The sequence below is a fragment of the Camelina sativa genome, chromosome 18, assembly GCF_030686135.1.
Source record: "Camelina sativa cultivar CO46 ecotype springtype chromosome 18, ASM3068613v1".
Lineage (NCBI taxonomy): Eukaryota > Viridiplantae > Streptophyta > Magnoliopsida > Brassicales > Brassicaceae > Camelina > Camelina sativa.
Window position 1 is genome coordinate 14,972,996 of NC_141897.1, and position 249,580 is coordinate 15,222,575.

General features: G+C 34.8%; 38 protein-coding genes, 2 long non-coding RNA genes and 9 pseudogenes across 83 annotated transcripts; 25 read left to right on the forward strand and 24 right to left on the reverse strand.

Moving 5' to 3' along the window:
* Nucleotides 1–1,656: 1,656 nt before the first annotated feature.
* Nucleotides 1,657–6,169, reverse strand: LOC104761171 (K(+) efflux antiporter 5). 8 transcript variants are annotated; one of them, XR_015588979.1, is made up of 20 exons: nucleotides 5,790–6,169; nucleotides 5,576–5,619; nucleotides 5,427–5,494; nucleotides 5,247–5,328; nucleotides 5,095–5,156; nucleotides 4,925–5,000; nucleotides 4,726–4,800; nucleotides 4,319–4,390; nucleotides 4,147–4,230; nucleotides 3,991–4,059; nucleotides 3,807–3,884; nucleotides 3,573–3,661; nucleotides 3,382–3,478; nucleotides 3,223–3,276; nucleotides 2,910–3,000; nucleotides 2,617–2,805; nucleotides 2,442–2,519; nucleotides 2,311–2,355; nucleotides 2,105–2,200; nucleotides 1,657–1,977 (listed from the first exon to the last, which is right to left on the reverse strand). XR_015588979.1 is itself a non-coding variant. In XM_010484207.3 (20 exons), the coding sequence occupies exons 1-20, from the start codon at nucleotides 5,989–5,991 to the stop codon at nucleotides 1,936–1,938; spliced, it is 1,698 nt and encodes a 565-aa protein (XP_010482509.1). In that variant the 5' UTR covers nucleotides 5,992–6,169; the 3' UTR covers nucleotides 1,657–1,935. The 8 variants fall into 8 exon arrangements, 4 of the variants coding, with proteins under 4 accessions (XP_010482509.1, XP_010482508.1, XP_087355578.1 ...); XR_015588978.1 differs by having other exon boundaries at nucleotides 1,657–1,986; XR_015588977.1 differs by having other exon boundaries at nucleotides 3,573–3,691.
* A 182-nt stretch (nucleotides 6,170–6,351) lies between these two features.
* LOC104761172 (CDGSH iron-sulfur domain-containing protein NEET) lies at nucleotides 6,352–8,368 on the forward strand. Of its 3 annotated transcripts, none has more exons than XM_010484210.3 (3): nucleotides 6,399–6,751; nucleotides 6,979–7,051; nucleotides 8,096–8,368. In XM_010484210.3, exons 1-3 carry the CDS (start codon nucleotides 6,405–6,407, stop codon nucleotides 8,183–8,185), a joined length of 510 nt encoding a protein of 169 aa, XP_010482512.1. In that variant the 5' UTR covers nucleotides 6,399–6,404; the 3' UTR covers nucleotides 8,186–8,368. The 3 variants fall into 3 exon arrangements, with proteins under 3 accessions (XP_010482513.1, XP_010482512.1, XP_087356177.1); XM_087500051.1 differs by lacking the exon at nucleotides 8,096–8,368 and adding an exon at nucleotides 7,867–8,063; XM_010484211.3 differs by lacking the exon at nucleotides 8,096–8,368 and having other exon boundaries at nucleotides 6,352–6,751; nucleotides 6,979–7,268.
* A 540-nt stretch (nucleotides 8,369–8,908) lies between these two features.
* On the forward strand, nucleotides 8,909–11,427 carry LOC104761173 (uncharacterized). 2 transcript variants are annotated; one of them, XM_087500049.1, is made up of 10 exons: nucleotides 8,909–9,053; nucleotides 9,206–9,227; nucleotides 9,387–9,517; nucleotides 9,634–9,711; nucleotides 9,948–9,983; nucleotides 10,252–10,287; nucleotides 10,428–10,564; nucleotides 10,678–10,824; nucleotides 10,920–11,128; nucleotides 11,225–11,427. In XM_087500049.1, the coding sequence occupies exons 1-10, from the start codon at nucleotides 9,021–9,023 to the stop codon at nucleotides 11,335–11,337; spliced, it is 942 nt and encodes a 313-aa protein (XP_087356175.1). In that variant the 5' UTR covers nucleotides 8,909–9,020; the 3' UTR covers nucleotides 11,338–11,427. The 2 variants fall into 2 exon arrangements, with proteins under 2 accessions (XP_087356175.1, XP_087356176.1); XM_087500050.1 differs by lacking the exon at nucleotides 9,206–9,227 and having other exon boundaries at nucleotides 8,910–9,053.
* A 459-nt stretch (nucleotides 11,428–11,886) lies between these two features.
* On the reverse strand, nucleotides 11,887–14,222 carry LOC104761175 (uncharacterized). The gene is made up of 5 exons (XR_763106.3): nucleotides 14,028–14,222; nucleotides 13,617–13,771; nucleotides 13,298–13,526; nucleotides 12,968–13,193; nucleotides 11,887–12,172 (listed from the first exon to the last, which is right to left on the reverse strand). It is a non-coding gene; the product is annotated as an uncharacterized LOC104761175 (long non-coding RNA).
* Nucleotides 14,223–17,125: 2,903 nt separating this feature from the next.
* On the forward strand, nucleotides 17,126–19,376 carry LOC104761176 (mitochondrial metalloendopeptidase OMA1). Its single transcript, XM_010484213.3, has 3 exons — nucleotides 17,126–18,188; nucleotides 18,311–18,459; nucleotides 19,004–19,376. Exons 1-3 carry the CDS (start codon nucleotides 17,253–17,255, stop codon nucleotides 19,251–19,253), a joined length of 1,335 nt encoding a protein of 444 aa, XP_010482515.1. The 5' UTR covers nucleotides 17,126–17,252; the 3' UTR covers nucleotides 19,254–19,376.
* Nucleotides 19,377–20,302: 926 nt separating this feature from the next.
* Nucleotides 20,303–23,012, forward strand: LOC104761177 (subtilisin-like protease SBT1.3). The gene has a single exon (XM_087500052.1). It carries the CDS (start codon nucleotides 20,545–20,547, stop codon nucleotides 22,882–22,884), a length of 2,340 nt encoding a protein of 779 aa, XP_087356178.1. The 5' UTR covers nucleotides 20,303–20,544; the 3' UTR covers nucleotides 22,885–23,012.
* Nucleotides 23,013–23,258: 246 nt separating this feature from the next.
* On the forward strand, nucleotides 23,259–24,429 carry LOC104763382 (putative F-box protein At1g32420 pseudogene; annotated as a pseudogene).
* A 7,199-nt stretch (nucleotides 24,430–31,628) lies between these two features.
* On the forward strand, nucleotides 31,629–34,049 carry LOC104761178 (putative protein phosphatase 2C 75). Its single transcript, XM_010484217.3, has 4 exons — nucleotides 31,629–32,220; nucleotides 32,302–32,643; nucleotides 32,723–32,828; nucleotides 33,405–34,049. The coding sequence occupies exons 1-4, from the start codon at nucleotides 31,738–31,740 to the stop codon at nucleotides 33,737–33,739; spliced, it is 1,266 nt and encodes a 421-aa protein (XP_010482519.2). The 5' UTR covers nucleotides 31,629–31,737; the 3' UTR covers nucleotides 33,740–34,049.
* Nucleotides 34,050–37,343: 3,294 nt separating this feature from the next.
* On the forward strand, nucleotides 37,344–39,625 carry LOC104761179 (receptor-like serine/threonine-protein kinase At4g25390). The gene has a single exon (XM_010484218.3). The coding sequence runs from the start codon at nucleotides 37,460–37,462 to the stop codon at nucleotides 39,461–39,463; it is 2,004 nt and encodes a 667-aa protein (XP_010482520.1). The 5' UTR covers nucleotides 37,344–37,459; the 3' UTR covers nucleotides 39,464–39,625.
* Nucleotides 39,626–41,108: 1,483 nt separating this feature from the next.
* Nucleotides 41,109–43,003, forward strand: LOC104761180 (transcription factor bHLH36-like). The gene is made up of 3 exons (XM_010484219.2): nucleotides 41,109–41,461; nucleotides 41,691–42,047; nucleotides 42,760–43,003. Exons 1-3 carry the CDS (start codon nucleotides 41,288–41,290, stop codon nucleotides 42,820–42,822), a joined length of 594 nt encoding a protein of 197 aa, XP_010482521.1. The 5' UTR covers nucleotides 41,109–41,287; the 3' UTR covers nucleotides 42,823–43,003.
* Nucleotides 43,004–47,259: 4,256 nt separating this feature from the next.
* LOC104761181 (transcription factor bHLH120-like) lies at nucleotides 47,260–48,363 on the reverse strand (annotated as a pseudogene). The gene is made up of 3 exons (XR_015589349.1): nucleotides 48,087–48,363; nucleotides 47,608–47,964; nucleotides 47,260–47,526 (listed from the first exon to the last, which is right to left on the reverse strand). The product of XR_015589349.1 is annotated as a transcription factor bHLH120-like (transcript).
* Nucleotides 48,364–57,383: 9,020 nt separating this feature from the next.
* On the forward strand, nucleotides 57,384–61,575 carry LOC104761182 (uncharacterized). Of its 2 annotated transcripts, none has more exons than XM_087500053.1 (4): nucleotides 57,384–58,590; nucleotides 58,859–59,308; nucleotides 59,713–59,760; nucleotides 59,863–61,575. In XM_087500053.1, the coding sequence occupies exons 1-4, from the start codon at nucleotides 57,609–57,611 to the stop codon at nucleotides 61,296–61,298; spliced, it is 2,916 nt and encodes a 971-aa protein (XP_087356179.1). In that variant the 5' UTR covers nucleotides 57,384–57,608; the 3' UTR covers nucleotides 61,299–61,575. The 2 variants fall into 2 exon arrangements, with proteins under 2 accessions (XP_087356179.1, XP_010482523.2); XM_010484221.2 differs by having other exon boundaries at nucleotides 57,609–58,590; nucleotides 59,701–59,760; nucleotides 59,863–61,404.
* A 10,870-nt stretch (nucleotides 61,576–72,445) lies between these two features.
* LOC104761183 (gibberellin 20 oxidase 2-like) lies at nucleotides 72,446–74,220 on the reverse strand. The gene is made up of 3 exons (XM_010484222.2): nucleotides 73,538–74,220; nucleotides 73,062–73,383; nucleotides 72,446–72,971 (listed from the first exon to the last, which is right to left on the reverse strand). Exons 1-3 carry the CDS (start codon nucleotides 74,086–74,088, stop codon nucleotides 72,699–72,701), a joined length of 1,146 nt encoding a protein of 381 aa, XP_010482524.1. The 5' UTR covers nucleotides 74,089–74,220; the 3' UTR covers nucleotides 72,446–72,698.
* Nucleotides 74,221–83,042: 8,822 nt separating this feature from the next.
* Nucleotides 83,043–87,937, reverse strand: LOC104761184 (phosphoglucomutase, chloroplastic). Its single transcript, XM_010484223.3, has 22 exons — nucleotides 87,466–87,937; nucleotides 87,290–87,355; nucleotides 87,139–87,183; nucleotides 86,965–87,057; nucleotides 86,833–86,885; nucleotides 86,606–86,657; nucleotides 86,453–86,521; nucleotides 86,185–86,253; nucleotides 85,964–86,086; nucleotides 85,814–85,866; nucleotides 85,556–85,634; nucleotides 85,405–85,469; nucleotides 85,263–85,330; nucleotides 85,046–85,164; nucleotides 84,882–84,956; nucleotides 84,674–84,789; nucleotides 84,032–84,173; nucleotides 83,865–83,946; nucleotides 83,739–83,785; nucleotides 83,575–83,652; nucleotides 83,367–83,472; nucleotides 83,043–83,283 (listed from the first exon to the last, which is right to left on the reverse strand). The coding sequence occupies exons 1-22, from the start codon at nucleotides 87,655–87,657 to the stop codon at nucleotides 83,216–83,218; spliced, it is 1,860 nt and encodes a 619-aa protein (XP_010482525.1). The 5' UTR covers nucleotides 87,658–87,937; the 3' UTR covers nucleotides 83,043–83,215.
* Nucleotides 87,938–92,430: 4,493 nt separating this feature from the next.
* Nucleotides 92,431–94,854, forward strand: LOC104761186 (putative fructokinase-7). Its single transcript, XM_010484224.3, has 7 exons — nucleotides 92,431–92,874; nucleotides 93,164–93,369; nucleotides 93,471–93,683; nucleotides 93,766–93,963; nucleotides 94,065–94,205; nucleotides 94,293–94,409; nucleotides 94,497–94,854. Exons 1-7 carry the CDS (start codon nucleotides 92,853–92,855, stop codon nucleotides 94,638–94,640), a joined length of 1,041 nt encoding a protein of 346 aa, XP_010482526.1. The 5' UTR covers nucleotides 92,431–92,852; the 3' UTR covers nucleotides 94,641–94,854.
* A 76-nt stretch (nucleotides 94,855–94,930) lies between these two features.
* On the forward strand, nucleotides 94,931–97,448 carry LOC104761187 (uncharacterized). Its single transcript, XM_010484225.3, has 7 exons — nucleotides 94,931–95,445; nucleotides 95,550–95,581; nucleotides 95,707–95,804; nucleotides 95,915–95,997; nucleotides 96,394–96,471; nucleotides 96,572–96,670; nucleotides 96,886–97,448. The coding sequence occupies exons 1-7, from the start codon at nucleotides 95,359–95,361 to the stop codon at nucleotides 97,144–97,146; spliced, it is 738 nt and encodes a 245-aa protein (XP_010482527.1). The 5' UTR covers nucleotides 94,931–95,358; the 3' UTR covers nucleotides 97,147–97,448.
* Nucleotides 97,449–106,486: 9,038 nt separating this feature from the next.
* LOC109130602 (putative defensin-like protein 270) lies at nucleotides 106,487–106,986 on the reverse strand. Its single transcript, XM_019240316.2, has 2 exons — nucleotides 106,852–106,986; nucleotides 106,487–106,706 (listed from the first exon to the last, which is right to left on the reverse strand). The coding sequence occupies exons 1-2, from the start codon at nucleotides 106,922–106,924 to the stop codon at nucleotides 106,552–106,554; spliced, it is 228 nt and encodes a 75-aa protein (XP_019095861.2). The 5' UTR covers nucleotides 106,925–106,986; the 3' UTR covers nucleotides 106,487–106,551.
* Nucleotides 106,987–110,853: 3,867 nt separating this feature from the next.
* On the forward strand, nucleotides 110,854–113,611 carry LOC104761188 (uncharacterized). The gene is made up of 5 exons (XM_087500178.1): nucleotides 110,854–111,205; nucleotides 111,317–111,567; nucleotides 111,672–111,739; nucleotides 111,843–112,820; nucleotides 112,906–113,611. Exons 2-5 carry the CDS (start codon nucleotides 111,396–111,398, stop codon nucleotides 113,455–113,457), a joined length of 1,770 nt encoding a protein of 589 aa, XP_087356304.1. The 5' UTR covers nucleotides 110,854–111,205; nucleotides 111,317–111,395; the 3' UTR covers nucleotides 113,458–113,611.
* Nucleotides 113,612–114,019: 408 nt separating this feature from the next.
* LOC104761189 (MADS-box protein AGL72-like) lies at nucleotides 114,020–116,942 on the reverse strand. Of its 2 annotated transcripts, none has more exons than XM_087500055.1 (8): nucleotides 116,850–116,942; nucleotides 116,261–116,459; nucleotides 115,279–115,363; nucleotides 115,076–115,137; nucleotides 114,861–114,960; nucleotides 114,683–114,724; nucleotides 114,556–114,597; nucleotides 114,020–114,326 (listed from the first exon to the last, which is right to left on the reverse strand). In XM_087500055.1, the coding sequence occupies exons 2-8, from the start codon at nucleotides 116,440–116,442 to the stop codon at nucleotides 114,231–114,233; spliced, it is 609 nt and encodes a 202-aa protein (XP_087356181.1). In that variant the 5' UTR covers nucleotides 116,443–116,459; nucleotides 116,850–116,942; the 3' UTR covers nucleotides 114,020–114,230. The 2 variants fall into 2 exon arrangements, with proteins under 2 accessions (XP_087356181.1, XP_019095811.1); XM_019240266.2 differs by lacking the exon at nucleotides 116,850–116,942 and adding an exon at nucleotides 116,625–116,802.
* Nucleotides 116,943–120,029: 3,087 nt separating this feature from the next.
* On the forward strand, nucleotides 120,030–121,594 carry LOC147922929 (uncharacterized; annotated as a pseudogene).
* Nucleotides 121,595–121,684: 90 nt separating this feature from the next.
* On the reverse strand, nucleotides 121,685–125,466 carry LOC104761190 (MADS-box protein AGL71-like). Of its 2 annotated transcripts, XM_010484230.3 has the most exons (8): nucleotides 125,342–125,466; nucleotides 124,774–124,960; nucleotides 123,017–123,101; nucleotides 122,835–122,896; nucleotides 122,620–122,719; nucleotides 122,480–122,521; nucleotides 122,323–122,364; nucleotides 121,685–122,051 (listed from the first exon to the last, which is right to left on the reverse strand). In XM_010484230.3, the coding sequence occupies exons 2-8, from the start codon at nucleotides 124,953–124,955 to the stop codon at nucleotides 121,896–121,898; spliced, it is 669 nt and encodes a 222-aa protein (XP_010482532.2). In that variant the 5' UTR covers nucleotides 124,956–124,960; nucleotides 125,342–125,466; the 3' UTR covers nucleotides 121,685–121,895. The 2 variants fall into 2 exon arrangements, with proteins under 2 accessions (XP_010482532.2, XP_010482531.2); XM_010484229.2 differs by lacking the exon at nucleotides 125,342–125,466 and having other exon boundaries at nucleotides 121,702–122,051; nucleotides 124,774–124,962.
* Nucleotides 125,467–126,628: 1,162 nt separating this feature from the next.
* LOC104761192 (uncharacterized) lies at nucleotides 126,629–128,298 on the forward strand. Its single transcript, XM_087500054.1, has 4 exons — nucleotides 126,629–126,812; nucleotides 127,289–127,536; nucleotides 127,710–127,929; nucleotides 128,012–128,298. The coding sequence occupies exons 1-4, from the start codon at nucleotides 126,717–126,719 to the stop codon at nucleotides 128,132–128,134; spliced, it is 687 nt and encodes a 228-aa protein (XP_087356180.1). The 5' UTR covers nucleotides 126,629–126,716; the 3' UTR covers nucleotides 128,135–128,298.
* Nucleotides 128,299–128,471: 173 nt separating this feature from the next.
* On the reverse strand, nucleotides 128,472–130,078 carry LOC104761193 (peroxidase 66). The gene is made up of 3 exons (XM_010484232.3): nucleotides 129,678–130,078; nucleotides 129,395–129,583; nucleotides 128,472–129,248 (listed from the first exon to the last, which is right to left on the reverse strand). The coding sequence occupies exons 1-3, from the start codon at nucleotides 129,888–129,890 to the stop codon at nucleotides 128,682–128,684; spliced, it is 969 nt and encodes a 322-aa protein (XP_010482534.2). The 5' UTR covers nucleotides 129,891–130,078; the 3' UTR covers nucleotides 128,472–128,681.
* Nucleotides 130,079–132,733: 2,655 nt separating this feature from the next.
* On the forward strand, nucleotides 132,734–133,993 carry LOC104763385 (putative long-chain-alcohol O-fatty-acyltransferase 5 pseudogene; annotated as a pseudogene). Its single transcript, XR_015589354.1, has one exon. The product of XR_015589354.1 is annotated as a putative long-chain-alcohol O-fatty-acyltransferase 5 pseudogene (transcript).
* LOC104761194 (alkane hydroxylase MAH1 pseudogene) lies at nucleotides 133,909–135,931 on the reverse strand (annotated as a pseudogene). Its single transcript, XR_015589353.1, has one exon. The product of XR_015589353.1 is annotated as an alkane hydroxylase MAH1 pseudogene (transcript).
* A 1,037-nt stretch (nucleotides 135,932–136,968) lies between these two features.
* On the reverse strand, nucleotides 136,969–138,046 carry LOC147922930 (transcription factor TCP19 pseudogene; annotated as a pseudogene). Its single transcript, XR_015589355.1, has one exon. The product of XR_015589355.1 is annotated as a transcription factor TCP19 pseudogene (transcript).
* Nucleotides 136,969–140,425, reverse strand: LOC104761197 (molybdenum cofactor sulfurase-like). Its single transcript, XM_010484235.3, has 2 exons — nucleotides 138,295–140,425; nucleotides 136,969–138,086 (listed from the first exon to the last, which is right to left on the reverse strand). Exon 1 carries the CDS (start codon nucleotides 140,238–140,240, stop codon nucleotides 138,537–138,539), a length of 1,704 nt encoding a protein of 567 aa, XP_010482537.2. The 5' UTR covers nucleotides 140,241–140,425; the 3' UTR covers nucleotides 136,969–138,086; nucleotides 138,295–138,536.
* Nucleotides 140,426–146,175: 5,750 nt separating this feature from the next.
* On the forward strand, nucleotides 146,176–149,049 carry LOC104761198 (protein HOTHEAD-like). Of its 4 annotated transcripts, XM_087499821.1 has the most exons (6): nucleotides 146,176–146,273; nucleotides 146,383–147,024; nucleotides 147,566–147,966; nucleotides 148,050–148,606; nucleotides 148,682–148,784; nucleotides 148,879–148,942. In XM_087499821.1, the coding sequence occupies exons 1-5, from the start codon at nucleotides 146,186–146,188 to the stop codon at nucleotides 148,770–148,772; spliced, it is 1,779 nt and encodes a 592-aa protein (XP_087355947.1). In that variant the 5' UTR covers nucleotides 146,176–146,185; the 3' UTR covers nucleotides 148,773–148,784; nucleotides 148,879–148,942. The 4 variants fall into 4 exon arrangements, with proteins under 4 accessions (XP_087355947.1, XP_087355946.1, XP_087355948.1 ...); XM_087499820.1 differs by having other exon boundaries at nucleotides 148,682–148,942; XM_087499822.1 differs by having other exon boundaries at nucleotides 148,696–148,942.
* Nucleotides 149,050–149,727: 678 nt separating this feature from the next.
* On the forward strand, nucleotides 149,728–152,018 carry LOC104761199 (protein HOTHEAD-like). 3 transcript variants are annotated; one of them, XM_087497472.1, is made up of 5 exons: nucleotides 149,728–149,851; nucleotides 149,976–150,616; nucleotides 150,703–151,103; nucleotides 151,208–151,701; nucleotides 151,780–152,018. In XM_087497472.1, exons 2-5 carry the CDS (start codon nucleotides 150,313–150,315, stop codon nucleotides 151,862–151,864), a joined length of 1,284 nt encoding a protein of 427 aa, XP_087353598.1. In that variant the 5' UTR covers nucleotides 149,728–149,851; nucleotides 149,976–150,312; the 3' UTR covers nucleotides 151,865–152,018. The 3 variants fall into 3 exon arrangements, with proteins under 3 accessions (XP_087353598.1, XP_087353599.1, XP_087353597.1); XM_087497473.1 differs by lacking the exon at nucleotides 149,728–149,851 and having other exon boundaries at nucleotides 149,971–150,616; XM_087497471.1 differs by lacking the exons at nucleotides 149,728–149,851; nucleotides 151,780–152,018 and having other exon boundaries at nucleotides 151,208–151,705.
* A 215-nt stretch (nucleotides 152,019–152,233) lies between these two features.
* Nucleotides 152,234–153,836, forward strand: LOC104761201 (DNA-directed RNA polymerases II, IV and V subunit 6A). The gene is made up of 6 exons (XM_010484241.3): nucleotides 152,234–152,413; nucleotides 152,771–152,804; nucleotides 152,895–153,064; nucleotides 153,279–153,330; nucleotides 153,430–153,497; nucleotides 153,610–153,836. The coding sequence occupies exons 1-6, from the start codon at nucleotides 152,376–152,378 to the stop codon at nucleotides 153,677–153,679; spliced, it is 432 nt and encodes a 143-aa protein (XP_010482543.1). The 5' UTR covers nucleotides 152,234–152,375; the 3' UTR covers nucleotides 153,680–153,836.
* A 5-nt stretch (nucleotides 153,837–153,841) lies between these two features.
* LOC104761200 (protein HOTHEAD-like) lies at nucleotides 153,842–156,447 on the reverse strand. 4 transcript variants are annotated; one of them, XM_010484238.2, is made up of 5 exons: nucleotides 156,221–156,447; nucleotides 155,472–156,113; nucleotides 154,824–155,224; nucleotides 154,150–154,721; nucleotides 153,842–154,059 (listed from the first exon to the last, which is right to left on the reverse strand). In XM_010484238.2, the coding sequence occupies exons 1-5, from the start codon at nucleotides 156,300–156,302 to the stop codon at nucleotides 153,996–153,998; spliced, it is 1,761 nt and encodes a 586-aa protein (XP_010482540.1). In that variant the 5' UTR covers nucleotides 156,303–156,447; the 3' UTR covers nucleotides 153,842–153,995. The 4 variants fall into 4 exon arrangements, with proteins under 4 accessions (XP_010482540.1, XP_087355666.1, XP_087355668.1 ...); XM_087499540.1 differs by having other exon boundaries at nucleotides 154,150–154,715; nucleotides 156,221–156,396; XM_087499542.1 differs by having other exon boundaries at nucleotides 154,150–154,715; nucleotides 155,472–156,100; nucleotides 156,221–156,385.
* A 1,939-nt stretch (nucleotides 156,448–158,386) lies between these two features.
* LOC104763386 (uncharacterized) lies at nucleotides 158,387–159,603 on the forward strand. The gene is made up of 3 exons (XM_087498669.1): nucleotides 158,387–158,501; nucleotides 158,787–159,005; nucleotides 159,122–159,603. Exons 2-3 carry the CDS (start codon nucleotides 158,805–158,807, stop codon nucleotides 159,233–159,235), a joined length of 315 nt encoding a protein of 104 aa, XP_087354795.1. The 5' UTR covers nucleotides 158,387–158,501; nucleotides 158,787–158,804; the 3' UTR covers nucleotides 159,236–159,603.
* LOC104761203 (sorbitol dehydrogenase) lies at nucleotides 159,450–161,614 on the forward strand. Of its 3 annotated transcripts, none has more exons than XM_087498668.1 (6): nucleotides 159,450–159,577; nucleotides 159,955–160,153; nucleotides 160,252–160,319; nucleotides 160,421–160,948; nucleotides 161,042–161,229; nucleotides 161,323–161,614. In XM_087498668.1, exons 2-6 carry the CDS (start codon nucleotides 160,036–160,038, stop codon nucleotides 161,513–161,515), a joined length of 1,095 nt encoding a protein of 364 aa, XP_087354794.1. In that variant the 5' UTR covers nucleotides 159,450–159,577; nucleotides 159,955–160,035; the 3' UTR covers nucleotides 161,516–161,614. The 3 variants fall into 3 exon arrangements, with proteins under 3 accessions (XP_087354794.1, XP_087354793.1, XP_010482545.1); XM_087498667.1 differs by lacking the exon at nucleotides 159,450–159,577 and adding an exon at nucleotides 159,675–159,775; XM_010484243.3 differs by lacking the exon at nucleotides 159,450–159,577 and adding an exon at nucleotides 159,719–159,872.
* Nucleotides 161,584–164,508, reverse strand: LOC104761202 (zinc finger CCCH domain-containing protein 63). Its single transcript, XM_087498666.1, has 9 exons — nucleotides 164,289–164,508; nucleotides 163,547–164,136; nucleotides 163,096–163,185; nucleotides 162,873–162,974; nucleotides 162,628–162,774; nucleotides 162,417–162,536; nucleotides 162,278–162,337; nucleotides 162,077–162,174; nucleotides 161,584–161,999 (listed from the first exon to the last, which is right to left on the reverse strand). Exons 2-9 carry the CDS (start codon nucleotides 164,111–164,113, stop codon nucleotides 161,855–161,857), a joined length of 1,329 nt encoding a protein of 442 aa, XP_087354792.1. The 5' UTR covers nucleotides 164,114–164,136; nucleotides 164,289–164,508; the 3' UTR covers nucleotides 161,584–161,854.
* A 1,878-nt stretch (nucleotides 164,509–166,386) lies between these two features.
* Nucleotides 166,387–167,335, reverse strand: LOC104761204 (dehydration-responsive element-binding protein 1D pseudogene; annotated as a pseudogene). Its single transcript, XR_015588621.1, has one exon. The product of XR_015588621.1 is annotated as a dehydration-responsive element-binding protein 1D pseudogene (transcript).
* Nucleotides 167,336–168,347: 1,012 nt separating this feature from the next.
* LOC104761207 (importin subunit alpha-8) lies at nucleotides 168,348–172,649 on the reverse strand. Of its 2 annotated transcripts, none has more exons than XM_087499215.1 (11): nucleotides 171,104–172,649; nucleotides 170,889–170,971; nucleotides 170,693–170,792; nucleotides 170,495–170,589; nucleotides 170,286–170,408; nucleotides 170,028–170,204; nucleotides 169,786–169,949; nucleotides 169,614–169,692; nucleotides 169,369–169,497; nucleotides 169,143–169,270; nucleotides 168,348–169,059 (listed from the first exon to the last, which is right to left on the reverse strand). In XM_087499215.1, the coding sequence occupies exons 2-11, from the start codon at nucleotides 170,904–170,906 to the stop codon at nucleotides 168,741–168,743; spliced, it is 1,332 nt and encodes a 443-aa protein (XP_087355341.1). In that variant the 5' UTR covers nucleotides 170,907–170,971; nucleotides 171,104–172,649; the 3' UTR covers nucleotides 168,348–168,740. The 2 variants fall into 2 exon arrangements, with proteins under 2 accessions (XP_087355341.1, XP_010482548.2); XM_010484246.3 differs by having other exon boundaries at nucleotides 170,889–170,966; nucleotides 171,104–171,233.
* Nucleotides 171,063–172,458, reverse strand: LOC104761206 (uncharacterized). Its single transcript, XM_010484245.3, has one exon. The coding sequence runs from the start codon at nucleotides 172,456–172,458 to the stop codon at nucleotides 171,268–171,270; it is 1,191 nt and encodes a 396-aa protein (XP_010482547.1). The 3' UTR covers nucleotides 171,063–171,267.
* An 868-nt stretch (nucleotides 172,650–173,517) lies between the features above and the next one.
* Nucleotides 173,518–174,606, reverse strand: LOC104761208 (ethylene-responsive transcription factor ERF025 pseudogene; annotated as a pseudogene). Its single transcript, XR_015588868.1, has one exon. The product of XR_015588868.1 is annotated as an ethylene-responsive transcription factor ERF025 pseudogene (transcript).
* A 1,835-nt stretch (nucleotides 174,607–176,441) lies between these two features.
* Nucleotides 176,442–178,695, forward strand: LOC104761209 (uncharacterized). 4 transcript variants are annotated; one of them, XM_087500058.1, is made up of 7 exons: nucleotides 176,442–177,157; nucleotides 177,341–177,480; nucleotides 177,588–177,676; nucleotides 177,747–177,821; nucleotides 177,915–178,022; nucleotides 178,117–178,218; nucleotides 178,307–178,695. In XM_087500058.1, exons 2-7 carry the CDS (start codon nucleotides 177,372–177,374, stop codon nucleotides 178,604–178,606), a joined length of 783 nt encoding a protein of 260 aa, XP_087356184.1. In that variant the 5' UTR covers nucleotides 176,442–177,157; nucleotides 177,341–177,371; the 3' UTR covers nucleotides 178,607–178,695. The 4 variants fall into 4 exon arrangements, with proteins under 4 accessions (XP_087356184.1, XP_087356183.1, XP_087356185.1 ...); XM_087500057.1 differs by having other exon boundaries at nucleotides 176,520–177,157; nucleotides 177,362–177,480; XM_087500059.1 differs by having other exon boundaries at nucleotides 176,627–177,174; nucleotides 177,362–177,480.
* Nucleotides 178,628–180,342, reverse strand: LOC104761210 (glycine-rich RNA-binding protein 4, mitochondrial). Of its 6 annotated transcripts, none has more exons than XM_087500062.1 (4): nucleotides 179,910–180,331; nucleotides 179,753–179,823; nucleotides 179,158–179,251; nucleotides 178,628–179,074 (listed from the first exon to the last, which is right to left on the reverse strand). In XM_087500062.1, the coding sequence occupies exons 1-4, from the start codon at nucleotides 179,927–179,929 to the stop codon at nucleotides 179,032–179,034; spliced, it is 228 nt and encodes a 75-aa protein (XP_087356188.1). In that variant the 5' UTR covers nucleotides 179,930–180,331; the 3' UTR covers nucleotides 178,628–179,031. The 6 variants fall into 6 exon arrangements, 2 of the variants coding, with proteins under 2 accessions (XP_087356188.1, XP_087356187.1); XR_015589356.1 differs by having other exon boundaries at nucleotides 178,649–179,074; nucleotides 179,716–179,823; nucleotides 179,910–180,342; XR_015589357.1 differs by having other exon boundaries at nucleotides 178,848–179,074; nucleotides 179,716–179,829; nucleotides 179,910–180,264.
* Nucleotides 180,343–186,434: 6,092 nt separating this feature from the next.
* Nucleotides 186,435–186,977, reverse strand: LOC147922931 (uncharacterized). The gene has a single exon (XM_087497843.1). It carries the CDS (start codon nucleotides 186,975–186,977, stop codon nucleotides 186,435–186,437), a length of 543 nt encoding a protein of 180 aa, XP_087353969.1.
* Nucleotides 186,978–187,923: 946 nt separating this feature from the next.
* On the reverse strand, nucleotides 187,924–188,826 carry LOC147922932 (glutathione S-transferase T3-like). The gene is made up of 2 exons (XM_087498822.1): nucleotides 188,428–188,826; nucleotides 187,924–188,349 (listed from the first exon to the last, which is right to left on the reverse strand). Exons 1-2 carry the CDS (start codon nucleotides 188,824–188,826, stop codon nucleotides 187,924–187,926), a joined length of 825 nt encoding a protein of 274 aa, XP_087354948.1.
* Nucleotides 188,827–190,849: 2,023 nt separating this feature from the next.
* On the forward strand, nucleotides 190,850–194,189 carry LOC104761211 (serine/arginine-rich splicing factor RS41). Of its 4 annotated transcripts, none has more exons than XM_010484251.3 (6): nucleotides 190,850–191,075; nucleotides 191,816–191,926; nucleotides 192,789–192,901; nucleotides 192,993–193,234; nucleotides 193,334–193,843; nucleotides 193,940–194,189. In XM_010484251.3, the coding sequence occupies exons 2-6, from the start codon at nucleotides 191,821–191,823 to the stop codon at nucleotides 193,971–193,973; spliced, it is 1,005 nt and encodes a 334-aa protein (XP_010482553.1). In that variant the 5' UTR covers nucleotides 190,850–191,075; nucleotides 191,816–191,820; the 3' UTR covers nucleotides 193,974–194,189. The 4 variants fall into 4 exon arrangements, with proteins under 4 accessions (XP_010482553.1, XP_010482555.1, XP_010482556.1 ...); XM_010484253.3 differs by having other exon boundaries at nucleotides 193,943–194,189; XM_010484254.3 differs by lacking the exons at nucleotides 190,850–191,075; nucleotides 191,816–191,926 and adding an exon at nucleotides 192,280–192,597.
* Nucleotides 194,190–199,897: 5,708 nt separating this feature from the next.
* On the forward strand, nucleotides 199,898–203,727 carry LOC147922933 (uncharacterized). Its single transcript, XM_087497844.1, has 3 exons — nucleotides 199,898–201,383; nucleotides 202,104–203,405; nucleotides 203,450–203,727. Exons 1-3 carry the CDS (start codon nucleotides 199,898–199,900, stop codon nucleotides 203,725–203,727), a joined length of 3,066 nt encoding a protein of 1,021 aa, XP_087353970.1.
* A 1,356-nt stretch (nucleotides 203,728–205,083) lies between these two features.
* LOC104761212 (protein DETOXIFICATION 50 pseudogene) lies at nucleotides 205,084–206,859 on the forward strand (annotated as a pseudogene). The gene has a single exon (XR_015588474.1). The product of XR_015588474.1 is annotated as a protein DETOXIFICATION 50 pseudogene (transcript).
* Nucleotides 206,860–207,211: 352 nt separating this feature from the next.
* Nucleotides 207,212–207,802, forward strand: LOC147922934 (uncharacterized). The gene has a single exon (XM_087497845.1). It carries the CDS (start codon nucleotides 207,212–207,214, stop codon nucleotides 207,800–207,802), a length of 591 nt encoding a protein of 196 aa, XP_087353971.1.
* A 3,395-nt stretch (nucleotides 207,803–211,197) lies between these two features.
* On the reverse strand, nucleotides 211,198–216,398 carry LOC104761213 (uncharacterized). The gene is made up of 2 exons (XR_763108.3): nucleotides 216,240–216,398; nucleotides 211,198–213,348 (listed from the first exon to the last, which is right to left on the reverse strand). It is a non-coding gene; the product is annotated as an uncharacterized LOC104761213 (long non-coding RNA).
* Nucleotides 216,399–229,560: 13,162 nt separating this feature from the next.
* Nucleotides 229,561–230,506, reverse strand: LOC104763389 (glutathione S-transferase T3-like). Its single transcript, XM_087497846.1, has 2 exons — nucleotides 229,979–230,506; nucleotides 229,561–229,929 (listed from the first exon to the last, which is right to left on the reverse strand). Exons 1-2 carry the CDS (start codon nucleotides 230,504–230,506, stop codon nucleotides 229,561–229,563), a joined length of 897 nt encoding a protein of 298 aa, XP_087353972.1.
* A 4,640-nt stretch (nucleotides 230,507–235,146) lies between these two features.
* LOC104774611 (BAG family molecular chaperone regulator 1-like) lies at nucleotides 235,147–237,281 on the reverse strand. 2 transcript variants are annotated; one of them, XM_087499660.1, is made up of 5 exons: nucleotides 236,820–237,281; nucleotides 236,413–236,719; nucleotides 236,062–236,318; nucleotides 235,825–235,971; nucleotides 235,147–235,742 (listed from the first exon to the last, which is right to left on the reverse strand). In XM_087499660.1, the coding sequence occupies exons 2-5, from the start codon at nucleotides 236,666–236,668 to the stop codon at nucleotides 235,383–235,385; spliced, it is 1,020 nt and encodes a 339-aa protein (XP_087355786.1). In that variant the 5' UTR covers nucleotides 236,669–236,719; nucleotides 236,820–237,281; the 3' UTR covers nucleotides 235,147–235,382. The 2 variants fall into 2 exon arrangements, with proteins under 2 accessions (XP_087355786.1, XP_087355787.1); XM_087499661.1 differs by having other exon boundaries at nucleotides 236,805–237,218.
* Nucleotides 237,282–249,580: the final 12,299 nt, after the last annotated feature.

Consider the following 249,580-nt stretch of genomic DNA (forward strand, 5'->3'; position numbering starts at 1 on the left):
ACCATAGAATCCATGGGAACAACTCCTGTGAAGGTACAGCGGAACACCGCCAAAAAAGAAAATCCATATTCGTGAAAACCGACTCCGCCGGGAAAAGTCCCATGGCCGTCGGGAACTGGGACAAAGCCCAAACCTGCCTAGCTGGTGGACACTTGAAAAGAGTATGATTAATCGTCTCTTCCAGATAGCCGCAGAGACCGCACGTAGCATCACAACTCAGCCCCCGTTTTCGTAGCCTAGCTGTAACCGCCACACAACCCGAAAGGACCTGCCACATAAAATGGCGTAGCTTCGGGGGACACGGAATCTGCCACACATGCTTCTGCAAATGGACCAAATCCAGGCCAAATGGCAGTGCCACCGACTCAGAAAAATTGGACCGAAGTATATGATACCCAGATTTTACCGAATAATTACCAGACTTGGTAAAATGCCACCCCAACAAATCCGGTTTATCCGGCTGTCGCAAAGGTAAGGCAGAAATGATAGCCACATCCTCCAGTACAAACGTAGCCATAAGCTGGGCCAAATCCGAGGAGTTAGAAGTTCTTTCAATAAGATTATGAACTCGAAGCAAAGGGTCAGAAGGCAACCCTATGCCTATTGCTGGTCTTGGGGGTTGAGCAGGGATCCAAGGGTCATTCCATACGGAGATAGAAACACCAGATCCTACTCGTTTAATGAGTCCTTTATTAACCAGAGAGCGAGCAGAAACTATACTCCGCCACCCATAAGATGGGGAGTACGATTTAATTGGATCCAGAGGATCCGAATGCCTATAATATCGGCCCTTAAACACACGCGCAAATAAAGAATCTGGGACGGTTATCAAACGCCAGAGCTGTTTCGCCAGCAAGACTGTATTATAATCATCTAGACACCGAAAACCCAAACCTCCTGCATCTTTCCCACAACATAACTTATCCCATGCCATCCAATGTAACCCACTAGATAGTCCAGATGAGCTCCACCAAAAATTAGAAATTGCACTAGTCTACTTCCTCGTAACCGTCTTTGGTATCCGAAAACATGACATCACAAAGGTTGGGACAGCCGCAACAACAGACTTTATCATTATCTCCTTATCTCCTTTCGATAAAAGTCTTGTTGTCCACCCACATACCCGTGACTGCAATTGATCCTGAACAAAGGAGAAAATTTTCGTCTTAGCCCCACCCAAGCTTTCCGGAATACCCAAATAAGAACTCATACCTCCCAAATTAGTAATACCCAGAACTCCCTGTAGCTCTACACAAAGAGTATTATCCACCGTGTGGCCAAATTGGACAGAAGATTTCTGAAAATTAATTTGTTGGCTTGAAGCCCGCTCATACTTCCGAAGAATCCCTAAAACCACTTCGCACTGTTCCCTCGTGGCCCGACAGAAAAAAAAAAACTATTATCCGCGAATAATAGATGGAAAATGGCAGGACTAGCTGTTGAAACAACTTACTTTCTATAATAGATGTAAGCCTAAATTTAAAATTTTTACATTGTTTCATAAAAAAAAATGATTTATTTATTCAAACAGCTAAAGAATTAGTGACAAAACTGTCAAACTTAAAATAAAAGACGATCTAAATGATTTCGTTTTCAGATAAAAACTTTCAAAAGAATTCCAAACCAAATTAACAGAGTGAGCTTTTGAAAAATATGTAATACAAAGAGAGATGTATTTAAAAGCATACGAAGCTAATATCATTACAACTTACACCAAATAAACAAGCTACAAGTCGCTTGAACTACACAAGGAGGTTATGAATACTAAATATATAATATATACCATATTACATAATACGATTCAAGAAACTAGAAAAAGCAAGTCATGGATCTGATTTGGTCAGTTTTAAATGTTTTTTTTCTGGCTTCCTGGTCTAGTTTCGGATCAAAATTTGTTTTCCTTCTTAAATCTTCAGTCAATGTACAAAAGAGAGATCACTTGGTTCTGTTATGTACTTCTATCAATGATGCTTTCTCCTGCAAATTCTATAAACAAAACTCTCAGTCACAAGTCATCATTACTCTTTCCCATAAGATTACTCATTGCAATTTATCAATACATCTATTTCCATTTATATAGCTCTAGAAAAGAGAAGGGGATAACCTCGTTCTGGGAACTGTTCTCAGAAGGAAACCATCGAAGGAGGACACCGAGGTTCATTGCACTCGGTATTAACTTGAACAGCAATGGAGTAGTTACCTGTAACAGTTCGCATTGTCAGGTGTAAATAAGCTTTGAACTATAATACACTATTTCAAGTATGTTCTCTTGGAATGCGAAAAGGTTGTTTGCACGTTGAGGTAACTTACAAGACTTAGAGCTGTTGTGCCCAAAAGGAGGAGATACATTTTCCCCTATATTGTCATTCGTTTAACCCAAAGTTAATTAAGAATAAAATGGTAAAGGGTGTGTTCAATTACAAAAGCAAAAAAAGTGTTACCTCGATAACGTGTAGGTTTGACGCTCGGCTTAGGAGAACAAAGGCGAACTCTCCAATCTGAGCAAGTAATACCCCGACCTGTTACATTTGTGACAACAGATTAACGTGATTGGTGGATAATGGGATTCAATATGAAGGAACTCATAGAATCTTTAGCAGGAGGGGCAAAACTCACGTGGAAAGATATCTTCATGTTGTATCTAAAAGCCTTAACAACTACTGCTGCAATTGCTGTCTTAATAACTATCACTAGAATCACCGAAGCCAAAAGAATATCCACGTGGTTCCAGAGAAAGTGAACATTAATGAGCATCCCGATACTGGATAGAAAGAGAGCGGCAAACAAATTACGAATTGGTTCCACCTACATCAAAAAGTAAGTGAGATTTCAGAAATGTCAATAACCTGACCATTAGACTTCACTTCTGTACCAAGGGGTAAAAACAACATGAGTTCAAAAATCAGTACCTGCTCTAGTGTATGTTGAGCAAATTCGGTCGTAGACAACATAACACCAGCCACAAATGATCCCAACTCAAGACTAAGACCCAGCTTGTCACTGCACTGAAAACGTTTTGCAAAGAACCAACACTCAAGTCATCGAAATGCTATTTTACTTAACTACTTCAGTGTCTATCGTACTCATCATTGTTTTCTTCTGTAGTCTATTAGTAAGATGTAAGCTCAGGTAACTATTTACTCAGAATGTTATAATACACCAAAAGGGATCAGAAAGCTAAGCAAGCACCGGTATGCAAAGAAATGATAGAATTGGACTTACCCATGCAGATAGTAAGCAGAATGCCACAGCAGCTAATTGGTAAAGTTCATTTGTCTGCATTATATAATGAGAGACATTGGAAATAATTCGGATCCCACTTGAAGAAAGAAAAGAAGATGTCAAAGTAATGTCTGAAAAGATATGTCGTGTAAGACTTACTTGAGATGATAATTGAATCATTAGCTTCAGAAAGCGGGGTACAAATGACCAGGTTAATAGAGATGCCACAGTGAGATATATGGACAATATCAGTAGCCTAAAATTACAACAAGAAAATGTTTTATGTCAAATAGGGTAATGAGGATATATAAGAGGTTCCTGGACATATTTCTTACTACAGAACCACTTACAGCTTTCCCATTGATATAATCCCTTGTAGTAAACCACTGTTACCACCCAAAACTGGAAGCAGGGCGAATAGTAAACCAACAACACAGTCCTGAAAATTTAAGATGAAGGAAGAAAATAGCTTTTTTTTTTTTTTTTTTTTTTTTTTTGAACAAAAAAGGAAGAAAATAGCTAAAGAAACAAAATCTTCATATAACGAAATATTCAATTTGTAAATATAGTGTTATTAGTGAAACCTGAAAGATAAGTATCCCTATTGTAACTTGACCATGAAGAGAACTTGTGCTGTTCCGTTCTACCAAAAACTTTACTACCTGTTCAAATTGACATGTGGATAATAAACAGAAACTCTGAGATGAAGCGGGGAAAAGAGTAGCTTTTGTATTAAACTTGAGAAGACAAAAGACAAGAAAAAAGTACCACTGCAGTTGATGACATAGATAAAAAGGCACCAACAAAAATACCCTCTGACAACCTTGCTCCACACAACTGCAATGACAACAGATATCAATTTTAAAAGTTATGTCCAAATTGCCTATATATGCACTGGAAAAAAAATGCTCTATTTTCCCATACCAAGGCAGTTACACCACATAAAAACATAAGTAAGACAATCTGAAGAAGCCCTCCAAGGACAGCAACCGGGCCAACAACTTTCAGCTGCAGCATTCACACAGGAACATATGATTTTTAGATTAAGATTACAAAATCCACATGAAGTTGCATTCAATAGTAAATGGACGTCTACCTTAGTCATTGAGAATTCCAAGCCCAAAGCAAAAAGAAGGAAAACAACGCCAAACTGTGCTACGGTTTCAACCTGCCATACCACCGGAAGAAGAAATACAGAACATATGAATACCAGAATACTTTATCCATATGAATGTGTGGTTCCACGTCCTACTTTTATGTATAACAGTACTGATGACTTAAACTCACACAACAAGAACAAATGATAATTGTAAAGCCACCTTTAACATGCTCAGCCAAGAAGCAAAAAGTTTATCCTAATTTCTGATTGCTTACAATACAGTAGATGAATTCTATTCTAATTAACCTTATTGTTAAATTTCAATAAGAAGATCAGGAAATGAATACATATGACAACATCCCCATAAATGTCCTCTTAAAATATTTGCATGCCTATTATCATACCTGAACCATTTCACTGATGAATTTCAGTCCTCCTGGCCCAATGATTGACCCCGCAAGAAGATATCCAACAATGACCTAAAGCATATAAAGATAGTATAACATACCATCAGAATGGTATTTGGCCACAGTGTGTAGCTCGAGATACTAGGAACATAATCTCAAATGTATTTCATGTTATTAAGTAAGGTTGCTAGCATACCGGTTGTCCAAGACAAGAGAAGACGATCCCACCAATCGCAGCAAAAACAATAATGACCACCAAATCTGATATCAGTCTGAAAGAAATGTCAAGAACCTATACATCACAAGTCTGAAACAGTGCGTGTACCAAAATGCTCCAAATACAGAAGAAATCTGAGAGAGACCAACCTCAAATCTACTTGAAGTATGGGATACTTAGATTTCTTGTTAGACATGACAAAAACATTATTCTGCAGAGTAGCATAAGAAGAACATTAGCTGCAGCTATAAATAAATGGTAAGATCAGTATAACAAATCTTGCTTAGTCTTCTTCTCAAACCTTTTTGTCTATAAGAGTCATATCATCAGAATCTTCATTTTCCAGGGAAAAAACATCTTGAAGCTGGAATGGTCTGGTACCACTGGATAAATTCGAAGAAACAAGTCATAAACCCCACATTGAACCACTAATCAAAATATGGCTATATTCGACAATTACAACAAGGTTCTGCATACTTACTTATTCTCTTGTGTATCATTCCTTTTACCCTTCTCATGCGTTACTTTAGCAACAGTCTCTATTTCAGCCTGCCAAAGACCATGATAATCAATACAGAGCTCAAGAACATTATTAAAAACTCACACGCAAACAAGTAACTAAAAACCTACTTGTTGATCAGCAACACTGCTGTTAAAGCTAGCTCCATCAGATCCTAAGGAAAAACCAAAAGAAGTATGTTTAAGCTTCTTCAATCTTCATCATCCAGCAAACCAAATACAAATCACAATCACAAACACAAAATTATTTTATGTTCCGTTTACTCTTTTTTTGTTTGCACATTGAAACCAGAGGAGATCGAAGAAGAAGAAGAAGAAACAAAACCTTCAGGGGAATCGTTTTCGGAAAACTCTTTCTCGAGAACCCGATCGAACATTTTAGCGATACTTCCTTCACCGTTACCCGGAGCCGTCGAGTTCACAAGGTTTCCGTAAAACCGCTCCCGCGTTTCTTCATCAGATCTCGCTGATAAAGACGTACCAAGTAGAAGGAGGAACGTTAATCCAATCACTGCGAATCTCGCCATTGTTCGATCCCACGAATTTGGGATATCGCCGCGAATCCAATTTGCTTCTGAGAAATTTCAGATTTATTATTCCTTCTTTTTGTTTTAGTCTTTTTAGATCCAAAAAAATTTTGAAATTGAATCAATGGAAAAAAAAAAATTTGTGTTGAATATATTTGTTAATTGTCAATTAGTCTGTGAAGGGTACGTGCGAATGCGATTACGATTGGTTTGGTTTGGTTTGGTTCGGTTCTTGATAATTAAAGTCTCGTGACAAGAACTAGTCCTTTTCGCACTATACCAATAAAATACGATAATTTAGTATAATTTGGCATTTTTTTTCTAAACCAAAGGTGGTTAGTTCAAGAACAAATCCAAATCATTAATGGCCACAAAACACACACTTTACGACATCGTTTAGTAGAGAGAGCGTGATGGCCACAAGCTTTACACACTTCACATATCTAATATCTTCTTCTTACTTCATAAACAAATCACTACCACATAGAGAGAGTGCAGAAGTAGGTGAGAAAAGAGAGTTTCCAATGGCTATACTCGCAAACACGTTCGGCATGGGGGTAAGTTACGCCGGACAGCTTCCGTTTAGGCGAGTCACCGCCGGAGAGGTGGGACGTAAGCAGCAGAGGATGGCGGTGGTGAGAGCAGAAGGCAGCGGAGGAGGAGGAGGAGGAATCAATCCGGAGATCAGAAAGAACGAAGAGAAGGTCGTAGACTCTGTTGTCGTCACCGAGCTTTCCAAGAACATAACTCCCTATTGCAGGTTTCACATAGATATATAGTAATCTACTATTTGAATCATGTATTTGTTAAAATCATGCATCTAATTAATGAATTACATTAATTTATTTTTACTAATCCATATATGTTTTTTTAAAAGCTTCTTTCGTGAGACTTTTCTTATTATATTTTTACAAAAGAACAAATGTATGGATCTCTATTTGTGTGCATGTATATGAAAACATGGTGATGGATTTGATTTGACGTTAGGTGTTGGAGGTCCGGGACGTTTCCATTGTGTGATGGGAGTCATGTGAAGCACAACAAAGCTAATGGAGATAATGTTGGTCCTCTTCTTCTCAAGAAACAGTAGTTCTTTTTGTTTTTGTTTCTCGTTTTGTTGGGTGATGTATTGATGATACTCGCGTCTAATTGAATAAAACAGATTAGTATCTAGTGAAACAAGGCTAAGATGAAGGCTTTTATCCGCTTTTATCAATTCAGATTTCAAAAAATGTTTGGCTAGTCGCTTTTTCTCACCCTCTTTTGGTATTTTATATTATATACAGGCCCGGCTCTATACATCTGCACGGAGTGTAAATGCACAAGATCCATTTAATTTTTGGGTTTTTTTTCTTTTGATTTTAAGGTCCAATTTTTTTTTTTAATCCTTTTTTAGCATGAAAAAATAGGACCCAATTTTTTTTTTAGTTCAGGGTCCAAAAAATAATTGAGCCGGGGTCTGACTATATATGTATGTCCTACGCATCGAGTGAGTAATATTAATATAGCAAACATGTGGGTAATATTTTTTTTTGGTAGTAACATGTGGGTACTATTAATATAGTGGAAAATGCTACATATGAAGATATACTTAGAATTTTCTGAAATTAATTATTTTGTAAATCTATTTACAACTTATTCACAATACATTGAGATAGAATTTGAGAAAACTTTGATTATACTCTTATAACGTGATTCTCTATAAATTTGTTGACAAACCAAAACAAAATACACTATAATATTTGTTCATATAGATTTAACAAATTTTGTTTAAAAACAAAAATATAAACAGTTCTTTGTTAATAAGAGTAGTGTTAAGTTTTGGACGACAAGAACACTCTCTAGACTTTTTCATTTGTAGAATCTTTTTAACAGGTTAGAGAAAGAGAGTGGGATATCATATTATCAACAATGGATATCTTAATCGCATGGGACATACTCCTTAGCTTGTTATTGGTTATGGATTCCAACCCTTGAATTTTATGTACTTTCTTCATTATGTTTGCATTAATCTGGTTAGTGACTCATTTGGATGATGAAAGTACTATAAAGTGTTGCTTTCCATTATGCAAGTTTCAAAGAGTAGTACAATTTTTCCTTGCAGGTTGGTCCAAGATTCTTGGAAAAACGAATACTCGTGTTCTATCTCCAAAAACTCATGAAAATGGAGAAGTCTTTGTGGTGGTATTTTTAATTAGATGCAGTCTAAAAACTAATTTTACAACATACACGTACAACATGTTGAGAGGATGCTTCTAGAATACGATGAGTCTCTAGAGAAATTTGAATCACAGACTTTCTTGTTGGCTTCTTAAAATTACAAAAATTACATTGTTCTTATAAGTTGGTCTTAATCCAAGAAATATTGTTTGACTAACTCATGTGTTATTCATTTCGTAGTTCTAATTAAATTGTAATAAAATATCTATAATAAATAAAATTATTTTTTTAGAAAAATATGTCAAATATATGAACACTGTTTGAAAAATGTATAAGAAATATTAGTAACATCATAATAACGTTACATCAAAAGTAGAACATTAAGGTATAAATTAGTAACGTATTAAAAGTAACAAAGTCGTAAATTCAAAATTTAAAACTTAATGCCCAACTTTAAAGTTTACAAATATATCCCATATAGAAAAATTGAATTCATCTCGTATCTTTGACACCAGATCGCATGCATGTTGTGTTGTTTGGATCAAGTATGTATTATTCCATTTATATGGAATGTATATGAAATACACTAAAAAAAGACTGTATACAATACACACATATATATCATCCGAGTCTAACCAAAGTACTTGGAACAAAAAAAAAAGGATTTATAATTAAAATTTGGAGTATTTGAGTTATTATTAAAAATAGAAATATGACATAAGTATATAATTATATTTCGGTTATTTTCGGTTCGGTTCGGTCCCAAGTTTTGGATTACAGGCTTTGGGATTTTGTTGGTCCGGCTGAGATTCGAATACCCTAGCACTAGCAGTCGTCTCGCTCTCTTCCTTTTCTTTCAAATTGTCCCAATGGGAAAATCTAGCAAGAGTTCCTCCAGCGAAGTAATCTTCTTCTCTCTTATTTTTCTTCTTTTTTTTTTTTTTGTATGTTTCTCTGACTCAGTCTCACTTGTTAATGGTGTTCTTCTTTTTCACAAAATCAACATACACAAAATTGCTGTTTTTCTTTTTTTTTTTTGTTTGGGATTTTTCAGGATGAAGGTTCTTCTTCTCCAGGTAAGAGAATTGCGGTTTCCGCCAGCCTAGTATTCCGACAGAGATTTCAATTAATAGCGAACGATTCCGACAGAGATTGGGATTTCTCTCTTTTTTTTTTTTTTTTTTTTAATATGGGTGTTGTTTGTTTTTATTTACACTTAAAATCGGTCTGTGTAGATGTGAGTTCCATCGAACAAGATTTGGATTCCCTGAGAGTAGATGTGGCTTCTCTCACTGCAACTGTGAAATCAACACTTGATTTGATGCCGTCTAAGGAGGAGTTACTTGCCATGGTTACCTCATTCCAAGTATATATATATATAAATCACGACTTTTGCGCTTTGATTTCTCTTCTAGTAGAGATAAAAAATTTCAACTAACATACCACACTTACTTATTTGTGATGGGAAAATATAACTATTAGGAACTTGCAAAGAAACTGGCAAAGATACCTGCTTCAGTTGCTCAAGTTACTTCATCCTCTAAGTATCATCACAAGAAGGTGATTAAGATACTTTATACCTCAGTCTTGTCATGTCTCCTATTTTTAATTGTGTAGTGTACCTTTTAGGACTCGAGCTAGCTCTTCTTGTATTTGCTTTTTTTTTTTTTTTTTTTTTTTACTTTTATTTAAGATCTTCATCCAACCGCATTGACGATATACTTCTTGTCGATACTGTTTCTGAGTCTATTCGATTCTTTGACTCAAACTATGTCTTTTTTGGTTGATTTTGGCAGAAACGTGGTGAAGGTGAAGAGCCTGCCAAGAAAGAGGTAAGCATTAGTTAACCTCCTGATGATGATGGCACAGTCTTACTCATTCCAGTTGCTCAAGTTACTTGTACCTCAGTCTTGTTATGTCTCCTGTTTCAATTATTTTGCTTATGTAGCGCGTGCCTTTTAGAGCTAGCTGTTGTATTTTCGTTTTGTTTGTACATTTCTTTCTCAAATACCCCCGAATTGACTATACTTCTTGTAGATACTGTTTCTGAGTCTTTTTAGTTACTTATTTGACTCAAATTTATGTTTTTCTTTTTGGCAGAAAAGTGATGAAGGTGAAGAGCCTGCCAAGAAAAAGGTAAGCAATAGTTAAATCTTCTCTATGGTTTTTCAATTTTATATATATATATATATATATATATATATATATTTTTAAAAAAATGTAAGTGCCAATTAACGAAAATCGTACTCTGTTTTTTTTTTTATATATATATACAGGCTAAATCAGATACCAATAATACTCGTAAAAAAGAGAGCATTACTCGTCCGTTTCCTGTCTATGTGGATGCTCATCCTCTTGAAAAGAATGCTCAGGTAGGCGAGATAGTCGAATTCAAAATGCAACCTGGGGGGAGGTAAATTTTGAATTTCCATGTTTTGGAGACATGTGTTCTTTTTGTGTTGATTATGTTCTCTCCTGCAAATCATTAATTGCACTGATGATGACACTGGTGCATTGTAAATTCAGCATTGATCGTGGCATCCTTTTCGTAAAGGGATATGATTCTTCGCTTTCTGAGAATGATATCACGGAAGCAATGCTTGAGCATTTCAGTCCATGTGGAATGATCCGAAGAATTTATTTTCAAACAAATGGAACCACACCTATCTTAAGGTCTCTCTGTGACTACTTTCTTAATTACTCCAATTTTTGTGACAAGTAATTAAAGTTAAAGTTGTGCTAATATTTTTTACCTTTTCTTTTGACAGACATGTTTTCCTTGAAATGTTACAAGGCACAGAGGCCGCTTTAAAACTTAATGGAAGTGACCTGGGAGGATTTAAACTTGAAGTTCATGATGCTAAACAGAGAGACGAATTCTATATGACTTGCGATCTGGATTTTCCTTTTACCCCCCCCCCCCCCCCCCCCCCCCCCCCCCCCCCGAACTCTCGTCGTCATGAGCGTCTGGATCGAAGTAAGTACATAAATTTTGTTCTTGATGATTGATTCTTTGTCTCCTCATAAAAACGTGACTTGTCATTAATTTGTGATTTTTTATGTTTCTCTTTAGAGAACCTCCTCCTGTGTATGGCATTGTCCCTTCTAGCAAGATCAACAAGTAATAGAGACCAGCTGCAGATAGCTACTGTTGGTGCGACTTGTTTCTCGACCAGCCACATATAAATATTTGGATAATACTATTTCTGTTTTTATTTATGTAAGAATACTGGCCTAAATTTTAATGTTATAAAACTGCGTTATGTATTTTCACTATATGGTTTGTTACTTTACCCATTTTCACTATTTGGTTGGCTACTTTACCCTAATAAGGATCACCTTTGTACGTAGGAAAAAAATGCAAGCTTTTGATATATAGATCCTGATCAGAGATCTTCGATCCTAATTTATATATATATATATATGGGTTTCTTGCATATATAGATCCTGATGAGAGATCTTCAATCCTAATATAAATATGGGTTTTGATATATAGATAGGATGGGAACAGTGGTCCAGCAAGCATGGCCATGAGAGATGATGAAGTTCTTGAGCTTCTGGTCTTCTTCAGGTGACCATAACCCTTTCCTCTGTCTTTGTTTTGGTCTCTCTCCAGATTTGGTCATCATCTTCCACGTATCCTTCTTTCTTTCTCCCTCAAGTCTTGTCAATTAAAAGATCAATTTGTGTAAATTATGAATGAGAGAGAGAGAGAGACAGACAGAGAGAAGTATATATTAGCATAGACAATTAATTATGCATAGAGATAGAGAGACCATTTATTTTAAACGCAAACGCATAAAAGCCATAAAAAGTAACAAAAGCGTTGTTAATAAGAAGTAAAATAAGGATTGTAGCTAGCTCTGCTTCAGCATCAGCTATCAGCTGTTGCTTGTCTTAGCTGAGCTCTACATCGATTAGCTTGGTCAACTTTTCTTCTTTATACTTCCAAAACATTCACGCTCAAGCTCAAGCAACATCGTATCATCCCTATCAGTATCTGTTTCTCCAACTTTATAAACTAATGTACAAAACGATACAAACAAGATCTTGTAAAGACTTTACACAGAGAGACGGAATACGCTTAGATGTATATATAAATGAGTTAAGTTATAACATCCTACAACAAAATCTTCCTCGCGAACATGGTAAAATACAATGTAGTCTAATGAATAATAAAGGCATAATAAAGTCATCATAAGTTTTGGTCTAACAATAATATTTTAATAGAATGAAATCTATTCAATAAGTCAGCAACGACCACTAGTCCCAGGTAACTATTGATACACACGGAGAACAATGTCAGGTATAAATCTAGGGATTAATGGGAATTATACAATCTTTAATGGAGAGAAAACATCTACGATTCTAACACAAACCGATAAATTATACCAGTTTCTATCAAACAAATCTGGGCACAAGGCGTTTTAAGCACATAAACTCAATGAGACTTAGCAAGCAATCAGAGAGAAAGAGAGAATCTGGCTATACGATGGGAATAGACGGAAACTAGGATCTAAATGCCGTATATGCTTAGGAAAAAGCTGCCACTGAGAAGAACAAGAGGTATTTGAGAAACTGCTTCAGTGAAACCAGAGACGGAACCCCTCCAAAGAGCCAAAAAAATAAAGTAAAAGCAGGATCGAATAAAAGCACTAAAAGTAAGAATTCAACCCCAGCAACTGCCTTAATCAATTTCGGATTAACGAGCAGCCTCTACATTAACATAGTACATTTTCGAAATGGAAACTATCAAACGCCATTTTTCTTATTTTTGATACATCCAGAAGATTAGAGGTTGTGTACGACTACGTACCTCATGTCAGATGACAGTAGCAACTTCAGAATCTACTACCAGAAAATGATCAAACAGCACAGTACCAACATGTCAGATTCCACATGTCGAGAGGATTAAAGGTTTTGTACCTCATGCACGATCACGGTAGCAACTTCAGAATGTTAGCAAGAAACTGAAAATCAATCTTCCTGCTATCGAATACAAAAGTAAACAAGTGCTTCCGAATCGTCTCCACACGATCACTCTAAGGGAAACAACACCACAAAAGGAGTATATTACATATCTAATGGTTGGAATAACCAAAGGAAAACAAAGAAGCCAATCACGCAAATTCAAATCAAATTTCACCTTTTCCTTCTCAAGTGCTTGCAGCTGGTCTTCAAGCTTTCTCATAGACAAGTCAGTATCATCGAGAAGTGGCTTAGACTGAACATGTTCTCCTTCACCTTTGATATCATTAGCAATACTATTTGCTTCCTCCAGGACAACAGTGAACTGGTTCCTTCTATCAATTTACCTCTTTTGCATCTATTCCAGTTCAGAAGAATCGTCCCAAGCTCCCAACGCTTTGATCAGACTGACACGTACAAAAGAAGGTTACAGTTGAAAAATACATAACCATAGACTATAGCAAATCATTATCATACCATTCATAATGATAACTCACCTGCTAATATGCACAAGACGTTCCCCCATGATTCAACATCAGCTATTGCTTGCCTTAGCTTGGTCAACTTTTGTGCTATATACTTCCAAAACATTCACGCTCAAGCTCAAGCAATCCCTATCAATTTCTGTTTCTCCAACTTTATCCCAAATAATCTAATCCACAAAACAATACAAACAAGATCTTGTAAAGACTTTACACAGAAAAATTGAGAGGTAAAGAAAAAAAAAGAGACTCTTAACTCTACGGATCTTTTTGAATACTTGCCATTTCGAAATGCTTTAACATGTAATACAGAAAAAGAAGAAGAAACCCTAACCATGTCGTCAATCTCAAAACTAGCAGCTAATTCGAAGCAGATTGATTTTGATTTTGACATTGCGAAGCAACAAATTTCAAATCTCAAATTACCTGAAAGTTTGATCCATCGGTCACTGAAACTGTGCGAGGAAAAAAATGGAGGAAGAAGATCTCAGATGAACTCTTCGATTGGCTTTTGTAATCGAGGTTTGGTTTCTTCGGTACCATGACATTGCTCGGACCGGAGTTTGAAGGAGCAACGGGATGATTTGGGGTGAAGAAGATTTTGTTATGTGAGAGAGGAGGAGAAGGAGAAGAAAAGAGTCGTCTTTAAAATTCGGTTCGGAAACGGTCCAATTTCACAAATAACCGGCCGGTTTGACGGCCAATTCAGCCATTGTGAGTTCGATTAAACCTGATGATAGTAAACAAAAAAAAAAACATAATTCGTAAACAAATCTAGATTAACATTTTTGCACCGATTTGGCAAAAGAAGGCTTGGAGTTGAAAAATATTTACATCTTATGCCATTATAATTAAAAATTAAAAATAATAATCAAAGTAATTAAGCAAAAATCGAGTATACATATCTGAACAAAATCAATTTCTATTTCTTTTTAATTACAAATTTTAAATATTTTAATGAAAAAGAAACTATAGTTTCTTATCTTTTTCAATGTCGATTTTCCATAATTTGATTGGCAAATTTATTTCCAAAGATTTTACAAAATACAATGATTTTCCATCATACATGTTTTGTTTTTATAAGTTGTTTAAAATGGATTGAGCCATTAATGTCATGGATTAAAAACAGACAAATAAACTAACAATGTACATATTTTATATGTATTTTGTTTTAACCTCCACAATTGACGTATGTTTTTTTTACTAAAAAAAATGTGTCATTTATAAGAGTTATGATGTCAAATACAAATATATGTCCTGTTACATAATTTAAATACTGAGTACATCAAATTTTAGTAGTAATATCAACAATGGTTCTAACTTTTTGATAATAAACTAAAATCTGTGTAAACACCGATTTTAGCAATTTAACATACGCACAATACTAAATAAGCAACAATACTTTATGGAAAAAATTTATTTATCCATGGATCTCTGAAAAAAATCACAAGTATGTGATGAGAATTAGAATAATATTAGTACACTTATATATTTTTGCGGATTGGTCTAAAAGCACAAACAAAATATCTTAAAACTTAATTTTATATAAAAAGAGTTAAAACCAACACTAACCCTCACACTCATACAAAACTAACTATTTTTTATTTTTTTTTAATAGCTAAGAGGTTCTAGGAGAAACTAACTAATTTCAAATTGGTAGATAAAATTTAAATAATATTATATAAACTACAAAGTATTATACATATTAACAGATGTTAACTTTCACAACAACTAATTTTGATTGATTAAATTCTAAAATAAAAGAATTTTGATTAATTAAATTCCAACTGAATATAATAATTTTTAAATAAATAAAGCAAATAAAATAACAAATATCTCAAAATTATTATCCCAAAAGAGAAAAAGAAGCACAAGAGTGCGCGTTCCATGGAAGCAATTGTGGATTCTGTCAGTGAAGATGTGGCTAATCCAAAGGAGAAGAAGAAGAAGAAGAAGAAGAAGAAGAAGAAGAAGAAGAAGAAGAAGAAGAAGAAGAAGAAGAAGAAGAAGAAGAAGAAGAAGAAGAAGAAGAAGAAGAAGAAGAAGAAGAAGAAGAAGAAGAAGAAGAAGAAGAAGAAGAAGAAGAAGAAGAAGAAGAAGAAGAAGAAGAAGAAGAAGAAGAAGAAGAAGAAGAAGAAGAAGAAGAAGAAGAAGAAGAAGAAGAAGAAGAATGAGTGAAATAGTTTGGCATTCCATGGAAAAAAATGTGGAGTGTATCAAAAAAGATGTGGCTTCGATAAGAGAAGATTTGGATAATCTCATACCATTGGTAGACTCTGTCGGTAATCTCAAAACAATGGTAAACTATCTGCAATCATCTGTTGATTTGATTCTCAAACCACCTTATGCCAAAACACCTTGGAGTCCTTCAAGTTCAGATGATTCATCAACAGATGAATACTACCAGCGAGACACCTTGATTGCCTCTGGTATGCATCCCTCAATTAAAGAATCTGCTATTAAGCACTTCTTCGCAGTAGTTGGTCAAGTTGAAGTTGAAATTGATACGACAGAGCATACGCATGGCAAAGAGGCGACCATTTGGTTTGAGTCTGATGAACAAGCAACAAAGGGCCTGAAGTTAAAAGGTAAACAATGTTTTGGTCGCCTCTAGTATCTTCGTTGTTCTCCCAACAGTTTGTACACGATTTATGTTAAAGGATTTGACACGAGTCTTCGAGAGCATGAGATTAAGGTGCAGTTGATTGAGCATTTTATCCCAAATACAGATGTGAAAGGTCTTTACTTTCGAAGAGACAAGGAAGGTTTGATCAGAGGTGCTTATATCAATATGACTGATGATCCTCAGATAGTGCAAATTCTTGATCAAACTCTCATAAAGGGAAGGAAGCTTACTGTTGAATCTTTACAACTGAGAAAGGCTAGAAAGGCTGCAAAGGTGGAGATGAAAAAGAACCATGTTGACCCATCCATGAAACCGAAGAGCAAGAAGACTCGCTTCGTCTACGACAAAAACGATGAGTTAGTAGAAGAGAGATAGTTCAGGATATGGTTCAACCTTTTCTCTATCACCTTTTTTTTTTTTTTTTTGTAACCTTCTAGTTAAGGTTTTGGTTGGAATTTGAAGAGTAAGAAACTCTAATTGAACACTCTTTTTGATAATGTCAATGGAATCAAATATTATCCTTTGTATGTTATGAATTGTAATGTCTAACATGTTTCGTTTGCATTTTCCGCTTTTATCTCCTTTCGGTTTTGTTCTTTAATTTCAATGAGCAAAAAAATCGGACCGTTTCTCACCACCTTGGCTAAAAAGATCCGAATGGGTTCTATATGTCTAAACCCGAAACATTGAAAACCCAAATCCGATCGGGTTCGCTAACCCGAATGCCGAGGGCTATAGACTAGAGTATTCCAGAAGAAGAGGAGAGTTGGATTAGTTGGATAAAAGCCAAAAAAAAAAATCGGCCGGTTTGTTCCGGTTATTCAGAAAATTATACCGGAAATAACCGAAATAAACCCTCCCCCTTAAGAAATTTTCGGATCAAAAGCTGAAAGATTTGGCGAAGAAGTTTCGAGAAAGAAGAAGAAGAATTGTGCCCTTTTTTCTCGAAACTTCTTCGCCAAATCTTTCAGCTTTTGATCCGAAAATTTCTTACACCAATCTTCCCATTTTCCTCTTCAGCAACAATGTCATGGTACAGAAGAACAAAACTCGTGTTCGACACCTTACGCCGTAACATAAATCCGAAGATTCTACCTCGATCTCGTAATCATGTTCCTTCGAAAACCAATCCAACTGGGTCTTCTTCTAATCCAACCTCTAATTTCTCTGGGTTCTCTTCAATTCCTTCGCTAGGGTTAAGATCATACACATCATCACTCGGCCAAAACACGAACAGAATCGCGTACAACCCGTTTCTGAGTCTACCCAAGAGACATTACTACGTTGATCGATACCAAGTTCGTCACTTTAAGCCACGAGGACCAAGGAGATGGTTTCAAAACCCTAGAGCAGTATTGACGGTGACCCTCGTTGGTTCCGCCTCTCTAATCACTTTGTATTTCGGGAATTTAGAAACGGTTCCTTACACAAAGAGAACACATTTCATCCTCTTGTCGAAACCTATGGAGAAACGTCTCGGTGAAGCTCAGTTTGAGCAGATTAAAAAACAGTACAAGGGTAAAATCCTACCTGCGATTCATCCTGAGAGCATTAGGGTTAGGTTGATAGCTAAAGAGGTGATTGATGCGTTGCAGAGAGGTTTGAGTAATGAGCGTGTTTGGACTGATTTAGGGTATGCTTCTACGGAGACTAGTGATAATAAGGGAGTGAAGGAGACTGCAATTGCTATGAGTGGTGGTGAAGAAGAGACTTTGACTGATATGAAATGGTCTAAAGAAGATCAGGTTCTTGATGATAGTTGGATTCAACAAAGCAGGAAGAAAGATTCACATGCTCATTCAGCTACCTCTCATCTTGAAGGGATTAATTGGGAGGTTCTTGTGGTTAATCAGCCTGATGTTAACGCGTTTTGTATGCCGGGTGGGAAGATTGTGGTGTTTACTGGTCTGCTTAATCAGTTCAAGTCAGATGCTGAAGTTGCCACTGTGATTGGGCATGAGGTATTAAAAACCTTTTTTTATTGTTTGCATTTGTGAATGCTGCTTTGTTTCTCTTCGGAGAGTTGCTATTGGAACTAAAGCATGGTTTTTTTTCTTTCTGATTGTTCTGTTTATGGGATTAGGTTGGCCATGCGGTGGCTCGACATATAGCTGAGGGAATAACGAAGAACTTATGGTTTGCAATCCTTCAACTGGTGCTCTATCAGTTTGTCATGCCTGATCTTGTGAACACTATGTCTGCCCTTTTCTTGAAGCTTCCTTTCTCCAGAAAGTAATTCCTCTACCTCTCTTCCCATCAACATTATCTACTGTCTTTTACTATCAAACCTTTGTTTTTTTTTACTGCAATAGCTCTTTCGTTTTCAAATAACTCGTGAGGTCTATGTAGCATTGAGGAAAAGTTAGCTTTTTTGGGGAGGTTTTGGGTTCATTTTTCACGTTCTTTAGCAAATGATCAGGAACAACAGTTTGAAACGTCAATAAATTGTATGAAACTAATCATTCGGTTAAACATTAGAAGGTGTTGGAGTAGTTAGGCATAGTAGGAAAAGCGAACAAGAAAGGTTTGCGAGTTAGTATTTCACATTCTTTTGCGAAATCGATTGGTTGTATGCTTAACAAACTAATCATCTAGTGAAACATTCTGCTCCAAGAACTATTGTTATAACTTTTAAGCAGCTGTTATTGTAGTTTGGGTAATGGTAGGAGAAATATAGAAGAAAAATGAAAGATTTGTGTGTGTATGAGGAAGGAAAACAAGTTCTGATGCAGTCAGATTCTTCTTCTGTGTGTGTTTTGTGTGTTATACATCACAGGATGGAGATGGAAGCAGATTATATAGGTTTGTTATTGCTTGCATCTGCGGGATATGACCCACGAGTAGCTCCCACAGTGTATGAGAAGCTGGGAAAGCTCGGTGGAGACAAACTCGGAGACTATCTATCAACACATCCCTCGGGGAAAACGAGGTCAAAGCTTTTGGCTCAAGCACATGTGATGGAAGAAGCACTAATGATCTATAGAGAAATCCAATCAGGTCGCCAAGGCATAGAAGGCTTTCTTTAGCCTTTCTCTACTCATCTTTCAGCTTGCGTCTGTACATTATGTGCCCTCCAGCTTTCATGTTATGTTAGTATGTTCTTATCTTTATATTGATTAATGCAATTAAAAGTGATTCTGATTGAGACATATAGTTTAATAGTTTGGTGAGGATGAACATTTTTTTAGATAGAAAATGCAAATGGTGGGAGTAGGAAAAGAACATACAAACACTGAATTGAATATATCTATCTATTTGATCTATTGATAAAATAAAGTAAAATCAGAAATATCAAAGTTTATTTGCTTCTTTTGGGATAATAGCTTGGCTTGAGAGTGAAAAGTGGGCCAATTTTGCTTCTGAGCTTTAAATGTGTGTTTATAAATGTTGTGATAGACCGTTGAGCTGACCACTGCTATTCTCAGTAAATTCAATTCCTTTGAAAGAGATAGAAACTGTATTTTATTTTTTACCCAAATTATTCACGTACTTTTTATAAAAAAAAAATTGAACTTTTAACCAACGAAAACAGCATTATTATTAACATTTGTGTCAAACAGAGTTAGCATTTTTATTAGTAAACGTGAGATTTATTATGATGTTATTAGTCTTCAGACAATGAAAATTTTCACATCATGTTTGTAACAATATTGGAGTTTAGGTTTATACCATTTAAGATACGGCAACACGGATCCACCGCATGTATCACAGCGTGAAGATTTCATTTAAAGAGATACGAATGATTCAGTCTACCAAAGAGAAGAATCCTACATATTTTTTGTCTCAACTCAAATTTCTACTTTTCAAAAATTTACATGTGGTTTTTTAAATACACTTGTTTATATTCCTATGCTCACAAAAATCCAAAGTTTGATGTGACTTACTTTGTTTCCTTCGTAAAATGAAAAAAGAGAAAGTGATAAATTAAGAACATGCTCGTAGACTCCAAGAACTCAACTTATTTAATAATCTCATGCCTTCATAGTTTACATCAGTAATACTAAAATTAACCTCAAATCAAAACAAAGAAGCATACAAATAATTGAATTCGATATGAGTCATAAATTCTCAAACCTAACGGTACTACTAATATTGCATAGAAGTAGGAGAAAGAAGCCATGGGGTCATTAATTACTCTTCTCTGCCATTACCAACCACTTGGTTAGTAATTGTGCACACAGAACATGTATGAAAACCACCTCTGCCTTCTCACCTTTATTACTTCCTCCCAAGTAACAACAACAACACTCACTTGTATCTCTTTATCTTTTTCTCCAGTGAGATAGAGAGAAGAAGAATCTCTTCTCCACTTCAACAATGGCTAACAAAAATCCCCTTCAAAAATGCTTTCTTTTCATAATCTTATCCATCAATCTCATCCTTCTTCAAGCAGAAACTGTTCAAATCTCTAACAAGAAGACTTATGTTATCCACATGGATAGATCAGCCATGCCTTCACCTTACACTAATCAGCTACAATGGTACTCTTCCAAGATTAACTCTGTAACACAACGCAAATCTCAAGAAGGAGAAGAAGGTAACGACAGGATACTCTACACTTACCAGACTGCCTTTCACGGTTTAGCTGTTCAGCTTACTGAAGAAGAAGCAGAGAGGCTCGAGGAAGAAGATGGTGTTGTAGCTGTGATTCCTGAGACAAGATACGAGCTTCACACTACAAGAAGTCCAACGTTTCTTGGGTTAGAAAGACAAGAGAGCGAGAAAGTTTGGGCTGAGAGAGTCACCGACCATGATGTGGTAGTTGGTGTTTTAGACACTGGGATTTGGCCTGAGAGTGAGAGCTTCAACGACACGGGTATGTCCCCTGTTCCTTCTACTTGGAGAGGAGTTTGTGAAACTGGGAAAGGTTTCTTGAAACGTAATTGCAATAGAAAGATCGTTGGTGCTAGAGTTTTCTATAGAGGCTACGAAGCTGCAACGGGGAAGATCGATGAAGAGCTTGAATACAAATCACCAAGAGATAAAGATGGTCATGGGACACACACTGCAGCTACTGTAGCTGGCTCACCTGTTAAAGGAGCTAATCTTTTTGGATTTGCTTATGGGACAGCTCGAGGGATGTCTCCAAAGGCTAGAGTAGCTGCTTACAAAGTCTGTTGGGTCGGAGGATGTTTCAGCTCAGACATATTGTCAGCTGTTGATCAAGCTGTTGCTGATGGAGTCCAAGTTCTATCTATCTCCTTAGGGGGTGGGATCTCAACTTATTCCAGAGACAGTTTGTCTATAGCAACGTTTGGAGCAATGGAGATGGGAGTTTTCGTTTCCTGTTCAGCTGGTAATGGAGGTCCTGATCCGATTAGTCTCACTAACGTTTCTCCATGGATCACAACAGTTGGTGCAAGTACTATGGACAGAGACTTTCCAGCAACAGTGAAGCTTGGAACTATGAGAACATTCAAAGGAGTGTCACTCTACAAAGGCAGAGCAGTTTTGTCTAAAAACAAACAGTATCCTCTGGTTTACTTAGGAAGAAACGCTAGTAGCCCTGATCCGACCTCGTTCTGTCTAGACGGTGCTCTGGATCGGCGTCATGTAGCGGGCAAGATCGTTATATGCGACCGCGGTGTTAGTCCACGTGTGCAAAAGGGTCAGGTTGTGAAAAGAGCAGGAGGGATTGGTATGATTTTGACCAACACTGCAACAAATGGTGAAGAGCTTGTTGCAGATTCTCATTTGCTTCCAGCAGTTGCAGTTGGAGAGAAAGAAGGTAAACTGATCAAACAGTACGCAATGACGAGTAGAAAAGCTACCGCGACTCTAGAGGTTCTTGGAACAAGAATTGGGATCAAACCTTCACCAGTTGTAGCAGCATTCTCATCAAGAGGACCAAACTTCTTATCCCTAGAGATCTTGAAACCGGACTTGTTGGCTCCAGGAGTGAACATCCTTGCAGCTTGGACTGGAGACTTGGCACCATCGAGTTTATCATCTGATCCAAGGAGGGTTAAGTTCAATATACTCTCTGGAACTTCAATGTCATGTCCTCATGTGAGCGGTGTAGCTGCTTTGATCAGATCAAGGCATCCAGATTGGAGCCCTGCAGCAATCAAATCAGCTCTCATGACAACTGCTTATGTTCACGACAACACACTTAAGCCACTTACGGATGCATCAGGAGCAGCTCCTTCATCGCCTTATGATCACGGTGCAGGACATATAGATCCTTTAAAAGCTATAGATCCTGGTTTGGTCTACGACATTGGACCTCAAGATTACTTTGAGTTCCTCTGCACTCAAGATTTAAGTCCTTCACAGCTTAAGGTGTTCACAAAACATTCAAACAGATCCTGCAAACATACTCTTGCCAAGAACCCTGGAAACTTGAACTACCCGGCGATCTCAGCTTTGTTCCCGGAGAACACACGTGTTAAATCCATCACACTTAGAAGAACTGTGACCAACGTTGGTCCTCACATTGCAAGCTACAAGGTTTCTGTCTCGCCTTTCAAAGGCGCATCCGTCACTGTCCAGCCTAAAACACTCAGCTTCACTTCGAAACACCAGAAGCTATCCTACACGGTTACTTTCACGACAAGAATGCGGATGAAGAGGCCTGAGTTTGGTGGTCTTGTGTGGAAGAGCACGACACATAAAGTTCGTAGCCCGGTTATAATCACATGGTTGCCTCCTCTATAGATCAACAACCAATGTTTGAGCAATTCTAATGTTTTTAGTTACCACAAATAAAAAATTCCTCATGTAATGAGAGCTCTTCTCTAGATCGATGTTGTAAAACCTGAATAGAATTGTTCGTTTTGTCACAATGGAAACGCTTAACCAAAAAGCCTAAACAAGAGAACTGTACTTAACTCAGTCAAATCATGTTCTTACGAAAGCTAAATTTACCATTTACTCCCAAGACAGATGTCTCCGCGTTGACTTTTCCTATAGCAAACAAAAACATGGGCTTTTTTATTAAGAGGCCCAAGAAAGAAACACTAGTTTCCGACTTACGTTACATAAGATTACGACCTGATCTCTAGGGTTTTCACAAAACAGCTATAGAGATGATGAAGAGAAGACGCGAAGAGACCTTACCATCGCCGACAAGAAGAATCCGTCACGGTGGAGATATCGAAATCCCTCTCGATGTAACGGTGGGGATACTAAAAAAGCTCCCGACTAAATCTATAGCGAGGTTCCAATTCGTTTCGAAGGAATGGTCATCAATTATCACCATTCGTAGAGACTTCATAGACTTCGTTATGAATCGTTATTTGGCTCAGCCTCAACGTGATGCATATTTCGTCGCTTCAGACGACTACGGAGAATGTTACTTAACCTTCCTGTCTAGTACTCAAGACAAAGAAACAATATTAATCCCTAAAGGATTTCGGCATTACCTCCGCGGCTTGGTTTGTTGTTGGTCAAAATCTGGTCAGGTAGTTCTATATAACCCTACCACGAGGCAGTCCTTGTACTTACCAAAGAAGAAAACCATGTACATGGAGACTAGTTTCATCGGATACGACCCTCTTGAGAAACAATATAAAGTATTGTTCCTACCAAAGTACAATCCGGAGCAGCCTTGTCGAGTTTTCTCTTTGGGAGAAACAAATACGAAGTGGAAGTCCATCCAAGGCGTTGAATCTCACCATCCATTGCAAGGTGCAGTTTGCATCAACGGGAAAATCTATTACCAAGCAGGGATTGCTGATCAGTATGACTGTACTTCTCTATATAAATTGATGAGTTTTGATGTTAGGTCCGAGGAGTTTTATAATGTCGACGCTCCTAAAAAATTGATGGATTATCGTTCGTATCTGATAAACTATCAAGGGAAGTTAGGATTCGGGTGCCAGGAGAAGGGCGTGGAGATTTGGGTTATGGAGACACAAGGATGGTCCAAGATTATCTTTAGTGATCAGGTGAACGTTCCTAAGAGTTGGTGTAGCATGGGTGTTGCTAATGGTGGTGAGATCGTTTTTGTCGAGCGTCCGTACCGCATTAAAGACAAGTTATGTGTCTTTTATTATGATCCGAAGAAAATTAGTAGAACAAGACATGTGTACCTTGAAAGCATTTATCCCAAGAAAAGGCATACCGATTGTATAATCTGGACTGTTCCGGATTATGTTGAGAACACAATGCGTTTGTATTAGTTAAGAATTTTCCAATAGAGCTTTATGGTTCTTCTTTTTTATATGGCTCACAAATTTAACAGAGGTTAAGGTTTAGATAGAGTCCAAAAAATACTAAACGTCTTCTTTGGTTTTTGTACTGAATAGACATGCAGATCTAAAACACATTCCTCATGTAATGAGAGCTCTTCTCTGGATCAATGGATAAAAAACTTGCAATAATGAATTGTTATTTGTTAAGGTGTTGTTTGTTTTTGCATGTCAATGTTGCATCTTTATTCTTTAATATCAATATGATTAAAGTGGACATGTTTCAATTTTGCTGATACATTTTTTTTATGTTCTAAATATTATTTATAATTAAATATTCTTGTTAAACAATGACAGTTATTTATTTTTATTTTCGAAACATAGTCAAAATTGATAAAATTCAAAAACATCATAGTAAGAAAACAGTTTAAATACATCAAAATAAAATAAATCTAACACTTTACTGTAAAACCTCTATAAATTAATACTTGCTATAAATAAATAAAATTTTCCGGTCTTGAATTGGATATGTGTAAAAAATGACATAATTCAATAAAATAATAAGATAATATTTTTTTTAGAATTCTTATGTAAAAATATGGTCCATCAATATCATAAATTAATAATGATATAAACTAAATATATATATATATATATCTAAGAAAATTTAGTGAACTTATGAGTTATTGTTGTTTGTCTATTCTTGAATTTGAACGACAGTTGAGCTAATCTCTAATCATTTTCATTGCATCAAATTTTTTTGGTGATATCTTCTCAAATCGCATCCAAAAATTGTGGAGAGTTCAAGATGTGATAATTACTTTTTTACATGTAACTTTTTCTAAAGGCACCACAATATTTTCTTCAACTTCATCGTTACCATGAAGTATAGTATCAACAATTTATTTTAAACTCTAAACTTCTCATATTTTAGAAGTCCGGCTACGAGGTCTGAGTATTAAGTATGCCTCTCCCCAGAGATAATTTGGCATCTTCATGTGTTTTAGAATGCTTCTCGTCATTTCCATCATCGTCTTGTTTCTTCTTTCTACAACTCCATTTTGTTGTGGAGTATATGGACCTTAAGATGTCTCTGTATTCCATTATTCTCACGGTACTCATTAAATTCTTGTGACACAAACTCACCACCCCTGTCTGTTCTAAAAGTCTTTATGCGTGTCCCTGATTCTTGCTCAACACGAGTCTTGAAGATTTTGAATTTTTCAAATGCATCACTCTTCTCTCTCAACAAGATTGTCCACATATAACGCGAATGATCATCAATGAGAACAAAAATGAAACGATTTCCGGCAGCTGTGTTTGGTGTCATAGGACCACAAAGATCTCCATGCACTAGTTCAAGAACCGTTAATGCTCTGTAAGTGGTGGCTTGTGGGAAAGTTTGTCTTGTTTGTTTCCCTAAGAGACATGAACTGCATATTTCTTTCTCAAAGGTTACATGTGGTATTCCTTGGACAAGTTCTCTCTGTTTCATAGATTTGATGATCTCCAAATTGATGTGTCCAAACCTTGCGTGCCAACGACTTGATTCACTAATAGATGACACATTCAAGCAAGCGTTATCTTGAAAGGCCATACAGACTTTGTACAATCTGTTTTGTGATCTCGGAGCCTTTGCAAGTAGCTTACCTTGAGCATCTCTCATTGTAAGGTAACCTCCTTTAGTCTGATATCGCATCATGCTTTCGTTGCTTGACCCAAACTGATGATGTTACTCTTCAAATCAGGAATATAGTAGACATCTCTCATTACACGTGGTTCACCATTCATGTCAACAAGTGAGATTGACCTTTTCCTTTTTATATCGACTAGAGAGTCATCTCCAAATCTCACTTTCCCTGTGACAGACTCATCAATCTTCTCAAAGTACCTTATGTCACATGTCATGTGATTACTGGCACCATTGTCAAGGTACCATACATTCTCCTCTCTCGTGTTTGTCTCAAACTTGCTTGGTATGCAACATTTTTCATTAAGAAAAACAATCTCATGCATCATGAGCTCATCGACATCCTGAGTTTCATTAGTTGCTGATTCGTGAGCCTCTTGTAGCTTTAAGAGACGATCAGGGCAGTCAAAGGCGAAGTGGCCTAACTTGTCACATCGGAAACACGTAACACGTGAAGCGTCTCTTACCGTGTTATGTCGTCCTCTTCCTCTTCCTCTGTTAAAGCGACCACCACGGCCCCTGTTTGTGTATTCACGTATGTTTTGAGTTTCCGAATTCGCATACATGAGTTTGGATTGATCATCTTGTACATTCTCTGCAACAACGATCCTCTCTTCGTACGTCTTAAGCCTTCCTAGAATATCTTCAAAAGTAGTAGTATTAAGGTTTAATACCTGTTCTAGTGAAGCTACTATATGGATAAACTTTGGAGGAAGACAGTTAAGGAACTTCTTAACCATCTTAGGTTCCTCAATATCTATTCCGAGAGAAGCTGACTTTGATGCAATCTCTGCCATCTTCCCTGCAAACTCATCTATTTTCTTTGTATCTTTCATCTTCAGTTTCTCAAAATCTGCCATAAGTGTCTGCAACCGAGCCTCTTTAACTCTTTCAGCTCCCACATGTCTTGATTTTATGGCATCCCATACCTTTTTTGCCGAGTCCAAGTCTCCTATTTGTAGAACAAGCGCCTCTGGTATTGACTAAAATAACAAGGCTATAGCCGTGTTGTTCTTCTTGCGGTCTACTTCCTCTATTGCATACTCAATAGCTTCCCACACCTCATGACATCGTAACGCTGCTTTCATTCTCAATGCCCACACAGTATAGTTGGTGGTTTTTAGCATCGGGCAAAGAATTGATGTAGATCCTCCTCCTTCTTTTGGTTTTGCTGGGACCAGTGCTCCTTCCTCCATTGCTCCCAAGGAAATCGCAACACTCTGATACCAAATCTAGTTTTAGATTTAAAGAATTGCAAAGTCTCAACTTCAATAAGTTCTTCTCTCTTATTGATTTAGGTAAAAATAACTCAAAAACCTAAAGATATCTTTCTTACAAATCTTTAAGGATTGTCACAACTCAACAACTCCTTATATAGGAAAAACTCTCAACACAATTCCTAAACTCATTAGGAAAGACAAATTTCCTTTTCTCTAGAATTGGATAACTTCTAATTTAGATTTGCTTGGGCTTCAAGCTTATCCCAACATTGTCCTCACTCGATCACAATTAAAATCAACTTGGAGGACAAAAACTCAGACCACGCGCGCTTTTAACAAATTAAAATTAAAAAAAAATCATCAACAAATCACAACACGTGAAACGAGTGAAACAAAAACATCACACACGATACGCACTACTTTCGAAACACACGCAAACGAAACAAACTCAAATACAACATAAGGAACGAGCATGAAAACACACACACAAAACAAACTAAATAAATGACAACGAAGTGTGAGTTTGTAAAACCAGATAAATGTCAACGAACGTGTGAGTTTGTAAAATCAGTCCCATACAAGGTAGAGTAGTAAGACGTTGTAAAACCAATAAACATTCTTTAACAATAAAGTTTTGTTATATAGCTTTGAAAAATCGCCGAGACCGCTTTAAATCGCTTCGGCTCCGAGCCTCCGACGCAATATTGTATTGCTTCCTTTCTTTAATTTTATTGTGTACGTACTGTGCTTCTTGTTAATGATTAAATATGGGTGTATGTAATGTTCAAATCAATAATGTACAATAAAATATTAATATTTGTGTAGCTTTATATATATATGTTAATACATACTATTTTTTTGTTTTTGAATGTTAGTAATATTTAGAATGATTTCTGTTCTTTTTTTGGCAGCATTAAAATTATATTTAGGCTAAAAACATATGTTGTTTGCGACAATATGTGAGATTTCCAATTAATTTCCTCACCTAAATTTTTATATTCTAACAACCTCCAACCACACCAAAGGTTACTAGCAAGACCAGGTTGGTGTTGGTAGAAATCAGCGTCAGTCCATAAAATTCACTAGTGGCAAATCATAATCAATATAACTATTAAGTAATATGGAAATATCGTCATGAAGAATGAAACTGTACGTACTTAAAATATCTAGACTTGTGTGTTAGCACTTAGCACACAACTTTAGAATGAAACTGATGCTTTCGTAATTAAAGAAGATTTAGTTATTCTTTATAGTGTGTGTCGTACAGGTTCCGATCCATTTGAAGTTGTCCTTTCAAGATACGGACTCTTAGGTAGTTTACCTCTAGTTTAAGAGCGGCCAAATAAGTTTTAAACTTTGGGTCAAACTTCAAATTTGGTACCTAAAATGGTTTGAAACGATAAGGTTTCGATAGATCGATATGCTTTGACACAGGTCTTTTTTTTTTTTTAAATAGACTGGTCTCACATCTCAAATCTATGTACTTTGTCCTAAAAACAAATTCCCATAAAAAAATATGATAAATATTGTAGTAAGTCGATATAGTGAAGATGAGAACAAAGTAAAGGGAACTTCGAGTAGCTTCTATTTATGGAAAATCCAAAACAGAAACAATGAGATGTGTGATGCAAAAGCGGCAAGTCATTGGAAATAAGGCTTGCCCCTTGAGTTCCATTTAGGGCCTGGACGGTGGCTTTGCAGCAGCTTAGAAAACTCCCATACGACCACGTGGATTACATGTGTTTTTTTTTTTAAGATAAGTTTCTCATTTCTCCACCTCAGTTTTAATGATTCTCCTTTTTGTGATTTTTGAAATTGTTGACGGTATCTGTCTATCTGAAATGAGTAAACATGAAAAACTGATTTACCAAGAAAAACACAGAATTTGTATAGACGAGATATAATTTGTTGACAATGTTTCTGTGCTCATAATAATATAATATAATGTTTAGTAGGGAGTATATATATTCGTTTTATAATATCATTTTTAATTTTCAATAAGAATTTTTAAACTAATATCTAATTTATTTTATTTTATTTTATTTTCTTTGTTGTTTTCGAATAAATTTTGTGAGTAAATATACTGTTTTGAGTGCCAGAGAATCTTCAGAAAACAATTCATTGGTGTTTCCATGTTTCAACACATTTTTCTTTTCTTTTGCAGGAAATTTGGATTTATACAAAAGTATTTTCACAACACTTATAATAAAAAAGAGGGAAAATTATTTTCCAAAAAAAATCTGACTTCAAAGACAGTTGTAGACCTTGATTATAGATTTCTTAACTATTGAGTATTTGAATAATTATTACATGGTTTTATACTGTATATAATACTTGTTTAAAAACAAATCAAATCTGTTGGCATAAAATATATCTATCTCGCCGTTTTTCTTCCTCTGTAGGAAACCAAATAAAGAATAAAGGCATATGGCCCTGATAGAGTAAACTGGCATACTATGCTACGTGTTTAATTGGGACAAGTCGCTCAACCTGAGGAATCGAGAAGTTGTAGTTGATCACTATGTGACATGTGTTGCACCGAAAAGAGAGTGACTAGTGACGATTGAGGATTCGCCAACCTTTCTCTCCGACGATATCTCCAACTTTATGGTTTATCCCATGATTTGGTTTAAAGTTATACTTTTCAGGGTTTATTTACAGAAAGTATCCCTTGAGATTTGGAACGCTCAGAAAATGTTACTCCATATTTAAATATACAGTAGAATTATTTTCAAAAATATGGTGTTCAAAAATTAACTCTTTGTAATTTGTTACATGCATAGTCATTGTTTTGACATCAAATTTCTCAAACAGAAAGAAAAAAGTAACAATGATATATTATAGAGATTATTCACATTTTAGAACATTTTCCAAACATGTACTATTTATAATTGGAAAAATAGTCAAGGTCTCACTTGTGAAATAAAATGTTTGAGAGATAAAATTGTGAGAAAGAAAGAGAAATGAGTGTGTGTGTGAGAGAGAGAGAAATAAGGAAAAATATATTTTTTTTAATTTTGTCATTATACCCATCATATCTATTTATTCAAATATTTTGGTAATATGACTTTTCAAAAAAATAATTAAGATATATAAAAATCGATATTTTTCTTTATAATTTGATATGTATGTTGTTTGAAGATTTTATTTGATAATGTTAAAAAACTCTTTTACAAATTTTGTATCCATATACATTATTAAGTGTACGGATGTTTGTACATCTTATTAAATATACAGATATATGTACATCTTATTAAATGTACCGATGTTTCTATACATTACTAAGTGTACACATTACATCTATACATTTAATAATATGTAGAGACTTTTGTACACTTAATAAGGTGTGCAAATATCTGTACATTTAATAAGGTGTACATACATCCGTACACTTAATAATGTGTACAAACACTTAATAATGTGTATAAACATCTGTACACTTAATAAAGTGTACGGGTACAAAAGATATATATAATATATTTAAAATTATTAAACAAAACACATATCAAATTGTGAAGAAAAAAATGTAGATTTTTTTTGTATTTGAAAAATTCCTAAAAATATTATATTAATAACTATTTAAATAATTATCACAATTTTTCAATCCCACAAATGGGTCCTACATAACTCTCCTATTTTACATACACACTCACACACAAACACTCTCTCACCTATTTTGCCAATTATAAATAGTATTTGTACTAAAACACTAATTAAGTTTCCAAAATGTATTATAATGCTAATATACCCTATAATATATTACATCTATGATAGTTTTAATATATGTTCTCTATCTAATTGCACTCTGAATTTTGGTTTAGTTAGGTGATTAAAAGAAAAAAAAATTAGTGTTATAGTAGTGAACTAATCTAGTTTAAATTAGCAAAGCCTTAAATTACCTTTGAGTGAAATAAAGTTGTTCACTACCATAAGAAGAATATGTTCACTAATTTGGAACGTGTTGTTTTGTTAAATTTAAAATTGCTTTCAAAAAGATGGTTTTTCAAAAAATGAATCTTTTCTTAATATTGTTACATGCATTTTCATTGTTTGGTATATGAGTTTTTCATTATTATTTTTGATTAATTTAACCAATATGATCTTGTAGTTCACATAGATTGAGACTTTTGAAACATTAGTTCTGGCTCATAGGTTCAAGTAAAGGAAGGAGAAGGTGAAAAGAAGAAGCTAATTAAAGAGTCTAAAGATCGAGCATCACATCATCTTCAAAACCAATGAAAAAAAAAAAACTCAAAACCGGATGCGTTTTAACATTAAAACGAAGGCGGTTTCCACGTGGACAACAACTTAACACCTGAGCCTAACACGCGAATACGTCGAGACCCCGACGCGTGTTCTGTCTTCCTCGTAAGCTTCTTATGTTCGAAGTGGAGTTCTCTCTTTCTCTCTCGTCCCTATGTATATAAAGCGGTCCTCACTTTGATCCACTGAGTCGAATGTTGAAAAGATGACTGAAATCTACAGAACAATTTCAACCGGACGTGGAGACGACGTTTCGCCGACTAAATGCCGTGAACGCCGTCGTCGGAGAATTGAGATGCGGAGGCAAGCGGCTGTTTTCGGTGATCCTAGCTCTTCTTCTTCAACGAGTAGGAATCGTGATCGGACGGACATGGATGTTTACTCAAGTTTTGACGTTCCATTAAAGAAACAAGCTCGGAGGACGACGGAGATCGGTGGTCTTCCGGCGGATATCGGAGGTTTTTTCACGTCTCCGGCTCCTTCTTCCCACCATAAATCGGAAACGCCGGTGACGTGGAAGGGAGAAGAAACAGAGGATGAGCCGTTGTACGGTATAGTTTCGGTTATGGGAAGATCTCGTAAGATGGAAGATTCGGTTACTGTTAAACCGAATTTATGTAAACCGGAAATTAACCGGAATAGACCGGTTCATTTCTTCGCTGTCTACGATGGGCATGGCGGTTCTCAGGTAAGCGAAAAGGAAAATAGTATTATATGTACTAGGGGTGTTTTGGTTATTTGATATGAAGAGGCTGATGTGTATGGGCAGGTGTCAACATTGTGCGGCACGACGATGCACACGTTAGTTAAAGAGGAGCTAGAGCAAAAGGAGGAAGGAGAAGAAGGAAGCGAGAACGACGTCGTGGAGAAGGTATGGCGGGGAGTGATGAAGAGGAGTTTCAAGAGGATGGATGAGATGGCAACGAGCACATGCGTGTGTGGGACTAGTGTGCCGTTGTGTAACTGCGATCCTAGGGAGGCTGCGATTTCGGGTTCTACCGCGGTTACCGCGGTTCTGACGCAAGATCATGTCATTGTAGCCAACACTGGTGACTCGCGTGCGGTGTTGTGTCGAAATGGAATGGCTATTCCTCTGAGTAACGATCACAAGGTGGTTTTCTTGTTTTGTAGTACTACTCTGTTTGGAGAATATAGGAGTCTCTGTGTTTAAGTTGTTGAGTTTTATGCAGCCGGATAGACCAGACGAGCGAGCAAGGATCGAAGCAGCTGGTGGTCGAGTTTTAGTAGTCGATGGAGCTAGAGTTGAAGGAATTCTAGCCACGTCAAGGGCCATAGGTATATATTACTCAATTCTTTGATTTTTGGTAGTAGAATGGCTCGAGAGTCTTGCTATATAACATAGAACATAGAACATAGTGTAAGGCTTCAAAAAATAGTGGATAATATAAAACCAAAGGTATTTTGGATTTGGTTTGGTTTGGTTTGGTTCGACTTCGCTGTTGATAAATTTTCATTTCATATTAGTTGATGTTCAAGATTTTGTTTTCTGCAATATATGTAAATTTTACTGTTAATTACTTTATCTTTGGGGGTCAAATGTTAACTATTAATTTTATATCTTCTATGTAAGGTTATATTTTAAAACAAAGTTACTTGGACAAATTTATATTTGTAGCAATCTATAACACAGAAATAATTGAAACCCTTCTACTAAAATAAGAAATGTGTGGCCATTGAAACAAACTTCTCATTATCAAAAAAAGTGAAGTTTATTATATCTTCTTCGTTTCTTCTTCTTTTTTCATTGTTGATCATTTTACCAAATGAAATTTTTTTGGGTTTATATTAGACGAAACAGGAGGTTGACTCAAGTGTTAACTATAAATATTGTGTTGTGTAACGTACAATCAGGGGATAGGTATCTTAAACCAATGGTAGCATGGGAACCGGAAGTGACATTCATGAGAAGGGAATCTGGAGATGAATGCTTAATATTAGCGAGCGACGGGCTTTGGGATGTGCTCTCGAGTCAGCTAGCATGTGACATAGCTAGGTTTTGTCTCCGTGAAGAAGCTGCTTGCTCGGGCCTAGATTTGAACAGAACGGCTGAAGAAGACGATATTGGTGGAGAACAGAATCCTTCAAGGAGTGTGTTGGCTGCAACGTTACTTACACGGTTGGCTTTGGGTCGACAAAGCAGTGACAATATAAGTGTGATTGTCATTGATCTCAAGAAAAGTTCTTGACAGAAGTGTTTGGGTGGTTGTGGGATTTAATGGTTTATAGCCTTATATCGCCGAGGAATAAGATGTGGATATAGCGATGAGCCTTGATTAGTTTTAGGGTTTAGCGCTTGTCTCTTGTTTTTGTTATGGATTGGGGTAACTTGCCAATATATTAGCAACGGTGCATGTGAAAAGAAAAGAGAGTGGTTTGGGAATGGGATATAAAGTTATTTGGTATTTTGGACATGGGCTACAAGGTAATTTAGTGGCTTGAGCAATAAAATGGGCTAATGTGTGTTGCTGTGTTTGTGCGACCACAATTTTGAGGTTACTCGAGGTTTACGTAATTAAGTGGTATGTATGTGTGTATTAAATAGGTAAAAAAAATACGTAGTACTTGGTGTGCACACCCCACACCCACCACACACAATTAGTACTTTGGTTTGGTCGTTTTTGTTCATTTGACGCCAGTCACAGACATTGGCGAGAATGTTTTGTTTGGTCTCCTTTTAGTTGCGATTGCCAAGTTGTTTGGTCTTTCAGAAGTACTGAAGTAACTATTATATACGTTGGTTTAACTTCATAAAATGTATGAACTAACATAACGCATTCAATTGATCATTAGAAATGATGTCACATTGGAATTCCGGATTCCTTATGTGCAATCTAAGATTGTAATAGTGTAAACTAGTATCTTTACACTAATTAATCCGGTTGAATCAAGCAGATTTTGACCAACCAAACCAGAATTTACCTGGCGATTTATACTTGGACCAACCACACTATATATAGGGGCTTTTGGACCAAATTGTATTTCAACTTTTATAAAGAATATGTATATATATATATATATATATTTGTGCAATTATAAAGAATATGTATATACAGAAGAAAGAGAGAACAATTCAAAAACAAAAACAAAAAGTAACTCTCACAGTTCGATGAACACAGTTCGAACAGACTTAAACGAGTAACGCGTTTGGGGTGCTAATTGAAATGCAAGTTCAAGAATCACGAAATGTCTTTGAAGTTAAAAAGCGTAAAGAGATGGAGAATGCTCCAATGAATAATTCCCATAATCTTTTTGTTCTTTTCTTTTTTGGGTCATTATCGTCTCAGTGTTTGTGTTTCACTTTTCTTTAAATCATAATTGTGTTTGTGGGCCTTTTAGCTTCTCCCTACGTCTTGTTTTAGTTTCCAAGATTTGGACCACTAAAGAAGAAGTGAGAATCAAGAATCTTCTTTTTGTAATTTGTTTAAAATTTTACTTAAAAAACAAGAGTAAAACAGATGATAAAATTTAAACTACCAAATCATAAATTCTACTACATTTCTCTCGCTACTTAATCAGGTTTAGTTCTTTTGCCCCCAAATTATTGATGATGTGAAGATTTGGAAAAAAAAATTTACCCTCTAATTCTTATTATTATAAATGGTCTTGGATGCTGAATTTAGTAAGTGCTTTATTGGAATACGTCAACTCTGAAATTAACAACTAAAGTAGTAGAATGTCAAAAGAAAATCTAACTAATCACTTATGTGGTTTAATTAGCTACCGAACATGATATGGTCAAACTAACTCTCATTCAGGCAGATACTCTAAAAGTATATATTCTAGATTGTAAAAACAAACTAATATATACTCTGTAAGATTTGACTATTAATTGCATTTTGATTTTGATTTTTTTTGCACTAAATTATTTTCTGTGGATTTTATTACTTTAGTTCTCAATTCACACTTACCAATTCTTCTTGATATTTTTTTAAATCAATATATAACCAAATGTAGAAAATTTTCCTACTACAAGACATTAGTTGTGTTTCCTGCAAGTAGTTGTGCATAAATGGAAGTCAATAGCTTTGTTGATAAATTCGTGATTCTAGTGGAGTCTTCGGTTAAGCGAGGCAACTCAAGAGATAGAGACTAGAGAGAGTCAAGGGAGTACTGAGTATTGTTTGAAAAAATTTTACATTCAAAAAAAAAAAAACTGTTTAATCTTACTAATAAACTACACTGCCGTATAATTTTATCACATTAATTAATAACTTAAAATAATAAAAATAAACTAAATTTGAAAATATGTTAGTAACAAAAATTATACTATGACCGTTATTTTTTTTCCATCTTTTTTGTTTTGCTTTTTTTTTGACATACTACTATTCTTTTAAATAGTGTTTTGAAAACAATGAATTATTTGTGAAACTTGTGTTCTATTTTATAGAACAGTGTTCTTTATTCAAAAAAAAAAATGCCGACACAAATGTATCACTTTATGAGTTCTCTCTTCCACATGAGTGGTAAATATTTTTTTTTTGTTAATTTGTTAGAATGGTACTCCCTCCGTATTATAAAAAATGATGTTCTAGAATTTTTTTTGTATCATAAAGGATAAATTTTTAGTGTATTTAAGGCATTTTTATTCTTAAAATTAAATATAATTAATTTTTTTTACTTTTATAACAAATAACTAAATATATACATGCAATTGAATGACAAGTGTGAGAAAAGTATGAATAAATGAATATTAAAAAGAATATAAAACAAAAGTAATTAATAATAATACAACATTTTTTTTTTTAATCTTGGTGAAAATCCTAAAAATCATCTATTATTGATAAAGGGAGTAGTAAATAATTAGATAAGCTAATTAATGTTGTTGTTGCAAATTTTTAATTTAGTTTTTGTTGTACAGTTGGTTGTCTTTGCAAAAACAAAATGTTTATGAAAGAAAATGGTCAATATCTTCGTACAATGACCCTTTGAGGCGTACAAAACAGTCTTCTTTGGAGGTTAAGTGGTGTAAGCTTGTCTCGGGTTTTGTCAAGTGCAATATTGGTTTGTTGTGGTGTAATAGTTCCAGTTTGTTTGGAGGAGCTTGGATAACGCGAGATGAGCATGGACAGGTTCTCTTCTATGCGAGAGATGCATTACCTGCTTTTGAGTCACAGGTTGTAGCGGCTCTGCGATATATCTTATGGTCAACTGAAACTTTCATAATCTTGTAGGTGTCTAAAGTAGAGATTGTCATGGATAATGCTCCGATCATTGAGGCGATTAATAACCCTACATCATGGCCGCGGTTCAGCTTGTTGCTGAGTAATGTGCATACGATGCTATCAAAGTTCTCGTCTTGGAGATGTTATACAGTGGCGAGTTCTGCAAACAAGGTGGCTATAGCGATTGCGAAGAGTGTTACAAGAGACGGTAGACTTCAGTCTTACCTTTCACTTGGAGGGCCTTCTTAGCTTCGGGATCAAGTGAGAGATGAGCCGTTTTAGTTTATTTTGGTTTGTTTTTGGCTTTTTACCTCTTAACCTTGTTACAAACATTTTTTCTAGTTCAATCAGATGAAAAAAACAAAAAAAGAAGGACAAAAATACTAGTGTATTTCTTGATAAAACCCCTGTCCATTCAAAATATCCCATGTAGTTTATTCTCTTCAATTATACGTTCGCCAATAACATAACCACATACAATAACTTAAACCACTAAATTAATGTTGATAAAAATAGTTATGTAATAAAAATATATGTGCTACAGAGTGTCAACTGTCAAACTTTAATTATAGTCTTTGCGTGATGTAATAAAAATATCATTAAATGTAATGGAAAAGTCATTAACTACTCTGTCTTGTGTGACCACAAAACCAAAATTATTTTAGTAACAGCTCATCTTCAAAGTTGTAATCACAACACTTCTCCAAAAAAAAAAAAAAAACATTTTTATTTTCATTTATTCTAATGCCGTCACGAACACTCCCGTCGCCGGCACCGGTGAATTCACCGTTCTCTTCCTCCGTCACACCTTACAATCATAGAACCACCACCACACGCATCATCATCATCTCACCACTTACAGTCGTAGGTTTCTCTCTCTTCATAACTCTCTCCCTCTGTTTCTGCAAATCCAAACGTAAACGCCGATCTCCCGCCGCCGTGACCTCCTCCTCTTCACCGCCGCAGAAACCTCCGTTACAAGAATTCTCTTACTCATCTCTCCGTAAAGCCACCGCCTTTTTCTCGCCGGAGAATCGTCTAGGTCAAGGCGGTTTCGGCTCTGTATTCCGTGGTACTCTGTCTCCTTCCTCCGGTGGTAATGTCGCCGTTAAAGTAATGGACTCAGGTTCACTTCAAGGTGAGAGAGAGTTTCAGAACGAGCTTTTCTTCTCCGGTAAGATTGATTCACCTCATGTGGTTTCCGTAATCGGCTTCTCTCAAGATCGAAGACGACGCCGTTTGATTCTTGTATACGAGCTTATGGACAATGGGAACCTCCAAGACGCTCTGCTTCACCGTAGATCTCCTGAGCTTATGATATGGAAACAAAGGTTTCTTGTTGCGGTTGATATAGCTAAAGGGATTGAACATTTACATGGTTTGACTCCTTCTGTGATTCATGGTGATTTGAAACCTAGTAATGTGTTGTTGGATCGTTTCTTCTCTGCTAAGATATCTGATTTTGGTTTAGCTAGGTTGAAATCAGAACAAGTTGAGGTTGTAGTTGGATCTGAGAGTGATGAAGTTAAGTTAGAGGTAGAGGATTGTGGATCTGTAGTTGAGGAAGTTGAGAGTGTGATTACTAATACTACTGGTTATGATGAGTCTAACTTTGGTTTTACTGATCAGTCTCCGGTTAGTGTTTATAAGGTTCCTCTTTCATCTCCTGAGACGGGACATTTACCTATGACGTCTCCAGAGACTGCTGTGTCTGTTTCTCCGGAAATGGTGGATAAAGTTAGTGTCTTGGAGGTTGGTAATGTTGTTGGGAAGAGTAAAGATTGGTGTTGGAAGCAAGAAGGGAGTGGTGGAAGAGGGAAAGGGAAGGAATATGTGATGCAATGGATTGGTTCTGAGGTGAAGAAAGAGAGGCCGAGTAGTGATTGGATTGCTGAGACGGCTGAAACAGCTGTTAAGGTTGAGAAGAAGAAGAGTAGTAAGAGGTTAGAGTGGTGGCTTTCGTTGGATGAAGAGAAGGAGAAGGAGAAGAAGATGAAGAAGCGGATGGTGAGAGAGTGGTGGAAGGATGAGTACCGGAAAGAACTAGCTAAGAAAATGAAGAGGAAGAAGAAGAAGAAAACTTTGGAATCTGAGTTTTATAGTGATGATATGAGTGGGAGTGTGGATCAAAGGCGGCGTGGGGATGAAGAGTTGTATAGGAAGAAGAGAAGAGGAGGTAGTAGTAGTAACAGTATAGGAAGTAGTATAGATTGGTGGTTAGATGGGCTAAGCGGTGAACAGTGGAAAGCACGGCGTAGAAACAGTCAAGATTCAGTTAAGAGTTGTGGAGTCAGTAGCACGCCGAGCATGAGAGGGACTATGTGCTACGTTGCTCCTGAGTGTTGTGGTAATAACGTAGATGATGTGTCTGAAAAATGTGATGTGTATAGCTACGGAGTTTTGTTGTTAGTCCTGGTGTCAGGGCGGCGTCCGCTGGAAGTAACTGGACCTGCGTCTGAGATCATGCAGCGTGCGAATCTCATGTCGTGGGCGAGGAAGCTGGCGAGAAGAGGTAGACTTGGTGATCTGGTAGATATCAAGTTGCAGTCTTTGGACCAAGAACAAGCCATTTTGTGCATTAAGGTGGCTTTGCAGTGTCTGCAAAGGTCCCCGGTTTCACGACCTTCCATGAAAGAGGTTTTAGAGATGCTTACAGGAACCATGAGCCCACCGGAGTTGCCAACAGAGTTCTCACCATCACCGCAGTCTCGATTCCCGCTCAAGACACGAAGGAAGCAGAATCGATAGAGCAGTTTCTTTGGTGGTAGATGTGTCTGTTGGTTTAGAGTATTTATCGTACAACACTGTTTTTGTTTAGTGATGTTTAGTGTTCGAACAACTTGGCAACTTGATTTGTTCGCACAAACGCTGTTTTTAGCTTGAAAAATCTAATTATAATTAATTGATGTAGTTTAGTGATCTCTCTCATATATTTATGCAATTTGTATAAATGGTAATTGCCATATGCAGCAATATATTGAGATTAATATGAGATTTGGAATATAATATTCCGGTGATTAATCTTACAAATCTATAAAAAAAACCATAATCCTCGTGATTGGGCCAAATCTTTATAATTTCTTGTTAAATGAGTTACATCATATACTTGGTTTGGACGTGCCCTATAACTTGAATACCAATATACACTGGTTTAATTGGGCTTTGTTAAAGGTTATATAATTTCTAATGACTCCAAAGTTCAACAAAACGATTTCGGAGAGAAAAAAGAAGGAAATGATGGTGAAAGCCACTGAAAGGCCTCAAAACTTCATTCTAACAAGTAAACATCACTAGTTTTAAGATCTACAATTTTAAAAAGGATATGAGGAAAAAAAACTTCAATCCATATACTGTAAGTTTTTTTTTTTTTTTTGGACAAATTTCAATCCATATAAGTATAATTGTATTTTTGTTAAGATTTTAGTTATGATTTAAAGTTTTAAACTAGCTGACAATTACCAATACCATCTATAAATTTTTTAAAAATAAATATAGCGATGTTGTGCTGGTAAAAAAACGTATACCGATGTAGTTAGTAGTGCTGGTAAAAACGTTTCTGTCCAGAAATTTTATCAACCACACAAAAAAATCACAAAGAAAATTATTGCCCTTAAAGAAAAATTCACTATCACACTTTTGTTATTACCCAAAGTTACCTTTTTCTTTTTCTCAAATGTTTTTGATGTTGTAATTTTGTTTCTTTTTGTCCGCAAAAAATCGTTCTCGTGGATCACTAAGTACAAACTCAACACTCTATACGTTGATTTTGTGTTCTCGGCTAACGTGTCTGTGAATCGTACCAAATAGGCAAAAAAACCAACCATCATATTAGCCGAAGATTTTTAAACTACCGATCAGTGAACTGAGAAAAGTTACTACACATTCACCGATGATATTAGTATACAGAAAATATTGATGCTTGTCCGACAAATATTGTTGACATATCATTGTTGATTATCCATTGTTTTGTGTATATACTACTGTATAACTTTTTGTTAAAAGGTTAAATCCATTAGTTAAAATGGATCGAGACAATGTTTGAACAACTTCAAAGAACATTTGAACCAAATGGATTATTTGGTCGGTAAAATTAATCTTTGTTTTCTGGTAGTAAGACTGAAGGATTTTTCTCAAAATGAATGGTAATAAAAATATAATAAGCATAGAATTATCTCCAAATAAAAAGAACTTATTATATAATATTATTAATTATAGAAGAAGAGGTGATATACGAAGAAGACAGTGTCATCACCGCGTGCGTACCCTAATAACAAATGTGTATATTAAAAAACTCTTTATCTGATACGTCTAACCAACGTATCTTCTTCTCAATTTAATAATGTTATCAAAGAAAAAGTCATTTATTTAATTATGTTGCTCAAGCATCTAAGACTGCAATAATTCTCAACTTTACAACAAAGCCCTGAGCTGTTCTTCTAAAGACTAAGATCAAACCCCAGATCACAAAATCCGCAGAAGATCAGATCTCACTGTCTCACCAGATGAGTAGAATCTTCTAAAGGAATTTATATACTTATATTATAATTTTAAGAAGACCACAACAGCTTTTACATGGACGATTGTCGGGACAAGAGAAGAAGACGGTGTACGAAGCTGACGTGTAGTAAAGATAACAACAACGACATGGAGAAGATGATGCACAGAGAAACTGAGAGACAAAGGAGACAAGAAATGGCTACCCTTTATGCCTCTCTTCGTTCTCTTCTCCCTCTTCACTTCATCAAGGTCTCACTCTCACTATCCCCAACTCCTTAAAAAAACCCTAATCTTCATCAAGATCTACTTAATATTTGTCTTTTGATTTGGTCTTTCTTGTAAAAAAATGAAAAAAGGGATCATAGCAAGTGTTTTGACTTTGTGCTATTAGTTAACTCTAAAAGATTCCTAATTAGATCTATTACTTTCTTGGTTTGTTGATATTGTTTGTTGGTGGGATCTTTTATACTCTCTCTAGGGTAAGCGTTCGACTTCAGATCAAGTCAACGAAGCGGTGAACTACATTAAGTATCTACAGAGGAAGACCGAGGAGCTGAGTTTGAGGAGAGATGAGCTTATGTTATTGTCAAGAGGAAGCTTTGTGGGTTCTAGTAATGATGATTCTAAAGAGGAGATGGAGATGATGAGTAGAAAGAATCATGTGGTGGTTCGTCAATGTTTGGTGGGTGTGGAAATCGTGTTTAGTAGTGGCTGCCGCAGTGGCCAACCGCGGTTTTCGAATGTTCTTCAAGTGCTGAGTGAAAATGGTCTCTACCTTCTAAACTCCTTCTCTTCTATTGTTGATGATAGGTTGATTTACACCATACAGGCCGAGGTAAACCTATCCTAACCTCCTACTCTTAGTTACTTATATTGTGTTGATACAGACATCGATTTGTTGCAAACGCAAATTTCTTTTTTTTTTTTTTTTTTTTTTTTTTGTTTAAAAACTTTCATTAAATTTATTTTACAAAATGGAAATCATATTTTTCCATGATTCTTTAGATATTTTTGGTTTTCGTATTTTTATTTTATAAAAAATAATTGGCGCATTTCGTTTTAAGATACACACAGTTAATATATAACAATGTCTATTTAAATGCAAATGTTAATAGAAGTGAGGTCATAGCTAGTAATCGTGAAAATGTTAAAACACTAGTCTGTACTCTGTATATATATATATCGAAATTTGAATCCATCAGATACTAGACATCAATAGAAACCATATATATTCTTTCTATCTTGAGCTTCAAACATTTGAAAAGAAGAAACTATTACTACTAGCTACGTTCATATATATTTGCTTCAAGAAATTGTTTTCACATGTGGTATCATCAAAAGCCCTCATGCATTTAGCTATATAATATCACCTCAGGGTATACTGAAGTTTGAATACCATTATATGTCTAGAGGTTAGAGTGTTAATTTCAAGGTATTTCTATACCAGGTATTGGCACGGAATATCCAATTATAATAGAATGATCAAATCTTTATTTTGTTTGGTTTTGAGAGTATATATTATATTGAAAATTTCTTTTGTTCCGCAGGTCAACGATATAACTTTGGTTGACTTAGCAGCACTTGAAAGCAGATTAATCAGAATGAAGTAAATGGTTGTGAGTAGGTTTCTCTTCAACTTGTCAAACAAACGACATATGTTAAGTACGTAGTTTATTCGCACTTATGTTGTAGTGAATTGTTGTGTTGTGTTCACACATCTTATGTATGTATTTCTATTCCATCAGAATGAGGTTGGTTTAGTTTTTTATTGATTGAAAAAAAAATTCATAAGCTGAGTTAGTACTTATTGTTTACATGGTACAAGCCTATAATTCAATTTTATCTTTTGAATTTATTAAATAAGTTCAAAATTACCAAAAAAAGAAAAAAAAAAAATTGTTGATAGTGTCGAAATGTTTAATAACGGTGTTGTTCGAAGTTGATAGCATTTGTCATCAAAAAAAAAAAAAAAGTTGGTAGCATTCTGCTGATATTGATATAAAATACCAACGAAAATTTACAAAGTACCAATACTGTATATATACATGTAAGAGCATGTTTATATGGAAATCAGTTTAGGGTGTTTTTAGAGTACAAAATATTGTGAAAATAATGTAAGATCAGTAGTTAAGAACTTTTGTTAAAAAGTTAGTCATTGGGAGAACATGTTTAAGATCTTAATATTTAATAATATAATATTCTTATAGAAATTTAAGAATGTTTAATAAATACATAGATTAATGTTTAATAAAAATTTTAAGAATGTTTAATACTATTTAATAATATAATGTTTATTAATATTCTTAAACATATTACAATTATAAAAATTTATAAAATAACATTTTAATTGCAAACTTATAAAACTTTTACTAAAATTCAAAATACAATGCCATATTTTTATGAAACAAAAAAAAACATTGTAAATAAAATTTTAAAAAAAAACAAACAAACATATTACTTAATTAATTAAACAAGACAAACATTTTATTTAATTAATACATAGATTAATGTCCAAATTTATTCCATATATTTTCAACCAATCCGAAAGAGACACGTCACACAAGATCAGGCCCAAGAACAGTTCTAGAATAAGATCAGTGAGCCTGATCTTAAGTCCACTATTCAATTATTTTCATTTTTAAAATGCCTAAGAACACCCCATGTGTTCTCCCTATAAACATGGCCTAATGATATACTAAAGGCCTAGCTCATTGAGCTGCATATTGGTGCTCAGAATCTATTTACCAAAAGAAATCATAGTATAGTAAAAATTTTGTAGCTTCAGTCTGCTTTATAGTCATTTAATCTTTTATCATTGATGTGAAACAGCTAAGTATTTTCTAGCTTTTTAAAAGTCAATATTTTGGAAATTATTAAACTGATATATTTGATCAAAAGTTTATAGTATAAATGTATAGCTTATTGTTTACCAGTAAAGGAAGTGAAGGTTTGTTGAGATTTCAATATAATAGAATAAAATACATGTGTGGATTTTGATATATATATATATATATATATATATATATAATGTTTATCGGTTAGAAGTTTAGTATCACGAAACTAAAATATATATCTGATTATTTTCTGTAAAATTTGTGGGAGACATATACAACGATATATGTTCATGATGATGAACTTTTCCCAAATAAAATTAACTAAAACAGGCATAAATATTAAAATGTAATAAGTAGTGTTGTAAGCTTGTAAGATGAGAATAGAGTCTCAATAATAATTTCATAACAAATGTGGTTAAGTGATTTTTAAAAAAAAAAAATCAAAAGAAAGCAATATATAGGCGCAACAGGTTTAAAGTCCAAGAGGTTTCACTATTTTTTTGAGATACGTACGCTTAAGATACATAGTCTCTTCAGAGCAACCAAAATCAAAACAAATTAATAAGTCTTTTCCCCTTACTGGAAAGCTCTCATTTTCATTTATTTTGTTTTCTTCTCAAATTACTAAAAATTATCTTCGATAGGATCATGAAAATCAAAAGAGGTTACTCAAGAAAATATCACAAAAAAACGAATCTATATTGTATGTGTCCATTCTCCGATCACAAGTCACAATAATTGTTTAAGTCTCTGTCTCTCCGGTCTCCATATTAAATTCGTCGTCCCTGACGGCAGTTTTACTGTTTATCTTGAAAAAAATATTGTGAGATTACTAAAAGTGTTTGTAATTGAACACGCTTGCACACCTAAAAGAAAACAAAGAATAAAACGTTACCTTTAGCCTTGAGGTTTTTAATGAATAATTACATAAAATCAAATGTGATATCAAGCACATGCTCGAAATAATTTAAGGACAGTGGGATCCATGAGGAGCCAAATGAGTCTGGGATATTTCAGGACAGATGAAACAGCTGGTTTCCATCTATTTAAAAATGAGGATATTTCTTGTCTCCTAATCCACCTTGTTCCGAAATTGCCTGAGCTGTCATATCTTTTAACTATGTCCACCCCCACTTCACTCATCTCATCCTATCCATTTAGCGGATCCCAATTATTATATATGTCGTCCTTGACGGCAGTTTTTACTATACTTTGATTGGAAACTATTGTGATATTAATTTGTTGTAAATTTTACCCGATTACATAAAGAAAATGCCATAACTAATTATTATTAATAACCTGCCAAATGAATAAGACTGAAGTTCTAATATTTTGGCGACTTTGTCCTCATTTATTCAACTCTTATGAGACATGTACGTAGTTTTCGCATAACATGTTATTTGGTTCATGTGCTTCTGGTAGAGGTCGAAGAGGTAAAAGAAACCAAGAATTTTTTTTTGGGACAAAATATACGTTACTACTTACAAGTATGATATATTGTATTTGTGTCATATAATCGATATACAAACGAATATGTGGATGAATAAATGTATTTTCATTTTTCTTCTTCATACATTTTGTAAATAACCAAATACTTTATTGTGGTTATAAAAATGACATGATTAGAAAAATGGAAACCGTTAGTTGAATTCCTAACTAGACATATATCTCTTCCGTACTTCATGATGCAAAAGTATTAAAAATTCCACGAATAAGACAATAGTTTATTGGTTCTTAAATTCAACTAATTAGCTAACTTATAATATATAATAGACAATAGATTAAGACCCCTCTAATATTTTATTAATATATATAATTTATAAATCATACAGAGAATTCTAATAATATGAGGACTAAAATTTCAAATTTTAAATAATTTAGCTTAATTATTTTAATTTAAAAAAATAAAAACTACCATTATGATTCTGAAATGTTTACATAAAGCATGTATAAGTACTTTTTCCATTTTTAAATATTGACAAAAAAAAATCACACAGATGAGTCCATTTCATCACTTGGCAGGTCCGGTCCTTGGACCAAGCAAGTAAAGTTATATAGATTACGTCCAAAATTTGTTAAACTAATGTTAATTAGTTTGTTGTGAATAAGTTTTAAAGTAAAATTAGAAAAAAAACAAACTTAAAAGCCTAAATTCAATAACCAAAGAGATGTACAACCATAATGACTGATTAGGCAATATAAATTTCATTTTTCATGGAATTCAAAATGAACGTAAAATGAGCAGCAAAACGAATATATTTCGGGTTTCTGGATCTAAAAACTGTTTTATGAATATAATTTTTTATGTTACTATTTTTTTTTTGTAATTTTGTATAAAATGAAAAGGTATTTTTTTTATAAAAAATCTGCGTATGGCACCTAAAACCGCAGGGCCGGCCATGCTACTTGGAAAAAGGACTATCCCCAAAATGAATAGTTTAATGCCTCCGGACTTGTGGAGATTAAGATATGTTGTTGATCCAAAAGTTTATGGTTAGGAAAAAAAGATAATTAAAAATAAAAAATAAAAATTATATGATAATTAAGTGTTATAATTAAGAAATTAAATTTGTGATACTGTACATGCCTAAATTTAATTCCATGAATTTAAGCACTCTCTTCTAGCCCTTTGATTATATAACAAGGTGGATTCTTGCCATATTTTATGTCATTAATAAATTTTTCCATGAATGAAATGCTGGATTAATTCGAATGTAATGTACATGTGCATGTCATATTATGTACTATACTATGTATGATGTATGGTCAATCAAATCAAAGTTTCTTTATTCATGTAATATTTTGTTCCTAGCTAGCTGACAATGTCGTACGAGTTTAATTAGACTATTTAGTCGACAGTAAACTCACAAGATATTCACTAATGTTGAATGGCAGCTGCTCCATTAAACCGGCATTAGAGAACCTGCCATTCAACATTAGAGAAGCTACCATTCAACATTAGCGGAATAATCTGTCAAATAGTTCATGCATTATGCATATATAAATGAAGTCTAAAAATATACCGGTTATTACTATAATGATAAGTTCCCAAATACTTTGCAGTTTCAACATCGATTGATGACTATATATATTCGAAAATGTATTAAGAAATCAGCCGCATGCATCAATATGTTTTTGTTTTGTTGATGTACTCGAATAATTTATATTAGTCAAAAGATTCTCTATACTCATATATATATATAGAGAAGCATGAAACGAAAGTTTAGAATTTGCTAATTCAATCTAACCAAACAGATCATCATTACACAAAATATTCACTCCAACTAGAGAAGGACCAAAAAGAACACACCCTATGGGATACTAAGATAACGAGATTGGGGCAAAAAAAACATCATTCAGTGAGCAGATTCTTAAGACGAATGTTTGATTGTTCAGTGCCTGGTCGTAGAAAGTACTAACTCATGCATCAATTAGCTTCTGCTGCAACCAAGCTAAGTCGAAGCAACCAAAGCTATTTACCTGTGTATATATCATACAAAAACATAAATATTCACACAATAGAGATAAGCTTACAGAATAATTGTATATATGCTAACGTACCTCGACTTGAATAGTGTACATGAGCCTCTCATTGACCCGTGCGGTTAACGAGCTGATGACTTCAAGTCCTTGCTCGTGAAGAACTTCAAGAACTCTTGAGAGTGGCCAAGCCTCGAGACCTGATGCTGAGCTGGTCACCACCACCTCGAATCCACTCACGCATGGTTGCACCATGACAGTAGCTGGTTCCGATCTACTTGACCCAGATCCGGATCCGGATCGAGTTTGACTAGTAGTAGGTTCACCAGTCTCTCTCTTTAGCTCGTCTCTTCTTGCGGAGAGTTCTTTAATCCGTGTTTGCGTATCCTTGATGAAAGTTACTGCTCCGTTTACATGATCTGACATCGCTCTCTTTCCCTGCGAAGAAAGAGCCTGAGAAAACTAAAACCCTAGAGAACAAAAATCTCCCATCAATGAACTTGATAGGAAGATTGAGAGTTGAGACTTCAATGAGTTTATATGAGTAAGATATATGAAACCTTGATGTATTTCAGAGGTAGCTGATTACGAAGAGAGGCGAAAAGGATCGCCATTTCTTGTCTTCTTTGCCGCTCGATGTTGCGGTGGAGAAGCTTCTTCTCCTCCTTCGTTTCATCTCCTACCTGAGGCATATGACTCTGGCGCCTTGTCTTTTTAGGATTGTTACAAGGATCCATGGGTTGAGGTTTAGCTATGGCCGATCTCAGCAGTAATCGTGTTTTTTTTTTTCTCTTGTCTTTTTATAATGAACTTTTTAGGTTATAGGAGAGACGACTGTCCTTAAATAATTGGGTCTGTCTTCTTTAATCATACTTCATTGAAGAAAGAAGAAAAAAACAAAGAAGGCTTACAAAATAATGCAGCCTCGGGAGGTGTTCTTTTCTTTGATTAGTCAACTCTTCCGATCTACACGTGACTGAACTTTATGCTTTGTACGTATTATTGCTAACTTAGCTAGTGAGTGCGTGCCAATTTTTTTTTTTTTTTTTCCACAATTCTTTACTAGAAGAGAATATTGATACGTTCTATGACATGGTATAGAAATAGATGAAGAATTATGATATTTGGGGCAGGCAACAGATATAAAGAAACCACATATATCTGAATCCGAATACTTATAGTTTCGGTCTGGTCGTCTGGATATCCTGAAATTTCAAGATATTTGGTTTTGTTCTACCCTACCACATGTTGCAACTGCGATAAAATCGTCGAATACATAAATTCACATTTATGTATATGGCACTATGGCAGCAATTTGTTGATGTAGATGCTTAACATGATAAATACATTATGTCACATTATATTGATTTCTTTTTTTTGTTTATTATTATGCATGAGACATATTGTTCCGCTCTCTTCCAAATGATGGATGTGATTTATGACAATGATGCATTATTTCTATGATCGGGGTGAAAAAACTGTGATGAAAGTCATTTAATCATTTGGTGAAAGAAATTATGAGTGATAAAGTCATTTAATCACATTATATTGATTTCTTTTTTCTCCATTATAATTTAGATAGAAAAAATGACTTGATCAAAAGATCTAGATTTGTGATGAATGATAATGGTTCATGATAAACAGTCAACTAATCAGTAGAATTCTTAATAGAAACTATCAAGCAGATAAAGAGGTTGCTTAAATTAGAAAGTTTGTCGTTGAATTATGAGTGATTTGGTTGACAAAAACACAATATGACGACAAAAGAATTATGTGTGGTTTCGATTAGTTTTGGCCCAATCAAAGTTTACGGTGGCAATAAGGAGCCACTCTGCAGATAAGAACGTGTATCAAATCAAACCCAAAATCCAAACATGTATGTACTCAAAAAAATATTAATCTCATTCAAGAGATTATTTGTCGATGAATTGCGACCATGTTTATAGTATTGATGGGAACATATGTGTGGATATTTTTACCAACTTTCTAACACAGTCTAAACATTTATGGGAATCTTATTGTAATCGTCTATATGGTACATAAGTTTCATTAGAAATTTAATTAATCTGATGGCAGTAAAACTAATAAAAATCTGGCAATATTTTTAAATAAAAATATTTTAACGTAAACAGTAAATCTGCCGTCAAGAAAGACAATTTTGTAATGGAGATAAACTATAAATAGAAAGTTGAGTGATATGGAGTGGAGCCAGTGGACCTAACTAATTGCTTAAGTAGTAAAAGTAATTTGTTTAGGTAAATGATGACTGTTGTTAGCAAAAAGGTGTTTGCTAAAAATTGGGTGAAAATATAAAATTTTAAATAATATTAATTCAATGTACATTTAAATTCTATGTATTAGTAAATTTGATTATAAATATATATCTATATTTAACACGCTAAATAATTAAACATAATAGATCACACTTAATGAAACGTAAATTATATGAAAGAATCATAGCATAACCAAGATAATTTAGATCACATAAATAATAGCATAACTGCGTTATGCATATATTTTTCTTTTAAATACTCCTTGTTAGGTTATAAATTCTGATTTAAATACATCGTAATTATTTAGTAGTTATAAAGATACGATTGATTGAGTGGTTGCGATCTCCCTAATATGCTTTTGATTTAATTATTGTTAGTTAATGGTTCAGTACAGAGATGCTGTCCAACGAATTCATGATCTTCAAATCGGATTATGTTCCAATAAAGACAGCCAAATTAGTTAAATACTTAATTAAATTGTTGTTAAATACTTAATTCATTAAATATTTTCCTGACCAGTATAAAAAAAAAGAAATATAAAGGATAGAATAGGCTACAAAGAAACATAATATTCTAAAAGTCCCTTTCCCAAAATATTTATACTAAAAGGTATCGCATAATCCGTATTATTGACCGCATCTTTTTTCATTTACAAATTCTAACTATACTTCAAGTGGATGACTTGCAAAACTAAAAAAAAAAGATCTGTTTACGGCGGATCCCAATTCGAACAAAAAATTTTGTGATGTTTATTTATACTAATAAATTTGGTAAACTTGTATTTGTTTAATTGTTCACACATATTCTGATGTTTTTAGTTCGAGAAGTACGACTTTACGGATTTGAGGTCTAATTATCAAGGACACGATTTAAGACAGCTTACTCAATCATAAATAGAGGAAGAAAAACAAAGCTCTAATCTTAGTTTTATATATGTCTGAGTCTATAGCTTTAAAAGAGTTGACTAGTTGAATGTGTGAGTGACTGTGTGAGGTTTGGTCCCCATTTAATTCTGATGCTAGTTAGTTGGCATACATATATCATAATCCGCATGTACTATCGAAGAAGACCGCCTGTACTTTGGTCAGCTTTCGAATGTATTTGGTGGTGTACGATTTTACCAAATATCGCAAAGAATAAAATCCACTTGGCGTATATAAATAATAGTATGATAAACTAAGTTAGGTGAGCTATTTTAAACGAGTTGGAGGGTTATATGATGTAATTCTAATTAAGTATGGGAACAAGGAACCTCGTCCAAGTTTTTTAAAAACGAAACTTGGTGGGTGACCGTGTTCAAACGGATGAGATGATGGATCTGACGCTCACGAACGTGCAAGGACATCCGCTCAAACATGAAAGAAAACTATATATATTGTCCAAGAGAACTACTCGATAAAGAGTCAAACACCTTGACTATTTTTTTTTTTTTTTTTTTTTTCAGTTTCCCACTACAAAAAAACTACATGGCATCGATAGCATTTCACTATAGCTTGGATTTTGTAACTGCCGTAAACGATAAATTTACGATTTTGGTGACTATATAATACTCCCTTTCTTTAACAAAAAGTGTCATTTTAACATATTTCACATAAATTAAAAAAAGTTTGAATTATACTGTTTACTCCTATTTAATAAGTGGTTAATGAATTAAATTGAATGAAAACAGCTTTAGGTTTAAGGATAAAAAAGATAATTTAGCATTAAAGCAGTATTTAAACATGTAAAATGACATTCGGGTGAAACAAAAAAAATTCTCTAAAATAATACTTTTTGTGAAATAGAAAGAGTAGTGTGTTTACTAAACATTAAGATATAAAATCAATTAGCAGGAAGCTAAAATCACTTTTCCGCTAATATTTATCAAAAAAAATCATTAACCAACGATCACTTCAAAAAGATTTCCATTTTCTCCTAGACCTAAACAAAGGCGCATTAGACTCAGCTTCTCCCGAATCTCATCTTAATCATCTTTAAAACTTTCGTCACCTTGGAATTTAGCTGCAGCCACTAATCCTGCTGCCGGCTCCAATTCCAAACTTTTGCGAGCGTCCAAGTTGGGAAAAACGTCAAGATAATGACAAACACCTGCATTTAAACATTTATTACAAGGCTTTAAACCTTGTAACCACTGTGGGGATCTTGAGCTAGATTCTTTGATGACTTGATCCGGAACAAGTTAGTTTTGAAACTATTCAATTTACAGTAGTATGTGAATTGAAGATGAAGTGTTACTAAAAAAGTTTATGAAGAGTTGTTAAATTACTTTAGGAGTCCATCCTAAACTTTTGATAACATTTTAGTTTTGTGGATCAAATAATAATTTCATTAATTTTTAATTCTCTTTCACATTTTCTTTTTAAGTTATCAGATTCGTTTCTATTTCTGTCGGAAAAAAAAACAACAGAATTGGACAATCTAGTTTCGGAGTAGATCAACCCATAATTAGAGGCCCGTAATTTGAATGATGTACTATCCAGGCCCAAATTAAAGCAAAAAAAGGTACCATTGAACTAATCGATTTCTCTTTTATTATTTTATCATCCAGCTGTGAGTAACTATGCTTCATTACACTTTTGACGCAAATTTTTGACATTGCGCTACAAAAAAAAACCTTCGGATGTTTGGATATACATATTGCCAATATGATCTTGGGCTATATTGCTATTGAATGTCGGGACATCCTAATACTGTAAATATTCTTAATATTCTTTTAAAACAACATTGTGGAATTTGATTTATAAAAAAGTCGCTTAATTATGATAATAACATGATGTTTATATATAGATTTGTAGTATAAGAATCTGAATTAGTCCAAAATCTATAATTTTAAATCACAACCCGCAACCTTATAAATTTTGACTACTGTTCTACTTCTACGTAGTCGAGTCTTTAGTGATCATGTAACCTCAAATTCGACACACAATAGCAAAGACTTAACTACTTTGTTTCATTATTATCTGCATGCTTAACCGGAACCGGGAAAAGTGATCTGCACGACTAAATTTACTGGATAAATTGGGAGCCTAAGTCTAAGCTAATGCGCTATACTTTCAAGACGAAAAACTGGGATTTATTGAATATATTAGTAATGAGCCTAACTCACTCCCAAAAGCTAGTTCAAAAGAGAAGGGTTGCCACATATACTATATATATTGCCCAAAGAATTATGTTTCTTCCGATGTGGGATATATTCTACATACCCCTCACGCTCAGGATTGGACATCTATAGCGTGAAGTTTGTGGGACTGAACATCCACGGGTGGTAGTCCACACTATCGAGAAGAATAGGCCTTGGCTCTGACACCATATTAGTAGGGCCTAACTCACTCCCAAAAGCTAGCCCAAGAGAAGAGGGTTGTCACATACTATATATATTGCCCAAAGAATTATGTTTCTTCGGATGTGGGATATATGGGATATATTCTAACAGAAGATACAATTACTAATATGGAACATGCGAAATTAAGCTATTGGGTACTTATTAACTTATAACAACATATGGTGCATGGGACCTCAATACAAGGGCCGAAGATTCAGGCTTGGTTTCTTTCACATATTCCACTTTTCAATTGGGAACGTCTACATCCCCATCGACTTCATTGTTTTATATAGCTACATACAAGAATTTTTAATTTTTGGTCGAGCTAGATGAGGAGCAACATGACTGTCTCATCCTTAGTATACCTTTTCTAGCCAATGAGAGTGCTATAATTAATGTAACGAAAGGCAAAATTAATTTTCATATGGAAAATCAAGTCTTGAAATTTAATATGGCTAACACAACTAAAGGAGATCTACCATAGAGTGACATGCATTTCAAAAGTGCTATATAATATTTATGGTGAGCATGGAGAAATGTAGTGATAGGAGTGATGTGAAAGAAGTCCTTAATGGAAACCGATATAGCTAATAATAAAGGCTAATGGAGAAGGGAAAGGTAAAGGACAAGAGGATCAAGGAAAATGAACATCCTCACGTAATTTTGTTACAACATGTGTTGAAGATACCGTTCGAGTATGTAGTGAAGTGTGAGGTTTTTCTCCAAGGTTATCCTGTAACTGAAAGATAACTGGTGATGAGCTATAATAATGGAATGTTAAGTAAAGTTCTGATTTGGAAGATGATTGACTCGAATCCTTGTTTTGGAGAAAGGTTTTGTGCTCATGTTGCCGAGTGATTCAAAGTACGACTTCTATTTTTCTTTGTACCATTTTTTGTTTTCTGTAAATTACCGAACCCCAAAATGCCTATAGTATATAGTGACACAAAATAATTTCATATGCCCATACGCGCGAGGCAAAGCAAACTCTAGCTATTAATGTTATCACATTATAAGCAATGCATATAATATACTCATGATTAAATATTCTCCATAAAGCAGCCATATAGATTTTCTCACTCACTTTTTTCTCTTTTTCTTTTAATGCACTTTGCTACTTTTCTAAGATGCCGATTACACTACGTGTATAAGATTTAAAGCCAAAATATATCAAAACCCAAATAAATAAATAAAGGAAATCCAGAAAGAAAAAAAGAATCATGTTGATTTGGTATCAAGTATCAACTATCTAGTATCAAATATCAAGAAGATAGAATAGATCTGATCTAAGAAAGTGATGCCTCCCTATAAATAGTTGTGGAAACAAAGACACATTATTTCTATAAATGTTAAAACAAGAAAAGCAAATTTTACTTCCATTGATGAGGCATGAGCATGTGTATGTGCCCTTTTAGGGCAACAATAAATTAATTTCATGCATATAACAAAATTTAAAATTTTCATGACAAGAAAGTGTGAGAGAGAAGAGAGTGTTTGTGTATGGTCTGTTGATTAGGTAAGCAGCAGCCGACCTAGAGAGAGAAAAGGTTGTATAGGGAGGGAGAGAGAGAGAGAAAGAAAGAGAGTAGGGTTTTAAATTTTTTAAATTTAGCTCGAGATATAGCAAAAGAGAGATGAGTTTTAATGGTTTGGTGATCGTGCCCATCATTTTTCACTTGTCTTTCTGTGTTTTTAACGGTTTATGAAATTTAAGATATCCTACTCTATTTTTCCTCCGTTACATTTCACTCAAGGCATTATTATATGCAAGTTATTAAATTGTTGATAAGCTTACATGTCTTCATAATCCAGGCAGGCTTCAACTTTTAGTAGTTCTTAAAAAAAAAATTCCGTCGTTAATTGAGTTGCAATCACCAACCATATAAAAACATCGGGTCTTGTATCAACCGGTTTCTAAATTTGGGTATGACTTGGAGTCATGATCTAGCAAATAATTTATGCGTTATACAGTGTATTATTGTATCACCAACAGAGAATGGGTTATTAATCATGCATGATCGGACTTGATTGAATTCGGTTCTGGCATGTTAGTAAGATTTTTGAGTTTTCTTGTGAATTAATATATAACTTTCGAGTTCAATATCTGCTTAAAATTAATGTAAGCATTTATAATATAAGATATTCAATAATTTCTGTGGATTAATTCATCGAATATGCAAATACTTTTTTTTTTGTCTAGTCGTATATGCAAATACATGGGATGCTATATATATAGTTTTGAGATTCATATGACCTTGATATTCCTGTAAAGACACTAACACAACATTACAACAATTTTGGATCTTACACAATGAATGTTCTATGCATATGACACAAAATTTTCAATTCAACAATTTATTTTATGAAATATTTTCTATACTGTTATTTTTTCATTACCAAATTACACAATAGTGAGAGTTTGATTTAAAAGAAAATATATTTAAACTAAATTAAAACAGTTTGTAGTTGTACACTGAGTAAGTTGAGCTAAGCTTGCTTACTTGCTTTGGTAAGTGGAGTTGAGCTGAACAACACAATATAAGGTAAAAACTTACATGTTTTAACTACTTCTAGTAAAAAATATATTGAATACTTCAAGTATTTTTAGTAATGCTATAAAGACTATACTAGAATTTGATAAGAAATATTAAACAGTTAAGTTAAAAAGAAAACAAAAAAAAAAGAGCTTGGAAAAGGCAAAACTGGCATGAGAGTCAATGGAGCAGAAGCATGGAACCGATGTGTCCACATCTCTTCCTCTCTCCCTTTTATCGCACAAACACACACTCTTAGTCCCTTTTCCCTCGGCTATTTATTATTCTTTTCTGATTTTTTTTTTTAATTTTATATCAAAACTTCTTTGTTGATTAAAAATCCATGAAAACAAACAAATTATCCGAAATTTAACAAAAATACCGAAAAAGAAATTGTTAAAAAAATGCATAAATAGTAATAATGTCAAAACAAAAATAATAATAATGCAAAGAAATGAATTCTTACGCCGCGTTTGCAGTGTTAAGGACAAATGGACAATGATGGACTCTCATACCTTTTTCTAGTTGTCAAAATCAGACATCAACGTTAAATATATGTATATTAGATTATTAGTTAAACTGATGCGCTTTATTCATTGCCAGGTTCCACAGGCATCTCTTTTTGTTGGTTAATGACTGTAAATCACCATACAATATTCAAATTCTTATCAAACCTATGTACGTAGATCTACCTATCCGTGTATATATAGATAAGGTTATCATATGCATTTGGTATTTGATATAAATAACTTCAGTATATATATAAAAAATTATACTACATTTCTATATACATTTTAAGTGCTACTTGCTTTTTACAATTTCCGTTAAACACCATATTTGCATCTGGTTTGCATTTACCAACTTTACCTATATATTTTTTGTTCATCAAAAACATTTATATAATTTTCAAAACAATCTAAAGAACCAAAAAAAAAGGCAACTATATTCGGGCTCTAGTTTTCCTCAGTGGTAAAAAAAATTGAATGTAGTGAAAAAATGAAAATCTTCAAACAAAGAGCATAAATTTATCTCTTTAAAACTAATCGTTTTCGGCTGATTAGGGCCAAACCTAAACAAACCGAAACTTTTAATAATTTATCCGTAGTTATCACTCGCATTTTTTAACCTTCATTCATTTACGTCTAAGTGGTACTTTTAATAATTTATCCGTAGTTATCACTCACATTTTTTAACCTCTTGAATTACCAAAAATATATTTACAGCCGAATTTTCGACCTACGGTGCTTGGCCTAACTTTAATCTTATTTTCCTGAAACAAAAGTCCATCACGATTTTTAGAAGAAAAGGAATGTGTTGATTTCTATATAAATTGCTTTGTAAATACAATGAATTATTTGAGAACGCTGACAGCTGACTGAAAAATCCTTTTGTCCTAAATGACGTATTAGGTATTGTAATTTTTGACAAAAGTACTAATTATACTGGAATGAATTGGCAATTCTTACACCTACCAATTAAAATGTGAAGTGCTCTAATTGTTATCCTTATCCCTAATATCTTTTATTTCTACAAACTATTTTGCAACCAGAGAAAAAAAAAAAGAGAAAATCAACGGAAAGAAAGAGCAGAGTTACATTTACATCGAGTGCCACTGCCACCTAAACTGGCTTAAATTAGTAAACTTAATTAAAACTTGGAAACATTATCTCTGTGTTTAAATTACTTTTGATACTTATAAAAAAATAGTACTCGTTTTCATTTTTCTGCAAAAAGCAAAACCCAAAAAGCTAAAAGCCCTAATAGTCTTCACTCCTTCATAAACCCCAAAAAAAACCAGAGAAGCTAACTAGCTTGAGTCTCAAAATATCAAACAAATCGTCTCTCTCGTTCTTCTTGTTCCCTTCTCTCTTTTTGTTTTGTTTTGTCTTTTTAATAATAAAAACTCATTTTGGGCTCTTTTTAATTTCCTCTTTAATTTGAGTGCTTCTTGAAATGGGTGAGACAACAAAAGGAGATGCTACAAAACCATCACGGAATCAAATCTCCTCACCTAAAGATTCTTCACTCGATCACCAAGCACCAAACCCATCACTCCTCCACCACCACCACCAACACCAATCTTTCCTCCCTACTCCGATCTTCATACCCGCCGTCTCTTCTCCCGGAGCTCCGGCCATCCCCAAACGACCACGTTTTGGCACTTCCGGTGGTCTCTCTCCTCCTCAATGGAAAGCCTTGCCTTCTCCTTCCACCGTCCCAACTACCTCCACAATCTCTTCATCGCCGACACCTTCCACCGCTGTGGTAACAGCTTCTTCCACCGAAACAGCCAGATCTTCACCGCCGGGTCAAGAAGCCACAAACAGCGAGAAACAAATAAAACAACCCGAAACGGATTCCTTTCAACATAAGTTCAGAAAAGGCAAGTACGTGAGCCCCGTGTGGAAACCAAACGAGATGCTCTGGCTAGCAAGAGCATGGAGAATCCAGTACCAAAACCAAGGAACCGGGTCCGGATCCGGATCCGGGTCAGGCGAAGGCAGAGGCAAAACCCGGGCTGAAAAAGACAGGGAAGTAGCCGAGTTCCTCAACCGACACGGCATAAACCGAGACTCTAAAATCGCCGGTACGAAATGGGACAACATGCTTGGTGAGTTTAGGAAAGTGTACGAGTGGGAGAAATGCGGAGATCAAGAAAAATACGGTAAGAGTTACTTCAGGCTCTCTCCTTACGAGAGGAAGCAACATCGGCTTCCCGCGTCTTTTGACGAAGAAGTCTATCAAGAATTGGCTCTTTTCATGGGTCCACGTGTCAGAGCTCCGACTATCAACCGCGGCGGCGGTGGAGGAGCTCCGGTGACTGTTATCTCAACGCCTCCTTCTGTTGAGGCACTACCTCCTCCTCATCCTCCACCGTTGATGACTTCAAGAGACGAATATGATACTGAAAACAATCCTACGATCTCTTCCATTGGTAACACTTTACTTTTTTTACTTCTTCCATAACATTTTTATATTTATTACTCATTGACTTGTCTAAAGTGCATAATTTAAATAATAGAGTCACACTGTGCCATACTGCGTTATTTTGGACTTGTAGAGTGTAGACTATGTTTGGTACGATCGTTTATTGGTATTATTGATTAGAATTAAAGGAAGATGAAATTGTCTTAATTAAGTTTTTTTTGTTCTTCTATCAAATTATTTCTTTGAGTAACTTTAATTATGTACGTACTTTGTAGGAAGAGCGAAGAGATTAGCATTATCAATAGTTGGAGATGATTATCCTCAATATCATCCGTATTCACACAACATTGCTAGAGGATCATCAGGTGTATTCTCTAATAAATCACTATACATTCCTACTTCCGAGATGATCCCTTCTGCTTCTTCTTCGTCTTCCTCGATAAAAGATCTTCGCCGTATTGGGAAAATACGGTTAACTTGGGAGGAATCAGTTAACTTGTGGGCTGAAGGAGAGGTTGATTATGGGAGAATTAGGGTTAGTGGGTCGAGTTTCTTGAATGCAGACGAGCTCACATACTTGGAAGATAACATGGTGGCTTGTACAATGGAGTCCTTCGAAGATGGACCTCTCAAGGGATTTTCTTTGGATAAATTTATTTCTGGTCAACATCTTAAAGTCTTTGGAAGACAAAGGTCAACTTTACCATCTGCTCCTTCACCTTCAGGTAACATACATGGTTTAGTGATACAATAATACAATTTTGGTTAGCAAATTAATGTGAAAATCAATGCAAAGATCCTCTCTAATCAGCGAAGAGATATTAAAAATATAGTAATAATGATTAAGAGACTTAAATTATAGAGGAACTAAAATTTATGCAAGTTTTCTAGGGTTATATCTATAGAGCTAGAAAGTAGAAAATCTAAAAGTTAAACGTGTTGCGATAAGTATACAAAATTAAACAGGAAACAATGCAACCCTTTTTTTTTGTTTTTTCTATTAATGTGGCGAGTTTATTTGATCAATAAACCTTTAGTGATATATATACGAAATTAATTAGAGAGAAAAATTAATGTAACTCTCCAAGCTTATTGTATTTTTGTTTTCGTTTAACAGTTAATGTGGCAGGTTTGTATGATCGAGCTCAGCTTCAACTCTCAGAACCCCTTTATAAATGTAAATTTTACAGTTTTTTTTTTTTATTGGACAACATTTCGAATCGTATAGCTTAAAATTCTCATTATTATATTATTAACATTGGCACTAATGCTAATACAGCAATATCAACACTGGACTTCCAAGACCCATCGGAGCATTGCTTGAGTAAATTGCGTGTACCAGCTGGAAAACTCCCGAGTTTGTTTGACCTTGCACGATATCTTCGAGAACCACCGCCGGAAAATCTCCGGTTTCCTCTCCGGCCAGACGTCTACAAAGACTTGCCAACGGGAAAAGAGCTCTTCTTCTCCATCTCCTCCACTGAGCTACTAGATTGTAGAGCAATCACATACGATATCATTGGCCCCATAATGTCCCGCTTAAACCCTAATAACGGATTCGTTATCTTGAGCAAAGACTCGCTGATCCCACTTTGGGACGACTGCATTAACCGGATGGTTTCAAAGTTTTGTGAAATGGTGGTTTTGCGTAAACCAGACTCGTCATCTTGGGTTGAAAACGTACAAGATCAGTGGCCAAACGTGATGGGGTTCATAAAAGGATTTGGTTTATGGAGAGGAGAGGAGGCTGATAAGGTACGAGAAGGCGCAGCTGATCCTTGTTCGCTATTGGTCAAGAAGATTCTTTGGTCCTACAATGATCTTCCATACATTCTTGGATATCACGCAATAGGGTTCACCGTAACTTTCTGCGCTTTGAGCCTATCATCGCAAGATCGAGTGATCTGCACTGATCTTTATGCATTCAATGTCTCATCACCGTCCGATCGAATCAAGGCATTGGTTCCTTGTTACCGTCTCGCTTCCCTCTTACCTTTGCTTGCGGATAGGTACTGCACTACGAGGCTTTTGTGCTACAACGACTTTGAGAGAACCGATCATGGAGAATATGTGACAGAAGTAGCGCCTCACACGGTGACTAAGTATTACTCAAGCAAGAGAAAATGGATGAAAGTGAAAGGAATCTACGATTTTCTCGACCAAAGAGTTCCACACGCGGAGCATTTGGATAGGGCATGCGAGAAAGATCTATCGTTGAGTTTTAAGCCACGTGGAATCAGAGTTAAACCACAAAACGTTGACCAGCTCATTATCTCGCTGATGTGTGTGACTAAAGCGCTCGTTGCCCTTCACGACCTTTCGTTCATGCATCGTGACATGGGATGGGATAATGTAATGAGAAGCACGGCGACGACCACAACAACAACTGACACGGATTGGTTCGTTTGTGGGTTCGACGCGGCTGTTGAAGCCCCGCAGCTTAACCCCTACCGTCCTGTAGCTAAGGCAGTTGAGGAGAAGGAAGAGGAGCGTGGGAGACACGCACCGGAGATGGAGAGGGGATTGCATGCGGTGAAAGTAGATGTGTGGGGAGTGGGTTATATGATAAAGACGTGTGGATTGAGTAATGTGCCAAAGATGTTGAGAGAACTTCAGGGGAAGTGCTTGGAACCGAACCAAGAGAACCGACCGACCGCAGCTGATTGCTTTCACCACCTTCTCCAGGTTCAATCTGCCAGTACATCGTCATATTAGTCTTACTTTTTATTTTTTTTACTTTTTTTTGTTTTTTTAAAGCAGTCTAGTGGTTTTAAAACCATATGTTTAGTTTCACATTTGAATGTTCGAGTCACAATTGACATAGAGTGTTTGACCATCAGGTTTAGTCAATCTGATTACCTTCGGTAGCAACGTTTTAGTTTCAAATATTTCGAGAGTTAAGTGAGTTGTAGTGAGCAGCGGATAATAATTGTTATTATTCGTTGGACATAAATTAAGCATGAAATGAATAAAAAAGATGCAATTGTAGACTTGTGGTAAACTTATTAAATTATTGTCCAATTTTCATTTTAAATTAATTTATACGTAGTAGCAAAATATTGACGTTGAAATATAATAATTTCAAAACTGTATGAGTACTGTATGACTGATGAGAAGTGAGAAGTGAGAAGTGAGTTTGTCGAGAGAAACAGACATTGGGCTAAACAAAATGGCGGCTGTTTTCTATCATCTAAATGGCAACTCATATATCTCTCTGACTCTCCTTCAAATCACCTACGATTCGACGAGACGACTCAGATTTCAATCGGGATGGATCGTTGATTGTTTCCGGAAGTCATGATTGGACATAAAAGATTTGAGATGTTACTGAAGGAACTTGCTTGAAGACTCTCACTGATGATAAGACTCCTGCTGTTTCTTTTGCCAACTTCTCGCCTAATGGGGAGTTTATACTCGATAGTACTCTCGTAAGTTCTAAACTTCTTGTTGCCTTAGTCTGTGAATCAAAATCTGGCTATGATATATTGGTTTGCATCATGTTTGATTTTGGATATGAACAAAGAAGTTAAGAATCTCATCTTGAGAACATTTTGATACAGTAGTAGTAATGGGTTCTTCCTTCTGATGAATTCGATGATTAGAGAGAAGAGGAGGAAGAAGAGAGAGAAAGAAATAAATAACCGGCTAAGCTCCGTTTGATATGGTTAGCAAAAACCGAGAGTTTTTATATTAAAAAATAAAAATTAATTAGATAACTATGGTAAAATTGGAATTTTGATTTTGTTGAAAAATCGTAGGTATGAAAATAACAACACTAATTATTTTGAGTTTTAAATGACACGTTTTTATTATTTAGTGTATTTTTGTTCCAATCCAAAACAATTGGGTATTAAACGTACAAATAAAAAAAATTTCGGAGTTTTTTTTTACATTTTTCCCATTTGGTATCTCATATTTCACCATTTTTGTTAGAATTTTCAAAATTATATTTAAACATAAATGGAATGGAAGACACAACTTGAAGCTACGACTTTGTATGGGTTTATAATATGTAATATCTATTGTTTAAATTCTTTATCTTTTTTTTTTACTATTAATCTTTTACAAAAGGTTATGTGTTTTTTTCCTTATATCTCACATAAGTCATGGAAGATTTTTATTTATTCATTTTTAAAACAAACTATTTGAAGATAAGAATAAATTGAAATAGGTTCAAGGTTTTATTTTATTTTATGACAGTTTAAATTCATTGACAATGAAATAAGAGTTTCAAAGGTTATTGCTATAAGTACTTCATTTTAAAGGCTATCAGAAAATTTGCAAACAAATAGAAAGATTTTCAAAGGCTATTGCTCTAAGTATTTTACTATTTTATGGCTCCAATTATATAAGTCTTTTATGGCTCCAATTATATAAGTCTTTCATTGGAGACTTAGACTGAATGATGACGGAACTATACTATGGTGTGATTCTAATAGTAATAAAACTGTATATACAATTACACATACATATTTTTGCTACTGTATTAGAACTGTATCACATGTTGATGAAGTTATTGCCACGTTGTCATTTAGAAACTTACAGTTCAAATAGTAACTTTAAGATAAATCCAATGCCAAAAATATATAATAAAAAGCACGAAGTTGATCAAAATAAAGCAACAAAAGAAATTGAAAGAAAAAAGTTTTGATTAACAATTTTTTTATGATCTACTCAATATATTTACTCATGTAATATCATTGGAGACTTAGATTGAACGATGATGGAACTATACAGTGTGGTGTGATTCTAATAGTAATAAAAATGTATATACATACATACATATACATTTTTATTACTATTACATATACATTTTTATTACATACATATACACCATACATACAGTGTGGTGTGATTCAATATATCATTGGAGACTTAGACTGAACGATGACGGAACTATACAGTGTGGTGTGATTCTAATAGTAATAAAAATGTATATACATACATACATATACATTTTTATTACTATTACATATACATTTTTATTACATACATATACACCATACATACAGTGTGGTGTGATTCAATATATCATTGGAGACTTAGACTGAACGATAACGGAACTATACAGTGTGGTGTGATTCTAATAGTAATAAAAATGTATATACATACATACATATTTTTGCTACTGGATTAGAACTATATCGCATGTTCATGAAGTTATTGCCACGTTGTCATTTGGAAACTTACAGTTCAAATAGTAACATTAAGATAAATTCACTGCCAAAAAAAAATATAATAAAAAGCAGGAAGTTGATCAAAATAAAGCAGCAAAAGAAATTGAAAGAAAAAGAAAATCTTGAATTACAATTTTTTTATGATCTATTTAGTTTAGTCCATTTCTATTTTCAACAACTCTAATTGTTGAGTTTCATAGACATCTAAATTCTATTTCATCCACAAAGAAGGTCCACCACATTAAATAATCTTCCAAATTTTGAGTCAACCTACTAAACAGAACTATAACCTTAATAACATATAGATCAACCGTAAAAGTAATCTCATCCCACACACACCTTCCCCTATGTCATTCTCTACAACGTTGTAAAGGCTTCTCTTTCTCTCCATTCATGTTCTTCTTCGTCCTCAGTACCATGGAGTCTTACAATGATACGTTTAAATGCATTCAATGCAACTCTAATTACTCTATTCCTCAGTTACTTACTCGTCTAATTGAGTCCTCATATAGTTTACTATGGGCCTTACCATAGTATACTTACAAATAAGTCTCACAAGATATCGATAACTTAAATCAAGACACCAAACTGACACTTCATGCTTTCTTTGTAATCAAGGGTCTGAATCTCGTTATCTTCAATTCATCTGCAGCTACTATGTGTCAAAATGACATTTACTCATTGAAAAATAAAGATTACTCCCCCAATCATACTTATAGTGTAATACATGTGAACCAAAATTTGGAATTTTGGTAGAGGTATCGATCGACACAGTCGGTCGTGTCGATCGACACCTTAAGTGGTCGGATGTTCGGTTTGATTTCAGGATTTTAGGTTCGAGTTGGTTCGGTTTGGCGATCGTATTTAAGGTTTGAGATCGACGTTTTAGGTTTAGGAAAGTCGATTGTCGCCTCTTTTGTGTGGAAAAAGAGAGAAAACAATTCTCAAATATTTCCTGAAGGTTTTTCCTGAAGTTGTTTGTCCCTGTTCTTGTGAGTTTGGCTTTGTGGTTGGAGATATAAGTCTGAGAACGTGGGAAGAGCTTGTGAAGGTGTGTTTCTGGTCGTGTGTTGGTCGAATCTTCTTGCTTGGCAAAGGTGAGTGCATGACCATGGCTTATCTAAGCTAAGATCTCTGTTTTTGTGACTTTGTGTGTTGTGTGATTGTTTTCTTTTGAGTTCTATGTGTTTTTTGTGGCTCATGAAGCTTGGATTCGCTCCGGACAATGCTTGGGAAGCGTGGGAGGAGTTTGAAGGCGAGATTCAGAGTTTCTGATCGAAGAGAATCGACGCTTGATATGAGTGTCGATCGACACAAGGAGTGTGACACCAATGTGAGGACGGCGCGAGAAACCTAACGAGCATCTATCAACGCATGTGGAGGTGTCAGTCGATGTAAATTAGGGGTTACGGAAAAAATGTCGAGCAGGCATCGATCAATACAAGGAGTGTGTCGTTCGACACCGGAAGGTTGTATTGATCGATACAACTTTTGCTAGGTGTGAGTGTCCATCGACACCATCCTTCAGCAGCGATTCATCTTGATGGCTTTGTGTTTTGCATGGTTTGTTTGTTATTTATTGATTGTGACATGAGGAGATCTTATTGCTTATGTGTATAGCCAGGATTGCCTCACTAAGTATTTCTTGTAATACTTACGCTTCCCTTTTGTGTTGTGGCGCAGGTAAAGACAAAGTCTGACCGTGGGATCAGGGCGATGGAGAGGAGGATGTTCTGGAAGCTCGGTTATTTGCTATGTGCTTCTCTTAGAATGCTAAAGTGGAAATTAGTTGTCTAGAACGGATATTAAGTTGATGGTCTATGACTTTGTTTTATGCTTTGGAATTGCTATTGGTTATTTGTTATTCATTTTATTCGTTTAATGACATGAGTTTTGTTGGTTTATATTATCCAATTTTGTTTGAGTGGGGGTTATGGTTCTAGTGAGTATGAGATCACTAGATAATAGAATATTAAAAATAAAAAATGGTCGGGTTGTTTCATATAGACAGACACACTCCACTACATCATCGCTCAGTTATGAAAAGAAAACTAAGTCTCCACCTTTATCTCGCGTGGCATGGTCTCCCTCTTTGAACAGTGGGAAGAAAGAAACAACACGCTTCATCTACAATCTCAGAGTATGTCACACTCCATCTTTGCTTAAATATTATACAAAATACGGAAACGAAATTCATAAAATCGACAACAAAATCAAATTGTGGAGCGCTACTTGTTGCAATTACGGTTCTCTCTAACATGAATCTACCGACTTCGGCGAAACAACAATAGCTTTTTAAAAGAAAGGAAAATAGATTTCTGAACGATACAATGATACCACTTAGGGTGTATAAATCAATGGACTTAAGTGACTATGTTGAGTTACGCTTATGGATGGCTTGCGACAATTATGGGTCAAATGGCTTGTATTAAATATTGGTTTACATATTAGAGTTTACAATGATCATTTCTAAATCTTCACTCATATCATAATGCTACAAAATTTCCTATCTAAAAACAACACAGTAAAATACCATATTTATTAACCAGTAAATTCATGAAGCATAACATCAAAAGAATAAAAAAAATAAACATAGAAAATTTTTGAAAAAAAAAAAGAACATTATGAATTAATAATAATACTCTGCGCTTAGTCCAGATCAACCACTAGTAAATATATATTATAACGAATCAAAAAATTACTAGAATTATAATATAGAACTAATAAACTACATTTCATAATTTAAGAGAAAAATTAATAGTTAAAAAGAAGCATAGGTCACGACTTTCTCTCTCCAGAGGCATTAAAGACGATTCAAAAGGCGACTAGATCTACTTTGCTTCTCCGTTTGAATCTGGCGGTTGGTGTGCCCTAGATGCCACCGCCGGATTCCTTGTCTCGTTTATAGCTTTCCTTTGCGTTTTAGTGAGCGGAGTTTTCGATCGAGCTTTGGAGTGTTGGGTTTTGGTTGGGGTCTCTTAGATCTAAGCACGGTGATTTGTTCTTAACGGCCAAGGAGCTGGTGCTGAAGCGTCGTTGTGCTTAAGTGTCTACGAGAAGGTTCCGCAGGGCTATTGCCATGGCATGGGTTCTGGGTTCCTTTCTCAACGGCTTGATTTTCTTTGGGTTGAGCGGATCTGCGGCATGGTTTGTCTCCTGTCTCTTTGCTCGGTTGGTTGTCCTAACTGTGTGGCTTTTACTCTCCATGGTAAGTTTCCTCTGTTCTGTTGGTGTTAGATGTGGTTGATTTATGGCTCTCGATTGGGGAGTTTTGTGGTTTGGTTAGAGTTTCGATCTTGGGTTTTGTGGTTGCGGTTTGAACGGCCAATTAAGTTGGTTTTAGTGGTTGCAGGTTGATGTTAATAATTCTGGAGCTAGTAGTTCCACGGTACGACTCGAAGAATAAAATATCTTCTTGACCCTTCCCCTCCTTTGGTTCCATTCTTGTGCTTCTAATCGATTTGTTTCCGTTTGTGTTTGTTTGGCTGTGATTGCGTTTTGTCCGCCCAGCCTTTGTCTCGCCAATCACCCTTGGTTCATTCTTCCAGCCTTTGATTCCCAAAATGCTTGTTCCCTTTCTAAGCTTAGGCTTCATTTTGTTAGAAGATGTGCTAGTCTTCATGGTTTGCAGTTGGCTCTTCTCATGGTTTGTTCGTTGTTGGTGATAGCCTTCTCGCTCTATCATTGTGCTTGTTGGAGCTCAGTTTTAGCGAGAGGTTTGGCTTTGCTCCATGTCTTGGCTTTGCAAATTTGTTTAGATCTGATTGCGTTTTGAAAGGCTTCTACACAGACGGTTTTGGACGCGGTGTCGTCATCGTTGTATTCAGAAGCGTTTCGGATCTTTGCTTGCCGGGTTATGAAGTCTTTGTTTCTGGTTCTGAGAGATCAGCTCTCATGAGGATAGGAGGAGGTTGAAGTTAGCTTCGGATTGGCCGTGGGCATCATTAGTATTTCTCACTTGCATGTGGTTCAAGAGAAGAGTTTGTTTTGCTTGTTAAGACTAGTATTTGTTTAAGGGTTTAGCCTTGTTGCTTTTGTCTTTAGTTTAAGGATTCACCTTCTTTTAGGGTCTAAATTCTCTACTTAGTAGTTTTTATTATTAGTTTCTCTTTTTACTTCCGGGAACTTCTCTTTTGTTCGACGGCTTAGTTTCCCTCTTTTGGGCTTTAGACTTTGGAGATATCTTTGTTTTCCGCCGGCTTAAATTATATTCCACTTTGTATCTTTCCAAGTTTTATATATAACATTAGTTGACAAAAAAAAAAAAGAGAAAAACTAACAGTTACATGTAGTATAAAAATTAATATATTTTTAATTGGTTGGCAAACAAATTAAGTTTGACCTTTTTTGATAAGTAATGTCGTAATCAGAAAAAAAGAAAACACTTCAAATATAAAAGGTCAAAAGTAATGTCATTGTAAATATATAATATTATCCCTTTTTATGTACAAAATGACCAAATTACCCTTTCTTTGAATGACAACAAGAATGTATAGTCGCCAAAAATCAAAACACTTTCCCGCCAAAATCAAAAAATTTCCCGCCAAAATCGAAATTTTTTTCCGCCAAAAGTAATTTTTTCCCGCCAAATTTTTGAAATTTATACTTTTTAAAAACCTTGTCAATGCTTTTAAAAACCTTGTAAATTTGTGTATAAGGTGTTTAAAAACCTTATAAAAACCTTGTAAACGTTTTTACAAGGTGTTTAAAAACCTTTTAAAAACCTTGTAAACGCTTTTAAAAACTTTGTAAAAGCATTTTAAAGGTGTTTATAAGATTTTTATGAGATTTTTACCTTATAAAATATTTTAAACACCTTATAAATTTTTTATGGCAAGAAAGTTTTTTTGTTGAAAATTTTTATCAAAATTTTTTTGGCGGGAAAATATGTCGGAATATTTTTGGCGGAAAAATTTGTTTTTATTTTTATTGAATAAAATATTTTTCATCTAAGGGTAAAATGGTTATTAAAAATTAAAATTAAAGGAGGGCAAAGATAAAAATGGCCAAAAAAAGGTATTTTTGAAAAGAAGTATTTAAAAAAGGTATTTTTAATAAATTCTCGTTCTACTTTCTTTAACACTGAGTTTTAACCAAGCATAATCATGGTTGACCAATCTAAGAGAATATAGCATATGTGTTTTTCTTATACCCCCAAAAACTAAAACAAATCACCTGAAAATCATACTAATTTACTTTGATTTTAATTCAATCTTTAACCTAATAATAACAAATTTATATATATCAAGGACGACTAGAACCAAAGAGTCGTAATGAGAGGTCCGCTCTTTCTCATATCATGACGACCGTTGTGAGAATCCTTGTTTCATTCTTATTAGTGACCTCAAAAGTTCCTATACATGTGTATGGATGGATTTCTTTTTTAGTTAACAAAAATTTGAGAATTTAGATTTATACATTCTCTTAGTTCATAAATTAGAACATTTTATATGGTCTTTTTCCCAAATGTTATTCGAACAGGGAATTTCTAAGTTTTACTTCAAAATATTTACCATTTGAGTTAATTACATGTGTCTGGTTACTGTAAACATCTTTGCTCCACGACCGTCCATTAGGGTATCACCATCGGTGATCCTTTAAAATTAGGATCTCAGAATTATTAGATTAATATTTTAATGCAATAATATTATGTAATCTAATTAGTTATTTTTCTTTTAAAAATTAATTAATGAGAATGTGACACATAAGCAAAAGAGGGTGAGAGGAGTGTCTCTGATCTCTGAATCTGCTGGCAGATCTTGTATCTCTCTCTTTCCTCACTTTTTTAATTTTTTTTGTTTTTTTTATTAAAAGACACTGGAAAGAAGATGACGGATGTACTTGGTCTTACAGGATTCCCTACTTACACACGTAATGAGAGAGGCAGAGTGTCTAGCTTTCATCCCCCGATGAGTGAAGTAATTGAGGTATATTTCTCCAAGAAAAAAAAAAAACCCGGCTTTACTCTTGCAGTGAACATGGTAAATTTCGCGGACCAAACCATTTAATTCATTATTATGTGGAAAAAATAAAGTGTTACCAAAAGAGAGCTATATTTTTATTTTTTTTGGTAAACAAAGAGAGCTATATTGATGTGTCATTACAGATCTACATACGATTCATGCATGAAGAGGCTGCAGAAACTAGTAAGACAGATGGCATCAATCAGAGATAATATTACAAATAGAATTGAATATCATGAAAAACAAACCTGAAAATCGAAAGTAAACAAATCTACAGTATAATTAAAATTTATTAGGGAGAAGAAGAAGAAGAAACAGAAAGTAATTGGACAAAATAAATGTGCATATGATGCAATATCCCAAACGTTGTCGTTTTGCTTGGCCAGAGAGATCTGTTCTTTTGTTTTTTTCCTTACTCTAAAATAATAATTAGAGGAAAACAAAATACTTAAGAGTGACGAAGAGAAAGAGACCAAAAGAGATGCACGTGATGCGAGGGTGTCTTGGATTTTGATTAGAGCTGTTCTTTTGTCTTGTTGCTTACAGGCTTCTCTTCGTCATTATTATCAACAACTATGTAACTAAAATCTTTCATTTCTTAGATTCATGTAAGCTATGCTTTAAAAAGAAAAATTCTCCATTTTATAATTGTACAAGTTTTGTTTGCACCATAAGTTTAATTTGGACGTTAGTTAGCTAGATTTTAATTGTATTATAATATGTATATACGGAATTTATATGCTCATCACAAGTGGATGTTGCATTGATATGAAATATCAGATTTAAAAAAATTGATCTGGCCAACTATATTACTAAAGTGCATTTATTTTTCGGTCAAAAATCTTAAGAGAACTTCAAAGTTAAGCGTACTTCAGCTGAAGTAGTCTCAAAATGGGTGACCTTCCGTGAAGTGATTGTTGGAACTGTGCGAGTGAGGACAAAATACAGGGAAAAATCATGTGGTGATTTGGGGACTGTAACAAGCCTTTAAAGCATCCCGGACATAACAAACCAACCGTCGGATATTGATGCGCTCATGGGCCTAGTGAGAGGACGTGAGACCCATTAAGGAAGGTGGGCTCATAGACTGGGAGTGGACATCGGGTCTACTAAGAGATGGCGGTCGGGCGTTACAAGTGGTATCAAAGTCGAACCCGAACGGGTGCGGAGTCGAGTTGACTCACACTGTCGGGGGTGACAGTCTTGGTGCGCAACGAAGACGTTGCGATCTGTTAGTAGGGGTGAATTGTGACACCCTAGTTTGCGGAGAAGTTTAAAAGAATTGATTTGGCCATCTATGTCACCAAAGTGCACTTATCTTTTCGGTCAAAGATCCTGAGAAAACTCCAAAGTTAAGCGTGCTTGAACTGGAGTAGTCTCAGGATGGGTGACCTTCCAGGAAGTGATGTCTGAACTGTGCCAGGTGAGGACAAATCACAGGGAAAAATCATGTGGTGATTTGTAGGGACGGTAACAAGTCTTTAAAGCCTCTCGGACGTAACAAACCGACTATCAGATATTAATGGGTTCACGGGCCTAGTGAGAAGACGTGGAATCCATTAAAGAAAGTGGAACCATGGATTGAATGGACATAGGATCCACTAAGAAATGGGAGTAGGGGCATTACAATTATCTAACCATGTTTTTTTGTTTCTCGTTAATTTAACAAAGTTACGCTTAATTAGCTGGTAATATAGAATTCACGCAATATATATATAGATATGTAATATATATTGTTTAATCTCCACAAATGACAAAAGTTTACTCAAAAAGGTAATATAAGCATTGTTGTGTTAAGTAACTTAAGACGTGTTGCAAAGGACAGAAGTTAGGGTGAACATATACGGTTCAAAAGGGCGATATAACTTTTTACCGAGGTAAATAAAAAGGTGTGTATATATATATATTTGACATTCATATATATATATATAAGCATTTTTTTGTTTCACACATCTCGTATCAATTATTTTAGTCGTTTGATTCCCGCGATCGGACAAAATTTTAATGTTCCTGAAATGTTTTCGAAATTTAAAAACGTGAATAAATAAATATAATAGGAAAATAAACTCAATAATGAGTTGTAAATTGTGCAAGAAAACACATACAAGTGTCTGCTACATGTATATCTAGCGTGCCAAACAGGTAAGATTCAAAGGATGATGAGCATTATTAGGGTTTTTGGTTCTTATGTTTGCAAGAAACAGAACATTCTTGGGTAGGTTTTGGTGGCCCATGTGTTTTCTTTTCTTATGATGACTCTTACTACACTACATGTTGTTGATGTATATGATGCACGACGAATTTTATGTCTTTAGTCTTGAGTTACTGGTTAATGACACTTGATGTGTACTTTGTTCTTGGATTTTTCTTACTCTCTTTGTCAACTTCCTCCAATCAAATCCGCTCCGAAATATTATGACACGTAGATAGGACTGACGTTCTGTCCCGTTCCCCTCCGATTTGGTGACAATTATGTGTTTCAATCAAAATCCCCTCTTTAAACGGAAGAATTCGCGGAAATTATAATTTTAAAATGAAAAGAAATTTTATTAGCTTTATGATTGTAAAAATTAACCGGAATATTTAAAATTATAATTTAGTAATAGCTTTATGTTATATTTCTGCCTCTTTATTTTTGTTTAAAGAATATTAAACACATTTGGAACATGATTTTAGTTGCGAAAATTCTTGTTCCGAATTAGAAATGGAAATAACATATATAGATCAATAAACCGTCTCGTTCCCATATATTTACGTCATGAAATCCCGTTTCTACCACACCGTCACGCGTATTCAACTTAATGAGCATTCATATGATATGCCATGGTCTAAAATTTGAAACAATATAAAAACGTTATAAACTTCGAAATCCAATTTAATGGATTTACACCATGAGAACAAAGGACACAAAGTAGCCCAAAAAAAAAAAAAAAAAAAAAAAGAGGACAAAAGAGTTTCGATAGGAATTTGGTTTCTTAGATGGGATTTTTCTTGTTGCTAATCACCCAATTTGAAAAGGAATCGAGAGTATTCACATCCGCTCTGTAATGATTTTGAGTAAACTCAAGGAACATAGACCAAGTGAAGTCAGGATATTTTCTTGTTTTCATCTTCTCCAAGATCTCACTTGGTGGTCTCACCACTTTGTCTTTCTTCGGACACAAGAAAAATGCCATCGATTTCCTCGCGCATTCTCTATTCACAACCGCTCTATGCAAACAACTCTTGAATATCCCGTTCGATAGAGCCTAGACAAAACCAAAGTTTAATCAACCATTTGTGTATTGAGGTAACAATAATGTCAATTATTACTATATATATAGTTATCTATTAATTACCATGAAAGTGTCACCGATATTGACAACGAAAGCCTTGGGATTGGGGAGAATGGACCGCCATTGATTGTCAACAAAGACTTGAAGGCCATTGACTTGGTCTTGATGTAGGATGGTTAAAGAGCTTGGATCACAATGAGGTCCTGTACCTAACGTGAGATCTGGTGTTTGGCATGGAGGATAATGATTTAGTCTCATAATCGAATCATTCTCTTCGAAAAACCCTCGGAAATAGTCTCGGTTTACGCCTAAATTTAGCCCCAAAAGCTCCATGATCTTGAGTGATAGGGAACTCATTGCTTCACAGTAGTCTTGATACACCTTCCTGTGAACAAAACCGGGAAAATCATTAGCTTGACCGGTCAAATTGTTTCCGGTATGAGAAAACCGGTTTATTTAAAGTGAGACTAGATAACAGAGAAACAAGGGTTTGCTCTGTTCTGTTTTGTGGTTCTTGTTCTGTTTTAAAAGACACGTACCCGAAGTGTTCGAACTCTTGTCCTAATGTATCGGAGAAGTAATTTTGAACTGTTCTCGAGCCACTATTCTCGTTGGAGAATCGGAAAGAGAGAGTCTCCTTCCACGGGAGCTTGGTGGAGAATCTTCCGGTGAAGCTACTTGCGTAGCCACAGCTCTCACCGGGTTTTCTCTGAGCTCTCTGTTTTCCGGCGAGAGGCATGTCGAAGAAACGTTCCATCAAACGTTGAGCTTCGGATATGAGTGACTCGCTGACGCCATGATTGAGGACGAGAAAGAAGCCGTGTTTGGTGCAAGCTTCTGCTATGAGTCTAGAAGCTTCAAGAGTAGAGTCTTGCCTTGAGAGATCGATGAAAGGGACGTTGAGCTCGGGGATATCAATGGAAGGTTTCTCTTCGTCTGGCCAAATGAATTGGTTTGGGATTTGGTTTTGAAGGTTAAGAAGAGAAGGGTTGAAGATTATTGGAGGAGTTTGGTCGTTTCCAAGATCTTGTTTTGGTTCGTGTTCTTTCTCTGCCGGAGATGTTGTTGTTGTTGTGCAAAGTATCGCCATTTCTTTTCTTTTTTTCTTGGAGAGTTTTTGGGTTTTTGCTTTGTCTTGTTCAAAGTGAGTGTTGTTGAGGAGATGGGGGAACAAAGGGTCCTTGAAGTCTTTATATAAGCAAGCTTCAAGTCATGTTAGTGTACATTTGTTTGGTTTTTAAAATCTTTCTTATAATAATTGTTTTTTTTCTCTCATATTTTTTTGTCTTGAAGGGCTTTGCCACATGGGATTTCGTACTAATCTCTTTATAAGGTGAATATAATAGTAGTGTAATAAATAAAAAAAATTGCGTATATTGAACAAAATGTTTTGGTCTTTTATCAAAAGGACAAAAAGAACTAGACGACAATTAAATCCTAACTTAAATGTGTATTTGTTTCATGTGCTTGGTATTCATGCATGTTGGATTCAATCTTGATGTTATAAAATACAATCTTATCGGAATCTTGCAATCATTTCATGTAGATATTGTAATCAAAATAGTTACATGTGTGTATCTAGACTATACCACAAAAGTGTTAGAATGTATAAGCGTAAGACCTTAATAATTATTTTTAAAAACTAGAATTTATCATCTATAACATCCTAAAAATTTCCTTTATGTACATTCTACAATGTAATACTAACTGAACTTTTTGTGATCAAACATTTAATTCACTGTAAAAGAAAAATCGGATTTGACCACTATAGATGTCACAAAGACAGATATATCCTTTTAGAATCAAATTTGGCTTCGGTCCAAGAAACAAATTGCCATGGAGATAGGGACTGATTGGGTATGAAAATCACATCAAAACTATATTGTTTGTAAGCAAGCAAAATTTATGAAATCAATGGATACTTTTGTTAGTGTCTGTTTTTATAGTTGGTAGGAAGAAGAGGTTCCCGAGGTTATGTTTTGGCTCTATTAGGAGAAGTGTTGGTTCCATTTACTTTATTTAGTTTCTCGTTTTACAGAGTTTTTGAATATATTATTCTTTTTTACTTTAGGTTTTTTCTTGGTTGTTTGTCGAGTTTTTATTGGATGTCTAAGAGAAAATGAAATAGGAGAAAAACATTTGTATTTTCAGACTTTAGATCCAAACACAAGTAATAACTTTGGGCTGCTCTTATTACACTTAAATGGTAAGATATGGGGTCGATTTTGCAAACCCCACAACCTGCAGGATCTCTTGTAATTATGCCCAAATCATTCATGGTTGGTTCGACCAACTACGACTTTGAAAAAGTTCGTAGATTCGTTATTTTAGTGACACTTTATCATTTACTCGCATTTAGGTTCGTAAATAATTCCTAACTTTTTCATCAAAATTGAAAGATTTATAAGGAAAAAACAAATACAGGATGTTATTGTAATATAATCGTTACTTTTGCATTTTTATAATACACCTAGTGTCTTTTTCATTTCCAGTTTATGATACAAATATATTCAAAGATCATCATCTTCTAGCCTTATCATATTACTATAAGATGAAATTTCTAATCTTCTCGGACATTAATGTTATCAAACAAAAATTTGAAACCATATATATACATTTATTTCTTAATTTTTTACTATGATAATATTAAAAGTAACTGAAAATCTGTATATTAAAAATCTGTATATATATTTTAACTAAACCGAATTGAACCCGAAAATGGATCTGAATCGAGGAATTGTGTTTATTTGCTTTATTTTGTCATAACTAAAATTCTACAAGAAGTGTTTCTTCAAAACAAAAAAAAAACTCTACAAGAAGAAAATGGAATGTAGAAGTGTGGGAAAGGCTATTTTCTTCACACGTGTGCTTATTTGTCCAAACTTGAAACTAATAGGACATGGAAAAGGACAAAGAGGAAAACAAGTGTTGGGTGAAGAGAAGTAGGTGGTGGGGACAATAGATACGAGAGAAGTGAGTAGAAGAGCATAAGATGGTACGCATGATTTCTTTCTCTCTTTGCTTCTAACTGTTCTCGGAATCCAAATAGCCCAATTTCAAAACCCCCATTGGCCACTTCTCTGTTCCTCTCACTCTCTTCTATTAAAACACTCGTCAAAATATGACTCTGTTTTTTTTGGTTTTGGAAAAAAAAAAAACTCTAAATATGAATCTTGGTTTGGAATATTAGTGGCTAAAAAGGTCATCTTTCCTTTTATAAATGTAGGATATTTGGTGTAATCATTGAATTCCTAAGGGGGGTGTGTATTCAGCCCCGTCTCAAAATTTTTTTTTGTCCCTAGTCATATAATTTTTTAGGACCATTTTCTAACATAATTATTCTTTTTTTTTTTCTGGTCCCCATTTGTTTAATATTTTTTTTAAATTTTTTTATGTCTCATGGTTATTGCCCGTCTTGCCCTAGGTATGAGCCAAAGTTGGGTGTATTGAAACAATGATTTTAGAAGTTTTTACGGGATTTAGAAAATTTGAAATTTTGATAGATTTTAGGGAATTTGATATAATTTATGGTAAAATTCTTTCAAATCCCACCTAAAACCATGAGATTTGGATTTCTGTATTTTTAAATCATCAGTTCAATAACAGTGGATTTGAATGGACTTTTTAAAATTTATGATTGAATAACATAGAATTTGTAAAATTTACACAAATCACTTAAAATGTCAATTTGAATACACCCCTTTTATAGGGATTGAATTGGTTATTGTAAATCCTAATTTTTGGTTTAAAGAAGAAAAAAAATACAATTTTTGGAATTTTTATACAAAAACTAAATTAAGATCCACATATCTACTTGGGTATAAATATATATATATATATATATATATATAATTTTATTGATAATATTTGAATCTTAAAACCGGATTGGAATTTCACACACTATATTTTGTAATACAATTTAACTATATATTTCATCATAGTATGTGTATCATTTAAATAGTATGTGTATCATTTAAAATATTTATATCTTAGTTAGTAAGAAAAACAATTAAAATTTGACAAAACATAATTAATGAATAAAAAAAATGAAAAGTTCACAAATATAATTTCAAAATTAAAATTGTCTTAGATCATTGTTTATGATATGTTGTAATATCATAAATAGTAATTTTACCTCATGTCATAGTCACTCACTAATCATTATAAATGCGTTAAAATTATAACAAAATATAAAACAGTTTTAATTATTTTTTTGATCATAATTAACCAGATTTTTAATTATATATACGTCATTTTAATGGATAAGAGCTGAAATTTACATATCAAAAATAATATGTTCGATATATATATGAGGTGCCTATATCTTTCAAAATTAACAATACATGATCAATAGTGAAAAAGAAATGAAAAGTCCACAAAAATATTTGGAAAACTAACATTATTTTTCATATGTCAAACTAATTTTAATGTTTTAAAATTAACATATCTTATTCTATTATATAAAATTTTGTTTTGTTAAAGTTAATAGGTCACATGATGTGTTACACAATTAGGTTGTCAAACACATATAAAAAAATTAACTTGATGCCTGTCCGAAAATTTCAATATGTTTAATTTTTGATTAGAAAGCAAGAACTAAATCTGATTTGATTTAACATATGGACTAAGAAACTTAACTGTTTGACCAATGAATCAAGTCTTTCGGGACTAGTTACTTTCTCATGCCAAAATTTCGATATATTTATCATGAGATATTTTAAGAAAAAGAAGAAAAACATATCAGAAAAAAAAAGTGACAGATATTTCAGATATGGGATATAAAGAAGTTTATTTGCAACAAAATTATATAAAGAAGTTTTTGTTTTCTTGATATAAAGTACAGACATGAGATATTTATTGGCTCAATCTCAAAATAGAAACTTCAGTCACAACATCTATCGCACATGGCCTTGTGGCCCTTGTCCAACCACTTAATGCGTTTTATTATAAAGATGTTTGTACTCCATCAGAACTTAATCTCAATTATAATTTCTATATTTTTTGCCAGACAAAAAGACAAAAAGATGTGAGTTCCATTTCAATCCAATATATTCATCTAATCCTAATTAATTTAAGTTTAACCTTCTTACACATAATAAGAAAATAAACTAAAATTCAACTAGAAATACATCATTATTGTAATTAACAATTTTCTATAACTCAAAGCCAATATTATTCAGTTTTTTTCCCTATTATACATCATTATTAAGATATTTACTAATACAAACTGCATAGAAAAATTAAAAGATTTATCTTTTGAAACAATTTTTTTCTCTAAAACTTGAATTAATTAGGAACACAATGAATACAATATTTTTAAAATAATATATATATATATATATATTGTTCATAAAAATAATTTGAATTCAATTTTAACCATTATTTTTCTCTTAAATTTATTTCTTTCACATATTTCTATCTCTCATTTTCAATACATTAATTTTTTTTTCATTTTTTCTAATCACGGTAAAACAACTACCACAAATGGTAGTGTCTGCTGCAATTCCTTCTTTTAGTTATTAAATCAAATAAATTCAGAATAAAAAAAACCCTATTACGATTTACATAAGGAAAATTCTTGATCTTGCAAAAAGAATGCTAAAATATTATTCAGGAATCAGGATATTAAAATTTTAGTAATATTTATACTCATCATATTATTTAAAGCTACTAGAGAGCACAAAAAAAAGAAATTAAATTAAATTATAATGATAATGATAATTTTTTAAAATAATATTTTGAATAAATTTTATGTTAATTATTTATATATTTCTAATAATTCAAAACGAGATATGGAAAATAACTCAATTTTCCCAACCAGTATATTATTTATATCAGTTTTATTTTAAAAATAATGAATATTTATTTACAAATATATTAGTTTATCATACCAATAGATAAATTTATTTAGATAAATTTTTAGTTATTATATTATTATTCAATAATTATTTGATGATAGTTTTAGTTTTAGTCTTAAATATATTTCTTAATTCATCCCAAATTCACCCCAAAAAAAGCATGATTCAGTTAAACAACGTTAACCATTTTAGTTAGAATCAACTATTTAGCCAAATTCATCCGTTACTATTTAGACCAATTTAACCAAAACTTTTATAAAATACCAAAAAGTGTTTGGAGGTTTTGACATCTTTCCTTATTTTCAGAAAATTGCTTTCTAGTATATCTATATAGGCCCTGTTCGGCATTTCATCGCTGCGACAGCGATCCAAACTAGAAAAGTAGAAGAAAATAAGAAAGAGAAACTTAGATCTCTCTTCAGAGATTTTAGCGACAGCTTCTCAGGAACTAGCGATAGAAATTCCATCTCCTGCAACTGTATTTTTTTCAGATCAACTTGATTTTTGCCTTTGTGAACGTCTTTTTTTTTTCTGTCGCCATCGCTATCGCAGCGATTAGATAACGAACACGGCCATAGACGATTTTACCTTCAACACATACTATCACATAGATGTACGATAGACACTTCTACTAACACAAATACTGATACTGTAGCATCCATATTAAACACTTTTATTTAGAATAAGTTTCTACTTAAACCAATATGGAAACTCGGATACATTTATTTAATAATACAAAACTTTATTCTCTAGGGATCGAACCTTCTATTGTCTCAATTTGTATTGATGTAGATTAAAACTCATGAAAAAAAAATATGTCAAAGAGTATATTGTACAAACAAATTATAATAATGTCACGCCACATATATAGGCATCATCACTAATGTGCGCAGCTATTGCCTTAATAGATTCCGGTAATTTTGAAGAGATACACTGTACACACAATTGATACGGTCATCAATGAGAAATTAGTTCCCATAAGTAGTGAAATAATATTTCTTCTCATATCCAAAGAAAATCTTTAGGTAACTGTAGAATGTGGATACTGATAAGTGATAACGATTCAACCACCAATAATGTCAACTACATAGTGCGACAGTAAGACAAGATGCACGTTGGTTACAAAGGTTGTAGTGGTACCTTGTCTCAATTCGTTAACTCTTGAACACCTCTTCAACACAAAGTCACTTTCTCTCATAATTCTAGAGCCATCACTAAAACTATTTAATATTTATAATATGTAGAATCAAAGTTATAAAAGAAATGTTGCAACTTCTTGTATATTGAATCGTAAAAAGCAAGACCTTTTTATTTTATTTTAACAAAAGTAAAAATCAAGACCATATATACACCCAAAATTCACTAAAAAAAGTCATTGACCAAAAAAGTAAAAAAGAATTAAAAGTTTGATTGGCTCGTTGTTTGCCATCAAGATGGCAATCACAAAGATGATATGAAAAGTGGCAAGTAAAGTAGTACAACTTTTGCTACACCGTTAAAAAGTTTGATCGTTGCCAACCGAAATCAAAGTCCTTTGAAATTTGTTTGAATAACTTAGGATCTTGTATTGAAGATTCACACAATTCGAGTTCGTGAAGAGGCAAGCATTATACAACCACCATTACAGTGCGAAGATTCAATTCATTATCACCTGGTTCCAACTTCTAAGGTTAATATACAACCACCATTACATCCTTAAGTCGTTTAAAATTATTTATTTATAAGCATGCTAAGCTTTTTCGGTTCTTTAATTCCTATAATGATTTTTTTTTCTTTTCTAAAAAGTGTTATAAGTGAAATTACCAAAGAGAATAGTTAAAGTTATGGATGGTTAACGAGTAGTAAATACTGTAACAAGAAGTCATCCAATCCCTTGTTAGGATATATCATAAAGAATGTTATTATGACCAAATATATTGTAAAATATAAAATGAGAAAATAAATACTCTTTCTGTTTCTAAAAAATTGATATTTAAAAGCTTTTACACATTTTAAGAAAACAATGATTACTGAGTTTAAATATATTTTTTTGACTAAAGAGATATTATTTAATTTTAAACCAATAACAATTCAAAATTTTAAATGTTTTCAATGATTATTTCTTGAAATTTATAAAACATCATTCTTTATGGGACAAAAAAATATTCCAAAACATCAACTTTTATGAGACAGAAGGAGTAAAAAAATAGTGGAAATTAAATTGAGGTGAAGCATATTAATCAACAACGAAAACAAAAGAAGTACCAAAATTCACTAGTCCTGAGCCATGACAAATAAAGACGTCCAAAGTTTCTACTTTCTAGGGTCCATCGATTCTGTTACAGAATACCAAACTCAAGAAAAGTCATACAAAGAAGTATCTGAAAAAAATATTATCAATTTAGAATAAATTGATGTTAGTGATGTATTTGCAACACTTGTTACGTTCATATTTATTCTTTTCTCGGGTGGAGATATCTGTACATTTTCTATTTTTGGAATTTAAACCAAAATGATTATAAGAAATTGACGTAAATAGAAAAAAAAACGTAGCAACCCAAAAACAAAGACAAAGTGATGTAAAGTTAGAAATAAAAGAGAAGTCAAAAGCGAGCATTATATTTTACTTTCCATGTACGAGCCAATAAAAAAACTATTGTTGTCTTGTCACTTAGCGTCTCTACTTTATAAACCACTAAAATAGATTCCCTACCTTCACTAAACGATGAAAAAAAACTGCTTTTGACATGACAATCTCACTATCAAACTATAACTTCTCCTACTCTTATCACACACAACAGGAAATTGCAGGTAAGTGTTTGATATCTCCAAAACAGATTACAAACAAACAAACCAAAGGACCTACTTCTTCACTTGTGTTCCGTACAAATAAAAAAACTCAAATGTTCTATTGACCAGACAGACCTTACACAAGAGATGCATGAGGCACCACACGAATGGATCAGAAACCGAGCTAACCCGTTAAACCCGAGGGAGAACAGAGTGATCAGGTCAAGGAAAACAAAAATGGGATTACCAAAAGAGATGAATTAAAGAAGGTGGGGAACAAAGGGGGGATATGTGCTTAATAGAGTTTTTTTTATCTTTCTAAATTCAAAAAGGATAGATGAAGTAACAAATGCTGGACCCTAGGAATGGACTACGTTTCGACATCGGATTTGTCAGTCACATTAGGACACACAACACAGTTCCTCTTCCATTCTCTTGTTTATCCACTTTTAAAAAGATTACCTTCTTTTTTTTCTCTCTCTTGTGGCATTATTGAGTGGAGAGAGATTGAGAGTACTTAACTGATGACACTAGACAATCAGGGAGCATATATGATCTCCAATAGATCTTTGTTTCTTGATTCCCCTAGAAAAAGACATGACTTTATCACTAATAATGCCAAAAGCATGTCCCTCACTGTTTAGGACATTAGAATGTGACCCAGGCGATTGAGCGCATAACAGAAAATGATATAGACATGATCAGAAAATTAACAAGGAAATATCTTTATTTACCAAGAATCTCTGTAAATATGTATGTGGGTAAGTGTTTTATTCAAACACATCTTGTTAGGTCATGGCGAGTAAGTGCTTCACAATCCTGGTCAGCAAACCAATCACATTGAATATACTGGAATGGAAGAGTTCTAGTTTCTTCCCTAACTTTTTCCTTTTTCTTTCTAGATTCTAAACAAAAATAACCAAGAAAAATGATATTGGGCTGTGTGTGTTTGTGTGTGTATAGTGGAAGTCTTACTTGAACAGCAAATGGACTGGTCTTTGAAGGGCCATTGGGAGATAGTCTCTATCATTGAAACTTGTCAGCTAAAGGAGCCTGCAAATACATCGACTGAAAAAAACAAGTACAACTAACTCTTTGCTTTCTAATCTACTTGTGCCACTGCAACTGAATATTCACTTGGTCTCCTCCGAAGAAAAAGACACCAACCAAGAATAGGGAAGATATAACAATTGAATTCACGAGTCCAATACTAAGCAGCATAAGAGACAACTTTTTTCATCATATAGGTACATGACTGTGCATATAGTATCCAGTAAGGTAGTCTAGGGCCTAGGCGACACAAGAAAATAGAATACTTTCATTGGCATACCAGATATCTTACACTAAGCATTCTTTTCTACGACATAGATCTCTATCTTATATAGCCCATGATCATCGGAGATCATGACTCCACAGGTGAAGGAAAATATATCCTTTTATTTATGTAGAAAGACGTATATAGTTATACATGTTACACAGATAAGCATTTCATTGCCCTGGAATTTTTAAATAAACATGGCAGACAAAACTGAAGTCAGGAATCCAACTTGCCTTTCAAAAAGGACCATGTGACACAGAATAGTTTTTTCTTCATGTAATGACTGTGGGCTTCTCCCTCCCTGTGAAGTCCTTCAGCTTTGATACAGACAATGCAAGATCTGTTACATAACAACCAGATCAATTATTACTACAGTCATGAATAAGACATCTTTAAGTCTCCCGAAACAAAACAAGAACGAACCAATTAAAGGTTTTAGAGCTATTTGTGCATCCACATCATGCTTTGAAACATCTGGCTCAAATTGTTCAATGTATATTCGAACTGTAGCACCAGCTGAACCAGTTCCCTGGAACAAAAAAAAAAATCTAAGTTAGGTCACTGTGTAAAGGCCAATGTGTTACATATGAAATTAAGAATTTGATTTATTTTGGAAGAATCTACAACATACGGATAAACGAAATATGATTCTGGATCCATCCGTGAAAACAAACCGAACACCTTGCTTGGATACAACACTTCCATCAACCTACACAGAAATGTAGAATTTTCTCAGGATATCAAAAGTACAGGCATGGGTGAATCATAATCAACATTTTTTATTATCGGACTTACAGGATCTGTGTATGAAAAGTCATCTGCAAACTGGAGGACATAGTTTCCTGAGAGACGAAAGTTGTTATGAGCAATAAAAAAAAGTTATTAAATACGGAGAAAGAAATGGACTGGGATGAACCTAACCATAACTTTCACCGGCCTTGCTCTTAGACACAATATCTCTAAGATTCTCTATCATTTTATTGGCTCCTTCAGATTCACATTCCTGACACAGTCATAAGACACTGAGGGGTTTCTACAGTAAAATGTAATACTCTGAGACATGTTACAAAAATCATACACAATCTTACTTCATAGTCATATCTGGAAAAGAAGTTCCTTCCATACGTAGCCCAATACTCTTTCACAACATCTGCAACAGACACCAACTTGTCCCCTGCTTTCTTGTCCTTGTTGCGATGAGCTAGGATCGAAAGCCACGCCAACACAGCCCTGTCATTTAAGGTTAAAGTCATCCTACGACGTAAAAGCAGAGTAGCATATCCAAAGCTCTGGAATGGGATTGAAAAAGCCATATACGTAGAAAGCTTCATGAAAACCAACTTCACTGACAGCAGGCATAGATTATAAAGATTTGAGTCAGGAACAATTTCAATTGCCACCTTTGTCTTAGTAACGAATCTATAGCTAAATGATGAAGTAAATCATGGGTGATTCCAGTTATAGAAAATCAAAACTATTAGATGGTTCAGGTCAGTATTTTGGGAGTTTCACTCACCGGATTACCAGAGATCAAAGTGTCATAAAATTTTGAAAAAGACATGATACAATGCAGGATAGATTTAAACACCATTCACAAACTGATATGTGATGATAAAGCCATTAAGACGCCCACTAACATAGATACTGAAAACATTGCATGTCGATGGTTGGTTTATCGCATATTCATTCACCCAGTTGGTAATGAATATAAGGTTTAAGGAAGAGAGTACCATATGCCATCCTTCTCACGGATGTGATCAGAACCTGTACCAAAGCTCTCTTCTCCACAGATTGACAATTTTCCAGCATCCATAAGATTTCCAAAAAATTTCCATCCGGTGGGAACCTAGAAGAAACAAGTTACCTTGTCAAAAAGTTTTCTCTTGATATATCAGGTTGCAAATCTGGAAAATCCATAGGTTGACTAAAATGGTTGACCTCGAAGAAAGGAAGCTTCAACTTCTCGGCAACACGATCAAGAGCGCCGCTTGTTGGCATTGAGCGTGCTAGCCCCTGAGCATAAATTCCATATCCATAAACTTTAAAAGGCACTCTACCTAATAGAAAATAACGAAAAGCATTTTATGCAAAGCAGTCCATACCTTAGGGCCAGCTCGGAAATATGGGATTGCTTCTTGTGCATTGGCTGCGATGATAGCTACAGAGTCTGAAGGAGTGACAAAGAATTTGTTTCCTAAAACCATATTTCTGTCACCATCACCTGTCAGAAAAATGCACTATTACGGTGACTGAATTCGGGGCCAATGTTCTCTCCTAAAAGAACAAAAAAAATTGAAAGATATCTGTCCACAATCATACCATCACTTGCTGCTCCGAAATCAGGTCCATCATCACGATACATGACATCAACCAAATCCTTTGCATATCTATATGTAAGAAGGTTAATAGAAGTTACATTGTAAGTGAGTATGGTGAAACGTCTCTTCAGTTTGTTTCTTACGTCAAATTAGGATCTGGATGGCCATGCCCAAAATCTTCCAGAGGAACCCCGTTGGAAATTGAATCCTACAAACATGCTTAACATCAATCATCTGAAATATCTAGACGTTCCAAAATTAAATGACACATTTATCTTAATGTCAAAGACATACCGGTTTGGCTCCAAGATTATCGACAAAAATTGGTTTCGCATAGGCACCAGTAACAGCATGCATGGCATCGAACATGAACCTAAAGGCAAGGAAAGAAACAAAAGTATATAAAAAGTCATCAAACAATGGCCTAATTTCGGTTCTTAGCACGTTGAAGGGCTCTGCAACCAGGCTGGAGGCGCATATAATAGGATCATCAACACCCAAAAATGACATTATAAACTTCTAGCCTGTTTGGCTCTAGATGTAAGAACATACCCAAAATCTGGTCTTGAAAGAAGACCTCTGATGAGATCAAAGTCAAACACATCCTGCATAGAATACCATGGACATAGGTCACATTTCTAATGTCAAACAAACCCAATATCATAAGAAAAGAACAGAAGAAGCATATGAAGGTATTCTTACCTCCATGAGCTCCAAGTAGTCGGAAACGGGATCTATAACTTCCACACTGAAACTCCCATATTTGGTAACGCCAACTTGGGAAAGATCAATGTCGGGAATTTCTGCCACCTTAATCTCAGATATCTGGAATAGTGTACCAGAAAACAGCCCATTATACAAACAATTTGACGGACGCCACCATTGCAGTGATCATGAAGGGAAAATTTTGGCTAGATGCTTACTGAAAGTGTATTTCCATAAATTTTGTCAGTAATGGATTCAGGAGCCGGCTGACCACTGCTGTAATTGAACTAGAATTTAACAAAGATAAGATAAGGTGATTAATTAAACTTCCAGCAAAAAGCTGATTGTAAAGTATAACTCAATTGTCGTTCAAGACCCAAATATCAACACATAATGAAAAATAGTCTAAATTAATACTTTTCACATATACTAAGGTTACAGATTATTAAATGAAAAGAATGCAAAGGCATGTCACTGATATATCACCTTGATACCCCAGTCATATTCAGGTCCACCAGGATTATGACTTGCACTCATAATAAATCCTCCATTTGCCTGTGAAAATTATTATTACAAAAATGAGAAATAGAAAAATGATGTTGCACTTTTAAAGAAGAAGAAAAAAGTAGAAAAGCTTGCCTTTCGTTTTCTGATTACAGCAGAGACTGCTGGGGTAGACAAAATGCCTTCCCTACAAGTATTTGGCTATCAGCTTGATAAGTAAATAAAACCCAAGGAGGAACTGACAGACTAGCTCAACAAACAACCCTTAAAGTTACTTTCTTACGTAAATAATGTGATACCAATAGCTAGGGAGACCAATCTTTCAGCATTGTAATTCATCATCGAAAAAAAAAGAAACTTACTTTCCAACTAATATTGTCCCAACTCCATTCCCAGCAGCAATTTTGATGATGATCTGTAAGAAAAACACACACGGCTTCAACAAATGAAATGAGTTTGAGCAACATATAACTTTTGAAAATACTAAAAGTAACCTGTGAAGCCTCCTTGTTGAAGTAACGACCATCACCTCCCAAAACCAACGTCGCGTTCTTATAATCCTCAAGTGGTAATGAATTAAACAATGCCTAAGCCACAGAAACGATTAAAACTATTCACCAATGAACTCAGAATAGGAAATCAAAACTGGAGTTATACAAAATCAGAACCTGAATCCAGTTGGCTAGATAATTCTCTTCCATGAAAACTTTAACCTGAACTTAAAAAATAAAAAGTGGAAGGCAATCAAAATCACTCCAACACTTGAGATATTCCAAAAATTCGGAAAAAAAAAAACGATTTGATTACAATCAAAATAACCTTCTTCCGTAGGCCGCTTGTTCCAGTCTTCTGACCTTCAATAGGCTTCGTCGGCAACGATTTAACCTAATTTTTTTTATAAAAGAAAAAAGCCAAAAACGAATTAATAACAAAAAAAAAAAAGAATATTCAAAATTCGAAAAAAAAACGCAGCGAGAGATGAAACAAAATAAAACCTCAATGCTATCAGTTCCGGCGACGACAGCCCCAGAAGATGAAGATAAAGCTACAATTGACTGCAATCGCGAAGAAGCCGGTTTGGTTCTGAGTTGAAATCCGGAAGAGAGAAGAGAAGACGGCGAATACTTAGCGCCGGAGAATCTAGAAAACAGGAATACGGTATCGAATCTCGCATAAGTGGACGCCATTGTTGAAAATTGAAATACGAATCGATCAATGAGAGAGAACTGAGAAGTGTCCGTTAAAAAAAAAAAAAAAAAAAAGAGTGAAGAAGAGGAGAGGATCCTGGGGAAGAGAAAAAAGTAAAGATAAATTGGGTTTTAATCAGAATCCACATGTACCAATGCCTTCGCTTATCTAGAGAGACTCACACTAGTCACACGTGTCACTGTTTCGATTAGTGTATTCTCGGGTCTGTCAAATAAAACTGTTGTTTGGTACTTGTAGCAAAAAAAGATTTGGTAGCTTGTGGAATAATGGCAAGATCTTCTACTAAAATAAATGTGAAATATATACTACTAGAGTGAGCACATAATTACGATCTTAGTAACGTATATGGTGGGAAAATATCAATCATCCCACATAATTACGATCATAGGTACACCCTATCCCCAAAAGAAACGTTAACCATTTCACCATTTTTGATGGCCTCCCACAAATAATTTGGGCTGTCTTGATCGACTCTACCTCTACTTGGGCCTCTTCAAACTTTTGGAAACACCAACTTCTAGTCCTGGGCATTCAGGTCTTCGGGTCGGGTTCGGGTAGGAACAGGTCGGATTCGGGTTTTACGGGTAAGGGAGTTTAGAACTCAATAGGGTAAATAAAAAATTTCGGTTTGGGTTCTCTCGAATTCGGGTCGATTCGGATTTGAAATCTCAGAACCGGTAAAAACCCGAAAAAACTTGGTTTCGATCGGTTCGGATAAATTTTACCCGTTTATACTAAAAAAATCCTGTGTACCCGATTTATAATGCAATACCCGAAAAAATTACAAACAAATGTTAGGTGAAACCTGAAAATTTCACATCTGAAATTCAAATCCAAACATCTTAATAGATAAATATGGAGTACATTCATCATTCTCAAATTCATATGACAAAGAAAATATTTAAGCAAAAGAAGAGATAGTAGAAAAGTCTCTTAGAAATCCAAAGTCTGATGCAAAACAAAGATTATATATAGAGATAGCAGTAGGAAATACTACACATTCAATCTTCATAATTCAGACTTGAGTCTCAGAAATAGCAATTGTTCTCTCTTAGGTCTTATACAATTCAAAAAGAGAAATATATAACACATGTCAAATTCATTATAATTGGAAAAACAATATCAAAAGAAGAATTCAGAGACTTACTTATCTCACCCTAAAGATCTTGCATATTGAAATCAGGTTCAAACTCTATAGAAAAATAAATAAAAACATAATGTTAGAAATCACAAGCCATAAATCAGAACAATAACTTGTAAGCGTTAAAAGTAGTTGTTGAATTGTTGTTGAATTGTTATCTCTCATAAGATCATCTAGCAACTCTACTTCAGCAAGTAGTTGCTGAATTGTTGAGACTCCTTTTTCATTGATGTGGATCTCACATTTCAACCATTGCTCAGTACACATCAACACTTCAATTATGTAGTGTGTCAAGCAGCTTCTGTATGGAGTTACAATTCTACCACTTGTGCTAAATGCAGATTCTGATGCTACTGAAGATGCTTGCATTGCAAATATATCCTTAGCTATTAGTGATAGAACTAAATACTTCCCACTGTTGACCTTCCAAAAGGATAACACATCATATTCTGTACCTTTTAGAAGATTTGAAGACTCGACATTCTCTTTCAAATACATATCCAACTCATTAGATGAGTTTTGAACTCCTGTTTCCTTCACAATCTCATCATATATGATCTCCATATCCTCAAGTACAACTCCATTAGGCAGAACTGTTGTCGGACATAAATCACTTCCAACTTGTTCTTGCTCTTGAGAATGATTCCACGACCCTTGTGATTGAGAAGAAAACCCATCTGACCCTTTGTTCAATAAACTTGCTCTAGTATACTCATCATACAAATCCATCAAGATGTTCTTAACTGAATCAGAAAGATGATTAGACTCCACAGAGTTCTTACCATATAGCCTATCAAAGCATAGCTCAGCAAACTTCAATTTCTTCCTCAGATCAAAAACGCTTGCTACCATCACAAGCCTATTCATTTCTACCTTATCTCCAAATGGATTCCAATACTTGTCCAGCTTTGATAACATAGATGATGCCTTAGTCTGCAGCTTTTGATCAACTATTTGTGTGCTCATCGAAATTAAGTTTTTAGTAATGAAGACTATCTCATTGTAGAGCTTATGAGATGCAACAGAGTTAGACGCTGAAAGAACCAATGTAGATTTGTAGAAGATGCCAAAATCTGAGCAAACCTTTCAACATCATCCAAATATTTTTTAACAGCAGGTCCAATCCTTTTAACGCCATCCACTTTTTCCAGAAAATAGTCATTATATAGTTTATCTTCAGCCTCCATCCTCTCAAATGTCGATCTAAACTTCAAAACTTGTTCTAGCATGAGATATGTTGAATTCCATCTTGTCTTGACATCTAACGGTACACTTCCCCTCCTCATCTTCCTGTTTCAACTCTAAAATCAAATGATTTCAATCTATTTGTTGAAGATCTCACATACTGGATTCCATTCCGAATAGCAGCCACACTATGATCAACTTCTATCAAACCATCCCTCACAACTAAATTCAAAATGTGAGTAGCACATCTCAAATGCAAGTACTCACCTTTTAGTATCAATGCATCATCTCCTCTCTACAACATAGCTGTTTTAAAATTAGTCATGGCTGAACTATTAACCGTAGCATTATCAACAGTGATGCAGAATACTCTCTTTACATCCCACTCATCTAAAACCTGAATAAGAACATCACAATTTTTTCCTCCCTTATGATCACAAACATGCTTGAATCCTATTATAATCTTCCTTAACTGCCATGTATGATCAACAAAATGAGCTGTTACAACCATATAGTTGGCTAAAGTAGTGGGACAAACCCATATATCTATAGTCAAGGACAACCTCTGCTTGTTAGTGCCAAGAATCTTCTTCATAGCTGCTTTTTTCTTCACATAAAGCTCAACAATGTCTCTTGTAGCAGTTCGCCGAGAGTGAGGCTTATACAATTTAACTTTGGAGCAGAAATGTCTCTAAGCTAAACACTCAACAAAAGATAATGGTAACTCAGCCAACGCTAACATCTCATTTGTAGCTTCTCTAAACACTGCTTCACTAACCTTACTCACTCTAACAGAACCATCAGCACCATCAGGAGTCAAAACAGTTTGAGTACTGTCTTTGTTAGCACTTAACCATACCTGGTATGATTTGCAGGTTTTTAGAACATGCTTCTTCAAACTGGAGGTCCCAGATTTGCTTGCACACACCAATTCTTTACCACAGTAATTGCAATTACATAGGTTTGGATTGCTTACATGGTGAAATGATTCCAAACCCAAGACCATGTCTTATTTTTCGTCTCAGATTCTTTCTCTTTCCCTTCCCTCTTGGTTCTCTTTGCATAAGCAGGTGTTGGAACATCATCGTCCGTCAGCTCCATCTCATTTGATTGATCACCATCCACATCACTCATTGGAGTATTTGTAGCTGTAGGACCAGAAGAGGCCATCTGCATAAAAATTAAAAATGATAAACAATTATGAAGCAGAAGTTTTCAAAGAAATCAAAAAGACAAAAAGCATAACCCATAAGCTTTAAAGTTCAAAGAAATCAAAAATCAAAGTTTTCACATTTCACAAATCAAAACATATACTAAATCTTACTAAAAAGGTATTCAAATTCCATAAAAAGATTTGGAGAACTGAAGTTACTGAACTATAATCAAAACTCAAAATTAGAAGTGATAAGTTAATACCTCCGATTGATTTCTGGACAACGCCGATGGTGGAGAAGTGACTAGAGACAATGGTATCAATGGAGCTTCTAGATCTAGGTTTGTGTTGGAAGGTAAAAAAAAAATTGATAAAGGCAACAAGCAGGAAAATATTGCATATCGAATAAATGCAAGAAACTCAATCGACTAAAGGTAAGTAGGAAACTCAATCGGCTGTTGGAATGTGTAAAAGTAACCTTAAAGAGCTAAAATCATATTAAGAGGTTTATGTATTGTCGGTTTTTAGGGTCTGTGTGTCGGGTACGGGGTAAAACCCGAACCAAACCGATACCCATGGGTACACATATATAGGACCTATCAGTATAAAATACCTATATCCGAGCCCGAACTGAACTGTGTTTTTCAGATCGGGTACGATTCGGATTTTCGGATCTGTGTTTTTTGCCCAGGGCTACCAACTTCTTCTCTAGCTCAACAACTCACACTTCCGATTCAAAATAACAACAATCAACTTAACTATTAGCAGAAAACTATATGAAAAATATACACCTATTTACAAATATTCATGTATCGTTTCGTCGTGACTTTTAGACAAATCCTCGGAATTAATACCCCAACCCCACCTGGCCACCTCTTCATCTCACTTAGCAACAAGTCAACTCTAGTCGGCAGCAGCATATTCATTTCCAAGTTCAAGATTCTGCTTTCGTAACTATTCATTTAATAAAGAACGTCCATCAACTTGTAATCATCTATTAGTAAGTATCTCTCTTAAACTTCTTGTAATCTCTTCTTAATTTCACGAGAATTTTTAGGAAAAAGAGAAAAAAAAGACATAACAACTAAACAAAAGAAAATCACGAACGGATGTTTCTATTTCTTGTCATCCAAAGAACGAGGCTTCTCTCATTCCCACTAATCGTACTTCACGGGAAAATATATAACACCCAAATCATGTTTCATGCCAGCCACATTAAGCACGCAATTTTTTCATCATATATAAATACTATAGGTTCTAATTATTATTATTACACTGAATCTGTGAATGAATTCAGCTACGATTTTTAAACCATTAAAAAATACACTGTTTACCGGAAAAAAAAAAAAGTTCAGGAAGGTTTTTAAGTTTCACTTGGTGAACACGTTGCAAAACATTTGACAATTATTTTTTTGTTTCTTTGTGACATCAAATATTTAACGTTAATATCTATTTTGTTTCTTTTTTGTCGGTTCATAGATATTTGGTGACGTCATCATGAAACCTTACTAATACATAACCAACTTCGTCTCTTCATCTCTACTAACAATTACCAAAACAGAAAAAAAAACAAAAGCACACAAATTTTCAAATCTTTCTTCTCGCTCGTTCTCTCTGTTCCTTCGTAGATCCCTCTCTGTTTCCTTCCGTTTTAGTCTTTTTCGAATCTGAAGATCTCTCCTTGTATCGAAATAATGGGTGAGAACGCCATCTCAGGTTCGTTTTCGAAATCTTTCTTTTGTTCTTGATCTGACGCTGTCGAGTGATCTTTTATCGAGCTGGATTCGAATTGGGTTTTTCGTTTTCATGAAATTAAGTATCTGGGTTTTATTTTTTATGCCTTAAAGCTTTGTTCTTTGATCATATATCTTCTTGGGTTTTTGTTCTATAGATCTCTCTCTGTTCATCTTGTGTTATATCGTTTGATTGACAAAAAGCAAGGAACTTTTTTTAAGTTGTTTGAATTCGAATTTTTGATTTGCATGTCTTTGTCTTCTGGTGATAGGGAATCTCAAGAATCTAACGATTGATACAAAAGATTCAGAAAATCTTGTGGTTTGTTTCGGTGAGATGTTGATTGATTTTGTTCCAACGGTGGGAGGTGTTTCACTGGCTGAAGCACCGGCTTTCAAGAAAGCTCCTGGAGGAGCTCCTGCTAATGTAGCTGTTGGTGTCTCTAGACTTGGTGGCTCTTCTGCTTTCATTGGAAAGGTCTGAGATTTTTCGACTCAGATAATAGTTTGTTCTTCAGTCATAGGGCTCTTGTTTTTGGGACCAATCTTAGTTTTTGATCTTGCTTGGAAAATATTTAGGTTGGTGATGATGAGTTTGGAAGAATGTTAGCTGATATTCTTAGGCTGAACAATGTTGACAACTCTGGAATGAGATTTGATCACAATGCAAGGACAGCGCTCGCCTTTGTCACGTTAAGAGCTGATGGAGAGAGGGAGTTTTTGTTCTTCAGGCACCCTAGTGCTGATATGCTTCTCTTGGAATCTGAGCTTGACAAGAACCTTATCCAAAAGGTAGATTAGATTTTTTAGTTACTTGGAACCACATTTTGGAATGAGAGACTTAAGTCCACTGGTTTGTTTTGTTTGATTACAGGCCAAGATCTTTCATTACGGTTCTATCAGTTTGATTGAGGAGCCTTGCCGTTCCACTCAGCTTGCAGCTATGAAAATCGCTAAAGCTTCAGGGAGTCTCTTGTCTTATGATCCGAATTTGAGATTGCCGTTGTGGCCATCAGAAGACGCTGCAAAGAAAGAGATCATGAGTATCTGGAACTTAGCAGACGTTATAAAGGTATATATGTGATGTTTTTTACTTCAAGTTAAGGTGAAAGACCAGATCATTATCACTAGTAGTACTTGAATTGACACAAGTTTTGTCTGAGAGTTTCTCAGGTTAGTGAGGACGAGATCACATTCCTGACTGGTGGAGATGATCCTTATGATGATGATGTGGTGTTGCAAAAGCTCTTTCATCCCGATCTCAAGCTTCTCGTTGTTTCAGAAGGACCTAATGGCTGTAGATACTACACTCAGGTTTAGTTCTCTTTTCTCTTAAACTTCTTCTTCAATATCAAATCTAAATCAGATTACTTATTCTTGTAGCTGTATATTTTCTTGCAGGAGTTTAAAGGTAGAGTTGGTGGAGTAAAAGTGAAGCCTGTTGATACAACAGGTGCAGGAGATTCATTCGTGAGCGGTCTATTGAACAGCTTAGCTTCTGATAGCACTCTTCTCAAGGTACTTATACTTACTTACTCACCTTCTGTGGCTGTTAAACTAGACTGAATCTGAACCATTGAGGTTAAACTACGTGTAACTTTGCAGGATGAGAAGAAACTAAGAGAGGCACTTCTATTCGCAAACGCTTGTGGAGCCATTACAGTAACAGAGAGAGGAGCGATTCCAGCTATGCCTAGCATGGATGCTGTTCAAAACCTTCTATCTTCTTCTTCTGCTCCTCGCTCCTAAAATGCTTCCACAAGTCTCTCTCTTTTGAGTGTACCAATTCATTACCTTTTACTGTGTTTTTTTTTGTTTTTTTCCCCAGTTTGTAGGAACTCAAAAATGTTGCGTGTGTTTGTTGATCTCCCGGAGTTTTAGTATTGGGGTGGTTTGGTTTTATGTTGTAAGTTAGGTTCTTCAAGACTCTACAACTTATACAAGAAACAACAAATATTTCTCACTTTGTAAACTGCTTGCCGTTTTTATGAATCAAGAACGACACACACACTCTTTGACGCAAAAACGACAGGTCTCGTGAACCATTAATTTAATTGTTAGTAAAAATAGCCGGTTTACGGTTTACGAGAGTTTCCCCCACAGATTCCTCCTCAACGTGAGTAGCACGTGATACCTTTTTGAAGTCAAACTTAATTGGGAAATGGGTATAACCGACATTTCACAATAGTAACGGCGTTGAGAAAGGAACGTTAAGTCTATAGTGAAAGTTTAACGAACTTTAAACTTTTTCGTTTTCGCCGTCAAAATCAAAATCAGAGGGACGATTCTCACGTTCTCCATCACTTCCCCTCGATCCAAACCAGAGTGAGGAGGGAGTTGGGAACTACACGCGAATCACGTCAACTCGTAATGTGAATTTTTGAAATCGAGGAAGAAGAAGAAGACGAAATCGGAGCATTTGATTTTTTGAAAGTTTGGGAGAAGAAGAAGGGAAGAGAGATAATAGATGATGGCTTCGGATCCAAAACTCAAGGCTGAGATCGGACCTGATGGTCTTGCTAGAGAAGCTCCTGTTATTGCTTACACAGAGAAGGTACAAAATTACTCTCTCGATTTGATTAATGTATGTATCTTCGTGTGATTCACTTTGTTTTACTGAACGCGATTTGATGATTTTTATTTTTTGTTATGAATCAGATAATCGCGGAAGAGCAAGTTCAGTTGAGGAAGTAAGTACTTGTTTTGTTTCTGATTCTGGGATTTTTTGTTTGATGCTTTAGGAATGTGAATGTAGTTGTTTCGTTTGTTGGGGAGAAGATGATAATTGAGTATCTATGTTTCATCATTTTGGTAGATACATTGAGGAGAACTATACAAAGATTAGGGATGTAGAAAGGGAATTTGGAAACCTTACTATGGAAATGAAACTCACTGCTGGACCTAAGAAAGCAGGTTTGGCTAGTTCATTGCTTTTTCATCAATGTGATGACATTGTTTTGTTAGATGGAACAGTCTTTGTTGATTTAACTTTCTTGTTTTCTTTTATTGTCAAAAACTGAAAGCAATGGAACACTTGAGAAAGAAAATTGAAATCGCAACTGAAAAGATCCATGTTGCTAAGTTGAAAGAAGAAGAAGCACGAGAGGTTTATCTCTCTCTTTCTTGATTTATGTAGCTCAGCGTTTTCTCCTGTCATGTTTTTTTCTGACTTCTCACATTGCACGTAGAGTTAGTTATCGGTTGATGTGAACATTTTTTATTGCCTGTTTTTGCCCCCATTAGCAGAATAAGTCATATCAATGGACATTTCAGATATCATGGTCTCATAATTATACTATTCAAGATAGCTGAGTAGATGAACTTTTGCTTAAGTTTCCTTTCCAAGAAGTTCTTCTACGTTGTTGCTTTTTACTTGCCAATGCTGGAGTATCCTGTTTCATCATGTCATGCTTTGATATATAGGAATTCAACTCTAATTCAGATTGTTTAACCCTACCTTTGAGGTCTAGAGATTGTTAATTTAACCTCTTTCTCTTTTTAGGCATTTGAAGCAGCATCAAAAGTTGTGAAGGATGAAGAAGCAGCAAAACAGAGTCTTTGTGAAGATTTAAACCGTCTGGTAAAGATATATTTATTTTCTGAAAAACTGATAATGAGAATTAATTTCTTCTCTATTGAGAAACATTCGAATTACTATCTTTTGTAAATTGTAAATGCAGGTACAAGAAAGCAGCAATACGCAGTACGCCAGACTTGAGGAATTGAAAAGGAGACTAGAAGTGCTTAATCCAAATAGATCATCTACTTCTGTTCAGCAAGTAAATAATCTCTCCTTCTAGTTGACATTCAATTTGTTTCTAGTAACACACCTTAGTCTAATTGTAGAGACACCAGATAATAACTGCATCAGTATTTTGCTAACCACAATAGATACTTTGCAACTGTTACATGAGGAAACAAATCTATTTGCTTGGCAATCAGTGGATACTTGAAAGATGTTATATATATATTTCTGATTGTGTTCCATATATAGGTCCAAGAAACAGAGACTAAATCTGTAGTAGACAGCTCACCAGCACCCAGTGGTAATCAGACTCACCCGGAAAAACCAGAAAATAACCAGGGGAAGGAGGAAGGAGGTAAAGAACATGGACAGAGGCCAGCAACAGCGGAAGGAGAATCAAAATCGAAAAAGAAACCACAGAATCAAGGAAGGGGAAGAGGAATTGGAATCATGAACAAAGGGAGAGGAGGTTGGACAGGTGCTGGATTCGATGTCGATGGTAGAACTTAAGATACATATACCTATAATACATTCGAAAGCCGCCTTTTCCAGTCAGCATTACATGTCATATATTGCTTACCAGGTACGTTACATTCATCTGATAATATTGATAGACCTATCCACAGAAACAGAGAACTCTCGTTTCAAATATACTTGTGTTGATGGAATGAAAAACCATTCAATCATATTTGGGTTTTCATTGATCGTTTCTTGAGTTTAGGTCTCTAATTTTGTACAACTGGGTTGATGTAACGATCTGAGAACGGTTAAGAGTTTTATATTGTATAAGATGTTGCCATGATTGGTAGTAATGGTGTGGAGGACAAGCTTCATATGTCTACATTTTCGATTTTGAATGGGATCTCCTGAAATTTAACTGAAACTGATGGTGGTAGATAAAGGAGTTTTGTAAATATGAAAGGTCAAAAGAGTAACAGTGAATCTTCTTTTAATGCTTCTTCTCTTCTCTTCTTTGCTCTGTGTGTGTGTCAATCAAAATAATGAAGGAAAAAAGATAGCTAGCTACATGAAGTATAGGTGAATACATGGTCACACATACTAACTATATTATTATATACTCAACTACACGAAGTATAAGTATATGTATTATATGATCACATTCATGAACTATATGACGTCATGTGCTCAACACCATAGACATACAATCTGGTACACTGATTGATTAATTCCAGTGAAGACCGATGTTGACTCCGGCGTTGACCAAAAAAAATTTCTAAAATTAAAAATTAAAAATAAGAAATTATTATATTAAATCATTTATGGTTTTTATTAATTAAAAAATATTCTATTCAATATCTAATTATTTTTTACATATTTCCTAAATATATCTTAAATGTAAACTAGAGAACCCAAACCTTAAAAAAATTTCTAAAAATTAATTTAACATATTGTAATTGTGTTAAAAAGGGTAAAAATGAAAATGTTCATATGCTAAAAGTAAATATTGTGAATTTCTTTTGTTGTTGTTTATATGTTAATTCAATATCTAAAGATATTTTAAATATATTTCCTAAATATATCTTAAATGTAATACAGAGAACCCAAACCTTAAAAAAAAATTCTAAAAATTAATTTAACATATTGTAATTATGTAAAAGAGAATAAAAATGAAAATGTGCATATGTTAAAAGTAAATATTGTTAATTTTTTGTTGTTTATATGTTATTTTGAGTATGTAAATTTTAAAGTAAAGAGTGTATAATTTTTTTTATAACATTTACCATGCAAAATTTAGAGTAAAGAGTCAAATACTCAATATTTTGCATATTATTTTCTAACGAAAGTAGTTGAATTTGATTTTATTGATTTTGTAGTAATTAAATAATCTGATTATGAGAGATTTATATATATATATATATATCTTGAAAATAATTATAAATTGTTTTTCTATCTTGAAAATCATTATAAATGACTTTATATCTTGAAGATTATTATAAATGATTTTTTTTATCTTGAAAATAATTATAAATGATTTTTATTTAACTATTTACTTTAGCTTAAAAAATAAAAAGTAATTAATTATAAGATTGAATATATTAGAGATATATAAAAAATATTTGGATATTGAATAGAAAATTTCTTTTAATCATGAAAATCCATAAATAATTTATTCTAATAATATTTTTTTTTTAATTTAGAATTTTTTTTAAGTGTTGATCAACGCCGGAGTCAACGTTGGTCTTCGTCGGAGTCAACGTTGGTCTTCGCCGGAGTCAACATTGGTCTTCGCCAGAGTCAATTGACCGATGTACTAAATTAGATGTCTATGATGTTGACCGCATAACATCATATAATTCATGCATATAGTCATGTAATACATATACTTTATGTAATTGAGTATACAATAGTATAATTGGTGACCATATATTTACATTATCTTTTTTCCAATAATGAATTATAGAAACATGTGAACCTGTGACCGATCTGTGTCAGGGTAGTGCACAAGTGGGATCCAGCTTTTGACGTCACTTGAAATTTGGTTGTATTAACAAGTTTTTGTTTTGTAGTAAAATGTTGAATGTATATGCTTGGAACCAAAATATTCCGATCCGAGATTTTATCTATCGTTGTTCGAAAATAGGATATATAGAATTTCTGGATTTGGATTTGTGTAATTTGATTTATATATCATATTCGGGGATAAGGTGTAGCAACCTTTTCATGTATAATTTACAACATACTGTATATTGTACTATAAGATATCTCAAAAATCCATTAAAGTTTTATTTATGAAAAGGTTGGATATTCTTATTAAAATGCATTTAACTTTATGGTCTAATTTCTTATCGTAAAAGTCAAAATTTTCAAATACTTTCAATTGTAAGATTATATAATATATTATTTTAATACAATTGTTAAAAGATTTGGGACCAGATATCCTGAATTTTTGGGAGTCTTCAAAATATGTAGTAGTAGTATAAACAAGATTTTTTTTTTTTTTCTCGTAGTTATGAAATCTCTCAAAAGTGTCATTTTCGCCTTGAATGCCCTAGTGTTGTCTTAGCATCATAATAATTCAATATGCAGTAATGGTTACATTTATAATGTCTGATCTTTTCTCTAACTACCCCCTCCTTATGATAATACCATATGCATATATGTTGTTTAATGTCTTTCTGTACTGTCTTTACTTATATATACACTAGTAGTATCCCGTGCTACTGCAGAGACAAATTATTTTTTCATCTGCTAGAAAATTTATACGTGTATATTTTAAAAACTAATCAAAATATTTTCACAATCTAATTAGGAATGTTAAATCCAAATATCATATTTCAATTTGATTTTAGTTGGATTATTGCACGTATATAACCTAGACGTATCTATATTCTAACGGGAAACACGTCGTGTCTTGTCCCATCTCGTATCGTCATGTCTCGTCTCGTTCCTGTCCTGTCATGTCCCATCTCATCTCATCCTGTCATTTCCCGTCTCATCCCGTCTTGAATCAAATTATATACCTGTGATAAAGATCAAGTATTGAGTATTCATTTTATAGACCCATACCGTTACCCAACCCATTATTGGATCATTCTTTGACCCGTAAACACCTGCTTTTTAATGTTTATAATATTATTATTTTTTTGGTCGGAAAAGGAGAGACGAAGTCTCCCAAGTGTTATTCAACTAAAAATAAAAAGAGTTATACACGGACACTACGTGAACTAGACAATCCACGAGCATCCTCCAACATCAAAGAAATAACAGACTCCAGACCGGAGTCAAACGAATGAAAACCTAAAGGTAAACTAAACGCATAGTTAGCTAACGCATTGGCAAGACAGTTAGCTTCCCTATACACATGAGAAATACGGACTATCCAGTCCCTTGATAAAAAGCCATAGCACAGACGTACTAGGAAAGACAGCGGATGTGTATCACTAATCCCTGTCGTAAGAAAACCGACCACTATCTCCGAATCCACTTCAAGTTCCAACCGTGTGATCCCTCTCTCCCACACAATCACCAACCCATAATAGACACCCCATAGTTCTGCCAATGGCGCGGAGCATATACCAATGTTCAGGGTAAAACCGCCCTGCCAACCTCCTCTATTATCCCGAAGAACACCTCCTGCTGTTGCTAAGCCCGGATTACCGCGAGAGGCCCCATCTGTGTTAAGTCTCATCCACCCCTCACTCGGTAGGGTCCAGGCAATGCTTATGACCTCCCTTACCCCAGAACCTTCTCCTTCCCGTAAAGCAATGTTCGTTAAAGCCACATCCTTAGCCAAATCTTTGAGAAATTGAATTCTGTCATGACATTGCTCCGGATCACCAAAAATGTTCCCACACCTCCATTTCCATGTCCACCAAATAAAGTGGCCCACGCTCCCCCATCCTGATCCATCTGATCACGCAAATTATCATAAATCCACTCGAGTAAGGACTGTGTAAAAAAGGTCTGCAACTTACGAATATGAACTAACCGCCGCCAAACTCCCTCCATAGTAGGGCAATCTCGTAGAACGTGGACAATAGTCTCCTCGCCGTTGTGACAAACCTGACAAATATTTGTGACACTTAGATGCCTCCTATGTCGCTCTACATTTGTCATAATGACCTGTTGCACAGCCAACCATAGGGACAAACGAACACACTCCGGTGCAACAACATGCCAGACTTTATCAAATAAACTCTCCATGTTCTGCAATGGTCGATACTCTCGAGTAAGCAGAGCATAAGCCGACTTCACTGTATAACGACCATCTGTGGTCTCGCCCCAAGTCAAACGGTCAATCGCTCCAGTGACTGTATCCAACACAACTGCAGCAAGCTGTAAACGAATGGAATCAGACACATACGGAGTAATATGAGACCAATTCCAGCCCATCCCTTCACTCCACTCCCGCAACTTTGCCAACATAAAAGCACCAGATAATCCCCCATCCTCACCACCTGCCAACGGTGAGTCCGTAAGCCACTTATCCTGCCAGAATCTTATAACTCGCCCATCTTCGGGTATCCAACGCAGTCCTAGAAGTACTACCTCTCGTATCCCAACACAAATACTCCGCTACGTAGATGACCAAGTGCTTTTAGGAATAATCCAAGATCGGTCATGTACATGTCCCACTTTATATTTTGACTTTAATACCTGGGACCAGAGACTCCCACAGTTTTGCATTAGCCGTCAATGCACCTTTGATAAGAGAGCTTTATTCATTTCCAAAGAGGACCGTATCCCTAGACCTCCTTCCTTCTTAGGCAAGCAAACGTGATCCCAAGCAACTAGGTGAAGTTTTCTCTTGCCTTCAACACTACCCCACAAGAACGACCTAGACACCTTCTCCAACTTATCAATAGTCAATTTGGGCAAGAGAATAGTGCTCATAGAATGTATGGGAATCGATGAGAGGACAACTTTTGTAAGTGTCAGTCTCCCTGCAAAACTCAAGAACCGGCCCTTCCAACCCGACAACCTTGATGAAACCTTTTCAAGAACATCTCCATAAGTATCCTTGTTGATACGCTTATGCAAAATAGGCATTCCCAAGTACTTGCCTAGATCTCTTGTCGATTTAATACCGCTCTCGTCACTGATCAGCTTCACTAAGTCCCGATGAACATTGTCGGAGAAAAAGATCTTTGATTTCTCAAGGCTCACCTTCTGTCCCGAAGCTTGACAGAACTTTTCTAACACTCGACGGATAACTCGTATCTGGGTCACTGATGCTTCAGCAAACAGAATAAGATCATCCGCAAAGCAAACATGAGATAGCTTAGGTCCACCGAGAGAGAGGCTAATAGGCTTCCATTCCTTCAGGTCAACTGAGAACTCAACCATGTGAGACAACCGTTCAAGGCACAAAACAAATAGGTAAGGAGACAACGGGTCGCCTTGCCGGAGTCCCCGTGCCGCAACAAAAGACTCTGTCTGTTCCCCGTTCCACAACAATCTCATGGTCGGATCCGATACACACTTCATAATCCACTGCCTCCACTTATCCGACAACCCTGCCACCTGTAGCGTGTCAGCCAAGAAATCTCATCTAACACGATCATAGGCTTTCTTAAGATCAAGTTCTAGCAACATCCATCCTTTTTCCTCCCTTTTTTACGACGCATAGAGTGAATAGCTACCTGTACAACGACTATATTATCGGTACTCAGTTTCCCCGGTATAAAACTCGATTGAGCAAGACCAATATTATTAATATTGTATATATATATATATATATACTAGTATTTTTGCAGCAGTTTTTGCTCAAAAATACTTTTTGGAAAGTTTTTAAATTTAATGTCATTTAATGCTTATATTCATATCCAGACAATGTTAGTTAATTCTCTCTACTATCCTTATAACCAAACAGAATCAAAATATTTTAAATGTGTATATATTTAATATTCTATAATTAATATATATATATATATATTTAGAAGATTTATTCCATATTAAAAAAATATTCTCCTACCATCATTTGTTTTTATTTTAAAATTTAAATATAGTGAATCGTCATATAATGCATAAAGTTAATAAAATGTATATTTTTTCCTGCATATTTGAATTTTTAAAGCGAACATATATTACTCAATTAATATAAAAAGTATATGTTCAACATACATAAATAATAAATTTACCGTATATAGTAAATTATAGAATTTTAAGAAGTTTCTAATTTATAACTGATATATCTGAACTTAATAAAAAGTTTAAAATTATAAATATTTAAACATTAAATTTTCAAAATAACACAAACAAGTTATATTATGACATTACATGACTGAATTGATAATACTAAAAATAAAATATCATTAATATGATACTTCAATACGAGTTAAATTCTTATGTTATTATTTTAACAACACAATATAAAATATCTCGAATCAAACTGATTTAGTTAAGATTGTATTAAACAAAAATTGTAGTGCGGTATACCACGAATTATATACTAAATCACTAAAATTAACAAAATATTACATTAGCAAAATTATTATTAAAATAATACATTAACAAAAAAAATCAAAAAAAAATTTGCCACGCGGTACACCGCGGGTTATAATCTAGTATGAAGAAAAAGAGAGTTGACTGTTCTTTTATAGCTGAATATGTAAATAATACCATATAAAATTTTGCATTAAATTTATTCTATACCATAAAATTTTATGACATAAGATTTTGTTTACCTTAGAGGTATTGAACATAACATTTTAAAAGATTTTAGAGTATTATTAAAATCACCTGTTATTTAATTGATGATTTTTAAAAATCTTTAAAACTCTAAAAATAATCAAATATTCTAAAAACTCATTCAAATCTTTCAAAATTTAAAATTTAAAATTCCTACCAATTCCTTTCATTGTCAAGTTCAATACTCCCTCTTAATTACATTGATTGTTTCAACAAAATCTTAGGTCATATAAATTTTTACAATTTTTTTAATATTTTTTTAATTTACTTAATTTTATAAGTGGTTTTAAAATTTGGTTTGACATAAATTTTTGTGTAAATTTTTTGGAAGCCAAATACTTTTATATTGTTATTCTAAAAATATGCACCTGAATATGATTGACAATATATGTTTCATACGGTTTAAATAAATTATTATATTGTTCAGTATTATTATTTTCAACTTACATGTCCCAGATTAAATAAAACAAAAAGAACTAAAATAAAACAAAAATAGAAGATATAAAAGTGAGGTATATTAAAAAGTAGGTTCAGAATTATATGGACTATTTATATAATATTCTATAGGCAGTATAAACTTTTTTTTAAAGCTAATAAAAGACAATGCACAATATGAAACAACATTCTTCAATTCATACATTTATTTTTACTTTAAATTTACGTTTAATTTTGGATAAGCAATCCTATGACATTTTGTTGCTTGTCATACAAACCTAATGTATGAAAATAATTATAAATTATAAATAAATATTTGAATCCAGTGTTCGAGAAGTAGTTACCATTATAACTTTATAAAAATTTATAAATTTAAATTATTTAATAGGGGATATTTTTGAGGATGGATAGATGAAAGAAATATTTTTGAACAAAATACACCAAAACAAATACTCCTAAAAAAGTTCTAAAACATTGATTTAATATTTTATTACCTTATTTTAAAAAATTGAGAATATTATTTTAATTAATTTTCTATACATTATTTAGGATTGGGGACCAGATACACTGAATTTTTGGGAGTCTTTAAAATTGGCAGTATTAACAAGTAATAAAACCTCAAAAGTGTCATTTTTGCCTTAAATTCCCTAGTTGTGTCTTGGCATCATAATAATTCATATGCAGTAATGGTTACATTTATAATGTCATATCTTACTCTAACTACCCATGCTGTTTTATTGTCTTTGTTTTTTTGTCTTTCTTTATACATTCATGAATTTGAGAAAAAAAAAAAACAAGAAAAATCCCATAAAACAAAAAACTGTGATTTTGTAAGACTTTGGCGTTTCAAAACAAAAGCATTAAATTAAAATCTATCATTGCGTTCCCTCATATATAATACATACTATTTCCATTTTATTTTTCTGACGAGATCAAATCAAAATGAAGCATATGGTTCCAAATTTTGCATCCCATCAAATTAAAACGTCGTAAGGAAACAAAATCATAATCAATAATGATGTCTCTTCTTTCATTCAATTTCTTCATTTATTTTTGATAATTCAGTTGGGTAACATGGACACTAGGAATTTGGTATGTGTATGTATGTTTATTCAAATGTTTATAGAAACGCGAAAATGGCGGTATAATTAGGACCATGTCGCAAACCTGCAGTACGTACAGTGATAGAAACTTTTATCTTGATTTGCCGTCGACAATACTCTAAATACTAACTTGCCTACAAAAACAACCATTCTACTATTGAGACTGTAGAAGCAACAAGACAAATTTTGCTCTGCCCCCACAACGATGACCATCCTCCAAAAACTTTATATAATACTCATCAAACAATGAAATATTTTAAGTAAAATGTGGTCCTTATAACTAAATTTCAACTGTGGTTGTGTGTCACTCATCGGTCTTAACTATGAGAAGGACTCTGATATACATATATCCCTTTCTAGCTCCTCCAAGTGGGATTCTTTTTAATATTTGAATTTTAAGGAAAGGTTGTATCACTATCGCTTTCAAATATCAAATCTTTTTGATGTTTCCATTATCTGAAGTCGATAGATTTGATTGATCCTCAAATAAACTAAATAATATTTAACATAGTGCCCTTAGTTACATAGTTACCGACTTACGTACTCTTAAGATTATGGTGAATGTATCTGCTCTGGTGCATATTTATATGGTGTTACAGTTACTAGATGAGAATTTATAAAATCATCATTTATAATATGATAATTTCAGATAAAACCAAACAAATATGATGGGTTCAGATACTAATAATAAACGATGGATAGACAACAACAAAAATTGAAAAAAATTAATAAAACTGCTTTTAAAATCAGTCAGAAATCTTACCTTTTAAATGTATTAATTGAATATGATCGCCTAATTTTACTCTTTTTCTGTTGTTCTATATTGTTTATTCTCAGAAACATATTTTTTATATATTGAATTGTGAACAGACGTGTATGGCTTTCAAATGTTACAACTCTACATTTATTAAGTCTTATTCATATTCGATTTTCATATATTGGGTTGGTATGCAAACAAAAAATATCATAAAATTGTTTATTTGAAACTAAACATGAAATTACAAAAAAAAAAATGTATAAGTTGTAAAACACATATATTTCATACTTTTCACCTATTGTTTAGTATAACTCATGTTAGATCTCCTGTTCTTTTAAGTTTAGTTAGTTCTGTTTGAATTATCTTTAATCTATATTAAGACATGTAAATTTGAAACAATATATGTAGAAATGATATAATATCTTATTTAAACCTTATTGAACATTGTCAATCATATTCAGTTGCGTATTAATAGAGACAACAACATACACGTTCCAGATTATTTCCTGAAGGTACACACAAAGCACCATGAGAAGGTGCTTTTAGTCCACATCTTTGGAAACAATCTTCCCTCTTGTGACATGGTCCTTTGTATTTACAATCTTCTGAATCATCCATAATCCCTGTAAAATTAATCAAATTAGAAATATAATAATTACATATAATTGTCATAAGATTTATAATAATTGCATTAATTATAAAATGATGATAATTATATGTATACTGAAAAAATATGCACATCATTAAGATACAAAAACAAAAACTTACGAATAGATTGAACATTAACAATGAGAGAAATGATCAAGAGAAGACCAACCAAATGAGACTTTGAAGGCATCATCTTTCTATAAACAAGTCTACAATAGAATTACTTTTTTTTTGTTCAATAGAATTACTATGAAATATTTTGTAAAACCACTTAGTGAGTAAGTAAAAAGAGAGTTTATTGTCCTTTTATAGATGGATTTTCAAATGTTAGTAATAATACCATATAAATTTTGTTTGACTTAAGATTTTGTTGACCTTTAATTACATTGATTTTTTCAACCAAAATCGTGAAAAAATCTTAGGTCAAATATATATTACTTAATTTTGTAAGTGGTTTTAAAATTTTGTTTGACTTAAAATATTTTGTGGACCTTTAGGAATTCACGTACTTGTATGTTTTGTCTCTAAAAATATCCCAACTGAATATGATTGACAATATATGTTTTATACGGTTTAAGTAAAATATTATATCATATATATATATATATATATATATATATATATATTAAAACTTCTTGACCGCCATGTTTTAGTGGGCTCTATGTTCCAATTTACAGGTCTGTCTTTTTTAATGGATCTCATGTTCTCTCATTAGGCCAATGAGTTCATCCATATATGACGGTTGGTCAGTTACGTCCAAGAGTTTTTAAATACTTATTTATCATCCCTATAAATTACCACATAATATTTCCTTGTGTTTTGTCCTCACTGGCACAATTTTGACAATCACTTTCCGGAAGACCACCCATTCTGAAACTATTTCAGCTCAAGCACACTTAATTCTGAAATTCTCTTAGGACCATTGATCGAAAAGATAAGTGCATTTTTATGATATAAGTGGTCAAATCAATTCTTTTAAACCTCTCTACAAATCTCTGAAACCGGGGTGTCACATATATATTGCATCATAATATCATTTTCAATTTACATGCCTCAACTTGGATTAAATAAAATCATAACTGATTAAAATCAAAACAATTGAAGATCTAGCATGAGTTGTATTAAACAATAGGTGCAAAATTGTATGAAATATTTATTTTAATAATTATACATTGTATAATATATTAAAACACAATGTGATATAAGACAATACAAAATATAAAATATTTATTTTCTAATTCAGACGTTTAATTTTTTATTATAATTTTACTTTTAGTTGTGAGTAAACAAGCCTATGACATTTTGTCGCTTGTCATTCGAACCTAATGTATTAAAAATGATTATAAATAAATATAAGATAATTTTTTATGGCTGTATGAATTTATTTGCTAAAACATTAAAACTAAAATTCATTCCCCCTGTAATTAATTTGGAAGTACATTTGGTAAAGTAACCTTTTATTTGTATGATTTACATATTTAAACCCCTGCCATTAAATAAATATTAAAATTTGAAATTATTATTCGTAATATCCAAAAACATACGTAGAATAATTCTAAAAGAAATTAGTATACATAATTTAAATATTCTAGATACTTTTAACTTGCTAAAATGTTGTTGATCATGTTATCGATCATGTTACAGTTTTTTACGGATTAATCTACAAAAATACACAAAATATTTTAGTTTTATTTCAAATGAGTTAACGAGAGGTTTTACGCCAATCTTCACTGGTACTAAACACAAAAAAAAAAATACAACTCATCTATAGAAATATTAAAAAAAACACAAAATCAAACATAATTTTTCTTAATAACTATTTTTTAAAATTGTTCTGTGGTATTAAAATCTAGTTTCTTTTATTGCGAGTATCTATCTAATGTGAATGTTTTTTTTACTTTAGGGAAATTACAAGTATCTATCTAATATGAATGTTTTTTTACTTTGAAAAAATATGTTTAAAACTAAATGTTTATAAACATTTTCTCTTATAGCTGAAAATGTTTAAACTCATATATATACATCAAATTTCTTAAGTTTTATTTTATTTTAAATGGGGTAATATTTAAAAAATCAGTGTGAAAGTTTCCAAACACTTAATGGATGATAAAAAGGTTATATAGTAATAATAAAAAAATTCAATGTGTTAGATAAATATTAAATAACGTTCGGTCGTTCAAGTTTTCTTGGTCCAATATTTGTTCAAGGATCTATATTAACATTTTTGAAGTACATTTTGTGTTATGCCATTTTAGTTTTGTTTATTTAAAAAGTTATTTACAAAATTAACCCCTAAATTTTTTCCAAAACTAACATTACTTCAGATTTTGTTTCCTAAATATTTTACATTTCATTTCAATTAAAAAAAATAACAGCAATCAATGAGGAAATAGAAACTATCATATATTTAATCATACATTATGTTATGTTTTGAAGATATTATATATCTGAATCCTTTGTAAACAAAAAAAAACAATTTGATTCCCATTTTTTTTTCCAAAATCTATGTAGATTTGATTCTTAACGTAAGAAAAACTTCAATTGACAATTATTTAAATATTATAATTAACATATATAAACTTAATACAAAATTTAATTATTACGAAGATGTAAAATTAAAAAAATTCTAAAATACTATATAATATGGTTATATAGTAGATGAGTTACAAATAGAACATGTTAAAATTAATAAAATATTATTAAATTTGTGTTAACACGGGTTAAATACTTATTTAATTATTTATCAACACTACTAATATTAGAAATATTTGACATAAAATCAAGTTGATTTAACTAAGATTGTATAAAATAATTAAATTATTAGGAAAGATGTGACTTAATCACAACGTATAACTACTGATTATGTATTTAGATCCCTAATTTTTTTGTTATAATAATTAAAAATCAAAATAAAATCTCAAACACTAAACAAAACAAACTAAATATACCAAACAAATGGTCTTGAAGTATATTGTGGGTTAAAAAATAATATAAATATTTAGCCGCACAAAAACTAGAAAATTTAGTTATTCCTCTATTTACAAAACATTTAATATTTACCAAATATATACAATATAAAATATAAATTATAATAGAAATTATATGCCCGCGGTGTACCGCGGATTAAAATCTAGTTAACTAAAATTTATGCACCAAATAGAATTTGATCTATAAAAAAGGATTTATTCCAGATTAATGTAAGCAAACGTACAAGAAGTTTTAGTAGTATATTTTTTTGCTACAAAAGTTTAGTAGTTACAAAATGAATCTCGTCTCCATCTTTTACTAAAATTTACTCCATTATTATAAAATATAGACACTCTTTTAAAGTAGGGGCAATGTGGGTGGGGGCTGCTCTTCTTGTATATATATGTGTAAAATTACAGACTTGGATAATGGGGTAGTATTAATTGTGTAAGAAACAAAATGATCTAGAAAAAACCATGTGACTTTGGGCAAAATTAATGACTATGGAAAAAACAAACAAAACATTTATTATGCATATTGCATAAAGAAAAGTTCAAATTCCAATCCTAATAATAGAGAGTTAGTAGTAAGGTTATGAATTTACGACTTGTTTAGGATCAGTAAACATAATGCTATTTCTAAAAGCGTGGAAAGAGAATTCAAATTTAAGTTAAAAGCGATCTAGACACAACTTTAATTATCGTCAAGGCTCTCAACTCGTCATTAATACAAAATGAACTAATCTCATTATGATTCTCTTACTATATTTTAAAATGGCAAAGATAATTTTCTTTAATCGTTCTCATTGCGTAGTAAAAGATAGTAGTAGTCTTATCTAAACGGATTATACGTGTAAAAAAATTTGTGCCCCAAAGAAAACAAATGGATCAGAACAAAGAAAAAATCAAAAGACAAAAATCCTAGAAAATATAAAGACATCGAAGGTCTACACAAATAGTTGAAACTTGTGGTGTCATTCACATTGTACATTAACCTAACTAACCATCTCGGGTAGTACCATGAAACAAACTTCTTACATATGGTGAGAATATTCTGTTACGTAAGCCACAAAAATGGTTCACGAGTTTGAAAATCCATATGGAAACAAATTAAATAAAGTTTTTGTTTTATAATTTTGAAGTTCAAAACTTGAAAACACACACACAAAATTAGTAGAAAGAGAAGATGAGAGAGAGAGAGAGACATGAAGTGTGGTGGGAATGATATTGTAAAACACTCAAGCTGTCGTCTGGTTCCATAGAGAGAGAGAGAGATGAAGTGTGGCCATCATTATCTAATAAATTCTACTACTTCTACTTACTAACTATTTTTTACAGTTTCATAAAACCATGTAATTTATTATCTATCTCGCTATCCTCTTCTTTCTTTGAAATCACATTTCTTGTCACATTAAATATTCTTCACCACCTTCCTTCATGTTCGATTCCCAATGTAAGAAAGAGAGAGAATTGCAGAGAAGATAGCTGCTTCCAACATCTCTTGTCTGGTAATTTAAAAAAACTCAAGAACTACAAAAAAAAAAAAAAAAAAAAACAACCATTCCTTGGTTTTTTGTATCCTCATCCATCATTCTTCATTAAACTCTTTTTTTTGTCAGTCCCTTTTCACCACTGTGTTTAACTTAAAAAGAAGTGAAGAAAAAAAAAAAGAGAAGTGTAAGCTTTTTCTTACTTCAAATGGGAAGAAACTGCCACGGCGGTGGCGGTGAAGGAGCAATCTTTTCCTCATCTAAGTCCAAGAGAAAAGCAAATGGATGCATGGCTGCTTTTCACCACTTGTTTGATTTTCAACATTTTTACTTCCATTCTCATCATCACCTCACCATTGATTCTCCTTCAAGGTCAAAAGGTGTGTACTCTCTTTTCTCACACAGCTTAAGTTGATTTTTCTAAGCATTTGGTTGGTTTCAGAGATACTAATAAACACGAGTGTTGTCATTGTGAAATTTTCAGGCTTGAAGTTAATAGAAGAGTCTCTACCATTAACAACCTTTAAGGACAAACAAAGTTTAAATATTCCTGTAAGTCATAAAAAAAAATTAAAAATGGTTTTTTGTAAATTGTCTGATGTGTTTTAATTTTATAGTTGAGATAAATTTTTTGATAATGACTTTGAAATCGTAGGTAAGCATGATAGTGAGAACAGAGGTAGGGACAAAGAGTTCAAGACTGAGAGCTCTTGCGACTGATAGTTCCACATCTTCATCTGAAATATGCAGCTCACCAGGAAGCAAAACACCAAACTTGGTGGCTAGACTAATGGGTCTTGATCTTCTTCCTGATAGAACTGATTCACTGTCAAATCTTCATGTAAGGTCGAGCCATCATGGATCAAGTCGTCTCACAAACCATAGAATTTCCAATAAAGGCACACGATCTTTACCGGTGAGCCCTAGAATCTCCTCTGCTCGGAAATCGGATTTCGACATTCATCGTCTCTCCCTTCAGCTGAACAAAGAGAAAAAACAAGAAGAGTTTAGGTGTTCAAGGCTGAAAGAGATGAAACAAGACCAAGAAGAGAACCGAAGTCCGAGAGATTACGCGAGGCAGATAGTAAAACAAATCAAAGAGAGAGTCGCCACTAGAAGAGTCGTCGGTATGGATATAACAAACTCGGTGAAGAACAGAGAGGCAAGCGCAAGACCACCACATGAGCTTAGAAGAGACACAACAGTTTCTTGCTCACCAAGAACCAGGTTTTCAAATAAAGAAAACAAACAGAGCACCACTCGTAAACCTAATTCCTCATCTTCCTTCAGACAAGAACAGATCATTCATCAGAAGCCAAAGCCAACAACAGTGATTCTTGTTTCCATGTCAAAAGCCACTGGAGAGAAACAGAGTCAGAACAGAGTAAAACAAAGGCAACTAAAACCCATCAACCGATGCAACAAGGCAGAGAGTGAAACAAGGCTCACTACTCAACGTCCCATAATAAAGTCTACTTCTCCAACATCCGATATTCGAATCAAACAGCGAGAGACTATCTTGTCAGAACCGAGAGACGTTAAAGCCAAGCCTTCACACAAGAAGATGTTCAAGAAAATACCAAATTCAAATGTTCTTGAAAACATCTCTGCCACAAGACCTCCTCAGAAACAGGTAATAATCTAGTTTCATGTTCCTCTCTTTCTCTAACTCACACTACTAAGTTTCCAAGCTCTCATAAATTCCGCTTTTTATCAAGATTAACGAAAGAGATAGACCGAAATCGAATGAAGACGCATACGTTTGCTCTAGTATGATACACAAAATCGAGAAGAATAGTCCACAAGTAGCCACTGAACTCGGTTCTGAAAAGGACTACATCACAAGAATAATGAATCTTGCGGGAACCAAGAATATCTCACCAACAACAACAATGCTCGATCCTTCGATTTTTCGCAAACTAGAGCATTTTGGAGATTATCCATCAGGATCATTGGCTCTTCAATGCAATAGGAAGCTATTGTTCGATCTACTGAACGAGTTTTACGCGAAAAGATGCCTAAACAATCATGGATCGGAGCTAATCAGCGAGCTTTGTTCCGCGGCTGTAGCGAGATATAGCAGCAAGTGTTGTCAAGTTCCTGGAGAGCTTGCTTTAATGGACGTTGATCACCTTCAACAGAAGAAGAACAAGGAGATTGAAGAGGAAGAAGAAGAGATCATTGCAGAGATTGAGCGGGAGATCATAGACGCACTCGTTCACGAAACAGCGTCTGAACTGAGACAAATCATTTATGGGCCGAAGATTTGAGACTAATTAAGTATTAGAATAGTTTCTTTATTGGGCAATATGTATTTAGCTCTGTAATTCCCCACAGGCCATAGGTGTTTATATTAATTTTCATATTAAAATATGAATGAATCCTTATATTTTTTTATTAATCGTTTATATGTTTTCTAGGCCATAGTTGCTTGATTTATCAATTCATAGAGTGACTTAATTACTTCATTCAAAAATTAACGAATATCGTATCTTGAGATGGTCCATATGGATGGTCCATATGGATCCATGAACATTAAATTATCTTGTCCCAAGAGAACATTCATGGTATAAGAAGAACTGTGTTGCGCAAAATTGAACACAATGTTCATACTTTTTAAGGATATTAATCTCTCTCTCTCTATATATATAAACTATTAAAATTCTATGAAACTATACAAGTATATCAAAGTATGTATAGGAAACATACATGATTAAATTCTTATATTTATACACAAACTTTAACACAAAGAACAAAATGTTAAATTGTGCAGTCCATAAAAAATCTACTGTTCCAACTACCGTAAAATCAAATCTTCAACCAAAACAAAAATTGTATAGTAGATTAAATTAATAAATAAAAACAAATAGGTTCTGCTAAAAGTATGAAGAAGAAAATAAACTTAAGAGCATACATTACATTGCATCCATAAAATAAAGCATAACCGGTGGTACACATTACATTATTCTAGTTTATATAAAAGTGACTGAAACACTATAAATAGACAACATTAGTTGAGAATGAGGTTTAACGAACGGGGATTTTATGGTCGGCTCTCCGGAAATCCAATAAATAGATCAGTTTCCACATCCTCTTTGTCTTTGCTTCCCGACGGCATTCCCATTGGCCTTTCTCCAACCTGACATAAGAGTATAAATTATTTTCTTAATTTGCATACTCATAAAACAAAACAATTTTTGTTAAAGCATAATATGCCATATTCCAATTTTCCTACATAGTTAAAAACTGCTTTTGTGAATGAAAGTGGGTTCAAGTTACAAAGAGTACTATTATCCATTTGTACGTATATATCTACGACTATATATATATAGGGATATAGATATAGAAATTGGACAAATGGTACATACCCTTCCACAGAGCCTGACTCTCTCGTCTTTGAGTTCCCTCTCCTAATTTTCGAAGGAAGAGAGATCGATAAAAACACATGGCACAGGACAAAAGATCCAAGCAAAATCAAATTGTAATGATTCTAACCTTGGCTTCTAGTTTCTTTAGCTCATCTTCATATAACTTAGCCTACCAATATCAACCGACATAGAGTCCAAAGGAAATTAAGCCGTACAATATCGAAAGAAATAATCTTATTTCATTATATATATATATATATATATATTTTTTTTTTTGGTTAATACATTTTTTATATATATATTACCTTTGTTGATCTAACAATATGAAGGCTTTTCTCTATCTGAGTGGCTATATCCTGAAGTTCTTTCACCGAACAAAACGCCAAACCTTGCCCCATCAGCTTCCTAACAAAGCCACATTATCAAAATTAGCACACTTACTTTAGGCTTAGGAACCACTTAAAACTCAATTATATCGTCTAAATAATTTAGAAAACATATGTGACACTGAGATACAAACCGGTTATGAACTTCAAGCACTTCAATCTTTTTCACCATTGTCACCGTTTCCTTCTTTAGTCCCTGCATACTCAAGATAGTTGTACCAAAATGTGGCTAGATTTATTTTTCAAATTAAGTTTGACATGATACAAAAAGGTTCGTAAGTAAATTGATGAACCTAGGAGAACGATTTAAGCTGAGAATTGGTATATAAAAAGGAACCTGCACGTATTGCTCTAAGGGGTGAGTTTCTGCACCAAAGCACTCTCTCTTATATTCAGCATATCGCTTGATTGTCTTCTGGACACTAAGACATATCTCAAGAAAGGCTTAATTAGGTTGTGAAGTTTACTTGAAGAATATGTGAATACTCTCTCGCATGGTTAATTATCGTATTCCATCTATATGGCTCTTTATAATCACATATTGATATCATTATACTAGACATATAGCCTTATATATTAGTATTGATCATGAACATGAAATTTGTTTTGGACATGTATGCATGTGTCGATTAATCTATAGAACCAGCTAGATATGAATCAAATTATCTATTATTGATGTATTGTTATGTTATGCAAATCATTCTCAACCGACCAAATGAACACTTAATTTAGTGAGTCGTCCGACCACCAACCTGATTAACTAGACCATGGGAAGCATGGATTAGAACTTGGACTCAGAACATTAACAATATACACATATATATGTCAACACACTCATATAGAAAAACGGTTTGACAAAACACTATCTCATATATAGACAATTTGACTTGTAAAATTTCATTTTTATGTTCTTAAATTGAAAAAGTTCAGTTTTCGAATAGAATAATATGTCAAATGGTTTGTGGGTTTCAGTTTGACACTTTGAGTTCCAACGTATATTAAGGCTCAATATTCAATAACCCGTATGTCTGAAAACCCTAATTAATTCATAAGATAAACCTCAAGTTGAACTATAAATGGAAAAAAAGAACAGGAAGTTAAAAAAGAAAGATAATTGTTTCCAAAAAAAACCATAGGATAAATGAAATGTAAAAGAGGCATATTTTGGGAAAAATCTCAAGTACTATTTGTTCAGAAATATTCAACTACACAAGTACTAATCAAACAAGATATTCAACAATCAACATCACAAAAAAAGTTTTGAAATAGTATATAGATTAGAGTAAATTATATTGTCAAACTGAATTTAAGATACTTACTCGGTGCTTGCGAATTCATATAATCTTCCTTTCTGAGAGAAGATCATAGCTGCGACTTGAGCATCACATAGAACAGAAAGCTCATGAGCCTTCTTAAAGAGACCACTCCTTCGCTTTGAAAATGTGACTTGTCTGCTTGTCACGTTCTCGATCTTCTTGATCTCGATCTTTCCTCTCACCATTTCAATTACTTTATTTCCTACAAAACCAGTCAAGATTTGTTAAAAGAACCCTAACTAAATTTAAAAGATTTGCTGGCAGATCAGAGAAACAAACACACAAGACTGCAAAAGTCAAAAGCCAGAAATGGTTTGGTTTCTTGATTGAAAACCAACTCAAAAATTAATCAATGTGAGAACTTTACCAAGAAAAAGTGAGAAATCTGAGAAACGAAAGGAAACTCCAAAACCCCTTTTGAGAGCTAGTTTTGTCGAGATTTGCTTCAAAAAGTCATTCAAGAAGACATATTTGGATAGATAAGGAATAATTTACTCCAAGAAGGAAAAGAAAAAGCAATCAGACAAAAGAAGAAAAATTTGGTGGAAAGTGAAATCATACAACAAACAATTAACAAAAATGAAATGTTTACCTCTCTTAGGCTCTTAGCGGAGGAGCCACAAACCCTAAGCCTAACCTCTTTGTTTAAGAAAAAGAAAGAATCTGCCTTCTCTAATTTGGTAACGTTTTTTTCCATTAGCCCACGTAGGCAGTAGGTAAGGAAAAGTAGCTAATTAAGAGCTATCTCTCTGTCTATGTAAAATCAACTTTTCGTTCAACCGAACCGGATGAATTGGTTCTAGTGTGGGTCAATCAGTTTGTCGAAACTTATATAAGTTATAACTCTCTACTAGGATGGTTTTAGACATTTTGTTTTATTTCACAATATATACACGATGTTTTGAGAAAAAAATGTCAAAGTTTCTATGCAAAAAGTTAAATTAAAATCTTTTGTGGTTATTTCTATTTTTTAAAATATTATTATTGATCAAATATTTCTAATTAGATATTTAAGCTGTGCTTTTAATGCTAAACCACATAAAACAAAAACTATTAATTATTTTATTAAATTTTGTAATTTTAACAAAAACATCTTCTATTATTGTTTTTTTGGTAGGCAAAAAAACATCTTATGTTTTGAAACAGATCGAGTATGTGATTTCGGTTAAAAAAAAGTTTTCAATAATTTTTGCAAATTTAATGGTGAAAACATCATTAATGCATGAATTTAAATATGAGAAATGTTATCACCAAGCGATTTTTGTTTTGTTTGAACAATAAAATATAGTTAATATAATTAATAAATAAATATAGTTAGAACTATTTTATTATAAATTAAAAAAACTTATTATTCCAAAGCTATTATTAGGGATATTTTAATATTTACTTACCTCTAATCATTTTTCAGATTCTATATTTAAGAATTTATAATTGTATCTATGATACATCATAAAAACTTTAAAAAACAAAATAACATTATAAAATCATAGTTACCATTTTAAAATTTTATATTAAGATTCAAAAAAAATATAGAATTATTTTCAAAACAACTGATAACATAATAATAGAAAATAAATTAATACTGATATGTATAAATTTTACATCTTTTGATGATGCATTTGTCATTCATTTTGTTCTCTTAAGTCATTGCTTTGTATTGTTTTTAGTCTCTTTTGTATAACATGCATATCTAGGTAGTCTTTGCATTGGTCTTGCATGCATCTTGCATTTTGGAGTTGTTTCAGGTGTTTTAGGAGGTGTCCAAACCATCAAATGCAAACAAGGATCAGGAGAGCAGTTAAGCGACTCGATCTACACTACCCAGCGACACAAGCTTCCACGTCTTTGATCGAGTCGAGTGAAGATTTTATTTTGGGATTCAGTTTTCGACGTCTTCATCAAAGTTGTAGAGAATTGAGTCATCTTTCCAATGCAGTTTATTTCAAACCAATCGGAGTCGTGGTTCATGAGTTATCTCCGTTTTAGTGAATGCACGTACGTTCAGAAGTCCGACTCGACCCGCACGCAAAGGGGAGCTCCCACTCGATCGGATGTTAGACGCGACTCGACCAAGACGTCCCAGGATGGCTCCTGAGCACCCTCAAGACGCGACTCGATCAGCAGTTCCCAGACGACATTCTCAAGCCGCGACTCGATCGACACTCTGACGATGCGACTCGATCGATGCTCTTAAACCGACGTCCTGGTTTTGTCCCGAAGACGCATCCAAGAAGGATTCCCGAACCGACGTTCTATATTGTCGTTTTATGTTTTACAGATTTCCATGTTTTACTATAAATACGTTTTGTTAAGTTTTCACTCGAACATATATCTTTTATCTCGTTTTTGTTCTTTCCCCTAAGGTTTACCCTAGCCACCAAAAACGCTTGACACTTTGTATCCCGATATCTTTGAATTTATTCAGTATTTTGATTGGATTTCTTCTTAAAACTTGTTCATCTCATTTTTATCTATCTTAGGATGCTTGAATTAATGTTTTCTGAGTTTATATCTTTGACTATGATTTTCGGATCTGAGTAGTGCGGTAGTTCTTGAGGATGGGACAGATTAGGAGGAGGATCTTAGGATGTAGAGTATTTAAGCTTTTATTGTATGATTCCCTTCTGGACTAGAGTTAGAAATACTAGTTTCTCTCTGATCAATTGGAACTGGGTTTTAGACATTTCCGCATCCAAAAGGTGTTCGATGAAATGTCTGACCAACTAGTGCCAGAGACTTACGTTCCTAGCCTAAGAGATTAGTTGTCTAGGATGTTTGTTGACGTGAATGAACTTGATTTTCATGTCATGCTTGATCATGTTTCTCTAGCGAGAGCTAGGTTTGGAAGTGGTTGAGTTTGAGTAGCTTCTGTCAAGAGATTGGATTAGCTAAGTTGTGATGTTCATTGTTTAGGGATAGTTTGCTTGTGGCATGTTAAACACTCTGTAGACTAGGATACTCCACCGACATCAATTACTCCCATCCTTAGGACTTCTATCTTATCTGATTGTTTCTGCATCCTTAAGTTTGTTCTTTATTTCTGTTCCAATAGCTTGCTCATTTGTCTCTGCTCGTTTAGCTTGTTTTTGCTCTCTTAAGTTATTGCATTTTAGCTCTTGTTCTGTAAAATTGTTTTGTTCCTGCATCTCGTTCACTCTAGGTTGTTAGACAAAAACTCATTTCGAATCTGGCTTAACTTGTGACTGCTTGATTGCATCTTGAGTGATAGTAAAGATTCCCATTTGGATTGACACCTTCTGCACTACAACTGCATAAGGTTAATTGAGACCTGCTAGGATAAGAGACACAAAAAACCTAGTATCAAATACTGAAAATAATAAATGGAAACAGAGTCAACATATTGTACATATATGATAATATAAAAATAAAGATATTAACAAAAATAAAATTGGTCTAAAATAGTTTTTTTTAATTCCAGTCTCACTTAACCCAATTTTTTTTCGATATGTTTTGGTTTTAATTTTCATGTTAATACATTTTACCAAAGGTATTTAAATAAAGTTTACATAGTGTTATACTATTATTCTTAGGTTTCCCAGTCAAAAAAAAAAAAAAAAAAAAAAAAAAAAAATTCTTGCTTACTCAAAAAGTGGAGTTGTTTGTTTTCGTTCTTTCATTAACTCTGAGCAATCTATTTGGAAGACTATGGATCGGAGCAAGATTTGGTCTTGACTATAAATTCAAAATGAGTAATTACGATTTTGTTTTAGCCAAAGTCTGATTTTCATCAATGGAAAAATGTAAAGGAAAGATGGACAACGTCTTCGATTGGCGCGTCGATATCATCATCATCATCATAGAGTAGTTGACGTACTTCCATAACTAAGCAACCAGACATATCCACGTGTATTTTGCACTTTCCTGCAATATTAAGACTAAGATTTGTTTTAACTGTTCGTCTTGATTTGGTCTTGACGATATAAATAGGCTTCTTGAGAACTAAAAAGTTCAAATACGGACATGTTAACTAAACATTGAGACAAGACGACACCAGATTAGACCATGTGCATCGCCGTTGTTTTGGGCTGTCCTTTATGTTTTTGTTTTAAAAATAAATGGAAAATAGCCCATTAACGAAGAAACGTATTTTCGCTGGGGACGTTTTTCGTCCGTCGACTTGGCCACGTGCTTGTTTCTGATTGGAAGAAGAATTTTTCTAGGGTAAAACACAAAAAATTTATCGAGAGAAAGTTCTCGACTTCTCCAAAATTGAATCAAAACAATCGTTTCCTAGAGAGTCAAAGTTCCAGTCTTTACTACCCATTACGCCGCAATTTCACCAGATTCTCTTCTTCTCCAGATGGGTTTCTCGGAAAAGCCAAAGAAGACGAAGAAGGAAACGAAATCATCCAGCTTCCGTCAATTGGTGTGAACCCTGTGAAATCCGCGATATGCATTGTGTTGTGGGCTTCGTTCTCTTTGCTTTGGTTTGCTAGGTCTGGAGATGCCAAAGCGGCTACTGATTCAATAAAATCGTCAAGCTTTGGTCTCAGAATCGCCGCCACTCTTCGCTAGTTTGGTTGGCCAGTCGAAGCTGTGGTGTTTGCTTTAGCCACGCTTCCGGTTATTGAGCTCCGTGGTGCTATTCCCGTTGGTTATTAGATGCAGCTGAAACCTACGGTTCTCACTTTCTTCTCTGTTCTTGGGTTAGTGTCTCTTATATCTTCACACCCTGCATTAGTTAAGGCACATCTTGATATTTTTGTTGATTTGTTCTTAGAACAGAGTTTGCAAGTGTCATTGGTAATTATGGTGATAAAAAATGTGAAATTTGAATCTGGCTTTTGTCTGAAATGTGTTTGAGGGTACACGTTTCTATTGTTTAGTTGATTCTATATGTGTGATAACTTGTGTATGGAAATGGTAATGTGTCTTGTTTGTGGGTGGGTACACGTTTCTGTTGATTAGTTGATTCAATATTAATGAAACAAGATTAGCAGTGTTCTCATTTCTGTTGAATATATGGTAGATTTGTGATAACATGTGTGTGAAAATTGCAATGTGTCTTGTTTGAGGAACACCTTTCTGTTGTTTAGTTGAATCTATGATCTTGAATGAGTTTTGAGTTATATGATAAGTTAGAGCAAACGTTTAATCCATTTTCTTTTGATTCCATTATGTAGCAACAAGAAGTGACACAGATTTTGTCTTTTTGTTTGCAGCAATATGGTTCCAGTTCCATTCATAGTATTTTACTTCAAAAAGTTTGCGTCTTTCTTGGCGGGCAAGAGCCAAACAGCTTCTAAATTACTCGACATCTTATTCAAAAGAGCTAAAAAGAAAGCCGGGGACCAAATACACCAATGCCCATACTAAAAATAAGAACCTTTCAAAATAATACTATTATATTTGGGGGACCAAAAACATGGGGACACCAATGCCCATGCTCTTAGACGCATTTGCATAGAAACAAAACCGTCACGTTTAATTATTCCGGAAAATAACACTAAAGTGACAACTTATACATGTCAAATTATTTCCTGTTTATACACATATAGATAGATGGTCAAAAGCACTCAGAAAACTATAAACTATGGAATCAATTGTATACAAACATCGAACCACCGATGTATTAAAAACTGTGAGCAGCCAATTTACGGAACGTGTGAAATATATGTTATTGCCGAGTAACGGGCAATCCAATAAATAGATCAGTTTCAACATCCGACGTCGAGGAATGTTTTGTTCTACCACCATCTTCAGTACTTTTACCCTTATCACATATTTGTAAAGTTAGTGGCACCACCGGTCGCATCAACCTTTCTCTAAGTTGCTGAAAATAAAATATAAAATGAGTTTTCATAATTTGTATATATAAAATGAGTTTTCATAATTTGTATATATAAATGAGTCATGCATAAAAAGAGGGAAAGATATAAATGCATATAGACTTATTATTACCAATTTGTAGTTTTTCTTTTAAATGAGAAATGTTCTTTGTTAATTCAAACCAAACAATGTAAGCTTCTACCTAAAACGAAGAGATGTAACTAAATTTCATGTGTGAAAAATGTGTATCCTTTGATGAGTGTGTGCGTAATTACCTCTTCACGCAGCCTTTTTCTCTCGTTCAAGAGCTCTCTCTCCTATAATCCGAAGAAGAAAGATCAATAAAAATCACATAGAAAAAATATAATCAATCTCAAAAAATTAAAATTTGTATATCATAACTTACGATCAGGTTAAAAAAACTGTAAGTACCTTTTCTTTTAGCTTTTCCAGTTGACCTGCATATAACTCAGCCTACGCACCAAGATCAACCAATGAGGACATTACATCATTAACATGTCTCTATATATATACAAAATATGTTAACCTATGTGTGTGTATGTATTTCTTACCTTCCTTGACCTTACAATACGAAGGCTCTTCTCAATTTGAATGTCTATCTCTTGAAGTTCTGCCACTGAACACGAACCCAAACCTTGCCCCATCAGCTTACTTCATATATACCATAAAAGAGATAAAAAAACTTTAGTACTATATTTTAGGACTGAAACAATGTACAGTTATATATATAGAAATAGAATGACCATAGGACTAGTGAGATGCGAACCGGTGATGAACTTCAAGAAGATCAATCTTCTTTACCATTCTATCGATTTCCTTCTTCAGTTCCTATATATACACCCAAAAATAGAAATATCATCCAAGTATTGTCCAGATTAATTAACATAATGTTTATATATTAAAAATGGAAATTAAATTTAAAAAAAGGTATGTATATAGAGAATGAACCTGCAAGTATCGTTCTACTTGGGGCCTCTCGGCCACAAAGGAGTCATTACTAAACTTACCATATCTTTCTATAATTTTCTCCATCCTGAAAATTTTATTCACAAGAGATGCTTTCTTTGTCAATGATGATGTACATTCATAAGAATTGATATATTATGTGTGAACATTCTCAAAAAAGTACAAGTACATGTTATCATTTTATACGGACTACCATGACTATCACCAAGTTTTTGATATACAGTAAAACATCTATAAATTAATACTCTATAAATTAATAAACACTATAAATTAATAAATTTTGTTAGTCCCAAGTCGGGCCAGTGTAAAAAATAATAAAATTTGATAAGATAATAAGATAATAATTTTTCTGAAATCCCCATGTAAAATATGGTCTCAATAATATCATAAATTAATAATCATGTAAATTTACATATATATAATGTATGTAAAGAAAAAAAAATATAATGTATGTTTCTCTTAAAGCTCGTATCTACAAAACAACTATTATGTTGTATTTTCAAAATATAATGATATAAAATCTTTTGTAACATGTCATAAATATAGCTACATTTTTTAAAGTTTTCAATTTTTAGATATCCATCATTTACATTTCGATAGTTTGATTGACTATTACAATACAACAATCTATATTATTATTCATAAATTTAATTTTATGTATGTCATGTGTATAGGTGAATTTGTCTATTGTATTTGTAATTTATTGTTACTAATGTTTTCTAAATATTAAAAATTCAATTTCAATACCATAAAATTTTGAATATCCGAAATTTTGTTAATATTGTCTCAATTCATAATTTTTAAAATTTAAACTATTAAAAATATATCTATAAATTAATAATTATTAATTTATAGATAAATTAATATCACTATAAATTAATAAAATATCTTGGTCCCAACATTATTAATTTATAGAGGTTTTACTGTATAACATTAGATATCTAATTTGGAAATCAAATTCTTTTTTTGCAATCACCAAACCTAATGAAGAATTGGTTGCGGCACAAAGGTTGTTAAAGCATGAAATGCAAAACGAAACATTAGGAACTAATCATATAAAATGAATCCTGCTCTGTAAATTAAGACTAGACACTAATTTTTAAGCCACGAATTAACCGTAACCAAAAAAACAAAGCGAATCCTAACATGAACTATGTATAGACATTTTGTTGGCTATATTGGATATTCATGATTGAAAATCTAGTGACAAAGTTTGGATCCCCAAGAGATTCTTTTTAAATCTTCTTCTCTCATCCATAATATATACAATTTTCTGTACTTACATGTTCGTATATTCATTTTTGTTGGGGTATTCTAATAAACCCAGATGCCAAGTGGGTACTGTGTGGGTAAACACTTTAAGTTCCAAGGTATACGAGGTTCACTGTTCAAGAAACGTCTTTTCTGAAAACCCTAATCCACTTGCTCGTGCTTGAAGAACAACCTTTTGCTAGTAATTGACAACCTTTAAGTTTATCTCACTAAATACATTCCACAAGTATTTTTCTTTTTTAAAGAAACATAAATAAATGTTTTCAGGAACTAGCTAGGAAAAAAAAAAGAGAGAGAGAGAGGCAAATCTTTAACGTGATTGCAAAATCTCTAGTACGATTTGTTCAATGAAATAGAACTATTCACTACAGAAGCTATAAAGACACTCTATAAATCAATGTGTAGATAAAGATTTAGAAATTGGCATATATATGTGTAAAAAATATTAGATGAAAGAACATACTTACTCGGAGCTAGAGTATTCATATAATCTTCCACTTTGAGAGAAGACAAGGGCGGCGACTTGAGCATCGCATAGAACCGAAAGCTCATGAGCCTTCTTAAAGAGACCGCTCCTTCGCTTAGAAAACGTTACTTGTCTGCTCGTCACGTTCTCGATCTTCTTGATCTCGATCTTCCCTCTCACCATCTTTCCTGCCATATTCATTCCAAGATTCATCAGATTGAAACCCTAACTAAAAATCCAAAAGGACTTTTCATTTCAGACAAAACCAAAGAGAATGTTTATTGCAAAACGAGAAGGAGATTCAAAGCCGGAAGTCAAAGTTTGATATAATCATCTTTCCCAAGAAAATGTAGGAAACTGAAGAGATTCAAAACAAGATTTATCTAGATTCACTTCAAAATCCCCAAAGAACATAATTTTTTTCCAGACAAAAATCAGCCGACAAAAAAAAAAATTAAGAGATGGAAATAACAAAGAATGGAATGAAACAAAAGCTTAACAATGGTAGAAAATAAAAACCCTAGAAAGGGGCATGAACTAGATCTCATGATGATGCTCTCTGTGTTTACCTCTGTGTCTTTGTACAAGAGCCACAAACCCTAAGTCTAAGCTTTGCTTTTTTTTTCTGTGTTCTGATTAATTGGACAGAGAAAAAGGAAAAAGAAGAAAACAGACTTTTTTATTTTCTTCTTTTGGTGAACTAGTTGGATAAATAATTGATCAACAATGAAATATAGAGAACACTAGTATTTAAGAAGAAAAAAAACAAAAAAACAAAAGTGAGTGTGTCCCAGTTTCTGATTAAAGAAATGTCCCATGACTTTATCTGTTTTTGGTAAAATTAAGAATAGAGCAGCAGAAGAAAAAAAAACAATTAATTAACTAAAAAGATATATAAATTGTGGAAAATTAAAGGAACTAAGTTTTAAAAATACAGGTGATAATCTGGTTTTTTTTTTTTTTTTTTTTTTTTTTTAATTTGGTGACAAAACAGAAGAGTGGGTGGAATAGATAATACATGTATATAGATTAAAGAATAGTGTTTCTTCGATCGGCGTGTCGACATCATCGTACACTGATGTGCACTGTCAACCAATTATATAAAAACACGTATGTTATTTCAGCTTTCCCAAAAATCACAGTCAGCTTCTATTGAAATGAGAGACCTCGTCTTCAACAGACAACACACAGATTCCTTTTTTCCTCTTTTACTTGGTTTCTTTGGTTATGTTAAGTAATATTCCTCTTTTCTCTTGAAAGTAAATGTGATAAGAGTATGTGTCTAAATATGAGGAAAAAAAAGTGAAATAAAAGTATAATAACTCACACCATTATGTTCTCAACCTCAAGTCTAAATCGTGATAAGGGGAATATATGAATTCCTTTCGGTCGTGGGACTCGGTCAACATTGATGCCCATTCTTGCTCCTCTATATGGGTGCATTTTATTATTTCCACAAATGTGATCGTAACGTTTTCTTAATAGAAGATCGGATCACAAAAAAAACCAATCCGATGGAACATCATTTACATATTGCGATTGTATACGAAAGGTTGATCATAACATATTGTTTAAATGTTTAATGACTTATATGTAACACAATTAACAAATACTAATATTAAAATTGGACACAACACATTAACAACATGTGTTATTAACAAAACAAAAATGAAAATGCATTATGCTGAATGCTCCATTTTTGATACCTTTGTTTAAAGTCATGTGAAGTCAAAACATGGATCCGTAACGAAACACTCTTGTTGTTGGGTCATCTATACAATTATTGGGCTTAATATACAAAATTGGGCTTCGAAAAAATTATATACATATATGAATATCGAGTTAAAAAAAAAACTAAAGAAAAATTATAAATGAATTTAACAAATTTAAATCGTCAACTGAATCTGATCATACACCCTCCCCCAGAAAGCTAGAAACGCGAAGATGGGAGATAAAGGAGGAGATACAATAAAGTGGCCAAAGATCAAACTCAAACCTAATCTCAATGTCTCTTATCTGAAGAATCATGATCTCTTCACTGTAAGCTCCTCGCAAAATCATCAAACCATTTCAATTATTTTTTTCCCCCAATATTAGTTTTAAGCCTAATTGGTGTTTTAGGGTTTATATCTCCTGATGAATCCTGGAGAATCCTTGACTCCGTAAGTTGTAAATTTATAATCTTTATCGAGTGTTATGAGCGGATTCTTGTATTATAGCTCGAATTGATGGGTTTATGAGTTTTTTTTTTTTTTTTTTTTTGTAACTCTGTTCGAATCTATCTAGGTTAAAGCCATGAGGTATGAAATTGCAACACCATTTTGCTTCGAACTCTTTGAAAAAATGCTAAATTTTTAAATGGGTTTTAGGTTTTTTGTTGAAATTGATTCGCTTTCTTCTTGTTTAGATGGTTTTGTTCATAACCCTTTTTGTGAAATATGATGTTAGGTAACATTTTGAAGTATAGATTGGTTGCTTTGGGAAGTTTTTTAAACATTTGGGGTTTATGATTTCAGGTGGAAAACTGTCTGACTTCTGATGAATCAAAGGGTTTTGTTAAATTAGCAGAGTCTCTCGGTTTCACTCACCAAGGAAGTCGTGGTCCATCTTATGGTGAAGCTTATAGGGATAACCATCGTATCTCAGTGAACGATCCCGTCCTTGCTGATACGTTATGGCAATCAGGGATTTCTGATTTATTTACCGATATCAAGATTAGGAGGAAGGTTGCTGTTGGCTTGAATCCAAACATAAGATTTTACAGGTTTGTAGTCCCAACGTTTTTTTGAAGTTTCATACTTTGTTTCTTGGTGATGGTTAAAAAATTGTGGAAAGATGTGCAAAGAATATGTTCTTTTCATGTTTCTCCATTGCAGTCTATGGATGTGTTCCTTTACAACGTTGTAGATTTGTCACAGTGTGATTGTGAATTTTCAGGTATAGTGCTGGTCAGCATTTTGGTCGTCATATTGATGAAAGTGCTGATCTTGAAGATGGAAAGCGGACTTATTACACATTGTTGATATATCTAAGCGGGAACAGTACGAACTCAAAATCCAAGAGTAGTTCAAGCAAGACAAATGATTCTTCTTCAGCTGAGCCATTGGTAGGTGGAGAAACCGTCTTTTATGGTTCAAGGAACAGTATCGTGGCTGAGGTAATCAACTCTCAAATTTGTTTCTTTGGTCTTAATTTCATATTTTATTGATATCATCAACTAAACTTACTTAATATCGCAGGTAGCTCCAGTGGAAGGAATGGCTCTCTTTCACATCCATGGAGACAAGTGTATGTTGCATGAAGGAAGGAATGTCTCCAAAGGTGTCAAGTATGTGTTCCGTTCTGATGTTGTTTTTGCATGAACACTTCTCTGTATTTTGTGTTTCTCACATTAATTTACTTTCATACAACATTATGAGCCATCGATTAAGCTTGTGTAGATCAATATTTACCTGAATCAAGCTCATGGTTTCCGCTGGTTCAGCGTTTATTAGAAGCCGCCATGAGTCTATGAGTCGTTTTTCTATATGTCTTGTGTTTCTCACAATAGTTACTTTCATACAACATTATGAGCCATCGATTAAGCTTGTGTAGTTCACTATTTACCTGAATCAAGCTCATGGTTTCCGCTGGTTCAGCGTTTATAAGAAGCCATGAGTCTGTTTGATGTTAAGTGACTCAAATTTGTTGACCAGTAAGTGAAAATGCTGATGAATATAAAGGTAAGTTCACTAAAGCAGAACAATTTTACTTTTTAAAAAAGCATACTCTGCAACTCGTAGAGAATTAGAAGGTTTAAAAACCGATCCATAAACTGGCCGGTGTACATTATTAGAATATTAAGTATAAATGAAGTCAAATTTGAAGAAAATAAAACTCTCATTTGGTTGCTTGTTAGGGGTAATGCTTTTAGTTGATGAACCGGGGGTGAACTCTCACTTGTCCGGTCTTCTTGACTCCAATGTTTCCAAGTTTCACCATGGCAGCTGCAAACTCTCTGAAGAAAGCTTTTTGGTCTTGAGCATACTTCTCCACGATTTTCTTAGTCCGGGAATCGCCAAGAAGCGTCTGATCAGACACAAACACGCCTTTCCCAGACAAAATCTGCTTGTAGTAAACATTATCGAAAACCGAGGCTGTAGAGTCCAAGAACGTCCCTGCGTTCTTGTCCCGGTTAGTTGATCTTGGGCATTTCTTTTTCAGGGTTTGTGCAAACTCATAGTTCATCGAAGGATCAATATCGTGGAATTTGCTGAAGTTTTGAAGACGGGGCTCAAAAGAAGAACAGTGAGAGAACCCTATGGTGTGGCCACCTGAGAGCGTAACCATGTCTTTCACTGACAATCCTCTTGCTGCAAAGCTTTGGATCAGTTGTGAAACATTGAACGTTGGTGGTGGGAGATTTGTACTCTCGCTGGCTTGCGAAACTGTTCCGTCTTTTCGCCCTTTTAGTACGCTCCAGTAAGGACCACCGGACTAGAAAAATGAGATAGATGACAAAGAGGCATGGACATGCTAAGTAAACCAAAATGTAAACTGTAAATGAAAACTACAGAAATGAATTGAAGAAGAAAAAGTTAACTGGATATATAGACCATATGTAAAGTAATAGAGGGACTTACCAGGGTGACTACATCTCTGGCTGCAATGGCGATTACATCGGCACAAGACACAGTACGAGGACAAGCCTTTTCGAGCTTTTTCTTAGCTTCTTCGATCACGTAAAATGACCGTACCGAGATGTTTGGAGGACCATCCTTCTCAGCTTGGTTTGACACTACCGAGTCTAGTAGAATAGACGCATCACATCCCTACAACAACCCAACCAAATAATTTACACAAAACTGAACTTCATATAACTGGATGAATTATCAAAGATTGAAGAAAGAAGACCAAGATGCATACCCTGATGAAACAGTCGTGGAAGAACATTCTTAGGAGACGAGCAGGCACTTTGGGATCATACAAAGAAGCATTCCTAACAGTGTCAAGTATGATTTTTTCAGCAGCGGGGCACGATTGATCATAGTAATGAGCATTAAGAGCACCTTCTGAAGGCTTAACTATCGCAAAAACAACAAAGATCAAAGCAAGTATGAGTGCTTTCGAGAATGCCATTTTAATGCTTTCGTGTTTTGGGACTCAGAAAGCACTCTTCTGTTGTTTGAGGATTTGATGAAGAAGAAGAAGCGGGATACTTTTGGTTATATAAGGAGAGGATATGAGTGGCTAATATTCTAGAAAATGTTTATGTGTATAACACATGCTTTAAAGTTACTCAAATTATTTGAAACAAACATGCATATATTCCGGTGTTCAAATTCCTTTCTCCTTAATGTAATCGTACTTTGAGTCGAAGCATGTACTTTGGTGAAACTTAGAATATGTACAGCCGTGCTGGATAGAATCTGTTTTTTGGTAAACCATAATAAAAAAAAGTGTATACATTTTGAGCATGAATATATCCAATCTATTATACATACATTTGACCATGAACATATATAACGATAAAATCTTCTCTTTCTATTATAGTAATTTTTTTTGTTTTGTTTTGTAACATAATTGATTGAACTTTTCAAACATCCCATTGTAAATAGAATCCAGATGCGGATGATGATGCCATATTAGGAAAGGTAACGGTTTAGAACAGGGATGGTACAAAATAAACCGTATGACAAGGTGGTTGTTGGGTTAAACTTAAGTTTAAATATGAGTAATATAGACTAAAAAATCAGATGTAAAATGGTGGCATTGTGATGTGTGTGTCGTCGTTTGTGTGGATATAGAGTAAGATTAAGAAATAATAAAGAAGAGAATTAAACAAGAAGATGGTCATAAAGGTGTAGCTACTGTTGAGTTATGCCTATCAGTGTTTGGTTTCAATATGCCTTGGCTTAGCAGTACGGTTGGTGAAAGGATTTGTAGTACTACTATTTTATTTTCTGCATCTTTTTGCTTTTTTTTTTGTCTTCTCACGTGTACGGCACTGTTTGCATTGTAGTTACGGGAATTATCATAAATATTCTAATGAAAATTTCAATTTTTAAACGAGAAAAATACATTAAAATTGGATTTGCGTACAACCGAAGAGGATTACGTGCTTTGGGTACGCACCATACGGTTTGACAACAAAGAAATAAAACAAATAATACCACATTTATAATAATACTCAAAACTACATTTCTTGATACCACATTTATATACCAATGGCATCCGCACATTGTTTATCCTTCTGTTAACATGAGCATTCTAAAAACCTGTATTGTTTATACAGCTATTAATATTGATCATATATGTTCAATACACAATCCCAAAGTAATTTATCCACTTACACTGTAAGAATCAGATCACAAACTGAACTTGATCATGCAAATGCTAAACCTTCTACTTCAGCTACTTATCTAAGAAAAATTTCAAAATCGTCATCTCTTCATCTAACTTCTTCAGCTTCAATGCTTTGGTTAAGTGGATGGACCAAAATTTGTGTACTATAATTTATGCTTCCATGTTTTACTTTTTTTTTTGCCATGGAACTATTTGTATATGTTTATAATCTTTGATTGTAAACCTGAATTGTTTTCATTTTAATAAAAATTTTACATTATTAGCAAAAAAAAAAAGAAAAAAATGTTAAACCTTAGGTAATGTCAAATGTATGTCCAGTGTCCGGAAGGTATCCATTAGATTTTCTGTTTTCCAAAAAGTTAAGGAAATCTAAAATTTGTAGTTTTAAAATCCAAAAACCCAATTCTATGGGTTTTCTAATATTTTCCTATGTGCTTTTAGTTATTTATAATTTCTTTTCGGTTAAAATTTTGTGAGTCCTTATTTTTTATTAAGAAGAGTTAATCTTTACTTTAATAATTTTAAGCACACTTAACTTAAAAGTTAAAATAGAAAACATAAAATTGGTTTTAGATATATAGGTAAATAGCCAAAAGTTAAACAAGGTACCGTTTAAGTTTCGATATACTAAATCTACACTAAACTTCAAAACCCCATTAATCAAAAATAAAAGCTTAAGCATATAATAAACCCCCATTACAAGCTAAAATTTAAGGTTGATCACACTTAGTCTCCTTATTAAATTACTCGTAGGCTATATGGTTTCGAAATAGAACTTAAAACAAACATAATTATTGGTTGGCTTGTAATAAGATTTTCCAAAAAGAATAGTATAAATTTGTTTCAGTCTTTGTGAGTTTGTTTGGTAATATGCATATTTTTAACCAAGTTGTGATGGGTTAGTGACTTCCGTTTAAGTTGTGAAGTCTCCTTATCAAGAATCAATTTCCATGTCTTAGGAAAACCATCTACATTTTGCAATTTGAGTGTACGTCTTTAATATAATATAAGAAAATCCACATTTTTATAGACCTTAAAATTTAAAAATTAGTTTAACTTTCTTCCTAAATTTTCCCATATTTTGAAATATTTTATCTTACGAGTTACGTCTATGAGCTATCCAATTAGTTTGAAATATTGAACTGTGTGCAGGCACTATCTTAATAATTTGAGTTTGTACCAATTAGCAACTACAAACCACACAAATGGATGAGACGAACTTTGTGGACGATTTCTACAGGTTTCTATAAACTTGGAATCAATACTTTCTTGGCTTGTTTCACCATGCACCCTGTAATTCCACTAAGGACACTCTCTTCTTCCTCATGCGGTTACAGAAACATTGAGACACATGATTGTTGACGGCCGGCAATTTCAACATTTGACAGTTCGACACCATTACCACACAGTTAGACGTAGCATTACTACTACATGTATGGTTGAGAATTATAGTATTTATGGTATATGTACAGATACTCATCGATGGAGACAAATTCTTGTTATTTATTTTGTATGGTTGAGAAATCACAACGTTTAACTCAAGACAGCAAGGACGTTACTCGATATTAAAAAAAAACTTCTTTATATTTAGTTCAATTCCTACCTACTTTATGTGCTCGATGTAATCTCTTCTTCAAATATTTAACTTTAGGTGATTGCTAGTAAAAAAATGACATTAAACAAAATCAGCCAAGTCACTACTTAAGATATTGCCCAAAGCTCAACAGCAAACCACAAAAGATCTGAGAGATGGAGGAAGAACTCAAGAACTTGATCAAAGTCTTGGTTTTTACAATCATCTCCGTATCTTACTGTTACTATTTGCCACCTAGAATCAAATCAGGACTTCCTCGGTTCCTCTCTGTTTCCCCCATCCTTGCTCTGTTTCTTGTTCTTCCTCTGTTTTTCTCCACTGTGCATCTCTCTTTCATCACAGCATTTTTCCTCACATGGCTCGCAAATTTCAAACTCATCCTCTTCTCCTTTGACAAAGGTCCTCTAGTCCCAGTTCCCGCAAGTCTCTCTCGGTTCCTCTGCTTTACTTGCTTTCCAATCAAAACCCAACAAAACCCTAACCCTCAAACTCATTCGCCCGTATTGGCTTTCGCCGTTAAAGTTGCTATCTTTGGTGTGTTATTACATTTGTATGATTACAAAAAAACTCTGCCTCCGGTTCTGCTATTAGGACTCTATTTTTTACATATGTACCTAGAGATTGAGATTATTCTTACGTTACTCAAAGTTTTTGTTTCTATCTCTCTTGGGTGCGACCTGGAGCCACAGTCTAATAAACCATACTTAGCCACATCTCTTCAAGACTTCTGGGGGCGACGATGGAATACTATTGTGCCAACGATTCTCAAACCAGCCGTTTACAAACCAATGCGGCAAGTCTCTGAACGGCGAATGAGCTCCGATTGGGCTCTGTACTCTGGGATCTTGGTGACGTTCACCGTCTCTGGTTTGGTCCACGACTTTCTCTTCTTCTATTTAACTCGTGAGATGCCCACGGGAGAAGTTACTCTGTTCTTCATGTTACAAGGCGCTTGCCTTGCGGCGGAATTGGCTGTGAAGAAGAAGACGACGGTGACGCAGCGGTGGCAGTTGAGTCCGGTAGTTTCAAGGATACTCACAGTGGGGTTTGTGTTCCTGACTGGTTCGTGGTTGATGATACCTCAGCTTGCTAGGAGCGGCGTGGTGGAGAAATACATCAACGAGGGTTTGTTTTTAGTTAGTTTCTTGAAGCACAAGTTTATCTAGTCTCTTGGAGATATTTGAAACAAGTTACTTGTTGAAATCTTAAAACATGATCGGACAGTCTCGTTCATTACCAAAATGTTTGACAGAAACATAAAGATTAAACTGTTCTTCCCAAATCTTTTACACATCTTTTTTCTAAATCAGTGGTCAAACTGACATACTATAAATAAATAAAAACAAGAAGTAACAGTTAAGTTTCTTAAGTCCGAATTGGTTTAAGAAATATAGGTAAAAACCCCGAAATGGTAAACAAGTCACTACTGAAGTTTTTTTTTTTTTTGACCAACTAAGATTTCTTTAGCGACGTGGGAGAAACACAACATAATTATTTCACTAATATTAACCTGAACATCTCTTGTTAATTGTAACCTTAAATCCATGCTTCATTCTAAGAATTAAACTAGTATCCGGTTCAAACTTCTGCCCTGTGGCAACCTTAATGTCATAGTTTTGTAATATCTCCACCGCCACATTCTTCATTAGAATCATAGCTAATTGCTTACCCAAGCATATTCTTGGGCCAGCATTGAAAGCTAAGAACTTGAAGGCAGGTATATGTCTCAACTCTCCGGTCTCCGAAATCCATCTCTCTGGCTTGAAGTCTAAGGCATCTTCTCCCCATACAGCTCTCATCCTACCAACCCCATAAATGAAGATCAAAATGTTTGAGTTTGCTTCGACTTTATGTCCACTTGGAAGCACATCTGATTCTAGAGGAGACACACGCTCGAGAGGGACCGGTGGGTAAAGCCTCATTGTCTCACACAATGCGGCATGTAGATACATTAACTTGTTTACGCACTCCATTGGATCATAAGATGGCGTCTCTTGGCAACTACTACTACTACTTCTTGGTAGAATCTTGTTAATCTCTTGGCGAATCTTAGTCATCGCTTTAGGGTTTTCAGACAAAAGCCAGAAGAACCAAGTGAGAGCAGAGGCAATGGTATCTCTCCCAGCTAGTATTAAAGCTAAGACATTGTCTCTAAGGAATTTATCATTGATAGGATCCAAGAGCTGGTACTTGGTTGTATCAAGCTTTATATGAGATGTCAAAAGATCTTCACTTTCTCCATCACAATGGTCATGATCAATCCCTTGTGATCTTTTTATCTCTTCTCTCCTGGCTGATATGTATTTTGCACACACTCTATCAAAAATGGCACCAGCTTCTGTCATCTTCTTCTCTATCCCGACTCCAGTCCATTTTTGCAGCTTCCACAAGAATCTAGGTTTAACATGCCTATACTTTATCCCTTCTACTATATCGTCTAGAGCTTTAGCCGACTCAACCTCTGGCATGTCAATGGAGAGAGATCTAGGATCATCACACCCAGTTACAGTAACTAGAGTTATATCAAACGTGAACCTCCGGAACACTTCTTGTAAATCTACGGTTGTGCCTTCCTCAGCGGTATGATTAAAAAATGGAACAAGCCCATCCTTGAGTTTACCTCTCATGGTACTCATTGACAATCTTTGAAATCCTTGATGGTTGATCATGACATGAGTAGCTTTCCTCAGATTCTTCCATGCCACCGAGTCCTTTGTGAGTAAAGCATATTCGAAGGCATCAAAGACTTCTTTGAAGTCAGAACCTTTAACAAAGTTGGAGAAGTTTGAGTTTACTATGTAGTGAATATTAGCTGGATCAGCTGTGAGCAGCATATCCATTCCAACGAACCACGGTCCCTTGAATAAAAATGTTAGCTCAGTGCTTTCAAAAAGCTCCACTGTGAAGTCATAGACACGGTGGAGCACCAAGACAAGACCCGGAATCATCCCAACAACCGGCCAGCTAATTATAAAGAACCGGTAAAGATGTTTCTTGAAGGGGAAGCAATGGAGGATGAGAAAGCAAATGATGGCTATGGAAACTCCAATTGAGCTTATTGAATCCATATGAGAAATGAAGGTTGATAAACAAAGATGAATCAATGTTGTGATGATGTCTTTGAGGGAAGAGGAAACAAAAAGATAATTTATAGACAAACTAGAAATATTATATGTTTGTTACAGCTGTGAGTTATCCAATTATTTTCAAATATTGAATTGCATGCAAGGAAGTCAGACACTATCATCATAATAAGTGCAGTTTTGTACCAATTAGCAATTACTAACCACAAATGGATGAGATGAAACTTTTAAAGATCGCTGGTAGCGTCTCAGTCAGTCACTGCAATTTAGGAGAAGAGATAGGCTCAACCTTATCCGAAAGATTCTGAGGTTTAATTCCATATGCTATAAATTAGAAAAGAACAACAAAAACAGACACAGAGTTATTTTTATAAGTGTATACACAGATTTGTAATAAGTTAAAAATTTTATACAAAAATATTGATTGCAAGATTTATCTTTTATTAAGTATATACATTGGGATGTAGAGTAGAATGAGGTAGAGTTGATACATGTTTGTGTGCCACAAACCATTAATAGAAACCTAGAATTAAATGGTTTTCTTAGATCTTTTAGATATGAGCTCTCATTTTCAAATTTATTCTTTATTCAGTTCAATTCCCACCTACTCCATGTTCATGTACTCAATGTTATTGTTATATCTTCTTGAAATAGTTAAGGTGGTCATTGCTAATAAAAGACATTAAAAAATCAGCTCGGTTACTGCCCAAAAACTAAGTAATAAACACATAAAAGATCTGAGAGAGATGGAGGACGAACTCAAGAGTTTGATCAAAGTCTTTGGTTTTTACAATCATTTCCATATCTTATTGTTACTATTTGCCACCTAGAATCAAATCAGGACTTCCTCGGTTTCTCTCTTTCCCCCATCTCTGTTTCTTGTTCTTCCTCTGTTGTTCTCCATTGTGCATCTCTCTTTCACTACATCAGTTTTCACATGGCTCGCCAATTTTAAACTCATCCTCTTCTCTTTTGATAAAGGTCCTCTAATCCCAGTCCCCACAAATCTCTACCGGTTCCGCTGCTTTACTTGCTTCCCAATCAAAGCCCAGCAAAACCCTAAGCCTCAGACTCATATGCCCATATTGGCTTTCGCCGTTAAAGTTGCTATCATTAAGTTTATTTAGTCTCTTATATGTCATTTCATTATTTTTGTTGGAATCTTAAAAAAATATGATAGGACAGTCTCATATCATTCATTACCAAAATGTTTTGATTTGATAGAAACATAAAGATTGAATTGTTCTTCCTTACACATCTTAATCCTAAATCAGAGATCAAATTGACCTTTAAAAACAAGAACGACCAGTTAAGTTTCCCTAAGTCTTGTTGTGACATGACGATGATGGAGACGAGTTCCCTGAGCCACCCAAAAACTGAAGCTCTTTCTTATCATAAATCTCCAACGAAAAATCCCTCAGCGATTGTGCTGCACCGCCTTCTCCACCGCTTGTTTCCATGTGTGGTTCGGCGACGAGAGAAGCGTCTGAGACGTAGCTAGACACCGGTGTAGTACCAAGGTTCAGAAACGGTGCTGTAGCAACGGTAGGTATAGCCCACATTTGGCCCATTTGATTCGGATCACTAGTAACAAACGCAGTACCCATACCAATACCCATACCCATAGGCCAAAACGGCACTAAACCCTGCGTATTAACGTTCATAATATTAACACCGTAATTTGACGCCGTGATCGGAGCTAACCCAGAAGTAACGGAGCTATGACAGCTGTCGTGTTCGTTAACGTTGACGAAGTCGTTCGTACAGTTTCTCTTCCTCCGTTTCATTAGGTCACCGTCGTCGTCATTTGGAGAGGTCGTAGGAATTTTCAAAGTCCCGTTAACCGAAACAGCAATAGCCGGTACAGTACCGGTTCCGGTAGCTTCAATTATCGCCGGTTCAGATCGTTCCAATAACCAGCATATGGTTTCACCGTCTGATTTGTGACCGAGCTCACGGGTCAACTGAAAGATCCGAGCAGCGCAACCCGCAGGCATTCGGATCCTCCGACCTCGTCCTTCTACTTTCGTGTGACGGTCTTTAGTCGGTAATCTCTTCTTCTTCGGAGCCGGTTCGAGCGAGTTAGACATCATCATCGTCGTCGACGGCTGCAAAAACCGGACTTGTTCTTTCTTCATGAGTAAACCCGGGTTGGTTTTCGGATCCGGGTCAAACAGATTGGTCATTGTTACTACTTGGTCAACATTTTCGTCAATCTCTCGTATCGCTTTGCCTTCTCGATTCGACTCCATTTACCTCCAAAATTAGCCAAAATTTTGATTTTTTTTTTTTCTGTAAAGAAGAGAAATTTAATTCAAATTTGTTATTTTTTACAGGAAAAATGTTATCTTTCAATTTGACAGACGAACCAAACCTTAAAAAGTTTGAATTTTTTAGGCAAATTAAAGAACAGTGACAAAATAAAAGGGGGAAAAGCAAAAAAAAAAAAAGAGTGAAGAAAAACTAAAAAGGTATAAAAATCAAAAAGTTCACAGCTCACCTTATCCTCTCCAAGAACCCTACAAAAATGGAAGAAGGCCCCCTCAAAGATCATCGTTTAATTCTTATATACTCCCATATCAAATCAACGGTGTAGATCACATCTTAGCTACTGAACCAATTTGGGCCTGATAATGGGCCTTGACATTCGACTACATCACTCTCGCACTCTGACCTTGATAACCGAACTACGTTTTATTGATAGTTGAACCGGTTTATTAACCAACCCAAACCGAGCCGAAACTAGACAATTTCACGGTTCTTGTGTTCATAAACATGAACACCACATCTCCCACTCTCTTTATCTACAAACTCCGAATCCAAAAACCGAGCAACAAATATCCAAAGCTTATAAACATCTTCAAAATTCGCAAGAAACCCTAACGCGGCAGTGAGAACAGAGATCCCCTGTTCGTCGGCGTCTCTGTTTCTTCTCTTCTCTTTCACTCCTTCGTATTCCTCTTCGAACATGATGTTCTTCAAGAAACCTTTTCCGAGTGAGATATTGCTGCAATCAGCTAGCTTCTGCACGATGAACGGTTCGATTTTTTCTCCCTTTTGGTTGAATAGATTGAACGCAACCGCTGGTCCTCGATTGAAATTAACTTTTGGACCGTAGATTTTAACGAGACGGCTAGTTGTCGAATGTTTGAGTTTGTACAGAGCACTTACCAACCAGTTGATCAAGCATCTTGATCTGTTCCCTGTTGCTACCAACCCTAGTGAGTCCACATGATCTAGGCCTTTGTATTCGACACTAGAACTAAAGCTATATGTCTCTTCAGATTCTGTGTCTTCTGTCCGGTTGATTTCCAACGCGTGTAGTGAAATCGGATTGTTGGTAGGTACGAGGTTAACCATACCTGATCCAGTGGAAGATTCAAGAATCGGAATGGTGGTTTTCTTGACAAACAAGCAACCGAATCCGGAAGGGTTTTCTCCAAAAACCTTGTAGAACGAGCACACCATGAAATCGGGGTTATATATCGAAAGACCGAAGCTATCCATATCCTTAGGTCCTAAACCGCAAGCATCGATCATTACATGCCACCCGTTTTCTTGTGCCACACTCATCCATAGATACGGATATCTAGATCCTGTAACCCTAGAATGAAGCGGAAAGACGAAAACACCTTTCTTCTTCTTCTTGCTTCCGTTTTTTCCAGCAGTAACCATCTTCCTTAGCTTGGATGAACAGATCTTGAGTCTTGGCCATGAGAATTCAGCTGCAGCTACTTTGGCTCCACGTTTCTCAGAGACTCTGTTTATTTCGTTCACTGCCTCGCTCTCGTAGTCGTAAACCGTCAAAAGCTTTCGTTTTGAGTTAAACGGGTAAGACTCTGCGACGAGTCTGAAAGCTGAAGTTCTATTGGCGGTATAGACCATTGAGTAGTCTTCCTCGGAGATTTTGAGAAACCCCATGATTCTTCTCTTCATCGAGTACTCAAACTCTGTTTCTTGACCTCCATCGTTGAGAAGCTTCTCCTTGAGGTTACCGATCTTGGGAGAAACACTGAAGAAAGGACTTTCAGACAAGGAAGAAGAGATCTGGTAAGTGGAAGGGTCGTAGTTGAGTAACTGAGAGTAAGAGTATAAACCAATTCCTATGTAATCAAGACACGTGTAATGTGATAAACCCAAGTGAAAGTAATGGTCGGATCTGATACGGTCGATCTTGTAAGTGTCGGTGTAATTGGGGTAAGCTTGGATGAAATCGGAGAAGGATTCGTGAAGAGAAGGGAGAGAATTTGGATCGGCGAATTGAGTGTCCGGGAAGATGGTGGAGACGGTGGTTTGAGCGAAATCACGGCGGAGAGTGGCGGAAGTGACGGTGGGAGTTGAATCTGACGGATGCTCGGAAGTGGTGGCACCGTGAAACGGTGAGGATGAGAAGCAGCCGTGAAGGCAGTTTGGTGGTGGTGAATCTCCGCGACATGGTTGGTGCATTTGTTTCTCTTTTTTTTTTTTGGGTACCAAAGATTTATGTGTTTTTGTGATGTCAAGTGTTTAGTCTAGCTTGTGTTAAATACACTAAAGTCTAAAGTTTTTAAAGGTAGTGCTAGTGCACCTAAGACAAAAGCGTGTTTCTCTTGTCTTTTCCCATGTATGATATGATGAAGATATATATGTTTTCTCTATTTTTAAATTTTTAGTTGAAAATAAGAAAAGATTTAAGTACATTCGAAAATGCCAAAATTTATATAAAATTTTTATAGTTTATATCAGTGGAATGGTTTGATGGATGGTTTTGTCTCCCTATAAAATCTAATATATGTGAGAACAAGAAAAGCAGAAGCAAATTCGCATGAGAGTAATGATTATTATCGAGAAGAGACTGAAAAGTGTAACACTTTGTTACGAGTTTTCTTTCTTTAGAACGCGTTGATTTTAGTGGTCAAGAAAGTGTTATCTTCTTTACTTTTGTTTCCTTAGCTATTTTACAATGCTTACATGCTAAGATATACCACTATGCCCATTTCTTAGTAAACGAAATCAGCCAATATGTTCTACCCAAAAAAAATAAAAAGCAAATATGTTCTCAAGTCTTGTCTTGTTAATGAAAAAAGGCGGAACATATATATAACTATACTAATTTGTTTAGTCATTTAGTGAGTACGATAAACTCTAATTTCCTAATATCGGAATCAGTTATATATAAACTTACAAAATATAAAAATAGCTATACACAAAACAAAAAAATAGCACTAGATAACCATTTTTTTTTTTGTTGCAAAATTCACATATGATATTCAAACTTCTATTGTTTTAACTTATAAGTTTATAACGTTATCATTTGTGTAAAACTTCGTCCCCAAATTCTTTTTTAAAACTTTGTTTATACTACTATTTGTTAGTGTAGAAAAGACAAAAGACACACAATTTTTAACGAGGTTTAGCAAATGTCTACGTTCTCAAACTTTGTTGGTAATATTTCTTGAGCACAATTACAGTTAGTGCTCAATATTGGACTTACATAAACCTAAGATTTTTTTTAGCTTGTTCCCAATCTATTCCTAACCCACTAAGAGATCTCTAAGATCAACAATACTGATCTACACCAGGACTCTCACTTAGAAACAAAAACCCTCACCCTTTTCCCCCAAAGATGCCAAAAGGCTTACAAGGTTTTTCCTCTTTTTTTCACGTTCTGAAGAGATAAGTTTCTAAGTCCTAGACCCTCTATATTTAAGGGATTTCTTGCCTCTCCCAAGGCTAACAACTTTCCTAAAATCAAGAGGAAATATTCCATTTAATTTTATTCTTTGTTAAACGAATATTTCCTTTTTCCATTAAATCTTCTAAATATCTTCAAGCTTCCTTTTTCATCGTGCTTTACCTCCAAGTAATATCCCAAAATGTGCCTTAAGTATATCTTCATAAATCTTCAAAACCAAGACATACAAACAAAATCAACAGGCCTCTGATGTTCTTTTATCAGACAGACGCTTGTGCATACATCAGACGCCTGTGCCGAGACATAAGCTTGTGCAGACATATTTTGTATAGCTTCCTGAACTTCATCTTCAACTTGAGCTTGCCCACATACACTTAAATTCTCCCCCTTTTTTACTGAGTTTTATAACTCAAGCACAACACTTCATGATTCTTGGAAATCCATAACACAACCTCTTGAAGACTCCCCCATAATCAAACAACATCTTGGAAACTCCCCATAAACAAAAATCATATTCTTCTTACACCATCTCCCCCTGCTTGAGTGGTAAAACTCATTAAAAAAACATTAAGAGCTCAAGTTTACCTTGACAAAGCATCCTTGACAAAGCATCCTAAAATATCAACCATCAGCACAAGACTTTGATCAGTCGTCAAACAGACAATTGTCTTTCTTCTTATTATCTGGTCTGTGAGACGACATCCTTTGGCTCAACATCTCGGTCTCCAACGTTTTCTCCATTGGCCTGAATCTTGGAATTTCTCATACACATGTCTTAGATGTCGTCTCTTGCTTTGAACACCTCTCTGATTCCTTGAGTAGCCACTGTCAGAATACAAATGTCTGTCCCTTGATGCATGATTTGTGTAGTCTTCAAGACGATATAAATCATGCTTCTTGATCCAAATTTGATTGAATCTTTGACCCTCTTTGTAAAATTTCTTCCTTCTCATGACTTGTGTTACCCTCTTCAAGAACTTGTAACACTGAGCTTTGGTATGACCAGATTTCCTACAATACCAACAACCAATCACTCTTCTCTTAAAGTTGTTGTGTACAGACGCCTGCCAAGATTTCAGTCGGTTGTCACTAGTCTCCTTGCTGACAGACACGTTTCGGACCTTTGACGGAGATATACAGAGACTTGAATCTACAACTTTTGAAGCCAAGGTTTCTCCTTTAACAAACTGAGTAGTTGCACCAGAATCACTTCCATGGTAACCCAAACCCCATCTGACATTACATGTTCTACCAGTTGTCAGAATCTTGCCAAGATCCTTTGTTCCTCTGCTCAACATCTTGATGCTTCTTAACTGATCTTCTAAACGTTTATCTAAATCACAAGACTTTACTTTCTCCAGAGCTAGATCTTCTTCCAGATTTGAAATTTTGCTTAACAAATCATTTTTCTCTGTGACAAGCCTCTGATTTTCCTTTTCCCTTTGTATCAGATCTTTCCTCAAAGTGTTGATTTGATCATTCAACAACAATTTAAGTTCTTCTTTTGCTGGCTCAGAGTCCTGATATGTACAACAAATTGTTCCATTATCAGACTTCAGTTCCAACTTATTAGCAGCAAGTTTCGTTGAGCAACAAAGGGCAACAAACTTTGACTTGTTTGTTTGAGGTTTTTGTGTGTTTTTCTTCCTTTTTGGCGAATGTAGACTCTTGAACCCTTTCTTCCTCACTGAAGGACAATCTGATTTAAAATGACCAAAGCCCTGACAATCATGACACTTAACCTTATTCCTTTTCTGTTCTCCTATGATCTTCAAACTCTTGCGTCCTTTATGCACCACAAAACTCTTAAATTCTCCTGTTTTACTAGCCACTGTGTTCTCTTCACTATCACAGACTGAGAAAACATCAATTCCTTGTGTGTTCTTACCTACATCAAACGATAAGTATTGCAACTCATAGTTTAGCAATCTACTTTTTACCTCCTAAAAAGACATATTGTTTATATCAAGAGCAACATCCATCGCAATTTTCACAGGATGATATCTATGAGCTAAACCCCTCCACAGTTTCTTGACCAACTTCCTGTTTTTGTAATTCTTTCCAAGAGCTCTAGCTTCATTCGCAATAGCATAAATTCTACCACTAAAAGCAGTAATGTTCTCGAACTCATACATCCTTAGGTTCTCAAACTCAGAAGCAAGAATATCTAACCTTGTGCGTTTCACACTTGTTGTACCTTCAAAGATAGTTTGCAGAATCTCCCAAGCCTCTTTAGCAGATGTACAACCTTGAATCAATGAGAACTGATCCCTGCGAACGCCACCAAATATTGCTGAAAGTGCCAGAGAATTCAATCTGGACAAAGCTTTGTCAGATTTTGACCACTCTGTGTTGGGTTTTGGAACAACCACCTGATTTCCGCCAGAATCAACAACAGTCTGTTTCGGTGACTCCCATCCAAGTTTGACTGCTGTCCATGCATCTTCATGAATTCCTTTAATTTTATGCATCATCAACACCTTCCACATCCCATAATAATCTGGATCTAACACCAATAAGTCTTTTTCTATGAATAACATTGATTGTGCCTCCATGTTCTTCTTCCCAAGATCTTCACCGGTTTGTTGAGTCAGACTCTGCACAGATGCCTGCTCTGATACCACTTGTTAGTGTAGAAGAGACAAGAGACACACAATTTTTAACGAGGTTCAGCAAATGCCTACGTCCTCAAACTTTGTTGGTAATACTTCTTGAGCACAATTACAGTTAGTGCTCAATATTGGACTTACACAAACCTAAGATCTTTTCTTAGCTTGTTCCCAATCTATTCCCAACCCACTAAGAGATCCCTAAGATCAATAACACTGACCTACACCCAGGACTCTCACTTAAAAACAAAAACCCTCACCCTTTTCCCCCAAAGATGCCAAAAGGCTTACAAGGTTTTTCCTCTCTTTTTCACGTTCTGAAGAGAAAGTTTCTAAGTCCTAGACCCTCTATATTTAAGGGATTTCGTGTCTCTCCCAAAGCTAAAAACTTTCCTAAAATCAAGAGGAAATATTCCATTTAACTTTATTCTTTGTTAAACGAATATTTCCTTTTCCATTAAATTTTCTAAATATCTTTAAGCTTCCTTTTTCATCGTGCTTTACCTCCAAGTAATTTCTCAAAACGTGCCTTAAGTATATCTTCATAAATCTTCAAAACCAAGACATACAAACAAAATCAACATGCCTCTGATTCTTTTTTATCAGACAGACGCTTGTGCATACATCAGACGCTTGTGCCGAGACAGAAGCTTGTACATAATATTTTCTACAGATTCCTGAACTTCATCTTCAACTTGAGCTTGCCCACATACACTTACACTATTTGGGTAAAGGTGCACGGTGGCGGTGGCCGAGGTTTTAAAATTATAATGACGAGTGGGACTCATAATTTTATAGGTTAGAAATTTTGCTTTTTGAAAATTATCATATTCTTAAAATATTCATTAATCCGTATGCAGTACAGAAATAGTTAATCACTCACGTTAGGGATATAGCAGTGTGAAGATATGGAGGGGTCGGTTCATTCAACAGAATGACCCGGTGCAACTAAAAAAAAATCTTATTTTTTTTATCAAATTATAAGATAAAAGAAAGTAAAATATGTCAAATAAAAAGAAAAAGAAAAGTAAAATACATTGAGTTTTGTATTTCATTGGGTTTATTCATTTGTTTATTAAGTTTGAACCTCAAAATTAAACTTAAAAATATAAATTTGAGAAGTTTTTAGATATAAATTCAGCATAATTAAATATATATATATATATATATATTATGAAAAGATCACAAAAATTTGGGCTTAATTTAATGGTCCCAGTGCAAATGCACTTGTTGCACATGTGTATCGCCAGGGCTAGATACGATAACTACATTGTATAAAGCTGGTCGGATAAACTCATATAGGTTAGATTTACTTGTCTACTCGATAGGAAAATATAGTTGGATACTACTTTGATCGCAGTGGCTCATGAGTTACGAATATGTTCGGTTAGCGCTTACCGAGTTGTGCTTGAGGCTCACCACTCTCGGTAGTAGACTACTAGTAGTAGTACAAGACGCCAACCGAATTCATAAATTTAGTCCTGTTTGATAAATTTGCAGTTAACCATACTTCACTGTCTATAAAATGATTGCTCTTCGAAACCAATCGTTTAAAGTATTGTAGCACTATGAATTAAAAACGTCGTCGAGTCGTTTAAAATATGTTTAGTTTAATTAATTAAAAGCCGACAGAATGATTTCAACTAAATACTGATTATAAATATTTTTCTCATCATCTTATTACAAAGAAAATATTGATACTTGCGTGTAATACGGGATTCACCTAATCATTGAATAGAGAGAGGCTTTGGTTTAAGACACACCATTATCATGGTCCATGGATTTGGATGCTTAAGAAGCGTGAACTTGTAATTCTTATTAATTCACAAGAATATGTTAACAACTATAAAAATGTAATAACTATATACAAATTGCATAATGCATGTGGTGTATTGTCGTATATCTCTATTGTTTTTGTATACTAATGTCAACAACATTTCTTCCGTCCTCACATGGCATATACCATTATTAGTCAATTTGTTATAGGATGACTTTATAAACAACTCTTTGCAGATCTGTCTTTGACTTTTTGTAATATACATTTAATTTACAATCGACCGTTATATAGTAATTGGCTTTGATTAGTAATATTGCACTGCCGTGGTATAATGACGATCAACTCATGTATTCATAATATATTCCGTATTATTCTCGTCGTAGTGTTCATCTTCCATGGCTCTTGTTATTCCGAGAAAGGTACAATATTGCTTTCCTATAGATACCATTCAATGTGTGATGATGATATGTTGGATTCTAGTATTCACTTCAATATTTATGTTTTTTTAATTTTGTTTTGGGCGTAAAGCCGGGCATTATACATTTATGAAAGATGCTACGTTGGCACCAAAGCTAGCTCGTTTCGACTACATAATCATCGGAGGAGGAACCGCAGGTTGTGCATTAGCCGCAACGCTCTCTCAAAACGCTAATGTTTTGGTTCTTGAACGTGGTGGCTCGCCCTATGACAATCCCACGGCCAGTGATATTGGCAACTTCGCCAACACACTCTTAAGCAACACACCGAATTCGTGGTCGCAGCTCTTCGTCTCCGAGGACGGCGTTTACAATACACGGCCACGTGTCCTCGGTGGAGGCTCGGTGATAAACGCAGGATTTTACTCGCGTGCCGGGGATGATTACGTGGAGGAAGCTGAGTGGGAGATGGATGATGTGAAAGCTGCTTACGAGTGGGTCGAGAAGAAACTTGTGTTCAAGCCACAAGTGATGGGATGGCAATCGGCACTCAAAGATGGGCTTTTGGAGGCTGGTGAATTTCCGGACAACGGTTTCACGTACGATCATATCTATGGGACAAAGATCGGTGGTACGATCTTTGATCGTGCTGGTCATAGACACACGGCGGCGGATTTGTTAGAATATGCTAATCCGGACACGACTGTTGTTTACTTGCAAGCTTCTGTTCACAAGATCCTCTTCACCACCAATGGTACTCAATTCATATTCACAATTGTTTTTTTTTTGGTTGGACATAATCACATTTGTTTTAGGGGTTTACCGAATAAACTGATTTTAATCTTTTTATTTTCTGAAAACATTTTTTTTATTGTTATATCACTTTCTAAAAGTTGTAATATAGTATTAATATATGTCTAGAGAATAAAACATAAAAATGTTATTTTCCCAGAGAAAGAAGCATTTTCTATATAAAAAAATTCATATAGAAATTAATAAGTAATTTTAAATTAAGCCAATTAATGATAGTTTGTTGAAAGAAAAGAAAAACGTGTTTTTAAACTCTAGCTAGACATTGAATTGGTTGATAGATTATGAGTTATGGTTTATGAGTACTTGGTTGATAGCTAGACATTGAATTGGTTGATAGTTAATGGTCAAGTATTAATGGACAACCTGATTTTATTGACTTTTTTTTTTTCGTTTTCACTTAATTTATGATTTAGTTAATTTAACGAATGATTCTTAGTTAAATTTACTTGAAACAAAAATCAACTTTAAAATGTATAAAACAGGTAGCCAAAAAGCAAAAGCGTACCAAGTGATATTTGAGGACGCAAATGGAGTGTTCCACAAGGTAGAGCTAGCAAATAACGCAATGAACGAAGTGATCTTGTCAGCTGGAGCCATGGGTAGTCCGCAACTGTTGATGCTGAGTGGCGTGGGTCCTGAAGCCCATCTTGCTGCTCGTGGCGTGAAACCACTCGTTCTAGACCACCCCATGGTTGGGCAGGGAATGGCTGATAATCCCCTTAACCCCTTACTCATCCCTTCTCCTCAATCTTTAGAAGTATCCCTTGTACAAGCTGTTGGGATCACAAAGTTTGATAGTTACATCGAAGGTGCAAGTGGTTTGAGTCTCTCTTTTGATTTGACCCGTAGGTTTTTCGATGGTGTTTTAAATCTTTTTAACGAGGTATATATATAACATAAATATTTTTAAAGGCTTATTATTTATAAGATTATATCTTTTTATCTAACAATGGTACGTTTATGCAGACAAGCCATACTACGTCTAGGAAAGTCCTGACCAAGTCTATCGTAAACTTTTTAAAACCCTTGGATCTTGGATTGAACGTGATGATCAATGGGGGTATAATAATCCAAAAGGTAGATGGACCAGCCTCGAGAGGACACATGGAGCTCCGGAACAGTAACCCTCACGATAACCCTTCAGTGACATTCAACTACTATCAAGAACCAGAGGATTTGAACAAGTGTGTTGAAGGGGTTGAGACCATTATTAAAGTGATAATTTCCAAGGCTTTCTCGAAGTACAAGTACCCTGGTGTGACCGTGCGTGAGCTGTTAGGTCTCATGTTGGGCCTTCCCACCAATCTGAGGCCGAGGCACTTGAGCTCAGTTTTCGACTTGAAGCAGTTTTGCATCGACACTGTGATGACTATATGGCATTACCATGGAGGTTGCCAAGTTGGAAGAGTGGTTGACAAGAATTACAATGTCATAGGCATTGATGCCTTAAGGGTCATTGATGGATCCACATTTCTTAAGTCTCCGGGGACTAATCCCCAAGCCACGGTCATGATGCTCGGAAGGTAAGCACCAAAACCATCACAATATCCATAAGGAATATATGATTATATTGTTGGAAACTGAAAAATGATTGTTAGACTACTATGTTTAGGTACATGGGGCAGAAAATTCTTAGGGAAAGGGCCGCTTTCCACGAAAAATAGCAAGAAGCCTAAGGTTCTAAATTGAGATTGTTGCTAGGTGAATTTGCATTCTTTCTGGACCAAACAATGAGAGCCCAATTGTTGTGACAAGGTTTGAAATATTTTCCTTTTTTGTTGTTGATTTGTAGTAGTTAATACATTGCATTACAAGAACCAAAAAGGGAAAGAATAAGAGAGGAGACGAAAGTTTTTGTATCTGTCAAAACTAAGACATTTAAACCACAAATCCTACCTATTAGGATTGAAATGGTATAATCTCAAACTGAGGAAATAACAAAACGAATAAGGAAGAAATCCCAAAAGAATACGAAGGTAAGACGGGCACTTCACGCTGCGTTGGTAGTTTTGTGTTGTACAAGATGTGAAGTTATTTACAAAGAACGAGAGAGTGGTGATTGATGTTGATTATTGATTTATCCTTTTAACTCAAACATTTCTTATTTACTATTTGCAAAAAAAGTGTTAATCTTTTTATTAATCTGAAGTTGCATTGTTAGCTTAAGTTGATGTCTTTCTTTGGTTTTAACTTTTAAGAGGAAGCAATAAAGACTTTAATTAGTTTAATTATGGTACGTACTGACTATTTGTTTTTCTAAAATAAACTGTTTTAAGAGAATTTTTAACTCAATGGCAAAAGTTGAATGATATTAAGAAAATAGCAATAGGAGCAGATAAATTATTTGTTAATTGTTATTTAAATTTGGACAAGTTTGGATGATTTTATATTTGATAAATTTAACGCTAATATAAAAAAATATATAGAAAATTACTCATACCGTAATAATATTTTTATGTTCCGATGTTATTTGCTACAGAAAAAAAAACTTTAGAAAACTAAGTAATAACTGTGGTTTCTTGATTTTGTGTGTGTATCTCAGTACGAAATCGTTTGGTTGTAAGAAAAAAACCCATAAATTGGGGAACTAATCAAATTTGAACAAAGGGCTCATACTTCATCTTGTTATATATAGTAGTGTTTCTTTTAATCTCCAAAAGATATAGAACATTGGGAATCTACTCTTAAACTGCGCGCAATGGATTTTCATATTTTTTGTTTTATTCTGGTCATTTTTATATTCCACAGCCCATGTTATTCCGATAAAGGTACAAATCATATATAATAGTTAATTAGTAGTTACCATTCATCATGGACAATTGGACATGTTCAATAACATGTCACTCCTGATACGTTATGTTAGTTTATAAAAATTGTCTAACGTCAAAACAGGAAATTACGGATTTATGAAAGATGCAACAGTAGCACCAACTTATGCTCGCTTCGACTACATAGTCATCGGAGGAGGAACCTCCGGTTGTGCATTAGCCGCAACGCTCTCTCAAAACGCAACGTTTTGGTTCTTGAACGCGGCGGCTCTCCTTATGACAATCTTGCGGCTACCAATATCGAAAACTTCGCCAACACACTCTTAAACACCACACCAAAAGCTTGGTCGCAGCTTTTCATATCCGAGGACGGCGTTTACAACCATCGTGCCCGCGTCCTCGGTGGAGACTCGGTGTTGAACGCTGGGTTTTACTCACGTGCCGAGGGGTCTTACGTGAAGATGGCTGGATGGGATATCGATGAAGTGGAAGCTGCTTACGAGTGGGTAGAGACGAAACTTGTGTTCAAGCCACAAGTGATGGGATGGCAATCGGCACTTAAAAATGGGCTTTTGGAAGCTGGAGTGGTTCCATACAATGGTTTCACGTACCTTCATATCAATGGGACTAAGATCGGCGGTACGATCTTTGACCCTGCCGGCCATAGACACTCAGCTGCAGATCTATTAGCGTATGCTAATCCGAACGGGATTGTTGTCTACTTGCACGCTCTTGTCCACAAGATCCTCTTCACCACCACTAGAGGTAGTTGATGTTTATATAGTTTCATATTCACATCTTGTTTTTAATTTTTTTATAAACTTTGGATATGAAAACTCTGTTTTGGACAGAAGGAGAGAGGCCTAAGGCGTCCAGAGTAATATATCAAGACGAGAATGGAGTGTTCCACAAGGCAGAGCTGGCAAAGAACGCAATGAACGAGGTGATTTTGTCTGCGGGAGCCATTGGTAGCCCGCAACTATTGATGATGAGTGGTGTGGGTCCTAAGGCTCATCTTGAGTCCCATAGGGTGGATCCGGTGGTCCTCGATCAACCCATGGTTGGGCAAGGGATGGGAGATAATCCGATGAACGCTGCGATCGTCCCTTCTCCTCAACCTGTAGAACTGTCCCTCGTACAGGTCGTTGGAATCACTAAGTTCTATGATTTCATTGAAGGAGGAAGTGGCTTAAACGTCTCTTTTAACTTGACCCATAAATTATTCGATGGTATGTTGGATCTTCTCAACCAGGTACAATATATTATAAATACACTTAAAAAGTTATTATAACTTGTTACTCAAATCATGCATGAGACTATATGTTTGCCTTTCTTCATGACGCATTATGCATGCAGAGGCTTCGATTGAACATAATTGAAAATGCGGGCGTGGTCTTCCACAAAGTAGACGGACCGGTCTCAAGAGGTTACTTAGAACTCCGGAACTTAAATCCAGACGATAACCCTTCAGTGACATTCAACTACTACCGAGAACCAGAAGATCTTAAGAGATGTGTTAAGGGACTTGAAACAATTATTAAAGTGATAAACTCTAATGCCTTCTCCAAGTACAAGTACCCAGGTGTGACGGCACGTGAGCTGCTCAATGTCATGTTGGGTCTTCCCATCAATCTGAGGCCAAGGCACGAGACCTCATTGTTCAACTTGACGCAGTTTTGCATTGACACAGTGATGACAATTTGGCATTACCATGGAGGTTGCCAAGTTGGAAGAGTAGTCGACAAGAATTACAAAGTCTTAGGCATAGATGCCTTAAGGGTCATTGATGGATCCACATTTCTCAAGTCTCCGGGGACTAATCCACAAGCCACGGTCATGATGCTCGGAAGGTAAAGTACGCTGATACCAAATGATCATGTATGATTCTTGGAGAGATATATATGATTGTTGGAGTGTTATATGTGTAGGTACATGGGGCAAAGGATTCTTCGAGAGAGAGCTGCTTTTCGAGGAAAATATTATGATTATTCGATCGTTTCTCCAACTAAATGAGACCAGTATTGGCTATTCATCGTCCAAAGAAGAAACTCTAAAATATTCCTTTGTTTTCTCCAATCAGAGACCGTAAAGCAGAATCAGTACTGTATATTGTATCACATATTTTCATGAATAAATAACATATACTAATACTGATTTTACGAATAAATAAGATCAAAAATCTAGTTAAATCAATTTCACAAATACAAATATAATTCCAGGTCAGTTTACATCAATGTGTGTGTCACCCACCATACTACACAAAATATATACATACTTGCTGAAGCTATAACTCGATGCTCATATGCACCGACCACGATCTGGGCTTATATGGGCCTAAATTGGGCTTGAAATAAAATGGTCCGAATATACGGTTCAATAAGTAAACCGGAATAAATATCAATTTATTCAGAGTGGTGGGGTCAACTCAACGCAAACGCATTCTCTCTCTCCATCGTCAACGATTTGTTAGGGTTTATCATCGAGGCGGAGGAGGAGAAGCGATTTCTTAAAAAAATCGACTCTAATGGCTGACGAAGATTACAACGAAGTCGATGACTTGGGGTATGTAATTCTCCTCTCCTGCTCTCTCTCCGTTTCCTTATGTGTATTCATTATTTCTGTGACTCGATTTCAAAAAGATTCGATTTTTTTTTTTCTCTCGACGAATTCGTAAACGATTCAGAGCAGAATTTGGATTAGTCTATTGTCTCTAAATTAACAGTTTTTATAAATGGGTTTCTCTCGATGAAACCTTAGCTTCGGTTTTGTTCGGCTTAGCATTTAAGGTAGAAACCCTAGTTTCATCGGCGTTTGATTGAGAAAAAAGCGACTTTGTTTTGTTACTATCTAAGCTTTTTTCTAGTGAAATCTCAGACTGGTTTCTTGCTAATTGTTTGATTGTGGGACTTTCAATTGCAGATATGAGGATGAGCCAGTGGAGCCAGAGATTGAAGTAAGCTAAAGTTTCTTTCTTTGTAGAAGAGACATTGATGTTGCTTATTATTATACAACCTTCTGTTTCTGATTGTTGTTGTGTGTGTAGGAAGGAGTAGAGGAAGATGCTGATATGAAAGAGGAGGATATCAATGGTGAGCCAATTGAAACAGAAGATAAGGTTGAAACGGAAGCTGTACAACGTCCACGGAAAACGTCCAAGTTTATGACCAAGTATGAGCGTGCACGTATCCTCGGTACTCGTGCTTTGCAGATTAGGTATGGTTCTTTGGTTTCTTCCCCTTCAAATTTCATGAGTATCACATTCACAACTATGTACTCCTTATCTAGGAGATCTTCATTTTGTCAAGAAATTATCATCATTTTTGTAAAAACCTTGTTGAGAGTACTTGGGTTAGTTAGACTTAGAACAATCTTTTGTACTGTCAAGAAGGCTCGAAAAGTTTGATTTACTGGTTTTTGTCTGATACAGCATGAATGCTCCTGTCATGGTCGAACTAGAGGGTGAGACTGATCCACTTGAGGTATGTTATTTCCTTGTTGTTGTTTTCTGACATGTTCTGTATGTCAGTAAACTTATATTATTCGAAGGCTTGAGCTAATTTATTATGATTTGGCTGTAGATTGCAATGAAGGAGCTTAGGCAAAGGAAGATTCCATTCACTATCAGACGCTATCTACCTGATGGGAGGTGAGCATTGCAACAATCTTAATCAAAAATTCAGAGTTTTTGAGCTTATATTCTTCTCTATCTTCACTTGATCTCTTCTTTTCTTGTGACTAACTGTATGACTCTGAATCAGTTTCGAGGAATGGGGAGTTGATGAACTGATCGTTGAAGACTCGTGGAAGCGTCAAGTCGGTGGTGATTGAGAATCTGACCAGAGAGTGAGAGAGAGAGAGAACTCTGTATGTATTTTGCTTGCTTTTGCCCTCATATGGATGTTAAATCTCTAATACTTTAATTACTGAAACTTATGTGTACTGCCGACTTAGTTGTTGGTTTTAATATTCCGAGACTTTGCAAAAACCAGAAGTCCCAAAGTTCAGTAGTTCCAGCATTATTATACATAATAGAAACAGAACATGGACAGATGTACACATTCAGCCTATTTAAGTTCATCATACATTTGATTAAATCAATTCCAAGATCAAGATTTTTTCAAAGTAAATGTCTCTAAGTAATATCTTATGATTCATCATCCTTTTTGCGGTAAGTTGCCCTCTCTTGAAGAATCCTTTGGCCCATATACCTACACACATAACATCAAAACAATCATTTAATCAAATCTTCAACATATGTTGGATCATTCGATCATTTGTTTTATGCATTTATGATCTACCTTCCAAGCATCATAACCGTAGCTTGAGGATTAGTCCCAGGAGACTTTAGAAATGTGGATCCATCAATGACCCTTAATGAATCGAGCCCTAAGACCCTGTAATTCTTGTCGACCACTCTTCCAACTTGGCAACCTCCATGGTAATGCCAAATAGTCATCACAGTGTCAATGCAAAACTGCTTCAAATTGAATGCTGAGGTTAAGTGCCTCGGCCTTAGATTGGTGGGAACGCTAAGTATTAAATCGAGCAGGCCTTTTATGGTCGCGTCCGGGTACTTGAATTTGGAGAATGCCTTGGAATTAATCACTTTAATAATGATGTTGATCCCTTCAACACACTTCTTTAGATCCTCTGGATCTTGATAGTAGTTAAACCTCACTGAAGGATTATCATCTGGATTTGTGTTCCTAAGCTCCAAATGACCTCTTGAGACCGGTCCCGCGATTTTCTGGAGGATCAAACCGGCTCTCGTGGTCGCATTCAATAGAGGATCCATGGATTTGAAAAAATCTGTAATGGATTGGGTTGACAATGTTGGAGATGTGGTACTAGCAGTACGACTTGCCTGCATCTTACACAACGAAAGAAGACAAATTTAACATATAGTTTCATGGATATAAATAACAAAGTTATATAATAACTTTGAGTGTGTAAATAATATAATATGTTATACCTCGTTGAGATAATTCAAAACACCATCGAAAAATTTACGGGTCCAACTATAAGTGAAGATGACGCCACTTGCTCCTTCAATGTAACTATCAAACTTTGTGATTCCAACGACTTGTATTAGAGAAACCTCGACGGGCGTAGGAGAAGGAATAAAGATTGCATTCATCGGATTATCTCCCATCCCTTGCCCTACCATCGGATGATCTAAGACCACCGGTTTAATCCCGTGAGCCGCGAGATGAGCCGTGGGACCTATACCGCTCAGCATCAACAACTGCGGGCTCCCGATAGCACCCGCCGACAATATCACCTCGTTCATTGCGTTCTTCTCTAACTCTACCTTGTGTAACACTCCGTTGGCGTCTTGAAATATAACTCCGTATGCTTTTGGCCTTGGCCTTCCTGTCCAAAACGTAGTTTTTGTATCTTTTAGTGGAAGTGGACATATAAAACCAAACCAAACTAAATCTAAACTGTATAGTGTATAGATGACTACCCCAATTATACTTAAAGCTCTCATTTTTTAATCTACAACAGCTTAATATGGTTTATATGACCACCCTAATTATATATGACCGTTTCTACAAATAATATAACAAAGAAAAATACAAAAAAACAAAAAAAACAAATGTGTAAAAGAATCAAATACCTTTGGTGGTGAAGAGAATCTTGTGAACAGAAGCGTGCAAGTAGACAACAATGGTCTCCGGCTTAGCATATTCCAACAAATCAGCCGCAGTGTGTCTATGACCAGCACGGTCAAATATCGTACCACCGACCTTAGTCCCGTTGATATGATCGTACGTGAAACCATTATACGGAAACTCACCAGCCTCTAAAAGCCCATCTTTTAACGCCGTTTGCCATCCCATCATGGGCGGTTGAAACGCTATTTTTTTCTCGACCCACTCGTAAGCAGCTTCAACTTCATCGCTCTTCCACTCAGCCTCCTTCACGTACTCATCTCCCGCACGTGTGTAGAACCCGGCGTTTAACACCGAGCCTCCACCGAGGACGCGGGCACGTGTGTTGTAAACTCCGTCCTCGGATACAAAAAGCTGCGACCACGATTTGGGTGATGTGTTTGAGAGTGTGTTGGCGAAGTTTCCGATATCTGTGGCCGTCGGATTATCGTAAGGAGCGCCGCCTCGTTCGAGAACCAAAACGCTAGCGTTTTGAGATAGCGTTGCGGCTAACGCGCAACCGGAGGTTCCTCCTCCGATGATTATGTAGTCGAACCGAGCGAACATTGGTGCAAGTATTGCATCTTTCATAAAACTGTAATAGCCAGCTTCACGTAAAAAAATAATAATTTTCACGATTTATTAATACGATAAGTTTCAAATGCTAATTAATATACATCGTCACACATTGAGTGATACGTAAAAAAAACAATACCTTGATCTGGAAAACACAAGGCATGGGAGATGAATGTTACAACGAGAACAATGCGACCTAACCATAATATTTGTAAACCCATTACGGTGAAAGATTATGTTTGAATATTTTATATTTAGATTAGAACAAAAAAATAAGAATAGGTTTGATGGAGTTTATATAATAAGATGATGCATGAGCCTCTTTTCGTTCGTCTTTATGAGAGGAAGCTTTTATGGTTCACCAACACTTATTTATTGGTCCTAGATTCATACAAAGATTTTAGGGTCTTGGTTAATTTTTTTATTTTTATTTTTAAATTAAAGAAGGGATGTTCTTGTTTCTAGTTATGTGAATCTTTGCAACTATATAAATTTCCCCAATCGTAATATATATGAAGTCATAAAAGTAGTATTAATGGTCGATGAAAGTCGTGACTCATCAACAATTAGAATTTGTTTATTCTCTTACATGTAAAGATTTTATCCCAACTACCACTAATGAGTAATGACAATATGCATAAAAAATCTTAGTGCACTACTTCTTTTTACAAATTACATACCACAAAAGAAGACATTTGAAACACATTTTGCATGTATTTTATAGCAATATAGGTTTAAGAACTTTGATAGTTATTCAATCATTAATATGTAGATCTACATAAAGACCTTGAAAAATGGTTGTAGATTTTAGAGTTGATTATGGTTTAAGTTTCTCCAAAAATCTACTTAATAGCTAGCCAATCAAGATTTTGAGAAAAGTGAATTTCTTATTAAATAGGAAATATATATTTTGATGGTTTTTGTCAATTTTCAAAGAAAAACTAAAATCTATATTTCATTAGCTTTATCTTTCTAAGGTAACTTGACTTTTTGATATTTTTTCTTCATTTATTTTTTCTTAAAAAAAAGTTACCAAAAAATCTAAAATCCAAAAACAAAAAAAAAAACAAAAAAATCCAAAAACCATTGAAAAATCATGACCAAAATAGTTAAAATACAATGATAGTTTTATGTGTAAATTTGTATATTTAAACAGTACTATTCAAAATGTGCTATCTATCTACCCGAATTCCATAAATTTATTACGAAATACATAATAAGCAGTTGCCAGTTGGGGAATGTACTAATGTCCCTTGTTAAGAGAAATAAGAGTTAATGAGTTATGCAAAAGTCACTTAATTGCTAATTTTGTTATAAGTTTGAACTTGGTATGTGTCTAAGACTGAGAGCATAACAAAGTTCACAACACCGTCAAAAATAGAAAGAAGTTAGCTCTAACTACGGACTGCCCACTACTTTGTTTATATATAAGGGATACGTTTATTCAATTCTCTTCAATACTAAGTTTTTGCTTATAAAAAACGTGCATTTTTCATTAACTGGATTATATAGTAATCTATTCATAGGAATGTTTATGAGTTATGATGGATTTAGTGGTTCAGGGATCTAAACGTATCGAGTAACGTTGGAATGACATCTACCAATCGATCTATCTAACTTTTCTGAGCCTACCTTTTGTTGCCGGGTCTCAATTTACTGATTTTTTTTTTTTTTGAAATTTTAATTTCTTTGTTTTCTTGTTTCTCTTCTTTTGTTTTCAATTCTCTTTTTATTTTTAGTGGATTTTTTTCCAAAACTTCAAGTTATTTGTTAAGTTTTATGGATTTTCACAAAATGAGTGGACTACTGGACTGACATATTTTTTACACGATATATCTCTTTTAATTTCTACGAAAAGCCTTAGAATTGCTGAAAGAAAGGTTATGAAAACCGCCAACTACAGGTTTTTTACAAATACAACCATCGATTACTCTTGATGGTGTAACTTTCCCCATAGTCTTTTTTTTTTAAAAAGTTCCCCATAGTCTTTCTTTCAGTGGAATAAAAAAAAATCATCTTTCACTCCTCCATCTTTGCATAAAAGTAAAAGAATTTGTGAGTATTGAGAGGAATAAGGGAAGATTTTACCAAGCGTCGATAGCTCAACTGGTAAAGAACCGAGATATTGCACTTCGGAAGGGATCATATAAAACGATTTGGTCCGTGTCATAAGGGTATGTACTAGCCTACGTCCATAACCTTCAAAAAAAAAAAGGAAAAATTTCAAATCTCTTTAGTTGCAACTTACAAGAGGAAAGAGCAGGCCAAGTTTTGGGCTGATTATTACTCAACCTTTTGGGCTTATGCTGCTTCTATAAGCCCATTACGTAATTTAGTTAAAGTTTCGCTTCTTCTTCTTCTTCTTCTTCACTTCCGATTTCTACTTTATCCGATCAGATCAGCGCCGGCGAGAATCTAGAGTAAGCTTCTTCTTCTACTGAACAAGCTCGATTTTAACTATCCTTAAGATTTATTAGTATCTCAATTCGATCTCGATTACGTTCAGTCATCGTTTCAAACTTTTGTTTCGATTTGTCCATTTTGCTGTGGGATTTTGAACTCGTTAGTCTGTTGATTTTGATCTTAATCAGTTAACTAGCTATGTTAATCGAACTAGAATGAGATTATCTGATAGTACAGTGAAATCGATTTGGAGTCGTAACCCTAATTTATTTATGTGTGTGTATTTGAAATGTGTTTATAAGGTGAAGAAGAAGAAGAAGATGAGTGGTGAAGTTGTTAAAGCTGCTAAAGTATACCGTGACCTACTCAAAGCAGTGGTGAAACATATTGGTAAAGAAGACCACAAGTCTCATTTCATAGACTTTGTTAAGCAAGAGTTTAGGAACAATGCTGCAAACTCGGAGAAGATGAACCTCGCCCGCAACTACGCTTATCTTCTCAATAGCATTCATTCTCACAAGGTGAAGTCTTTTTTAATGGTTTGGTCTTAATCACATTGGCATTTGTGTTTTGGAAAGCATGATCTATATATCTAACTGATCAATGTAAACTTGGATATGTAAACTTGTTGTTGTAGGAATTGCTGTTCTCATACAACATTGCGGTTGATAGAACTGAAGAAATGAAACGTGTGCTTAATAAATCTGCAGCGAGTGTAGGTCTTCGTCTTCCCGAGGTTTACGAGTCTTGATGATATGCAATGCTTACGCGTTCGTTCCTCTCTTTGTCTTTCTTGGAGATGAGCTGTTCTGGCTGGTTTCTTCACTTCTTTGGACAGATCTTGGGTTAATTTTTTTGAATAAATGTGATACTAGATGTTTGCCAGAGAGCTCTTTCCTTTAAGCCTCTTGAGTATTGACAAACCCGAGATGTGCGGGTTACAATTTTTGTTGTGTTGTACCTCATTCGTATTGGCTGCTGAGCAATATGTGTACCAAGAACATATTTTTGTTCTTGATATCTTGGGAGGAAGCCACCAAAGTGAGAGAACTCAGTAGCAATTGCAAATTCTGATATAAAGACGGCAGCCAAAGTAAATGAAAATAATCTTCCTTAAAATCTTCTTGTTCTCCTGTAATCAAACTAGTTTTTTTGAATTCATTAATATGCTCTTCTGATATTGCTAAATGTTATCCACTGCATAAGAGACCATTGATTACTTGAAAGCTATTTTGAGGCACTTGTTCTTATCATGTCTATATTTGGATGAAGAGTAGAAAATGCCAAAATGGTAAACGAAGATTATGATGAGAAAGTAGATATTACTAACCATCGGGGTTTTATCCAAAATATCTAAAAGCCACCCACCGCTTGTGTTTGCTTATCTGGTTCTTGTTTGTTTTTCTCTATTTATTTATTTAGTGGGGACTTCGATGCTGACCCTTTTATTTTCTTAATCATTCTTGTAAGGCTCTGGTTCTGGTAGCTTTGGCTTAATCTAATAGCTGAGATCAATAGAGAGCTTTGAGCTGAGCATAGCAGAGAAGAGTTATGGGGAAAGGAGGGATGTCTCACGGAGAAGGCTCAAAGGTTGGAGAAGAGAACATGGCTGCTTGGTTGGTTGGTATCAATACCCTTAAGATCCAACCTTTTCCTCTTCCTTCTGTTGGTAAGACAATAATTTTCTCTGGGATTTAATTTAATTGGATTGTCCTGTTATCTTTGGTCCAAAGCCATGGAAACTGATAGATTTATGTTCATACAAAGGTCCTCATGATGTGAGAGTTAGGATGAAAGCTGTTGGTATTTGTGGAAGTGATGTTCATTACCTTAAGGTACTTGTGATATAATCAGAGAGAATCTTTGGTTCTTTTCTTTGATTTTTTTATGGCTCTTGACATTGGTTTTTGATTGGTGTAAATGTTACAAAACATAGACCATGAGATGTGCGGATTTTGTGGTGAAAGAACCGATGGTGATGGGACATGAATGTGCTGGGATCATTGAAGAAGTAGGTGAAGAAGTGAAACATCTAGTGGTTGGTGACCGTGTTGCTCTTGAACCTGGGATCAGTTGTTGGAGATGCAATCTCTGCAGGGAAGGAAGATACAACCTTTGTCCAGAGATGAAGTTCTTTGCAACCCCACCAGTTCATGGCTCTCTAGCTAACCAAGTAGTTCACCCTGCGGAGCTATGCTTCAAATTGCCTGAGAATGTGAGTTTGGAGGAAGGAGCAATGTGTGAACCACTAAGTGTTGGTGTGCATGCATGTCGTCGAGCTGAGGTCGGCCCTGAAACAAATGTCTTGGTAATGGGAGCTGGACCTATTGGCCTTGTCACCATGTTGGCCGCTCGGGCTTTCGGTGTGCCTAGAATTGTTATTGTGGATGTTGATGAGAACCGTTTATCTGTAGCCAAACAGCTCGGTGCAGATGGGATTGTTCAAGTGACAACAAGCTTAGAGGTTCTTTACACTTTTTTTTACTTGTCAATCTTTCTGAAACATATGTGTGCTCATTGTCTAAAGATAAGAACCCGTCCCCTTTCACTTTTGCAGGATGTTGGTTCTGAGGTTGAACAAATCCAGAAAGCTATGGGGTCAAACATTGATGTGACATTCGATTGTGCGGGTTTTAACAAAACCATGTCGACAGCATTAGCAGCCACTCGGTGTGGTGGTAAAGTCTGTCTTGTTGGAATGGGTCATGGTATAATGACTGTCCCTCTCACTCCTGCAGCTGCAAGGTAACCTCTTTTGAGTTTTTACAATAACCATTAAAGTAAGAAACTCTGAAAACCATCGCATGATCCACAAGTAAATGTGTTATTTTGAGACAGGGAGGTAGATGTGGTAGGTGTATTCAGGTACAAGAACACATGGCCTTTGTGTCTTGAGTTCCTGACAAGTGGTAAGATTGATGTAAAGCCACTCATAACCCACAGATTCGGTTTCTCTCAGAAGGAAGTGGAAGACGCCTTTGAAACCAGTGCTCGTGGGAGCAATGCCATCAAAGTTATGTTCAATCTCTGAAAACAATCTATGCTTTCTGAGTTTCTGTAATAATGATGCTTCTGTAACTTTGTTATCAACTCTGAATCTCTCATGAATAGATAAATCCATTATGACAAATTGACCATACAATCCAAGCGTTACAAGACAAATGCTGAAATTGGACAAAAAAGGACTTAAATTCTCCCAATTCTGCCTCAAAACTCCCAACATGAGAAGATCTTAGCCACTGTCCATCTCATCAGACCTTGGCTTCTACTAAGAGGACCTCAACAAGAAATAAAAATTTCCAACAGATCCATATATAATGGTACAAGAAAACCGTAGAAAACAACTCTTTGACGATCGCATCAAACTTTCTCAAGACGAAGCCGTGGTTGGTTCAGTGCACCATTTCCACACTTTAACTTGACCAGTGCCGTCACCCGTGAAAAATATGCCCCCGGGACCTATCTGGATCGCTCGTATCTCTTGCTTTGCAAAGATTTTTCCCCTCTCCGTAAATCTAATGAACGAAGCTAAGCTTATCAGAAAACGAGGAGGAATTGAAGAATTGAGACAAAAAAAAGTTGCAAGTCTTACGATGGTAAGTCGTAGAGGCGCAAGGTATTGTCGTTGCAAGAGCATAACAAAACTGGCTTGGCTTCTGCATCATGTACACCACATAGAGCTAACACTCCCTGAATCCAGTTTAGACATTGCCAAAATTTATTAGTTAATAGTTACATTACATATAGATTAGGATCATAAAAGAGGATAACACATTCATAAGAGACACCATACATGTTCTTCTTTGTGAGTGTATGTCACTTCCAAGTTGCCACCTTCGCCTGCAGCCCATATCTACAGCGGAAAAACACATCAACAAGAGAAGAACGAAATTTCCAAGAAAAGTTATGAAGTTAAAGAAAGAAGAATTAACCTTAACAGTGTTGTCCAATGAACAAGACAAGAGAAACTGATCCCAGCAAATGAGAGACATCACAACTGATGTATGATCCGTGAGTGTTTGTATACACTGAAGATTATCCAAGCTCCAAACCTATATTAAACAAAGAACATATAAACCAAAGAGATTAGCTCAAACGAACAAAAAAGGGAGTTTTAAATTCAATGATGATATAAGTACTTACTTTTATAGATTTGTCCATGGAACCCGAATAAAGTCTGTTTGCCCCAACGTATAATGTAACAACTGCAAGTGTGTGGCCTGTCAGTGACGCCGCTGGTTCAAAGCAGTTAGTGGCAGTATTATATCTCCATGCCAAAATAGAGCCATCCTGAATATAAAGTAAAGAGCTTGTGACTTACTATACCAAAAGCCGCCATATTTCGCAGAGATTTCAGTACACAAAAACAAAATCACTTGGAATTTTACCTGTGTACCAGCGAAGAGAAGATCAGTTCCCACAACAAGAGAATAGACTTGGCCAACAGGTCCATTTAGACTCTGGTCTGCATTGGTTTCAATATTCCACGCCTGTATCAACAACAATGAGTCAATGAGATATTACCCAACAAGCATCTAAGAAGGGTTCCTCGATATCTATTGTGACAGTCAAAGAAAAGTAATGCTAAGAGGAATCCTACTGAGAACTTGCCTTAACAAGATTTGGCATGCCAACCAATAGCCACGGCCCTTCACTAAGCACACAGCCAACTTCCCCACCAAGTTTGAGTACTCCTGTACACTAATCAAAGAGAAAACAACAAATCCACAGTAAGTAAACTTGATAAAGACTTTCACAAGTTCGGTAATGCAATCCTCATCTACGATCAGGATCACCGAATTAGACACTTCTTTTCCTAATGTGACAACTAAGACACCAAGTGCCATCAGTATATCTGTACTCATTACTCTACTTGTGACAAAATTACATTCTCTTGAGTCACTCTACATCTTAACCAAACAATGATAACTATTCGTTAAACAATCCATTCAACAAGAACATCCACTGGTTCGCCTAATGCCTAATGCCTAATGCCTAACTAAGCAAATCTATCATTGAGGAAAGCTTAAAGCAAAAAAAGGTCCACTAAGCAAAACCATACCTGTCCAGAAGCACAATCCCAAACACGCAAGGACTCATCTTTACTCCCAGTATAAAGTTTATCAGACCCAGAAGGCAAAGCAATACCACTAACAAGCTTCTCATGACCATCAAGCTGAGTCAACAACGAGAAGCTATCTCCTTTACTCCAACAATGCAAGTATCTACATTTATCACCATAACTGCAATTCCCATCTACCCAAAAGTTGCAAACTTTCTCAGTCTTCGTCACCGTTCTGTTCCCACCAAACCTCCCCCAGCTACTACTCGAGTTCCCATTAAACCCAGGTCCTCTCCGGTGACTCGGACCCGCAAAACCAGATTCCTCAGCTACCCTTTTGTTCGTATAACCCGGACCCTGACCTTGACCCGGACCAGGACCCGGTAATTCTCTATGTAGATAAGGGCAAGGAGAACGATTACAACGCCCAGCTCGCCAATGGAAACAAACCTTTTGTCTTGTATCCGTTGGTGCCATCGAACGATTTGACCCACCGCCACCACCGCCTCCGCCGCCGCCGAGTCTATTGAAGACTCGTTTGTTTCCTCCGTTCAAATCAAAATCCATGCTTTTTTTTTTGCCTTCTCTCTCTATATATAGATTACAACAACAACACCAGCAACGGAGACAAATTAATACAAGAAAGAACAGGACTTTAGCTCTATAGGTTGTTTCAAAACCTGATCACGTATAGATTAAATCAAGCGGCAAAATTGGAGAAAACCCTAGAAAAGTTAATTACCAAAAGAAAAAAAGAATCTCGAACAAGTAGTGATGAAATTTTAAAAATTTGGGATTGTTGTGAATGTGTGAACTGTGAATTTAAATGAATGGAGAGAAACTTGAAGTAGATTTGGATTTTGGTTTATAAGCTTTTCGGGGATCTTCGTGGAGAGGACAAGAACTAGTAGAGAGAGAGAGAAGAAAGAAAGTGAAACACCAGTCGCGTCAGCTTGACGTCTATTGTGTAATTATAATTTTACCCCTATAATGGGTCTATTTTACATAATTACTTTTTTTAATGTTTAATCTCGGTTGATACCGGTTCTGATTTAGACCGGAACAACAAAACCCGGTTGATTTGAGAAAGTTCATTGACTTTTTTAGGTCTTTTGAACTTTTTGGTATACAATTTTTTATTGCTCTTTCCTTAGATTTTTTTTTTAAGATCATAACAAGTTGTTTTTAACATTCTTTACTATTTTGTAAAATAATATTTTATAATTATTTTATAAATATTATTTTACAATAATCTACTCAACTCAAAGAGAGGAAGAATTTAGCGAGGGGAGACTTGTTTTTTGTTTAAAAAACAAAAAGTAAAACGGTAGCAAGTAATACCTCTTTTTTTTAGTGTGGTAAAATGGCCCAAATCAATCCATACTATTTGTGCTTTTTCATACCCAATCTATAATACCCTGTATTTATCAACCTAAAAACTGACTAATAATTCAAATTTCCTACCTAAATTTTATAAATTTAGCCAACCGACGTGGGATAGTATATCGAATAGGCTCCCTAACCACTTGGATACATCAACGTTTTTGAATATTATGAACAAAGATGTATAATATTGTCTTTCTTCTTCCTTCTTCTTCTTCCTCCTTCACACATGGAAAGAGAACAACGATCAGAAGCAATTCGTCTAGGGTTATTTATACGGTTGATTCGTCTCTCCTATCACCTACGTTCTAATTTTTATTTTGTGTGAAGTTCCATGAATTTTGTAAAACCCAGATCTGGATTTTGTAATCTTTGCTCTATTTTTAGTTTATTATAGAGCGTTTGCACATATAAACAAATTATAAACGAATCGATTCAAATAATATTTTCAAATAATGTTGATCTCTTCAATCTATACCTTTCGATTTTGGATTTTAAAATCGAGATTCATTTGTTTTTTTGGTGACTTTTTCTCTCATGTGGATCGGACGTAGAAGATGAAGAGATGCGGAAGCCAATATAGCCAATATATATCATATCTTTGTTAACTAATTCCCGAAACATTGATATGTCCGAGTGGTTACTAAGCATATTTAGTATACGATGTCACCTTGATTCGAATCCTGCTAGTAACGTTTTTTGTTTTTTTTTTACCTATCGATATGCCACGTGGTTGTCTCGTTGGCGTTTTCCCTTTTTTAGTGTTTTGCTCAGTGGAGAAAGATACACATGATTTGGACAGCGTCTAGGACTGGCCTTTACCACACAAGCCGTGAGAAGTTTGCAGGCCACAAATAAAACTTTGTTCATTTTTTTTTCCTTTTTGTTTGACAAAAGTATCAAGGACCACAATGTATGTTATATTATTAGTTTAATTGGTCAAGAAAACTCTCTTACTCTTTTCTCCTTCCACGTGGTTGAAGGACTATCGTGTAAGAGATTTTTCACAATTTTAAAATCGGCTGTCGAATATAATACTAGAGATGCTACGAATGAATCCAATGTTTATTCACTCTGACTCACCCAAAAAATGAATCCAAAAGCATATTATTAATTGCTCTCTTTCTAGTTTCTACTACCAATGTGCATGTCAAACAAACTCACACCTCCGTCGACCAGATTCTTAAACTTCTGGTACACCAAAAAAAAGAATAAAAAAACTGGTACAGAACTACGGACCAATCTTAGAAGTCCAAACAATCTCTAACTAAATAAATATCCAAAACAAATACAATCAAAACACTCTCAAACTCCTAAGTGATGATGATACGTCAAAGTCATTATGATTCTAACTTGACACATGAGAAATCTATCCATAAATTGAGGTGTACAAAACCCCAAAGTTAAAAAAAATTGATATCCCTAGTTTGACCAAAATCTGTTACACAAACAAAACATTTCAAAGAATAAATGACTAATATATAATAATGATATACGATTTATGACTCCAAATTTTTGGTACCAAACAATAAAAAATCCAGGTACGTAACTACGGACCAATCCTAGAAGTCCAAATAATCTCTAACTAGCTTATTATCAATTTATCATCGAGAAACAACTTTTTTTATTTGAAAAAATTCAATCGTTAAAGTTCCAAAGTGACATGTCAGCATCACCGTCAACGTCGTTAAGGTTCCAGCCAACTTCCGGCGGGGGCAAAAGCATCCCCTCAGCCATATTCTCAAAAAAGTTGGGCATCCCCAAAACTTCCTCTTCATCCATATAAAACACACTACTACTCTGCTCCTCCATTACCATTCTCCTCTCCCCTTCCCTCACAGCCTCCGTTTCCGCCGCAGTTTGCGATCCCTCCGCAGTCACACTCTCATTCTGAAACGCCATCGCAGCTTCAGCCGCCGCTTTCTGAATCTCCTTAGGACAAGTAGTCTCAGGGATACGAAGCCGCCAAGCAGAATCAGCGAAATTGAGACAAGCAGAGCGACCACGGAGAGCCAAAGCAGCAACGTCGTGAGCACGAGCAGCCATTTCAACCGTTGGAAAAGTCCCTAACCAAATCCTAGATTTCTTGTTAGGCTCTCTAACCTCACAAACCCATTTGCCAGAGTTCCTCTGACGAACTCCTCTGTAAATCGGATGACGCGTCTCACGAAACTTCTTCCTCCCAGCTCGTTTCTTAGGACAACTCGAAGCTAGCTTTGGTGAACACTCACTACTGTCTGAAACCGGAGACCTATGATCGGGTACTGAGAGGAACGAGTCCGAGAAAGCAGAAGAAAAAGGATTCATATTTTGTGTTTTCGGATAAGATGTTTAATTTCTCTTTCTATCTTTTTTTTTTCCTTTTTTTTTCAGGTGTTTGGAACTTTTTGAGATATTTTTATTACAGAAAGTGAAGTTGTGTTGTGTTTATTTATTTTATAACAAAAAAAAAAGAGAGACAGAACACGGAGGGATCTGGTAAAGACAACTGTCCCACGGTATTTTACTGACACGTGTCCTTCTGAATCACTTTACTTAGTCCGAGTGTATTGCCTACTGTGTCGGTTTTGGATTCGATAGCTCAGTTTTGATATTTTAGTTATTATATTCAATTTCGATTAAGTTATGTTCGGAGGAAGGGAACGATTTAGCAAAAAGACAAAATAGACTTTAGTTTAAAGTGAAAGAGATGGGTTAGGGATGACGTCATCAAGACACGGTTTCGACATTTGGACGGAACTGCTCTCTTTTTGGTTCGTGAGGTGAGCCACGTTTGAAAGGACGGTGCGTCCGCTGTCGAGCCACGGTTTTGTGTTTTTTTTTTTTTTTAATTATGACCCACGCGCTTTTATGAGATGTGGGTCTTTTTTGTTTTTATTCATTATATTTTTTGAAAATCTTCTGGATATTTTGGTCTAATGCTTTATTTTTGGAAATCCTTTGGACTATTCATTATTCTATTGGACTCTTTTGGCTTATTTTTTTTTTTGTTCTTTAAATCATTTCTTCTTCTTTCGTTGTGTCGAATCATTATTATTGTTATTTAACTAATCCAAAATTGGATACGTGGCCAAGGCTGGTTCTGTTTCTTTTCTTTACTGACCTTTTTTTGGAGTATAAAATTTTGCTTCTAGAGACACTAACTTTGGTTTGGTTGGACGTTGGACGATTTCAAAATTCGAGTTCTTTTGGTCTTGCGACACAAAAGTTCAAACAAAACAAAAAACACTTGCCTTCATTCGGTTTGCTTTTGGAAATAAATTTATATTATTCCGAACAATTAAAATAAATATCATTCATAATTAATTTTGATTAGTAAAATAAAATAAATTTGCATAGTCTTATAAAACAAATTGTTTTTAAAGTATCGGAGAATTGGGGGTAAGCGGTCGAGCTATAACGAGTAGACAAAAACCACTTTTATCTAAGGTTAAAAGATAAATTTATATCAGATTAATCGATATGATGAAAATGTTTGAGGCACTTCTTGCTGTAAACAAATAATGTAATAGCCATAGTCTTTGCAGGTTGGTTCGGCTAGTTTTGCCAACTCCTAAATATGGATCAGAGGTTGACCATCATCTTTACTACGTAGAATGAAGGTTTTCTATTAAAGAGCTCATCATCACTATCACTCAACGCAAGCCAATTAACATTCATAAATGCAATTCAATCACCATGAATCAGAAGAGCTCATCATCACTATCTCTCAACGCCAAAAGTCTCATCGAATCATCTCTTTTATATCGACTCTGTACATTCGATTGAAGACCAAGTAAAGTTCTCCACTCGCGCTCTTGGAGTTTTGACTCTAAGATCCAACTGAATCATCACTTTGGTACACTTTGTTCTCATCATCTTCTACAAGCCAATATCTCTCCAGAATCTTCAAAGCCTTCAGGCTGATCTCACTGTTTTCATGGCTTTGCAGGTCCTCAATCTTTTCTACCCCTTCCGCACCTTCAATCAGCAGAGCATAACGGTTCCTGTCTCTTACACTCGGTACAGCCTCTCCGGCCTTCAAAATGTTTTCTAACCCATCCAGACACTTTGAGAGTAAGATGGTTCTTAGATCTGGACATACTAGAATATCGCATAAAGGTTTTATGCAACTCTGCTCCACCATGTATCTGAATCACACCAATGGAGAATGTGAGACTTGATGATCTATAAGCATGTCAAAGTGAAAAAAAAGAAGAAGACAGGGACGTACTTGATTTGATCAAGAGAACCACATACGACCACACCTAAAACTGCCCATACAGCTTCTTTCTTTATGCCAATATCAGCACTTTGAGCCAGATTGACCAAGGTTGGAATCAAATTTTCATCAATCACTGACTGTAATCACCAGGGGGAGAAAAGAAAGACAAATAAACATTTAGTGATAGCAAAAGACAAAGGATGTATATAGCAAAGTAGCAACAAAAGCTACTCACCTGAATTTGTTCTACAGTGCCTGCAGTGATGTTTGAAATCACCCAGCAAGCACTCTTCTTTATGTCTTTCTCATAGTTTCGAGTAAGTAAGTTGGAAAGAAATGGTAAAGCACCGCAATTGACCACAGACTGACGAATAAGTTCAAAGAGAAACATTCAGAGCCCTAAGAGGAGATGTTTAAAACAAAGCATTTTGTTGTTTGGTTACATTCACGGGACATTTGTGATAAATATGAATTACATACCTGTGTTTGCTGATTATTTCCAGCAGTTATAGTCCCAATGGTAAGAAGTGCATTAACAAGCACAGCTGTAGAAGGGTGTCTGCAAACAAAAACAAAAATATTTGGTCAGCCTTCAATATCCGAACATGTCGCAAAGGGTTTAAATATGTTGCGACTTCAGAGAAACACTAACTTGAGAAATTGAACTAGTTTTGAGACAATGTCAGCCTCAATCAAACTTTGGATACCATCTTCAGAATCATTAGAGATATCAGATAGTGCCAAGCAAGCATTTTTCACGACTTCTTCATCGTTTGAATGAAGAAGTTGATCAAGTGCAGGGAGAGCAAGTTTCATCTGTTGAATCATTGCTTCATATGTTAAGCATTGGAAGTATACAAACAGAGGAAACAGAGGAGAGAGAAGTAAGAAGACCTGATCGAAGGTCGGGGGAGGTTTGCCACAAAACAAGTTACACAAAGTCCAAGTGCCAATCCTGAGCGAATTGCCCATGCACAGAAGAATTAACAGTGGCATCAATACCCCTAACTGAAGAACAAAGTCACGGTACTTTGTTGAATGACCAGCAACGTTACCCAGTGCCCATATAGCCTACACGAAGTAAATTCAAAACTCGTAACTGTGACAAAGCATAGCATACATACATATCTACTAAACAAGTAGAATACATACCTGCTCACGGACATAACCTTTAGGAGAATCAACAAGCTGAATTAAGATTGGAATAGCGTCGTGATCAACTAGCTCATTCGGTTTTTCAGTAGCAATGTTTGTGAGAACCCAAGCTGCCTCATACTATAGAAAAATATCATTGAATGTAAACTGGAATCAAAGATCATCAAAAGATATTAACTTGATGACGAGGGACGTTTTCTTCTAACTTGAAGCCTAGGGTATTCTTCCTTGTAAAGAAACTGAACGAGACGAGGCACAACTCCAGATCGTATAAGAGCTTCACAAGGAATAGTTATATCTCCTGGAAGCAAGATTCGAGTTAGTGAATAAAAGAAGAATCTTTCGAAATCTAGGTTTCAAGAAAAGCAATGAGAGGAAAAACACAGAGGAAGTTTTTTTTTTACTCCGTGATAGAATACTTCTGATCTTGGCAGTAGATTCAAACTGTAATGAAAGATCATCTGACATAACACCATCGATCATAGCTTGTGAAACTTCTTCCACCTACGGTGAAAAGAACACTCCATCAATCGAAACCATAAACCAATCACAAACTCACCAGAGAGTGATTGATTACTTGTGAGATAAGTTTAGACGAACCTCTGTTTTCCGCGACATGGCTTTCTCCTCTCCGAAAGCAATTTACAAAACTTGAAAGAGAAGCCCTAGAAATCTCTACTGAACTGTGTGAAAGAGAACGATGAGCAAGAATGCAAGAAAAGAAAACAAGGAGCGAAAAAAAGAAAACAGATGAACTTCTAAAGAGGCGAATAATAATAATAAAAAAAGGGTTTGTATATAATTTAGTCACCAACCTATTAAAATTGAAATTTTGATTTTTGATTTAAATCCGATTTTTACTTGGCCTATGTAAGAATGGTTACGCTTTTGATTTCAGTTACAACAACCAGAGCTCTTTTGAACTCTAATAGTTCTAGAACCAATTAACAATCAGAAGATGCAACTCAATCACTATGTATCAGAAACCAAGCTCATCGTCACTATCATCATCACTATCACTCAACGCAAAGTCTCCTTCATCCTCCACCCATTCATCTTCCGCAAACGCTGACACATTAAACCTCCCAAACCCATCACTCTCCACTGTCATCTCCGCCCTCTCACCCTCATCATACGACAAAGAAAACAACTCATCACCACCGCTAAATCCCACCTCATCCTCCTCAAACCGTGGTCTCTTCCCTGGAATCAAATCTTTCTCACCTATCTCTCCCTTCTCCACACCAATCCAAGGCACCCACAAATCAGCATGCCTTCCCAAAGCTCTATCCCTATCACTAACAACCAATGTCCCAAGATCAGCCTCCCTAGCTTTCCTCAACATATCAGAAAAGTCCTTATCATCAGAAACCAAAACCAACCAATCAATCCCTCTAGTCATAGAATGCTGTATCTGTCTCTTCACAGCCCAATCAGCCGCTTGTGGCTTATCCTCCACAGTCTTCACATAAACCCCAGCTCGCCGTAGCTCAGCCTCTAAACCATATCCAACTTTAGGAGTCAACAACCTCCTCGCCGCTTCATTATACTTCTCATTCCCTGAAACATAACGTTCTTTAAACTTCTGACGTTTCTTACCTTTCAAAGACCTCATCCTATTCACTTTCTTCTGTCTCTCTCTCTCATGAAGCTGCTTGAAATGTTTCTTCAAATCAAGATTCGTTTTACACTTCCGACCACATACTCCACATATGTAAGGCTCGACCGGAGTCACTTCTCCTTTCCTCTCCATGAAATCAAGATTCCTCCTTTGACGTCTCTCTTCGACGACCCAATGAGGCAAATGGATAAAAGCATGCCGATTTGCGTAAGCGGAGATCTCAACGACTCGGCCGAGCTTCTCCGCGACTTTACGGAGAGCTCTAGCTGCTTCGTACGGTGGACCTCGTGGTGGTTTGTTGTCTAAGTCCCACAAGACTACAACTTTCTTCTCCTTTGGAGCAAAGACACCTTCTTTGTTTCTCACCAAGTCGATTTCTGATGAAGATGCTGATTTGAGACATGATTTGATCGGACGTAGACGGCGGAGTGGGAAGGTGACGAGTTTAGGGTTTCGGAATTTGGAGTCGGAGAAGGTGAAGAAGTGAGATTTGTGGGAAAGGAAAGGTTTTGGATAAAGGGTCTCAATTGAATTACAGAACAAACTCATTGGAAGCTTCTTAGCGATGGAACCAGTGAAATTGGCGTAGGTGTGATTAGTGTTTTGGGAGAGATTGGTTTAGGTCTTGTTGACACGTAACAGAGATGGTCCCTCTGGTCCGGACAAGTTTTAGTGAGGATTGTTGTTATCTAGCATGTCCGGCGAGGAAGACGACGGCTGTGCGGATGGATATGCTGCCTAACCAAAGTTTATCCTCTCCTTTGGTTTTAGTTGTTTGAGAGCCTCTAGTTCGACTAGAAGGTCTTCTAGAGAGACTTTTTTTTACCTTTGTTCTTTTTTTGTTTGTTTTTTACTTTCAATTCTCATAAAGAAATGACATAGGATGTGAAACTGTTAAAGATGCATGATAAACATTGCAGTAACCACTAATGGGAACATTGGGAAGAGGAACATAGTGATGGTATCTCAATCAGAAACCATACGGACGAGTGAGGGTAAGAAAAAAGAGGAATTTGAGTGGTAAGTTGTGTTCTATAACAAATGAAGGACAGATTCTAGGCTGAAAAAAAATTCAAGGACAAGAATTTGGTTGAGAAGCTTTTGAGGTATCTTTAATGTTGTCATAAATGTAGCAATTTACCTATATAACATAGAGTTTGAAGAAGTTATTGGTATATGCTCAAAACGTTGTCAAACACGATATATATGGTTGGATAATCCATAGATGATGATAAAGATGTGTCATGTGTGTGTGGTCTGATGGTTAAGTTCCAAACTTCCAAACAAATTTCTCCTATGCAGTTAATATATCATCACAGTTCTATCGTTCCAAAATTTAAGTTGCTGTTGACAAAATAGAAAATTAAGCTTTCATATTTTCCATGAACTTTTTTTCTCTCTTGTCAAAAAATACTAACAGTTAGACCATCTTGTATTTTCAGATTTTAAGATATATTTTAAATTGGATCAGTTACCACACACATTTTTTGTTGCTAGATACTTCTATACATTTGTTCTTGAAAAAAAAATCTTTCACTATCTAAAAGCAGCATAAATAAACAGTTGACCTAAAACTAAGGATTAAATACCTATAAAAATCAATAGAAAAAGAAAGAAAAAGAAAATCGAATTCATAGAGCAAATACAAAAATGCATAAAAATAACGTTTTTCAAAAATATTAATAACCTATTTGACTTTCCCATTACATCGACCCAAAAAAAAAAAAAAAAAATCATTCGACCGGCAAAAAAAAAAACCAAGAAAAAGACAGCTTCAAAGGATATTTTTATTTGTAACTCCAAAGATTAGCTCCATGATGATTCTCCGGCGAATCATCATCCACCGTCGGAGTTATCATCATTCTCGGTGGACTCATCAACATACCTTCAGCCATCTCCGTCAACAAAGTCGGCATATTCAACATCTCTTCCTCATCCATAAACTCAAACCCTTCTTCTACTTCTACTACTACTACTTCTTCCTCTTTCCCGGGTTGACCCGTCGGATCCAATACCTTCTCAGCTTCACCCGGATCCGGCTGCTTCATCTCCGCTGCTTTGCTAGCAGCCGCTCTTATATCCGCAGCAGAGTTCGAAACCGGAGGCACGTAAGTCAAAGCCAAACCAGGAAAATTCAAAACGGCGTCGGAGCCTTTTAAAGCTAAAGCCGCCACGTCGTAAGCCGCTGCAGCCATCTCCGGTACCGGATAAGTCCCGAGCCATATCCTCGTCGTTTTACGTGGCTCTCTGATCTCCGATACCCATTTCCCGTTTCGTAGCCGTATTCCCCTGAAGAAAGAGTGCTTCCCGGATAATCCAGTCCCCGTTCTCCTGGCCGGAGATCCACCGGCGGAGGTGAGAGAAGACGGTCTCGGTGAAGAAGAAGAACTTGGAGAGGATTGAGTAGACTGATCAGAAGGTTTCGAAGGCAATGCGATTGATACTTCACGAGACGACGTCGTAGTTTCTTGATTCCCGGTGGTCGGAGATTTAGTATTCGACATAAGAAGAATGTGTTTTGTCTGATATGGTTAAACTAATGTTACAAATGTGTTTTGTGTTCTGTTTTTTCTTTTTTTCTTATCAAATTGTGTTTGTTATATGGTATGTTCTCAGATGAGAGAGATTTTAAAACCGTGGCAAATTCGTAAGAAGCTCCGTTTTTGGTTGAATGATGTTAGCTGTTACACATTTATACAACTTAGATTTGATTATGATATTTATTTCTTTATGATCGTATAAAGAGAAATTGCATTTTTCCTCTCACCTCATTCCTCAATTGATCATATTGAATTTTTATACTAGTATACAATACATACCATTTAAAATAAAATAAAAAGAGTAGATTTGTGAACCCCATGTAGAGACAGCCACTCAGGATGACCAAATCGCAAACTACACTAATTGATTCGATAGTAGCCTATTGGGTAGAGCTTCTTCTATATTGGGTTGAGCCTCTGAGGTAAAATAACTAAGTGGCTTGACTTATGGATAATCTATTAAGCCACACGAAAAAGGGTTTAAAAACTTACAAATATTAAATACAGTATATTGTAAGGTTGTAGAGGTCTAGTGGAACATACTAGTATAAAGAATTGATGGGACCAAAAAAAACATATTTTCCATTGCTCGAATGAGCAAAATATTAGCGAGGTATACTATGTATTTGCTATTAATAGTAATCTTTATAATTCTTTTCAGAAAAATTCCCTAAAGACATTCTCTGGTGAATTTGCCAAACTACACCATAGATGATAATTTGCAAAAAAAAAAAGAAAAAAAAAGAGTGACAAATTTACAGGTATGTTATATTGCACATAATTGTTTAATATAATGCTTTTTAAAAACACATAATGCGCAGAAACTAATCATAATATTTACGAAAAAGTTATACACCGAGTTTGCAACCACATGTCAATAACCTATGGCATTTAATTTTATAAATTGTATTAAAACCTAGTATTGAAGAATTTGAAAGAAATTGAACAAATCAGAACTTTTGTTGTTGTTTGGAGGATAGTGAAGATACCCTTCCGTATCAAGTATTCAAGTATCGACCTTTCTATTTAATGAGTTGTATAAAAAGGTATTTTCATTCCACTTTTGCCAACGATTTTTTTTTCCTAAAGTGAAAATAAACCCAAAAGGCTAGGCTGCGAATCGAACACGTACCTTGCGTGATTTCAATATTACGAAGAGAAATTTAAAATTAGTTGATCAAATAATAGTTAAGGGTGAACGGGTACCAAAGAGGCAATAAAATGACAGAAATAAAATAGTTAAAAAAGCCAAGATATACTTTTAATTGGTAATGGTGAGCACTTAAGGAAGCCAGCCAAAGCTTGGTAAGACGACGAGTCTTACTTATACATTATGAGAATGAAATGTCCCACACGATTTGTGTATCACGGTAGGACTCTCCTATAGGCTCGTTTTCCATATTTTATTTGTTTCATAATTACAGCCCACAAGATCACTAAAAAATGTTGTGAGATCATCCTCTAATCACACCCCATGTTAGGTATTAAACTATTACTATCTTCAATCCTACGTCAGTACGTCTAACACACAGCCATTTAAAGGTATCATGGAGGATATAATTAGAATACCTAATACTCGACATGATTTTTTTCTACATATATGCATTAGAGAAAGGTCATGCAGATGCAGGCCCCTACCCATTGTACCAAGTTATATAAAAGCCACATTTCAGTGATTTCACCCATACGACAACCTCCGGTCCTTTTGCTCCTCTTTTGCTTCTTTGCTTCCTTCGACCTGACTAAATTTACTTTTACATGTTTTTTTGTTCATTGTCCAGCATCACGTGCTAATGCCCGCCCCTATGGCCTATGAACATTGTCTTAATTGCCTACTACACGTGCTATGATAACTTATCCGGTGATCGGTCAATGCCGGTCAAGCCCCAAAAGTGAGTTTAGTGACCACTGACCACTTGTTACTTACGAGTTTGACTGTTGTATGACTGTATGAGTTAACCATATGCTTAGAATGTGTAATGATGATGGGATAAGATACAAATGTTAGACTATATATTATGATATATGCAAAATCGTAAGGTAAATAAAGATTTGAGAATCGACTAAACTGAATTGGATAGTTTCATGTTTGGTTGATTCATACTAATGTCAAAACGTCAAAGTACCATTGTGGCCATTAACGTGCACTCTTATCATCCTCGTAAAATCACAAAACAACCCAAATGTATTCTAAACCAATCAAAGTTTCAATCTTTTCACAACACCCGATTTGTTGAAATCAAGAAAATAAAAATCTAAACTTTGATCATCATCTCATCCTCTCTGACTCTCTCGGAGTTCATCAGCATCCGATGAAACTCCTTCCAAGTCCAGTAACCTTCCCCTTCTTCACACCCTTAAATTCAAAGCCTTTCTTCATCAAACCCACCAAACTCTCAGTCTCCGTCTCCGTCCAGACTCCTCCGCCGGACTTTGATTTCCGCAACGAGATTGCGTCGGACTCACGAGCCGCGATCGCTAAAACTTTCCCGGAGTTGCTTGACCTCGCTGATAACGGGACTTTGGTTCTGGTCCAGAAACAGAGCTTTGGCCCTGTTCCATCTTGGCGCAAGGAGTTCGTTGAGCCGGAAGCGATTTGGCTTGTGGGTACTTCTCATATCTCGCCGGAGTCTGCTTCCGTCGTTGAACGCGTCGTCCGTACTTTGAAACCTGATAATGTCGCCGTCGAGCTCTGTCGTAGCAGGAAAGTCAAATTCTTTTTAGGGTTTTATGTGAAATTTGATGAGTTTATCTATGAAAGTTTGAGAATTTGTTGTCAATTTGATGAATTGAGGGAATTGGATTAGGTTTGGTACAAATTGAGAGGTCATTATGTTGTGATGGGAATTGTGATTTGGGGAACAAAAGTATCTGACAGTAACACATTGCAGAGGTTGATGTTGATATTGCAGAGCTGGGATTATGTATACTTCGAGTGTTGGAGGAGAGGCTGACCAAAACTTGAAATCCGGAGTGTTGTCGTTGACTGGAACAGGCTTTCTTGGTGCTGTTGGCCGGAGCTTAGACTTGGGTATAACGATCTAATCAGTAACTTTACCTTTCTTTATCCATGTACTTGCTTTTGCTTCAATGTTTGATGTATTTTTTTGGTGTGTGTGTTGGTTGGGATGATCATAGGAGGCCAAACTGCGTTGGCCTTGCGGCTTCTCTTAGCGGTTTTCTCTTCTAAGTTATCTTCTGTTGCTGACCGACCTTTTGGGGATGAGGTATGGTTTTGAGTATCCAAGGTTCGTTTTTAGACATTGAGAATGTTCTTGATCAAACTTTTGCATGTAGTTTCGTGCTGCTCGGAAAGCTTCTGAGGAAGTTGGTGCACAGCTGGTTCTTGGAGACAGACCCATCGAAATCACAGTAATGTTTAACAACTAATTGTTTCTGACTAACATATGCAAGATGGATTTAAAACCAATGGGACTAATGGCTTTTTTTATGTTAATGTTGTAGCTCGAAAGGGCTTGGAACTCACTGAAATGGGGAGAGAAGTATAATCTGGTGATGGCTGTGACTCGGGCAATCACATCTTCATCCAGTATATCCGCAGCTGAGCTTAAGGTTTTGCTTTCTTTTCCCCAACTCGGGTTTAGTTAAACTTTTGAAGAATATGATAAAGTTTGTAACTTTGGGGTTTGTATACTCATTGCAACAGGAACAAGAAACTGATGAAAGCAATGGAAGTTTGCAGCTATACGAACGGCTAAGTTTCTTATACCCATCACTCTTACTACCTCTAATACACGAAAGAGACACCGTAAGCATAAAAACCAAAACAGAGCCAAAGACCAAAAACCGATAGTACTCGATAAAGTAATGTTTTTTTTTTCTTTGCTTGGAGACAGTATCTAGCTTGGTCGTTGAAGAGGAGTAAAGCAGTGAACGGGTGTAAAACAGTGGTGGGAGTGATCGGAAAAGGACACATGAACGGTGTGATCTATGCATTGGTGTCAGACTCCGGAGATCTTCGGTTTAGAGACTTGGTGGGAAGAGGAGATTCATATAAAGGTGGTACTACATCATCGGAAGGCTGGATTCAAAAGGTTTTAAAAAGCCTTGCAAGAGACACCATTATAGGATTATTGTTATGGGAGTTGTATGAACTGTATCTCAAGTTTGTGATGATGAACCAAATCCCTTCATGATCTTGTTACAAAAACAACTTAGACCATGTCCACTCGAGAACCTCTTTAACATTGCTCAAAATTAAACTAATAATACATTTAATACTAAACTAATCAAAGCAACCCACTAACAACTTTAAACAAAATCACCCTTCCAATAGAGAAACTCTATTAAGGTTGCTTAATCCTCATAATTCATTTTTTTTAAACAATTGCTTAATTATATTCCAAAATGAAGGGTTGTCAATTCTTACAAATCGTCTTAGTAGTGTTACAAAACAAGGTGAAAGAGAAAGCAGTTTACATAACAGAAGATGGAAACACAATGAGAGGAAACTTGCCGCATATATCCATCGATACCAATGGCTTTAGCAAGATCTTCAACCCCATTTGGACCAGTCAAATTGGCCTACAAGGTTTGCTAGTGTCACCTCTGCCATTGTCACCTAACCCGAGCCTTCCATGTTCTCCTCTTCCCCAACCATAGACCTAAGATTGTATATAGCCAAGTCACAACATTTTTACAGTTAAGATCTATATCAAGCTTAAAAACAACCCAGCCATGGCTCGACCTCCCTATCTCTTTGTTTGCAGAATCTTCACAGCTGAAGCTGACAAAACCAAAACACCTCGACCTCCCTATCTCTCTGTCTGTGATAATCGTAGCTGCACACAACCCAAAGACACAGTCACCGTAACGAACAATATACAAAAACCACAACAAACAGGACAAATAGGTTCCTTAACACACTACAAAAGCCAGACACTGAGACCATATCACAAAACGTTCATCAAACCAGCCTAATGTTTATAACCTTGTTAAAATACCTTACCATCTAACTATAATGTTTCAAACCATACAGAGATAGGCAACACGGGGGCGCTTATGTTCAAACCAAATGTTCCCTTTGATCAAGACTTGAAGCATTGTTAAACTAACTGGGGGCGCTTATGTTCAAACCAAATGCTGCCACACTCTCGGTTTCTGATTATACTAAGTGAGTAAATGGTGGCAAAATCTCTTACCATTAACAACACTTTGTAAGTTTCTTAGTTCAAAATTTCAGTCTAGAAATAATTGTACAGCTCAGCGTAGATAAGATAACATATTGTATACAATTACCAATTACCAGGTAGAGTGAAGGTGAATGGGATGAATTGACTAACGTTTTGAGGCATTGGAGCAAGAACTCTGGGAATTGAGTAAAAATATATGTATCCGGAGGAGTAACATACATCTGCATCTACAAACAAACAAATGAACCCAGGAACTAGAGAAACCGAATAAAACGAGCAATTCGAGACATTGAATGAACTCACACACCTCCCTGAAATCATAAACATCGTTAGAGATCAGGCGGTTTTCTGATAAAGAAATCACAGTCCATCAAGCTGATTTTATGGAACTCGTCTTCGTTTATCCTGTAATCAACCACCGTATCCGAGTCCCATCCTTGCGTTGATATAAAGCTCTTACTCTGCACAAAAAGCGATATCTCCGTCGTTTCTGAATGACGTGAATTGCTGCTGCGTGGCGGAGGGAGACGGTGGTTTTAAGGTGAATGAGAGTAGAGATAAGGAAGGAGATAAAAAAAGCTCACGCGTTTTGTCGACAGAGGAAAGAGAGAAGAAGAACATGAGAGAAAAAAAATTTTCTGTTTTGTATTTTATCAAAAGCCAACTAGATATTGACAGGGAGCATGTCTTCAGGGTTCCTTCCGATACTTCCCAGAGCAACGACGGTTCTCAGGGCATTTGCATTGGGGATCAATTTTTAGTGTTTTTAGACCATCTGCAATGGCGTAGTTTTGGACCGTCCTCCGACAATTGTTTTTTAAAATTAAATCAAAAATGGCCAAATACTGAAGAATCGACTCTTTAAACGCGACATTTTTCGTCCGTCTACTTGAACACGTGGAAGGTGGTGATTGGGAGAAGTCTTTGGGTAGGGTTAACACGCGACACTTTCTCGAGAGAAAGTTTTCGAATTCTCTCTTCTATCTCGACGGCGACGAATTCCCGACATGTCTTTCTTCCTCTTTTCCGCCGATTTTAAGCCGAAAACGATCTTCTGTGTATCCCGAAGCTTGTCCGGCGGTTCAATCGTGCGAAATAAGGTTTGTCTTCTTCCTCCAATTTGAGATTTCTCTGATTTGCTTTAGGGTTAGTCTCTGTGTATAGCTTGTTCTAATCGTTCTGTGTAGGATTATCGATTTAGCTATAGTTTATTCTCCGGTAGTACTCAACAAAAGTAGTTGTAACTCATAAAACTTGAATCCCTTTAGCTCATATTCAGATTTGGTAGTAACTCATACAAACTAGCTGTGTAATGTATAGGGAAATAGACTAGTAATGTCTAGTTAAATAGCCTGGTTAATTGATATGCTTGCTTCTTGATTATGATTTCCTGGTTGGTGACATTTTGGTCTGGTTTGTTCATAGTTACTTGTTTAGTCACATAAATTGAATGCTACTGATACAATTATCAAGTAAAATGAATTAGCAAGTAAAGACACCAATGCATCCATAGTAATACCTACTTCATAGCTTTCTTCTTCATATGTGTTTATGCCACCTTTAAATTGAATGAGCCAGTAAAGAATACTTCATAGCTTTTTGTGAAGTGTACTTGTCATAAATTGTGAATAGACTGTGGTTGTTAGCTCATTATGTTTTGTTACTTATTGCAAGTTACCTTTTAACCTATTAAACCCCAACCATCTTCTTTCATTTTGTAACCCCTTCTCAGTTCTAATCGCGTTTCTTATCTAATCCCTTCTCTTCTCTACTTATTCTCTAAGATTCCTCATATGGATTCTACGAATCCCTTTTATCAGTATTCTTCTTACTTAAACATGCTTAACAGTCAAGAAGAAGGTGGTATAAATGAAAACTTTCGTTTTGAAAGTTATCCACCTTTTGGACAGAACAACTCACAAATGCCTCCTCTCAGCTCCCAACCTTCTGAGGCGCCACCTCTTTCTCAAGAAACACCATTGGAGCACAAGGAGAGAAAGACATGGGCACCTGCTGATGATGAAGTCCTGATCTCTGCATGGCTCAACACTTTAAATGATGCCATTGTTGCAAATCAACAAAAGGGAGGATGCTTCTGGCAAAGGATTAGCCGGTACTATGCTGACTCTCCTCATGCTAGAAATGGTGGTGAACAGATGCTGGTGACACATTGCAAGCAGCGTTGGCACAAGATAAATGACCAAACTAACAAGTTCTGTGGGGCAATGGCAGCTACATAGAGACTGAACAGCTCTGATCATTCTGAAAATGATATCTTAAGAATGCACATGATATCTACTTCTCTAACCATAAGAAGAGGTTTAACCTTGAACATTGTTGGTGTCTGTTAAGGTTTGAGCAGAAATGGCTCAGCCTTAACACTATTAACACGCTTCCATCTCAGCCTGCAACAAAGAGGAAACCAGCTGCTGAAGGTTCACAAGCATCAAGCTGCAATGTTGAGGACTATGAGAAAAGGCGAGAAGGGATCAAGGTTGCAAAGGCAAAGAAGAACAATGCTCAGTCCACAAACATGAAGACTCTTGCTGAGTATAAGAGCATGTGGGATGTCAAGAAAGAGGAATTGGCTGAAAACGAGAAACTACAAAAGTTGGCCATCCTATACACTCTCTTAGCCAAAAAGGAACCCTTGAATGCGAGTGAAGAAGTTATCATGAACAAGATAGTGTCCCAGTATTTCTGATATTAACTATGTGTTTGTTGTTTGTATTTCTTGCTTAAGTTTCTATGCATTGTATTTCCTGTTCTAGTAACTCGGCTTTTGTATTCCATGTTTTAAACTGAATCTATATAAGTCTATTATCTTATCAATATATTGTGTTATCTGTATTATTATCTTAAGTCTTAACTCACTTAAGTATTAATGAAAGTATTAACTCACTTAAATCAGATTGTGATTTCTTTTTAACATTTGTTCTATTAAGTCTAATCTGCTTCTTCTTGTTTATCTTCAGGTTAACTCAGAAATGGGCTAAGACTATAGCTACTCCCAGCCTGAGTCATCAGATCAGTTTGATAGGTACTCAGAGGACACTGAGGACCGAGAAATAGAAGCTTTGATTCTTATGGATAAAGCAGAGAGTAGGTTCATCAATGCTGAGTCGAGTCAATACCCATCTCAACTTGAGGTTGAGCATGGATTCCCCAAGGTATGCTACTATGGTGCTCAGCCTATTCTATCCAACTGCTACAACAAAAGGTATGTGATTTTAGCTGTTCTGTTTCTAATGTTATTGAAGTTTAAGTTTTACTATATATGATAACTCTGTTACTTATTGCAGGTTCTTCACATGTCCAAATGTTGATGATGAAGAGATGCATATTCACAAGTGGTGGGATGTGGCTGTAATGGAGGAGATGAGAGACAGTGAAAGACGATATGAAGTGATGGCTGAGAAGGTAGATTACTTAACATTCTTCAATGACTATGAATCAAACATCAATCAGGTTAGGGATCAGAGTTATGCAACTGAACAGAAGATGGTTATGTTAGAGAATGTAGTTTCTGAGCTAGGTAAGGAAAATAGGTTTAGAAATGTAACTGATTTCCTGGTTGTTGGTGTAACGGCTATTGTGGTAGGTCTTCTAGGTATCTTGTTTATGTCTACTTAAATCAGATTGGAGACATTTAGTTGGGGTGCTCATGTAATGTAATGACTCGGATGTTCATGCTATTCCTTTTTAATGACTCTGTTTTTGTAATGACTTTCTCTTTGCAGTATGTACTTGTTTTTACACTATAGAGTCACAGATTCTTCATTATAAAGTTGAGGCTCACGGGCTTTGATTCTTGGCATTATGTACTTGTAAAAGAGTCAGGATGTACTATGTTTCTAGGCAGTATTTATTTGAAATGTCACGGGTTACACATTGCAAGCAGACCATAATGCAACACCAAAGAAAACATCACGGGTTACACATTCAAGCTCACTAGTCTTTCATTATATATATGCGACCATAAAATGAAACACCAAACAATATCAAAGCAACAAAACATTCACACGAGCTCTCATTCTTTTCTCAATACAAGTTATTTCTTTCTTTCTCCTCAATACAAGATCTCTCTTTCTCCTCAATACAAGATATCTCTTTCTCTTCAATACAAGTTGACTCTTTTTATTTTTATTTTTATTTGAAATGGGATCATCTTCAAACCATTATCACTACCAAGGAGATGATGGTCATTATCACTACCAAGGAGATGATGGTGATAATTTTGATGCTTATTATGAAAATTCACATATTATTCCTGAACCAAAGGAGCCAAAAAAAGGATTTTTATCCCGAGAAACCGGGAAGAAGGCCACAATAGTCTTTGGAATGATTATTTCAGTGACACTCCAACATTTCCAGAATATTTATTTCGGCGACGGTTTCGCATGCACAAGCCATTGTTTATGCGTATTGTGCAACGTCTCTCTACCGAAGTCGAATATTTCCACCAAACCCAGGATGCAACCGGACGGGCTGGTCTATCACCTATACAAAAATGTACTGCAGCAATTCGTCAATTGGCATATGGTAGTTCGTCTGACAGTGTTAACGAGTATGTACGAATTGGTGCTTCAACAGCTCGGAAATGTTTGCACGAGTTTACCGTCGGCATCATCCAAGTGTTTGGAGATGAATACCTAAGACGTCCTACACCGGAGGACCTAGAACGACTACTCTATCAGAATGAACGGCGTGGATTTCCCAGGATGGTTGGGAGCATTGACTGTATGCATTGGGGGTGGAAGAATTGTCTCACGGCTTGGAAAGGCATGTATTCACGATCAACCGGAAAACCTACAATCGTGTTGGAAGCGGTAGCTTCATATGACCTCTGGATATGGCATGCCTTTTTTGGAGCTCCAGGTACTATGAGCGATCTTAATATTCTTGATCGATCTAATGTTTTTGATGACATAATTAACGGTCAAGCTCCGGAAGTCAACTTCGTTGTCAACGGAAGGGAGTACAATTTGGCGTACTATCTCACTGATGGTATTTATCCGAATTGGGCCACTTTTATTCAATCTATTCGACTTCCACAAGGTATGAAAAATTCTCTTTTTTCTAAAAAAACAAGAAGTTATGCGGAAAGATGTTGAGCGTGCCTTTGGAGTCTTGTAAGCTAGATTCGCCAGAATGGCAAATGTTATAAGAGCATGCATAATACTCCATAATATGATTGTCGAAGATGAACGACATACATACCGTTTCCGAAACATTGTTTCTGAATTTCAACACGGAGAACATGTGGATGAAACATATACCGTTGGTGCCGCCGGTGTGGGTTCAAATATCGGCACTACGATTACTCGTCAAACAAGACTTCGGGATAAACAAGCCCATGACCAACTAAAACATGATTTGATTGAGCATATTTGGACTAACTTTGGACATCTTCCCGATAATGAAGATTAATTTTAAAATTTCTATGATTGAATAAAATGTTTGTTTTTACTTTTGATGTTTGTATGTTTTATGTTTTCTATTTTTAATGTCTTAATTGTATGTTTTTGTTTTTCAACTTTTTGTAACTTTGTAATTTTTTTATGTTTTCAATGTTAATGTTATATGTTTTATTTTTATTAAATCTTTACTGTGAATTTACTTTTTAATTTAAATAATTAATGTTTAAACTTTCAAAATATTATTATTTTATTCGAGAGACCAAATACAAATAGACAGCAATGCTCATACTAAAAATAAGAAACTTTCAAAATAATAATATTAAATTTGGGAGATCAAAAACCATGGGACACCAATGCCCATGCTCTTAGATTAAAAATATTATGAAAATAATGTAAGATCATTAGTTGAGATCTTTTGTTAAGAAGTTGGTTATTGGGAGAACATGTTTAAGATCACTAGATTTAATAATATAATAATCTTAAACATATTACAGTTATAAAATCTTTAGAAAATAACATTTAAATTGCAAACTTAAAAAACTTATACTAAAATTCAAAATACAATACCAAATTTTTATTAAAAAAAACATTTTAAATTTAAAAAAAAAAACAAACATATAACTTAATTAATTAAAGCACACAAACATTTTATTTAATTAATACATAGTTTAATGTCCAAATTTATTCCATATATTCTCAATCAAATCTTCCTTTAATTTGTGATGTGCTTGTCTATCACAAATTCTTGTATGACCATCACCTAAACCCTCTAGATTTGAAGCCATATTTACTGAAAACGTATGATCTACAGAGGATCCGGTTCTATCTTCTTGTTGGAATTCTTGTTCGTCATAGAGTGTGTATGAATTTCGTTCATCTTCGACAATCATATTATGAAGTATGAGACATGCTCTCATAATATATGCAATTTTACCCTTCGCCCATAAAAGAGATGGATTTTTAATCATGGCGAATCTAGATTGTAGGACTCCAAATGCACGCTCAACATCTTTTCGTGCACCTTCTTGACGTTCTGCAAACAAACGATGTTTCGGGTGTTGTGGTTGTGGGATGGATTTAACAAATGTTGTCCATTCGGGGTAAATACCATCCGTCAGATAGTAAGCCAAATTATACTCACTTCCGTTGACATAGTACGTAACTTCGGGAGCTCGACCGTAAATAATGTCATTAAATACTGGTGATTGTTTAAGAACATTTAAATCGTTACAATTACCTGGAGCTCCCAAAAATGCATGTCATATCCAGAGATCTGGTAAAGCTACCGCCTCCAAAACAATTGTCAGTTTACTGGTGCCTCGTGAATACATTCCTTTCCAAGCGGTTGGACAATTTTTCCACTTCCAATGCATACAGTCGATGCTTCCAACCATCCCGGGAAAACTCCGCTGTTATCCATAAAAGAGTAGCCTTTGAAGATCCTCTGGTGTGGGTCGGCGTAGGTATTCAGTGCCAAACAAGTCGACTATGCCGACGACAAAATGTTCCAAACATTTACGAGCAGTCGATTCAGCAAGACGTTTATATTCGTCAACTGAGTCCGACCCAGTTCCATATGCTAATAGTCTAATTGCTGCAGTACATTGTTGTAGCGGTGTTAAACCATTCCGGAAGGTTGCATCCTTTTTTGGTTGAAAATATGGAACTTCTTCACTGAGACGATTCACAATACGCAAGAACAATGACTTGTTCATTCGAAACCGTCTGCGAAATTGCCTCTCCGTGTAAGTCGGATTATCAGTAAAATAATCGTTCCACAAGCGTTCGTGCCCTTCTTCCCGTTTTCTATCGATATATGTAATGTTACTCCTTTCTGCCGGAATTTCCTCTTCATCAGCTTCAAATTGATGGTCAAATTGCTCTTGAAAAAATTGGTTAAAACTATCACTATTTGGATCATAATGGTAGTGAAAATTGTTGGAAGAAGATGCCATAAGATGAACAAGAGAAAATGAAACAAGAAAAAAAAAACTTGGAATGAGAACTTTGATTGTATGTCTTTGGTGAGAGAAGGAGTTGGTTGATTTTTATGAAACAAAATCTTGTATTACTAAACATATATATAGAGGGCACATAACTCTTGTGATTCATCAAGTTGTGTTTCGGACAAACACATGTGAACTTTGGTCTTCCTTACAAACAAAGACATGTGACTCTCTTTAAAACTACAATCCAAATACCAAAAAGACTACAATCATACATTATTCATCACGGGTTCACTACTTGTTTTCCTTCTCAAAAAGCCTAACAAATTTACTTAGTAATCATGAGAAGTACCACTACCATAACCATCATACCAAAGCAAACAACAACTACCAATTCCATAGTCGTTTGAAACAATGGTCTCTTCTCTCGTGCCTTAGTACAAGCCGCTCCAGGTTCACCAACCTCTGATCTGGATGGTTTTGATGTTCCTTGAGCTGGATCAGTTGGTCCTTGAGCTGGATCAGTTGTGTCTCATAATCAGGTAGTGGTTCAGCTTCACGGCTCCACAGAATTGTGAATCCAATCTCAGTTGATGGTTGCGGAGGATAGTAATAGGTCTCAGCCTCCTCCTCTTCGGAACTATAGTCTAATGGGATGTTTATTCCATAGTCGTATATAGAGTCAAGTCCCATGTCTTCTTCAACCTGAAACCGAAAACACATATATAAGTCATCCAACTAATATATAACAATGAAAACAAAAACAAGTTCATAACCAAACATCCGAGATTCATTAAAAACATAAGAGAACAAGTTGAACAATGTCACATATCTGATTCATAAACACATTAAAAACATAGTTAAGTTCATTACTCTTCTTTAGAACCGTTAGCTTCTTCTTTAAATTCATAAACACATTAAAAACATAGTTAAAACAAACATAGTTAAAACATAGTTAAGTTAAAAACAGTTCAGCCATTAGCTTCTTCTTTAGAGCTTTTTCATCTTCGTCTAGAGTTTCTTTCTTGGCAATGAGAGTGTCAAGAATGGACATCTTTTGGAGTTCTTTCATGCCCTCCAAATCCTTCTGTTTTATCTCCCACATGTAACTAAACTCTGCAGATGGTGCAACCTTCTCTTTACCTTTGTTCCTTAATTTTTTCATTGCCTTTATGCCCAGAGGCCTGCTCTCGTGCTCACCAATGACAGAACCTGTAGATGGTGCAGCTTCATCAACTTTTCTTTTGTTAGAGCTGGTTGTCTTTGGAGTGGGGTTCATGGCCTCCAGGTTTACCCATTTCTGTTCATAGCATAGCACATTCCAAGCATACTCCAAACCAAACTTCTTCTTGTACAGGTTAGTGTAGATTTGGTGAGCATTCTGCAGAATATCTAAATCATTCAGGCCACTAGCTTTCTCACTCTCTGCCTCTGTAAAAGCTCCACAGAACCTGCTAACTTCCTTACTGATTTTTTGCCATCTTTGTCTACAATGGTCAGGGCGCCTTGGCTTAGCACCACCAAGTACATGACTACTTGATGCATAATAGTCTCCTATACGGATCCAAAAGGACCCTGCCTTTTGGTCATTCCCAACTATTGCATCCTTCGATGTGTTTAACCAGCCGCTTATTAGGACTAAGTCATCTTGTGTGGACCATATCCTTCTCTCCCTAAGCTGTTCTGTTGTCTCTTCTGATTGACTGGGAGGTTGACTCGGCTGTGAACTAGTTTGTGAACTAAAAGCAGGGATTTGAGAGGAACCAATGTTTACATTAGGAGCAAAGCTGTCATATGGAAAATTAAGAAGGCTAAAGTAGGATTGAGATTGACTGTTAGGAGTATTGTTTGATTCCATAACAATCAGATTTAAACAAGGAAGAGGCTGAGGCAAAGATATTATTGGAAAGAATTAAAGATCGGTTAAGAAAGAAGCAAATAAGATAGATGATAGAAGAGAAGTAAAAGATATGAGAGATTGAGTATTTGGGTCGGATGTAATATAGAGAAGTTAAGAAGTTTGGTATTGTTAGAGACTTTTAATTCTAAATAACCATTACCTACTTCAGTCAAATCAGAAGTAAATAAAGGTCATTGAGTGTTAAAAGTTTTAAAAGTTTTGCTATGTAAACCAAGACATTCATATTATTCATTACCTACTCAACTAGTTTTGTTAAAGCATTCATATTATTCAGTTTTAAAAGTTTTAAAACTTTTAGAGCTTTCATAGAAATCTGTTTTAAAGTTTTAAGCCGACTCAAACCTAAAAAGCAAAACTACAATCAGAACTTATCCGTGAATAACCACTTATACGAGAACATGACCAGATGATATCAGGTTAGATGTTGAGACATACAAAGCAAAACTAAGTGACACTAAATTCACAACAACTCAATTATATTATACAAGAAATAAACCTAATCAAACATCCGAGACCATCACAAAACAATTCTGAGAAACTCATTACACAATCATACAACACTTAACAAGCCACTACAATCAAATAAAATCTGTGAATAAACACTTACACTACTACACAAACCACAACACCACTCAAATCAGGAAACCAACCTTGCATTCCATATAGTGAGTGTGACTTACCTTTTAGGTTCGAGCAAATGCAGGTTTGTTGATGGTTATCCGATTTAATTTACCCTGGTTAACCTCACCTACAAGCCTCAGAAACAAAGCAAAATCAATTAAAGTTCATCAGTGTTAAGGTTGATTTCAAATACAACATACAACACTCGGAATTCAGTCATACATCCTGGAAGCTCACTAAAATCCTATATTGATTAATCAAAACCTTTAATTGACAGATGAGACGAAACCCTATACCATGTTACTAAACCCAAACCTAATTCAAAGATTTCAGTTTTACCCTAAATCGATGATACATCGAAGAAAACATGGACTGACAGAGGAAACGACGGGACTACCTTGTCTATATCGCCGGAGATGAGATTTGCCAGACAAAGGAGACGAGGAGATAAAGGCTCAGGAAGAAGACTTCGACTTCGCCTTCAAATCGCCGGACATATGAATCGACAAAAGAAGACAATTTTAACGGCTTTGTCGGAAAAGCTATGCAAAGATCGATTTCTACATGGAAGAGCTCTCGATTTTAGTGTTTTAATGGCCGGAATACATACCTTAGTCGGCGAAGATGTAGAAATCAAAGCTTTCGCCATTTTGTCTCTTTCTCTTCGAAAACCTAGATGCGATTTGGAAGAGGAAGAGAAATGAAAAATTGTCTCAATTGCAAAAAAACTCAACCATTCACGTATTGCCACGTGATCATAGAACTTGGCTAAAATCTCTTCTAATTCAAGACCCAAAAATCTGTTCTAAGGCCACTGTTCAAATTATTAAACATTTTATTAGGCTAAGAACATCCAATAAATTATGCTAATGCAGATGGCCTCAGTATTTTAGCCCAATTCTTTTCTTTTTTTTCCCTAGAAATTGTACGAGTAACGCTTAAAATACACACATGGTCTGCAAATCCAAAAATGATAGTGTAAAATGGGTATATATCTTTTTGAAAAAGCTTTAGTAGGTCTCGGTTTTTGTTTCCTTGTTTTTATCTTTTTTTGCCAAGGGATCAAAGTATATGGTAATCAAAATGTAAACCCAATCATTTCATTATATATGATATTTACTTGCTTAGCAAAAAAAAAAATGAGTATATATAATATGATTTTTTTTCTTCTAGATTTTGTATATTCTTCTTTAATTTCATTTATTTAAAAGAGATTATTGTAGAATCTTGTTTGTAAAATGAATTTACATTTTGTGTGTGGTTAAGACTTAAGACTTAAAGATAAGAAGCCCAAAGTGGATCCTACTTATTAACGAAAACAAAAGAGTCTTTAAGCGTTATTAGACTTAACATTATTAACAAAATCAATTATATTTGACCACAAAAATAAAAATAAAAATAAAAATAAAAAATACATATATAATCTGTTTTCACATTTATTATCTGCGGAGCCTCGAAGAAAGCAAACAAAAAAAAAATCTAGAGAAGCTTTTTGTGTATCCTCTCTAGGGTTTCGACTTTGAGCTTTCGACGGCCGGTACGATTTTTCAACTTTCAAGTTTAAGGTAATCTGAGAACAGCTGTTCTTGTCTGTAGTTTCTAGATACCTTAATTTTGATCTCTGTGTTTGGTCTCTCGCTCTTCCTCTCTATCTCTCTGTCTTTTCTTGTTCGTCAAATTAAAATCGATATCTATTTCATTTTCTTTTTTGAATCTTTCGATGGTTGTCTGTAGCTTCTCTTGCTTTGGTTTTCTTGTATAATTCATGTCAGATCTGAGGTTTTAGCATAGCTGGATGGATATATATTATTACTTTAAGCTGCACTTCTTTTGTTTTATGATTGGGATGTTATAGGTTTTGTGATGTATTGGAGTTTGAATTTGTTATCAATTTGTAATCTTTATGTATATTTTTGATCAAAGTTTGAATCTTTTGTGATTCATTGGAGTTGCCTTTTAGTTATGTTGAAGTATATTTGCTGTTGAATCTTGTTATGGGTTGTGGATGAATTTAAGTTTTAAATTTTTAAATCTTGAAGTATATCTGATCAGATTTTGCTGTGGCGGGTTTATGGGTTGTGGTGATTATAGTTTTAAATTTGGAATTTTGAAGTATATTTGGATACTAAAATTTTGCTGTGGTTTGGCTTCTCTGTTGTGTTCTTTGTCTATGATCTTTAAACATATGTTTGTGTGTCTAATTGTTTTATTTTGGTTGTATATATGTGCTCTGTCTGGTATCTCCTTTGTTGCTTTGGTTGTTGAGAGGAGCTGCTATTAAATCGTTTCTGTGTTTTCTTTTTAGGAAACATGAAGCCTGTCTTCTGCGGGAACTTTGAGTATGATGCTCGTGAGAGTGATCTTGAGAGGCTTTTCAGAAAATATGGCAAGGTCGAGAGGGTTGATATGAAAGCTGGTAAGTCTTGGCTCTTGGCTTTTTTTTATTCTCTCTTAGTTTCCTTCTTTCTTTTGTTTTGTCAACTTGGATGGATAAAAAGTCTTGTAAACCACTCCAAATCCGATGAACAAGCCAAATTCAATCAAAAACATTGTTCTTGTTTCCACGAACACGCTCATTCCGTATGAATCTCTGGAGGACCGTATCCCACATTCCGTATGCCATTGGTTCGTCAGTCATCTGATTCCAGCATCTGCCTAGCCAGCCACTTGAAGCACCCGGCATGAAGTTCATAGCATACCTCAGAGAAGAGAAAAGATCCGAGTAATTTTAGGGTAAACCGCCATACTCAAAATTTGATTTTGGCGCAGGATTATTTGGGATGCCCATTCTCCCACCCTGCCCCATTGATGGACCCTATGGAATAATCCATTTCCTGCTTTAAAGAGTCGCCCTTCATCTGCGCAATGGCACTACGTTCCCATACCCTCTGCCTTAGTTGCATTTCATTCCTCTTGACTTTTCCTACTCTTGGACATGGCCTCTTTGGTAGAATCATACCAACCTCTCACAGCATATCAAAATGGAGAATGCACCACCGCGTTTCTGTTCACAATTCCGTCTGACCTCCTCCTCCTCATCCTCATTTTCAGTTGTTCTTCTTTGACATATTAATTCCATAATGCAAGGTCTGTAAAACTACTTAATAGTTTGTAGAGATTTTAGGTTCTACGGAATGTTCAAATATATGTTTGTCACAGTAAGTAGTAAAGACTATTTCGAAGGAGCCTTTACATTAGAAATCCTATTGAAGGAGGTTCATTTACTTGGTTTACTTTATATGATTGTTCTGATTTCTGCCTCTTGGTTCTTTCCGCAGGCTTTGCTTTTGTCTATATGGAAGACGAGAGAGATGCTGAAGATGCCATCCGAGCGCTTGATCGCTATGAATATGGCCGCACGGGACGCAGACTCCGTGTTGAGTGGACAAAGGTAGAAAATTGAATATCATTTTTAAGACTTACTAATACTATTCAAGACGGTTTTAGTGATTGAATTGCAAATTTCTTATACGTTGGTATAGAATGACCGTGTAGCTGCTGGAAGATCAGGTAGTGGCTCAAGGAGATCATCGTCTAGCATGAGACCTTCCAAGACTCTGTTTGTGATCAACTTCGATGCACAGGGCACTAGGACTCGGGACTTGGAGAGACACTTTGAGCCGTATGGAAAAATCGTTAATGTTAGAATCAGAAGGAACTTTGCGTTTATCCAATATGAGTCGCAAGAAGATGCTACCAGAGCGCTGGAATCTACAAATTCAAGGTTTCTTTTCTTGTCCAGTTTCACACTCTCATTTGTCCTGAATGCTTTCCCTACTTCAGTTTCACACTCCAATGTCTGTTTTTTTGTTTGTTATTGCAGTAAGCTGATGGACAACGTGATCTCAGTGGAGTATGCTAAGAAAGATGATGATGCGAGAGGGAACGGATACAGTCCTGAAAGACGCCGTGATAGGTCACCTGATAGGAGAAGGCGGTCACCGAGTCCTTACAGAAGAGAAAGGGGAAGTCCTGACTATGGCCGAGGTGCTAGTCCAGTAGCTCACAGGAGGGAAAGGACTAGTCCTGATTATGGTCGCGGACGACGCAGCCCGAGCCCTTACAGGAGAGCCAGACTTAGCCCTGATTATAAGAGGGATGACCGTAGGAGGGAGAGGGTGGCTAGCCCTGAGAATGGAGCTGTGAGGAACCGAAGTCCAAAAAAGGAACGTGATGAAAGCAGGAGCCCTCCTCCATATGAGAAGAGGAGGGAGAGATCGAGGTCAAGGTCGAAGTCAAGCCCTGAGAATGGTCAAGTTGAAAGCCCTGGACAGATAATGGAAGAAGATGCAGTAAGAGGATATGATGGTGCAGAAAGCCCAATACGCGAGAGGTACCCCATCTCAAGCTATCTTTAGATTACATTTTGAATGATATCTATATCGCATATACTTTACATATTTTTGTTTTGTGGTTTTTGACACTGAAGCAGCCCCTCGCGTTCGCCTCAAGCAGAGGAATGATTTGGATGCAGACAGATGATTGTGTCAGATTCACAAATGAAATGTCTCTCAAAGTAGCCGTGTTCTGAACTGAAGTCTTTTGTTATGTCATGCTTTAGTTATTTAGTGTGTTCGTTTGTCTTTTGTTAAGAGTGCTATTGTAAAACTTCATTTATTTTGACTCGTACGAATCTGCTTATTGTAGTATTGGTAAAAATGTTATTCTCGTTGGGATTACTTTATCTGACTTTTAGAATCTCTCTTTTAAAATGAAAACACAGCTAAATATAGTCGATAAGATCACTAAACACGTAACATAATGTACAAAGGTTACGGGTTTATATAGTAACATGTAAATATGAACGCAAAGCTCAAAACAAACGGACAAAACTATAGTAAGTAAACATCAGAATCATTACAACTGTCAGTGGTTAGACATACACCTAGGTGGAAACCAATATGGTGAATGGTGATAAGTGCCATTTGTTTTATGTGATGAGTAAACTTAAAATGAGGATGAAAAGGAGGGAAGTTAGGCAGAAACATTACTATAAGGGAGAGGTTGTGGTAAAGAGTGGGTTTACTTATTAGGCTAAAACTACTAGAAAAAGTAAAAAGATAAAGAGAGTGTCTCAGTTGTTGAGACATGAGAGTCTAAAAACGCAACTCCAACTCACACACACACATACATTATCTCATCTTATCGATTACTAGCAAAAATTCAAGCACTGAACGCAATCTAACGTAACAATTCTATCTTTCAATGGATCTTGATTGATAGATTTGATGGAGACATTATTAACTCCTAGCTTTGTTCTTTCCAACAAGTTTAGTGTTCTTGAAACATACAACGTTAACGTCACCAAATCGTTCCAAAATATCATAAAACTTTCTTAAATAAAGAAGAAAGCTTTGGAAGTCAAATTGAATTTGAAAAGGGCCGGGGAACTGTACGTTTCTCTGCTTATAATTGAATAATCTGTCGACTTAACTTACTCAGAGCAAATCTAGTGATCGTTCCTCAACCAATTTTTCAAAGAAAATAAAAAATATTTAAAAAGTAAGAGAAAGAATTTAGGAGGGTACTCAAATTACTTATTTGAGAACCAATTCTTTACCTATATGTACATGTGTCTCTTTAGTAGTGGTCAAATTTTAATAAAAAAATTAAAATGTTATCATATAATTAAAATATGTATATTTTTTTTTTCTGAGTAACGATTGTCCAGTTTGGACGGTTGGATTTGCTCTTAGATTGTATAGAGTATATTATGATAAAGTAAAACACAAAAGAAATGGTATATTATATAATAAGAAGTGTGATGGCCCCAAATAAATATGGACCGGTGGATGTGTAGCCGTATAAAATGATGACTGGATGAATCACCCTTTACATTGTGTTGCTTTAACACCAGCAAGTCGCTTCATTTTTTGACTTTTTCAACACAAAACTCACTCTTTGTATTGCGGCTTATAAAGATTAAAGACAAACTTTTGTTTTGTCTCTCTTTTTTTATTATTCTTTATGCATAATAAAATATAGTAGGAATCTATTGTTGTGAATTGTGATTATCTTCGGAAAAGGGAAGCAAAAGAGTGTATCAACCATTCGTAGACTCATAGATTTTTTACAACTAATCATATTTCATTAAATATTGTCTTAGCTGGAAAGATAGATTGTGATTATAATTATAAAAATGAAAAATGGTGAATGGGGGACGAGAAGTTGGTTACGAATGTTATCTCTAGAATCCAATGAATTTTGTTGATATTCATTGACACATCATGGTTACATACTATATTGAAACCTTTAATTATAAGTGAAAAAAATAATGAAATGTTATTTAACTTTAATATCCATAGTCAATGTTGGTGATTCGTTTTCAACTAAATGAAGCAATGTTCTGAGTGAAACGAATCTACACTATCCTACAGTTTTTTTTTTCAACATTAAATAATCCTACCCATTGTTTAGATATTAAATTTATACTTGTAGCAATGATCATTTATTCACTTTTTTCAATGAATAATTTTGGAAGCAATCTATGTCATAATTACGGGCTCAGTTTGAAAACCAAACCCCAATTTTAATCATCAGTCCAAATCAAGATTTTTTTTTTTCTTTTTCCTAAGTGATCAGAATTGAACCAAACTATATGTGTTGCCAATATAGAAAACGAACCAAATAAAACGAAAAGGAAAAAAATACGAAAGGCGTTTCTAAGTTCATATTTTTTTTCTTTTCGTTTTATTTGCCGCATCTTTACTTGTTTTGTCATTTACTTTGTTTTGTTTCTCACAAGTCATAAGTGTATATACTATAACACATCATGATTAGAGAAACACGTGTTATACGCAGTAAGGTTCTTTAGTACAAAACTTCCAGAATTGAGATCTACCGAAAGGCGTTTTATATATTTGACTCAATGCACTTTAAAGAAAATAACCATAAAAAGAGCAAAAATAGACAAATAAAATGTATTAATATATTCTATAGCTTTTTCAACATATCGACAACGTAGTCTCGTAGCAAACTACAAAAGAAAACAATTATATTTATATAGGACAAAAAAGGTACGGCAGAAAAAATTGCACGACGAGTTGCCATCGTCGACACTCGACAAGATAACCATGACTACCTCCCTATTCAATTCCAAAAGTATGATAGATAAGAGTCTAAAGGTTTAATAAATGCTTATATATTTCTATTTTTTTCTTCATCAGTTTCTCTCAATTATAAAATAGGTAGCGATAGATATTTTATCCAATAATTTATTGTATTGTTGTGATAAGATATGCTAGCATATATATCATTAACATAATAACATTATACTAACATTCACATAATGCAAAGTTTTATTACCCAATATTAATACATTAATAATATAAGCCAAATCATAAATATACTAAAGATCATATAGACATAGTAATTTGACTGCAATATACACATTTTGTTCATAAAATATCTCTAATTCTAGTCCGATAGAAGTGCTCTTAGGTCATGAAACCATGATATATATAAATTCATAAAGAAAAGATAAGATAATGATAATTTGCATATATATGTAATATTTTATTGCATTATGTCCTAGTTCTTCCACAAGGTGGCGCAAGGAGATTACTAAGATCCAACTTGTAAATTAGCGTGTCAAATAATTCTCTTTGTGAAGTGTTCCCACTTCCCACATAATTGGATCACAAGTTATACGTCTCTAAATGATAAGTTTTATTCGACTAAAAATGATGTGACATGTGTAAGAAGTTACGAAAACTAGCTAGTAAATCACAAAAGATCTCCTTGCAGTTTACAAATGCTCTAATTAATATGTAAACACGAGTCCACTAATTCGCGTTACTCCTAGTTATGTAAACACGAGAGACCGATCGATGAAAAAGTCTTCGTCCTATCAAAACTTGTACTTGTAGTTTATTTAACTTTGTTGAAGTAAGGACAAAAAGATTTGCAAAACATCACAATTATAAAAGAGAAATCAAATAGGAAAAGGATAATGGGTATGGGGCACATGTTAAGTCCCTTTTATTCAGTTTTGTTATGAAAAGTGTAAATTCAATTCAATGAACTGAAAATATTTATACAGTGAAATGACTGTAACTCTCACACACTAATTATAAGCAATTAACATTGGTGTATATAGAGATATATAACTCCGCATTTCCAGTTTTGTACAGTAGAAAATAGATGATAATCATGCAATCATTTTAGCAATAAACAAAACTTTTAATTATTTACTGTGATATATGTTAGAAAATATCAGTATAGTTGGACATGGAATAAAATTTGTAAAGTTAGTTCTCATACTATAGCTATATGATTTGTTTTCTTTCTCTTTTTGTCTTAAAATACAAGTTCTCTTCTTCTTTATGGTTTATTTGGTCCCAAAACGAATTTTTTTTTCCTTCTCCAATGTTGTTGAACACTATTTTGTTCAAACACTGTTTTGTCTGGTCAACGTCCGACCAGCCAATACCACTTCATAGTTTGCATATTAACGAACTTCCAATTATTTTTATTGACTAGAGTTTTCATATACCGTATAAATTAATTTCCTTTAATTTTTGTTGAATTGACACTTAAATTTAGTGAAAATTGGTATAAAAGTAGATTATAAATTTATATATTACCACATATCATGATCCAAATCTAAATTCGAAAATTGTTGTGTGAGTAAACGATATACTTTTTTGTTTGTTTGAGTTGTCGTTAAACCCCAAAACTCCACCAGTTGGCGACTTCTGTCTGAGTCTAATTCAACGCGTGGGGCACACACCGCGTGTAAACTTGCGACTTTGAAAAGTTATAAGCAGAAAAATGATAACCAAAAACAAAAATAAAAGAGAGATGAAGTTTCTATTTGAATAGGTTAAAAACCCACTCGATCGTCAAGTACTTAGTGGCACGTTAAACATGATAATTTGACCCGTCCCGTTGTTTCAGATTATTATTACGTTCCGTGTCAGTTAATCTAAAATTCTAATCATTTCGTATTTGATTAAAAGAGAATTGTGATGATGAAAAGTTAACACTTCTGTTGTGTTTGTGTACTTGCAATTTTTGAAGGATCGAATGAGTTTTCGATCGTAAGGGTTACTTAAGAAAAAATAATGTATGGGTGAATGTTTTTGGATTTGAATGGTAACTGCGGTCAGGGCGGTCAAATCCGTATGTGGTCTAGACCGTTCAATTTTTAAAGCGGACAACAGATCGCTGCGGACCATTTCTATTTGTATGCAAAAGCGGTATGTAGTTGGTCCGTTGCGATTTTATCTCTGCTTTATTTAGATCGCACCACTGCACACTGTTGGGCTAAGCTTGAAGAAGAAGAAAGTGGATTAAAAGAAAAGGAAAACTCTAATCCAATTAGAAATAGTTCTATTTAGGAGGAATCTAAATAAGTTAGTTTACCTGTTTGGATTAGGAAATTATGTTCTAGTTTTCTCTATATAAAGAGTTGCCAAAGTGTGGTACAGTAAAACCTCTATAAATTAATAATGTTGGGACTAAGACATTTTATTAATTTATAGTGATATTAATTTATCTATAAATTAATAATTATTATTTTATAGTGTAAATTAATAATTATTAATTTATAGATATATTTTTAATTGTTTATTTTTAAAAAAATTATGAATTGGAACAACTATAGCAAAATAAGATTAAACTTTCGGATGTTATAAATTTTATGGTTTAGGAATTGAACTTGTAATATTTAGAAAGCACTATTTACAATAAATTACAAATATTATAGACAAATTGACTTATACACATGAGACACATAAATTCAAATCTATGAATAATAATATCAATTCTCCTATTTTAATAATCTGTCAAATTATCAAATTGTAAATGATGCATATCTAAAAATTAAAACTTTAAATTTAATTATTTGTATGACATGTTATAAAATATTTTAGAGATATCATTATAGGTTGAAAATACAACATTACAATTGTTCTATAGAATTGAGCTTTAGGAGAAATATACACTATTATATCAGTATATATATATATATATATATATAAATTTACATAATTATTAATTTATGATATTATTGGGACAATATTTTATAAGGAGATTTCGAAAAAATTATTATCTTATTATCTTATCGAATATTGTTAATTTTTACACTGGCCCGACTTGGGACCAGCAAAATTTATTAATTTATAGTGTTTATTAATTTATAGAGTATTAATTTATAGAGGTTTTACTGTATACTTTTGAGAGAGATTTGAGAGAGATTAAGAGAACTAGAGTTATTCTTTTAAATTCTTGAATTCTTAATCTTTGAAGTTCTATTTGAAAACTTGATTTGGTATCAGAGCAAAACGTTAACACGGGAGATCTCACGGTAGCTACACCTAAACCTAAAGAAGGATCAACAATCTCATGTCTGATGCTAAACCCTATGAATTACACAATATGGGCCATGAGAATGAAAATCACTCTTGCGGTTAACAAAGTCTGGGAGGTTATAGAATCAGACTCAACCGATGATGAGAAGAACAACTTGGCCATGGCTTTGTTGTTTCAATCAATACCAGAGTCGCTTATCCTGCAGGTTGGAGGACTTGAAACTGCCAAGAAGGTATGGGAAACTATTCAAACAAGATATGTGGGAGCAGACAGAGTCCGAGAAGCTAGATTGCAGACCCTAATGTCTGAATTTGATAGACTTGGGATGAAAGATTCCGACAAAATAGATGATTTTGTGGGAAAACTCTCTGAAATCTCTACTAACTCAACATCTCTTGGAGTGGATATTGAAGAATCAAAGATAGTTAAGAAATTTCTTAACAGTCTTCCCAGGAAGAAGTATATTCACATTGTAGCCTCACTCGAACAAGTTTTGGATCTTAATACTACAAGTTTTGAAGAAATCATAGGACGACTGAAAGTCTATGAGGAGTGTATCTTCGAGGAGGAAGATGCACAAGAAGATCAAGGGAAGCTTATGTATGCTAATAGTCAAGATCAAACTCGTGACTACAATGGTGATTATCGATACAGAGGACGAGGAGGAAGATCCAATTACAGAGGAAGAGGCCGCGGTAGGTCTAATGGAGGGAGAGATACATCAAAAATTATGTGCTATCGGTGTGATAAACTTGGACATTACGCATCAAACTGTCCTGACCGGCTGATTAAACTGCAAGAGATTGAAGAAACATACAACGATGAAACACATAATGCAGACGTACTAATGATACATGAGGTGGTCTTTCTGAACGAGAAACATTGCGTACCAAGCCAGTTTGAGTCACGCACAAGAGAAGAGAACGAGTGGTATCTCGACAACGGTGCCAGCAACCGCATGTCTGGTGATCAGAGATATTTTGATGCTATTGATAAATCCATAACAGGAAAAGTGAGGTGTGGTGACGACTCGCACATAGATATCAAAGGGAAAGGATCGATTTCTTTCATTGACATGAATGGTGAATCAAGAAGAATGTTGGATGTTTACTTTATTCCAGGTCTTACAAGCAACATCATCAGCCTCAGACAAGCAACGAAATCAGGGTGTGACATCATAATGAGAGGAGATCACCTAATCATGTATGACCATAACGGAAAGCTCCTTGTCAAAGCAAAACGATCTAAAAATCGTTTATACAAAGTACATATGGGAATCAAAGACATGATGTGTCTTCTTTCAAAAACCATAAGTGATTGTAGCAGATTGCATGCACGATTGGGACACATCAACTCTGAAACTTTGAAGAACATGATGCAAAAGGACCTTGCTCAAGGTATACCAAGGTTTGCCCTCGATACAGACATTTGCTCATCTTGTTTACTCGGGAAGCAGAATAGGAAATTTTTTCCAAAGGCAACCACATACAGAGCATCTAAGGTTCTTGAGCTCATTCACGGAGATCTCTGTGGTCCGATCTCACGAAGTACTATTGCAGGTAAAAAGTATATCTTCGTTCTCATAGATGACCACACACGGTATATGTGGACGATTTTGCTCAAAGAAAAAAGTGAAGCCTTTGAGAAGTTTAAACACTTCAAAAGGCATGTTGAACAAGAGACATGGACTACCATACAATTTTTCAGAACGGACAGAGGAGGAGAGTTTGTGTCTCAAGAGTTTAACTCTTTCTGTGAAGAGTCTGGCATCGGTCGACACCTTACGGCTCCATACACTCCCCAAAAGAATGGTGTTGTCGAGAGGTGAAACAGGACACTTTTAGAAATGGCAAGAAGCATTATGAAGCACATGCAGGTTCCGAACTTTCTTTGGGGAGAAGCAATTAGACAGTGTACCTATCTCATAAACAGGATCGGTACAAGAGCTCTTGAAGACAAGACTCCATACGAACCCCTGAGAAATAAGAGACCAAACATTGAGCATCTACGAATTTTTGGGTGTATTGGTTATGCTAAGATTGACAAGCCTCATTTGAAAAAACTAGAAGATCATTTACATCTTACCATTCATTTAGGAACATAGCCCTGATCAAAGGCGTATCGACTGTTGGAACCAAAAACTCGAAGAATAATAGTGAGTCGTGATGTAGTATTCGACGAAACAAAGGGTTGGAACTAGAGTGGTAACAATCAAGAGCAAGACCAGGCTGGAAGCTTCAGTGTTATTTTTGGTGAGTTTGGTAACCATGGCATTCAAGAGGAAGTTGAGAATGAAAATTCTGTTTCAGATCAAAACGATCAGTCTGATAATTCGGATCGTGAGACTTCATATTTAGATCATGATCGTGTTATCAATGAAGAAGATACTGATGATATTTCAGAGAGTGGACTTGATAATGCCGAGAATGAAGATATCCAAGAAGAACAGGCTCTGCCGCAACCTACTCTAAGACGGACAACAAGACCGATTGTGAAGCCAAAATATCTTCAAGACTATGCACTACTCGCTGATGAAGAAGGAGAATTGTTACTTTTGGACTTGAATGATGAACCTAGGAACTATCTTGAGGCAAAAGGTATGAAAGAATGGATGTTTGCTTGTGAAGATGAGATTCATTCGATCAAGAAAAATCAAGTATGGGATCTTGTAGACTTACCCCATGGAGTCAAACCCATAGGTTTAAAGTGGGTGTTTAAACTCAAGAAGAATTCGGATGGAAGCATCAATAAACATAAGGCTCGTTTGGTTGCAAAGGGTTATGTTCAACAATACGGAGTTGATTTTGAAGAGGTCTTCGCTCCAGTTGCAAGATTAGAGACAATAAGACTTCTTGTTAATCTTGCAGCCTCTAATGGTTGGGAGATACACCATCTTGATATTAAAACTGGTTTTCTACATGGTGAGCTAAAGGAAACGATTTACGTCATGCAGCTTGAAGGTTTTGAAGTAAAAGGGAGTGAAGATAAAGTTTATAAGCTCAACAAAGCCTTATATGGCTTGAGGCAAGCCCCAAGAGCATGGAACAATAAGCTGAATCAAATCCTTATTGAGTTGCAGTTTAAGAAATGTCCTAAGGAACCATCAGTTTATCGAAGGGAGGTAAAAGGAAAATTTCTTGTGGTAGCTGTCTATGTGGATTACTTGTTTGTCTCAGGTACGGATGTTCGAATTATCAATGAGTTCAAAAAGGAGATGGCCACTAAGTTTGAAATGAGTGATCTTGGAAGATTAACATACTATTTGGGAATTGAAGTATGTCAGTTTGATGGTGGAATAATGTTGTTACAAGAAGAGTATGCTAAGAGGATTTTAGAGGAAGCAGGTATGGCTAATTGCAATCATGTTCTTACACCAATGCAGTCTGGAGCAAAGCTAGCTAAATCGGAGGAGGAAAAAGACATTGATGCCACATATTTCAGGAAAACCATTGGCTGTCTTCGTTATCTGCTCCATACCCAACCAGATTTAAGTTTTTGTGTTGGAGTATTATGCAAATACATGCAAAACCCAAAGGTTTCTCATGGTGCAGCATTAAAGCAGTGTTTGCGGTACTTGCAGGGTACGACTTCTTTTGGCTTAGTGTTTAGACGCTCTGTTTCGAAGGTGCCAAGGCTAATAGCTACAGTGACAGTAGTCATAATCTCGATCCAGACGATGGTAGAAGCACGACTGGACATATCTTTTACCTTGGTGGAAGTCCTATCACATGGTGCTCACAAAAACATGACACAGTGGCTTTGTCATCCTGCGAGGCAGAGTTCGTGGCTGGAACAGAGGCGGCACGGCAAGCAATATGGCTCCAAGATTTGCTCAGTGTGGTTACCGGTTTGCCGTGTGAGAAAGTCACAATTCGAGTTGACAATCAGTCGGCTATAGCTTAAACCAAGAACTCTGTTTTTCATGGAAGGAGCAAGCACATTCATACAAGGTATCACTTTGTTAGAGAGTGTGTTGAGAATGGGCAAGTGGAGGTGGAACATGTTCATGGAAATGAACAAAAGGCTGACATCTTAATCAAAGCTTTGGGAAGAATCATGTTCTTACACCAATCTGGAGCAAACAACCGCTGCAACCATTCACATACTTTGAAAGCTACGAGAAAGATGAAACGTTAACAAAAAAAAATCAACATTCATAGGCCATAGCTAAACTATTGGCTACAAAGTTGGTGAATGGCTATCATAAAGAATACACAATGCTTTCAAAGTTTATATGTCACTATAAAAATTTATATCGATCGAGTAGAAACGTAAACATGGTCACTATCAAATTCGATATTTAGTTACACACGTGCGTACAAATTCAGATGTAATAGAATACCTAAACATGGTCCCTGATTCCGTTTCTGTTTTTTGTCATAGATTTTTTCTTTTAATTTTTACATTGAACTTGAGTAAAAATTAAAAGAAAAAATCTATGACAAAAACCAGAAAATATTAAATATTTTTTAAATGACGAACGACTTTATACTTATATTGATTTATGCGTATCCTACCACGTCTCATTTATACACATACAAACTGAGTAAAACTAAACAATGTACAGTATATATATGGTACATTGAATATCATATTCTCTGACTTGGAAAAATAACATAAGACAACAAAATAAAAAATAAGAATCAATATTTTCTTGAATTACAACTTGATGTATATACATTAATAACACGCTATCAAATGTGTTACTAAACAGATTCAAAACTTAGTAAAAACCGTGTGCACAGATTTAACCGTAGTAAGTACTTCACGTGTATACAAATTTCAAATGGAACAAAATACACGAATCTATATTTAATATCGCATATGTTGACTATATATAAAAAGAAAGATAAGAATTATTAAGTCGTATATTGATTTTATACGCATGCTACTACAGTGTCACTTCACAATTCAGACTAAGTAAAAATCTGATGTATATTAAATATTTATTAAAAAGTTTTTACTTTTAATAAGTTAAAACAATTAAAAACAATAGTGCATAATATAAAATATTAAACTAATCTAAAAATTGCATAGAAATTTGAAAACATGTTATAGCTAAACTACAAATTTATGCAAATCCAAATGAAATGAAATACATGTAGGTAAAATTTAAATAAAAAGTGTTATAAATAAGCGTGTGAATTTTTTAACTTGAATAATAAAAAATCATATGATTAAAAAGGAATTCTAACAATATTAAAATCCACCACTACTCTCTATATAAAGGCCAAATGCATAACCAATCTTCTTCACACCTAAAAAGAATCTTCTCTCTTCTCTCTCTCTCACACACACATAGATATTGACAAAAACAATAAAGAATGAGTCAATCAAATCGTGTCAGAGACGAAGTTACAATACCTTTACTCCAAAAAAGCTCTCATCAGAAACTACATTTTCCGAAAGATTACTCCTCTGTTCTCTCTGTCTTCATAAATGAAGCAATCTCAATCGGCAAAATCTCTTACCCTTTGGTCCTCACTGGTCTCTTCCTCTACGTTCGCTCTTTCGTATCTCTGTCTTTCCTCGGCGGTCTCGGAGACGCAACTCTCGCCGGTGGCTCTCTGGCGGCCGCATTCGCAAACATAACCGGATACTCTCTTTTCTCTGGTTTAACCATGGGAGTTGAGTCTATCTGCTCTCAAGCCTTCGGAGCTAGACGATACAACCACGTCAGCGCGACTATTAGGCGAGGGATCATCCTCCTCCTAGTCACTTCTCTCCCTGTTGCACTTCTTTGGATGAACATGGAGAAGATTCTTCTAATCTTGAAACAGGACAAGAAGCTCGCGTCCGAAGCTCATATCTTTTTGCTTTACTCTGTTCCAGATCTCGTAGCTCAATCTTTCTTACACCCGTTAAGAGTTTATCTCCGAACGCAGTCAAAGACTCTTCCTTTGTCAGTCTGCACAGTGGCCGCGAGCTTTCTCCACTTGCCAGTCACGTTCTTGTTAGTGAGTTACCTCGGTTTGGGGATCAAAGGCATCGCCTTGAGTGGTGTTGTGTCTAACTTCAACCTTGTGGCCTTTCTCTTCCTCTACATCTGTTTCTTGGAAGAGAAGCTAAGTGTGGACGAAGACGAGAAGGTTACAGAGGAGACTTATGAAGATAGTGTGAGAGAATGGAAGAAACTACTCTGTCTCGCGATACCGAGTTGTATATCGGTTTGTCTCGAGTGGTGGTGCTATGAGATTATGATTTTGCTTTGTGGGTTTCTCATAGACCCTAAAGCAAGCGTTGCTTCTATGGGAATCGTCATCCAAATCACTTCCCTTGTTTACATCTTCCCTAATTCCTTGAGCTTAGGAGTGTCCACTCGGGTGGGAAACGAGCTTGGTTCGAACCAGCCACAAAGAGCGAAAAGAGCTGCCATTGTTGGACTTGGTCTCAGCATCGCACTCGGGTTCACGGCTTTCACGTTTACTGTCTCGGTGAGAAACACATGGGCAATGTTTTTCACAGATGACAAAGAAATCATGAAGTTGACTGCCATGGCTCTGCCAATAGTCGGCCTATGCGAGCTCGGGAACTGCCCGCAAACTACGGGTTGCGGGGTTATCCGAGGTTCTGCGAGGCCGAAGATCGGAGCTAATATCAACGGGGTGGCGTTTTACGCTATAGGTATCCCGGTTGGAGCAGTTATGGCGTTTTGGTTTGGGTTCGGATTCAAGGGACTTTGGCTCGGGATGCTCGCGGCGCAGATCACATGTGTGATTGGTATGATGGCAGCTACATGTAGGACTGATTGGGAATTGGAGGCTGAAAGGGCTAAGGAGCTCACCACTGCGGTGGATAGTGGCAGCAGTGACGACGACGTAAAGGAGGATGTGGAGGCTGGGATGGTTAAAATATAATTAGGGAGGAATTGAGTCAATCATGGGACGGTCATTAACACAAAAAAAAACAAACAAATTAAATTGACTTTCATTTGAATTAATTGATAACTTTTTTTCTTTATTGGAGAAGGGGAATCGTTAGATGATTAATGTAAATTTTTGTAGTGTATAATGATAACAATTATTGATAGATTCATCTTTTGTGCTTTTAATATTATTGAGAGGTTTTAAAATTTATAATTTTTTTTAAATAAGTTGACAAAAAAAGAGAGTTGTATGAGGCAATAGAATTAATGGCTACAGATTTCAAAACTACGTAGATATAGTGGATGGGACAGTCTACCATTCTGCCACGGTAATTTTTTACTATTGTTTTAAACTATAGTCTTAGATCATTTCCATCCGTAATGTGTTTAAATGAGGGTCAAATTTCAATAATATTCATATTTTAATATAATTGATGTATTTAAAAATGTCAATCACTACAAATAGTAAAATATAAATATAAATAGTAACTACTTAAAAACTGACCGAATAAGAGTCGAGTAATGACAACGGACGCGATGATGGTGGATATCAGAGAGAAGGGTCTCCCTCTAGGAGACTCACCACATGCTGGAAGTTTGTGGGTGAGTAAAGTGAAAGGCAGTGTTGGGGGTGACAAATTGTCATCGGAGGAGGTGTTGGAAGATGAGTTTGTGGATAAGCGGGTGAGTATTACGTTTCTGGATGGAGAGGAGGGGGAACCAATGATTACGATTGGGCAGGAGGTTTTGGAGGCCATGAATGGTTTGTGGAAGCAGTTTATGATCGTCAAAGTTCTAGGGCGTCATGTTTTGAACTCTGTGCTGACTAAACGGTTGCGGGAGATGTGGAAACCGAGGGGGAGGGGGGGGGGAATGCATGTGTTGGATCTCTCGCGGCAGTTCTTTATGGTTCGCTTTGAGATGGAGGATGAGTACTTGACAGCTTTGACTGAAGATCCATGGAAGACCTTTGGAAGTTACCTCATGGTGAAAGCCTGGTCTCCAGAATTTGATCCTCTGAAAGACGAAATTATGACTATGCCAGTTTGGATTCAGGTGTCAAATATACCGGTGAATTTTTACCATAGGAGAATCTTGATGGTAATTGCTTGAGGAATGGGGAAACCTATTCACGTTGATTTAACTACCTTGAACTTTGAGAGAGCAAGGTTTGCGAGGGTGTGTGTTGAGGTGGATCTTAGGAAACCTTTGAAGGGCACAGTGATGATTAATGGCGAGAGGTACTTTATTTTTTATGAAAGTCTTAGGTAATATCTGTTTTCGATGTGGAGTGTATGGGAACTTGGTGCATTCTTGTCACCGTCGAGCGACGAAGACGGAGGTCGTTGGTCCTTCACTTGGGAAGGAGGTGGTCGTGGTAAGGAAGGCTCCACTGACAGAGGATGGCTTTACCGAAGTTTGTCGCGGTGGTCAGTAAATGGGCCAACCGACCAAGCAAGTGGTGTTTGCGGCAGGAGGGTCAGTGAGGAATCCCGAGCGTAATCTTCAGGAAACAACCTCACATTTAGGGAATATTGTGGTATCTAACAAATTTGGGAAGTGGGGAGATGACGGGATTTGCCGTGATTCTGGGGCAGGAAATATTCGATCCAAGGCTAATAAGGAAAATGAGATAAGAATGATGTCGGGGAAGAGTGGTCTGCACGTTATGGTGGCAAAGGTATGGCGCGAACTGGACGGTTGTAAACAATGACCATAAACAAAAAGGGATTGTTTTGGGCCTAAAAGCAAACAGACCCAACTTAGTAAGCCTGGAAGAGGGTTAGTGTTTGGTCTAAGTCTTGGCGAGCAGCCTTTGACGGCGAATGGCAAGCGATTGTGGGTTGAGTTGGGAGTGTTGGTTGGTCTGGTGGTGCGTTTGTGCCAGATGGCGAGAATCGAGTGGAGAGTAAGGTCACATAAGTGATCCATGAGGCAGATCTTCTGGTTATACGGTTGGCTGCTGGTAATGATGATGGACAAGGCATGGGGAATATGCAGGAGGAGTCCCCTAGTGGAGGGAGAGCGGATTATCCGCTTAGCAAGATTCCTCGGTGGTTCCAGTTGCACCTTTTGAAGAAATTATGAATTATCTTTTTTGGAATTACCGGGGGGCTAATAAACCCAACTTCCATTGCTCGATACAATACCTGTTGAGACACACGATGGAGGAGAGAATGCGAGTCGTTTATGCAAAGGGTTAGGATTTGAGAACTCATTTCGGGTAGACGCGGTTGGGAAAAGTGGGGGTCTCTGGTTATTGTGGAGATATGACATTGGTTCTGTGGGGATCAGGAATTCTTCAGATCAGTTTATATACACACGGGTGGTTAATGGAGTGGATATCCTACATGTCATAGTCGTGTACGGTGCGCCTACAGTTATCATGAGGAGTGGCTTGTGGCATGAGCTTCACGACATATTATCTAGGATTGATGGACCAGTTCTCATGGGAGGAGACTTTAATACGATAGTTAGATTGGACGAAAGTTCAGGTGGTAATGGGATGCTTTCAGAAGATTATTTCTCTTTTGGGGATTGGATCAATGAGGAGTCTTTTATTCATATAAGTTTCTGCGGGAATAGGTTTACTTGGTATCGAGGGAGGGTTCAACATAATTTTGTGGCAAAGAGATTAGACCGTGTGCTATGTTGTACACATGCTAGACTAAAATGGCAAGAAGCTACTGTGTCGCATCTACCATTTTTAGCATATGATCACGCTCCTCTCTATATTCAGATCTTTCCAGTTGTGAGTCGGAATCTGCATCACCGACTGTTTAGGTTTGAGGCGGCTTGGTTGAGTCACGAGGGCTTCAAGGCTTTGTTAGAAGCTTCATGGTGGTGTGATCTAATGCGCTTAAGTCGACCTTGAAAAAGTGGAACAAAGAGATCTTTGGTGACGTTCATAAACAGAAGGAGGAGTTATTAAAAGAAATTCAAGGAGTTTAGGATGAGTTGGACATTGTACAGACTAATGACTTGTTACAGAAGGAAGCAGATTTAGTTCAGCGGCTGGATAAGGTTCTTGAGCAGGAAGAAGTCCTCTGGTTTCATAAGTCGCGGGAGAATTGGATTGGTCTGAGAGACCGCAATACCACTTTCTTTCACACCTTAACTATCATCAGATGATGCAGGAACAAGATAGAAACATTGAGGAATGATGCAGAGACTTGGTTGACTGATATATGTGAGCTAGAATGGCTGGCTATGGATTACTGTAAGCGAATATACTCTTTGGATGATGTGACTCAAGTGGTTGCCTGATTGCCACGTGATATATCATGGTTTTTACGGGTTTTAACCATGATATAGTGTGCTTTTTGAGTCTTTTGATTTGTTTTCTAGGATGTTTTAGAGTCGTTAGAGGTTTTCTAGGACTTTGGCACAGATGGAGCGGAGTGAAGCAATTTGGATCATTTAACCTGAGGAAACCAACTTGGAAGCGATTCAGAGTGATGGTGTCGATCGACACCGCTTTAGCATTGGTCGACACCCAGTTTAACCGACGAGAGAGCCAAGTTTTGGAAGTTTTAAAAATTGTCCCGAAGTTTTCCACAATTGTAACACAAGCTCTGACGTTTTTAGGACATATATATATATATATATATATATATATATATATATATTGTTTTTGGGTTTTAGAAACGCTTAAGTTATTTTCTAGCAGCTTTTTGCGAGTGATATATTGAGAACTTTTGAGAGAGACGAATCTGAATTCTTTTATAGAGAGAAGATATCTAAACTCCTTATTTTATTTTTCAATATTTATTGCATGTTATTCAGAATTATGTCTTGTTCTTCATTGAATATGTCTGAGTAGTTTGTTTGTTATGTTCAGGGTTTTTCACATGATTTTTATGATTTATTAGATCTCTTGCTTTTAGGGTTCATTATCTTTTATGATCTTCATCTTTGGTTGTTCTTCACATTAATTCTTGATTGGTCACCTATAATTAATATCTTAGGAAAATAAATTGATATGAGAATATAATTATTTTCCTGATTAAACCTTGGATGAGCAAAATTACTTTTTACAAAGAGATTTTATTTAATAATTTTGTGAACTTATCTAAACATGATTTTATTACATATTTTTAACCTAGACTTTTAGAAAGAGATTTGGATTTTCTGGTTTTAAATTTAGATAATAATTGTAGTGAGAACTGATTTATTTTATAAACGAGTTTAGATTCTAGATCTGATTTTTAATTGTTTGAATCCTAATTAATTTATTGATTTAATATTTCATAATTACCTAAGAAATTCCCTAGGCATAACTTTTTGATCATCTGAATTTACAACAATTAATTTAATATTTTGCATTGCTTTTCAATAATGAAATCAACATGTTTAGCGTAATAACAAAAATCCATAATTTATTGTGTTTGATCTTGAGTCTCTGTGGATTCGACCCCTAAGTACTACAATGATCTCTTATTTGAGAGAGTAGCTCTAGGGATTAATTTTAACATATCACCACCTGGAGGGTTTCAACGGTTATCATATGAGGATAAATTAAAATTTAGTAAACCAATAGTAGGGAATGAAGTGGAGACTACTCTGCGGGATATGGGATCTTACAAAGCCTCGTGGCCAGATGGTTAACAACCAATCTTTTATTTGAAATGCTGGGATGTGGTTGGTGAGTCTGCAGTACAGTTTTTGCTTCAGTTTCGTCTAGGTTTGAATGATTCTTTAGTTGTGTTAATCCCAAAAGTGGAGAAGCCAGAACGAATAACACAGTTCCGCCCCATTAGTCTTTGTAATGTTATTTTTAAGACGATTATTAAGGTGATTGATATGCGCTTGAAGTTGGTGATCTCGAAGTTGATAGGACCCGCTCAATCAAGCTTCATTCCAGGGAGGTTAAGTCTGGACAAGATTGTCATTGTGCAAGAAGCAGTCTATTCCATGAGACGCAAAAAGGGTCACAAAGGTTGGATGCTTTTAAATCTTGACCTTGAGAAGGCCTATGATAGAGTGCGCTGGGATTTTTTGGAGGATAGACTGGCTGCTGTTGGTTTGTCAAATATTTGGATTGGTTGGATCATGAAGTGTGTGAAGGATTCAAAGATGAATATTCTGTGGAAGGGAGAGCAGACTGAAGCCTTCACACCGTAGAGGGGTCTGAGACAGGGTGACCCTTTGTCACCATACTTATTTATTATGTGTTTGGAGAGGTGGTGTCAAATGATTGATAGAGATATCGTTGGAAAGGAGTGGCCAGGGGGGTCCCCACTCTCGCACATTTGGTTTGTCGACGATCTGATCCTCTTTGCTGAAGCCTCAGTCTCTCAGATAAAAGTTATCAGAAGGATTTTGGAGCAATTCTGTATTGCGTCTGGTCAGCGAGTGAGCCTGGATAATTCGAAAATCTTCTTTTCTGAGAATCTGTCCAGGGATATGCAGAAATTGATATCGGATGAGAGTTGCATTATGTCCACCAAAGACTTGGGTAAATACTGGGGTATGCCCATTCTGCAAAAGAGGGTGAATAGAGCAATGTTGAAAGAAGTGTTGGAACGAGTTTCCTCTAAACTCGCAGGATGGAAAGAATGGTGTCTGAGCTTTGCGAGGCGTACGAATCTCACGAAAGCGGTTCTAGCAGCTATACCAATTCACACCATGAGCGTGATCTTTTTGCCTAAAGTTTTGCTTGATGATCTGGAGAAAGCGTCACGAACTTTCCTCTGGGGGAGAACTATGTAGAAACGCAAGCATCATCTGATTGCATAGGAACGAGTATGTACCCAAAAGAGGGAAGGGGGTTTGGGCATCAAGCGTGGTCATGCTATGAACAAGGTACTACTAGCAAAGGTGGGGTGGAGATTATTACATGATCGGGTCAGCTTGTAGGCTAAAGTGTTAATGTGTAAGTATAAGGTTGGTGACACCCATAATCTACACTGGCTGGTGTCGAAGGGAACTTGTTCTTCATTGTGGCGTAGTGTGGTGACTGGCATAGGGAGGTGGTCTTGCCGAGACAGAATTGTGTCTTGGGTGAGGGGAGAGAGGTTCATTTTTTGAAGGACATGTGGCTGACAAACAAGTATTTCTTGGATTTGATGCAAGGGGCGGTACCGAAGGACCACATTGATGAACATGCCAGTGATTTATGGAACGATGAGGTGGACTGGTCTCTTGGTCGTCTTATACCATGGATTTACGAGAAGATACGGTTGAGGTTGGGAGCTGTTGCAATAGATAGCTTCTCTGGAGCTCAAGACCATATATCGTGGGGAGAGACCTTCAATGGTCAGTTTACAGTTCAGTCTGCCTATGATATGCTGACTCAGAATAACATGGAGGGACCAAATCTGGAGAAGTTCTGTAATAAGAAGGTCAATAGCTATAATATGATTTTCTTTTAATTTATATAACAAATAATAATATCTTTGTTTCGAGTTAATTGATAACTTTTTGTTAAATATGAGAATATGAGATGACTGATGTAAATTTGGTAGGATACCAATAATAACCGAGAGATTTATCGTTGCTATTTGCAATTTCATAAATCGATTATAACTTTAGTCGACACCAATGAGAAGTCTTTAAACGAATTCTAAATTCGTTACGATGCATCTCTCCGTGACCTTTTCACCACTTCCACGTTTGCACCATAAATTGGTTCGTTATCCTCCAAAACAATCTAAAACCTATAACCATATACAATGACCAACAGAAACATTTGAACTCAAATACAAATTGTATATCAGCTACCAGATCGTTATGGTGCAATCTATAACAATTATATCAATTCAAAGAGACTAACTAAGTACAACTCAATTTTATCTAATAATACATTTGATTAATCATATAAATAAGAAATAGAGATTCGTATCCAGTATCCACGGAAACTAGTAAAATATGGTGAAGGAATATCCTTCCTTTTAAGTAATTCAAAGGGCACTCTCTACAAATTTTGTCTTTCCAAAACAACCAAAGTGAATAATATAACTCACATCACTTGAGGCACTTCAACAGTTTTTCATATAATAGTTTATTTGTACTTATTTCATAAGAAATCACTGTCTTCATTGGAAATCGATTCACTTATGTGATACTATAGTTTAATTTCGTTTGCATTACGTTTCAAAGTGGTCGATCTTTTTGTTATCATTCTTCTTCTAGCAATTGGTATCGCCATTTATATATAGTATGATGCATATATTCATATATATATATATATATATATATGTTTTATTTATAGTAAATGCACATACATAACTTTTGAAACTAAATGTATGAATGTCCCTTGGCCATCTAGCTACGAATTAAAAGATATTGATAAACTCTCTATTATTTCACAATTACATAACGTTGTGAATTATATATATTAATTTTTTTTTTTTTTTTTTTTTTTTTTTTTTTTTTGTAGTAGAGCATTTCCAATTGATTTTTCCACTTTTTCTTCAAAACAGAGTTACTCTGTTTTAACTCTGTTTTATAGGAATGAGTTTTTTTTCTTTTCTAATCCTACTAAATTTCTAATTATAAAAACAAATTCCAAATGTTAGTGTAAATCGAAAATGAAATTTTCTAAATATATATTTTTAAAAACAGAGTTTTCTGGTTTAGAGTTAGAATAGTATTACCGATTTTTTACTCGAAAATAAAATTTAAAACAAAATATAGAGTTAGAATTATATCTAAAATTCTCTGACATATAGTAAAGTTAGTGCAGTTTCTAGTGTTCTTTAGATTTATTAACACAAAAATAAACTATGAAATAAAGAAAGAGACAAGAGAAGAGTGATTAAACAAAAATAGAACCTGGGTTAAAGATCCTTAGAAGTGAACTATATGGATTATTATTGAATTAATTACTAATTCTTTGATATATATTTTTGAGAAGGAACTACACTACACAGCATCTTTTGGCTTAACGTGGCAGCTTACGAGGATTGAGAAAGATTTGGTTAGGAAACACAATGCCAAGAATCACTCATGTTGGAGTATTGATAATTCTTCTAACACGTACAACTCCAAAATTTGTGATTAGCTTTGCTAATTAATTGATTTTAAGGATAGGGGGTACTTACTTCCTAGGACTGAAGAGCCAATTACACTTGTTATTGGTCTATCGAATTACTAATTTAATATTGAGATTTCCACATGTACAGAAGATTTGACAATTAATGCTAAAATATTATTGAAGTTTTTTATTAGCATTCCTTAAAACAAAATTGCATAAAATACTAGGGAGGATAAAAAAAACATATATATATCAGTTTCTCTAATTGAAAAAAAGTGGAGAATTTTTGAATATACTCTCATGTACATAAAATAGACTTTCTAAATTATTTTATGATGCAGCAATAATTTGAAGTTGATGAGATACATTGTAACATTAATAATACCAATGTTGCCACATGCATAAGTACCTTATATTGATCATATTCAGGAGATTCTGTCTCCTTGGCTTGTGCTTAAGAAACACACACAAAATAATTATTTAAAAACCCGAGCTAACCCTTTGACTAATTCAGAATCGTTATAGTATATACTCCTATTGACTATAGAGCGGCCTCGAAAGGCCAGGCCAAAAAAAACTGAATCCTACTATATCAGATTTAATAATACTTGCATAGTCTCGGGACTATGGAAACGACAAACTAAACTAGAGAGAATGGCACAAGTTTCATGAAAGCTAAGCGACTCAGAGAAATTACCTATTGTATTTATGTTTGATTTTCTTTTAAAAAATCAATTATGTCACCACGAAAAGTTGTGTGAATGACACGAATGCTCTAATTGCTTGGTCGAATTTTAATTATATGCATGTAGGAAATGTAACTAATTGTCTTTTGCATCTCAAAATGTTTACATTTGGTAGAAAAATGTTTGACGATTTTCAATTGTCATAAAAATGAAATGATCTGTTGATAATATATATTCTTGGTAACATATCATAGAAAATGACGCCTCCGGACATAAATTGTCCAAGCGTTACAAAAAGTACTAGGACATAAATTATGAGTATAGAAATATTAACTAATGATTATCACAGTGGCTATGACCAATATGAAGATGCATAAACCATGGAGACAAAGAAACAAAGGATACGACGACAGAGTGGGTACTAGCTATGTTTTGGGAACGAAACAACAACGAAAACCGTAATAAGTTCATCACTCTGTATTAATAATTAAACGTGATTAGAGCATTGAGCAGTTACAATGTTTATAATAGAAATATCATCGTCAATTATTGTGTATGCCTCTTCATCAAACAAGCAATAATTATCTTATTTACACCATCCATTTTTTTTTTAATTCAAAACATTTAGATATATACAACATACATGACAAACAGCAGCAGTTAGATCATACAAGGTCTCTAGTCAGCATCTAGTTGCTGTCGATGAAAACATTTTTTTTTTCTAAAGGAAAAAGAACCTAACCCGTAAAACATACGGATTCAAAGAAAATGAACAAAGGGATGATGTCAAGAAAATATATACGAGTAGCCTCTTTACACAAATTAATTCAAAATATACATATGGCATTGAATAATAAGGAAGTCAAAAATTGAGAATTGAGCTCACCAATAAGAGATTATAATCGATCACAGTTATCCTCGATACTTCCCACTTTGGAGCAATAGCCAATAGTGAACAAACTTGAAAATCCTTGATATGGTGAAAGAAGTATAGTCTAGATACATTTTTTTCATAGTGTTGTGAAAACAAAAATGTCCCTCATATAGATCCTAAAATAATGATTGAACCATATATATACTTGGAGCCTTGGAGGTTTGATAATTATTTGCTACTGTGAGGACGAAAATTAATTTTGCTATTAATGGTCAGAGGCCATTTGATGCAAATTGGCTTAACTAGATTTAGTGTTTGAGACTTTTGCCCTACATGAAAGGGTATTAATGAAAATGCGGGTGCTAGTTGCAATAGAAATATAATCCCAATAACAATTGATAATTTTGTTTATCGAAATTATCATTTATAGTCCTATAAATTTCATTCATAGCTAAAATATAAGTAGTTTAATATATATTACACTCATAAGTTGGCCTTTGTGTTCATGGATTAGCTTATTGGCATTTGCACATATAGTTTCCACGTAGATTACATGTATGTTTAGATGTAATTGTATGCTAATTGCTAAGTAGTTAATATTCTAATCGAAGACAGAACCATAAATGTATAGAATATACATATATTCTCGGTTTACGCACGTGTCCTCTCGTATATCATCATTCATCACTCCACTTAATATTACTATAAGCGTAATAGCGAATAAGATACAACGAGGTTGATCCCTACTATGTTAACAAATAGATTAAATTGTAAGAAAGACCTAATAGGCCACAGATTTCTCAAATTATTGAAGTCAAATCATAGATAGAAAGTGGTGGGCTTGAAGGAGACAAGACAACGGAAGTGAACAAAGAAAGAGGCTTTTGCTGTTCATTCCACAGCCTCACTTTTGGTCTTTTGATTAGCTTCAATAGTCACTTTTTAATTCAAATTTTATTCATCGTCCTATCGAAATGACCAAAAGCCGTACACACAAATAGTGATACTTAATTATTTTATATGTAAGGATTCTTGATTCATTTGGAGAGACAGATTCCTTGTAAGCCCAAATGCTTATGGGACTAGTCTTATATCATACGTGTTATTTATTAACCAATGGCTAGTTGAAGTCTATGATGCATTATTGACTTTGTTTCGTTTTATTCTGATAAAGACGAAAACAAGTTAGAGCTAGGGTCTTGTCGCTAATTTATTGGTGTTGTAGTTGTATATACCGACTTAGAATTTATAATCATAACTAACAATGTTTATTCTAAGGACGTATCTCGTACGGTGTGCATGCAACCCCAACCAAATACTCATGCATTTGACTTTTCCTTTCGGGCGTCAAAAAGACGTTTAAACATTTTCAACTATATTTAAAAGGGTTTAAGTATATACTAGTCTTCTTCAAAGATATGTTGAGTTTGACGAGTGACGACAACAACAAAAACTAGCTAGTCTCTGCAAATAAGGAATGAAAAAAATTGCAAGTCCTTGATAGTACAAGTGGATAGTGGATACCATCACTATTGTATAACCACGTATCTCTTCGTTGCTGGTTTTAGAACTAACCGATATATTCGTAAATTACAATATAGAGAACTTAAACAGAATAGTTACAATATTCACATTTATATAACTGAATTCTAATACTAGATACTTAAGTGGTAAAACTTAAAATCGTTTAAAAGTCTTCATTTGGTCATTTTAACATATTGGGGAAAAATTCATACATATTTCATATTAATTTCTTTCAGAATCATTATATTTTTTTTTATCTTTTATTATATACTCCCTCCGTTTCATAATATAGAATGTTTTACAGGTTTTTCTTTGTTTCATAATATAAGATGTTTTCAACTTTTTTTAGTAATTTTTACATTACTTTCCTATTTTTTTATTATTTATTTTATGCAGTTTTGTTTATGATTGGTTGAACTATTTTAAAGTGGTTATTTCTTAATCTGCGTGCTTTCACTCCAAACATGTTATATTTTGAAATGGAGGGAGTATATGGTAGCAAGATTTTGATGGAAACTGAAAACTTAGCAATGAGTGATAATGAACATCACAAGTGCTAACTTTATATAGCTGTTGTACTTAATAGTGTCACGCACCATGGATTGGTCCATAGGCACACTATGAAAGTCTTCACACCTATCTATAGCGATGTCAAACGTTTTAACAATCACGCTTACATAATTTGAACATTTGCAGTATTAAGGTTTACTGCTTTTATCAAAATCAATATAATAACAGTGAGTAGGTCGAACCATAAATATACATTATATAGTATTCTAAGTCTTTTGAAAATTAACCCCAATTATTCGTTGCGTACCTTGTACGTATATTACTTTGAGGTTTGATCTTATATGTTACAAAAACAAATTACATAAAAGATCATTCTTGAACTTATACATCGTTGTGATATATGTTTACAAAATTTTGACTTTGAGACTTCGATTGTCCTACTACCTATATATCCCAGTATTTTGAGGACCAAAAAAGTCAAAATTATAAACTTTGCAAGTGGTAAAATGCTGAGATCGAGATCTGTATACCTTCTTGAATTCAAAGGAGTGAAACGAGAACATCTACTTCGTAACTTGAACTACGTTCTGGACTAAAGATGCAGTCAAAATACAACATTAAACTCTTTCTTAAACTTGCATTAGTTAATGCATTAATGGTGTTATCAACTAACAAACCCTCTCTAATCTCATGTGGTTCTGATTAATCTAAAACGCAAGAGTTTTTGAAAACAGGCCTTGGCCCGTTTTAAAAGCCCAATTTTTTAAAATTCTTTTTCCCCAAGTCTCTTCATTCTCTGCGTTTGCTCACTTCCGTCTTCGAACAGATCTCATTCGTTGGACTCCAAGAAAAAGAGGTATGATCATTAATCATCTTCTCATACGTATTGCTTCTTCATTATTTTTTTCGTCACATTTCGATTATTTTTTTCATTGTCAATTTAGGGTCTTTGATTTAGGTTTCTTTGTGGAATTTGGCTAGGGTGTAAATTTCGTCGGCTTATTCATTGATTTTTACAACAAATTGTATTCAGGGAAACCTGTCTTGAGGTTTCTGAGGCTGCAACCTCCACCCCTCAGTCAAGGTAATCTATTCACCACCGTCATTTCTTCTCTATTTTTGGTGATTGTGATTGTGAATGACGTAGCTCATATATATTAAAGGTTTGAATGGTGACTGCCGTCAGGGAGGCCAATTCTGTTAGCGGTTTAGTCCATCCTAAAAATAGGGCTGACAGTAGACCGCTGCGTACCAATTTATTTGTACGTAAAAATAGTCCGCAATTGGTCCGCAGCGGTTTTCTTTCTTTATTTTTTGGATTGCACCACTGCGAACTAAATTTTTGTAAAAGTTATATATTTTTAGACTGTATGGGATCAAGACACAATTATGGAACTTGAAGCGGCATGAGTCTATAGATATCAATGACTATTTCACTAAGTTTTTACATTGTGGAATAAGTTGAAAAATTATCCGATCGACCCCTTGTCGTGTGTACGTGCAAATGTACTTGTGGAGAAAATAAGGCTTTGTAAAACGAAAAAGAGGAGTGCCTTATGCAGTTTTTGATCGGTGTGCATACAATCGATGTAATTTTGACAAAGATGATGTCTATTGGGCTTTAAAACGTTTGTATTTTGGTGTGGTTTATCTCTCTTCCATGCATGATAGTCACTCTTCTCTTTCTTTAATGAAATTCATTTCTTTGGTATATATTCCTCTTGAAAAAAGTTGCATGGAATCTCCAACATCTGGAATATTGTAAAGGAATTTGGATACAAATGAATGGACACACCGATATCGTTGGGCTGAAACCAGAAATCAGATTTAGGTTATTTCACGAAGCAAAAGACGGTTACAAGGCCTTTTTGCTAAAGTTGAATACAAAACTATGGCGAATACAACATATGAACTTATTTTGCTAAAGTTGTAACTTATGAATTTAGAAGACTTCTCAACCGATCTCTATGCATTGTGAAAACCAGGTTGCAATTCACATTGCTTTCAACCTTGTTTTTAATGAATCGTACCAAACATATCGAAGTGGATTGTACTGTCATCATATCCATGAGAAAGTTGAGCTTGACATCATCATTCCTACTTACAAGAAGTTCATATCGGATTGAGGACATTTTCACTAAAGCAACAAAGTCAAAGGTGTTCAACTTAATTTCATGTCAAACTTCACTTGAGTGACATCACCTAGCCAATCTTGAGGGACAATGTTAAACAGAGACGACCAAGAGGCAAAGTGCAGCCGCTAGTAATACTATTTAATTTTGGCCGTTTTTAATAATAGTTTCCCATGACTACTCATGTTTGAAATCTTCGAAGTTGCAAATATATTTTTGGGGAAACTTCAAAAATATGTATTCTTCAAAACCAATTTTCTAGAAAGAGGTATTTCTAACAAATTCTCTTTAATAAAAACATTTCTAACCCATATTTTTGCCTCTCCAACCTATCTTTATTTTCATATCTGAAATAGTTATTGCTATTTTTTATTCTACATATAGAAGAATTCTATTTTTCCTCTATAATAGAACTAAACTTTTTATTTGAAAAGTAGTCATTGTACTTTTACCATTTTTTATTATTTATGATTAAATAGATACTTTTAATAATTATTACTAGATAAGAAATTTTAAATTATCAATACATTCATTTTTTTCTTATAACTGAAATAAATAAAAATATATTTTTCTTTTATTTTGAAGTTAAATTTTTTTTATTTTGCAGAAAGATTCTTTAAGTTTTACAATTCTATAATTATAACAAAAATTATAAACTATACTTCCTCTGTTCCAAATTATAGGATTTTTTAGCCTTTTGTTTTTGTTCCATTTTATAAGATTTTTTTTCCAGATTTCTATCCACCATTTGTATTAATTTTTTTGAATAAATGTGTAGTAATAAATGTTATGTAAAAACAACAAAATATAGATTTCATTCACAAAAAAGAAACAAAATATTCATGGTTTCTTAAACATTGTGTTTTAGCTTTAAAATCTAATAAAGTGGAACAGAGGGAGTAATTCTAAGATCAAAAATTTTGAGTTATGCCAGTTCCGTGATCATTACTCTCCAGTTTAAAGCTAACTCACTTGACACTTGCTTTGCATATATTTTTTTCAGCTATTTAGAATCATGACTCTTGGAGGTACCAATAACAATCAGAACCAATGTGTTAGACGTAACCCCTTATGTTTATGCGAAGGTGATCAGCCCGGTGTAAGCCTTGTTTCGGATGAGGTTTTTACTGGTTCTAATTACCATATTTGGCTCCCTCTCATGACCGTAGCTTTGAGAATAAAGAACAAGATTGGTTTTGTTGATGGAACACTTCTAAAGCCACCTCCTAATGATCAAACATCTGTTATGTGGTCTTGCTGTAATAGCATGGTGATGTCATGGATTATGAGTTCTGTATCTGAGGATATTAGAAAGAGTATTATGTAACATAAGACTGCTCAAGCAATGTGGTCAGCGCTTCAAGCTAGGTACCACAGAAACGATAATATTAGATTGTATCAGATCAAGACACAGTTATGGAACTTGAAGCAGCATGAGCCAATGGATATCAATGATTATTTCACAAAGTTCATGGCATTGTGGAACGAGTTGAAGTATTACAAACCTCCTGTTGTGTGTACCTGTGGAGCAAAGGAAGCTTGGGAAAAATATGAGGAAGAGGAGTGCCTTAGGCAGTTTTTGATCGGTGTGAACCAATCTCGCATGCATACAATCAATATGATTTTGACGGAGGAGCCTCTGCCTGATGTCTATTGCGCTTTAAAACGTTTGGATTTTGAGGAATCTCAAAGAACGATGAAACACAGGTCTCACTTAAGTCCGTGGACACCACTCTATTATTAAGAAGAAAGCTGCTTTTTTCTTTTCTTGTTGTGTTCTTTTGCTCACATCATCAAACCCGAATATTTTACTCTACGTTAATTTTTCCACCACTTGTTACTATTGACTCGATTGCGTTCTTCATTTATTTTATACTTCTTCTAATCATGTTTGTTATTATCTAAATACTAAGAGTGGAACTGAAGTTTAGCTATACAATTAAGAAGATTGGTACTTTTCTGTAACTTGGTCAATGTCATCAATATTGATGACCAAAGAGGTTAGGTGGTTCAACAGCGCAATCTTTAACGTTACTATCTTGCATTCACTACCCTGTCTGAGAACTACCAGATCAGAAGAGATGATTAAAGAGAAGCCATATAACTTCACTGACCTCGTCATTATTTGCTTTCATTACCCATCTCTTGAGTCTGACTACTACTACTACTGCTCCTGCTGCATACGGTTACAATATAATATAAATAAACAACGCAACTTATTATTATCTTCCAGTTCCAGAATCGATCGGAATTTAATCCCATACTAAGTGATACCCCGTGCTACAGCACGAGATTATATATTTTGTTAGTTAGTTTTTTTTTTTGTAATTTGTATTTTTAGAATGTAGTTTTTTATTTTGACTTATTTTCTTTGTTTATATAGTATTTATTCGTATATTTATACAGTAAATTGGAAATCCTAATAGAGTAAGTAGTTTGTAGAATGTAGCTTTTCACGAAAACAGACACACCGCATAATTGGATAGTAGTTTTGTAAGAAAATAGACACTCCGCAATATCGGATAGTAGTTTTGTAAAAGAATAGACACACCGCAATATCAGATAGTAGTTTTGTAAGAGAATGAGTTTTTCTTTATTTTGGTTTGTCGTCAAAAGAGGAGAAGTTGCTTGTTAAATTTTAATCTGAGATATTTCTATTGTTAAGAAACCATTGTATTTATAGTGAGATTAGATATATTTAGGTTATTATTTAAAAAATAATATTTGATATATCAAATCTCAGCAAAATTGTAAAAAACCCAATTTAATTTCTAGTTTGATAAAAATACATGTTTTAACGGGTTTAACTCAAACTTTTTATATATTTTAAAATTTTTAAAAGTAAACATATCAATATTACTTAAATATTTTATAGATTTTCAATGTATTATAATATTTTAAACTTTCAACGGAGTTCAAATATTTATAATAATTTAAACATTCTATAAAAATTTAAATATTTATAATATCTTAAACTTTAAAAAAAAAAACGTAAATATATTATTTTATGTTTACTTTTAAAAGTTTAAATATGCTCAAATATATAACCAAATTAAACTGTTAAATTTGGATACATGATAAATCAAATTTCATGCTCATTTGTACTCAAAACATATTAGTCATATATTTATAGTGATTATCAACCATATTCCAAAATATTTAGTCGATGTGAGATATACAATACATCTTTCTGTAAATTAGTTTACAAATTTACATATATATAATTTATGTGTTTTTTATTCTTTCCATATATACTAATCATAATTAATTACTATAATTTCGTTAAGAAAATATTGAAAATCTAAACTAAATGATGATTTATTTTTATTTAATTGTATTAAGTTGATTTGTTGTTTCCGTAAATATCTCACTATATAAAAGCAAATCAAATTAGTTTACATATATATACAATTTCGTATTTAATCTATTGATTATTTTGGAAGCAACAAAGTCACAATTGATAAGTATTAAAGATTTCTCATTATTATTAATATTCGTAATAATTATAGGGATTAAGTATGGTAGTAGTTAATATTTTATATTACTATTAAATACTCTGATACCAGTTTCCGTATTTATAGGGATTATACTTCTGTTTGGTTGTGTGTTTAAATATTCTTGAATCAAATAATATACAGGATCTGATCTGGAGAACAAACAGATCCGCAAATTTTTTTACTTCTATTTTCGGGTCAGAGAGGATCCGCATCCCGACCCGGTTAGTTTTAAATGAGCGACCCAAGGGTATAATGTTCATTTAAATATATCGAAACTATAGGTTAATTAATTAAATTAAGTGATTCTCTAATCATTTTTAATGAAAAACGTACCAAAATAAAGTCATGGTCCAATTTGAGTCTAGTGAGTACTTCAGCTTTAATAGAATAGATGTATTATATGTTTTTAAAATAATTGGTTTGTTCCGTTGTTCACCAACCCAATAATATATATGGTGGTGGGGTGGTTTTGGAGTTTAATTTATATATTTAGGCTTAGTTGTGTTCCATAACTATGGTTGTAGACTTGATAGATGACTAACACAGGTGCCAAATTTATAAGAAGTTATTTATAATCCTCCTAGTATTCTAAAAGGTATGACAAAAAAGTGTACATTCTTATTATTCAATGAATATTTATAACATACTAAACTGAATCACATGGATAAATCTGTACACAATTCTATAATATTTAATAGAATACATTTTGTTAAATAGTTGTTCATCACTTCATGGCATCCGAAGACATCCACTGAAATCATAGGAATAGCAATAACTATATATATGAGAATAAAACCATACTTCCTCTATTTTAATATAGTTGTCATTCTAGTTTTAATTTTTTAGTTTGAGTTTAGTTACTGCTTTCCAATATTATCATTTTAATAAAAATTTATCTTATTATCACATATAAAATAAATAAAATATTAAATAATTTAGAGTTTTAATAGTCAAATAAACAACTATATAATAGACTATTTATCTATCTATACTAGTATTTTTACAGCAGTTTTTGCTCAAAAATACTTTTTTGGAAAGTTTTTGAATTTAATGTCATTTAATGCTTATATTCATATTCAAACAAGTTTAGTTAATTCTCTCTACTATCCTTATAACCAAACAGAATTAAAATATTTTAAATATCCATATATATAATATTCTATAATTAATATATAAATGTAGAAGATTTATTTCATATTAAAAAAAAATTCTCTTATCATCTTTTTTTGATTTTAATTTTTAAATGTAGTAAATCATCATATAATACATCAAGTTAATAAAATGTGTATTTTTTCCTGTATATATTGTGATTTGAATTTTTTTTAAACGAACATATATTACTCAATTAATATAAAAAGTGTATTTTTTCCTGTATATATTGTGATTTGAATTTTTTTAAACGAACATATATTACTCAATTAATATAAAAAGTGTATTTTTCATGTATATATTGTGATTTGAATTTTTTTAAAACGAACATATATTACTCAATTAATAGAAAAAGTGTGTGTTCAACATACATATATAGTAAATTTACTGTATATAGTAAATTATAGAATTTTAAGAAGTTTATAATTTATAACTGGTATATCTAAATTTAATAAAAAGTTTAAAATTATGAATATTTAAACATATTGAATTTTCAAAATAACATAAACGAGTTATATTACATGACGGGTTATATGACATTACATGATTGAATTGATAATATTAAAAAATAAAATATCATTAATATGATACTTTAATAAGGGTTAAATCTTTATTTTACTATTTTAAGAACACCAATATAAAATATATCGAATAAAACTGATTTAATTAAGATTGTATTAAATAAGAATTGTTGTGCGTATACCATGAATTATATACTAAATCACTAAAATTAACAAAAGCGTACATTTGCAAAATTAGTATTAAAATAGTATATTAATTAAAAAATCAAAAAAAACTTGTCCCGAATTGGTGTACTGCGGGTCATAATCTAGTTTTTTTCAATATGTATGAAATAATGTAGAATAACAACTAATCCGAATTGGTGGGAGTCTAGCTAGACATTTCCAAATAGTACTAATTAATACCCATACACACCAACTAGATTAATTTTGATTATTAATTGAAAAACATTTCCAAATAGTACTTCATAATATCTCATCCTATAAAAACAAATTACACACAAAGATTTGTCCATGGAAGTCTATTATTTTTCACCAATCTAATAGAATATGGATTGTTTTTAAAGATAGCATTGTTTTGTATCTAATGACAACTAGATTTTACCCTGTCGTACACCACATGTCTATTATTTTGTTGATATGATACTGTAAAATGGTTTAGAGCTGCTTGTAGTTGATGGTGAATTGCATATATATATATATATATATATATATATATATATATATATATATATACTGTTAGTCGTTGTAGGTAGGGTTTTGTACAAACTCTTGATTCGCAAGTTAAAAATATACATTTTACGATTTGGTTAGTTATGATTTAGGAGTGAATGATATGACATATTCTTATTATGATTCTCAATTAATATTATTGGATTAATAGTGTACATTTAAAACTAAGAAGATTTTACCAAATATGTAATCGTTTACTAAACGCAAATTATATATTTTTTAAGATGTATTTATCTTGAATTAGTTGCTATATTATAGGGATGTGATTAAGAAGATGTGATTACATAATTTGTGCTATCAATTTTTTTTGTCAAACTCGGCCCTAGAAATTCGGCATACAAATTAGATATTTCCTAAGATATAATGGACAATAAATGACAATAAGTGGCATTAATTGGATGTAAATAAATATGCTATTGATTAAAAATGGGCCCAAAATATTCGGTAATCTTAAGGAGGATCCAGATAATTGAATCAGTTATAATTTTAGTTAAAAATCCGACCCAAAGTTGGTAAAAAGTGATGACATCCTATTGTACTCCAAAAATATATTCCGAACTCTATATGTGGATATACTTGTTTGGTTACAAATATAGTAAGACAATTTTTAAAATATATATCCGTTTATAAAAATTCAAATCACATCATATGCTAAAAAAATTTAAAATTTTATTAACTTTATGTATTAAATAATAATTAAAATAATGAAATATAAAATTAAATAAAAGTGAAAGGAGAATTATATTTTAATCTAACATATTGATTTAAATTAGGTAGATAGATTTTAGGAAAATTAATATTATCAAATAAGGAAATAATTGTGTTTGGTTGTAAGAACTGTAGAAAATTTATGGAGGACTTGTTTGGAAACAAAAATGTACTCTAAAAATGTTAAGATAGATGTATCCATATTGATGAAGCTCTCTTTTCCTAAGTAAGACCAACTCCACTCAAGAACTTGGATCAGGATTCTCTTAATTAAACTAATCCTATTATCAATATTAAACTAATCAAGAGAACTCATTAACAACTTAAACTAAATCACTCCTCCACTTAAGAACCTCTATGATGGTTGCTTAAGTAAGAAAATAATGTTTATTAAACCATTTTTTATTAATTATCACATTATAATAAATTATGAAATAATCAAAACAAGAAATAGGTTTTTAATTATTAGTATTACATGAAACAAAAGAAAACAGCAATATTTTACATAATTCATAAATATAAAACATATTTTACAAAGTCGAGAAATACAAACATAAAATTTCAAATAGAAGAAATGAACTCGATTCTATTTTTGGGTTGCACCAAATTTTTGCCAGATATGCTCCACCAAATCTTTTTTTAGACGATCATGCATTTCTGTATCTTGAACGTCATTTCGAATCCTCATCATATTATTGAGATTTGTTGGCATATCTGTAGAATACGATAAATCAACACGAGAAGTGTTTCCTTCTCCTTCATAAAACTCTGATGGATTGTAGAAATTGTATTCATGTCGTTCGTCTTCCACTATCATATTATGCAAATATGATACATGCTCTCATTATTTTTCCTATTTTTCTTTTATCCCAAAAAAGTGCAGGATTCTTCAAGATTGCAAATCGAGCTTGCAAGACTCCAAATGCACGCTCTACATCTTTCCGACATGCTTCTTGACATTGAGCAAAGAGTTTTGCTTTTTGACCTTGTGGAAGTGTAATTGATTGGATGAAAGCTGCCCATTTGGGATAGATACCGTCAGTGAGGTAGTACGCCATTTTGTATTGTCGTCCATTGACAACATAGGTAACTCTCGGAGCTCGGTCATCTACAATATCATCAAACACTGGTGAACGGTCCAAAACATTTATATCATTTAATGTACCTGGTGGTCCGAAAAAAGCGTGTCAAATCCATAAATCTTGTGATGCCACAGCTTCTAAGACGATTGTCGGTTTTCCAGATCCACGTGCATATTGTCCTTTCCATGCCGTAGGACAATTCTTCCACTCCCAATGCATACAATCTATGCTTCCTACCATTCCGGGGAAACCGCGATGTTCTCCAATATTCAATAATTGTTGGAGTCTTCCGCTGTAGGTCTTCTGAGATACTTGTTTCCAAAAAGATTTATCAATCCGTCTACAAATTTTTCAAGGCATTTGTGGGCGGTTGTTTAGCCAGACGTAGATATTCATCCAATGCATCTGCCGCACATCCGTATGCCAACATACGGATAGCCGCCGTACATTTTTGAAGTGCTGAAAGACCAAGCCTTCCAGTTGCATCTCGTCTTTGTGTGAAGTACGGAACTCCATTCTCAATACTACTAACAATGCGCAAGAACAACGGTTTGTTCATTCTAAAGCGACGGCAAAACATACTTTGATTGTAAGTCGGGTTCTCGCTAAAATAATCATTCCATAACCGTATATGGCCCCCCATCCCGGTCTCTATTAATGTGGACTCTTCTGAAAACTATCAATGGTGGATCTTCTATGTGAGTGCATTGGTATTGAATCTCCTCCACCATATTGTCAACTTCCTCCTCCACCATTGCATCAACTTCTTCATTTGAACTCCAATTTGACATCTTCTTTGATTTTTTTTGGGGTTTTAAAGATTGAATCTTTTTGATGTTTAGTTTGGAGTAATGAAAAGGGGTTTTTAGATATGTTTTGATTTTTCAAACTTAAGAAAGAGATAGAAGAAGAAACAAGATCTCTAAAAGAAATGCTTGATTTATTGAAGTTTTGGACCAACTAAAAAAAAATGAACTCGGGAGAGAGATTGAAAAAGATAGAAATTGAGTTGTTGTTCCTTGAGTTCAATGTCTCTTCAATATATAGAAGAAGAAACACGGGGAATAACAATACAAACAACACAATAGAAACAAACAACTAATTGACGCTTGCTAACGTCCAAAAGTACTAGTCCATGCGGTTAACCTTCATGGATGCTCAAAAGCCAAAATACTGCTACGTGAGGTCCACCGTCACGGATGATCCTTCTTGTGCAACTTCACAACCGTACATTTATGCATACATGCCAACTTGACCCCAACAACCTGAAACATAATTAAGGTTTCAATTAGAAACTTACCAACAATAAACGAATCCAAACATGTATGCAACAAACAATAAACGAATCCAAACATGTATGCATAAGAAACAATAAACGAATCCAAACATGTATGCATAACAAACACTAATCGAATCCAAACATGTATGCATAACAAAACATGTATTAAAGAGACAGATTAAAGAGACAGATTAAGAACCTATGTGAGGGACAAGATTTGGTCAGTTAGCTTGTCTCTGAGTTCTACTTGAGCTGGTGTAAGGTTAGGGTTGTTTAGGAGACTCTCAAGCAATCTCATTCTGCCTTGCCTATCTTTAGCCTGTTGTTCCTTTTCCTTCATGGCAATAATCCTATCTAGTTTAACCATTTTGGCATCCTCACCATCATTACTCACTGCCGCCTGCTTACCTTTCTTCTTGGACGCCTTAACACCCGGAGGCCTCTCCTCAATGCCATCGTTTGTTGAGTTGGATGAGTAAACTCCTTCTGAATCAAGCTTAGTCCTCTTAGAGTTTCCACCCTCCGAGTTCCATTTTCTGATCATTCTTGAGTTCCCTCCAACAATGTGCTAGCATAAACGGTTTTTTCATGTCATTCATGTACATCTCATATGCCACCTTCAACACATCATCTTCCGATTCTCCACTCTTCCTTCTTGCACTCGCTTGTGAGTAATAGCCCACAAACTTATTGACTTGGTGGTTTATCTTATTCCACCGAGTCATACACTGAACAAGCCCTCTATTATTGGTCCCGGATGCTCCATCACTTGCTTGGTAATAATCTGACACCCTCTTCCAGAAGGAACCCAACCGCTGTTCATTACTCACAACCGGATCTTTGCTTGTGTTCAACCAAGCGCCTATGAGCCGAACATCCTCCTCTGTAGTCCACCTCTTTCTACTCCCTCTAACTCCCTCGTCTTCATTCTCATATAAACTAACATCAATACACTCAGAAGGGACAGTGGAAGAGCTAAAGTGAACTGGTTGCGAAAGGAATTGGGAAAGCTGAGAGGGAAAAGATGTGGTAAACTGAGTAGGCTGAGATGTTTCTGTGTAATTTGGTACATAAGGAGGTTCAGAAGAGTTCAACATGCCTACAAAGTAAGGAGCAGGGAAACTGTAAGGGTTGCTAGGATCCATGGATATGTTTTACAGAAGAGAGATATGTTTAAAAGTTTGCTTAAAGAGAGATAATGGGTTGTTACAAAAGGGAAAAGTTTGTTTAAATGTTGTGGTTAAGGACAGAAGTTATATATAGGTTAAAGAGAGATAATGATATGTTTTAAAGTCTTGATCGGATATTGAGCTAAAGTTTTTAATGTTTAAAAGTTTTCAAATTTGTAATGAGTGTCCTAAAAAGAGATATACACTATTCACTTTTCAGTATATCTCCTAGACTAGACAACTCAAAATGCAGAAGCCATATCACCTTTTACAACATCAAATCTTATCAATGGTTAAAGTAAAAAGTTTTTAAAATTACAATCATTGACTGAAGATTTCTTTGTTAATGTCAAGATTTATTTGTAAAACAATCATTGAGTGAAAATTAAGTTTCTAATTTTTAAAAATCAAACTGCCAACTACTACATTTTGTTATGAGAATTAAAATGTAGTATAAAAATAACACACCTTAACATGATTGTAGATGTGCTACACCATCAAGAGAACCACTACCATTCACCCTAGCACAACCGTCATTGTATCCTGTTTAAGTGACAACGACAATAGTTACAACTAAGACAAAAAGCTAAACTTAACACAAATTACAAAATTAGAAATATAGAGTTGCTTACTTTTTGGAGTAACACATCCAACAGAGACCTTTGCCCAAACACACCTCTCTTCGCTCAATACGACATCTCTCTGGCACACTTGCACGACTCCATGAACACCTCGCACAAAACACACAAAACCAGTTAACACGGTTCATCATCAGACTTGAACACAATAGCACATAAAACCACATACTTGTAATAAAACTTGCATTGAGAAAAGAGCATAAAACTGGTTACTACTAATCAGTCACCAAACAATAACACACGGTTCATGAGACTTTAACACAGCACAACACAAAACCACATTATTCTAAACAAACTTGAACACAACAGACAATTACAACCACTTACTAATAATCAGACAACAACACCAACATACGGTTCATGAGACCTTAACAAAACACAACATAAAACCTCTTCATTCTAATCAAATTTTAACACTAACAAAGCATACAACAAGTGACTAATTATGAGATAACATACAACAACATTCAAATCTGTAATGAGTAAACCCAAAGTTAAAGTCAAAATCTCCTACTTTCTGAGATTTAGCCTACCCCGTGAAATCAATACAATCGGAATTGTAAACCCAATCACAATCGATTAGAATTTTAAACCCAGACTCACATGCATGTTTGATTAAAATTCTCACAAACCCTAACCTTACAAACCCTAATCGGTAATAATCAAACGAACCTTCTATGTGTGCGATCTGCCAGCTTCTTGACCTCGCCATCCCATTAATCCCATCACAAGAACTTTCCGCCATCGTTATCGTCGTGGGAGATGGAAGGCCTTGAGCAACAAATCGTCACATCGAGTGGAATCTCGATTGGAACCCGAAACCTCGACATATCTCTCTCATATATGAAGATCTTTCGTGTTTCAGCCGGAAAATCCAACGATTCAAGGTAAATCGGAGAATTTTCACGGTGAAACGGCGATTCACCGTTGATATCGCCGTTTCTCTCAGAGAGAGAGAGATATGTCGCGAAGAAAAAGAAAAAATTAGAGAAATTTTTTTTTTACCCTTATTTATATTTTTTTTTTTGGCCAATCAGAACCGACCACGCATCGGTTCTCATAGGATTCTTAAAATCCCTCAAGTGGAACCGATTTTCATACTTTCTAATTTATTTTTGAGTTTTTTATTTTATTTTTAGACCTAAAAATTCCACGGAGAATCTCCAATGGACTTGCTCTAAAGTCTCACACACCGTCCGATGTAAGTATGTATAATTCCAAACAAATATTTCCATTTTCATTGGTAGAACTGTCTATTCAATATTGATGATTTTCCCTTTTACCTTGTAGCAAATATTGTCAATTTGGTTTATTTAATTTTCTTTTAGTGATGGTAGGTTTTTCTAATAATGTGTCAACATCCATTGTTAAACGACAATTTCTCCACTAAATTGTTTAAAACAAAATAAAATAAAAAGTAATTGATTTTTGATGGTATATCATTTAATATATTACGATATATCAGTATATTAATTTTATGATTTCTTTCAATTGATTCAAGAAAAGGCTGCGGACAAGCTTTTGAGACCCCATTGATATGTGGGGAGATCCGGAGATGCATGCTTATGTTTTACTGTTAACCAGAATTTGCATGTAATGTATTGACATCTCTTGCGATATAATTACAAAATCCAAAACAAACAAAAAACATTGTTTGCTTTAATAATTAAACATTGTACTGAATTCAATAGCTATAGTGTAATAATTGTTTCGTTTTGTTTGTCAATTCTTATTGGCCACACACACACACACACACTCTTTTAATATATTGCGGTATTCACGTGATGATTCATGATTGTATTCAAGATTAGTCCCAAATATGATCTAGTAGGTTTATATGTGTACGTATATATATGTATATAAGAAAAGACTTCACTATTGATTGCGATGCTTCTTTGATAATTGCTTCTAACTACTTACTTGTTCTGTCCTCTTCTACCGACAGTCGACCATTTATATTTTTAGCTCCTACCGATTTTTTTAGTGTGTTTGTGTGTGTTTCGTTTGATGATTATATCTTTGGTCCACACTTCACAGCACAACCCTCGAGTTGGTCGATTCTTATCACGTGGAGACACCACAACCACCGAAATTTAATCTTTTAGGGTAATACAGTATCATCTCTATAAATTAATACTCAGTAAATTAATAACTTCTATAAATTAATAAATTTCTCCGGTTCCAAATTGGAATTAGTGTAATTTTGGACACTATTTAATAATATAATAAAATAATAATTTTTTTGAAAATTCTTTGTAAATATATGGTCTCATCAATAATATAAATTAATATTATATAGAATTATCCAAATATATGTATATATCGACACATTATCTTTTATTAGAGTTCATTTTTGATATTTTTACTGTATAAAAATCTTTGAGTGCTATCGTCAAACATGATAATTGTTATTTTCATTGTTATTGATTTTATAAAAATATTAGTTATAACAATTAAATCTTATTTTTAATATTTTTTTACCGAATTAGGAAAATCTCTCTATAAATTAATAATTATTAATTTATCGAGAAATTAAAACCTCTATAAATTAATAGATTTTTTTGGTCCTAATATTATTAATTTATAGAGGTTTTACTGTATAATATATCATTTCGTGCCATATCTTGGTCCCAATATGATTCTTCTTATAGAGAGGTCACAAAGTTTGAGTTATTCTTGATTATTTGTAACCTAGCTATAAATATGGTTTTCTAATTCACTAATGTATAATCAGTAATAGTTGTGCAGTGACAACTAATCTCATATTTTTTTTCATTGATTATATGCAATCTACAATAGTTAAATGTTAATAATTAAGTTTATTTGCATGAAAGAAGTGATAATTTGGATATGATTGTTGTTAATATGCGCCTCATTTTATTAGTTTAATCGCGAGAGTGAATCTGTACTTTACGTCAACTATTTGCATGATTGGTTTTCCAAATGATTACATATATTATTTGATGGTGAGAGATAATTGACGTCCTCCAAAAATACTTTATTAATTATTTTTTTGGTGTATAGTATTGATGGATTGATTGGTGATACAAAATGGTAATCATCTTTTTAAATGAGAATGGTATGAAATAGTTAGAACAAAATGGAAATAGATAAATGGTACATGAGTTTGAAATTCATGTTGATGTTTTAATGAAAATTTACTGATTTTTTTTCTTCTTCTAGTGAATATTAAAGAAACATGTACAGAAAAGGACACAAGTAGTCAAGTAGATAATGACATTTGATATTAGTCGCATATGTCGATGGAAAATACAGTTTCACACCATTTTCCTAGAGAGGAAAAAAAAAAATCTGATAACTTGAATCTCACCCACAATCAAAGTTAACCATTTAAAAAAAAAAAAAAAAATCAGAATATTGTTATAATTTATAGAAGAGGTTAACATTGTGTTGATTTTAGGCATTATATTTGTTAAACATCATCATTTTTGATCCATAGTCCAAAACGGTTCAGCACGAGCCCACAAGTTCGTACTCACTATGATTCCCCGAGGCAAATCGACCCCAATATCTCTCATTTTAACACAAATTAACTATTGCCTTAAACAAAAGATAAAAACACAACTTAACCATAAATAAAATTACAGGCAAGAAATATTTGGCTCTATATGAAATTCTCTGTATTCAACTTTATTTCTCCTCATTTTTGTGAACAATAAATATTTGGCTCTATATGATTTTGCCTCATTCTAAGAAAAATATAAAAAAAGTAAAAGTTGTCTTATTGACAAAAAATGAGAAGAAAACAACTTTTGTTCAGAGCCTGATATGATAATAGGACTTAGAAGACGTACACATTGTCTATTTTTTTTATATCCTTCAAAGTTTTGAGTAAAAAACGAAACCGACAGAGAGAGAAAGAGACCCTCTCTTACATCAAGAAGGGGTTAGTCCCTTGCAACAAAAGTAAGAAAAAAACACCAAATGAAAATTTTCTAAGGTAGTAGAAGAAGAAAGTGAAACACACATGAATCACAGATATTTTATCATAATCACTTCTCTGTAGCGTCTCTGTTTATTTCCCAGTACAATAAACAAACGCCACACAAAAATCTAAGTACATCAAAAGAATCATAATCATGATGAAGAAGCCTGAAAAAAAAAAAAAAAAAAAAAAAAAACAACAACACCTCCACACAAGAATTATATAGTAAAAAGAAAGAAAAAGATTTCACAAAATGAGAAACCTTTTTTCAATCAAAGAATTCCCAATTGAACCTGGGCGGGACCGTGTCACTATTTGAAGTAGTCGAGCTCAATGGTGTAGCGGGATGATGATCAAATGTTTCCCATTTAGTGGATGTATCTAACATAAATGGAGCTGACCCTGAGTTCCTTGGCTCCTCTTGTATCTCTTGTTTCTTCTCCTTGTATTGTATAGGCATGTCCATGAGAGACTGTACCGGTTTCTGTTCTTGCTTCTCTTCATTATTATGTTCTTGAATCGGTGCAAGTCGCTTAGGAGCACCTGACTGTTTCTGCTGTCCATTAGCTATGGAGTTTTTCACCTTCAACACATCGAGTGTTTCCACATAATTCTGCACTCTCTTCACCTGCATATATACATCGAAATCAAACGTTACAACTAAAGAACATTACGAAAAAATCTTCGGTCATGAGATGATATTACATTACCTGCATCTTTCTTTGTAACTTCACATCACCTTCAGCCACAATACCATCCAACTTAATCAACTCATTCATCAACAACTCAATCACCGTTACAAGATCTTTCTCCGCAATCTTCCCTCCTTTCTTAGTAACCATCTCAAACGCCGAAACCTACACACACGCACACACAAAACACACACAATAAGATTTCACCGCAAGAAACAAAACCTAAGAAAGAGCAAGGCGGGCAAAGGGCGTTACCCGTCCGCCAAGCCTATCAACATCAAGACTAATATCAGAAATCGCTTTAGACGCCTTTTCGGTTTTGGCGATCTTCCTCATCTCCAAGAACCGTTTCTCTTGGCTAATAGGGTCTTCGATAAGCACCATCTTTGATTTATCTTTAACTCCCGAAACATCAAGAAACGCCTTTGAATCCCTCTCTTTATCTTTATACATTAGCTTCTGATCTTGATAATGTATACCCGTTGGTCCACTCAACATCTTCTTTAGCTCCCCTGCATCATCAACCAACAACATAAATCTCTCTCTCTCTATATATTCCATAACCCTTTCTCAAAGTTCCAAATATAGTTAAAGAGAGAGACTAACCAAATGAAGCTTGAGGACTAATACTGATCTCATGGTAGACGGCACCGTACTTGATTCTAACTCTGATCATAGGCGGTGGTGGAGGTCCAACAGGATCCAAATCCGGGTTACGTTTCTGAACCAACATACCACCAGGTCTCATTTCCCATTCATGACCGCCTGACTCCCTGCCGCCGCCACCGGAACCTCTGCCGCCGTTAGTCGCCGTCGCCGCCGCCGGAAAATTTGTCGGTTTGTTTCTCATCATCTTCATCATTTTTGTTTTCCTTTTCTCCTTCCTCTCAATTAAACGGATCTGAGGATCTTTCTGATATAGAGAGAGAGAGATTATTAGTTAGTTAATCAGAAGAAAGAAAGAAAGAAAGACAAAAGACATTGGAGACAAGACACACAAGAATGTTTATTACAAGAAATCTGGGACTTGGAGGAACATCATCAACAACAATACAACTCCAAAGTCCAAGTCCAACCCATTTCGCCACGTGTACTACAAAGATCAAACCAGAGACCTTTCCTGATCTAACTAATTCTTTCTTCTTCTTTGAGCTTCCAAATTTTTCAAGAATCTTGAGTTTGACTTCAGATCGAAAAGTTTTTTTATTTCACTCAGAGAAAAAAAAAAAAAAGTTTTTGGGATTTCCCGAGAAAATTTAGGAAAGAGTAGAAGAATCAGAGAAAAGCATCCGGATTCTCTGTTCCGAGTTTTCTTAGTTTCAGAGAAACCCGTTCGGGGCAAAAATAAAACACTTTTTAAGTCTTTAATAATTTAACACGAGAGAAGAAGAATAATATAACGAGTGGCCAGCTAAGTTGTCCTTGTGACTTATTATAAGTCAATTTTTACATACATACATTTTAATTGTATATATGTAAGTTTTTTTTGTCGGAATATATATATATATTTTTTTTGTCCTTTTTGTTTTCATTGGATTACTACTATTTTTTTCCAAAGTGACAAAGTTATCATTTGGAAATTAGAGTGTATGTGTTAATTATTATAGTTATCTTACTGTCCACTTCTTCAGGTTAACCTTTTTAACCATTGAGCAAAACTACCCTATACGAGTAGGTTCAAGTGGATATAATTTCACTAATCAGTTCTATAATGATATAATAGGTATGAATAATCTGTGTGTAGATCGGTATACGTATAAGTTATAACTAAGTCTAAAGAAAAAAATCTGTGTGTAGATAATAGATACGTATAAGTTATAATCTGTGTGTAGATCGAGATACAACTGCAGCTGCGACGAAGACTACTGGGACTCGACAGAAAGCAAGAAGGATTACATGCTCAGGAAGTCACTACACAGCCCAATTATTTCACCTTATGGTTTACACACTTTCAAGCTCCTTAATTTAGTTTCTATTCGGTATCTATTATCTATTATCTAGTAACTCTTCCTGTTGCTATTATAAAATGTAATCTCCTCTAAATGAGTAATATACCGGTATTTCCTTAAAAAAAAAAAAAAAAAAGTTTAAAGGAAAGAAGTTAAAAATACTGAGATTAAGAAGTACATACATATATAATTGTGCAATTAAACAACAATGATTCATATACCAAAAAAGAGAGTACAGAAATGGAAAGGGTAGCTAACAAAGCATTAAAGCACCTAGTGGCTTCATTACGCTTATGTTTGTACATAATAAAAATTAAGAAAAATAAACAAATACATATGACGAATTGGGGGGGGGGGATAATGTTATTGTACGATGAGGTGCAGGTAAAGGCATTAGAAGACGAATCGGTCCTGTCGTCCACGTGTGATGATGGCTAATGACAATTTGGGAAAAATTCATATATGGATCCAATCATTGACTCTGCGTTGGTCTTTAAAACACAACCATGTGTGTTTGGTTCTTATCCTACGTGTTAGACGGCGAACCATTTGGGATCGATCGCTGATTCTTAAGCTATTTTACCATAACCAAATTAACCTTTTTTAAGTCTTCCTTCTTCGACTCCTCGTCTTATGTGTGTTTTGGTAAATTCTTGTCAACGTTAGCTTCAAGACTATTTTTTGCTTCATCCTTACCTTCTTTTGATCTAGTATCATTTTTTTTTTAAACCATTTTATGCAAAACCTTTTTTCATGAACCAGTATGTGTTGAAGAATCTATTTTATACTAATATTTACTAAATTGATTCGTCTTTACTAATATGTTCTGACTATAAAACGTCGTATTATTGCTACCATGATAAAAAGTTACACTTTGGCGGCAAATTGACATTGAACAAAAATGCAAAAAAAATAATATATAGAAATGTTTTATTGGCGTCGTTTGGATACGGATAATATGTGTTGTTACTCGGAGTCAAAAGGCATTGAACACGATCCATACATAGTATAACTCCATCAGAAATAGTATCCTAGTACCTTGAAGGATTCTTTCTTTCACCAAGGTTTATGTTTTGTTATTAGCTTCCATGCTTTAGGTTTAACCACAAACTCCCTTGCATCGGTGTTAGTGGTGTGTCTCTTCTGAGAAACTATTAATTATAACCTACTTACAGATTAAACCAAAAATGTATTTCAAAACTATATGAGAAAGTGACTGTAATCAATCATCTATAGGTTAGAGTTTTGATTATTATCCCATCTAATCTTAATTTCATATGCGATATATATATATATTGCGTGATCATATTATAGACATATTACCAAACCATTTCTTATAACCAAACTCTTGTCGGTCTCACGTCCAAAATGCTCGAAATCATGTGTTTGCTCGGACCATTAGATAACACGTTCAAATTACAATGTAAACAAAATTCACAATCAGAAGCGGTAACTAAGAAAATTCACGTTTTTTTTTTATATACTCTAAAGTACAATTTTTTAATAAAAAACAAACTATAGATTAGAATTTGACGTAAAAGTAAATAAAACGAAAGTATTAAAAAAATAAGAATTTGCTTTTCTCACTCTCTATCTCCTTTTGACATTTGTACTTTTTTATCCTGTCTCTCGGGTCGTCACTGTGAATCGAACGTGCAGCCACCGACACTTACGGCACGTGAGACCTCACACGCACACAAGTTCCGAGTGGGTTTGTTCCTCTGCATCGCGTTGTTTTGATGCTGACGGTGCGCTCTGATTTCGCTTTAGCCGACGCTGACTAATATGACTATGGCCGGTGCTTGCCTGCTTGGATTTATTCAACACCTTTCTTTAATTTGCCTCCTTAACTACTGATTACCTAATTGACCCCCTTATTATATTTGATTAGTTATTGAATTATGTAGTAATAAACAACTTTTTAAATTAAGTCGAATCTTTTACGTTTCTAACATTTTATCAGGATTCTTCCTGATTTCTTTTTGGTTGATTTATAAACAAAACATAGTTGAGTAGGGACGTTTTACCAGTCCCGTCTCAAATAAATGTTAGACCCTAGATGAACTGAATTTTTTGGACCCTTGACACAAGAAATAATTTTGTTTGTTTGTTTGGTTCCCTTTATTCAAGGGGTTTTTTTACAAATTTTGGTATGGTCCCTGGGCTTTCGCCCCTCTCGCCGCCCTCATGAGCCGGGACTGCGTTTTACCCGACCAATTAATAATTATATATTTATGGAAATCTCAAATCTGTATTATCATTATTATACTAGTTTGTACATATTTGTTTTTTCTATTCTTCAATAATTAAATTCCTAGATTTTTTTTTATTTTTTATTTAAAAGTATTTTTAAAAGTTTTCAATGCATTTTTTACTAATTATTGATGATGAATAGAAACTTCAAAATTTTATTATTATTATAATTGGTTAAGGGTTATAGAAAAAAAAAAGAAAAAGAAAATTGTTCATAAAAAATGCATCTATAGTTAATTTTCTCAGTATGTGAATTAAATAAATTAGATTAATAGGAATAGAGGGAATAGATTAAGGTTTTCGTTGGTCCAGTTTCTAAGTAAATTTTCTAGAAGACCTGGTTCATTTCCTTTTATACGTGTAAATTATTTTTTTGTCGGCTTTATAAATGTGATATATATCATACAAAACAATTTTTTCAAATGAGTTGTAATGCATGTTTGTATTTCACAATAATAATCTATGACAGAAATAATTTTTGAACATATTGTTTTGCATTATTTAAAGCTCTATCGGATGGACTTCTTTAACTTTGAGGTCATAATCTATTTGGTTAGCCTTAGTTTTCGGTCAACAAGTAAAAAAAGCAAAGAAAAACAATCTATATATAGTGAAACTGAAATTTTAGTGTAAAATCAAATTTCTTTTGAAAAGTATAGATGAAAACGGAAGTAAATTTTATTTTGTGTTTCACGTTTTGCTAGCTCGCTTTATGAATTTAGCATTGTTGTTAGTTTTTTATGTATATTTTTTTTTGAAGCATGATAATATAATCGATGAGTGCACATGTTTAAAACAATACCTCAACAAAAAAGCTGAGATTATATATGCTAGTTTCATGTACGTATGACCACTACATTATATGCGAAATCTAAAAATGGAGATGAGAGAGAAGCTAATGCATGTGGACTGAAGAGAGAAACAAAGCAAAAACGGTGGTACAATGCTTAGACCATCTCCATTGGTTATACTGTGAATGTCTTAAGCAATCTTATTAATATAAATTTAAAAACATTATAGACATCCCTCAAGACATTTTCTAACCTCATTTCTTAATTGGTTTTATTTCTTTTACAATTTCTCATTTAGTCTAACTAAAGATACATAACTTAAATTACCATTGTAGATGCTTTTATAAGTTATAACTAGATTATGATCCGTGTGGGACAAGTTTCTATTTTTTTTTGTTAATGTACTAATTTAATATTAATTTTATTAATGTATTATTTTGTAAATTCTAGCGCAGTATACCGCACAACAATTTTGTTTAATACAAAGTGTTGTAAAAATAGTAAAACGATAGTATCATATTAATGATAAATTATTTTTTTAGTATGATCAATTCAACATTGTCATGTCATATAACTCGTCTTGCAATATAATCGTTTGTATTATTTTGAATTTTTAAAAAAAATATTCATAATTTTAATTTTTTACATTAAGTTAGATATATCAATTATAATATTTTAAACTTCTTAAAAGTTTAAAATTTACTACATCCCGTTAAATTACACAGTTCAACTGAAAACCCGAATTAAACTCACGATATACAGTGGAACTATGTTTGTTTAACACAATCTTAAGTAAGCTTGACATATATTGGTGTTGCTAAAAAGATTAAAATGAAAATTTAATCTGTATTGAAGTATCAGATTAATTATTTATTAATTTTTATTATTATTATTGATTCAAAAATTTGTCCATCATATATATAATTAGTCATGCAATATAAATTTTCTGTGTTATTTAAAATTTTTCATATTTTTAAATTTTCATAATTTTAAACCTTTATATTAATTGAGTAATCTATGTTCGTTTAAAAAAATTCAAATCACAAAATATGCAGAAAAATATATTTTTATTACCTTTATGTATTATATGATGATTCAAAACAATTAAAAACAAATTCAAACTAAGATGATAGGAGAACAAAAATTTTGAATATGGAGTAAAGCTTCTAAATAAGTATATTAATTTTAGAACATTATATTATATTATATATATATACTAGTTGGTGACCCGCTCCATGCGCGGGATTTTATTTTTTTGCTTTATATTTTGTGTTACTTATTTTTTTTGGTTTGTTGTGTTGTTTTTATAAAATGTTGATTTTGTTGTGAATTATAACTAGAATACACTTATATGTGTTTTGTAATATTTTGTAAAGTGAACAAGAAAAAATAAAGTGAAAGAGAGGGAATAGCTGCCACGAAAGAGTGAAAGAGATTAGAACTATTTCTTTTGATCAAAGACAACTTATGTATTTTACTCTTCTTACACAACTCATTAATTATAGTGTACTACAAAAGACATGAGTCACACACTTATTCACTTGGTAATGACAAGTGGTAAGTTATGCAATATCACATGAACAAGTGTCATGACATGTGTCTTGTGATGGATTAATACAATTATATTTTATAATACTCTCCCTTGATTATCCATCACCATTGACGAATTACGTACTACCTCATTAAAAACTTTGTCACGGAAAAACCCATTGGGATAAAAAACCATGACAAAGAAAAAAAGAGTATAGTAACGTAATCTCCCCCTCGAAAAGATATGTATAATCTTTTTTCGTAAATTTCAGAGATGACACATTCCAATACTGTGAATATGCTTTCTGAATGTGGTAGTCGGAAGCGCCTTTGTGAATAGATAATGCAGGGTGATAGTACGACACAGACTCGAGAGATCAATGGATTCTCGAAGAATAAGTCACAGCTTTGAGTTCTATTATCTTTGTATCAATGGATCAAAGAGTAAGAGAATTCGAAGACTTGGAACAAGAGAAACTTCTCTTTTATTAAAATTCTTTAAACGGCTGCCGTTCACGTTACAAGAAAAAGAGTACTTATATGTCTCCGCAAACACAAAACCCTCGTGGGAACTTGTCGAGCAAGTAAGAACTACACCGACTTAAGAGAAACCCAATAATAAATAATAAAGCCCAACAAAAATAATAAAATAAATACAGAGTAAAGTCTAGCAAAATCCACACACATACACCAAGTACCATCTTTCTTGGGAATAAGCAAGGCTGGCACTGCACACGGACTAAGGCTTTCTCGCAAATAACCTTTAGCAAGAAGGTCCTCTACTTGCTTACGAAGTTCATCATGCTCCATCGGGCTCATACGATAGTGAGGTCGATTCGGCAAAACCGTATTGGGCACCAAGTCAATACAATGCTGGATATCACGCATTGGTGGCAATCCCTCTGGTAACTCACTAGGAAAAACATCCTTGAACTCGTTCAGGAGAGCATGAAACGCAATAGGTGTAGTCTCCGTCACCGATGGAGAGTCTGGTTTCAAAATCAGAAGATACGTTAATTCAGCATGTTCAACTTCATAGAAAATATGAGCTTTTGAAACCAATAACGTGGCCTTAGGAGTAGTAGCTGGATTCGTGGATTCCTCAATATCGTGACTAGCAACAAGAGGTTCGGAGGCAGACCGTGACGGTACCAAAGTAATACGCTTTCCCTCATAGGTGAAAGAATGTGTATTAGCAAAGCCATCATGTGTCGTTCGACGATCATACTGCCAAGGTCTCCCTAACAAGAGATGACACGCATCCATAGGAACAACATCACACAACACCAAGTCTTTATAGTTTGAACCCATGGAAAAAGGAACCCAACATCGTTTAGACACGCGCATGTTAGATTTAGACGTAAGCCATGCAATTTGATACGGAGTAGGATGAGACTTTGTAAACAAGCCCAATTTTGTCACTGCTTCCTCGGAAATCACGTTGGTGCAACTGCCAGAGTCAATGATTATTCTACAAACTTTTCCCCGAATGGTACAAGTAGAGTGAAAAATGTTAGTACGAAGCCATGATTCTTCAACACCGTGTGGAATCATGAACGTAGTCCCTGTATCACCAAGTACTTCTTCTGTAGTCTCATCAGGCTCATTGTCGTCTAAATAATCATCATAAATAGGTGCATCACTTGCGAACAGGCCGCGACGTTGGAGAGTGGGACAACTCGCTTGACGATGACCTTGTTCCCCACACTTAAAACACTTAGAAACCGGTGTTCGCGTCTGTCATGACATACTACTATTCTCGTGAAAATCATTGTGTCGCACAGGTTCACTAGATTTGATTGCCCTGTTTCAGTGGAAGAACCCAAACGCAAACGAGATGAATTCCAAGAAGATGATTGCCCACGAGCTTGCTGCTCAATTAATAAAGCATGTTGATGTGCTTCCGAAACCGTCATGGGATTAAACTGTAGTAGAGTGTGCTGAATTTGTAAACGAAGACCGCCAATAAAACGCGACACTCTCTGCTCTTCGTTCTCTGTTAATGAATTTCTAACCAATAAAGAAAAAAAATCTGATGCATACTCATCAACAGACTTCGAACCTTGTCTCAAATTGTGAAGTCGTGTGTACAAGGTGCGTGTGTAATTATAAGGCAAAAAGGCCTTTCGCATCAACCTTTTCAGCTTTTCCCACGAAACAATACGATCCTTGCCTGCCCTTGCACGTGATTCCTTAGTTTGCTGCCACCACGCCGATGCTCTGCCTCAGAACCATGTTGCCACAAGAGATACACACATCTTATCAGGAACTTCTTTGAACGCCAGCAATTCTTCCGTTGTGTTAAGCCAATCGAGAAACTCATCTGGTTGTAGCCCTCCAGTAAATTCAGGTATCTCAAGTCGAAAACCTGATTCCCACCGCCTATCTTCAAAACGTGGAGCTGCGATGATGTCACGATGTTGATGTCTCCGATCTGGTAAGTCACCAAGTGGTGCAAAAGGGTTATCTTCAACGTCCTCCTCGTCGTCAACCTCATCGAAGACTGGCTCTTCTTGTCTCCGCACACCCGGAACGTCACGCTGAGCTTGGAAGATAGCTCGTACTGCAGATTCAACAGTGGTTCACATGGTATCTCGAAAATTCTGTTGCATCTCAGCCATCATCTTTCAAAATTCATCGTTATGTTCATCGAGCTAGGTTTGAAGATTTTTCTTTGGAGGCATGATTAGGATCTTCGCCTCTGATACCAACTAATGCAGGGTGATAGTACGACACGAACTCCGGAGATCAATGGATTCTCGAAGAACAAGTCGCATCTTTGAGTTCTATTATCTTTGTATCAATGGATCAAAGAGTAAGAGAATCGAAGACTTGGAACAAGAGAAACTTCTATTTTATTAAAATTCTTTAAACGGCTGCCGTTCACGTTACAAGAAAAAGAGTACTTATATGTCTCCGCAAACACAAAACCCTCGTGGGAACTTGTCGAGCAAGTAACAACTACACCGACTTAAGAGAAATCCAATAATAAATAATAAAGCCCAACAAAACTAATAAAATAAATATAGAGTAAAGTGCAGAAAAAGAATTAGAAGATGTCGCTACATCAATAGATCTGCTGGATTGTCACATGAGCGGATGTACTGAACATCAACTTCCTTATTCTTCTCGAATTCTTGAGTGTAAGAAAAGAATATGTCTTGTTTTGTCGCTCTTTGTGTAGCTTCCTTTGATTTGGGCGACATATGGAACAAAGTCTTTAAACAGTGTTGTTGCCTTTTGGTTGCTTCTTGCTAATGGGTCTCAACAAGCATTAACTAGTTGATGCTGATCGAACCCGCAGTTCGAAGTTCTTCGCCAACATGTTACGAGGCTCCAGTCTTAGGTAGAGAACTATTGGTTGACGTTTGGGCATCATCCGAGCCATTAGGGATTCTCGATATGGCATATGAAGCACAACTATTTTGTCATGACTTGAATAAGTGACGACCAAAGTCTATCACTGAAACGTTGTGATGTCGTTGTTTTGCGATATATCTTTATATTATCCGATATAAATATTCCATCTGCAAAACCAACTAAACCAAACTTGGGGGTTCCAAAATACATTAAGCCCAAGTTAATCATACCTTTGCAATAGAAGATACGTTTTAACTCATCTCAAAATCTACTTATAGAAAATGAGTTATATGCTGCAAAGAGATTAGTAGAAAATGCTATGCACAGTATATAAAATATATAAATGCTCGTCAGCATTTATATATGATCTTATATGACTATATCTATATATATATATGACCTCCTTTAGAAATGATTAGTATAACATCTATTTCAATAGATAGATGTTTAGTTTGGAATATCTTGAGACATATTTGTCTTTCTAAGATCTTTTATTCCAAATAACTCTTCAAGAGTTTTGATGATGTTCAAAATCATCACTGTTATAAGTTTTCGAAAACATAATTATGATATCATATATTTTTCAGGATAAGTTCTTCAAGCATCCCATAAAGCATATTTCAAGTCATTCATATAGCATCCATTTTGTTTGATAGGGTATTTTAACAAAACATGGCGCGACACACCATTTTGTTATATATCATTATACCCTTTGATGCTTGGACCATTAGTCCAAAAATTACTCATCTTTCATACGAGTTTAATATAGACTTTGATGCTTGGACCATTGGCCAATATATATCTCTATATGCTCACAGAACAGAGAGTTATGATCCTCGTTAATCACATTTGCGCTATATCATTTTATTGTCGACATGTATGATTTTGGTACCATATTTCCCGTAATGACATGGTTAATCGAGATCTCTTTAATCATTATATAAATGATTTTATACAGGTACCTGATTTTGTTATTTACCATATCAATCGGTTTCTTTACTTCTCTTGAGAAGTATCTTGCTCCTCTTTAAGAGTCTATGTGCTTCCCTCTGGGAGTCTGTTAGCTCTTCGTAAAGAGTCTATCTACTCCTCTTTATGAATTCATTTTCTCTTCTTTTGAGAGTATAATCCTCTTTTTAATTTGCTCATTTTTCTTTTCGAGGATTGTATTTATCTTAGGAACCAAAGTAGTCTATCACGTTTCTTATGTGTCATAGACTTGTATGTCATCCGTCAGATACATATTTTTATTCGAGCATTTCTAGATGGGATGTGAGATTTCTCATAACTACAAGTTCATATTCATTTATGTGAAGACCAATAATTATATGAAATCTCACCCATCAGCTTTTTGCATTTGGATTTGCAATATATATTTTGAATAGTGATCTGTTGAACTTTTGAACTTTCAAGTTCATATTCGTTAGATTCATTTGTTCAAAGATCCAAAACTATTCGATGATTATCCCATAATGACGGGGAACTTTTATCATCCAACTTGATGATTTGCAAATCTTGCAATACGCAAATCTCTTATAAGATGGCTCTATATAAATAGAGCGGAGACTCATCTCCCGCATCGATATATTTCATCCTCTTTGGATGATATTTTTATGTGGTGTAGAGGAGCATTTATAATATACATCACACACCCATAAGATTCAAAATGAGAAATATTTAATCTCCAACCATGAATATATAACATGGGAGAAATATTTCTTTCAAACTATTGGCCTCATATATAATATTTATTACATACAAAACAAAGAGATTAAATCACCATGAATCGTTTTGCAATATCTTGGAGTTGCACTATGAACGATTCATCATAGCTCATTTCAAGATGAACATCACATATGTTCCACTTTATCACATGCGACATATATATGTGATAAACTAAATGATATGACTTCACCAAAGTTATATCGCTCTGGGGTGTCAAAATTCACCAAAGTTTATCGACTTATTGTCGATGTGGGATTCCTTTAGTTCTCCCCATCGAGATGATAACTTTTGGAGTTCATTCATCTCGAACTGAATCCCACTTTAGGATCAACAACATACCGTATTAGTTATGTCTATTATCGTAGATCCTTATAAGATGTGAGATTAGTATTATCCCCTCTCAAGATGATGACTTTTATGTCTGTTCACCTTGGACCGAATCTTATTATTAGATCGGTTATATTCGGGGTATAATTTGGAGATTTATTAAAGAAATCAAACCGTCATATATATACAATGAGCTTGTTAATCCAAAAGGATGGTGAATGGGCCAACATTATATGATTCTAGAGGCATAGCCTACTACAGAATCAAGGAGGAGGTATATAACCATCAACTCCATAAACAATAAATAGAAATTTAAATAAACTTAAATAACCATCAACATAAACTAGATGTTACCTGAAATATGAATGAAGTGCAGTGCTTACAACCTCTTGAAATGTGAACGGGGACATGCAATACTTTTGAAAGAACTTTTGTTCCTCTAAACAAATTCTCAATGATTTTTAATATCATTGATTTTCCGGGATGGCTTGACCGGTAACACTATGCTTAAAGCATTAAGGAATTTCATTTTTACTATCATTTTGCCATCTTTCTTTTTGCATGATATAATCATATACATGCGTGTCTCCAATATAGTCGATCTTGCGATACCATATTTATTTATATTCTCAACATAATAATATTATTAAGAGAAAATGTCTTTGAAACTTCATGAGTTTCTTTGAGACTTCAGAGAATACTAGACATCGATAATTATGAATCTGATGTCTTTGAAAGTCGAGAGACTAACTCATCTAGACCTTCTAATTACTTTTGCATTGTCTATGATATACTGACATGTGCTTCATATATTCTCATAAGAGAAATATATTTTTGATTTTAAAGACATTTCGTTGTCTTTAAATCTCATATAACCCATATAGTTACTTTTTACGAATAAAAAAAAATTAAATAAACAAACATATAAATGCAGAAAATAAAATAAGAGCTATAATCTTATATATAAGAATTTAATAGAAGTAATTTTTCTTTGATCGTAGAGTAGGCAGAGCCTATCATATATAACGATCAATCCGGGAAAGACAAAGCTTTTTGTTTGATCATGAATGAGGTAGAACCTCTATATGTATAACTATCAACCCAGAAATGACATAGTCCTTATATTTGATCGTATAGAAAGCAAAGTCAATCTTTCGGGAAAGGACATAGCCTTTTGTTAGATCGTAAAGGAGGGGTGAAGCCTACCATATCAAATGATCAATCCAAATATTATATAGCTTTATATATGATCGTAAAGGAGGTAGAGCCTACCATATATAATGATCTATCTATCCAGAAAAGACATAGCTTCTATTTGATTGTGAAGGAGGCAGAGCCTACCATATATCAAACAATCAATTCAGATATAACATAGCTATATATTTGATCGCAAAGGAGGTAAAACGATCAATCCAGAAAATGACATAGCCTTTATATTTGATCATATAGGAGGCATAGCCTGCTATTTTTAACGATATTTCCGGAAAAGACATAGTCTTTTGTTAGATCTGGAAGGAGGCAAAGCCTATCATATAAAACGATCCATCCAAAATTGTATAGCTTTATATATGATCGTAAAGGAGGCAACGCCTATAACTTATGACGATCAATCCGGAAAAAAACATAATTTTACGATGTCTATAATATTCATGTTCTATAAACATAAATGGAAATAATATAAATTTACTTACCTCGTAAAAGCTCCAGCAGTAAAGACATCGTGCTGATAACGTGTTGTGAATTATAACTAGAATACACTTATATGTGTTTTGTAATATTTTGTAAAATGAACAAGAAAAAATAAAGTGAAAGAGAGGGAGGAGCAACCACGAGAGAGAG

What these genes read in the sequence shown, in the direction of transcription:
- LOC104761189 (XM_087500055.1), bottom strand. Translation starts at nt 116,442, where the DNA reads ATGGTGAGAGGAAAGATCGAGATCAAGAAGATCGAGAACGTGACAAGC. An exon ending in TATGAATTCGCAAGCACCGA is followed by an intron (nt 115,364 to 116,260) that starts GTAAGTATCTTA and finishes GATATGTCTTAG; the next exon opens with TGTCCAGAAGACAATCAAGC. An exon ending in TAAAGAAACTAGAAGCCAAG is followed by an intron (nt 114,598 to 114,682) that starts GTTAGAATCATT and finishes TTCGAAAATTAG; the next exon opens with GAGAGGGAACTCAAAGACGA.
- LOC104761172 (XM_087500051.1), top strand. Translation starts at nt 6,405, where the DNA reads ATGGCCACAAGCTTTACACACTTCACATATCTAATATCTTCTTCTTAC. An exon ending in AACATAACTCCCTATTGCAG is followed by an intron (nt 6,752 to 6,978) that starts GTTTCACATAGA and finishes ATTTGACGTTAG; the next exon opens with GTGTTGGAGGTCCGGGACGT. An exon ending in ACAAAGCTAATGGAGATAAT is followed by an intron (nt 7,052 to 7,866) that starts GTTGGTCCTCTT and finishes TCTTTTTAACAG; the next exon opens with GTTAGAGAAAGAGAGTGGGA.
- LOC104761184 (XM_010484223.3), bottom strand. Translation starts at nt 87,657, where the DNA reads ATGGCGTCCACTTATGCGAGATTCGATACCGTATTCCTGTTTTCTAGA. An exon ending in GGGACAATATTAGTTGGAAA is followed by an intron (nt 86,658 to 86,832) that starts GTAAGTTTCTTT and finishes AAATACTTGTAG; the next exon opens with GGAAGGCATTTTGTCTACCC. An exon ending in AATATGACTGGGGTATCAAG is followed by an intron (nt 86,254 to 86,452) that starts GTGATATATCAG and finishes GTTAAATTCTAG; the next exon opens with TTCAATTACAGCAGTGGTCA.
- LOC104761211 (XM_010484251.3), top strand. Translation starts at nt 191,821, where the DNA reads ATGAAGCCTGTCTTCTGCGGGAACTTTGAGTATGATGCTCGTGAGAGT. An exon ending in CTGGAATCTACAAATTCAAG is followed by an intron (nt 193,235 to 193,333) that starts GTTTCTTTTCTT and finishes TTGTTATTGCAG; the next exon opens with TAAGCTGATGGACAACGTGA. An exon ending in GAAAGCCCAATACGCGAGAG is followed by an intron (nt 193,844 to 193,939) that starts GTACCCCATCTC and finishes TTGACACTGAAG; the next exon opens with CAGCCCCTCGCGTTCGCCTC.
- LOC104761202 (XM_087498666.1), bottom strand. Translation starts at nt 164,113, where the DNA reads ATGGATTTTGATTTGAACGGAGGAAACAAACGAGTCTTCAATAGACTC. An exon ending in GGGATTGTGCTTCTGGACAG is followed by an intron (nt 163,186 to 163,546) that starts GTATGGTTTTGC and finishes CTCTTTGATTAG; the next exon opens with TGTACAGGAGTACTCAAACT. An exon ending in TTCTCTTCGCTGGTACACAG is followed by an intron (nt 162,775 to 162,872) that starts GTAAAATTCCAA and finishes CTTTATATTCAG; the next exon opens with GATGGCTCTATTTTGGCATG.
- LOC147922934 (XM_087497845.1), top strand. Translation starts at nt 207,212, where the DNA reads ATGACAACGGACGCGATGATGGTGGATATCAGAGAGAAGGGTCTCCCT.
- LOC104761183 (XM_010484222.2), bottom strand. Translation starts at nt 74,088, where the DNA reads ATGGCGATACTTTGCACAACAACAACAACATCTCCGGCAGAGAAAGAA. An exon ending in CAAGAGTTCGAACACTTCGG is followed by an intron (nt 73,384 to 73,537) that starts GTACGTGTCTTT and finishes TTTTGTTCACAG; the next exon opens with GAAGGTGTATCAAGACTACT. An exon ending in ATATCGGTGACACTTTCATG is followed by an intron (nt 72,972 to 73,061) that starts GTAATTAATAGA and finishes GGTTTTGTCTAG; the next exon opens with GCTCTATCGAACGGGATATT.
- LOC104761193 (XM_010484232.3), bottom strand. Translation starts at nt 129,890, where the DNA reads ATGGCATTCTCGAAAGCACTCATACTTGCTTTGATCTTTGTTGTTTTT. An exon ending in TCCACGACTGTTTCATCAGG is followed by an intron (nt 129,584 to 129,677) that starts GTATGCATCTTG and finishes GGGTTGTTGTAG; the next exon opens with GGATGTGATGCGTCTATTCT. An exon ending in CCAGAGATGTAGTCACCCTG is followed by an intron (nt 129,249 to 129,394) that starts GTAAGTCCCTCT and finishes TCATTTTTCTAG; the next exon opens with TCCGGTGGTCCTTACTGGAG.
- LOC104761188 (XM_087500178.1), top strand. Translation starts at nt 111,396, where the DNA reads ATGGGAAGAAACTGCCACGGCGGTGGCGGTGAAGGAGCAATCTTTTCC. An exon ending in TTCTCCTTCAAGGTCAAAAG is followed by an intron (nt 111,568 to 111,671) that starts GTGTGTACTCTC and finishes TGAAATTTTCAG; the next exon opens with GCTTGAAGTTAATAGAAGAG. An exon ending in CAAGACCTCCTCAGAAACAG is followed by an intron (nt 112,821 to 112,905) that starts GTAATAATCTAG and finishes CTTTTTATCAAG; the next exon opens with ATTAACGAAAGAGATAGACC.
- LOC147922933 (XM_087497844.1), top strand. Translation starts at nt 199,898, where the DNA reads ATGAGAATGAAAATCACTCTTGCGGTTAACAAAGTCTGGGAGGTTATA. An exon ending in CTCACGAAGTACTATTGCAG is followed by an intron (nt 201,384 to 202,103) that starts GTAAAAAGTATA and finishes ATGGCATTCAAG; the next exon opens with AGGAAGTTGAGAATGAAAAT. An exon ending in GTGTTTGCGGTACTTGCAGG is followed by an intron (nt 203,406 to 203,449) that starts GTACGACTTCTT and finishes TCTGTTTCGAAG; the next exon opens with GTGCCAAGGCTAATAGCTAC.
- LOC104761171 (XM_087499451.1), bottom strand. Translation starts at nt 5,991, where the DNA reads ATGGCGAGATTCGCAGTGATTGGATTAACGTTCCTCCTTCTACTTGGT. An exon ending in CGAAAACGATTCCCCTGAAG is followed by an intron (nt 5,620 to 5,789) that starts GTTTTGTTTCTT and finishes GTTTTTCCTTAG; the next exon opens with GATCTGATGGAGCTAGCTTT. An exon ending in TGGAATTCTCAATGACTAAG is followed by an intron (nt 4,231 to 4,318) that starts GTAGACGTCCAT and finishes TGAATGCTGCAG; the next exon opens with CTGAAAGTTGTTGGCCCGGT.
- LOC104761203 (XM_087498668.1), top strand. Translation starts at nt 160,036, where the DNA reads ATGGGGAAAGGAGGGATGTCTCACGGAGAAGGCTCAAAGGTTGGAGAA. An exon ending in TTTTCCTCTTCCTTCTGTTG is followed by an intron (nt 160,154 to 160,251) that starts GTAAGACAATAA and finishes GTTCATACAAAG; the next exon opens with GTCCTCATGATGTGAGAGTT. An exon ending in AAGTGACAACAAGCTTAGAG is followed by an intron (nt 160,949 to 161,041) that starts GTTCTTTACACT and finishes TCACTTTTGCAG; the next exon opens with GATGTTGGTTCTGAGGTTGA.
- LOC104761200 (XM_010484238.2), bottom strand. Translation starts at nt 156,302, where the DNA reads ATGGGTTTACAAATATTATGGTTAGGTCGCATTGTTCTCGTTGTAACA. An exon ending in TTTTGAATTATCTCAACGAG is followed by an intron (nt 154,722 to 154,823) that starts GTATAACATATT and finishes TCGTTGTGTAAG; the next exon opens with ATGCAGGCAAGTCGTACTGC. An exon ending in ACGGTTATGATGCTTGGAAG is followed by an intron (nt 154,060 to 154,149) that starts GTAGATCATAAA and finishes TTATGTGTGTAG; the next exon opens with GTATATGGGCCAAAGGATTC.
- LOC104761201 (XM_010484241.3), top strand. Translation starts at nt 152,376, where the DNA reads ATGGCTGACGAAGATTACAACGAAGTCGATGACTTGGG. An exon ending in ACTCGTGCTTTGCAGATTAG is followed by an intron (nt 153,065 to 153,278) that starts GTATGGTTCTTT and finishes TGTCTGATACAG; the next exon opens with CATGAATGCTCCTGTCATGG. An exon ending in GTGAGACTGATCCACTTGAG is followed by an intron (nt 153,331 to 153,429) that starts GTATGTTATTTC and finishes ATTTGGCTGTAG; the next exon opens with ATTGCAATGAAGGAGCTTAG.
- LOC104761187 (XM_010484225.3), top strand. Translation starts at nt 95,359, where the DNA reads ATGATGGCTTCGGATCCAAAACTCAAGGCTGAGATCGGACCTGATGGT. An exon ending in GAGCAAGTTCAGTTGAGGAA is followed by an intron (nt 95,582 to 95,706) that starts GTAAGTACTTGT and finishes TCATTTTGGTAG; the next exon opens with ATACATTGAGGAGAACTATA. An exon ending in GTGAAGATTTAAACCGTCTG is followed by an intron (nt 96,472 to 96,571) that starts GTAAAGATATAT and finishes TTGTAAATGCAG; the next exon opens with GTACAAGAAAGCAGCAATAC.
- LOC104761207 (XM_087499215.1), bottom strand. An exon ending in AAGGTTATGTCCGTGAGCAG is followed by an intron (nt 170,205 to 170,285) that starts GTATGTATTCTA and finishes TACTTCGTGTAG; the next exon opens with GCTATATGGGCACTGGGTAA. An exon ending in AAACTAGTTCAATTTCTCAA is followed by an intron (nt 169,693 to 169,785) that starts GTTAGTGTTTCT and finishes TTTTGTTTGCAG; the next exon opens with ACACCCTTCTACAGCTGTGC.
- LOC104761209 (XM_087500059.1), top strand. Translation starts at nt 176,762, where the DNA reads ATGAAACTCCTTCCAAGTCCAGTAACCTTCCCCTTCTTCACACCCTTA. An exon ending in ACCGACCTTTTGGGGATGAG is followed by an intron (nt 177,677 to 177,746) that starts GTATGGTTTTGA and finishes TTTTGCATGTAG; the next exon opens with TTTCGTGCTGCTCGGAAAGC. An exon ending in ACAGACCCATCGAAATCACA is followed by an intron (nt 177,822 to 177,914) that starts GTAATGTTTAAC and finishes TTAATGTTGTAG; the next exon opens with CTCGAAAGGGCTTGGAACTC.
- LOC147922931 (XM_087497843.1), bottom strand. Translation starts at nt 186,977, where the DNA reads ATGGCATCTTCTTCCAACAATTTTCACTACCATTATGATCCAAATAGT.
- LOC104774611 (XM_087499660.1), bottom strand. Translation starts at nt 236,668, where the DNA reads ATGATGAAGATGATGAGAAACAAACCGACAAATTTTCCGGCGGCGGCG. An exon ending in TAGTCCTCAAGCTTCATTTG is followed by an intron (nt 236,319 to 236,412) that starts GTTAGTCTCTCT and finishes TTGATGATGCAG; the next exon opens with GGGAGCTAAAGAAGATGTTG. An exon ending in TTGATAGGCTTGGCGGACGG is followed by an intron (nt 235,972 to 236,061) that starts GTAACGCCCTTT and finishes GCGTGTGTGTAG; the next exon opens with GTTTCGGCGTTTGAGATGGT.
- LOC104761178 (XM_010484217.3), top strand. Translation starts at nt 31,738, where the DNA reads ATGACTGAAATCTACAGAACAATTTCAACCGGACGTGGAGACGACGTT. An exon ending in ATGGGCATGGCGGTTCTCAG is followed by an intron (nt 32,221 to 32,301) that starts GTAAGCGAAAAG and finishes GTGTATGGGCAG; the next exon opens with GTGTCAACATTGTGCGGCAC. An exon ending in AGCCACGTCAAGGGCCATAG is followed by an intron (nt 32,829 to 33,404) that starts GTATATATTACT and finishes ACGTACAATCAG; the next exon opens with GGGATAGGTATCTTAAACCA.
- LOC104761198 (XM_087499820.1), top strand. Translation starts at nt 146,186, where the DNA reads ATGACGATCAACTCATGTATTCATAATATATTCCGTATTATTCTCGTC. An exon ending in GATCCTCTTCACCACCAATG is followed by an intron (nt 147,025 to 147,565) that starts GTACTCAATTCA and finishes TGTATAAAACAG; the next exon opens with GTAGCCAAAAAGCAAAAGCG. An exon ending in ACGGTCATGATGCTCGGAAG is followed by an intron (nt 148,607 to 148,681) that starts GTAAGCACCAAA and finishes AATGATTGTTAG; the next exon opens with ACTACTATGTTTAGGTACAT.
- LOC104761179 (XM_010484218.3), top strand. Translation starts at nt 37,460, where the DNA reads ATGCCGTCACGAACACTCCCGTCGCCGGCACCGGTGAATTCACCGTTC.
- LOC104761176 (XM_010484213.3), top strand. Translation starts at nt 17,253, where the DNA reads ATGTCATGGTACAGAAGAACAAAACTCGTGTTCGACACCTTACGCCGT. An exon ending in CCACTGTGATTGGGCATGAG is followed by an intron (nt 18,189 to 18,310) that starts GTATTAAAAACC and finishes TTATGGGATTAG; the next exon opens with GTTGGCCATGCGGTGGCTCG. An exon ending in AAGCTTCCTTTCTCCAGAAA is followed by an intron (nt 18,460 to 19,003) that starts GTAATTCCTCTA and finishes TATACATCACAG; the next exon opens with GATGGAGATGGAAGCAGATT.
- LOC104761192 (XM_087500054.1), top strand. Translation starts at nt 126,717, where the DNA reads ATGGGAGATAAAGGAGGAGATACAATAAAGTGGCCAAAGATCAAACTC. An exon ending in AGAATCATGATCTCTTCACT is followed by an intron (nt 126,813 to 127,288) that starts GTAAGCTCCTCG and finishes TTATGATTTCAG; the next exon opens with GTGGAAAACTGTCTGACTTC. An exon ending in GGAACAGTATCGTGGCTGAG is followed by an intron (nt 127,930 to 128,011) that starts GTAATCAACTCT and finishes TTAATATCGCAG; the next exon opens with GTAGCTCCAGTGGAAGGAAT.
- LOC104761182 (XM_010484221.2), top strand. Translation starts at nt 57,609, where the DNA reads ATGGGTGAGACAACAAAAGGAGATGCTACAAAACCATCACGGAATCAA. An exon ending in TCCTACGATCTCTTCCATTG is followed by an intron (nt 58,591 to 58,858) that starts GTAACACTTTAC and finishes CGTACTTTGTAG; the next exon opens with GAAGAGCGAAGAGATTAGCA. An exon ending in ATCTGCTCCTTCACCTTCAG is followed by an intron (nt 59,309 to 59,700) that starts GTAACATACATG and finishes TTCGTTTAACAG; the next exon opens with TTAATGTGGCAGGTTTGTAT.
- LOC104763386 (XM_087498669.1), top strand. Translation starts at nt 158,805, where the DNA reads ATGAGTGGTGAAGTTGTTAAAGCTGCTAAAGTATACCGTGACCTACTC. An exon ending in ATAGCATTCATTCTCACAAG is followed by an intron (nt 159,006 to 159,121) that starts GTGAAGTCTTTT and finishes TTGTTGTTGTAG; the next exon opens with GAATTGCTGTTCTCATACAA.
- LOC104761210 (XM_087500061.1), bottom strand. Translation starts at nt 179,929, where the DNA reads ATGTTTATGATTTCAGGGAG. An exon ending in ATGTTTATGATTTCAGGGAG is followed by an intron (nt 179,830 to 179,909) that starts GTGTGTGAGTTC and finishes GTTTGTTTGTAG; the next exon opens with ATGCAGATGTATGTTACTCC. An exon ending in TTGCTCCAATGCCTCAAAAC is followed by an intron (nt 179,252 to 179,752) that starts GTTAGTCAATTC and finishes GGTTGTGTGCAG; the next exon opens with CTACGATTATCACAGACAGA.
- LOC104761190 (XM_010484230.3), bottom strand. Translation starts at nt 124,955, where the DNA reads ATGGTGAGAGGGAAGATCGAGATCAAGAAGATCGAGAACGTGACGAGC. An exon ending in CTTCTTGAAGTTCATCACCG is followed by an intron (nt 122,720 to 122,834) that starts GTTCGCATCTCA and finishes GTATATATGAAG; the next exon opens with TAAGCTGATGGGGCAAGGTT. An exon ending in GTATTGTAAGGTCAAGGAAG is followed by an intron (nt 122,522 to 122,619) that starts GTAAGAAATACA and finishes CTTGGTGCGTAG; the next exon opens with GCTGAGTTATATGCAGGTCA.
- LOC109130602 (XM_019240316.2), bottom strand. Translation starts at nt 106,924, where the DNA reads ATGATGCCTTCAAAGTCTCATTTGGTTGGTCTTCTCTTGATCATTTCT. An exon ending in TGTTAATGTTCAATCTATTC is followed by an intron (nt 106,707 to 106,851) that starts GTAAGTTTTTGT and finishes TTAATTTTACAG; the next exon opens with GGATTATGGATGATTCAGAA.
- LOC104761177 (XM_087500052.1), top strand. Translation starts at nt 20,545, where the DNA reads ATGGCTAACAAAAATCCCCTTCAAAAATGCTTTCTTTTCATAATCTTA.
- LOC104761173 (XM_087500049.1), top strand. Translation starts at nt 9,021, where the DNA reads ATGGGAAAATCTAGCAAGAGTTCCTCCAGCGAA. An exon ending in AAAATGCAACCTGGGGGGAG is followed by an intron (nt 10,565 to 10,677) that starts GTAAATTTTGAA and finishes TTGTAAATTCAG; the next exon opens with CATTGATCGTGGCATCCTTT. An exon ending in TCATGAGCGTCTGGATCGAA is followed by an intron (nt 11,129 to 11,224) that starts GTAAGTACATAA and finishes GTTTCTCTTTAG; the next exon opens with AGAACCTCCTCCTGTGTATG.
- LOC104761206 (XM_010484245.3), bottom strand. Translation starts at nt 172,458, where the DNA reads ATGAGTTTGTTCTGTAATTCAATTGAGACCCTTTATCCAAAACCTTTC.
- LOC104763389 (XM_087497846.1), bottom strand. Translation starts at nt 230,506, where the DNA reads ATGGATCCTAGCAACCCTTACAGTTTCCCTGCTCCTTACTTTGTAGGC. An exon ending in CGGAAGATGATGTGTTGAAG is followed by an intron (nt 229,930 to 229,978) that starts GTGGCATATGAG and finishes CGTTTATGCTAG; the next exon opens with CACATTGTTGGAGGGAACTC.
- LOC104761186 (XM_010484224.3), top strand. Translation starts at nt 92,853, where the DNA reads ATGGGTGAGAACGCCATCTCAG. An exon ending in GGGTGAGAACGCCATCTCAG is followed by an intron (nt 92,875 to 93,163) that starts GTTCGTTTTCGA and finishes TTCTGGTGATAG; the next exon opens with GGAATCTCAAGAATCTAACG. An exon ending in GCTGTAGATACTACACTCAG is followed by an intron (nt 94,206 to 94,292) that starts GTTTAGTTCTCT and finishes ATTTTCTTGCAG; the next exon opens with GAGTTTAAAGGTAGAGTTGG.
- LOC104761197 (XM_010484235.3), bottom strand. Translation starts at nt 140,240, where the DNA reads ATGCACCAACCATGTCGCGGAGATTCACCACCACCAAACTGCCTTCAC.
- LOC104761180 (XM_010484219.2), top strand. Translation starts at nt 41,288, where the DNA reads ATGGACGATTGTCGGGACAAGAGAAGAAGACGGTGTACGAAGCTGACG. An exon ending in TCCCTCTTCACTTCATCAAG is followed by an intron (nt 41,462 to 41,690) that starts GTCTCACTCTCA and finishes TACTCTCTCTAG; the next exon opens with GGTAAGCGTTCGACTTCAGA. An exon ending in TTTACACCATACAGGCCGAG is followed by an intron (nt 42,048 to 42,759) that starts GTAAACCTATCC and finishes TTTGTTCCGCAG; the next exon opens with GTCAACGATATAACTTTGGT.
- LOC104761199 (XM_087497472.1), top strand. Translation starts at nt 150,313, where the DNA reads ATGGCTGGATGGGATATCGATGAAGTGGAAGCTGCTTACGAGTGGGTA. An exon ending in CCTCTTCACCACCACTAGAG is followed by an intron (nt 150,617 to 150,702) that starts GTAGTTGATGTT and finishes TGTTTTGGACAG; the next exon opens with AAGGAGAGAGGCCTAAGGCG. An exon ending in TGTTGGATCTTCTCAACCAG is followed by an intron (nt 151,104 to 151,207) that starts GTACAATATATT and finishes TTATGCATGCAG; the next exon opens with AGGCTTCGATTGAACATAAT.
- LOC147922932 (XM_087498822.1), bottom strand. Translation starts at nt 188,826, where the DNA reads ATGGAATCAAACAATACTCCTAACAGTCAATCTCAATCCTACTTTAGC. An exon ending in GGCAAAAAATCAGTAAGGAA is followed by an intron (nt 188,350 to 188,427) that starts GTTAGCAGGTTC and finishes GATATTCTGCAG; the next exon opens with AATGCTCACCAAATCTACAC.